Source organism: Amphiura filiformis, chromosome 17 (assembly GCF_039555335.1).
Source record: "Amphiura filiformis chromosome 17, Afil_fr2py, whole genome shotgun sequence".
Classification (NCBI taxonomy): domain Eukaryota; kingdom Metazoa; phylum Echinodermata; class Ophiuroidea; order Amphilepidida; family Amphiuridae; genus Amphiura; species Amphiura filiformis.
In genome coordinates this window covers 5,542,842-5,831,199 of record NC_092644.1, presented here as the reverse complement: position 1 = coordinate 5,831,199, position 288,358 = coordinate 5,542,842, and the positions used below count along the sequence as shown (strand labels likewise).

Genomic DNA, 288,358 nt, shown 5'->3' with positions numbered 1-288,358 from the left:
TATTTTTCCAAAGATCATCTCATATGAAGTAAGCTGAATGCAATCTGTACTTTTGTAACATTCCGATCGCTTTTGATCACCTATTATCGGCGAATTTGCTTGAAAACACATGAGTTCATGTTGTATAAACATAATTAGCATAGACACAAATGAAATTACGATGCAATACAATGCAATTTGAATGCGCAGCAGATCTATAGAAATAACTTTGCCCGGTCTTATGCAGAATTAGACCCTGTCTGAAGATATGCGCCTCCAAACTCTCAAACCCCAAAATGAAAAGTTGCAATTTTAACGATTCAATTGTGCCTGTTTCACTGTGTGCTTTATTGATTGGCCCGTGGTGCTTGTGTGCAATACAACGATGCGTTCCCATTGAAAATCGTTGAAAATGCAACTTTTGATTTTGGGGTTTGAGGCTTTGGAGGCACATATCTTGGTCAATTCTTGTTCGTTTTTCACAAACAGGGTGTCAAATGAGAAAGCAAAGTCCAATTAACACAATGTATATTTCAGAATAATCCAAAATTATCAAGTTAATGAACAGCAAGGATGAATATAACTGACAAGTTTTTTTTTTATGGTGATGAGACACTCGCACATGAAATTTTAGAGGGATTTTGATAGCAGTTCAACATAGAAAAGCTGCTATCATCATGATACTAAGATCTAGAAACACCACCGAAATGCTGTTTTGTTAGCTGAATCTTTTTGATGAAAGTCTATCTATGCCCAGCGAGGTCACGTCACACTCGGTGTGACGTGCCCTGAACTCCAAATAACTTTCGCAAGCGACAGACAAATTGCAGGAAAGCGTGCCAATTTAAGCTTCCTGTAATATCTATTGCACATAACATACAAAGTCACAAACTTACAAACTTCAATATGCACTTCAAATACAGCAGACCAGCTGTTAATTATTACCGATTCTGTAGAATAACTTACATAATCTTCAATTTCATGGAATCCTGTTGCTCAAAATTGCAAATGTCATTTTTATCTGTCAAATGCGCTGTGGATGTGCTCAGAGATTTTATGATATGCTCCATAAATCACAGGTGTGAAACTGACTTTATACCACTCGCTCGCTTTCGTGGCCGTGGGCATGACGTCATCATGGACGTGTATAAAATTTCCAACGGACGCCTTATTTATTTATAACCCGTTTTGTGATTGGTTGCAAAAACCATTAATCGCAATCGTAAGCCAATCCATGAACGCGACGGCCTTTTACGGTATGAATTAATGTGACCCGCCAGTAAAGTACGTCTAACCTGATTGGTTTACAAAACTACTTTGATAATTGCTAAGCCAGTCAGCGTGCTCGATGCTTAACAACCTGGTCGTAGAGGTTTTCTTTTTTTTAAGAGGTGAATTCACGTGGTGATCCAGCGATCGAGTATAAATTCAGCATGACTTCTGCTCTCGCAGATACAATAACAATACATGGACACAATCAGTGACATTTACACAATGGAATAATGAATTATTTATGACATGCATGGGCTGGATTTTACGATCGAGGTAAGGTTTTCGGCCTGTCCCTGCGTGAATATCGTTAGTTTTCAGCATCAAAGTGACAAAGATACTTGCGATGACCAGTTTTTTGCGGACACTTTGATAACAGGTAACTTTTATAGTCATAGGATAGAAACGATAGTTGACCAATTGTACGAAAATATACATTTTGTTATAGGCCTAAAATGTTTACAAAAATATATTGGTTGTGCATGTATATATGTATTCTAGGTATCCCAGGCAAACCTTAGTTAACACATTTGCTAGTCAGCGAAATTCGCCGTGACCGGGGCCCAAACACAATGCATATTTACATAGAAATTTGATTTTTTTCGAGAATAGGTCGGTGAAGGAAACCTACATAAATATGTTTTCTATACTTCACTTAACCCAAATATATGATTTTTTATGGTGATAATCAAGTCGCACATGGAATTTTAGAGGGATTTTGATAGCAGTTCCATTAAAAAAGCTGCTATCGCCATGAGACTAAGATCTAGAAACACCCCCGAAATGCGTTTTTGGGGAATTTTGCTAGCTGAATCTTTTTGATGAAAGTCAATCTTTGACAAGATGTAACTTTGCTACGGAAAGTGCTATGAAAAAAAAAGGTTTTATGTTTTGGCTTTGTTTACTCATGGGCTTTAATTTGATATATAAAATGATGCAGTTCGATGGCAAATTTGAATTCACCTAGCATTCCTATGTATTCAGTTGTTCGACGTATAAGACTATCTTTGACAAGATGTAACTTTGCTACGGAAAGTGCTATGACAAAAAGGTTTTCAGTTTTGTCTTTCTTTACTCAAGGGCTTTATTTTGATATATAAAATGATGCAGTTTGATGGCAAATTTGAATTCATCTAGCATACATTGCATACCTATTTTTAATTTGGCTGTGTTTAGTAAGCTTTAAATGATTTAAACCTCACTTACAATCGGCAATCATCATGCTGTAATTCATCATGATCATCGACGTCAATGAAGGAACAAATAGGATCAATATCAACTTAAACATGTAAAGTATTTCATTAATTATTAATTAATTGCAATCCTTACCTTGTTTAAGAGAAATCTAGCAGTAAAATTGGAAATTTCTCCAGTACATTTTGTGTGTTATGACGGGCTGTTTGTACTCGCCTATTCATAGCCCGTATATAAGCGTTTTTATGTTGATAAATCTAAATGACATTAAATTATTTTAATTTATTTGCAATAGGCTGATCTTTTAAAACCATGTTACACCAATATATTATTTAAAGTAATATTCACAATCAATTAGAATGAAAATTTAAGTTAAATTTTTCAAAAATTTGGAAATAGATATGAAGAAATTATCAGTAGATATAGAAACACTTGTTTACAATTGACAGTCAATCAATCAATGAATCAGCTGACTTGACTGTGATTGATGATGTAAGCTTACTGAACTCATGTACTTCCTTGATGTCCATGCTGAACTTGACTAATTTATGAATTTAGCATAATAACTGTAGCTGATCTGTGACAATGGCAAGTCGTAAAGAGGATGCAATTCCACGAATTTTAAACAGACCGCGACCAGCACTGAAAGTTTCACAAGACTTACAAAAACTTATGTTAAAGTAGGTACAATTTTCATTTAATTCATATTCGTTCCTAGACTGCGGAACTCAGTCTTCAATGATAGTCATTTATCTTTTGGTAATTATTTACTCGAGAACTCTAGCTTTGAATTTGCACGCGATAGTTACGCATTTGATGCTAGACTACTTCTGCAAAATTTTAGAACGTATGTACGTAATTGATATATTTAGAATTTAATTTTTAAAGTGGAGAAAAATTTGCGTCAGGAAGAGAACTGACAACCAGATAAAGTCGTCAACTCATACTAATTGTTTAATTACTTTTTTAAAATCATTTTGTGATTTTAATATTGTAGAATGAAAGGCGAGTCCATGAGTGCTGATGGTCATAGCATCAATTATGAATTGTTAAAGAACAGTCAAACATTTCAGGAGTGTGTGAACAGGAGTAGAGAACTGAAAGGTGTCGATGTGAATGGACTGGATCCGGACCAAAAGAAGGCTTTCTTTATTAGTATCCTTTAAGAGTGATTGTTACCTGATTTGATCCAACTCAAGCCAGGAGGCAATTTAGAAAATTACTTAAAAGGCCGCTCCAAATATCTGGAAAACATATTAAGTTGGGAGCTATGTAAAATGTGGTGGTATAGAGGTAAACATTGACTTGATGATATTTTAAGCCTACTTCATTGGGTTGCCCTTGTAAGTTTGCCTGGTCAACTGGGTGGGTCATTATTGAACTTGCATGGGGTGCACGTGGGCTGAGTGGTATCCAAGGAAAAATAATGGGCAATTCCAGTTGAAATCCATACACCCCCTATGGAAGACACAACCTTAATCTCCCACACAGGGAGTGAAGGTTTCAAATTGCATCACTCATTCAGGTAACTCCATTTGAAATTCACACCCCCTGTGTGGAAGATTAAGTTCATGTCTTCCTTAGGGGGGTGTATGTATTTTTATTGGAAGAGCCCATTGTTATTCCAATCATACTTGCATGATTATAATGTTTTAGAAGGCTTAATGTTACAAAGGTTCGCACATGTAGCGCTTTATACTAGTGGGTGACAGCACTTGTAACACAGTACATGGATATGCAAACAAACATGCACTGAAATTTGCTGTCTTGAAAAAATTTAATTCAGAAATTATCGGTTGTGCAGAGCTCAGAGTGCAGTGAGTTGTTGAGGATGGGATTGATTGGTGGTGAAAAGCATATACTGCACAATACACCAATACTTGTTATAAATTATGTAGTGTAGAGAGTGTGGATTTGCGGGAATCAATGTCGATTCTATTCATGGTTATAGCAAGAGGAAATTCTAATTCACTTCTTGTTCCTCATTACAAGAGCAACCATGGTCTCAGAAGTTTTCATGTCAGGGCAGCTAATCTTTGGAGTAACTCAGTTGAAATGAATACTCTTTTCAAATTTGATTCATTGTCTATTGGCCAATTCAAATACTCTATTCAGGATGATTGATCATAAGGACTGGCAACACTGGCCTTGAGAGACTAAAGACGTGAAACGACACGGGCTCCCGCCTTTACATTGATTTTCAATACGACTTTTTATACACGAGTGATTTTACATTTTCTTCTCTGAATTCGGAAGCCTTGGTATATATAGGCCTATACACAGTCATGGCAGGACAGAAAGGCGACAAACTGGACGAAATATTACGCACAGTACAAGCGCTATCTGCGCTTCCTACTGATGTAAACAACCTATCTAAAGAAGTAAGTTCTTTCAAAGATGAAATAAAACAGTGGAAAAGTGATATAGATGAAAAAATGAAAGACATTGACCAGAGCATGAACGACTTGAACACGGAGGTTGAAAATCTCAAATACAAAGATGCACATAATAACTATGCGACTATTAACAGGGTCACTGAGCTTCGTGATCAATATGAAAAAGAAGACTTAAGGCGCAGCATTCGCAGCTACAGTGCAAATTTGGGATTTACGGGCATTCCAGAAAAGGGAAAAAAAAAAACCCGAAGAGCTACTGAAGAGGTACTAAGACAGCATTGGGTTGAGAACATGGACATGCTGGAAGGAGATGCCTATAACATATTTATCGCCGATTGCCACCGCATGAAAGGATCTGCGGTTGGTTCAAAACCACGTACAGTCATTGCAAAATTTGTGCAGATGAGCGACAAAGACTTTGTTCTAAGCCATGCAAATTATCTCAAGAACCACACTATTCCGACTAGAGACGGAAGAAAGAGACAGAAATTTACTGTTCAACAGCACTATCCACCCAAACTGCAGCAACAAAAACGAGAACTCTGGCCATACTACGTCCAAGCAGCGAAGCAAAGCTACGTCGCACTTTCCGGTGATCGACACAGATCTTGCCCTGTTCATTTGTGGACAAAGATTCCAATATGGAATGAATGTTGCCAAAATGCAACAACCACAGACACCTCGACACATCCGTTTTGACTCGCCTCATAATGTTAGTCATAATACTCACGATACCAGCGACGTTACAGTGATGGATGGCGTAGAAGATGGAAGAGATAGTACGCATAACAACAGAGAGGTAGAGGGAACGCAAGATGAAGCTGGAGATTCGAGAGTTGAAGACTCTTACGCAACTGCTTAAACAGTGATCTTGGTTCATCTCCTAGCCTTCTCGCGGATGGCGTAGTTTAAATAGTGCATTTTGCATGTCTAGGGAGAACTTGTGTTTCTGAGGACCTTACACTTGAGAGTCTGCGATGTTTGTTTTTTCCACAAGTATATTATGTACATGTTTTTAAAAAGAAAAACAAACATACAAATAATTTTTACGCTGATATGAATATAAGACAGTAATTAATTAACTCAGTGCTGATATCAAATGTCAAGTTAGACATTTTGGCCAAGCAGAAATGATTGTTCAGAAAAAGAGAGAAAAACTAGCTGATTGCTACCAATATTTTTCTTTCTTGGTGTTGGATTGTTTCAGTATGAATTATTGAAGTCAGGATTTCTAAAAAATTTCAAAAGAATTTTGAAAGGTACTTGTATCTTGATGGTCTGATATCTTAAAACAAAACATTGTGAAAGGAAATTACTGTTTTTACTATACATGCATGATTTTACGTGTGTTTAAACATGTATTAAAAAAAAAAAAATTTAAAAAAGGTGAGAAAAACTATTGCTCCAATAATTATTTTTATCCTGGTGATCGGTCGTTTGAATATGATTTATTGGAGTTACCCTTTTTCTCTCTTTTTGTTGTTGTTTGTTTGAAGATTTCAATAGAATCTTAAATCTTCAATATAAAATTGAGAAAGAAAAAAAGACTGGTTTGAGTATACAGGCATGTTTCTTTATAGTCATGTTAGTGGGTAAAAAAAAAAGAAAGGAAAAGAAAGAAAAAAACGTTTTTTTGTTTTGTTTTTGTTTTTAATTCTAAATTTTCTGCACAATTTTCTTTGGCGGAGTCCGGGTTGTCTATTGTTTTTTCCCAAATTTAGTTTTTCTCATGCCGATTCTTTTTGTCCAGTCAAATACTCGCATTAGTATCGAGTATGTAGTGCTGATTACTTTCGTGATCAACACATGGCCCTATTCCATCAAGGGCTTTCACTGTAAATATAATGTTCATAACTTTTTTCCCTGTTATATGTGTTATAATATTTTGTACCGTATTATATTATGCTCAATATTATAAAAGGTATTACAAATGCTGTATAGGCCTATCTTGTTTCAAAACATTTTGAACGTAACAGATAACATTCTGTATGCTAGGTGGAAATGTTTTAGAGCCATCTATACTCGGTTTTTTTAAACAATGGTAGGAAATAATTTTGGTATATGTTCGCTAAATGTGCGAGGCCTACGAAAAGAAATAAAAGCGTGAGACAGGTTTTCACATGGTTGCATAATAGACCGTACTCAATCGTCTTTCTTCAGGAAACGCATTCAAGCAAAGCAGCTGAAATTATTTGGAAAGACGAATGGGGTAGCGCCATTTTTTTTTCTCATGGTTCAACAAATAGTAGAGGTGTATGTGTGTTATTTAAAAAAGATTTGAATTACGAAGTAACGAAAGTAGTTTCTGATGAGCGTGGAAGGTTTATCATTTTAGACACATCTATTGATGAACAAAAGTTTACGTTTATTAACATTTATGCTCCAAATAAGGACGATCCCTTGTTCCTAGATAAAATACGTGAATGTGTACCCGATTTTGAATGCGAGTCCATCATATTTGGAGGGGATTTTAACTTGGTTATGGATATAACTAAAGACAAGAAAGGTGGTCGCCCTGTTACCAATTTCAGAGCACAAGAAAGTTTAAAATCCTTTATAGATGGTTACGATTTGGTAGATATTTGGAGAAAAACTAATCCTAATGTTGCTGCGTTTTACTTGGCGTTCTAATACTATGCCCCTATTCAGTGCAGACTTGATTTTTTCTTAGTTTCATCACACCTTTTGTCTCAGATAGACAATTCTGATATTTCTTGTGGGTTTAAAAGCGACCATTCTCTGATTAGTTTATCCATTTGCCCCTTTACTGAAGCTAGAGGTCCGGGATTCTGGAAGTTTAATGTATCACTGCTACATGAGCAAGAATATATTGATATTGTAAAGAAGTGTATACAGGATCATAAACAATGTAATCAAAACCTCAATCCTGGTCTATCATGGGAGTATTTAAAGTGTTGTATCCGATCAGAAACAATACAATATTCTATTCAGTAAAAACAAACATCGTAAAAGGTTGGAAAAGCGATCTCATGATCAAATTAAATGGTTTAGAAGAACAATATTCTCAAAATCCATCGGAAATTTTGAAACAGCAGATTGATGTTGCAAAGAATGATCTAGAAGATATTTATAAAAATAAGGTTAAAGGTTGCATGATTCGATCACGTGCTAAAGCTTTTGAATTTGGTGAGAAAAACTCAAAATATTTTATCAATCTTGAAAAACGAAACCAGAAGCAAGGTATTCTTACAAAACTTGAAACAAATAATGGGGTTATCCTTTCTAACAGAAAAGATATTTTAGAGGAGGAAATGCAATTTTACAGGCAACTTTATTCTACATGTAATCCACCCTCATGCAACATTGAAGATTTTCTTCCTCCTAATACTTTATGTCCTAAGCTAAGTGCACATCAGAGGGTTTCTTGTGATGGTATGATAACGGTGAAAGAATATTCTGATAATCTGAAGCAAATGCCAAATAATAAATCACCTGGTTCTGACGGCTTTCCAGCTGAATGGTACAAATTTTTCCATAATGATATTCATGAAATGGTTTTAAACTCTATTAATTATGGTTTTCAAAATGGTTCATTTGCAGTTGATCAGCGCAGGGGGGTGATCAAACTTATCCCCAAGAAAGATAAAAACCGCATGCATTTAAAAAATTGGAGACCTATCTCGCTCTTAAATACTGATTATAAAATTGCCTCAAAGTGCATAGCTGCTCGAATAAAAAATGTTCTTCCAAGTATTATACATAGTGATCAGACAGGGTTCTTGAAAGGACGATACATTGGGGAAAATATCCGACTTACTCTCGACATAATTGATTATATAAATTCAAATAATAAAGCAGGTTTTGTTCTAATGATTGACTTTGAAAAGGCGTTCGATAAGTTAGAATGGACCTTTCTGCATCAAGTTCTCAGATATTTCAATTTTAGTAATGATTTTATCCGATGGATAAATGTATTTTATTCTGGAATAACTTCATGTGTAATGAATAATGGTTATGCCTCTGCCTTTTTTGAACTTACTTGCGGCTTGCGCCAGGGATGCCCGCTCAGTCCTTATTTGTTTATTTTATGTAGCGAAATAAAGTTTAACGATGTGCAACAAGTTAAACTCAATTTGCCCTTGCCGTGAAAGTGGCGATTCCATTTGTTTACGGGTCAGAGGTCATGTTGTCATGCCAGCGTTGTGGTGATTGACCCGGGAACCAATGAGAGTCGTCGCATGTCATGGTTTGGGACATGATCCTGGTGATCAAATCATTGTTGGTTTGAAATCATACAAGACAACATCTAAAAATTTTTCCCACCCACCGCTCCCATTGGGGGCAATTGGGCAGAATTGCATGATAAATCGTAAGCATGTATAGTATAAAAATTATGTCAATTAACAATAGCTAAATTTATTTATTTTAGGTACAGTAAGTTCTGCAAGATAGTGCCTGAAAAGGCAAAGCACTCAACTGGCAGCAAGAAGGGTTAAAGGAAAATTATAAATAATAAAAGTATGTTAATTGTATATACGTGAAAATAGAATGTAGGAAAAGGAGAGCTTTTGTTGATCATCAAAATTATTTATTTAAAACTTCCGTTCTAGCAAGAGTATAAGAGAGTGCCTATATCGTCAAAAGATGCATATATATATATTGTTTGATTAAGCAATAGTTCCAATTAGTAGATTGATGCTACAATTGTTCCCTTTCTTGTATAGCATGGGAAGAGCAAGATCACATATCAGCAAATATATTCTGCATATTTAAATTATGTATTTATTAATTGCAGTTGTTCATCATCGTCAGAGCTGTTGTACAGGTGTTATTTAACACCAGCGTATTGTGCAGGTTTTCTTTTAGAAAAGGCAAAAAGTCGCACAAGCAAAAAAGAATGGGATTTGAATTCTCTTTTCTTGAATTATAATAATACTCATGTCGTGTAATAACATATTTTATCCTTTGTAACTTCAGGTGACCACCTGTTGAGTCTTGGGACACACGCCTGGGAGCATTTGACTTGTATACACCAGTACCCTATTGCTTGTTGAAATTCCAGCCATTATATTTTGCTTTAAGGATCCCAGGGTTCAGGGTCAAAACACTCGGATTCAGTCTTAGGGTGGGGGCACGCCCTAGGGCAAGTGTGGATCACGTGTTGGTTAGCCATGATTTTTTCTAGGTCCAACACCGAGAATTTATGCCAGGGTGGGGGCACACCCTCGCGCAATTATGATCACGTGGGGTTTTATGGAAAAAATTATTGCGGTAGCGGCCACTGCTATAAACAGGAGTCAGTCGCTGGTCACTGACATCTCAATTTTCCTGACCTTCATATACATGGCTTTTACGGCTGAGATCATAGGGACTTGGTGTTGGTCTGAAAACAAAAGTCAATAAATGGTTGTCTTGTTTGATTGCCAACGAGATTGCAATTTTTGCGTCTTTGTGCTTCTTCAGTTTCTCGGTCTTAGGGTAATTCTTAATATGTCTATAAGAAATCAGCCTTTAATTAAAGGTATAACAATTGATAATAATGTTATTACCGTAAGTGCCTATGCAGACGATACCACTATTTTCATTGAAGATGTTTCTTCGTTAAAAGAAAGCTTACGTGTTCTTCAAAACTTCCAAACGTTCTCTGGTTTAAAAATTAATGTAGATAAATGTGAATTGATTCCTCTCGGTCAATATCGCAATGACAAGCCCAACATTGATGAAACAGGAGTAAAGTATTGTACTGGTCCAGTTAGGCTGCTAGGTATATTATTTTCTCCTGATTTGAAAAATATTTTTGAATTAAACTTTATACCTAAATTTAAGAAGTTAAAGGAAATCCTCAGAATTTGGTCAGCCGAGATTTAACTCCGGCAGGAAAAATTGCTATTGTGAAATCTTTAGGTCTGTCATAACTTATTTTTCTTATGTCTGTTTTGCCCAATCCTCCAGAATGGTTTTAAAAGATTTAGAATCAACACTCTATAAATTCATTTGGTCCAATAAACCGGACAAGGTTAGAAGGAACACCTTGATCGGTGACTTTTCAGCAGGTGGCTTAAATATGTGCCATATCCCTTCTGTAATAAAAGGTCTAAAACTTGCATGGGTTAAAAGATTTCTGGATTCTAATAATAAAGGAAAATGGAAATTATTTTTCAACATTTATTTAAAACCAAGGGGTGGTGACTTCGTATTTCATTGCAATATTAATCCGAAAGACAAATCGATCCAAACTGAAATTAAAAATGCTTTTATAAAAGATGTATTAATTGCTTGGTGTGAAATCACATACGATTCTAACATTTCTGTTTCAAAATCACCATACCAAATTTTATGGAATAATTCTTTTATTCGAATGGATGATACCATCATCTATAATTCTGTTTGGCACAACTGTGGTATACAACGTGTAAAAAGACTTATATGATAATAACGGCAATTTTCTAAGCTTTTTAGATATTAAAAGAAAGTTCACCATACCCGACCGTAATTTTGTTTTCTACTTTTCCTTGATTCATGCAATACCTTGGAAGAGAAATTGTAGGGTAGAATATGATGTTGATTTCAAATCCAGCAATGACGATTTATTAAACAAAATAAAAACTAGTAACAAAGTGTGTAAATTGATACACAATATTTGTATCAAAAAATATTTAATAAGCCAATATCAGAAAATAAATGGGCACAAGATTTTAATGTTGCTAATTTGGAATAAAAAAAAATTTACTCGATATCAAAACTCTGTACACCTTCGATTAAGTTAAGATATTTTCAATTCAAAATTTTACATAGATATCTAGCAGTAAATGGACTATTGTCTCGTATGGGTATTGTTCAGTCAAATCTGTGTTCCTTTTGTAAATCTCACGTCGAAACGATTCGTCAGCTTTTTTGGAATTGTAATTTTTCTTATCAATTTTGGAATGATGTTGAAAGATTTATTTTGAATCTCGATATATCATTTTCAGAACAGGATATTCTTTTTGGCATCTTGGATAGGAAGAAAGACAGATTTAACTTTTTAATTTTATATGGTAAATATTATTTATACTGGGCAAAAATTAATGAATCGCAACCTAACTTAAATGTCTTCAAAAGTAAGTTACGTCTATATCAAGAAATTGAGAAATGTTTCTCCCATTTTGATATGGCAAAATGGAATCTATTAAATCTATCCTAATTGTAAAAGTAGATAGGCCCTATATACAAATATACTGTATAATTTTAATATTTTGTGAAGGGGTCCGGTGGTCATTTTGTATGTTTTTTTTCCTCCCACGGACTCAAGTACAGGAATAAAGTTGTGAAAAAAAAAAAAAAAAAAAAAAAAAAAAAAAAAAGGATGATTGATCATTAATGTAAAATAACCAATTTCATTATGTACTATATTATTCCATTTTTAATGTATTTTTGTTTATATACTCTGTAACAAGGCCCCTTAGAATAGCAGTGCGTAAAAACATAAACTAAAAGTGATACATGCAATACCCACAGCAATTAGTAAAAATCTAGTAAATTAGTAGTAATCCATATTTGAAGAGCTTTGTTGCAAAACCCCTTACATCCACTTTTGACTTTTTGAGAAAAACAGCTTTTTTTAATTGTGCAAGTATTACTTGTTCGATTTGATTCAATTTGGGATTGGATAAAGTGTTGATGAATAGAAACTAAAAGAATAGGTTTGGGACAATTTTCAAGGCTTCCTATTTATTTTATTATTTCTTTTATATCGCACCTTTTGTGGATGTAAGGGGTTTTGCAACAAAATAAATTTACCCCTTTTCTAGAAACCACCTTTGCAATCAAATTTGAGCCCATTTGTTTGCACTACATTATGTAACTTGACTATTGAAATATCTCATTTACTTTTTTAATTATGAATTTTTAATTAAATTAGGAAAATGGCATTTTGGGGTATTTCGAAGCTACACCTTTTGTTAATTAAAATGATTTTTTCAAACATAGTGACCCAAAAACAGTTCCTTTTGGTTTTAATAGGTAAAGAACATTCCAGGCTACCATTATACATCAAAAATTTAAAACAAAACAATTCTATATTCATTTTAAGTTCAGATTTCGGAAATTCCTAAGATTTCCCAAAGCGGAAATATGCAATAACTCGGAAGGGAAGGTAGTATGAAGGTCAAACAACCACCAAAATGTGTATTTTACCCACACTATAATATTATGCCAATAACTCAATTTGGCCAAAAGTGGATGTAAGGGGTTTTGAAACAAAGCTCTTCATATATGTTTAGTAAGTGGCACTACAAAATGAAACTGAAAGCAGCCTTATTTTGTACCATCCATCTTGTTATATAATACTTAACTATACTGGTGGTTTTGATCATAGATGTTTACAATGCATGTACTATTCATGGATTAGCAGATCTTGACACCTTACCAAACTCAGTCCTGGAAGTGGAACAGTTTTGGAAAAAGACAGCCTATGTGATTGGTGAACAAGTATACACTTTAGACGATATGGAACATGGGGTATTACGAGGTAGGTAGGTAGCAGAATACAGACCGAAAAAGAATTAAGGTACCCGTTATTTTCACCCCTGTACAGTGACGGCGGCAGGAATTTTTTTTTTTTCGGGAGGAATTTCAAGGGGAGGGGCAAAATTGGCACAAATTTTGCACAAAATTGCTGCAAAAAGTGGAAATTTACGTGATTTGGGGTTTTTGCCTCAGAAGTGTGGGGGGCAAACTGGGGTGGTAAGAAAAATATTGGGGGCAAATGTCTCCCCCTCGTAGCGCCGCCACTGCCTCTGTATATCCTAAACAAAGGCAGATATGTCATAATTGGAATCAAAAGCCAATAACTGCATCTTTTTGCTCAGATTTAAGACCTCATTTGTTGAAATTGGTCAAGACTCAGACACAGTGATCCAACAAGGAAGATACATATTCAAAAATTGCAGTTTGCTTCTTTGAATGCTCACGAAGCATTCTTGAATTATTGCATTTCACCATACCACTTCAGAATATGTTAAGTTTTATGAGAATATCTACATAAGTTTTAAAATACCAAAGATATTATTGATCCAGCATGCTGTTGGAAGCATGGGAGAACTGTTCTGTCAGATGCAGACCTGCCAACTGTCCCTCATTTTGAGAGACTGTCCCTCATTTGGGGGTTTCCAAAGTGAAAAAGAAGGCCAGTCCTGCTTTCTGAAAATTTCAGTGATGGCAAATTTAAATGTAAGAACAGCAGAAAATTATGCAAATTTCACTTTAAACGTTTGCTATAGCATTCTCTTTAGTCTATTGTGGTAAATTTAGACATGCAAAACCTTCCCTGAATTCTGAAAGTATTGCACACCTCAAGTCTTTGAATTTGTCGGTACCTGATTTGTACACATGTACAAGGTTTTGGCCTCAATGTCCCTCTTTCCGACTTTGGTAGGTTGGCAGGTCTGCAGATGCCAGATACAGTTGACCAAAGTGTTTAAATCAAACAATTTTTTTATTCATAATACACATAAAAACAGATATATTGAAAAGGAACACAGTTAAGGCCAAACAGGAGGGTTGAGAAGGTACATGACCAGGCTCAAACATCCGCAGGCATATTAAAACAAACAACAAAATATAATTCCAGGTTATAAAGGAAAACATCAAAAAAATTATATATTAGAAATAATATTGCATAAACAAGTTGATGACAGGGGCCCGCCCTGAAACAATTGTACTAAAAAGATAAAATATGGTCTAAAAAGACATCTTTAAAAAAAAATAGTTCAGTCATGGTCATATTTTGAGTAAAAATTGAGTAGGAACATAGAATTGCATGTTGACTGAGAGATTTTGAAAATTTATCAAAGACATGTTTCATTGGTTTTTGGCTTTTTGAAACTAAGGAGAATTATGGAACTCCTGATGAACAAGGGTTCATGTATAGACCTTTTTCCCTCTTTCCCATCATGCACTATATATGCCAGGGGGTATGAGTGTCGCAAAATACATCATCTCCCCGGGGGAGTATAGAGTTATGTTCATTACATTCTGGAATACGGACATTCCGACATGGTGTCGTCGCCAAAAAAAGTTTCCTGTTATTGAAACCTAACTTTGTATACATTTTATAGACCTAATGGTGAAAAACTAATGACGGGACATGCAGTGATATTTTGTCGGCATCCGTTTCACTTTTTTTCGGACATGAAAATAAAACGTAAACAAAATCTCTTACACAGATGTTCTGCATCGCTCCGTAACTGCATCACTCGTGTATTCAATAATTGCATAATTAGTAACATCGATGGCCTTTACGATAATCCGCATATATGGAATCAGTATGCCCATATTAAGACAAAATAATTGCAAAGGCCTGGCAAAGACCATCGGATGCACACGATCTATGAGGTTGATAAACTACGTCATATCCCCCTGGAATAGTGCATTGTGGGATAGAGGGAAAAAGGTCAATAGGGTGTTCCACTTTATGTCACATGGACATTAGAGCTTAATTTTTATTGTGATTAAACTGCTCAACATTTTTCTACTATAACCCATCTTTACAGGTAATCGGCCACACCCAAGTTCTGATAAGCCTTTCTTTGGAACAGAAGACCCAAGACTAAGTGTTGCCTTGGAAACAGTTGATCCTAGAATACATTTTGCTTTAGTTTGTGGTGCTAAGGTAAGTCACATTAGTCAGAGAGTCATAGAGTGAGAAGGGAGTTAGGGAGTGTGTAATAATTACTTCATTGATCTAGTGATTGTTTGATTGAGTGACTGATTGAGTAAATGATGGAGTGAGTGCATTGAGTGAGTGATTAAGTGAGTGAGGGGTGTGGGAGCATAACTGATTGATTGATTGATCAAATCAATCAATCAATCAATCAATCAATCAATGGAATGATTGAGTGTATGAATCAATGGATGAGTATGTGGGTGGTTTATGAGTCAGTCAGTGAATCAGACAGGTCAGTAACATCAATCAAGTCAGTCAATCATTCACAGGTTATAGTCAGTCAGCCAGTCAGTAAATTTATGGTGTGAGTACATGTTTCCTGGGTATTTTTATTGATTTGTTTCTTTGTTTGTTTATGTCAACATTTTGGTCCGTAAGCACAAAAGAGTTAGACCAGGTCTAAAGTTAAACTTGGTCAAGGAGAATTTAGTATCAGGAGAAAGGACATTTTCCTTTACATTGTCTTAAGTTAATTTGTATTATTTTTGAACTTTGCATTTAAATCTTTAGAATTTGCTAGCTACTCTAGGAAGGAGTACTAGAGTCTACTCTAGACCTTTGTGTTTATATAGATTTAGTAAGGTCAAAAGATACCCATTGTATAATTCTGTAATGACATAAAAGTTTCAAACTAATAGATAGTACTATTTATTTTTTCATTGCAGTCCTGTCCACCAATCAATGTGTACTCAGAGAAGAATTTAGATTATGCTTTGAATGCTGCAGCTGGTAACTACTTGGATTCAGAAATCACAGTAGATGTCAATAAGAGAGAGGCAAGTATGAATGTAGAACTAAAGAGTACCAAGTATCAACTCCAAATTGCACCATGCGTAACACTATGGTAAATCCACCATCTTGGTTTGTTGTGCATGGAGGGCAAATAAGCCATCGCAACTTCCGGTAATGCAAACAGGCAATCAAAATGTTCTGATGAAGTTACTCTATTATATTTTGCAAATTATATCTAATACTGGAACTAAAATTTGCAATTCACATTGCCATTCCACGTCCTAAACCATGGGACCTTATCAGGCACCCGACTGATGGTTGCGTGATATCAGATGGCAGGGAAATCCTGCAATGCTGGGCCCCACGTGTGCGACAACCTGAAATGGAGTCCCCCCATTCCAATGGTGGGCTCGCCGACTCTCTCCCATAAGGACTCCTTAACTCCTCTCTCGAACCATCCCTCTTCTCAACTGCCTCCTCTTGACCAAAGAAGTGTTCAGTGTTCTCATTGCAGTGGTCGCACATAGTGGAATCTCAAGCTCTATTTGAACCTGGGCATCTGTGTTTGTAAAAGCATTGTAGGAATTGTTTGGTTACACCAACGTAAGAGTCACTTCAGTCAGAGTCAGTGCATGTGATACTGTACACTACATTGCATTGTTTATCTCTTGGGGTTTATCCTTGACATGCACAAGCTTCCCCCTTATGGTGTTGGTGGGTTTGAAGCAAGTAGCGATGCCAAAGCACTTGAAAGAGTTCTTAAACCTTTTGAATAACCCAAGGGATAGTTATCTTCATGCAAGAGTCATTATTAGTCATCATTATTCCTCACTGTCTGATGCCACACCATTGTCAGTCGGGTGCCTGATGACGTCCAGTGGTTTCGGACACGGCGTGGCAAAGTGAGTTGCAAATTTTTAGTTCCAGTATTAGGTTTAATTTATAAAATTATGTTTGGAATTACTGAATGAATAATCTATATCCAGATATAAAGTTACTCTATAGACTAATTCAATGAACCACATATAGACGGGGGAATATACGGTTTGACCCTAAAAAAATTGCAACAAAAGGTTATTTAACTGATTTTGGTACTATGGGACCTTAGGAATAACAGAAAAAAAATCATAAAAAATCGGGCTACCGGAAAGTGGTTTTCCAAGATGGCGTCCAAAATGGCTGAAGGAGGGATGCAAAAGCACTGGTCAATCCCGCAGGAAAAGTTGATCCCAGTGGTCATTCTGAAAAAGCCATCAGCCAAGATGGAAAAAGTTTTAAAACAGAGAGTAATTTTTGATTTGTCAATCAAAAGTTATTAATTCAAACAAAGTTTTAAAATCTTTTGTGTGAAAATACATCACATAAACATAAACAAAAAGGTCAAATTCAGATTGCGACTGAGGATTAGCATATTGTTTTTTGACACCGAGAACAGTAGTCAACTTCAAAACAAAAGTGAATTTGCCTTTTATGCTCTCCCTTGCTTATGCTTTAATAGCTATTATGAACTCAACTTCTAATAATTTGTTTGCATTGGAAAATCTTGATTTAAAGTCAAGTCATTTGACTTCATCAGGCTATGTGTAAATGGGTTCATGTACTTTATGAATGGTGCTTAGTTTTTGCCCATACATACATACATACATAAAGGTGATTTAAGGCGCTTATGCAAAAAATTGATCTAAACGCACAAAACTACATTACCAACAACAAACAATAACCAGCCAGTGGAAAACAAGAAAAGTCAATGTAAAGACAAAATGAAAAATACTAAAAATTGTACAAGTGAGTTTTCAGCAGCTTTTTGAATTGTGTGAGAGAAGAAGCTTCCTGTACGTTCCGTGGCAGGCTGTTCCAGATGGACGGTCCAGCAGCTGTAAATGACTTATCACCACAGGTTAACTTGCACATGGGAATGTTTAGGAGAGTTCTGTCCAGGGCAGATCTTGTAACAGGGCCACTGGGAGGTGTTGGCTTAAGACTAATTGAATCGATGAGGTATCGCGGAGCAGAGTCAGTCAGGCACTTATAAATCAGAAGACAGAGTTTGAATTGGATGCGGTTGCTAATCGGAAGCCAATGAAGATTGTTCATGAGAGGTTTTGGATCAGTACGTCTAGGGACAGAGAAAATTAGCTTGGATGCTTTGTGTTGAAGGGATTGAAGGCGGCGAAGATCTTGAGACTTGAGTCCATAGAGAAGGCTGTTACCATAGTCCAAACGCGAAAGTATAAGGGCCCGGACAACATGATGTTTAGTGTCCGTATCCAAATGATGCTGTATTCTTCTGATGTTGCGAAGCTGGAGGTTGACAGAGGAACACGATGGAGTTCACCTGTTTTGTCATAGACATATGACTGTCAAAAATCACCCCGAGGTTACGCACATTTGGAGATGGTTTTATAATGCCCAAATGCCCTTTAAGTTTGATCAGATGAATTTTGATGGGCTTTATATAATCCCTTCAAGCGTAGACTGTAAATCTGGTCCCTTCAAGCTGTCCAGGTTGAGGTTGGTCGTGCGCCTGTGCGTACACTGTAAATTGTCTTCCTTAATGTGGTTCCTCCCTTCTACTGTGATATAAACTGATAAATCTGATTTGTGATGAATTGAATGTGGTATATTTTCAGATAATGCTACCAAAGCTTTTACAATGGTATGGGTGTGATTTTGGAGAGACTCCTGAGGAGGTTGCAAGGTATTTATTCTAAAACAAAATCAGATCTATGCAGGTCTTCATAGTTGTGCCTATATAGACCACTTGACATGTGACGTCATTGCTCGGCAGTATGCACACAAATTATGGCAATTTCCATTGTTCTTTGCCGTGCAGTGTGCGTACGCATCATAGTTTGCTCAGGGCACATGCATTTTAAATCGCCCACCACATTTCATATAGTACAAGAAACCCATTGAACAGTGTAGCAGTTCGTTCAAGCATATCGATAGACCAGTCCCTAGCCTTTGTTGATAAACATTGATGTCAAGTGGTCTATATTTTGACACTCTTTTAGAATTACTGGCCTATATACAAAATAAGTTGTTCAGAAATTTTGTTTATTTACACTGATCTAAGATTATTATCCACTATACAGACAGGTATTTCTGAAATTTTTCCTGCCCAATTGGCAATGGCAAAGTTACCTGTCAGAGGTGGCAAAGTTACCTGTCAGAGGTGTATAGCGATACTGCCCAATGCTTCCAGTGTTGCCAAAACTTTTCAGAGCCATGGCGCAGCACATTGACTCGCCAGGCCGCGGTAAAGGAGTCTCGAGTAGTCCAATTTTTAAGCTTCCAAAAAAAGCACCCAATACTGGATATTTCAGCGGATTGACCCGAATTTAGAACGCAAATCACCCAATTGGGCGGGAAAGCACTTGACTCAAAAACTTCCGGTAGTTAATGGGAAGTTACGGACGTCACACACTTGGATCAACCAAAACATGATAATGATCAATATTGGTCACAAAACCCTTTGTCATTGAAATTTGGAGCTTCAGAGACTCAAACCCTTTATAAATCAGCTAAAGTGAAAGGAAACTACATCAAACTACTGCCGCGACTTGACTTTTGCAAAGTAGTCCAATTTTAGACAAGTAGCGGCACAAGTTTTTTTGAGGAGCGGCAAGTGATTGCCAAGTAGCCCAATTGTGCGCCTAAGGTGTTGGCATCACTGAATGCTTCAGGTGAAGCCAAACCAGCAGGTGTAAAGGTGGTTGATTGGTGGTTGCTAGGTTACAGCCCTGTACAGAGTTACTTGTACAAAAAGCATTTTGAAAATCTAATATTCATGCATCCACATTGTAAAGGCTACAAAATATCATCTGTAAGTTTTCTGAAATGTTTAAAAAACTGCTGACAAAAGAGCTGCTGACCTTGGCAAGAGGGGTGCAAGATGTCTCACAGGGCATGTTCACACTATGCCTGTTTTGCCCTGGGTCCTGGGTACAACCCGGGTGAACAGAAAAATTCAACCTAGGAAAGACCAGTATAACCCAGGTCTGACCTGGGTCAATTGTTGTGTGAACAGAAATTCACAGTTTGACCCACATTACTGGAAGTAAACACAACCATTACATCTCCCATTCTATTGTTTCTGTCCGCACAGTGAAAAGAATAATTCAGTTCTTCTTCTTCCTTATAAGTGCCTCCCTCATATGTATGAGTATTATCGCACTGTGTACAGACAAGCTGTACTTATTTTCACTCTAGAACCTAGAGTAGATGAGTGTATTTTGAACTACAGTCAACAGTACCGGGATGATCCCTGCTCTTTTTGAATAGCCTGTGTGACGTTCTTTAAGGGGTACTACACCCTGGCCAATTTTGTGCCTATTTTTGCATTTTTCTCACAAATTATAGCACATTGGTGACAAGTAAGATATGTATATTATAGGGGCAAGGACTACAACTACTGTACTGAAAATTCAACAACTCAAAGCAAGTAGTTATTGATTTATTGATCAAATATTGGTTTTCCCTCATTTTTGACTGTAACTCCACAACTGTTGTCTGTGCTGAAATAAAATCTCCAGTGCAGTAGTTGTAGTTCTTGCCCCTATAATCTACATATCTTACTTGTTCCCAATGGGCTATAATTTTTGAGAAAAATGCAAAAATAGGCACAAAATTGGGCAGGGGTGTAGTATCCCCATACGTGCACACTACATTAATGTGAGAAAATATGCATGTACACAGGGCCGACAGCTTAAAGTGCCCTCCGAAGCACTAAGCAAGTAGAGTGAAGTGCCTTGCTCAAGGACACAAAGAGCCAGCAGAGCTCAGGTGGACCTGGGATTCGAACCCTTGACCCTTGGATTCACAGTCCAACGCCTTAACCGCTAGGCCACGCTCTATTCTTTGGCAATCAAATCAATGTAAACATAGTTTAGTAGTTGTAGTTCTTGCCCCTATAATATACATATCTTACTTGTTCCCAATGGGCTATAATTTTTGAGAAAAACACAAAAATAGGCACAAAATTGGGCAGGGGTGTAGTATCCCCATAACGTGCACACTACATTAATGTGAGAATCAAATGACAAATACGTCGTGCAAATATGTTACTATGTGAAACAGTTGCGCAAATGCGTCAGTATGTGAAAAGGACAAAACAGCAATTTTACCCGTGCAATGACAAAGTCGTGCAAATACGTAGCGCAAATACGTCACAAATGTGAAACGGCAAATTGCAGATACGACATACTGGGCTTGCGCAGTATAAGTGATCGACAAATACGTCGTTATGTGATACAGACATTTCAAGGCTTTACAAATATGACATAATTAAATTAATTAATATCTTACATAGAATAGAACATAACAAACATACCAATTTTCTCAAAAATGTTAAAAATGTGGAATGTGTGAGTATGTGATACGGCCGACGAAATGTGTATTATATCGCCAATTTCAAAAAGTAAAATATTATTTGATATCAGAAGGACATTCCTCGTATTCAGAATGCAATTCAATGTCTGGTGTGCTCTCATGTCCCACAAAAAATACTGTGCAAATGTTGTTATCCGACCCCTTAAACGCTCTTGTTGTAATAACTTGAAAAAAAATGTACTACATTGAAAGACCTTTTGCTTTTCTAACCATGCATCATGTTTTTTAGACCTTTGTTTGTTTTTCAGACCTTTTTGAACCATTTGGCTTCCCATATTGCATTGCAAACTATTAATTTTGATCAAAACAAAAAGACATTTTAATATTTAAAAAAATATTCTGAATACTATTAATCTCATTTAGTATAATATGTATTCCAAGTAGAACACTGGCAATAGGTGCCCTATGAACATTTTGCAATTAACACACAGTATATTGTACTCATCTACACTACACATGGCAGCTAATTGCACTTACCCACTTCTGGCACTGAATATTCGATATATAATACTTACAGGTCTGCATTCTCTCCTGCAACTGCTACTATACTTTGGTTCATCTCAAGTGGGTTTGAACCCTGTTAAGACCCAGCAAGACACTTAATCTTGATTGCCTCACTCCACCCAGGTGTAAAATGGGGAGCTGTAAGGTGTAGTCATACTGGTGCTAATATTTCATCTTGCCTAAATTGCTTCGAATTGCTTTGTGATTGAAAAAAAAACCAATAATAAAAAACAGTGCTGAATGGAAATTGTCAGTCAAGTTGAGAAAATGTGGCCTTTAGATGACAGATGTGAAGGAGACATAAGGGGCTGTCAAAAATATGGGCATCCAATGTTAAAGTGCCCCCCCCCCTGTGTATGACCATGTCTTGACAATTTTCCCAGCAAACACAAAATGTTTACAGAAAATATTTTAAGTTGGGTTATAAAAGGGTATAAAACGTTTTAATAACCATCAGAAAACATTTTTGAAAACTTAATGCAAAACATTTTAACATTTTGAATAAATGTTTGCCAAAAATGTTTTGCTATATAATGACATATTTTTAAAAATGCTGCTGTAATTTTTTTATATATGTTATAAAATTGTTTTCATGACCTTTATTTAACCCATTTAAATGTTATTAAAATGTTTTGACCAAACACGTTTGTAAGGTTTTAAAAACATGCTTGTGTTTACTGGGATATTGTTGGCCACATAGATCTCCAATGGTTATAAATTGTACAATATATTTTTATGATAACAAGATTAATCGGACATGGAAACACGTTTGTAGCGTTTTAAAAATATTTTGTGTTTGCTGGGATATTGTTGGCCACACATATCTCCAGTGGGTATTTAATCCTATAATATATTTTTTATCATAACAAGACAGGAAACAAACAAACAGGATGCACTTAAGATTAACAAAAAGCTTGTTTCTATATTTACAGGTGGACATTACCGTATGTAAGTGACGACAAAGCCCAGGAGATGAAGACATTACTGGAATCTAACGATCAAACTGACAAATTGCAGATTAAGTACTCCACATATGACTGGCAATTGAATAAAGCTACAAAACATTGATATATATTACAAGTTGGGCTATTCCATTCAAAATCCACACTCCCCCTGTGGAAGATTTTGGAAATATCTTCCAAAGGGGGAGTATGTTTTTCAATTGTAATTGGTCAGGGTTAATCATTTTGAATCCAATACTCCCTCTGTATTATGGCTTTACCTATATCTTCCACAACTGGAGTGAGTATTTTAAATAGAAGTTCCCAACTTTAGCTAAATCTTCCACAGGAGTAGTGTGGATTTTAAATGGAATAGCCCAAGACAAGATTGACACTGTTCAATTGTGAGACCAGTCTCGCCAACTCAAAGGGAAAGTTTTATTTCCTGTTCCAGAAGATTGCAGAACTTATTTTCTCAAATGAACATTTGTTAGTTAGTTCTGTATTTTTCTGGAATAGGGATTAATTAATACACAACCTGTGTACTATTAATCCTTATTCCAGAAAAATACAGAACTAATTATTGGGGATTAAAAAATATAAAGGCTTTTTCCGATAAATGCAGGTATTATACTATTTTGATCTCCATACATAACAAGCCAATATGGCTGCTTTACTATTCGCCCTAGAAGTGATGATGTAACATGATTAACTACCATAGCAATAGGTTTAAACAATTTTTGAATATATTGCCCTGCACTAGTACGTTCATGTGCTATCTCTGCATTGAACTATAGATGTCAAAGAACAGGGATAAAGACCTGGATTGCAATTCTATAGAATATTCAAAGCTTGCACCTGTAAAATTAGTATCTTTGAAAAGAGCGGTCGATTGCAAACATACACAGGTGATGAGTGCAACCTGCTTGTACGTTGTAGTGCAGGGCGATATACTCAAAAATTGTTTATTGCTTTGGCAGTTCATCCTGTTACATCATCACTTCTACGGCGAATATTTGTGTGCACAGGGCAATTCTGGGTCAGGTCTCCTGGGGTTTAATCTCTATGATTTTACTAGTTTAGGGCTGTATAAGCAATTGCTTACCAGTCCCCTGATTGCACAGTTCAGCTGGATTCTTTGCTTGTAATGATTTAATTTTACCAAATCAACAACTCTTGAGGTAAAGTAAAAGTAATGTACTGTTAATGAGTGCCTGTTTAACACTTCAACACTTTCATTTTTCACTTCAGTATCAAAGTTTTTTACAAAGCTTCTGCCCTGCATTGTGCCAATATGTACTCAGGCATGAGAATACATTTGAATGAAAAGGAAACTTCTGAAAAAAAAAAAAGGAAAAGTGTAAAATCATGGCAAAAATGCTCCAAATGGAGTAAAAAGAAATAAAAATGTAGAAATTTGGGCAAAAAAATTGCTTTAAAAAAAGAAAATTCTCATGCCTGTGTACTGTGTAATATAATAGAGGCTGTGCATGCTGTTATCGATTGACTTCAAACTTCTAGGATTTGATTGACTTGGCATCTCTGGCTGTAATTCATTCTAATCAATACACTGTTGGGACCAACTTATGGTGCATATTTTATATTTTCTGTGGAATAAACGGATGTGTATGTTAGAGAACATTTGGCCATGATTGCGGCTAACCACGTCACATGACCATACAATGGTCACCTACTGAGTTACGGATAAATTGTATTTGGTTTATTTGCCCATTGCATGGTTGCGCCACGGCATACATGAATTGGAATTGAACCAGTCACATAATATTTTGTAAAGTTAAGGTATTCTTCCTTTCACTGTGTATTGCCAGTTTGAGGTCTTCCCAGTAAACTAAACTCAAAAAAGAAACTTATAATTTTTCACAACTTGTGAATCACAAGGTCATATCTTAATATCCTGTCAATCAAAATGAACCAAAATTACACCCAGGATTACTTCAATACTCTACTCTAAACACATGTCAGTAACCAAGCAGTTTTCCAACTGACACAACAGCAAAAAGCACTGAAACGGAACAGCTTCCTGGACCACTTTCACATCCCAATATTTGGCACCCAGCACAAGAAATCTGTGAGAATGCATAAAAGATCCTGGCACAGATGATGAAACGGTGCTGCTTTTTTCTTTTCACACACTTTCTTCAAGAAACAGGTCTTGTTCCACACTATTCCACTTACTCTTTGGGAATTATCACATGTGCAAGGATTTTGTACTCATTCTCACAGATTTCTATTGCTGGGTGCCAATTATTGGGCTGTGAATGTGGTCCAGGAAGCTGTTCCATGTCAGTGCATTTTGCTGTTGTGTCAGTTGGATAACTGCTTGATTACTGATATGTGTTTAGAGTAGAGTATTAAAGTAGGCATGTGTGTAATTTTCGGTGATTTTGTTGCAAAGGATTTTAAGATAAGACCTTGTGAAAATTTGTAAGTTTCTTTTTGAGCCCAGTTTATAACATACCTCGTAAAAGCATTAAGCTTCCATCTGGATTTTCAATTAATATAGGTTTTTCTCACTGCCTCATTTATTTATTGTACATAAAATATAAATTATAATCAGGCTTTGCAATTAATCATTCCAAGTATTGACTTGTATAAACAAATATTTTTTATATGCACAGAATAAACCAATTATTATTATGATGATTTTATATGTGAAATATATTGATGGTAGTTACGTGAAATAAAATAATATAATTGTAGAACTATAATTTTTTGAATTATTATATATGTGACATGATCAAGGGGAATGAGTCGCATGTCGGCAATTTTCAATCAGAAGCTTTTTACATCATTTTCTGGCAGTTTATGAATGCTACATTTTGATGCAAACCCCATTAAAATCAGACATCTGGTTACCGAGTTATGAGCAATTTATCAATGGCTGAAAACAATATAAAATAAAAGAATTTGAACACTGTTTTTGCCAATATCTCAAAAACAATATTAGCGACATCCGACTCTTTCCCCCTTGATCATGTCACATATATGTTTTGGTTCAACCTGGCAAAAACATCTTGTTCTTTTCAAAAATGTTGGTATCCTTGTCTGGACAGAGTACAGGGTTTTGTTAAAGACTGAGTGCATAAACCATTCTGCTTAAATACCAATGCAAGTTATACGGATCAGAGATGCCGCTCAGTTTCACTAAAAAAAACCCACTCAATTTCACTCAAAAAACCTGAAACTGGTGAGAAAAATCTGAAAAAGCATGTGAATGCAGGCCAAAAAGCCCCAAAATGGGCTGAAAATAAATACGTGGAAATTTGGACTGGCAAAAACATGAATTTGTGCTAAAACCTGAAAAGTGGCATCTCTATACCGATTTTAATGTGGGACTCATCTTGCCCAAACCAATTAACACCTACCTGCCAGCTTATGCCATTTTGGGTCACTATTCAATAGCCGTGATGATGGACGATCCATCATGCTCCCAGGTGACTGGTTATGAACAAAGAACATGCACTCAGAAGAGGATTGTGAGATGTGACTAAGAACATGTGCGCCATCATCAGGTCATGGTGTTGGGCATTCTCTTCTGCATGGTGGATCATTGTCTAGGGCAGAGTCATCCAAGATGGCTGATACCATCAGGTCAGTGTTAATTTATGGTTTTGGCATCTTATTGTTCCTACCTAAGTGACTTAAAGAATCCTGACTCTGCCATGCATAAGTGTCGCTTTTGCCAACTTGGATTTGAGAATGCACAGTGTTTGGGTTCAGTACGCCATTGGTTATGCTGATAGCGTGCGCTAAGCATTAAATGCGTATTATAGGATGCAGTTAGGCAAAATTTTGGTAATTTTTGTGGGTTCGGAAAATTTGGAAAAAAATTACCCATCCATACACCAAAATTGGCCTAGAAAAAGGGGTTATCACTGATATTCCAAATGGTTAAGAACGAGACCCATGTTACGCTCACTTAACTTCATTAATATACGCGGTGCGTGTGATCCAATCATATTTTATTATTTGTACAAATGCAAACGCAAATTGGAGTCAGTAATGTGTGTTGAACAAACTGGGCTGCCTGCCGTATTTGGATTGCGATCTACCATATTTGCACAGATTGTGATACACATTTTTGTTATTGGTCATCCTATTCCTCGGTTCCAAAGGCAAAATGTTCAGATTTTTCACAATGCCTTCCAAATAACCAATGCGCAACCTCTGATCTCAATTTCAGAATCTTAATTTCAGAATTGAGACTGGTTAGATCAGATGTCACAAATGACGAGTGTCTATATTCAGATAAGTATTTTCAAGAACAGGCTGAGTTTGAAAGTGGTGGGCCTAACGTGGGGGTCTAGGGGTGAACCCCTCAGCAAGGTTTGATGGGGCAGAGCCCCATGGGGGTTTAAGCCCCCTTAAAGCCCAAGCACTTTCGAAAATGAATGTGCAATTTTAACGGCAAGTTAAATAGAACTAAACTGCAAAACTATGACATAAAAAAAAAAAGCAATTTTATTTAAAGCTGAAAAGTGGTGCGGCCCCTGCTGCAGCGTTTCCGACAGGCCTGTTCAAGATGCGGGGTTGCGAGAAGGGAAAGTATTTTCCCCCTTTCATTTCAGGAATTAGCAGGTTGAAATCGTTGTTGATAGGGTTATGGTTCAGAGGTGTTTAAAGGTCAGGTCTATTGCAAAAACAAGTTTATCTCTATTCGAAGAGAATAATTATTACATTACAAGTTGAGACTCGTTGCAATTTTTTATGCGTATTTCTCCTGAAAAAGAAAAATTGTGTGGGTAAATTCAGGCTTGTATGTGTTCTTCCCCCGTTTGAAGCGAAATTAATTTTCAAGGCAGCGGGCTATGACGTAGGTAAATGAAGCGGACACTACATCATGCTCTCATTTACTTGTGTGACAAGTTTGACATTAGCAACAATGAGTTGTACTGTTATTTATCATACCAATGCTGCATAACAATATGCAAACATCATATTTTCTCAAAAAAGAAGTCATTTTCATTGTCCTTATAATATTAGCTTGCCAATAATATGTTGTTTTTTCAATAGACCTGCCCTTTAAAGACTGCCAATAGACATGACGGGGTGCACACGCAGTGTTTGCACACATACACACTCATCATACACGAATGGGCAATCAGAGCAAATGTTAGAAAAGTGCAAAACATGCATTGATTGTGTATAAGCACTGGCGCGCACTTCTCGCAGTGCTTTTGGATGCGTTTTTCTTGTGGGTTGATGCATTTATATTTGCATGTATTTTCCAACATGTTTAGTGTCAATTTTGCTATAAAAATAGCAAAAATCATGGATTATTTTCTTGTGTATGAAATAGGTTAATAAAATGTGTATCACATGTTGCTTGAGAAAATAATGCTCTTGTACTGAGATGTTGATGCGTCTAATGCACTCTCCCTCTGGGGCTCGTCTAGACGCATCAACATCTCAGTATGCATGCATTATTTTTCATTCCAAACAAGTGATACACATTTATTAACCTATAAATAATGGACATGGGAACCCCAATTGATTGTGCATACATTCTATTTTTGCAGGCAGTCTGTATATACTTCCCAGCAACACTTTGGGAAACAATACCATTTGTTCTCTAGTCCAATGCAACTGCATGTCTGGAAATGACCACTTGTCCCACACTTCAAACAAGAATTTGATTTCACTTTAAGCATGCACAGGTTGCACACCCCCCCCCACACACACACACACATGTACCAACTAATCAAACACAGCTTCACATACAAACAACAAATGGGTCAATTTGATCATCTTAAAGGCCTATTCAGTGATTTGCTCATCCTGAGGTTTGTAAAAATCATAAAAATTCAGATTTTGTCATCTTTGTTCGTGTCATCTATGTACTACTAACATAGCCTGCTAGTGGTAAAGCTGAAAGACAAAATAGGACATATTACTTGAATCTGTACTTTCTAGCTTCATATGGGGCTTCAACATTGTCAATGCTGTTGTTTTCCTATTTTTTTGCCAAATTTTGCAACCTAAAGGTAAATTGTGACACGATATGCTCCATGGGGGCCAAAGGAAGCATTTTTGAAAATTGAGTTACTATTATTATTACCTTATACAAACATCGGGCTATCATACACTGAAAACACCAAAGGCCTAATATTTTTGGTTCTGACATTCTGAAGTTTTCTGATGTCCATTTTCTCATGTATTTTGTTGTTTTTTTACTCCATATTTTTGCCTGTATTTCAATTTCAAATTTGCCGCCTTTGGCCCCCATGGACCAGATCGTGTCACAATTAAGTATTTCTTGGCCAAGCTCGAACGTACCTGTTGCGGCGTCCATGCAATGTGAGGTGCATGCATGCTTTCTTCTATACCGTGCTATGTGTACGTGTTTATCGCAGAGCCACTGGCGTTCCGAGTGTTTAAACTTGGCCAAGAATTTCCTAATTTACCTGTAATCACAATTTTAATGACTTATCCTTTACTTTAAAGCAATTTGCACACAATTTTAAGTTTCTACACTTTTGCTAGGATCACTGAATGGGTCTTTAATCTGATAACTTAAAAATATTGAGTTGACAGAATCCTTCCGCATTTAAAGGCAATATCAGTGATTTGCTCAAAATTACGCTAACCAGATTTTTGCATATTTGCAAGAAGTGTATAGGTGTGCTAATATAACCTGCAAATGATATGGCCGTAACTTGCGTAAGAATCAAGGATAAAATTGGACATTTAAATTAATATTGCAGGATTCTGTCTACACGGACACAATATGCAAACACAACTGAATGCAACTTCATATTTGTTTTCAACCCACTATCCTTTCTTTTTTGCCATTTTTTCTTACGAAAAAGTAAAAAAACAACTTATTAGCCCTATGCTAAAGTAAATAAGCTTATTGGGTGTAGCGCCATAAGTAGTTTTTGGCTATCGGAAAGGAAACAAGGAACAAAGAAGTTACTTCTTTGTTCATCTTGTTGAGATGCCACTTTTCAGGTTTTAGCAGAATTCAGGTTATTGCGAGTCCAAATTCCTGTGTTCCTTTTATTGCAGTCCGTTTTGGGGCTTTTTGGCCTGCATTCACATGCTTTTTCTAGTTTTTCTCACCAGTTTCAGGTTTTTTGAGTAAAATTGAGTGGCATCTTTGTATATTGTATCATTACATCATATGGGATAAATGTCTGCGCAGCGGTTTTGCTTTGTAAGATTTTATACTGAGAGAATGTTATAGAATTTCTTCAAATTTCAGATATTTGCACACGTTTGTCGGGATCCCTGCTATTGCCTTTAATCGTGAGGTATAATTATTATTAAGGGATCTGTTATGGGTAAGAACAAAAAATACACTAAGCCAAAAACAAAAAACTTTTCACAAGGTCATATCTTAAAATCCTGTGTATCAAAATGAACCAAAATTACACACAGGATTACAGCAATACTCTACTCTAACACATGTCAATAACCAAGCAGTTGTCCAACTGACACAACAGCAAAATGCACTGACATGGAACAGCTTCCTGGACCACATTCACAGCCTAATAAATGGCACCCAGCACAAGAAATCTGTGACTAAGTGGATAGTGTAGAATAAGACCTGTTTCTTAAAGAAAGTGTGAAAAGCAGAAATCAGCCCCGTTCCACACTATTCCACTTACTAATTGTCATCTGTGTAAGGATCTTACACGCATTCTCACAGATATCTTGTGCTGGGTGCCAATTATCGGGCTGGGAATGTTGTCCAGGAAGCTGTTCCAGTGACAAGTGAAATGTCAGTGACAGTGCATTTTGCTGTTGTGTCAGTCGCACAACTGCTTAGTTACTGAAGTAATCCTGCGTGTAATTTTGGTTCATTTTGATGCACAGGATTTTAAGATATGACCTTGTGAAAAATTAAAGTTTCTTTTTTGGCTTCGTGTGAAACATAACAAATAAAGCAAACAAAAAGACAATAACAATTAATGGTCACCTTTTATACAATAAGTTTTTTTTTCAAATATTTAATATATAATAATGATATATAGTATTTTTGCACAATGAAAATGTGAATGAACAAAAAGTCTTCCCAATAGACTTAATGTGTTGTTATTAGCGCTCCCATATTTATTCAATAACACATGTAATACATAACTACATGTACAAGTACAAAAATACAGCTTTTTGGGTCATTACTTAAGTTAAATTGTTTTACCTACTTGAGTAGGCTTATTAAATTCAGAGTTGGGGACTCTTCCTTTTACAGGAATATTTTGTCTCAAATAATAATAATAATAATAATATATGACCCATAAAGCTATACAACTATTTAGACCACAGGATCATGTGTCTGATGGCCTTAGTATGTTACATTTGCTGTATTCTAATAAGCAATTTAATCTTCAATTCAAGATTAAAAAGCAATAAAATAACTTTTTTTTGCCCTTGTACTGTATTGGATAGAAAAAAAATTCAACTTTCTGGTAAAAATGCAGCAATTTTTTTCACCATCTTTGTTCATGCATGCCTAGGTAAGTATTCAAATTACAGGGAGCAAATTTTTATCAAACTTACAGACATGCATGAGGTAGGTCAAATAACTTGCTGATAATTTCCAGTGTGATTCAAGTGGTAATGTATTTCTTGTTATTATTTTTTGTGTTTCTGGTACAGAAAACATGCGAATGTACAGGCTTTATATGGTATCAAACCTGTCGTCATGGTCTTTCGATTGGATAGGCAACGGCCCTTTATGTTACTATAACATTTTTTGTAACAAAATTGTTTGTTTTCAATGTATAAAAAAAGTTTTAAGATTTTCTTGTAATGAACACACCTCCATCAGGGTTTATAGTATTTTCTTTTTAAGGGGCAAAACTCGGGATGTATCCAAAAATGTATATTATTTCATACCACAATCTGCTGCATTCTACTACAGCCTTAATCATCAATTCTTTCGCATGTTTCCAAATCTACACATCCTAAAACTTTTTTGTCGCAATTATACCTTGAAGATATTTCTTACTCTGCCCATATTTGAAAAAAGAACTCAAATGCAGCTTAAGTTAACGAGGACATCACTATGTAAATGGGTTAATTTGACAGAATTACATGTTACAAATTTGTAGGCCAGAGGCAAAGAGAAAGAGAGAATTTTTTTTTTACGACAACGACTTAAAACTTTACACGCTGGGCATCATAAAATTGTTTTCCATCATATTAATGCATGACAATACTGGTACTAATGCTTATTCAAATTCCCCTTACCCTTTATCATCTGATTATGAGAAGAAAAACTAAATTTGGCAGTGATATGTAATTAGTACACCAAACATTGAATAATTCTAGTTGAAGATCTACAACAAAGGTGGGACAAAGTTTTTAAAGGAGGCTTTCAATGGTTTACCATTCACACGGGATCCAAAAAAAGCTGCACATATAAAGCCTTGTTATGATAAAAATACACACCTGACCAGATCAGTACATCACTAACTATTATATGGTGACAAGAGTGCCCTATAAACAACAGAATAATGCCCAAACTTGGCAACCTAATTTATCTCCATAATATTTTAAGATATTTCGTGAATTATAACCTCTCCTATTTGCATCCATATACGGACAGATCAAGAGTGTTTTGATTATGGCAATGGGCTATTCCATTTAAAATCCACACTACCCCTGTGGAAGATTTTGCAAATATCTTCCACAGGGGGCGTATGAATTTCAAATGGAAAGAACACATTGGGCAGCTCCATTTGAATGTCATACACCCTCTGCAAAAGATTCAAACTGAATCTTCTACAGAGGGAGAATGAGTTTTTTTAATGCAGCTGCTAATTGTTAATTCCCTTTGAAATTCATACTCCCCCTGTAGAAGATATGTCCAAAATCTTCCACAGGGGTAGTGTGGTTTTTAATAGCCCATTAGCCAAAAGCATGAACCAATCTTAGTGCACATTTGAGCGTCAGCGATTCATTGTTAGTATGGTGTTTGAAAATCGCAACACTTTTGTTCTTGTCCTAATTACGGTACTTGTGAAATTCCAATTGAACACAGACAATCTTGCTCTACCATAAGATTTTACCTTTTCCCAAGAAAATGAAACCACATGTGTACAATTGTTAAGTATATAGTACCCATAGTACATACAATAGCATTCTCATACATGTAGGCTGGGTTGGAAACCAACCTGAGGATGTCATTCCAATGCAAACAATTGAAGTAGTATTGAAACTTTTTTTTTTCTCTCTCATTCTGAGAACTTTGTCCAAATTTCTCAGTAAAATTAATTTTAGGTGTTTCTACAAGATGGTCCAAAATGGGGGGGAAATTAGTATGCCATTGAATTGTTTTGTTTGAATTAAAGGTATCTTGACCCAAAAGTTGTCAGGTACAGACAGTGCTGCTCTTTTATCTGCACATATTAGAAGACATGGAAGATTTTTGAAAACTTAACAACTATTCCAGTTGATATCTATCCATACAGCCTTATGGAAGACATGACCAATAATTTTCCACCCAGGGAGTGCAGATTTCAAATGGAGTCACCCATTCAGGTAACCCCCATTTGAAATTCACATTCCTTGTGTGGAAGATTTATGTCATGTCTTCCATATGGAATAGCTCCTCGGTACAGAGAAGCATCCTGCACCTTACCCCAAATTGAGTAACTTCTGCAAAATAAATAAATTACTTTTGCTAACTATGAATGTTATGTTACATATAAATGGGCGATTGGTTTTGTTTGCAGAGTTTAGGAAACTTGCCAAAATTTAGAGTTTGGATATTCTTTGGACACCTTATAATTGATGTTTCTTAATAGTTATTTGTTATTTGGTGTAGTTTGGCACAGCAACTTCAGACTCATTGGCACTGCCATGTTTCTGGCAACACTGGGTATAGATGAGTTGACTTCTGACGTCAATGCCTGACAGTATGCGCACGCATCATCACAATTTCCATTGTTCTTTGCCTGGCAGTGTGCGTGCGCATCATATTTTGTTCAGGGCTTGTGTTTTAAAAACTCCCGCCACATCATAATACGGCTATTGAACAGTGTAGTGATTACACAGGGTTCACTCAACCATATAGATATACCAGTCCCTTGCCTTTGTTGATAAACATTGAGGTCAACTTATCTATAGATACCAATTAATGAATGAATGCAAAGAGTACCAAAGGTGGTTAATTCGTCATTACAACAGCTAAATCACAAATTTCCACAATGCATACACTTAAATGCAACAAAAGCAGTGACTTTGGTATAAATATTTCCAACAAAATCTGAAAGTTCTATCTAACTTATCCCTTACAAAAGGTGGAATTATATTCAAACAATTGCACTACCTGGTTTGTATCGCCATATGAAAAGGTTTAGTGACATATTGTAGTTATATCATGCAGCATGGACTTGTTCAAACATGATGAACTATAGATAAGTATACTGGTAGCTGAGACGATAGGTATTTTGATCTCAGCTGGTAGTGACGGCAATTGAATGAAAATGACCCTTTAAAAGGATGAAGTCTTACAAAGTTTGAATGCATCCAAGCGAAAACAAAATGTTCTTACACATGACACCTGGAGTGCCTGCAAAGCCACTGCACTAGAAAAAGGCATTACTTTGTTTATCTACTATGGAATATACACTACTGTATTGGCAGTCACTTGTAGATTTTCTTCATTAAAAATATATAAAATTCAAACTTTTTTTGTGATAAACAACACTAACATTCATTAATCAGTAACAAAATATAAAGATACTACACCAGTATGTTGAGAGTTTAGTCTCAATTAACCGTTTGGTATGATTTTTTTTATATATATAAATGCTACAATATGAAAGTTTTTATTATCATTTTCGTTTTGTAAACAATGTTTGCCAATGTTACGTCTTTTTTATATTATTATATATCATATATATAAATTATGTAACAACTTTAGCAAACATTTTCTTACAATGGCGCGGTGACAAATCTACCAATTTGCACGGCCTGGTGTACAATGGATGGAGCCAACTTGCGAGAAATGGACACCGCCAAAATTGAATTTGGTCTGCCTCATTGTGCTGTTATATTGAAACCCAAATGGGACCGAACTGAACTGATCACGACTAGCTCTGTCATTACCATCTTCGCCACATCTTTGCTGCAAAGTGAAGTCATGAGGTATACAAATATGCATTTCAAATTTGGTTCAAAGTTGCAACAAAATATAACCCCTGCATATAACAAGTGCGCACAGTGATGAGGCAGACTAAAGTCGGTATCTACAAGTGTCGTTAATGCAACTTCCCGCATGGTTCAAGTATTATTTGATTTTTCATTAACCCAGAGTTAGCAAGGTTTACAACATATCAAATGCCCTTTTTTGTATAATAACTACCATTGTTCTAACCTTAACTACCATTGTTCTAACCTTTTAAAGCATTTTTAACATACCTAATTTGTCTTTTGTTTAAATCCCTGTTAATACCACCCACTGATTTCATCTTTTTAAAGATAAAAAAGTTTACACATTGGATACCATTCATTCAACACACAATTCTGATGATTTAAAATTCATATCAAGCAATAGACAACTATGGGCAGAGTAATCAAGCAATGTAACTTTACATGTAACCTGTAGTCAAAAATATGAGCGCTTGTAATTTTTTTCCACATTTTTTGATTTTTCGAAAAATGACATCTAAAAAGCGGGTTTTGTCGATAAACGACCATCTTTACACAATCTTTAAGGTGCCAATACCCATTTCTACTGGATAGGTGTTTGCGATTCATTCCATACACAATCTTTCTACTTTAAAATGATACGATTCTGTGCAACAAAAGACTTGACAAAAAACCCTTATCTGTCTTTTTTCTTAAGAAAAAAAGCTTTAACTTTTCATGTGCAATCAAAATTTCCATTTAACACTAAAACAATTGATAAGGCAATAATAACTAGACGCAATAATTTACCAGGTAAATACATCATAACCACAAGTTAACCAATACCACAATACTCGTAAGAGGCATGCCAATATATTAGGTACTCTCATTTCAAATATACTAACTTTTTCTTTCTTTTTTTTTCATTTTCTTTTTAAGTTGCACAATTTTCTAAAAGGGTAAAGAATTTTGAAACAATCAATGCAGAAATTTTTTTTAAACCAATGGGAAAAATTAAATATTGTAGTTTATCCTTCTTTTAATAAATATGTACTTAAATCTTTGCCATCATTTCTGTACAATTTTCACAATAGATAAAATCTTTCATACCTGTGGTTCCACTTTTCAAAGTTTGCCACAGATTGATGACAAACTGAGAGGATAGTACATCGTTCGTCTCTCAGATAAATACTCATCAAACAAACATTTGTCAGCAGATATTCTAAGTGACTACAAGGGTTGCATGACTAACATGACTAGTCGTAGGTGTGACTAATTATAGCTGTAGGGCTGCACAACTATAGTCATAGGTGTGACTAATAGCTGTAGTAGCAAATTTATACCGACTATCGTAGTTGACTATCTGTCCTAAAAAAAACAACCTGGAATTGTTTACAGACAAAATGAAGCTAATTGTTTCATATCATTGAAAAATGTTGTCTATAATTTTGACTAAGTTTATTTGTGAGTTAAACGTTCTGCATTTTGGGTGTTGTGCTTGCACCATCCAATCTTTAACATGCTATAATGCGTTTCAGGCAAGTTACCATAATATTTATTCGTATTTTGACCTCCAAATGGTTGTAACTATTTTTGTATGCATATTTTGACATCCAAATAGTCATTTTTGTATGCATATTTTGACATCCAAATAGTCATCACTAGTTGGGACTTGGTGCTCACTAGTCGATGACTAAAAAAAAAAAAAAAAAAAGTTTGTTAGTCGTGCAACCCTAGCAATTCCTTGTAATCACATCTTAGCCACCTTTCTTTTTTCCAGCAGTCAAAAAAATATTCAAGCAAAACTACCTTTTAACCATAAAACCAAACTCCTATAAAATGTAACTACTGTATACAGAATGTTCAATTGAAATAGATAGGTCACTCATTATTAGTATACCTCTCTGTATATGCCAAAGATAACACCAGTGCTTTATCCCCAAATTCTTTTTAATGTGAACAATTTCAAACTTAAAACATTCTTCAGAATTCAAACCTGTAATCCTACTTTTACTATAACGGCGGATCATGGACCCCAGGGAGAGCACATTTAGATGTATAATAGTACCCATGTATGCACATTAGTGCCCTCGACTTCAACTTGGACAAGTTCTTCGCATCAACTTGATAATCTTGTGTCCATTACGTTTTGTTACCTGGAGAGATATGATCATGTCTCACCTGTACATGTGCCTTTGTTAAATTCAAATGATCCTTTGCAACTGAACTCTAACATAATAATACAGGATATAATGCTTACAAGACCATTCCTTTAACTGAAATGGTTACTCCTTACTTTAATTGAGCACAAAATCTACAGTTCCTTTCCATCAAGCTCTACGCCATTAATGCTGTGTAAATTATAAGCGACACGCTTGCAATCAAACAACTGTGCCATTTTTGTTTCGTCGTATTTTAAACCAAGGATAGGCATCTCGCAATGTACATATGTAGTGAAAACTATTTTGTTATCATCATTTAATATGACACTTCCTGCTGGGTATATAAAAACCTCATTCATAGACACTGAACCCTAGCCTACTTTTCTTTACAATGTATTATAAATCACAATTTAATTCCATTTTTTTTTTGTGAGTGAATAAACTACTCAATAGCTGCTTGGTTGGATCTATCTGTTGGTATTGGTATTTCCAAACATGGTCTACTTCACACGTGGAGGTACAAGCGAGTTCTGTTCCAATCCATTCAGTACTTTTCTACACCCAACATAAATTTTTTCCGTAACAGTGACTTCTTGGTAAGATATAAATATTACAGTTAATATAGCTTATCTTAACTACAAGTCTACAATGTCAAACAAAACTGAACTCAAAGCAGAAAGGTCAAGTTTTCACTTGAAAGTTAGGAAAAATGGAGGATTTAGACTTGACCATCCCGCCCCCAGTTAAAAAAAGAGAGTCAAAGGTTGTTTTTGTGCGTGCTTAGTCTTTTCTTCAAGATATGTTAAACATATGACTCTACAGCTATCTCAACCACTTATCATGAACAAAATTAAAATAAAATAACATAATTCAAATAGATCAAACAATTGGTATTTTAAGTTTGATTGTGATGAAAATTGGTTGAAAAAGAAAAGTTTTCGAATTGGTAGTGCAAAATATTTGTCAATCGGTTCTTTTCTATTCATCACCATAGATCCCCTAGCTTATACCAGTGACCCTTCAATTTTGAGTAAATACACATACAATATCTAGTACCTCAGCAACTAAAAGGGATTGCAAATGTGCCTGTTTTACACTCAAATCAAAACTTCACTTGCGATGCAATGATACCCACATTAAAAACTTGCCTCTATAGCCTTGCATGTATGCTGACTGATAGATTGAGAAAAAAAGATTGCTTGATGACAAAGGTATACAAATTGGGCTATTCCATTTAAAATGCACACTACCCCTGTGGAAGATTTTGGAAATATCTGCCACAGGGGGAGTATGTATTTTAAATGGAACGAACACATTAAGCATCTCCACTTGAATTTCATACACCCACTGAGAAAGATTCAACCTGAATTTCCACAGAGGGAGGGTGAGTTTCAAGTAGAGTTGGTTAATGTGCTAATTCCATTTGAAATTTATACTCCTCCTGTAGAAGATACTTTCAAAATCTTCCACAGGGGGGAGTGGATTTTAAATGGATAGCCCAATCAAACAGTGCAAGTTTTGAAGTGAAGGTATATCAGTACACAATGAAAAACAATAACACTTGCCTACTTCTATTAAACTAATGATTCAAGCTCCGTAAAAGTGGTACTTTTCATCCCGTATCAATTTTCGCACTTCCGACAATTTCATACAAAATCACATGTTGTTAACGTGAATTTGGTCAACTTTCCTCCTCTCACAGACCAGTCCTACATAGGGGCTATTCCATTTGAGATCCATACACCCCCTATGCAAGATATGACCTTAACCTCCCACACAGGGAGTGTGAATTTCAAATAGGACTACCTAAAGGATGACTGGATTTGAAATTCACACTCCCAGTGTGGAAGATTCAGGTTATGTTTCCATAGGGGGTGTGTGCATTTCAGCTAGTCCATACAGGACCAACGCAATATTTAGTACTATAATCAACGCCGTCAGGCGTTGGTCCTATAGATCCGACATATCCTCCCCTTGGAAAGTCAAGGGAAATGTCAAACTGACTAACCACGCCTACTGACAGCTACTGACGATATTTAGCCAATCAGATTAGACTTACCTTCCACCTGCCAACTACTAGCTTCCAGCTTTGGATCTAACACCACTATTGCGTAACAATATCGATAATCATGTCCATTCATTCATTCATTCAATTTATCTATGTCCTCTTCAATTGGGAAACTATTGAAGATTTTCCCCGGGACTTTTGATAATAGAGGTTATCCACTTCGCTCATGTGTGACTTCTAACAAAAGGCACTGGTTCCCGTAGTATTCATCATTCAAACTAATTCAATGCACGACCTCGGAGTTACCTGCATGACTTTGGCGGGCTATTTTGAAACAGTCATGGTTGCACATGCAGCAGGTACTTCTTTAGAATGTCCTAAACAAGGTATAGCAGTCGTTGATAGGACATGCAGCTTATAGAACATGGATAACCTCTATTCCTGTCCCATATAAATAAATGGTTAAGAAGATACTGGGCGATTATTTGACCCGTGACTCGGGCTGAAATGTTCTTTTTCAAGTTCTTCACTTTGTAGGTTGCGCACATTATACGGGGTTTTTTTTTGGGGGGGGGGTGGCCATCGTTTCATTTTATCATTAGGCCTCAGTTATTATTATTTGTTTTACAATACTATAAAAATGGATGACGCCGTTATTTTGCATGCTTCGAATAAACTAGGAATTCAAGAAGTTACCCGCCAACAGACGAAGGGATTTTTTTACATGGACATGGTTTTCCGACAGGATATGGGAAGAGCTTTATTTTCCAGTGAGTGCCAATTTGTGTTAATTTTCTTTAAAATGTCGACATCGCCATAAAATGTAGTCATTTACTTGATTTGTAGTTTAGTCCAATTCCTATTAAAGTGAGGTAGGCCTATTCACTTTCTTTACTAACACAATATTTCAAGAGTTTGTTTCCAAAAGGTATTAGTTCAATAGCTGCCTTGTGTAACATTTTGCTGGAATATTTTTACATTCTAAAGTTTAAATGACATTTAACGATTGGAAAAAAAAGACCATCGCTTTATTCAATACATTTAATTTATGGGTAAAAATGGCATTTTTGGGTGATTTTTGCTCAGTTTTGACCAAAAGAACAAGTTTTTATATGGGAATTTTTTTGAAAATGGACATATACATCTTGCAAAGTGTATCAGTTTACTAAATTGGATGTTTGGATCAAAAACGTCAATCATAACATTTTTCTGAGACCTATGGTTTTTGACCTATGACCCCTTGGAATTCATAAATAGGCCTAAAACGGGTGTTTTTAGTAATTTTGGTGTGGGGGTACAAAATATTTTGGTGTATACAAAAAAAGGATCCAAAAAAAGTGGTTCTAAAAGTTTAACATGTGTAGGGGGTCAAAAAAGTTTTGACATTCCGAAATCAAAAATTTTCAGCCCCCAAGTATTTATGAACGTTCCCTTAGCTTTTTAAGTACTGTATCTCTACCAAATATGGCAAATTAGGCCTATAAACATTTAGATTTTGCAGTGTTTCTTTTTTGGACCTCGCCTCATACAAACAGACGGCTGCCAAAAATTGAAAAACGATGAAAGCAGTGCACTTTTTAAAATTTTGTCTTGTCTTGTCTTTAGTTGTTTGTAACTTTGAAATGAAACAAAGACCAGGAAAGTATTACTATCAACGGAGCGGAGAGTCGTTGCCTCAGCTCCATCCGTGAATGACGTAGTTAAAGTGATGAATCCCATGCCCCTCGGTTAAAACGAGAAGACCATGGTTTTTTTTTAAAGATTTAATATTAAAATAGTTTAAATCAAAACCCTAAATTCAAATAGTAATCACAGGCCCTTTCATGCCTTCGGGATTAAAGAAATATACTGTGATTTTTTTTCCGTTCCTTTTTTTCACATGCATTTGAAATATCAACACATTCAACAGTAAGCCTACTTGCTTAGTTTCCAGTTTGGTGTTAAAGGGTTAATGTACGATTTCTTCACATTTTTAATGTGTCATTATATATTCAAAATGCTGAAATAATACCAGTAATAGGCCCTAATTATCGGGAATGGCTTTCTGTCCATTTTGAACTGAAATAACGAGGTAAACACTGTTTGTTATTTTGGCCGTTTAACACGCAGTTCTATAGGAGGAAGTCAAACTTTGCTCTGTTTACCTACAAACACAACAAATTTGGCTGATTCCATTTAAATGCAAGTTGTGACATGTGTATACATTACAAATATGCCATAAAATCAGGTTTGAAAAAAATTAACCAAATTCAATTTAAAAACATCGAACATTATGACTTTAATAAATCAAAGTTCAGTTCCAAATAAACGGTGTGTAGAATTGATGTTCTTTTAGCTTTTTTAATAGTATCACGGTTAGGCCTTTCGACAAATGTGACAATATTAAATAAAAAAAGAAAACAAACCTAGAATCATACAAATGACTTTTTGTTAACACTGATTAGGCCTACATTATCTCTGCACTGATATAGCAACAAAAAACTTTCATTTAATTCATACCAGCCCGATTTACACTGGTCATGGAAAATAGTAGATATCTACTATTTCCATGCACTGGTGAGCGACCTCAAAAGTTTGTATTGCTTTGTATTCTCAAAATCAATCGATTGGGATACCAAGTACTTGAGATGAGAGTCCCAGTTATGTAATAGATGCGGTTGAATGATGGCCCGAATGATGGGCGGGACTATTTCCCATATTTGGATTCATGACGTAACTTATCGACTGGTTTGGTTTTGGTCACTGTTTATTATAATGAGGGTGCACTGCTGGGGGTAGCGAACGGATTTGTAAGGACCAACGCCTGACGGCGTTGATTATAGTACTAAATATTGCGTTGGTCCTGTATGGACTAATTTCAGCTGGAATAGCCTGTGTAACAACAAGTACAATAAGGTTGCACAAAAGTGTGAGAAAGGTGCCAAAATTAATAGCACAGCACAAAAAAAAATCCACTTTTTTTAAAGAGTTTTTAAAGGTCAGTACTTCCAGGTTACATTCCTTCCATCATATAAAGGCCTACTCCCTTTTTTTATTTTTCAAGTCTACATTTTTTTCCTCCAAATTGAAGCACAATAACAAGCAGCAATATATTAAGAGATATTAATTGAACCTACACACAACAGCTTTTTTATATACTATTCGCTTTCTCATTTTTCAAAATAGGACTGCACTTGTGACGCCTTAAATATATACCGTACCTTTTATAGATGTAATTATAGATCTGAATCTAAACTTTTTGTATAATAAAATTCCTTGTACACTTGTGTGTCTCCTTAACATTCCTTTTATAGTGTGTCGTAACAATGCATTCCTCTACGGTTGTTCCACAATACAATTACATTACATCATGAACTTTCAACTCCTCTCAGAAATAAGAAACAGTGATTTTTCTTTTTTTTTAAAGTGCCAAAATTGATTTGAAGTTTACAAAAAGTTACCCGTTATGATGGTTTGTGCAAATACAGCAGCATTTTTTTATTTCCTGACCTTCAGATTTACAGAATTTGTATAGCCCTAATGGTGGTTTTCCAGCCTTAATACCTGTTATGACGCCATCATTACAATCTGTTAAAACATTTGTTTTTTCAACTTCACCCCTTTTAAAATAGTGTTATCGGCACACACTCCTTACCCATAATAACAATAATAATAATAATAATAATAATATATGTTTCAGCTGCATCGTTGAGGAGTTATAAGTCTCACAAAATAATATTTCTATTGTGGACATTATTACAAAATAAGGATTCAATATGCTGTTACTATAGCTACGTATGACAGGAAGTTGAGGTCATTGCAACGAGAAGACAGGTCATGTGATCGCAAGGTTATGTCATCATGCTTTAAATAAGCAGTTTAATTGGCAAAACCTTTTCAATATGAGGCTTCATCTGAAATGAAAAAGATAATGAATTGACAATGCACTAAAATTAAATCAGAAACATTGTTAATCGAGTGACTGATGTAATGTGCAGGATGCAATAACTGTTCCCTAGGTTGGGCAAAGGTCAAAGTTCAATGCCCTTTTAATATTTTCCTCATTGTTTGGAATCTATAATTATTATAGTTAGAGGCCCCAATATATCAAGTGAATCCACACTTGAGCCGTAATTTGAGATGATATTTACCTTCTGTTTTGAGTCTCTATAATCAATGACGGTGCAATCCGGGTATGTGCCGCTTTGAGGACGTCAATTTCAGATGATATTGACTTTGTATTTTGGGTCTCGTTAACGTGATACCGGGGGGAAACATGACTCGTCTTCTAGAGCATATGACCATTAACTTATTGATTTGGTCTTGTATTAACAAAGACATAGGTATAAAACCAGTTGAACAGACAAATCTATCTTAGGCACCCTTTATATTGTCTCTGAATTTGAATTGAACATATTATTTTCCCATCTCCCGCTTAAAAATAAAGCAATAAATAAATAGTTCTTGTTTCTTCTAAAAAACACAATTATTAAAAGCGACAAACTTCTTGACAAAAAGCCATTTATAGTTTGTTACTTAAAATCCTAACCCAGTAAATAATTCTTGTCTGTTTGTCCAAGTAATCATATAAATGATAATAGTAATAATAAAAAGGAAAAACAACAAAAAGAAGCCACTGAAAAGACAAGACCAATAATTGGCTGTCACTAAAAAATATCAGTCCTACCTTTAATGTTAAATGAACCAACTCGATTCAGATATATCTTAAACCAAGTTAAAGCCCGTACTACTTTAACTTTGTTAAAGATACACATAAGTTAAATATACCTTTTTTAAACTCATTTCAGCAATAAAATGCTGCCTATTTATTAATCCTTTCATTTTTTTAATATTTATATATACACAAGAAATTAGTGAATGATTGAATGTATAATGAATGAAACAAATGAAACTTACAACATTCAAATACTACACCTTAATAATTCACCTTTACAACAAACACAGCATTATCATATTATAATCATTAACTATAAACCACCCAGGCGGGCACCCACGGTACTTTCAACACGTTTTAGTGTGCCAGTCTTCTAAATAACATACACTTTAACATTTTCGTGTAATTCATACACCTTATCTTCTCACAACATCAGTATTCAGATTTTTACCACCATTTTTTGTTTTAATCTGTTGAGAGACACTTTTACTGGGATTTTTTTAATTGAATATTTTGAGGTGTTTTTTTTTTCTTATAACTATGGGGCAATGTTATAAATTAAGAATTTCACTCTTGTGTATGCTATTTTTTTGTTTCGCCCCTCCCTGTGTATGGTAATATGTCCTAAAAACTTTGGTTTTATTTAACATTTGAGGAGGGTAGTGAAATCCTTTTTTTACAGCAGTAAAACAATGAATACAGGCTATTGAAAAAAGCTGCTCACTCCCCTGGTCGCCTGAAGCCCCTGATTGCCCGTTCAGTATTTCCTTCATTTTGTCGCAGTAATCTGTAAATATATCGCGGAACCGTGACCATGATCTTTCTGGGATAGTGATGGATGTTCGGTACTGATTCCTGGGCTGAAACAGAAAAGAAAAACGAGAAAGAACAATAATGTAAGAACCATGTATTCCACAAACAAAATGGAGGAGAGTCATACACTAGGATCCACAACATGCTCATCTATCAGGTGCAGAGTTCTTAAACCCCAATGCATTTGTACATTCATTGAACGACCTTTGAAGACTTGGGTACAAAAACTCATACTCTGCAACTTGAGGTCAAATTTCGCACCATGATTATGTAATTGAGGTTATAGGACTATGCCATTGGGATGAGGCTCTTGTGGTCCATAGTGATACATCTCATAAAATTGGGCTATTCCAGTTGAAACCCATACACCCCTATGGAAGACATGATCTAAATCTTCTGCACAGGGAGTGTGAATTTCAAATGGGACTACCTAAATGGGTCGTTCCATTTGAAATCTACACCCCCTGTGGGAGATTATGATAATGTCTTCCATAGGGGTGTATGGATTTCAACTGGAATAGCCAAATTTCACATGAAATACCTATGACCTTTGACCCTTCCCTCATTGTAACTACAAATCCAAGAGTGTACTGACAATTACTACAATAATAAAATGCCAAATTAATTTAAAGCATGCTCCCCATATAGAAAGCATATACCATCCAATCTCAAGCAAAATAATATGCACATGATGATTAGTATAGTAAGCACGCTTATAATATCTTGTAAAAGGGATTCAGCGTTCGTTTGCAGTGGAAAGCAATGCAAGGGTCAAAAGGATCAAATTTGGGGAGCACAATTTTGATTCTTTTTGAGATGCCCTGTGCGATCGGTGAATAGGCAATATCATTTCCTTGTTGTTTTTTTGGGTAGTTAAAAACATGTTATGATTAACTAAATAGCCATTTTATATTTAAAACCCTTTCAATTTTTAAGCAGTAATGTACGATTGCTGTCAAATTTTTATTTTGTTATTCTGTACCCAAAATGTTGACATAGTGCTGATATTAGTCTGTCAGGAAGTGGTTCTGTCCATTTTAAGCAGAAATATTGAAGTAAGTGAAAGAAACCACACTGGCTATCCGAGTATCCGTTTAACCCTAACACTGACCCATGCTTTTTGATATCGGAAATCAAAGAAGATCCAAATTTTTCAAGAAGAAGAATTTTGACTTGGCACCCCGGGATTGAACCTTTGACCCCAAGATGCCAAGCACACGATCGCGGACCGGTAGCTGCACGGGTTATTGCTGCCTGCCAGCAATTCCGTGAGCATATCACACGCCGGGTGATTGCGCCATGAGACCCTGGGATGCATGCATGCTCAGAATTTTTCATCGTGGTATTTTGTGGTTTTTACTGGTGTTAGGGTTAGAAGACACTCTAATCTGGAAAAATACATCTTACCTAACCCTAACACTGACCCATGCTTTTTGATATCGGAAATCAAAGAAGATCCGAATTTTTCAAGAAGAAGAATTTTAGACTTGGCACCCCAGGATTCGAACCTTTGACCCCCCGCATGCCAAGCACACAATCGCGGACCGGTAGCTGCACAGGTTATTGCTGCCCGGCCAGCAATTCTGTGAGCATCATCGCAGACCCTGGGATGCATGCATGCTCAGAATTTTTCATTGTGGTATTTTGTGGTTTTTACTGGTGTTAGGGTTAACTATGGGGGGACTTAAGGCGATTTAATACCCCGATTTTCATCAGTACCCATCTTCTTTTTTTTGTTGCAAATTTATAAAGTATATAAATATGTTCATCATCTCATGTCCTGAACTTATAAAATATCTCTACATAAAAAGTGGTTTTAAACCATTTTAGAAAATCATTTTAGCCCTATATATTTTTTTGTTTACTGTATCCTGGTAACTGAGATGTGTGTTTCATAACAAACCATAATTTATTCTATTGAACATGTCCAAGTAGAATACATGAATAGAATACATTAAATCCTTTGTTATACTATCTATAGAAATATACTCACTGATTATAACACTGAATAAATTATATAGGCCAAAATAATCTCTTCCACATAGACAATTAAATACTACACCATGTATGTATCTTCTATAATATGTTGTTAGGAAAAGAGATTAAAAAAGGCTATAAGGTCATCAAAGGTCAGGTTATATGTCAATTGGTTCAGGTCAAATTCAGGCATCAATTATGAATACATGTGATAGTCTGTGATATCATACATGTCATAATGAGGCATCAATTTTGATATTTTGTCTGTTACTGGATATATAATGGAAATGTGTGAGGTGGATATACTAAAATACCTTGGGATGTAAATGGTGAGTACAATTTAGATTGCCTAGTTGAGTTGGATTGGGCAAATAAATATAAAATAGTTACCAAAATCACAAAAATGAAGCTTACGGAAAACTACCTAATATGGTGGTATAGGTGACAAAAATACAATCTTTTTCATCATTTCTGTAGTGTGGTTGTGGTAACCGGTTACCTATGGCTTAATTAAGTTTCAGTGACATAGTGTTGCAAGTTCAAAATACAAAATATAGCTCGACATTGAAAATAGAAGCATTTTAACCGGTTCGTTTTTTTGATAGTTGTGGAGCACCAAGTTCATGAAGTCATAAAAGAAATCAGGGACCACTTATTCCCATTTTACATATCAACATTATTTCCCTAATGTGTTAGCAACACATATCCAAAATTTTAACTTAATTCGTTGATAGTAAGCTTTCCAAAATGAAGTGAATTTATATCATCAGTGATGTACCTCCTTTTGGCTTCTATCTTCAAACGCATGTAAGCTACATTGATACCGATGCCACCAATAAAACGAGAAGATTTGCCCCTTCATTTTGCACACCACTTTGTCCAATTTTTTTTGTAATTGGGTGTAGTACCCCCTTAAAGGAGGATTTTGTGATCCTAGCATCCACTTTTTATGACATTTTTCAGTAGATATGAAAAAAGTTTATTCACAAAATTTCAGTTGATTCCGATTTTGCGAGTTATGCATGATTATGTGTATATGTGCTCCATATAGACCACTGTTTTCATTTCGTTCTGGTATATCAGAATTTGACGATATTTTTGCTAAACAAATTAATCTGCAAGAAATTTTTGGTACATAAATATTATGTAGCCAGAGGTTTCCAGTGGTAACTTTTTTTTAGAAAAGTGGGGGGGATGAGGCTATGGATCACGAAATGCCCTTTTAATGTATGAATTATGACATTATATCTGAAATTGCTCTACTGACCTGGACAAATACAACACATTTGGCTGATTCCATTTAAGTTTAACTGGTTGGGACATGATGTGGAAACATTACAAATATATCAAAAAATCAGGTTTAAAAAAAACTAAACCAATTTCATATCATAAGATCGTACATTATAGCTTTAAAATGCCATTTGGGATGGACTTCTAACCAGACTGAATTCAGATATGGAATACACCTAAAGAGATAAAGCTAGTTCATTTGTAAATTTGTTCAGCACCTCTCCAAACCTGTAACATTAAACATTATAGTCTTCATCATGCAATTGTAAAATGTCCACCGGAGGTGGCCTTGGGAAATGTTACCAGACTCATAATTAGAAATTGAAGGGACATCTTGGATACATACTGCATGCATCTGCATAGGAAATGAGATGGGCTGATGTAATTAATGTTTGACACGTTAGCCTGGGACTGACGATATTGTTCTTTTCGAGTTCTACCACACCCACAATCACTACTGGATAGACAATAACATGTTTTTGTTAAACAAAGAAATCCATGGTAAACATACAATGAAATCCTGCATTTCCTTAACAAGCAGACATTTTTTCGATCACATGACATTTTGATTAGAAGTGATCAGCAACTACCAGTGATCACCACAACACCCCCAGTCGATTGCAAGATTGAGAAAATCCCATAGGAAAATAGCTGAAAAATGGCTTGAGGTCCCCCAATCAGACCCGGTAGCCCCCAATCATGACTGGTGCCCCCCCCCCCCCAATATGACGACCCACGCTACGCCACTGCCTTAGGTAGCTGATGAAGTTTGATGGAAGATCTCCAACAATTTGTGGCGGTTAGTGAAAGTGATATTTGAAGTTGAATTCTATTTTAAAACAAACTCCCTGATACCCTGAGGGCCAACTGGTAATGTTTGCAACTACCATACAACGGGCTCAGAATGTGTTATTATGCCATACCTACTCACTCTTCAGACTTATTTTGAAGTTCACTTTACAAAAAGGCTTTAAACTTATAATTAAAATTAAAGTTTAGTGCACCATGCCCTGCAGTTTGATTTGAAAAAGTGCAAAACTTATAAGGACAGATGGCAGATCAGGTGAGGCCAATACAGTGATCATTCAAAAAAGATCAATTGATAACCAATCAATAAACCAAGATCAACAAATCAATAAACCAAGATCAACCAATCAATAAACCAAGATCAACCAATCAATAAACCAAGATCAACCAATCAATAAACCAAGATCAACCAACAATAAAGATCAATCAATCAATAAACCAAGATCAACCAATCAATAAACCAAGATCAACAAATCAATAAACCAAGATCAACCAATCAATAAACCAAGATCAACCAATCAATAAAGATCAATCAATAAAGATCAATCAATCAATAAATCATGATCAACTAATCAATAAATCAAGATCAATCAATAAACCAAGATCAACCAATCAAACCAAGATCAACCAATCAAACCAAGATCAACCAATCAATAAACCAAGATCAACCAATCAATAAATCAAGATCAACCAATCAATAAATCAAGATCAACCAATCAATAAATCACGATCAACCAATCAATAAATCAAGATCATCCAATCAATAAATCAAGATCAACCAATCAATAAATCAAGATCAACCAATCAATAAATCAAGATCAGTCAAACAAATACATACATACAAATTACATACATTAACACTAATCGCCGGTACTTATTTATGTACATTCATTCATGTATTCATCTATTAATTGGTTCATATAACAGCATAATCTTTCATAACATCCTGAAAACTTGATTGCCTTTCAATTTTCAGAAGGATTGGCTTGGACACATTTTCTGCTACATTTCATACAACAGGGTTCCTCAAAGTACAGCACAATGCTCTTTTTAGAAATAAGGAGACTCCCTTTTTTCTATTTTTCTAACTAATTTCCATGTGGTGTGTGGTTTGGCCCAAAGATTCTACCTTAACAAATTACCCTTTGACTACTTTATCAACTGCCTTGCCGAGTACACTTTTTTGCTGCAACTTGTGTTTATGTGCTCAAGTAATTCATACATTACAGCGGGTTAATCTCTGTATACAAGACAGGATGATGCCCCTATAGCACTATGTTACTTAAGAATGTTATTTAAAGGGACAAAAAATATAGTCAGAAAGACTTTAATTTGCACTTAATTTCTAATGATTATTTTTTCACCTGTACTTGCGACACAATCTGGTCCATGGGGGCCAAAGAGTTGAAACAGTGTTAGGGTTTATTGACCTCTTTTCCCCAATAATTAACGAGGCCTACTTAACCCTAACACCAGCAAATCTTGCAGCATAAAGCAACTGCAAGCGCAAGAATCCCACATGATGAGATAATAATCCAAGCATTGAAATGCAACAGAAAGGCTGGGCGTACTAGGTCAACCCTCGTGGCTTTACATCAAACATTAAAAAGACATAAATAGCAGATCCTGGGTGGGGGGGGGGGGGTTGCCAGGGGGGGATGGGCAATACAATCATCCCCCCCCCCAATGTTGATGCTTTCAATAATGGGTTTCTGACCAAATTAACCTCATATTTGCCCATTTAGCCCCCAAAGTGCAAATTTTTGTGCGCTTCGTGCGCATTTATTCTACTTTTACACCATATTTCATCAGTTTAGCTTCAAAATAGTATAATTTTTCGCACGCTTCGCGCGCAATTGTACCATAAACAAGTCGCCAAAAGGTGCTGCATTGACTATACTTGAAGAATTATTTTCCAACTCCATCCCCCTCAATGTCAAAAAGAAATCTACGCCACTGATAAATAGACAAGTTTTCACCATTCCCCGTCATCTGAAGTAGAAATTAACTGAAAAAGGTGCACCAAAAATGCTGAAATACGCAGAAATTTAGCGGATTGTTTTCATGTCTGAAATATTTTTTCATGTCCGAAATATGCCTAATTTTGGTAACAAATCATCAATATCTGCGCATCAAATTTTGACATCGAAATGGCACCAATTATGTAAGTTCTACAAACTCCTATGCATCAATTGTGCCAATAATTCCAAAACTGAATGGAAAAAAGGTACCGCTTCCAAAGTTGTACTCAAAGACTACTACATGTATGAAAAATGCAACATGACATTCTCTGCATGACTGGTAATGGATGACATTACCATACACACCAAACATAGCTTGAGATAATCTGTCCACAAGCTGTAGTTATTTTAAGTTAAGGTTTTTGGCATAACTGATGCAAATTAGCCACTTTATTAGCATATTTTTACCCTGAAATCTCATCAAAAGTTGCATACAAAGATAAAGGGAATATATAGGCATATTGCATAACAATAGAAACAGCTCCAATGTTAATCCATCACTTTGATATTGCATTGGGGGTAAGAATTTCGGTCAAGACAGGGGTCGATTTAGCCACTGGCGGCCCTAGCCAGTAGTTTTCTTGTTGGGCCAGGAGAGAACTGTCTGGATGGCCCAGTGGGCTAGTTGGGAGTTTTAATTCAATGGCATAATTATGAATTTATGACATGTTACAATATTAACAACAAATCTGGGCCAGTGGATTTGCCCTTGGGCCACCTGAACAACGTCAAGAGGCCCAATAGATCTTATACATGTAATGGTCCAGTAAGTCTTTTTCTGAATGCAGTTCAGGTGAGACAAGAAGGTAAAACTAATTTTATGTGACAAAAGACTTCTTTTGCACATCCGTGATCAGTTGCACACCTTTTGGTGGACTGTTGCTGCTTAGTTTCTTGAAGGTTTAGACAAACAAACAAATAAAACAAAACACGCAAGAAACAGCTAAATAGGCCATTCTATTTGAAAACCACACCCCCACTGTGGAAAAATGTATAATTCCAACCAAATTCAACAGTTTAAAATATTCCAGATCCAATCATTTTCATCCGTAAAAAGTGGAAAAGGTGTGGAAGATTTTGGAATCCCAAATAAATTTGTCAGATTTAAGCTAAATTAAAGAGACAAGGTAAAAACTAATTTTATGTGACTAAAGACTTCTTTTGTACATCCGTGATCAGTTGCACACCTTTTGGTGGACTGTTAGACAAACAAACAAACAAACAAATAAATAAAACAAAACACACAAGAAACAACTAAATGGGCCATTCCATTTGAAAACCACACCCCCAACTGTGGAAAAATTTATAGTAATTCCAACCAAATTCAACAGTTTAAAGTATTCCAGATCCAATCATTTTCATCCATAAAAAGTGTAAAAGGTGTGCAAGATTTTGGAATCCCAAACAAAATTGTCAGATTTAAGATGGTCAAATTTCAAATAGCTTTTTAAAATGTCAACAATTTTCAGCTGCAATTTTTCAAAGTAGCCAGAATTTCCAGCTGAATTGACCATATACAGTGCAACTGAGATGACAGTGAAATCTTCCATAGGGGGAGTGTGGATGTTGAACGGAACAGCCCGATATAAGAGAGACAGCAATGCACTTACCTGTACTTCGCTAAGCCGCATAAAAATACCCCGATAATTGTTTCCTATGTCAAAGTAGAAGTTTTTATTTTCTACCCGCATGGAGCGGTTTTCAGGCAGCTCTTGTTGGCCTTCTGGTGTAGCTTGAACAAGAAATGCAACAAAATACAACACAATGTGTTTAGTACATGATATCTACTGACCAATCTACAGCTGAAAAAAAAATTGTTCTCAGATGATTAGCACAATTTTAACCTAACGTGGGGGGGGGGCTTTGGGTGCTGAAGCCCCTACGCTTTGTGTAAAATCAGCCGCTTTGACGATTTTAGCCATTAAGCCCCCCACATAACTCTGAAAGCCCCCTAAGCCCCACGCAGGAAAGGTTCCTGGACATGCCGGTGGTATAGCAGCCCAACACATGAATATTTGACTTACTATTATTCAATGATGAAGAATGCCTTTGCAGTTGACAAAGATCTGGGGCACCAAAGCCCAAACTGAAAAAGGGCAGGCAATGGCACTTGGTAGCCTCTTTAGTGAAATTTAAGCCCTAAATACCGCGACAAATATTTGTCAACAGCAAAAGTCTAAAAGTACAAAGGGTTATAATCTGTTCAAAATGAACAAAAAAGGTATTTTGAGCACTGTTCTAGTGTCTTGGACCAAATATATTTTGCTTGTACGATATTCAAACAACTGTAGCTTAAGGGGGTACTACACCCCTGCCCAATTTTGTGCCTATTTTTGTATTTTTTCAAAAATATAGCGCATTGGTGAAAAAAATCATCACCTTTATAAAAATAGTTTGTTTTCACCAACATGTCTATAACCATAGTATCTTAATCTCATGAAAATGGCTGCCATAACTCACAATATGTTTTTTTTTATATTAATTACCATGTATAGCTGCTAAGGTCACAGACCATGCAACAAAGAAATATTGCTGATAATTTATCTGCTTTTCTGGGTAAATCTGATTTATCAAAAGCAACACAACATTATTTATTATAAGGATCCACATGTTGAATTCAGCTGGACATAACATTCAATGCATACATGTAAATCAAAGGATTCCAATATATTCTATCTGATTACCAAGTGAAAAACGGTAATTTTGTGCTATTCATTTTTCACTCTTTGACAATTTTTAGTATTTTGTTTGCCATTTTGTGCAGCGCCATACATGGATGTAGAAAATTGATACACCGGCTGCTTTAGAGTGCGAAAAGATGAAAATAAGTAAAATCAAGTGCAAACATTTCACTTTTAGCAGTATTCTGCTGAAATGTCGATGAATTTTCTGAGGCTGCTGTTTTTAATAGATTAAAATCTACTAATAATTTTTTCTATTAATAAATTAATCAAAATAAACAAATCTATTAATAAAGTAATAAATCTATAAATAAATTAATATATTTGCAGATTTATTTCTAGGCGTCTAATTTTTGACACTTAACGTTATCAGTATATTCCATTGGAAATTGAATATCTTAACTACAGGCTAATAATAATACTAGCAATAAATATACAAACGTTGGACACTGCTACTTGAATGTGCTGGTCAAGCTAACCATTTAAGGACTCGAATAGCAATATTTGCTCAGTATTTTTGTGGGGCCTAAGAGCACATCAGCCACACCAAATTGCATTCTGAATACAAGGTATATCCTGATGATATTTTGATTTTGATTTTTTGAAATTTGCGATATATAATACTAATTTTATGGCAAATTATTGAAAAATGATATTGACATTAACAGTCCTTTATAAATGTAAAATTTATAAATCTAATGAAATACTGTTAAACTTAGTTATTGTTGCATGACCAATGTAAAACAAATCATAACTTCACACAACAGATCAATTTTGCGCAAAGCAGAACCCAAGGAACCAGATGGAAAAACTTGCAACTGTAAAGTGAAACTTGACTGTCCCCTCCAAGGCAATTGTTTAGCTTCTAGTATAATTTACCAGGCGACGGTAACTCGACTTGACAATTCACATCATGAAACATATATTGGACTAACCGCTAACTCGTTCAAAACACGCTTTAATTGCCATAAGAGTGACTTTAATAACAGTGACAAAAGGCATTCAACAACATTAAGCGAGTACATTTGGAAATTAAAGGATAAGAAAATACCTTATTCAACTGAATGGAAATTAATCAGTCGGGCTAAGGCCTATTCAACTACCAACAAACTATGCAGACTTTGTCTAGAGGAAAAATACTTCATCATATTTAAGCCTCATCTCTCCTCACTGAACAAAAGGAATGAGCTAATAAACACTTGTAGACACAGGAAGAAGCATCTCTTGATCAACTACAACTGATCAATATATCAAGTATTGACTGTCTTCATGAACTTGAACTGCTTATATTATGTTATGTAACCATTTTTGACCGTAAATGTATGCCAATTAAACTGTCTAAAGATCTAGCACTAGCTCCAGCGCTTTACGCTCGGTGATCGGCGCTTCATTCGCCGTCGCCACTTCGCATGGGCGTGAGCATTCGCGCTAGAAATAGAAATCAGTTTCAGTGATAAGCATATTCTGGACGAGTGTAGGTAAAGCTTCGGCTGGCTTGCATGAAACAATATTGTAAATAATGCTTTAATAAATCACCAAGTCTATTTTAAATGTAAATCTAATGATATGCACTTTATGTAGCTGGGATGAAAAGCTGTCCATCATATGAAATCTTTGACCTTTCGTATAGAAGATATAGATTTTTTTCACCAAATGACCTAAAAGTTTTCAGGTGTTTCAAAATGTAAATCTTAAATATTAAATGTCAAAAATTTTATGATGGACGGCTTTTCCTTATACACATTAAGTAAAGATCATTAGATTTATAATAAAGTTTACTTTGAGGACTGTTAAACATAAAAAATACAAAAAATATCAATTTGTATCTTATCGTAAATTAGAAATTCAAAAAAAAAAAAAAAAAAAATCAAAATTCTTTGATATCAGAAGGACATTCCTCGTATTCAGAATGCAATTTGGTGTGTCTGATGTGCTCTTTGGCCCCACAAAACATACTGTGCAAAGGTGGGTGACTGACTGTCCCCTTAAAGGGTTTTTATGTGCTGGTAATTTTTCCCTCGCACATTTTATGTACCCATCTGTTATGCTGAAAAAAAAGATGCCGGGTGCATTTATGACAAATGGCCATTATTATTAGACTAGACTAGATGGCGCTAAAAATACTATTTTGCTCTAAATTTGATTAATTTACATAGATACTGAACATTATGCCAAACCAGGCATCACATCTCTCCCTGCATCCAGCATAGCTAAGCATAGTGATACTGTGTACAATGCATAATCTAGTAAAAATAAACATTGACAGAAAGGTATCTCAACCTCTGGTGCCTTGCAACTTCCTTGTGGCAAACGAAACGCAAGATTTCCCCCGACTACTATCAGTTTTATTCTCCATTATGTAACCAAAAAAATTATTATAGAAAGCATGCATTGCTTACTTGAATACAAATCAAAGACCAAATATCTTTTTAATGCATCTATTAGTCATTTTAAAAGTAGATTTCAACATACAGGATCTGTATTTCGAGAGTTTGGTGCAAGAAAGGGCTATCTGCAATAGCTGCCCTATAGACAATTTGACCATTTCTGCATTCTATATTGTACACAAATGACACCTGGCAGCTATTGCAGATAGGCCTTTCTTGCACTTCACCCATTTTCTTTATTTTTGATTGCAGAATACAGGGATGTACAGTACATGCACATGGAAAATAGATTGATTGATGGCGCCCATCGTGGCTGCGTTCTAATTTTCGTGTCCAGAATTATACCTGTTTTTATCTATTTGTGCATATGAAACTGTTCTTCATTGTAGTAAGTTTCTCGTTTCTAACGTTATAGAACTCAATGAACTGATTTTGTCTTCAACTTGCTGCTTTGTTTTGCCGTATTTTTATAATATATTCTCGTACTGTGACATTTTGAACTATTGCCGTATATTGCTTTTCTGTCGAATTTTGCACCATTTGTTGAACTTACGTATTTGATGCTATGAATCGAATTATATATAGCAGAGACTTGCTCATGAACATTGGAAAAGGTGTGATAAACAAGCATTATCCTCGTATACTCCCTCAGACGTGGCATAAACTTCGTGCCCTTAACATACTCGCAAATGAAACCAAGCGAGGGTGTCGAGGTGGTATAAACAAGAAACGATCTATAAGTGTACGCATCACTGCGAGAACTCAAAACATAAAGTTTCACAGAAATGCACGCTGGGAAGAAAAAGACGCTTCACGCTTCGTCAACAAACAAAATCTGGTTAAAATCAAGCCTATTAGCACTCAATCCCAGAATGCACCTCGCATCAGGCTAGCGCATTGGAATGCCCGTTCGCTTAACGCTAAGCACAAAAAAGGACACAAATCAGCCTCTTTCTGTGATTTCGCTATTAATCATAAACTGGACATTTTGCTGTTACCGAGACATGGTTTACTGGAGGCGTAAAAGACCACCGCACTCTTGCCGATATCGGCAATACCCTTCCAAATTTTAAACTGCACCATGTTCCACGGACTTTTAAGCGAGCAGGTGGAGTTGGTGTGCTTATCCGTGATGGGGTGTCTTTTAACATCAATGATAGCCCCACATACAAAGCGTTTGAACACATGGATGTAACTGTTCAATCAAATTCCACCTCGATGCGCGCTCTTGTTGTTATTTATCGACCACCAGAAAACAGCGAAAATCAACTCACTTTCCGCATGTTTCTGGATGAATTCTCCACACTTCTTGAGTCGTTGGTTGTAATTCAAAATCTCCTGATCATTGGTGATCTTAACGTCCATGTTGACGATACAGATGATCGCGAAGCTGCCTTGTTTTCCAATCTACTCGAACTAGCAGGTCTTCAACAACATATCACTGGACCTACCCATGAGAAAGGACATACGTTGGATCTAATCATATCAAGAAAGGATGACGATCTTGTGATGTCCCCCTCAACGCACCATGATTTGCCATCGGATCACTCAGCAATTAAATGCTTTGTTAACATGTTACGACCAGCGCCAAGTGTTAAACGTGTTGAAACCCGAAGAATTCGCAGTATCGATACTGAAACATTCACCAAAGACATACACGAGTCAGTTTTGTTAACTTCTCCGTCAGATGAACTAGAAGATCTTGCACATCAGTTTTCAACAACTCTGTCAGATATTTTGGACACACATGCTCCGTTACTTCAGCGTTCTGTAATACTCAGACCTCATGCTCCATGGTACACGGACACTCTCCGTGCTGCTAAACAAGAGAAACGTCGTCTTGAGCGAAAGTGGCTGAAATCGAAACTGGTTGTTGATAAAGAACAGTTTAAGCAACAATGTATTCAGTACAAAGACCTTCTGAATAAAGCGAAGAATGAATTTCATCGTTCTCAGATAACCGACTCAGAGCCTAAAGATCTGTTCAGAGTCGTCGACAAGCTATCTAGTCCTAAGCCCGAAGAAACCTTGCCGTCATATGATTGTCCTAAGGCACTTGCTGACAGCTTCGCACAGTTCTTCGTTGACAAGGTGAAAAACTTCGTGATAGCTTAGACAATGATGTTGACCTGCCAATTTCGACTGAAATCCCGGAAATCTGCTCTCATTCATTCTCCGAGTTCTTGACTGTTTCAGAGGAAGATGTGCTAAAGATCATAATGTCGCCTAGATCCCCTTCCAGCTTCGCTTTTAAAGTTGTGCTTACATGACCTGCTGTCGACCATTATTACCATCGTAAATGAATCTCTTTCCACTGGCGTCGTACCCTCGTCCCTGAAGCATGCTTGCATCCGTCCGCTGCTAAAGAAACCTGGCCTGGACAGAGACGTACGCCAACTATCGTCAATCTCCAATTTGCCATATTTAGGCAAAGTTATTGAGAGAGTCGCCGTTCTGCAGCTACAATCTTATCTTACGGACAACCACTTACATTCCCGCATTCAAGCCGCTTACAGACGTCATCATAGTACGGAAACTGCTTTATTACGTGTCCAGAATGACATCTTAAGTGCCCTTGATCAGCGCCAAGAGGCTTTTCTAGTCCTCTTGGATTTCTCGGCGGCATTTGATACAATTGATCATGGACTCCTGTTTCGCCGCCTTGCCACACGCTATGGAATACAAGATACTGCCTTAAGCTGGATCCAGTCGTACATGAGTGGGCGTACTCAGTCTGTTAGCATCAAAATGTTCTCTCTGACGACTGCCATTATTCTACGGTGTCCCCCAGGGATCGGGTTGCTGGGCCGCTGTTATTTACACTCTATAGTGCGCCTTCATGACCTCATACAATCGCATGGTGTCAGTAGCATAGTATACGCAGATGACACTCAGCTATACTTGACATTCAATCCTGAAGATCGAGAGTCCGCAATAAAGAAGATTGAAACCTGCATTGCTGATATACGATTTTGGTGTTCAACCAATAAGTTGGTTCTCAATGATAAGAAGACCGAGTTTATCCATTTCTCCTCTCAGTTCAGCAAGTCACCTGCAGTGCATTCCCAATTATCCATCGGTGAAACCGTGATTCAATCTTCACCACGAGCTCGTAATCTCGGAGCTGTTATGGATTCTTCACCGTATGACAAATCACGTGGATAATCTTTGTAGATCTGCTATGTGTGCCATCAGAAAATCGGTCAGATACGACAATATCTGGATAACAACACGACTTGCAGACTAGTACATGCTTTGCGTTACATCGCGGCTGGACTCCCGTCAATTCCCTCTTGTATGGCTTATCTCAATCTGAAATCGCGAAGATCCAACGTGTTCAAAACACCGCCGCTCGTCTTGTTTTGTGTGCATCTCGCCGTGAGCACATTACACCTCTGCTCTGTCAACTGCATTGGTTACCTGTTGAATACAGATCTATGTTTAAGATCCTGTTGCTCACATACAAAGCCATGAATGAAATGGCGCCTCGCGTTTATTTGTGATCTTGTTAATCTGTATGTTCCACGAGACCGCTTGCGATCGTCATGTGCAACACGCCTGCAACTCGCTTCGCTCAAACACGAAGTTCTATGGTGATAGATCATTTGTAGTCGCTGCAGCAACTCTGTGGAATCGCCTGCCTGCAGATGTCCGTCAAGCTACATCTCTGCCAATGTTCAAGTCAAGATTAAAGACACATCTTTTTCGCCAATGTTTTCATGCTTGATATGTTTTTGCTTTTCGCGAATTTACAATTGGAGCTCTTTCATGCATTATTTAGTGTGCCACACCAGGGTGAAGTGCTAGTAACCTCTCCCCTGGTGGTTTTTGTCTGTGATTTCGTCATCTGTTGCTCACAGTTTTGCGTGGATTAACCATCATCACAACACTTGGGTGACGTGCTAGTAACCTCTCCCCTTGTGTCACTTATCGCTTCATTTTGCATACAGTATATCTTTTCATCTGCTTCTGTTTAATTTTTTTGCAATATTATTCTGAATTAACTAGAGTGAAGTGCTAGTAACCTCTCCTCTAGTTAATAACGTCAATGTTCTGCACCATGTTTGCTTTGCCATCATTTTCTGTGCTTCGTGTAACTCCGTGTTACTCGCGAATTTCTCATCATTTGGATTTTGTATACTCATTGCCTGAACAATTACATCGTATTTTGATATTATTGTATTATGAATTATTATGCAATTGTTGATATGAATTATGTTTAAAACAGTGTGCAATATGTTTCGCATAATATTTTGTCTACACCTCGTATAAGTTATTTTTCTTGTTTGCTCTCGTGGTGTGTCTTGCTCTTTTCATTTTGAGCATTATACCTGGTGTAGATATGTTTGGTCGCCGTACATTAAAAAATTGTTTGTTGATATTTTGATATTATTGTATTATTGATTATTATGCAATTTTTGTTATCAATTATGTTTTTAAAAAAATATGCATTATGTTCGCATAATATTTTGTCTACATCTCGTATAAGTTATTTTTTCTTGGTTGCTCTCGTGATGTGTCTTTATACCTGGTGTAGACATGGTAGATATGCTTGCTTCGATATTATTGTATTATTATAATTGTGCAATTTTGGTTATTAATTATGTTTATAAAAGTGTGCAATATGTTTCGCATAATATTTTGCCTATACACCTCGTATTTAACTCAAGTTATTTTCTTGGTTGTTCTCGTGATTGCTCTTTTCATTTGAGTATTATACCTGGTGTAAATATGTTTGCTTCGCCACTTTGGTATTATTTTATGTTAAAAGTATCCTTATTTGTTTAGAATTTTTCATATTCAATTTGATACTGTGTTTTGCCATTTTTGATATTACATTGAATTGATCATATGTTATATTGCTTCGCTGTATACTTCATTTTCTTTTTTGTTTTCTACTCACGTGTTATCTATGTAGTGTACAGCTTGGCTTTTTAAAAAATTCGTGTTTTATGATTCTAATTTCATCTTCTGTTTGATATTTGTAAGCAGTATATTGCTGTTTTTATTCAAAATTGTTGTCTGGTTAAACTTATTTTGCTTTATTGCTTATGCCGTCACTTTGAACATTTCACATAGTTGTTTCTTTGCTCATTTTGCATGTATTTGTTTCCGTGCAATACCTTTTGTGCAATGTTCATCGTGTGCCTATTTCATTTGTTTCTTATTTCTTAATGATGTATATTTATATTTTAATGGGTATTTTGTTTTTACGTACACATGTTTTAATTGTAAAGCGCCTTGTGGTCTTTGATGTAATGCGCTATATAAGAATAAATTATTATTATTATATTATTATTAAAATCTTACATGGAAAATCTTACATGGAAAACATACATGGAAAATTGGTACTGCTAAGGGTCCGCTTTCAAATTCTCAAGGCGTATCACATGATCCCTACCCAAAACAAACTAGAATCCCTGGATGTGTAAACAGAGAATTGCTCAATCCTGCACATTTCACCGACTTTCTACTCAAGACCATTATGAAGCATAATTGGTACTTTGAATTATTTTTTAAATAATCATTTGCCAAAAACTATTTAACTTGTAATATTACATTGGCGTAAGGCATACATGTATTAAAGAAGTCTGTATTTTCTGCTTCTAGACACAAAACATGTGTTTATCACAACATCTTACAAGCCATGTCTGACGACATTATGTTCTGATGTTCTCTCTATCGCGCAAAACATCAAAAACAAAATTAGAAGACATAAATATTATATTAAATCAAACAAAATTTAATGCCCATTTCAAATTTTTTCCTTCTTATATTGCAATTTTATTTCCATCTCATTTGTTTTGAGGTTATAGTATCTTGAATTAATTATCTAAATGACACAACTGATTTTACACAGAAATGTAACATTATCCAGGACTCAAATTTTGCAGTACATGTGACAGAAACATTAATTATACTGAACAAGAAATAAACATAGTACTAGGATGGTCATACGACCTGTGCTTCTCTTCTCTATAACAGTGGTTACATGTATTCCTGTGTTGTATAATACTACTATGAAACATTATACCATCCAGAAATAAATATTTTGTTTCTGTTTTTATTACATAACTCTGAACCTCTGAAACTAAAACCACATTTTGGATTTCCCTGTTTATATGCTATTTCTGTTAAAAGTAAATCCCATATTAGTTTGCCCATGTTTTTGTTTTACTCTTTTGAAACTAAAACCACATTTTAGGGTTTTTTTATGCTTGTAAAAATAAACACCATTGTGGCATAACACAAGGAGTCCACTATTTTAGACATACCAAAATCTATGGTAACACTAAGTTCATACATACTTGCTACAGCATGTGTGACTGGTCAAGAGCCAGGCATAAACGATGTTAATTCCCAGTTTTCCGGTTGCTAAATGACTACATTTTCTGGGATGCATTGTACAAGATGCTCATTGCTCAAGATGCTGTTAATTTCCTCCACAACTATTATAAAGAAAAGAATCATTTTAGACTAAAAACTACCATTTCCTTATACTTTTTAACATATGCACATGAGTGCGAGTAATGTATGTGATGCCTGCGCATGTCAAGACACAAAGAACTGAGCAAGTAAACATATTCTCTCAATTGGAGATTAGAAAAACTTTAAAAAGTATAAGGAAATGGCAGTTTTTAGTCTAAAAAAATGATTCTTTTCTTAGTAGTGGAGGAAACTAACAGCACATAAAGCCCTCAGGTATAAACAATCATTTATCCAAGAAAATATATGAACCCCTAAATAATCCATTGATCTTGAGCACCTTATACAAAGTGTCCCAGAAAAAGTGGTCATTTAGCAGTACATTATGCATATAATTTCAGTTGACATGTAACTGGTGTACATATCAAATAAATCAGACATTGTAGCACGTTTATTTAGTAATTATCATATTCATTCACCATATGGTCATGCTTTTTATACTGGGACCCTAAAAAAGGTGGTGCTGTCACATTTTGCTAAATCATTTTGTCTACTTATTCCTATATTTTTGCTAAAATTCATCATGAACAAATGGTTTTGGTCTTATTTTGAAGATAAATTATTAATCTAATGAATTAATAACAAATACAATTAAACAAATGTATTAATTAATTACAACAGCTTAATTAAGTTAATTAGTCAGGGTGGTGCGGAAGTGGAGGAGCCGGAAGCGGAGGAGCTCTGTGTAATTCCAATGGGAAGTTGATGTTCATTAATAAAATTTATGCACTTTGTTGCCTAGGAGAAGTAAAATGCATTTGCATAATGTTAATCTTATTTTTTAACTTTCTATAACTATAATTGCCTAGTTAATCTTAATAAACATAGTAATTAAGGATTTAACAAGCTTTTAATTAATGCAGTGGAATGGGTGTCATACAATACAATGGGCTTTAATTTTGCATGCATGCATATGAAATAAATTTCAATATTGTTTTATCTTTGAAATATAAAATAAATCTTCTCAAAGGAGATTATTACAGTCAAAGGATTTATTCTGATGAGATACTGATCTTTGGTTATTGTTAAATAGTTTATTGATGTAGGCTAAGTGTGCATGTATACGCCTCATGTACATGTACCTTTGTTACTAATTATTCACTGTATATTGATTTTTGGAACACCTTATATAGGAATTGGATATTTGAATTTGATATTATAGCAATTCTGTAAACTATTTTGAATATATTTTCCAAATTTAATGACACTTTGGGAAATTTTACATAAATTAAAAATTTTAATTTACAACTTTTTTCACACCCTGTATAACACAATGGGCTTACTAAATATAGTACAAACTATATATTTAATGAAAGGACTAACTGTGTACATTCCAAATATCAAGTTCATTTTTCAATTTAATATACTATGTAGAAATATTGGAGTGGTAAAGGAATTTAATTTTTCTGTATTTTTCAATGGAATCACCCTGTATATTTTTTGGTACACCCTGTATATCCACTCAAACTTTACAGATTTGCAATCATGACAATATAAAAAAAAAAAAATGTATACTTTTACTAGTTTGGGTGAAAACTTTTTGAAATATAATCAGAAATACAAAAAAGGAGTTGATTTTTGACCAATAGCAAGATGTGACACAATTGGGTCCCACCTCAAAAAACATGACCATATATTGATAACAGTTGTCTCTAACTGTTCACGCCTTTCAATCTAAATATCAGCAACAACTATATACCATTTTCACCCTATTGTGGCAGTGAGGTCAATGTGTTAAGGCAGCTGTTTCATGCACACATCTATATGTGCGTCATAAAACGAGTGTGTGGTGTACGCCAGCCCTTTGAGCGAATGCTAGTGATTCGAACCTGCGCCCAATGAAATAGGCCTCACTGCCACATCAGGGTGAAAAATGGTGCAGCTAACATTTCATCAATGACAGGATTTCTGTCCCTTACCTGCTCCATTTTCAGTCCCAAATTCATCTAGAAGTTCTGTGAGGGCATTTTTAAATTCCACCAGACCTTGTGCTGGTACAGCTATCTGTGTACGCCGTTGTCTATCAATTGTTTGTGAAATCTGTACATGAGAGAAAATAAAGTGAAAAATAAAATTAATATCAAGATCGCAATAGTTGGAGAAAGCTTGTAACCGCCTGCTCCGCAGCCAACTGATGCTGCTTTGTCAAATTATAAATTTTCTAGACGGTGCACGATCTGAGGTTACTGTTCCGAACCCAGGCTACCTTTTGTACATTACAATGCATACAACCTGTAGTATGGCCTGCTATAACAATACACTTACTGTGTGGAATAAAGCATCGTATCAACACATCCGTCGATCAATAGCCTCAGATTGAGCATGTTATGAAATTATCTTACTCTAGCTACGTACACAGAAGATATCTTCCCACAATGCATTTCTTCCATTTCAATGTTCTATACTGATACAAGAGCACGGTGGCCGAGCGGAACGGGCTCCGACTCATAATCGGAAGGTTGCGGGTTCGAGCCCCGGCGACGCCATCGTGTTGTGCCCTTGAGTAAGGCACTTTATCTCGATTACTCCTCTCCACCCAGGTGTATAAATGGGTACCAGCATTCTTAAGTGCTGGGAAGGTAACAGACTCGCTGTGGAGGAGGTGTAGCGATCCCCCTATAGCAACATTACATGGAGGAGTCTGGCCCAGTCGCCAATGAAAGAGATGGGCACTCCGATTACTGTTTATACAGGATCGTCTCCTTTACCTTTACCTTATACTGATTTGCTATCTACTCCCCATTCCAGAAAAATACAGAACTAATTTTTTTGGATTAAAAAAATATTATCCTGTTTTGCCAAATGAAACATAGCTAAATTCTTATCCTTTAGTTAGTCCTAACTAGAGATAAACGAGAAAGTTCACTATTTTACTAATTTCTTGAAAAAAAGAGCCAAAAACATGCATTTTCGGCATATTTTCTAACAATCGCATCACAGTCTAAGCATTCAAAATCTTGAGTATATGCCAAAATTTTGCTCTAATTTTCACTTTTTTGTGTTACTTTAATTAAATGGTTGGATTTTGGAATATAAGAATGAAACATGTCTTTTCCAAAATTTAGAATGCATAAACTGAAATTAGTCTTAGTACAAGTCTTTGGGCTTGATTGTCACAGCATACGAAAAACACCCTAAAAACGCATGTTTTGGCCCGTATTTCCAAAAATTGGCTATATTAAAATTTGACTTTGATTGCTGGTTAGGACTGACTAAAGGATTAGGATTTAGCTATGTTTCATTTGGCAGAACAGGATAATATTTTTTTTATTCAAAAAAATTAGTTCCTTAGCAATTTGCAAAATTGTTCCTTAGCAATTTGCAAAATTGCTAAGGTCTGTTTCTGTCAAGTTCTTTCTTTGTTTCTTTCTTTCTTTCTTTCTTTCTTTCTTTCTGTCAATCTTATAATGAGCCACCGTAGCCATATGCTTTGAGCTATGTTGACCATAGTTGGTCATTAGGACCATTGGGTGGGGGGACAAATGAAACATGATCAACTTCAGGTCAAAGGTCATCCACTTCCGGTCAATGGTCAAAAACGTGATTTCACTAAAAATGCTACTCCTTCCACAAATTACACAGCACGATGATGGCACTTTGGTACATGCATCAGCTATACCCAGTGTCTAAAAGTTAATGTCCAGAATCGGGGTCAAAGGTCATTAAGGGATACTTCCGGTATATGACCAAATACCCTAAAATGCTGATGCTGTCGCAAATATATATAGTACAACAATGTTACTTGGTCATCAGGTACAATAGCTGGTGGCACAAATGTCACATGACCAACTCAAGGTCAAAGGTCATGGAAAGGTCATTATGACCGAAAATGTTATTTCCTATTATTTTTACTAAAACTGCTACTCCTTACGAATTACACAGCAAGATGGCGTCACTTGACACATGCATTAGCCTTGAGGTCAAAGGTCATACTGAAGGTCATTATGGCTGATGTGATTTTCTGTTCTGTTACTAAAAATTCTAAGTCATTCCTCAAATTATAATATAGCATGACATTACTTGCATACATCCATTGGGGTCAAAGGTCATTGGGTCAAAGGTCATTGGGGTCAAAGTTCATGTAGGTATTACTTCCAGTATGAAGCAAAATACCTTAGGAAGTCGCACTCTAATAGCGCATGACCAAAGTTGCACAGAAATATTTACATGAATCTTGAATAATTTTTGGTTAGGCCGAATAAAAAAAATAATCATGTTTCGCGTCTTCTCCCGCTTCCTTTTTTGAGGTTTCTTCAGTTTATAATTTTATTTTTTGAAATTCAGTTATAACTTTTAAAAAATATGTCTAGGGTGTAAAGATGCTTTCTATAGCCTTGCTAATATACAAGAAACACCTTTGGAAGGTTTTGTGATAATTAGAAGAGGCCTATCTCGTTGAACAAGATATAAAAGAGGCCTCCTCCTTTTTCCGGCATTATTGTGTGCGCTAAAACAGTTCTAATTATGGGTATTTGCACCAATTTTACGATAAAAAATAAAAAGCCCCCTCTTCATCCTTTTTTGAAACATGTTTTTTATTTTACTTGGCCTTATCAAAATGATTTCACATACTGTAATATTATGGAAAATAATTATGTAATATGATTTATTATTATAATTATAATACTACAAACATCTGTTCATACATGTATATTCCAAGGAATTATACATAATATATGCTGGACCTTTTGAACTTGCATATGCTATAGGTGAGCTAACAAATTAACCTTGGTCTCTAGCCAAATTCCAAAGTTATAGTGCATTTCAAAAAAGACCTCAGTAAAATCAGCATAATATACTACTGCTTACATGCATTCATGCTATATAGCTGGGCTAATTAGCTATAGGCCTAGTTAATTAGCTATTGCTAAGGTCGCGTATATGTGTATGCGCAATTAGCTCTAGTTCTGTATTTTTCTGGAATGGTGAGTAGTGCAATATGGGTCGGTAACGGCGAAATGTACCTCAATAAACAGAGCACATCCAGATCTTGCAAAATATGTTTATTTCTTTAACTATCAACCCATGTTTAGCCAGTCTATTTCTCAACATGAATACATGTTGATGAGTGGAAATTGATAAATATTTGTGTTTTTAAGCAATTTAAGCCACCCAATGATGCAGGGCTCTTTAAGGAGAAATCTTTGATTGAAAGGGTCTTTTGGTTTAAAATCGACAGTGTTTCAAAAAAAAACAAAAAGATGTACAATGAGATAAGGCTGATATTTTTTTTTAATTAACAATTGTGTGTTGATAAATGGATACGGTCAGTCATGGGCTATTGCGGTTAAAATCTATACACCCCCTATGGAAGATATGACCTTAATCTCCCCCCACACAGGGGGTGTAGATTTCAAATACAATCACCCATTCAAGTAGCCCCATTTGATAATCACACTCCCTGTGTGTAAGATTAAGGTTATGTCTTCCATAGAGGGTGTATGGATTTTAACTGGAATTTTGGAGCAGATGACACTGAATGGGTGGCTCCATTTGATATTCACACTCCCTGTGTGGAAGACTAAGGTAATGTCTTCCATAGGTGGTTTGTTTGTTTGTTTACCCAGGTTGGTCCGTGAGGAACACATGCTAATCCATGGAAAACCATGGACCGTTCCAAGCTCATACAAATGCACAAGCCTGGATAGCCAGTGTAGGCTAATATATGCATGCTGGCCAAGATAGCTTTGATAAACAAAAGCAAGAAATGGAAGAAAATAGCTAGGAAAAAGAGAAAGAGAGAAGGCCACTCCCAAACACAATTGTACAATTTTACTCTTAGCCCTTACTTCGTGAGAAAGGAAACTGGAATTCCAATCTCAGGCCCCGATGCAAAGGCTTATCGGCTTTTAACTCGAATAGCCCAATGCGACAACAAATGGATTTGACAACCATTTGATATTCATTCACACCATCCTGTGTGTAAGATTAAAGTTATGTCTTCCATAGGGGGTGTATGGATTTTAACTGGAATTTTGGAACAGATAAAACTGAATGGATATGGTTCCATTTAATATTCACACTCCCTGCATGGAAGATTAAGGGCATGTCTTCCATAGGTGGTGTATCTTTACAATCATGACAACCCTTCTACCAGTAAACACCTTAATATTTACGCGGTGGATACCTACCCTAAGGAAGCGTCCTCTGTTATTTTCTTTCAAATCTAAGTAATAGCGTCTGTTCTCCCTGACTATTACTTCGCTCTTGAGGCGGCCATCTTCAGGTAGGTTTTCTGGGTTGGCTGGGCCAAGCTGTGCATAACATTCGCTGAAGTCTGTTAGGTGATCACGTAGTTCGGCAGCTGCAGACATGGCAAGAGTCACCCGATTTTTGTTGCCACCAGCACCAACCTGCATAAATATAATGGGTACAGGGCAGAAAAATGTCAACAGTGAGTGAATGAGTGAGTGGCTATGTGTAATTTGAAGTTCCTTACTGATTGTAATTAGAGTTTACTTGCAAAGTGGCGCTTCTCTCTGAAAAAAAAAACAATACAAGAAACTGTAACAAATTTCATATTTTAAACATGTTGCTATTTCTATTCTATACTCAAGCGATTGTATGAACAGGGACATATTTTTTGAAGGCTGATCATCTTGTTCATCAAGGAGCATTTATAAGTCATTTTAAATAAGTGCAAGTTCATTAGTAGTGGTAGTAAAACAAATGGGTGTCAATTCAAATTCAACTTGGTTCAATGGGTTATTACAATGAAAAACAGACCCACAAACTTAAGAGTACACTGAAATAAAAATGAACCGCCTTTCTCATAAATTGACAACTGATCGCATTCCCATCAACATTGACCTCTATTGTATAAACCAACATGGTCAAATGTCTCTTCCGTTGTTAAGGTTTTAAACTTATAACACTGTTATTATCATGTAGGTTATCACTTCATCCTGGAATGCAGTCGCGTTGAATACGGTTACGAACATACAACACCTGTTAAATTGAGCAAATCAACAATTTCCCATTGCTGCTCGCAAACAGGGTTGCCAAAAGATAACAGCCCGAATCGCGGGTCAAATAATCGAAAAGTCGCCCAATTTTTCTCTTTACCATTGGTTTCTATGGGGCAGAAAACTATCGAAAGTCGCGGGAGCCAAAGTTGAAAAGTCGCCCAATTTTTTCTTAAGCATTGGTTTCTATGGGACAGGAAATTGTCAAAAGTCGCGGGAAAAATCTTCAAAAGTCGCCTAATTGGGCTACCAAATCGCTGGGTTTGGCAACCCTGCTCATAAATTTCTACTATTATAAGTTTCATCTTGTGTGTGCCATGCAAAAACATTAATGTCTGCACTATCCTTAAGGTTATCAAATAAATGTGAGGGTATATATTCCAGTGCTTATGTCGAGTTTGTGTGAATGCAAATTACGGTTCATTCAGAGTTCACACAATGCAGTAATACTGGGCTGTTCCATTTGAAATCAATACACCCCCTATGGAAGACATGATCTTAAATCTCTCACACAGGGAGTGTAGATTTCAAATGGAGTCACCCATTCTGGTAACTTCCATTTGAAATTCACACTCCCTGTGTGGAAGATTAAGGTCATGTCTTCCGTAAAGGGTGTATGCATTCCAAATAGAATAGCCGGTTCTGACACGCTTGGCATATTAAAGTAAGCCTTTTCTAGAGCAGGAGATATACCGATTTGGACTATGGTAATAGTAAAATACATAAAGATAAACCTAGATGCTTGTGTACACCAACTATCTGTGTTGCATACAACAACTGAAACCATGTCCTAATTATTCATTTATTTATCCTTGAAAGATGAAAGTTCCTGAAGCAAATTTTTATTAAATTTCTGAAATCAGAGAATTTCCTCTAAAAAATGTGCATTTCTGCATTTTAGACCTACACAATATCATGAGTGGGGCATTTCCCCACTAGCTTTTGGCAAAATGAGCCAATTTTTGGCAAAATTAGCCCCCTTTTGTTCTTTTCAGACACTTTTTGGCAATTCAGGTCAAATACCCCCCCCAACCTTTAAGATGGATTGACATCACTGCTTATGAGGACGCTAGGAACTACTTGCTAAGTATTGCTTTTTTAGTTCATCTTGTGTAAAGTAATTAACCATTTAAGAATATGGTTTCCAAAGGTTGTGCTCATAACTCAAACACTGAACTACTTTTCCCAGTATTTTGCCAACCCAGCCATCTTTTGAGGCTATTCAATGAATGCAATTATTAGTTAGAAGCATGTATGGTGCAATACCAGACATGGCTTGTATACTATGCACACATACACATAAGCATAACAGCCGTCTGATCTAGCTGCTGCTGGCATGGACGTATGGTAGCTAGCGTAAAAATTGTATTTTACAAACCCAACCCTATCAAATGTACTGGTGTACTAAGTCCACATAGACCATTGTATACCAATATCTACACAAAATGGTGCAAAATCTTATTCGACAGTATCTGTCCTCAGTACTCCTCGCTGTGTCTGTTTGCCATGTTGGGGGTCATAGATTGCATTACTGGCAGAGTTCATCTGATGCCTCTATAGGGTGTACTTCTATAATAGCCATTTCAAACTGGAAACTTGAATTTGGGGTAAACTCTAGATGGACCTGGGACAAGGTGGTCTCAACTCCCAACATCAGGGCCTGGCCTTTTGAGGAGAGTGACAGCAATCACCCTCTACTACTCTCCTTAAATCTGATAAAGGAGAGTGATTATTAGCTTTCCTTAGTTGACCATTTTCTCCTTACACTCTACTGTAAATGCTCTAAACAGCTCTCCTTGAAGGCACCAGAAGAGCTATGTAATGCTCTCCTGCAAATTTTAAAAAGACAGTCCCTGCAACACTAATTCAGCGTGTCTATAGTAAAGGGTTCCTTTAAAGGCAATGGTAGTAGTGCTGGGTAGGCACAGGATCATAGCACTGAAATAACCAAAGCAAATATTATTACAAGGAAGATCCTTGTCTTGGCCATACTGAATCAGAGGTGGATAATGTGTCACTTGTTCACCGACTTTTTAAAGGGTATTTAAGTTCAGAAAAAGAAGGCCTGTACTTTCATTCACTTCAAGTTTTGTTTTTTTGTGGTTATGCTGCAAGTGTGCTGACAAACCACCCTTTATGTGTGCACTTCATTGAGGGGCAAGTAATGGTTTAAAAAAGGTTGATTTGGTTTAGTTCGGGGGAGGGGGTGCAAAGGAGGTGCTTCTTGCTACCTAGTACATCCAGGCATGAGAGTAGGGAGAGTGGCTTTGCTTGAAAAAAGTTGAAGTAGAACAAAAAAGCTTAAAAACAGTGTGACATCCTGCTGGAAACTATGAAAATACACAACTCTGTGAGGAAATCCCTAGTATTACAGGGAATTAACCACATTATTGTCAAGTGTCATGTCTCTGCATTGAAACCCAGAGTTGAACAATTCTGCTTTTAAAATCAGAACACAGCTCGCTGGTTTCAGGGGGAGCCATTTGTATTCCGAGGTGCAGTGGCGTAGCGTCATAGGGGCACGTGCCCCCCCCCCCAATCGATCTGAAATTGTAAAAAATCCCATAGGAAAATTGCCGAAAAACGGCTTGTGCCCCCCAATCAGATCTCGGTGCCCCCCAATCATGGTCGGTGCCCCCCCAATGTGATGACCCACACTACACCACTGCCGAGGTGGGTATCATGCTCATGTGATATGCATGAGCTTTCAAAACATACCCTAAGTATTTTTCTGTGGCTTCCATAACACCCTAACACATTACTATGGTTATGTTACTGACCTTAAACAGTGAAAAAACAGTCATTATTTTTCAAATATTTGATGCTTAATGTCCGAGGTCTTTTCAAAACAGACCATTTTTCTCCATTTTTGACACCCTAAATGATGCACTTTTTGATGTTTCATGTTTGAGGTCCTGTCAAACATACCCTTTCTTTTGGTTTTTAATGTTTTTGATACCCTAAACAATGTACGCTATACTCTTTGTACCGTAAAAACTCAATAGTTAACATAGGTGCTTACTATCGAGCGCTTTTAAAACATCCAAACCTGCCCCATCCACAAAAGTGTAAAGGGTTTTGAGCAAATCATCGATACACATAGTTATATACTAACAAGTTAATCTGCAAATTTGTGTCTCAACCCCACTGGTACAATTTCATGTTTTCAAAAGCACTCAATAGTAAGCACATACTAACTATCAAGTTTTTACGATATGTGTTTCTTTTTGCATGAGCATAATATAAATCTTGAAATACAAGTGCCCTTCCCCAGGTCCTGGTTTAGTGAACTTAATTACAAGTGCTCCCCCCCCAGTATGAACTGCATCAGTTCCAACCAGAGAGATTGAGACAGAAAGACCTTTACAGCTCTACCATTTCCCATTTCAATATTGTCACCATTTATTTTTCTTTTAGATAATATTAAAAATTGACCACTTTAATTACAGAATATATCATGCATGACAATCGCCTATTTTGATGGTAGACTACTAAAACAAACTGGTGCATCCTCCTATATGGATAGTGTGTATTAGATACTGAAATACACCGGCTTATTATCACATGGCCTCATTCAAAATCGGTAGCTAGTAACAACGACAGCGTGCAGAGGTACGGCGAGATGCTGCTGCTGCAGCCATATATATATGAACTGAAATGAAATGCATCAACCAAGCACAGGATAGATGCTGTACACAGATGTACATGCATGTATATAGTCTTTTATAGGGAAAACTCGACTCTGTGTACATGTTATACATTGCGTATGCAAGTTGTGTAGATGCACAGGTATGCTTCATACGATTTATTTACAGGTTGAAAATTATATTTCCAAGTATCTTTTTCCCCCATCTTTCAAAAATCTACACCCATTGTTACATAATAAGGATGCTTTAAATGCAAATGACCTTATTTTCAGCTTAATTTTGATGTTGTCAATATTTTTTAGTATGAAGCCACGTATGGTGGTACGTACATGTACAACATGGGATTGCTCTCGCATTTTCTGGTTATGGGAAATAAGAGTAAAATGTGCGAAGCCGATTTCAATTTTTTTGAACCAGCAAAATGCCAATGAGGGACTCTGATAGTTAGAGGTCTGTATTCAAAGAAATATTGGCATTCCGTATGGCAATCCGACTAGTGTGTTATAGCTAAGCAATCGTCAACCTTGCTATATTTTGAAATTATCAAAACTGGTATTTTATTTAATATGGCATGGTGGTCACTTCAACTCTTATTTCAAGCACTTATTTCATGCAGGACTGGTTTCAAGGGGAGCTGTTGTTAAATCTCAAACATAATGTATAACATTATCATATCAAGTAGTGCATAATTTGAAAACCCTAACCATCCTCAATCCAACAAAACCCAGCTGCCTATGTGCCTCCTCTCCACTCCCAGGAACTGTCTTTTGGAATTTGCAAGAGAGCATTTTAAAATAGCTCTTCTGGAGCCTTCAAGGAGAGCTGTCTAGAGTATTTACAATAGAATGTAAGAAGAGAATTGTCAACTAAGCTAAATATCACTCTCCTATATCAGAAAAGTAAGGAGAGCAGTAGATTGCTCTAGCTCTCCTCAAAAGGTAGTCCCTGCACTCCAGCGGGTTGGGCCAGGCAACACAGAGGGCACCTGCAACCAAACCATGGGGGTAGGGGAGATATATATCAGGTGTATCCGGAAACAAAAAATGTGATTATTGTGAGTCGGCAATTTGGGTCAATTTTGACGACATTTTGGAAACAAGTGACATTTAGAACAATGTTACTACAATGGTACCCATCAATTTTGATGTTTATTGAAAAGCCTGCCTCTTAATGCAACATTGGATTCTCTTGAAATGTCCAGAATGTATACTTATACGACTTGTTATACAATTAATCTACAAATCTTATGTTAATTTTCATGTGTCAGAATCGGCAATTATCAATGAAAACTGCTGGGTACCAATCGTTTTGATTCAGCTCGCATATCATGCATCTTTTGCCCCATGCAACACCCACGGCACAGAACCATCAACCTGCTCCTCAGCATGCTAACTTAGCATAACCATCCCCAGTTCAAATAGCCCAACAACCTGTGTGCCTGCCCTTCAGCAGGCTGGGCTCCTCCAACCAAACCACTAGGGGTAGTAGGGCTAGTGTCTTCATGATTAATTTCTTCATGATATCTACCCTGAAAATTCCCCTAATGAAGAGCGTAATTATATAGGACCTGTCTTTTGAAATATGTTTAAAGAGGAAGCCCCACCAGGGCAGTTCTTCTGGGGTGATCCAAACCTGCTTGGTTATCAAATTAATTTGATAACCAGGCAGGTTTAGTTCACCCAAAAAGAACTGCCATGGCAGGGCTTCCTCTAAGGCTGGTTGGAGGGGAGGACGACCTAGCAGTGTTTATTGAGGTTTTCACTATTTTGTAATCGGTAAAATGGGCGATATTTTACAACGGAAAAGCAAAATTAAAATGAGACTCATTTGAATCAATCAAATTATGCATTACATCCTACATCAACTGTATTTTTCATTGAAAATATCCGTGTTTCATACCATTTCAGTACCTCATTTACTTTGTCAAAAGGGAATAATCACAGCACTTAGCACTTCCAACAGATATAGATGCTATTAATCTTAGCTTATACATTTAAACGTTGTTTGAATTCAGTCTGATCGGAAATGGGAAACAAAAGATTTATATGGGATGTTGAGTCACAAAGGTCTGCTCGATAAAAGCAACACTGCCTAGCTCAGATCAGTAAAGATGGTAAATCCTTTTAAAATATTACATTTTAAAATAAACTAACCAACATCAGGTGCATAAAAAAAAAAAATTGATTGTTGCGAGCCGGCAATTTGGGTCAAATTTGCCGACATTTTGGAATGGAGTGACATTTAAAATAATGTTACCATATCACTACATGTATCTTAGTGTTGCATGTTGTGTTGATCTATGGTGCAATACTATCACATGAAATCAGATGGTGTTTTTCTTAAATTTGCAGTAATGTAACTTGTAAGGTACATTTTGATCAAGAAAGAGTGAGAACTTTTAAAGTAATATAAAATAAATAATGTATCGTTAAATAAACCAGAAACTACAAAACTTGTGCTCCATTGCATGTTTGATTTTAAAAAAGAACATTGCATTTCAAAGCTTGTGGGCAACAGTCAGTAAGTATTCTGAATGTTGAGACAAAAAATGGACATATAGCCAGCTCATCCATGGGGGGGGGAAGTGCTACCAAGAGTTACCTTACATTGAAGGGGAGACAATTTGCTTGAAACTGTTATTTGTATAATTTTGAAATTGTGTCCCAGCTTCACTTTGCTCTAATAATTTGACTGAAATTGGACATTCCAATCAATAATTCTGCTTGATCAAAGTCAGAAGGGAATGCTAAATTGCAAAAAAAAAAAAAAAAAAAAAAGAAGAAAAGAAAGAGATCCTTGTTCAATTCCTATAAAAGAATCAAAGATTGCTTGTCTCAAGACAAAATTCTACCCCTGTTAGGCACAAACACCAAGAAACTTACAGAATTAATGAGTAAGTGGATCCACCAAGATTTGTTGAGAAATGTTACAGAAGTGATAAGCGGGTATTCTCCTTTTTGGAACAAGCCAGTCAGACTGCTGTGCTAACCAATAAAAGTTATGAATGGTGGTAAAGCCTGAGGAGGGATACTCAATTTTTAAGAAATTTGGACCCATTGATTTTTTGGCCAAAATTTATCACAAATTGCCTTAATATTTACAACTTTCCCCCTGAATTTTGAGAAAATGTTAAAAATTTGGCTACAGTGAGGCAAAATTGGGTTATTTTCTTAAAAAAATAAGAAAATTTTGAAAAAAGGACCCATCCATAATACCAAAATTGGCCTAGAAAAAGTGGTCATTGATATACCAAAAGGGTGAAAATGCTACCCATGTTTGCGGTATGTCCCCGTATGGTCAATTGTACCACAGATTCTTTCCAGGATCTGTGATTGTACTGAGTACCTCCTCCTGGAAGGTGAGGATTTGGAAGGAAATGATTACAAAACAGATAACACACACATCAAGAAAATAATGTGACTCATGTTGAATGTTTGGTTACAACTTGTTAAATACTGATATGTGAAACATCAAACAAAGTACAGTTTAACAAAAAGTAATGTTAGTTGGGAGAAAGAGGCTATGTAATGCTTAATCCAGGGTACTCAGTACAAATGACCGTACGCCATTTGAATTTGATGTATCAATGACCCCTCCCGATGTTTGTTTTGGATGGGTTATTTTTGCAAAATGTTCATTTGGAAAAAGTTTTTTGGAAAATTTTATTTTTGGGGATGACTTTTAGTATAGCCATGATAGCTGTGGGTCCACATTTTTGGTATGTGGATGCATCCACTTTCAAATTTTCAGTGGCACCTCCCTAATAAACGAAATTCCACACTGCTACCACCAGCCACTCGGAATGTAATTTGGCAATTTTATGGCGTATCTAGTCTGGACTGGCAGTCTATGCTTCAAAGTATTTTTTTCTATATTATAGTAGCACTCGGGATTCATGATTGTTAAATGTTTCAAAGATCAAAGATCTGCGTTTGAGGGCAAAATTCAGCTTGTTTTGCTTTATTTACTATACATTATTTATTATAAAGCTGTTCAAGAGCCTGTAGACCACAAGTGGTCCGTGAGCCGGACCTGGCCTGCGGGCCACCTATTATGAACCCCTTTATTAGGGCTATGTATTAAAACATTAAAATATTATGTGTAACAAAAATTAGATGATAATTTAGAATCAAAGTTGTGAAAATCCTGTTGAAGATGTATTAATTAATTCTTAGGGATGGCTTTAAAACTCAACTGGTTGGTCTTCATCAGATGAAGATGAAGATGGTAGGCAGACCCAGCAATTTGACCTGGTTTGTTTTTATAATTTGTCCAATCGCCGCCAGTTCTCTCAGGGCACCGGAGGTCGACTGGTGGGTTAGTTTTGAAGCTATCTCCCAGAACTTAAAATGGATGTGTAAAGAAAGAAAGAAGGTGAGAGAGGTGCGAGGGAGTGCTGTGGTGGGGTGGGGAGAATTGTACATTAGATATAGATGGTAGACAACATGTTCTGGGTGTAATCAATCTAGTCTGGTAAGGAAAAACACTTTTGTAGATGAAGTTTGTCCCAAAACGTAGTATCATTCCAAGTTCATAATAAGTTGACATGGCTCCATCTAAAGCCGTTACAAATACGCTTATAGCTTCATAACTAGTCATTTTATTCACAATATTTTAACATAGAGAGAAAGGTGGTTTATGTATGCGCATTTTGATACCCCAATTTTGTTCAATAATAACGGTATTTTTAAAGAAAAAACCCAAATTAAAAAGTTGCACTTACAGCCATTAATATCTTCACGATGAATTTAAGTCAATAGAATTTACTGCAACTTATAAAATTCAGTGCTTTTTTTTCTTTAAAAATACTGCGGTGTTTTTAATATTGAACAAAATTGGGTGACTGGGGTATCAAAATGCACTTGTATAAAAGCACCTTTTTATGTTAAAATATTGTGAATATGATTAATAGTTTGTCAGCTACAGGCGTATTTGTAAAGGCTGGATTACTTTTTGTCCTAAGGTCTTTATAAGCAAAGGCAAACTTAAGTTACATAGAAAATCATGTCAAAGTGGCTTCTGAGAAATCAAAGTGGCTTCTGAAAACAATGACAGAAGTATCTTGGTGCAAAATTAGTTAATGAGTACAAGTCATTAAGACAGTGGGCCCAGCAATAGAGGCTTGCTGTTTTAATGTATGACAAGTTTAATCATAAAGCACAATCCCATTGGACAAGAAAGTGAAGAAACAAATCAGAATATCACCTCTGAGTGTTCACCCTTCACATATTTCACTACCTGTGATTATGTAGATAAACAAAAATAAATATTACAATTTGAACCAATTAATGATAATAAGCTCAAATCAGTGGCGTGCTCAGCACATTGAAAGGGGGGGGGGGGCAGGTTGTTCAGTTTCCCCGAATGGAGTCTGATTAGGAGCAAATTTTGTTTCCCCCCCCCGAATGACCAACAAAAGTGGGGGGGGGGGGGCAATGGCCCCCTGCCCCAGCGTGCGCCATTGGCTCAAATGACACCTGCCATCATATTCCAGTTACAAATTTATGATGAATCCAATTAAAAAAAACAGATGTACATGAATCCTTACCAATTTTACCCTATATGCACAGTGAGAACAACGAAGCTACCAGATAACCTGCTCGATCACTGAAAACCAGAAATCACAGAGCATCAACACATTTCGGTCCACATTGTTGTAGTCGAGACCGGCACGTCCGAGACCAAGACAGAGACCAGGCAGTATGAGACTGAAACCAAGACCTAGACCGGATGACCTACGACTGCGGCCATTGGAAGGCAAAATTCTAATTTCATAGATTTATCAACCTAGTCTTTATGATCGAAGCCTCAATTAGGTATATTGCTTAGACTGCAGCCCATATCCACAAATTTGGCTCATCCCAGTGACCGCAACTTCCGAAGTTACAACATCAAGCTTTTACGAACACCAGGTTTTCTCTGTTCTAAACATCTCTTGTCAATCCAGCAATGTGGTACCACCTTATTGCATTGCGGTACCGTCCTTTTCTATTGGCACCTATGTTTATCATACTTTTATCGAAACTGCATGCATTTGCAGTGATCAGTAATCGGAACCAATGAACAGCAGCCAACCTATTTTTACTCAAGTATGATGTCCTCGTAAAACAATCCGCTCCTATTCACCCTTTGCATGGTTCCGCCATGCAAGGAGAGCCTCGATATGGCAGCATGCATGAATGGGAATTGAACCAGTCATATAACATTGCGTAAAGTTACGTAATACTTCCTTTCATGTCTACCACCAGCATATGGCGGAACCATGCAATAGGCGAATGATTTTTGAAAGGGTAAATCTACCATAATACAAAGAAAAACAAAGAATAATATATGAAATGGCCTTGCCTTCGAGAATTCAGAGAGAAATTTAGAGAGGGGGCAAACTAGGCAAAATCCATCAACCAGGAAATACAAAAGTACCTGCTACAAAAAAGATACATTTTGGAAACTGCTGCAGGAATTGTGAAAGCTTGGACCCGGGTATCATTACAGCCTAGATATCATTCTTTGTTCTGCTCCAGTTGCAAACTGTAAGCCACCATATCTACTGACCATAAGACACTGGTCATGAATAACATGGACCCTGGACCAAATATGGTTTCCTTAGAGCCTGGGAAGACACCCTAAGGAAAGCATATTGCACAGGGAATACACTTGACTATTCCGGGATAAACTTAGTCTCTGATCAAGTGACAGACAATGCTTCATTTTTCTTTGGCATTATTACGCTCAATATTTTGCTTATATGATGCAAATTTCAGAAAGCTTGTTATTAAATTTTATTGCAGCCACAATCACTGCAAGATAATATTGCAGAGCATAAAAGGCAACTTGACTGCAGTGCATGTCTTTAAGTGTGTAGCCAAGCAAGTAAGGATGGGTCTCTTCACTACTGCATTCACAATAACATACAGTTATCCTGGGTATATGTACATGAAGCATAGAAGGATGTACATGTATCTATAGGTTAGCTTGCAATCCCTGCACAGGGCTCCAGTAGACTATACAGCAGTCATGGAACGTAATGTGCTGTTTAGCTATATCCAGACACAAGACCGGGTTTTATAAAGAAGTTATCGGAAGTTATCAAGATATACACCCACCTCGGCTATTTTGAGGAATTTGCCTCTTCTGTTTTGTTTGACATCGATATAGTACCGTTTGGACTGTATATGTAGGGTTTTGGTAGCTAGCTCCTGCACCCCTGTAAAAATCAACAAAAAGTAAACACAAATTGGTTAAGGCGATTTAATACCCCGATTTTCATCAGTACCCATCTTCTTTTTTTGTTGCAAATTTATGAAGTATATTTATATGTTCATCATCTCATGTCCTGAACTTATAAAATATCTCTACATACAAAGTGGTTTTAAACCATTTTAGAAAATCATTTTAGCCCTATATATTTTTTTGTTTACTGTATCCTGGTAACTGAGATGTGTGTTTCATAACAAACCATAATATGATTCTATTGAACATGTCCAAGTAGAATACATGAATAGAATACATTAAATCCTTTGTTATACTATCTATAGAAATGTACTCACTGATTATAACACTGAATAAATTAAATAGCCCTAATCTCTTCCACATAGACAATTCAATACTACACCATGTATGTATCTTCTATAATATGTTGTTAGGAAAAGAGATTAAAAAAGGCTATAAGGTCATCAAAGGTCAGGTTATAGGTCAATTGGTTCAGGTCAAATTCAGGCATCCATTTTGAATACATGTGATAGTCTGTCATGTCTGTGGATATCATACATGTCATAATGAGGCATCAATTTTGATATTTTGTCTGTTACTGGATATATAATGGAAATTTGTGAGGTGGATATACTAAAATACCTTGGGATGTAAATGGTGAGTACAATTTAGATTGCCTAGTTGAGTTGGATTGGGCAAATAAATATAAAATAGTTACCAAAATCATAAAAATGAAGCTTACGGAAAACTACCTAATATGGTGGTATAGGTGACAAAAAATACAATCTTTTTGAACATTGCTGTAGTGTGGTTGTGGTAACCTGTTACCTATGGTTTAATTAAGTTTCAGTGACATAGTGTCGCAAGTTCAAAATACAAAATATAGCTCGACATTGAAAATAGAAGCATTTTAACCGGTTCGTTTTTTTGATAGTTGTGGAGCACCAAGTTCATGAATTCATAAAAGAAATCAGGGACCACTTGTTCCCATTTTACATATCAACATTATTTCCCTAATGTGTTAGCAACACATATCCACAATTTTAACGAAATCCGTTGATAGTAAGCTTTCCAAAATGAAGTGAATTTAAATCATCAGTGATGTACCTCCTTTTGGCTTCTATCTTCAAAAGCATGTAAGCTACATTGATACCAGTGCCACCAATAAAACGAGAAGATTTGCCCCTTCATTTTGCATACCACTTTGTCCATTTTTTGTTGTAATTTCTTCACAAAATGCAAAAAAATGCAAAAAAAAATCAATGGGTGTAGTACCCCCTTAATACACTGGTTTTGTTTTAAGCCTTATAAGCCCCGTATCTGCCAGATTTCATACTTGGTACATATCATAACATGTTATAATGGTAATTGACTATGATGCATACATGCAAGGTATAGTGTCACAAACCTGCAGTTTGCCATGCACCTGACATGGCCATCTTGGCAAGCTGTATAAAACCACAGTAGGCAGTAGCAGATGGGTACGAAGAATCCTGACTGGCATCAAACCTATTCCCTCAAACTACTTGACATTGGATTAACAATTAACAAACTTTGTAGCTTTTTAATTTGACAAATGGTACACTGTATGTAAAGTGAATCGACTTCCTATTATTAATTATGCCCAAATACATGTTACACGTCAAATTGGGATGATCTAAAATTAGCAAGATGTGATACAAACTGTCAGCCTTCTGTGACAGGTGGGAGGCCCTTAAATTTATAAATAATATCACGTCAAGGACTTAAAGATATAATAGTTGTAACCCTGGGATTTATAAAAGTTGTGATGAGCATATGGGGTCAATGAAGTATGTCACTATCACAGTGTTGGAATTAAGTATTTTTTTATGCATAGCAAAATATGCTTTCATTACCAGCTATTTCCAACGCTGCACTATCATGTACCCCATGTATGTATAGATGGAGGGTTGTGCTAGAATACATTACAACCGTGGAGTTGGTAACAGTTAGTATGTGTATGCACTTCTCCAATTTGACAAACAAAATAATGTCATTATTGCACGACTATTAAATTAAATTGATCATGTAAATCTGGGTAGCAATATTATTAAGACGATGTCATTTAGGCCTAGCTATTTCTCATTTTCAAAAAGTTTGCATTTTTTTGCATTCCCAGGCCCAATCTTCTGTTATTTGTTAAACATTTAAAGTGTAAAGTGTAAAGTTCTATTAAGGGTAGATGAGGCATTGTTAGTCGAAGCAGCATCGATTTTCATTATTTAAATCAATGTATTATTGAAAAATAACACTCTGATGTTTTGCAAAAGTTCATTCTATTTCTACAAATCATATAGTTTGAAAATGATTTATTGTTGTACGTTTTACAAAATTATTGATGTTTCAGCCCTCTTTACAACATAACTCAAGAACCACAGGACCTACAAAAGTATATGTGATATTTGAATTCTTCTACACGCCGCTATGAAATGATCAATGCAATTTTGCCAAAGCTCACTACCATTCGCAAGATGCTGTGAACTACCAAATCACAACAGTTTAAAATAGTTTTAACCTTAATTAATCAAATTAAAGAGCCAGCAATAGGCTTTATAGCCTGGCTTGAGCATTTTGTTTGAGCCTAGTCCCATCAGGACCCAAGTGTATCTCCACACAGAACAAAAAATCAAACAAATAAACAAATTAAGCTTTGATGAAATCTATCCGGAAAAGGCAAATCTAATTGGGCCAAATGACAAATATGATTATTGACTGACAGTGAACTAGTTTACAAGGAGCAGGCCATGGATTTAGCAGTCTTTTTTAAGAACTTAAAACCTATTTACATTTTTACAAGGGAATGAAATATCAGGCTGTCTAATTTGTGCAGAACTAATGTTTTTTCTTACGAAGCTATCAGCTGTTGAACAAAGGTTGTTCAGCGATTGTATAACAATATCGCATTGATTGATTGATTATTCAGGCGTTTCATAAGGATGATAGCTATCATCACTTCACGTTTGCCTTTCAGCTTGGGCGGACCTGTAAATTTTCTAGATCAGAAAGAGGTTAGGTTGCTGTTTCCCATGTGAATGTTGTGTATTTATTATGTTTAGGGAAATTACAGCGGCAGCGCGTATGAAAATATTTTATTCGTGTTTAAGCGCAGCGTATTTAGCGAATAACTGTAAAATCATGTGGTTTTTTTTGTATTACAAAAAAGGAGCGTCCTAGCATCCACAAAAAGCTTATTCCCAAAATTTCAGGTGATTCCGATTTTTGCGTTTGTGAGTTATGCATTATGTATTATACTGCTCCATAGGACATTGTGTTGTAATTGTGATCTGGTATAACAGAACATAATTCAAATTTGACGATATTTTTGCCAAACGAATTAATTTGCAAGAAATTTTTTGTTTTGTACATAAACATTATGTAGCCAGAGGTTCCTAGTGGTATATAAATCTCAACTTTTTTTAAAAAGAAAAGTGGGGGATGAAGCTGTGGATCACTAAATGCCCCTTAAAGTTTCACACCAGGGGGATCATAGGGGAAAGGTGGGTACTGGAAATATCTGCAAAAGTAGACAAGGACCATGATTTTCCCACCATACTGGTCTGCAGGACCCACAAAGATTTGAGCAAGCACAGTGTATAGAGAAAAACATTGCATTGGTGAAGCTTCCAAATTCAGCAGTGAATGCGTTATTCTCATCCGTAACGGTCTACAACCCTAAAATAACATGTATTACCTGTATCTATGGCGATGCCAAATTCATCCTACCATATTCCCCTTGAATAAATTGGGACTTCTCCTGAACATAATTCTTCTTGAATGGCTTCATTTATTTTATTTATCCTTTATTTTGAGGATTTATTATGCCAATTTATGATCAAATAAGCAACAGTGAAAGTGACAGTGACGTGAGCAGGGACTTTCCCTGCGAAGTGGCCTGGATTTCAAGTGAAGTTGCAATCTCACTTCCTGGTTTGCGATATTGGTACTCCATGCCTGGTGGTCTAGAGATTAACACAAGTGGGGTTTACATGAACGGGTGACTCCATTTGAAATCTACACCCCCTGTGAGGGAGATTAAGGTCACGTCTCTCATAGGGGGTGTATGGATTTCATCTGAAATGGCCCTATCAATGGGACTCGCCAGTCAACCAACTATGGCAGTTACAATATGAAATCAAACACAGAAATTCAAAGTATTGTTTGTTTGTTTTCAAAATGAAAAACATAGAAAGGTTCGATAGTTTTGATGGGATGATGATATCTGGTCATGGTTTTTCACACAATTAATCAATCAATGACAATTGATCATTGAAGAGCAATAACTTTTCTCCCCTACTATTTTGACAAAGCATTTTAGCCACCACAATATACTCAATTGTATTAACATCCCCACAATTTTCAAGATGCCAGCCTCCAGGCTCAACAAATGTGTTTATCGGGCCTACTTCTCTAGCTTTGTAGTTCAAATTTTATTAAACCCAAACTTTTTTGTAAAGTCAGGCTGTTCTTTCATTCATTCATTTTCAGTTTTACTGAATTACATGAAACTAGAATAGGAATGCTACTTATATTACACCAAAACCATGGAAATGACTGGTGTCAATCTAACTCACCATTACCATTTTCCAATAATAAGCCAAATCGGCATTAGAAGTTTGCAATGCATTGTGGGACAGTTTTTGCATTTTTAGGACAGTTTGTCCTTTGACCTTTCACAAAATTGTTTTTGTGCATACAAAATATAATCAAAAAGGTTTACTTGAATAAAAACAAATCCAAAAAATATATTTATTTTATAAATCAATTATCTAAATATTTTCAATTGTAACATTATTAGAATAATAAAAAAATAAATAATAATTAGAGTAATTTTCCCGAAATGTCAGAGGTCAAAGTGTCCTAAAAGTGCTCTCAAAAACCGGAAGTCACAATGGCGATTGGGCTTATTATAGACAACTGAAATGTGCAGTGCCCAAGAAATTTCACAATTTATTGTCATAAATGCTAACACCAAACCAAACCCATCAAATGGGCATGTCAACTCTTATATGACTAGTAGTGTGTGTCCCAATCCCTCTAAACACACATCTAACAGACCTTAGTTTTAACATTTTATAATAATCAGATAATCAAGACATACATTGCTCATAAAATTACACCAAAACCATAATTTAGACATGCAAACTCATTAATGAATTTTCTAATACCGTATTGGTCCGAGTATACATTGTAGTCGCACCCATTTTTTAGGTGAAATTTGTTCACAATTGGGGGGGGGTGGGATACTGGGATTATACTCGATTTTTTTTTTTCAAGTTTTTTTTTCCGGTTTTGGAGTGTCCCTGGACCTAGACCTAAATGCTAGGATCATTCATGGGAATCATGGTTGACCTAAAAAAAAAAAAAAAATTTAGACGATGTTTTGTGTTTTAATATGAAAATTGATAATTTGTTTTCATGTCATACTCTATTAATAATATCAAAATGCATTCAAATTCAATGCATTTTGATATCATTACAGTATTAGAGTATTACATGAAAACAAATTATCAATTTTCATATTAAAAACACAAAACATTGTGCAATTTTTTTTCTCTTTTTCTTTTTTTAGGTCAACCATGAATGATCCTAGCATTTAGGTCTAGGTCCAGGGACACTCCACAACCAAAAATATAAATAACTTAAAAAACTTCTTTTTTTTTAAAACAATTTCTGGAATTTTTTGAAAAATGGGGTGGGGTGGGACTATACTCGGGACGAATCACGGTAATTACACAACTGAGACATACAGTCCAAGAACTTACACATCTACATTAATGGGCTATTCAATTTAAAATCCACACCCCCCCTGTGTAAGATTTTTGAAATGTCTTCCACAGGGGAGTATGAATTTCAAAGGAATGAACACATTATCAGCTACATTTGAAACTCGTCCTCCCTCTGTGGAAGGTTCAGGTTGAATCTTTCTCAGAGGGGTATGAAATTCAAATGTGTTCATTCTACTTGAAATTCATAATCCTTCTGTGTTAAAGATTTCCAAAATCTTCCACAGGGGTAGTGTGGATTTTAAATGGAATAGCCTTGCAAGTTTACAATTCGAGTATTGAGAACACAATATAAATGTTCAGTGCAACTTTGAATTGAGTAGATGAACTAGATGAAGTTGTATCATAATTCTGAATGGTAAGTCGATTGGAAACCCGATTGGAAGTTACAATTTTCAGTGCAAAAGGCTTATTTTTGAGGCGTTCAGATATCACTGAACCTGCTAGAAATAATAAAAAGCATGTCTAGACAAGCTACACAGAATATCATACCTTTGAAGGTGATAGAACCAATTATAATAATATATTTGTCTACCTAAGATGCCTCAGAGCGGGAATCCCGGTCATTTTATTAAATCCCTTGATATTAATTAAGTACTGGCCATCATTACATGGTACTCTGAGACTATGTGTTTTAAAATATAAGATAAAAACATAACTGATGATGTACATAACATCAGCTTTACCATGTTTACCACGACAGTTTGCTAGTGACACTCACGGGTGAAAATAAGTGGGAGACGGGAGCCGTTTAGCACCCAAAAACTATGAAATGGCCCCTGGTTCCAACCCAATTTTAGTGGACCAGGGGACACTTTTTTCACAAAACTGGCACCCTGGATACTGAACCAAAAATATCAAATTCAAAGCTTGTGCTTATATTTAACTCATCCAGCACATCTTTATTTTTATTGGCCATTTGATGATTGGAAATGGCCTCTGGTTCCTAGTTAAATTTTAAACAAGATGCCATTTTTATGTAAAAGTAGCTCCTGGTCCATCATTCATTATTTTCACCCCTGGTAAGTGGTAGCTGGTTCATCCAAAGTGGCCCCTGGTTCACTCCAAATCTTGGTGAACCAGGTGCCATTTTTTTGCCAAAGTGGCCCCTCCCCGCCCCTGGTTCAATCTCTTTTATTTTCGCCCTTGGTGACACTATATTCATAAATTGTTTTCTTGTAAATAAGAGCCGCTTTGACAGTATGCTCATTTAGAACATCTTTGGTAAAAATACATCTCATCAGCAGATGTTACCATACTTTCAGTGGAAACTTTATTTCAATAAGGGGGTCTGTGATCAATATGTGTGTATCATCAGTAAGACTGGATTTCAAACTGAAACCTATCATAAATTTAAAAGCTGTATTAAGACCTCCAAGACTCTAACAGAAGATCAAATATGCTTTACATTGCTCTCGAGAGTAAGAGCAAAACCTATTGCCAAACTGCTTAACTGGACATGCAAGCATGGAGTAAAAAATCCTGGAAGACAATATTGTCAACCTGCTACTACGATAAATGCCTAGTAACTCATTTTTTGTGTGTAAAATATGGTTCATACATGCATAACCATATTTATTCATCAAGCTTTGGACAATATCAGAAACGATTAGGGTATTAAAATTAATGTAAACATTAATTACAAGTGGTTTGAATGAAAGAGGGGTCAAGGAGGCTATATCTGGCGGGAGGAACCTTCGCTCAATCGAGGAGGGGGATTTTGCCACAACCTTTCAAGGACCTACGATGCCGCAATCAGGGTCAGGGAACTACCCTGACGACTCTCCTGTGACATCGTACCATCAACTGTGTCACAGGCAAGGGTAGCGCTAGAACTAAACACTCCAGTGTCCGCAGGGACCCCCAAACTTGCAGAAAATTAAAAAGTAGGGGGTCCGGAGTAGAGTTTGGCGAGTCTGAGTTGCACAAATGCAGCATAAATAGTATGTCTGCAATAGCGCTAGATTGAAAAACTGGAGGTCTGCAGGGACCCCTGAACTTGCAGAAAATTTAAAAACAGGGGGTCCGAACTCTATTTTGGTGGGTCCGGGACCCCAAAAAGCAACCTAGCGCTACCCCTGGTCACAGGTCAATAGTTCAGTGCCTGATCGATCAGCCTGATGTATCTTGGATGCGGCGCGATACTGTCACTATCAAAAATATAAGTCCAGATGAACAGATTTAATACTCATTTTATTATATAATCTGAGGTATCTAAAGGAAAACTAAGGAATACATCAAAAATTCAAAGTTCTATAAATCCCAAATTCAAAATTATTTATTGATCAATTTTTTAAGAACAAATACTTGAAACAAGAATTCAGGAAATACCTACAATCCACTCCACCGGAAACCTATCTATACTATTTAGGATATAATTTATTCAAACTTTTTCTTAATGACAGGCCTCACACTATACATGTATGCTATAGCTATAGTATAAATTGCTGCGCATACTATGCTATCATAGCCATGTTTGCTTAGGTATGCAACAGTACAATCCTGTCCTATGTTACTACATGAACATGTTAAAACTGATTCTTGAAAGGGAAATAGTTCCAGCAATCAATCATCAAATTTTTTTGGGGGCTATGTAGAATATAAACTTGTGACCCTACAAAAAGAAAGGTTCATATCTTTCTTAGATATCACTGAAAGCAACAGCAAATTGTAAACGTGGACTGAATTGCATCTGCATTATATAAATCCCTTTTTCATGCGGCCATTTTGTGTTGATCATGTTTTTCTATCACCAGCTTTCTTCGATTTTGATAACCCTATTGGTAACACTTCAAATTCTCTTGTAAGAACTAAACGGTCACGTCACTCGGATGCGATAATCGTACGGATCATGCAGTGGACAGACAGAAAAGAGTAAATAAAGAGTGAGTGAATTTTATTAGCGCCAGAAACGATAAGAGATAATATGCATGTCCTAGATACAACGCTGACCTTGTTACACGCACAGACGTATACGTGTGCAACTAGTCTTGAAAATTATGTGGCTTCTGTAGCTGATCAGGAAATACTGTACATTTCCTCTACAAAACAATTCTAATACTCGCTGCTATTCCTGATTTTTATGTTCAGGTACTATTTACAATACCACATTTATAAGACTCATCTAGAAAATAGATACAAGGAATATTGACTATATACATGACAGTATTACAATCAAATGGCAAGATACATGTATACTGAGTGAGATGGAACCATTGCTTTCTCCAATTGTTGTCTTCATGATAAATTGTACGAGTTCAACAGCAGCAAAAATGTTTTTAGATGCTTGTGTGTGCCAACATTTAATATGAGCATTTGAATTCATCAGTGATGATCATTAACAATCAACATATTATACTCCTACAAAATGTTCACAGGTTTCTGATCTTAAAATGCATTTTTTTTTTTCATTAACTTTAACAGGACTGTGTACTACAAAATACTACCGTATTTGTTCCAATAAGCGCCCATAGGGTACCATTAATGTTGAAGTGACTGATAGACGCTGATACAGTGAGAGGATTTGAAGTCCTGTGTAAACTTGCAATACATTTACTGCATCAAAAATCTACTAGATTGTCTCCGGACCCTATTATAACGTAGGTAAATTTGTCTAATAAACGGCCCTTACGAAAAAATTAGGTAAACCAGGTAAAAAATAAGCGCCCACTCAAAATAACTTTGTAAAGCGCCCTGGGCGCTTATTGGAATAAATATGGTACTTGATATATGCACTGTTCGTGTGTGCATCCCACGTGATGTGATGACGCAATCGCCCTAAGTGATATAGGCATGGTTTCGCTGGCCAGCGAAGCCCAAAACCCATGGCAAAGTTCACCGACCCAGTGCTTGGCATGCGAGAGGTCTCGGGTTCGAATCCCACCCAAAGCAAACAACTTCTTTCTTTGTTTTCTCTCTTTATTCCTTCCTTCTTTCCCTTCCTGTAGCCAAAAAGCCCTGGACAAATATGAGGTTAATTTGATCAGAAACCCACATACAGGCGTCAACATTGTGGGGGGGATGATTGTATGGACCATCCCCCCTGGCAAAATATTAGGGGGATTTATCCCCCCCCCCCATCCCCCGAGATCTACACCTATGGATGCATTCAACTGCGGGTGCAGTGCATAATATGTATCCTACATGTTTCCATCAAAAAGTATAGAAATATTGTTGAATGTCCACATTTTGGCAAAAAAAGATACCTTGTTTATGGGCAAAAAATGTGTGAAATCGCTAAAAATAGGGCTGTTTTTATCTTGAATACTTCGCAAAATGAGATGCAAAAGGCGGTGTTTTATAGCAGTCAAGTTAGCTCAATTGTTAAGGCGTTCGACTATGGTGCGAGAAGTTGCGGGTTCGAACCCTGGTGGTGCCTATAGTATGCTCTCGTGGAAAAATTGAGTTAGCTTGAAATTCCCCTGGACAAGGAACTTACTGCTAATTGTCTTGTGGTAACCCGTACAAAACTCGGGGAGCTGATCCTGGTTGCGATGGTTATTTTTGGAATGTCTAGGGTTGCGCTCTTAAAGCAGCAAAGTCCCGATTTGTTGTTAAATGGTTCATGGAATGATGTGGGGCCATAGTGGTCAGCGACAACCTGTAAAGTGTGCTGAGGCTTGTGGATCAACGTCTAGGCGTTGTGCCTGTGCGTAGCGCACTATAAATCACTTTTTTTTTATATTTCGTCGATGAGCGCGAGTACCAAAACCGGGGTCATGACTAGCCACTCACTCAGTGTCTTAGACCAATTATTTCCATATAATAATGAAGAAACGGGGCAGCTATTATGGTTTACTCTAGCATGGTGATAATTGATATCTACAGGGCTACCAATTTACTATTTTTGCACTTAATTCAGATTGCTATAAGTCTACTATATTAAATGACCAAATAATCATAACATCATGTCAATCACATGCTCACAGCTCGTTGCTTGACAATTATGCATCATCAATATTGGTTTTTGATGGTATAGGGATCCCTTACACAGAAGTACATCTGTGAACAGTTTAAGATTCACCCCACATGTAAAAATTGTGATGGGCATGCAATAATAAAATTTATAAGCCTTTTTGAAGTATGGCGGGCACAAAAGGAGAGGGCGTACTTTGGTTTGAGTAATTAAACCTTTGTATGCTTTCTCAGCTGACAAAAGTTTACTCAAACCAACATACACCCTCTCCTTTTGTGCCCGCCATACTTCAAAAAGGCTGTCCCCATGCTCTTGCCTTGGTACACCCCCACCCCCACCCAAATGTGTAACTTTGGGCACATGCTGTAGCATGTTTGCCTTGGTGCCCTAGCAGGCTGTAGCCAAATTGTCACTCTGTGTGGAGACACACTTAGTTCCTGATGGGACCAGACCCAAGCAAAATACCCATTCCAGGCTAAAAAGCATAAGCATGCTGGCCTTTATGGAAAGAAAAGAGATAAACACAAGTTCAAAACAAAGAGTTTAAGGCCAGAGTAATGGAAGACACATTCGTCCACGCCCGAATTTGAGATTTCTTGATTTTATCAACACTAAGATGTATTCTTTCACTTGAAACTGATAAAATACAACTTGTTAATATTTACACGTATTTTTGCTTGATTTATTTCACTCTTTTCAACTCTAAAAAGTCACATGGCTCAAGACAGCTTAGTAAATTGGCGGAAATAATGAGTCAGAAATCTTGCTGAATGCGAAATATTGTGATTACGCAGCGATTCGAAGCGTGACGTGGCGCAACTCTCGCGTATGTCCAACGCAGTCAAAGGCGCATTCGGTATGTTTTTAACGCCGCAAATGCGGTGTAAACAAAACACAAATTTGCAGTCAAAATGCCACTTAGATTTTTTAATTATGTTGAATTTTGGCGGACTAAAAGCAGACATTATAAATTCATTGTTGCAAAAAGATGCATATTAAGACCATGCACCAGGTACAGCTTTTACAAGCGTGAAAGTCTTGCCGTTTTAAAATATAAGGACATTTTGTGCATAATTTTGACATTTTTTTACTAAACGTCAATTTCTCATAGTTCACTTTTGACAATATTGCACGATTTTTGTGACAAGATAACTCGAAAAATATGCAAGCAAAAGGTAAACTTTTTGCACTATCGTTTAGAGTACATCAAAGTCTAGGGAAGGTTTTCTCATTTTTTCAAAATATTTGTTTTAAACAAAAATATACACCATTATGTGCAATTTTTAGCTGAATAGAATGACAAAATTGCTTTTTTCACATGTTTTTTCAATATTTCAAAAAGAGCGAATTTCAAAAAATAAAAAACCTTCCCTAAGTTCATGTCTCTTCTTCATTAAAAGCTAACTAATTTTTTTTTACTCCGAACTGATTTTTTTTTAAGTTGTCACAAAAAAATTGGGGTAAAAAAGTGATTTTTTGTGATTTTATCAAAAACTCAAGATTTTTGAAAAATCTGGCGTCACCATGGGATTCCTTGACTCATTTCCTTTCCAAAAATGTATAGTTTTATATACTTTGGAGATACAATTCAGAAATAATGATGCTCGAAAAGGTCCATGTTCTCTCCCATTACTCTGCCCTTAAAAAGAAGGCCACTCCCAAAAAATCATGTGAACAATTTCAGTGAATTTGACTGGCTGCCCCTCGAAAAAAACAAAGATTTTACTTTGTTGATGCATTGAAAGGCCCACAACAACTTTTAAATGATACATTTAGTTAGTTTTCCACTAGTTTACATATTATGTAATGACCTCCCTTCAATTCTAAATTTAGAATTGCATTGAGTCATGACTGTTGCTATTTTCAATCTCAAATTGCATAAAAATTGGTCATCACAAAGTTAGATACAACTTCTTTTAACACTGCACTGCTGGATCAAATAAAGTCACCATTATAATGATGTGCAGGGGCTACAGTAGTAGCTCAATCTAGCAGTGGTGTTCGCAGCACATTGAAAGTGGGGGGCAGGTTGTTCAGTTGGGCGGAATGGAGTCTGATTTAGGTGTGTAAGGTGCGGTTTTAGCGTTTTCCCCCGAATGACCAACAAAAGTGGGGGGCATGTGCCCCCTGACCCCTTTTGCGCACGCCACTGCAATCTAGGCTTCAACTACAACATAGAAGTAGTGATTAGAAGTAGTAGATTTATTATCATAGTGATAGGTGAAAACAATTTTTGAATGTATTGCCCTGCACTAGACGCACACTGAAACTCTGCATCGCACCACTGATTAGCAAAGAATATGCATATTAAGACCGGGATCATAATTCTATGGAAATTTCACATTATGCAGAGTCTATGTATGTTTCACTCACACCTGTATGATTAGTGAAAGAGTAGTATTGTGATCAACCTATGGTGCACACATACAGACATGACAGGAACCTACCGTATTCGTTCCATTAACTACCCATGCCCCTATAAGTGCCCACCCAGTGACTTTGCAACAAGCAAACTGTGATATTAGTTTATCACTGCCCATGCAAATCCGAATCATGGTCGGAAACATCCGACACACTGATGAACATTTTGTGCCTTTTTTACATATTGTCGGCTTTAAAAACAATGTAAAAAATAAGCGCCCACCCAAAATGACTTTGTTAAGTGCCGTGGGCAGTTCGGCCCTGATTTGGTAAAATGATCTAACTTGAAATTAAATTCGCTGTTTCGAGAAAAAGAGCTTTAAAGTTTGAACACTTGACGTTTTTCTTTTTGAATAAAATAAATTATTAAACAGATCTAATGTCTTGGAAAATATAAAAATCTCATTATTTGGTGGCATGGTGGTGATTTTAGGATGTCACCAATGGAAAGAGCGCCCTTACATTACCCATGATATGGATTTATCTCAAAATGTCCAAATTTCAAGTTAGATCGTTTTACCAAATCAGGGCCGAGTTAATGGAATGAATATGGTACTTACAGCGCAGGACAATTCATTCAAAAATTGTTTTCACCTATTGCTATGGTAATTGATCCTATTACATTATTACTTCTATGGCGAATTGCTTTAGAGGAAATCACGTTTGAAACTCATGCTTAGCTTGACAAACCTTTTCACAGGGGGTTGAATATTGATGTCGACATTTTTGAAGTCGCCGTTGGATTATCATGTACATGTATCATGAAATCTTTACAAACAATTCTGAATGTGTTTTGTGGTGCAAAATGATGTTATTCTAATACCGTTGGGGCATTTTGAACGAGCTGTCAAGTGTCAGCCTTATAGTTGGGTCAGCCACATACCCTATGCTGCTCGCCTTTTCAGAAGCCTACATTCTTTTTTGACAATTCTTTGAGAAATGAAGTAAAGGTTTGCTGGTACAACAGTGTGCATGTGAGTTAGGTAAAGACGATACATCACTAACAGAATGCCACACTGAAGCTACACAATAACGCAGCTATGTCCAGGCCTAATTTTAAGCTAGACATGCAATACTTGAGATATGAAGCTTAGTGTTGCTGACGACCAAAAAAGAAAAAACCTTTCACACCAGTGTACATATATGCATGGGGGACTTTTCATTTTATTATTCTAAAATAAAACCACCAAAACTATCATGGCTTATGAGTAGGCAAGACTGATGAGGTAGTATTTTTTGGTGTACCGGTAATCAAGGTTTTATGTCATTTTGGTTCACTTATATGTGACAAGAGGAGTGAGCCCAATGTCAACAATTTTCAATTCAGATTTGTGTCCATTATTGATTCACACTTGAGAACTGCTAAAGTATAATGGTCCAAACCATTAAAATTGTACTTCTGGTTGCAGAGTTAAAATCAAGTGCATCATCAAGCAAGAATCTGGTGAAATTCTACCATAATTAGGCAATAAAATGGGTGGAAGTTTGAGTCATAATAGGATTTGTCCATGCAATTTAGCGATCGTCACTGCATGACTGGTGAAAGCTTTATGCTTACTTACACGATATGACATGGAAATGTTTGCATTTTTGTCAATTTTTCACGGAAATATTGGAGGGGCGTTTATTAGAGGGGGAGCGTTTATTACAAACAATACGGTATGCAGCAATCGATGAATACAATTTTTGAATAGATCGCCCAGCACTACAACGTTCACACGGTACCTATGCATTGAACCATACATTTGTAGATGTCAAAGAAATGCTAATCACTCGCACCTGTAAGATTAGACTTCTCGGTAGTCCACTTGCCCATTTTAAATACTCTGGCTATTACATTTAACTCGGATTTATATTGATTTGTGTGCAACTGATAGATTTTCACATCTGTATCTGATCTTTTAAGTCACCGCACTCCCTCTGTTTGTTAGCTTCCCAAGTGGACTACTGACTTTGCCTTGCGGTTAAGATTTTTAACACGGGACTCTATGGAGAGTTAGGCCAATTTCTGGCCTAACTAAAATTGGCCATGATGTAATGCATCTTTAAATGGATCTGCCTTGTGATTGGTCGCCCATATCTCGTTATGGTTTTAACTTCCGGGCCCACGGCATTACCATTAACTACACCGTACACAACTATCTGTGGTATTTGCGGCGCTTTCAACGCGAAAGTTAATCTCTCATCAAATATCTAGCGCGTCTTGTACTATACCATGCTTAGTACTTGTGGTTAATGGACTGATAAACAAGTATGCTTGACAGTGTGTTTTAGAGAGCAAAGTCCGGGGCAAAGTTCTGCTTAAAATTCAAAGTCCATAGTCGGATTTTTGTGGTTCGCTATCAATAAACTGGTAGATTCCAAAATCAGAATTGTTCAGTAGTAAAGTGAGCCATTATAATTATGCAAGATAATGTTGCATTCAATTACTTTTATTGTCACTAATCATCTGCTATTCTTAATTCTTTATGACCGTTTTACTATTGAATACTTTAATTTTAATAAACATCAGTATAATTTTGAGTTCAATGAAATGGGTTCATCATGACTAATAATAACATATTTTTAATAAAATTCGACTATGGCATAGTCTACTGTAAGATTAGTATTTTTGAAAAGAACAGTATTGTATTCAATCTATGATTGCAGACATACACAGGTGATGAGTGCAACCTGCTTAATGTGCAGGGCGATCTATTCAAAAATTGTATTCGTGGGGGATGTTTTAACTTACAATGTATTGTTATTGAATAATAAAATCAATGAGTTTCCAAGAAAAACCGCCAAACTCGCAAACCATATCGCAAGATAGAATTCCATTGATCAGCATGTTTACATGCTTCCAGCCCAATTATGCACAATATCCTCCAAAACCCTTGCCAAAACTCTAACATGTGATATGCAAATGTTTAGATTTCCATGATGTGTTGCGATGTGCGATAGTTTATTACATTGATGGTATATTTTATGAGTGACGTTATCATCATGCATAAAATGATGGAGTGAAGAAGAGTAGGCTATGTATACTGTTTCGCTGAACACAGCAATTGAGATGAGAAATTTCATGACAAAAACAAAATTTGAATGCCAAAAAAGAAGAGTTACAAATTAAAATGTTTTGTTTATTATTCAGTACAACTACAATAGTAATTTTCACACAAAATATTTGCATCGTTCACATAATATGAACTTAATGGAAAAACATCAGACTTCTGCATGATATACACACGCTCGCATGATATATAGGTGTGGAATTCAGCAATCAGCATACATGTAGTTGATTTACCTCAACCCAAATTGCGTGTGATCGATCGATATTGGATCCTGGCTAACACCCTGCAGCCAATTTGTTTACTTACATAGCACTGGGCTGTCCCAAATGTTGCAAGGAAAGTGTTGATTGGTGGTCGCCTTGTTTGCAAGTGAAATTTCTATATACACGTATTGCACCTTTTTCAGTGCCCTGACTACTAATGGCCAGTTGCGGTTTTCGACGCAAGACGTCGAATGGGATGCCTCCACCATGGGGCGATTTAAATGTGTGCAAATTCATTTTTAGTAATTTGACCTCAGATGACCTCTGGGTGACCCTGGATGACTCCAAAATGACATGCCAAAAATTTAGCTCTAAATGCTGACTGTACCCACCAAGTTTCATGCCCATACGACCAATTTTATCAATTAGACCTTTAGATGACCCCTGGGTGACCCAAAAATGACCATCCAAAAATTTGGCTCTAAATGTTGACTGTACCTACCAAGTTTCATGCCCATACAACCAATTTGACCTTAGATGCCACCTGGGTGACCACGAAATGACCATCCAAAATGTGGCTCTAAATGTTGACTGTACCTACCAAGTTTCATGCGATATGACAATTTTAGTAATTTGAACTCAGATGACCCCTAGGTGACCTCAGATGACCCTAAAATGACCTTCCAAAAATTTGGCTCTAAAAGTTGACTGTACCCACCAAGTTTCATGCCCATACGACCAATTTTATTAATTTGACCTTAGATGACCCCTGGGTGACCCTAGTGACCTCGGATGACCCCAAATTGACCTTCCAAAAATTTGGCTCTAAATGTTGACTGTACCTACCAAGTTTCAAGCCCATACGACCAATTTTATTAATTTGACCTTAGATGACCCCTGGGTGACCCCACCCCGGATGACCTCAAAATGACCTTCCAAAAAATTGACTCTAAATGTTGACTGTACCCACACTAAGTTTCATGCACATAAGACAATATTTAGTAATTTGACCTTAGATGATCCCTGGGTGACCCCGGATGACCCCGAAATGACCTTGCCCATACAACAGTTTTTAGTAATTTGACCTCCCATCCATGCCTGAGATACAGCATCCGGACGGAAGCACGGACATTGCAAAAACAGTATGCCTCGCGGTGGAGGCATAAAAAGGGTGCCTTGGTAAAAAGGGTGTAACAAAAATAAAAAGTGTGGGTGTCTGACTCTCTGCAAACAGTGAATCAATTAGTGACATTAGACACAAATGTTGCTCTTGATCTGTTGATCATGTCTCAAGTCAATTTTGTCCTGATATTAATTCAAAGAGTTTACAAAGTTGCATCTTGGGATGAATTTTTAGCTTTCCTCTGACTAACCAAAAACAGGGATATAGTTGCATACTGGGAAGAATTTTTAGCTTTCATCAGACTGACCAAAATCTGGGATAAGGCCAAGCAAAGTTGATTCCAAGTTTCCTGTCACAGCGTTTGAAATGAATTCACTCACATTTGAGTGTTTTTTGGGTGAAAAAAACCCTTAATTTGTGTAGCTTTTTTTGATTTCGAATGCAATCTGAATTTGTTTCACATACTACACGCACTGAAGGCTAAAGTAAATTATTGGGTAAATTGACGCATAAATGACTGCATCTACTTCTGCATCTATACTATTAAAGAGGAACTTGCCGATAATCGATACTTTGAAGAGGAACTGATCGATTCATCGGTATCATGTCAGAGATTATAGATGACAAATAAATTAATAAATAGATAAATAAATAAGTTCTAGCATTTCCAGATGCATGGTAATTGCATAGATAGATAGATAAATTAATAAATACAAATAATTATTTGGATTTATTTGGTGGATCAACCAATGGTGGCCCGTCATTTCGTTGCCATGCTATAGGCCTACGCACATTAATACGCACACACGCATAACAACCCAGCGAGCGAGGACGCGTCAACCTCAAGACCCAAAAATGGCAGAGATGGTACGAAAATTGCGACAGTAAATGCTATTACCGTTAGAAGATTTTAAGTAGTTATCATATTGAGGAGGGTCACCACCATGGGGGGGATTGATGGCGCAGTTTTATGTCTTCGTATGTAATTTGGCGGCAATTTTCCTGTGGAATTTTCTAAATTTTCATATCTGTCGGAGGCACATGCCTGTCCATATCACGCTACACGCAACTGATTTAAAGGTATGTAAATTTGTAATTTGAAAATAAATTTTGAGTTTTGATGCGTTTGACTATAACTCGAGTAGGCCTAGAGAGGAGGTCGTGTGTCTTGAGCTCGCCACCAAAAAAAGGTGGCGACGTTACATTTTGCCAAAGTCGACTCAAAACAAATGATGATATCTCTGTCAAGCAAGAAAGTATTGTCATGCTTGTGGTCTCATTTTATTGCTAAATAAAATGCACTTTCAACCCTGTAAAAAGAAATACTTTAGCTTTTTTAATACTGACACTGTGCTTCTTAGAATTCAGAATGGGCAGGGTGGCGGTGGTGGGGGATGTGGTACACACAAACTCTATGGGATTGGTATTTTAGTGCGTAATCTGCTTCTGTAAAGGCTGTCAATTGGATTTGGACTCTATTTAGCATCTAAAACACTCATGGCCTTACAGCTAAACAATTCTACTAATTGTTTTTAATAATTTATGATTGGTTTAGTCTAGAAAATACAAACTTTTCCATACAAAACTACCCGTGGTCATATTAAACACTGTAGTATTGCAGATGTCTTCAAAATCTAAAAGTTACTGTAAAATTTTAATTACTTATCCTATCATAGTCAAAGTATAGATTTTCTAAAGGGAAATTTGACGAGGAATCTAAATATGGACATATTTTTTTCTGTATGGGTTAGGGGGAAAATGTTTAGGTTCAAAATATGTTGAATTGTAAAAAAATCTAACATACTTTGGGACACCCTATATTCCTAGATTACCAAACAGCTGTGATTTTGGTTTCTTCCAAAGTCAGTTGGCTCTCCATATCCTCTAACCAAATGAATGTTGCTTACTTCCAGTTTATTACTGTAAGTTGGTAATAAGTAATGCATTGAGTGACCCATTTTTTATCAAAATCTTTTTTATTCCACCCTGTATAACTTGCAGGTCACCCTGTATAATGAGTTGAAATGTATATATTTGAATTGCTTATGCTTTTAGCTTTCCAAAAATGTATACTTTTGCTACTTTAGGGTTGATGATTGTCGAGATAATCTAATTAGAAACCCGGTTGGTGTAAAAATTCATAATATTTGTCATGTAACGCTAAGGGTGGCGAGTTCAGGACACACGGCCAGGAAGAAAGACAGAGTAGGAGAAAGGGAAAGAAAAACCTAACGTAAGAGATATAGATAGAAGGAAAAAGACACAGAGAGGGAAAATGAGAAAGAAGTAAAGAAATGATGTGAGCAAAAGTAAAGAGAGATAGAAGGACTGAGAACGAAGGAAAATAAGAAAGAAAGAAATGAAAGGAAAGAAAGGTTTAATGACAAGGAGCCCTGGCAGAAATAAATAAATAAATGGTGGGAAAGGGTAGGAATGAAAGAAAGTGAGGACGGAAGGATGTGTCGAAAAGAGATCAAAGAAAACAAAGAACGAACGAAAGAAAGAAAGAAAAAAAAAAGAAAGGAAGGGGAAGTGACAAATGGAAAGAAAGAAGTTAAAAAGTATGGCCTACCAAAAATACGCAAAATGGATTTGTGTTTTGGTCAAATTCTAATATGCAAACACGCGTTATTGGACTGGTAAGAGCGATACCAATTGCCATAATTACCATTTCCCCCACCCCACCACCTGAAGTTACGCCTCCTATGTAACTCAACCTTCTTGAAACCCAATGTTGCTATAGTAGTATAGGCCTACTTGATGAAACAGAAACAAATTTAAAAGAAAGAACGAAAGAAAGAAAGAAACGGCCACATACATGCGTGCAAAAGTGGAACAAATTCGCACGAAGACCGCAAAAATGGGCACTTTTTAGAATGGCCAAATATGTGACTCCTCGCCACAACTGAGCCCGGATGTCGCTAGTGCCACTATTGAGATATGCTCCATCGAACTTAACAATAAACAATAGGAAAAAAAGGATTTATTGCCTGTTTTATTGATTTTTCACTACTTAAATGTCAAGTACTATAGACATGATATACATCATTTTAAAGCTAATTTCAAGCAGAATATTTTGGTTGAATATCTCAAAAATGATGATTGGCGACATCCGGGCTCAGTTGTGGCGAGGAGTCACATGAGGTTAATCAGAAAGCCACATGTACATATGTATACAGAAAAGAAAGAAAGAAAGAAAGAAAGACAAAGAAAGAAAGACAGACAGACAGAAAGAAAGAAAGACAAAGAAAGAAAGAAAGACAGACAGAAAGAAAGAAAGACGAAGAAAGACAAAAAGACAGATAGAAAGAAAGAAAGAAAGACAACGACAGAAAGACAGACAGAAAGAAAGAAAGACAAAGAAATAAAGACAGACAGACAGAAAGAAAAAGAAAGAATGAAAGAAAGAATGAAAGAAAGAATGAAAGAAAGAAAGAAAGAAAGCAAGAAAGAGAAAGGGTGAGAGAAACGAACAGAAAGAATGTGAAAGACAAAAAAAGACAGACAGACAGACAGAAAGAAAGAAAGAGATAGAGAGAGAGAGAGACAGACAGAGAGAAAGAAAGAAAGGAACAAGCAAGAAAATAAAAAGGAGAGAAATGGAGCGAAATAACGGAAAACAGTGGTGTGCGCAAAGGGGGGGGCAGGCGGGCAATTCCCCCACTTTTGTTGGTCATTCGGAGGATTCAGCGGAAAAAATTTGCCCCTTCACACTCCTAATCAGACTCCATGCGGGGAACTGAACAACCTCCCCCCTTTCAATGTGCTGCTTGCACGCCACTACGGGAAAGCAAGAAATGGAAAGAAATAGAGAGAGAAACTGAAAGAAAAAAGGAAAGACAAAGAAAAAATAAGTCAAAAGGGTATTTAGTACAAAAATTACGCAAAAGATTATGCTAAAGGAAATCGTTTGCAAAATGGAAGCAACAAATGGTACCACATCACTGACCGAGTAGGCCCTAATAATTGAGCTGTTAAATCGATACCAATTGTCATAATTACCATTTTCCATCGTTTATGCTAACCGCTCCCGTTACTAACCGCTCCCGTTTACTCATCTAGGGGTTTTTTAACACAAGTCAACACATACATAAATGACAGCCAGTGAAAAAATTTCACTGACCATCCAGGATTTGAACCTGGGACCTTCGGATCACCGGCCCGATGCTCTACCAACTGAGCTAATGAGTCAGATGGAGAAGAGCACTGATGTTATTATCTATAGGCCTTCGGTTCAATACCGCCCTCTATCATCTTCTCATCCAAGAAGCTTTAAGAAAGAGGTTTGGAAATCATTCCGAATTAATATTCGAGACGGAGAAATAAAGTCAAACTATGTGGTAAATTAAATTATGAGAAAAGTTTTTAACACAAGTCAACACATACATGAATGACAGCCAGTGAAAAAATTTCACTGACCATCCAGGATTTGAACCTGGGACCTTCGGATCACCGGACCGATGCTCTACCAACTGAGCTTCTTGGATGAGAAGATGATAGAGGGCAGGCATTGAACTGAAGGCCTATAGATAATAACATCAGTGCTCTTCTCCATCCGACTCATTAGCTCAGTTGGTAGAGCATCGGTCCGGTGATCCGAAGGCCCCAGGTTCAAATCCTGGATGGTCAGTGAAATTTTTTCACTGGCTGTCATTTATGTATGTGTTGACTTGTGTTAAAAACCTTTCTCATAATTTAATTTACCACATAGTTTGACTTTATTTCTCCGTCAAGGTGGTTTTAGCTTTAAAAAGCAGAATTTGGAGAGAATTGAGCAGCGGGGGTAGGGTGGGATTTTGTAGTAGGCCTTGATGTATTGCTCCATTACCCAGAGATGGAATCAAGACTGTGGGACAGTCTAACACTCAACAGGACTAGTTATTTGTACTTGGATGCAGTACACAAATGTTTGACATCACCAACATTAGGTACACCAACTTCAGTGTTAAGAGTTATTAGTAAGAAATAAGAATGCCTGTCAGACTAAAATGCTGGCAAAGGTTACTCTATTTGATTAGGTAAAAATCATAATGACATCATACGTCACATACCGCAACCACATGAAAAACTAATCCTCTCATTCACATGCACACACCCCTCCACATACACACACAAATATATATCATGCATACTTCATTCATAGTCTGATGTTTTGAAGTGAATGCTGAACTTGACACTGGGTAGGTTAAAAGACAGCTCAATCTTTTGTGACCTTTAACATTTGCCACTCCCTTTAACATAATTAATGCATGAAGTCAGGCATAAAGATAACCTTTTATTCAGGTTATCTTTTCTGATGAAAACAATTTCATTAATAAATACTTAAAATACCACATGACATGTACATGTATACATACACACACAAGGATTGGTAGATATACATGTATCCAGATAAGTAATTCTTAAATAGATTATCAGGCTACTTTTGAAATGAGCTTGTGTAAACCAATTCACAACGAGAGGTCCTGGGGCCAACTCAAGGGCCCTGTGGGAATCCAGGGTTTGAGTGAAATCCAGTTGGCTGTGCCCCTGGGAATGCCAGAGTTCTAGCTTTAAAGTGGCCAGAGAGGATCCTAAATTGCCATCTCTTCTGAATGGAGAATAATGAACTCTTAATCTGAACGTGTGATTGCGCTGGTTCACATGATATCAGCGTTTAAGGGGGAATATGGGCATAATTTACTGAAATAATTTTTTCTCCAATATTAGTTTTTGTTAAATGTTTTGAACTTGAACCTTGTCCTAGACACCTAGCCCCTGTAGTTCTTGAGAAATCTTGCGCGCAGTGGTGCAATATCGTCAAAATTGGCTTTTCAAGATATCGGCTGGCCATTAAAAGTTTGGGTAATTAGTAAAGCAGGTTAAAATACTCAATAAGGGTAGTTTTAACTTAAGTACTATTAAAATAGTACTTTAGTAACAGTGTGGATTTCATTTCATTACAAAATGACTACCCGTAAGAGCTTCCCATTGCACCTGAATGGGGTGACGCAAGCGAGGCAATGCGCCTTGCCAAAGGGCACAACACAGTGATTACGAGTCCAAGGCCGTAACCACTGAGCCACCGTGTCCTCACAAATCTTAAGTCAATCCGCCCATTCATTCACAAGATTTAGCGTGTTTCTATTGGGACCATTTACCGGTAAAAAGACGGTGATGGGATTAATTCTGCTCAATAGAAATTGACCTTCCCCGCTATTTACCGGTAAACAGCGGTGAGAGTTTACCGGTAACGTTTTCCTTCTTGAGGAAGGAAAATAGCGGGGACGCTTACCGGCGAACTCCAATAGAAACTCGCTCCGTTCCGCTAGAATGCGCATACAGGGAAGAAAACGGAAGTTGAGTCGCGAAATTGACCTCTACATCGTCAATGAGCTAGCTTGTTTAATATATTTACTATTCTGTTCGCAAAAATTCATAGGCCTAATCACATATACAAATATTTGACTCACTTGCTAATAAAGAAAATGGCAACAGCGGATGACAGCTGTGCATCAGAAATAAATAGAAATCAACTCGAATCCGCAGCGGAGTGCTTCAGAAGATTAGAAAGATTTCATGATTATAATATTCATGATATTATGTTGTTAAATGTTAATGTTATTATTATTCATTAAAACGAATATTAACTGAAATTAAACTGTGAAAGATCAAATTCGAAGACCTATTTTTTTGTGCGCAACAATACTGAATACTCATGATCGATAACAAAGAACTGTCAATTTGGGGATTCCGATGGCGTAATGTGATACGAGAACGAATGACAACGCTAATAAAAACAAACATATTCTTCAGTCTTCTTTTCTCGAGTTTGCTACCTCATTTTTAGCCAAACAATTAAGAAAATACTACAATACTAAAATCCACAATGCTTTGCGATTGACCCGGGGATTGACCCCAGTGCACAACCTTTCGCCGGCAAACTTTCCAGACGTGTCAATCGACGCTGTTCATCGATTGTTTACCGGTAAACAACGTGCAATGGAAACTGACCGTTATCCATCTTTCACCGCTATTTGACGGCAAACAGTTTTACCGGTAAAATGCAGGGGACTCAATAGAAACAAGCTAATACAGTAACCGGATGGAAGCACAGAAGCACGGACATTGCAAAAACAGTATGACAAAACATGATAATTTTAATATTTTTTTATGCAAACAAATAGTGCTGTATTTTTCTAGAATATCTGTACAAAATGTCATTCATATCAGTGAAGAAGTGATACACATGTCTGGAGTAATACAAGTTTGGCAAATTTGTTCAGTAAATTTCATTGCCCGAGGTAAAATTCAATTTGGCCAAACCATTTGTTATAGTCAGCTTTATTAAAAAATTTATTAGTATTTTAAAAAGCATTGAAATCATTTACCTGAATCGCCATCTACTTCAGCTCCACTGGGCCTTTGCTGCAACCTTTCCACATGACCATCTACACTTTCTGTTTCAAAGAAACAATTCAAATGACAATGAATTAATTAGAGATGCCACTACATCTTTGTCAAAATAATGGAACTAAGCCGGGGGTCTGGGGATCCAGGGCCAGCAGCCCGTTGGGGGCACCACCTCCCTGAAGCTGAAGCATTTTCAAGAATGGAGACCATATTTTCCACATAAAAATATGATATTGATTTCCTTAACAAAATGTATCCCTTTTTGTATTGATAACTGCATTTTTCATATTGGAATAACGTTTAAATGTTTGAAAAAAAAAATGATTTTGATTTTTTTATACATATATATTTTTTCTCCACCGGCACTCTGGTCGATCTGAGATTGAATGCTCAGCACAAAAACACATGCTCATAACCTTAAGGGGGTACTACACCCATGGCCAATTTGTGCCTATTTTTGCATTTTTCTCAAAAATTATAGCACATTGGTGACAAGTAAGATATGTATATTATAGGGGCAAGGACTACAACTACTGTACTAAAAATTCAGCAACTCAAGGCAAGTAGTTATTGATTTATTGATCAAATATTGGTTTTCCTTACTTTTTGACTGTAACTCCACAACTGTTGTCTGTGCTGAAATAAAATTTCCAGTGCAGTAGTTGTAGTCCTTGCCCCTATAATATTCATATCTTACTTGTCCCCAATGCGCTATAATTTTTGAGAAAAATGCAAAAATAGGCACAAAATTGGGCAGGGGTGTAGTACCCCCTTAAGGAAATAAAAATATATTCATCACTATGTTTACAAAATATTCAAGTTCCGAGTATAATATCAGGATGTGAACGCAATGTACATTGTACACTGTACAGAGAGTTATGATATTAATACTGATACTGTACTAGGTTGACATTGAATGTCATTGCTTGAAACCAAGCCCATATGTTATTAAAAATAGTTTTAATCAGAAGTGTCTCACATTGTTCTATTGTGGCAGTTTTTGCTGAACCATGAAATGGTATCAGCCTACATCAGTGTACAAAATGTATGTTACTAGCTTACTAACTGACTAACCATTTGGTCTGAAATGGACATATCTCTAAATGCCACAAAGGTATGACCCCATGAGTGGTGTCATATGAAAGAGGAAAACATAAAGAATATAATAAAAATATTTCCACACCCGGGGGTGCCACTCATCATAAGTCCCGGGTCAATATTCATATGGGTCCTTTTCATATCTCAAAATGCCAAGAAGGTATAACCCCCTGAGTGGTGTCAAATGAAAGAGAAAAAAGTAAAAATATAATTCAAATAATTTCCCCACCAGGGTGCTCCTCATAAGGCTCTGGTAAATATTCCTATTTTGGGTCTCTATCTCGAAATGCCAAGAAGGTGTGACCCCCGGTGACATTGGTATATCACAATATACTGCCGAAGCCACATAGTTCAGCTATGGTGCGGTAACCGCTCTAGTTTGGCTATGGCCAACTTGTATGCTTCTGAAAGCACTGCACAATGTTGTAAAAAAGTGCTGATTGGTCAGTGGCAGTGGTTGCGCACATGGTTGCGGTATCCAAAAGAAATGTATCTGTATTAAACGGGTGGGCCAGTAAAATAAATTTAATTAAACTAAATAAATAAGGAAATAAATTAATTCTTTACAACACGATACATGATCTCAGTTCATCAAATGACACTCAGGGGTCACGTTGTGGAGGGTCATGAGGCCATGGGCGCACATTTTTAATTTGCTTTAAAATACAGGCTTTATGTATGCGCCTCTCAAATGGACAGACCAGGAACATGAGAATACACAGAGGGCAGCATTCTAATTTACCACCAGTTCATCAGGGTTCACCATCTAAGATGGGAAACACATTATCAATAGCAATGTACCAATCAGATCAAGGCTGATCTAAATCGGCAGATTTCAGTCATATCGGTTATAAATCGGGATCAGGGAAAATCCCTTCAATGAGCTGGTTAATCATGTTCATGCAAAATAAGTATGTACGTGTAGGCTTCAAATTTTACGACAGCAATTAGTGACATCATATTCAAGGGATTTATCAGAGATTCTTAGATAATTATATACTGAACACTGCACAGCCCCTTAGATATGGCCATGAATTTATGTACTATACAAAAAGCAGGAAATGTTAAAATCAAATTTATGTTTTGCTTTATTGGTTTTTTTATAGCCTGATATAAAAAAAAATAGCATCAAAACGAAATGCTAAATGAACTTCAACATGGGATTGAAGTCATTGTACCAAAAATGCCAGTTCAAAATTGACCCCAAACCAAGCTTCCAAAGAAATTCAATTGGTTAGGTTTGGTAAGATTATCAATGCAAGATCTCTATTTACATGTATGCAATAGTATTATTTTCTCTATCCATGTTTGACAACGGGTTTGTTTTACGCTATTTGGGAGAACTTTGCAATTGCTTAGAACTGTTTATGATTTTATCAGCATTATTTTTGGTATTTGAACAATTTTCATAAAACTTTCGCCATACTTCTAGGGGCTGTGCAATAATTATGAGCCCCCCCTGGGGGAGGTAAAATTTCCGAACGGCTTGCCAAAAATCGCTTGCCCCCCCCTCTCGGTCTGCCAAAAATCGCTTGCCCACCAAAAAATCTTTGCCCCCCCTTACACATGCCAAATTTTTGGGATCCCAAGTTGCAAACCTTATATGGTCTAGATATATATTGCGAGTGCAGCGAGCAGGAAAATTTGCATATTAAAGTGTTTCCGTTCTGTTTTCCTAAGCCTTTATAGAGCGTTTTATTTAAAACGCGCCCCATGAATATGTGCCAAAAATTGCTTCCCCCCACCTCTCGGCTGGCCAAAAATTGCTTGCCCCCCCTTTCGGCTCGCCAAAAATTTCTTGCCCCCCCCAATTTTACAGTACCCCCAGGGCTCATAATTATTGCACAGCCCCCTATACTTTATCACTGACACTACGATAAACTGATTTTTGATACTATGTAAAATTGCACTCATATAATACACTCCAATATCTACCCCTTCAAAAGGTATGATTACCATAAACAAAGAAATAAATGAAGCAAAGACCTACAATGGCAAAAATTGTCAATGTTTTAAAGGCTTTTCCAGTGACATAATTCAATCAGCCAATATCAGAACCCCACGTTTTGAGGTTAAGCGTCATTCTTCTCTGCAAGCAAAATGTAACCCTCACCTGTATCAGAACCACATTGACTAAGCAATGAAGGAGCTACCTTGTGAAAAGTATTCAAGCTCAATCCTAGCCTCATATAATATTCATGCCATTAACCGGCCATCTCCTTATAAGCGCCCACCCAGTGACTATACAACAAGCAAACTGTGATATTATTAACTGCCCATGCAAATCTACATCATGGTCTGAAACATATGGCCAGGAGGATGAAAGTGCATAGGAACAATGCCGGGAACTATGTCACGCTATTGTTCGACCTAGGCTACATCATTTTTAACACATGCGTGTTCGTCAATACAGCTTTAGTCTCCTCCACCTTCGCAACTGAAATGACACTGACGGCGGAGGAGAATACTAGCTGGTCAGACAGTTTAATTATATCAAGCATATAATACCTGAACAATCACCGTCATTTCATCGATTTACTACAGAATATATTGTATACTCAAAATATAATTTTAAAATTGTAAACCTGTTAACTTATATATTTGTGTACTAAAGTATAAGGACACATGAATAAAATCATGTAGAAGACAAAATGGCCGCTAAACCGCCTATTGTCTGGACCTAGGATACATCTTCCGGTTTGGTTACGTAACCTACATGTAGGATGCTTATCCCTTCGTATAGATCCCTGATATGGCACATTGATGATGCATGAACATTTTGGGCCACTTGTTTATGTAAAACATGCAATTATGTAAAAAATAAGCACCCAAAATGACTGTTAAGCACCCTGGGTGGTTAATGGAATGAATACTGTACTAAATAATACAAAAGAATAATTTAAATGAAAATTACAAATAATGTCTCATACAATACAAAATACTGTGGGGTATTGTATGACACAGCTGCAACCACCTGAATAGGCTCAAATGCTCACATGGATTTTGTATGTATATGTTGCATGTTTCTGTACATGGCAAATTGTATCATGATTTATAGTGTTGGCGATCCAGCCCAAGATCGGCAGTCTTTGATCACAAAATTGACATCGGCCGATTCTGATCTAACTATACATTTTCACTATCCTTTATATACCAGCGGTGCCGTTTTTCCCCATGTTCGAGTCGCCACCAATCTATTTTAGTCACAATTTTGCTATAATGGCAGCCCTGTTTCCCCTATCCCTATAACCATTAATTTTTAAGGGGGTACTACACCCCTCGATAAATTTGTGTCTATTTTTGCATTTTTCTCAAAAACTAATAACACAATGGCCCGGGGCACAGTGGTAACAAAAGGTATATTATAGGGGCAAGGAATCCAATTACTACACTGGAATTTCAGTGACCCAAGACAAACGGTTTGTTATTTATGATAAGAAATAAGGTACCGCTAGGATGTACCTTGTTTTCTATCATATATACTGAACCGCTTGTCTTGTGTCACTGAAATTTCAGTGTAGTAATTGGATTCCTTGCCCCAATAATATACATTTTATTACCAGTGTGTTATTATTTATTTTTTTTAATGCAAAAATAGTCACAAATTTACCACAGGGGTGTAGTACCCCCTTAAGAACTTGGCCATCTTGATAATTCCAGCAAATCAAGATCGGTAATGCTGCTAATGCATAAAAGTTCACACTTTCTTTGTTACGAACCACTGATCGAAATGATCACAACACAAAGCCTCACACTTTCTTTGTTACGAACCACTGATCGATATGATCGATAAGTTTATGGAAGATAAGTGCTTTTTTACTAAAATCTGTAATTTTCCTAAATCTATAATTGGAGGGGGGGGCAGGGGTAGCACTAGGTTTTAAAACCAGGGGTTCTCAGAACCCCTGAACCCCCTGAAAGTGTTAAAAATATGCGCTCAAATCCTAAAATGAGGGGTTCTCTAGTCAAGTATTGAATGCCTGTTTCAACTGAGACGAATAGGTATATTCGTCTCAGCGTTTCAATATATCAGTATCAGATTTTGTGATTTTGGTTATGATGTGTAAATAGTTAAGGCCTGGCAAAACGCGATCTCCCTTTCACGCCGTGATTCTCGCTATTAACCAACTATCTGGCTTTTAAAGAAAGTTCCCCACGCAGTGTACTTGCTATAAAAGTGTTGCTTTATGCCATAAAAGTTCGCGAATTCCATAAAATGCAGTTCAACTTGCAAAGTGCAGAATTCAACAGCATTGCAAGTCACATGTCACGAGTGAAAAAGCCATGATTTACTCAATAAAAAATGAGTTCAAGTTTAGGCCAAATATCATGATATTTATTGAATTACTGGAGTATTTTGACTATAAAACATAATTCAAGGGCAAATTTTTGTCACTTTTTTCTTCTACGGCCTCGTAAATTTCACCGCGGGCATATCCAGATGGCATATCTCTACACACCACCCTTGAAGCATTTCTTACAGATCCCTAGAATTAGAAATTACCAACTCACGTGACGTGTCGTCATTCAGTACTGCAATAAAACTCATCAGTGATTCTAGACAATATCACAATCTGTGTTAAATTACGCTGGCGGTGTGTATTTTATTTTTATTTTTAAATTATGTTACAATGCTACTGGCGACTTCACATCAACATTTATGTTATTGCATTTTATGTTACATAATTTCTGGACAGGTCGTAAATATTGGAGATCGAAGCTTTTATTTTTCTTTCACATGTTTTCATTTTTCTGCGCGCATGAAAAACCCCGAACTGGTATGCAAAATGAATAGATGCGCTCAAACTTAAAAAAATGCGCGTGGCGCGCAAGAACGCAACTTAGCGCGACCCCTGGGGGGGGGGGGGCATTTATTTCCTCATCAAGAATTTCCCCTTGACCAATTACGACTGTCAGTAAAATTGTTCATGATTTGTTGAGACCTAGCTCTAGTAAAGATGCTTGGCACACTCCACAACAAGGAATCTGCTGTCTATGCTGAGGTGGTAGGCACTGGCAGAGAGGACAATTCATACAAAATAGGCTACAGCATCAAAATGTAATGTACATGTGTGATTCATCTTCAAATGGGTGATGTCAACTTGCAAGGGTTTATAACAGGCCCTCTCAACTGGCGGCGTGTACTGGCGGCGCCGCTAGAGGCATCAGTCGAGTGGTGCTGAACATTATAAATTTAAGGGGGAAAAAGAGGAGAGGCAGCCATACCGAAGCTCTGAGCCTTTTTACCAATCTCTCAGGGGCCTTAAAATCTATGAGCTTTGGGGAAGGGGGGAGGCGCTGCCTGGGCCCCTGCTGGGACTTTGCCGATGGACCCCATCAGAGGCTGGCCACTGAACTGAACCCCACCCCTATGCACTTGGTTGCGCATGCGCTCCTTCTCAAAGTCCTCCCCTAAACCTGTTTGCACTTCATGATCGCTAAACTTTTCCAGTTGGCACCTAAACTAGTTGAGAAGGCCTGTGGTTAGTGGTTAACTAGTGGTAAAGAAGCTCTGTAGCAGCAGCTACCATAAAATCATTCAAAGCAGCATGAAATTAACACAAATGCTGCAAATGTGGTTTTAAAAACACACTGTGGGCAAATGTATCTATGCTTGAGGTGAAATTATGAGTTGACCCAAAGCTGAAATAGTATCAACTGGCAATGAAACAAATCGGAAGGACAGAGTATATAGGCCTACATTATTCGCTATTGGAAAACACTGAGCAATATCACCTGCTGACCTGCGCAAAAAATGTTCAGGAATTGGACAAAGTTCAATAATTTAACCACGATGCACACCACACTATAACGCAATGTCTTGTAGATTGCTCTGTTCTCTTTAAATAAGTTCATCAGGACTGATATGATTTAAATATCAGATTTTGTTATGGACAAGTCCAGAAATCTTCCGAACGAAAGATGAAATGTCTAAAACGTGAGCAACTTTCTAGACTTGTACAACAAAATCTGATATCTGCTCTGCTCTCTGTAACTTTAAAAGGGTGGAAATTAACTATTCGGTAACAAGTTATTAGTCCATTGCAAATTTAATCATGGTACTTGGGTGTTTTCTCAATATGGCTGGTAATGTATACATGAAATGCAAGAAACCTTGGTGTTCTGTTACTAAACCATGCTTATACCAGTCAGGCTATTTTTAAAATTACCATATATAATAGGACCGTTCCTAATAAGAACTTTCTGTAGACTTTTCAAACTTACTGCTTTGTTAAAAGTGCCCCTTTCAGGGAATTTGTAGAGTGCAATATTATTTGATTCAAAATATCCAAGAAAATTATTTTAAAAAACAAGCTAAACAGTGGCTAGCATTGCTGTTGTCATATTTGTTCGACATAGTTTCTATTTCCATATATCCTGCATTGCAACATCGGGAATTTTCGGGATGCATTGAAAATATCCAGTTTCACATTCCAAACACTAAATGCTAAGGCCGTATGCAGACTTTTCATTAGGCATTATCACGGTAATATTTGATGTAACACATCTACATTATTTAATCTATTGCCATTCTATTTTTAGTAATGTTTAAGTTCTAACGAATGTTTAATGTCGTAAAATCGATAATATATTTCTACCAGATATTATACGTAACACATTATCGATTTTATGTCATCAAACACTTAGAACTTGAACATTACTGGAAATAGAATGGGACTAGATTAACTAACGAGATATGTTACATCAAAATTATATCGTCTATCTGACCTAAGGCATATGTGACACGATCAAGGGAAATGAGTCGGATGTCGCTAATATTGATTTTGAGATATTGGCAAAGAAAGTGTTACAATTCTTTTGTTTTATATTGTTTTCAGCGATTGATAAATTGATGTAACTTCACAAAGAAAGGTCGCGTCAACATGGGAGTTTTCAGTTTCTGAAAGCTTTAAATGTCCTCTTTAGAAACATGTGTAAAACTCATTTTTCGACCAGGGCTGACTTGCTAAGTATGCTTTATTCAAGAAATTGCAAACAATAGTTACACGAGACTAGAGTCTTACGCTATGTTTTACGGTAGATCAAGGCCAATAGAAATGTCGGACCCTGGGAATCGCCAGTCATGATTGGCTGTGTTTACTAAGGTGTCATGTCATACCTATTCAATTTCCAACAGATTTTGTTAGCTTTGGACGCAAGCAGCTCTTATAGCCTCCAATGTAAGCCATCGGTGAGCAAATCTGAAGTTATAATCCTTCTATCAGTAAACTATGCTTTACTAGCACAATATGCATGATCTTAGAAAAGGTCCAGTCATTTTCACCAAAACCACCTGTCCAAAATTTGACCCTGAAATGAAAACAAACTAGACCTATCGCTAGCCTATCCTTGATTTATTTGTCTGATCTTGTTTAAAGTTTATCAAGTACCCTGCACTATCCACCCTCATTCCCTCAACCTTGTGGTGAAAAGGTGAGCGCTCTACGCGCTAGTGCATAGACCAAAAGAGGACTTTCCCCACCTGGTTTATGACACTAATGCACTTATACTCGGTGACAAAGCTCCCCCTCCTCCTTACTTCCTGGACCCAACCAACAATTTCCAATGGATGGGTCTGCCTAGTTTTAAGAAACACCAGGGTCCACCAGTCCACCACTGCCACAATTTCTGTCACAAACTGCATGCTCATCAACATCAAAATATCCTGCACTATCTTTTTGTCATTTCCTGTCATGCTGGGCCTCGAACCCCAGTGGCGTAGCCAAGGGTGTAGCCGATTTTTGTCAACATTTGCCCCACCTTAAAAATTGCCTTGCAAACCTCTTTGCCCAGTGCCCACCCTCTATAAGTGCTGACTACACCAATGCCATACCCATGGCCATATGATGAAAATCCAAGCATACTAGTGCTTAAGGTGGTACTACACCCCTGGCCAATTTTGTGCCTAATTTTGCAACTTTCTCAAAAAAAGTAAAATATGTATATTATAGGGGCAAGGACTACAACTACTGCACTGAAAATTCAGCAACTGAAGGCAAATAGTTATTGATTTATTGATCAAATATTGGTTTTCCCTCCTTTTTGACTGTAACTCCACAACTGTTGTCTGTGTTGAAATAAAATTTCCATTGCTGTAGTTGTAGTCCTTGCCCCCATAATATACATATCTTACTTGACACCAATGCGCTATAATTTTTGATAAAAATGCAAAAATAGACACAAAATTGGCCAGGGGTGTAGTACCCCCTTAAATCAAAACTAAAATTAGGACTTCCCCATCTGGTATGCACTTGCCACTTATTTACCTCGGTGACAGTAATCAAATATTATTTTTAGAATTTGGCGTATATCGTAGTCTCATTTACAGGCATGACAGGTGGATGGGTGGTGGCTATAGGCAAAATATCTAATTCTTGATCATGAGAGCAACTTGGTTACACACAGATATTTGCGTCGAGCGTACTACGCAAAGATACACGCTTATGGTGCAAGCACATCTTTTGAGAATTGACCGTCATCCAGTATTTGGTTTCGCGATTGTGTTGTTCCACGAAAAGTACACTGATGCAACACACAGAAGGTATCCTCTCATGATCGAGAATTAGATATTTTACCTACCGGTATAGCTAATAACACCCTGAGGACAATCATGGGCATGGTACTGATGACATGCCCCTAAAGCTGAAGTTATATTCGATCGCCTAACAATTGCGATGCACCACTTTTGGAAATTGATGGGCAATTGCTAAACTTTGCGATGCATCGCTCGTCGCTTTTGCATTTGTACTAAATTGATAGCGATTGTAGATCACAATTAAAAAGTAAATGCCACAAAATACATAAATAAACCATCCACTGATGTCAATATTGTTTTGAATTAATTCATCACTGAAAGTTTATAACCGAGAAAGTTAAATTAGCAAAATAATACGTCCAGTTGGTTGGAAATGATTGGTTTATGCATTCACATGTCAAGCAACATCGCTCGGAAGTTGAGATTTCTGTAACCTGCAAAAGCGACATCGTTTTTGCCTTGGCGATTGGTAACGATTGATCGGCTTGATGCTCTGAAAACAGAAGTAAACACTGTAGGTCTATGCGTGAGAAAAAAGCATCGAGCATAAATTCAGCTTAACACTTAAATTATTATTGCATGCAGGTTGCCTTTACTGAATCGTGGTGGGTTATGTGGCAGATATTACATGTAAGAGTAGGGTTGTGCATTAAATTATATTTCCTCAATAACAATATTCACAATAACTATATGCCAAAAAATGATGGAGAAACTTGTGTGAATTTAATGTCCTTGCCTTGAGACCCATTACATCATCACTGTAGTACTACTACAAAATAAAGAAGGAACAGCACCAAAATGTCCACAACTATTAAAATCTAAAATATTTATTTATAATTCTCTGTACAATGCACTGCACTGACATCTCCACATAGCCCAATAGCCAAACCGGCGAAAAAAGGGGTGGAGGTCACGACTGTCATGCCGGGATCAACATCCACGCCCCTGTTGCCGGCTTATGACAACACCTACGAAAACTACACCAAATTGGTAAAATCGTCTATTCCACAAGACCATCGAGCAACATATATATTCTTAACATTCATTCTGAACAAACTGCACAGTAATTTATGGTGAAGGTGTGGTGAAATTTCCTGCAGACATGAAAACACTGTAACCGCAATCAGCTGTTCCGCATACCATACACTGCATGTCAGGAACATGGAAGCCGGTAAAATTTTCAGCGTAGTATGGAAATATGCAGTCTTTAAACCTAAATCTTGTCATCAAATCGCAAACTATAGTAGTTCAAGAATCAGAAAAATCACTACATGTTAGTTGTCAAAGTTCATGTACAAAAATATCGTGGTTTATATACCAAAATTATGATGGAAAAAATAAAGCAGCCATCTTGATTGACCTCTATGGGCAGAACCCACAGACAGTTTGCAAAATGAGCTCGCTGTCAACCAAAATATTGTCAAATTTTAGAATATCCACCCAATGTCTCAACATGAAATTTGGTAATATGGTAGATAAATAACCTTAGAACTATGTGCACTAATAAAAGTACACATTTAGCGATATTTACCTGGCCCCTGAGGCTGTTCCTCACCACTCTCACGGTCCGACATCTCTTCAGCAATCTCCAGCCCGGCCGAACCCTGATCCGTCGGTCGGTACCACAGCTCTTTCGCTTGCAAGGTTATCGATAGTAGATATACGGCCTCGTTTTGAGCTCACCTCATGAATAATTAATCTGTCTGGGTATTTAAATCTAATTTGCATATAACATGTACGCCAAAAGAGTGCACAAACTGTTACGTAAGCACTTTGAAGCAATTTGATTGGATAACAATGTAATAAGCACAAGTAAGCGCACGCGTAGTTTGAAGAAGTCTAGTGTTTACAAACGAAGACAGCAGACGACGACACATGAAAATCAGCTGATTGGTGTCCACAGGATACATTCAATGTCAATTGTCATCAACACATTGCACCAGGAAAGAAACAAAAGTTAGTTGATTTTCTTGGAAATACTTCGCTATGCGGCACTTTGATTGCGCGTTTATGCTTGTAGAATTATAAGCTTGCAGGTTCTTGCAATTGCTTGATTTCCTACTTTTTGTGGTAAAACTGTGAATGTGATCATGGACATGGACATGGTGGTGCATGCCGTCGCGGTAATTCACTGATTCACATCATTCATGATATTGATAGATTGTGACATTGACATCATGATAAAGGCCAGGGATAAGGCATGCTATGCCACAGTAGATGCAAGTGCAAAATGCATTGATTTTAGCATGATTATAGTTACTCACACAGTTTTTTTTAGTTTTTTTTTTTTATTCCCTGTGGCTGTGCTTGGAACTGATGGAGGGAGAAAAGACATATAGTTACTCACACAGTTAGGGGTGGTGCAATAATTATGTGTACCCCTGGGGGTGAATTCCCAAAATGGTCTGCCAAAAACGCTTGCCCCCCCCCCCAAAAAATCGTTGCCCCCCCCTTTCGACGTGCCAAAAAACCTTTGCCCCCCCCTTTTGACGTGCCAAAAAATCTTTGCCCCCCCCTTACACATGCAAGATTTTGGGGAACCCAAATTTAAAACCTTAAATTGTCTTATCAGATAATGCGGCCTTAGTGAAACAGGAAATTTTGCATATTTGAATGTGTTCCTAACGTTTTCCTACGACTTTTTAGGGCATAATATAGAAGCGGTACCCAAAATATCTGTGCCAAAAATTGCTTGCCCCCCCCTTCGACCTGCCAAAAATCGCTTGACCCCCCTTTTGACCTGCCAAAAATGCTTGCCCCCCCCTTCTGGCCTGCCAAAAATCTTTGCCCCCCTATAATTCACCCCGGGTACACATAATTATTGCACCACCCCTTAATGAAGGGGCTGTGCAATTATAATTGTGACCCTGGATATCCATACATCATGCAAAAAATGCTTGCCCCTCTCAGACTCAGTCTCAGCCTGCCAAAAAATCTTTGCCCCCTTTTGCACATGCCAACATTTTTGGATCCCAATTTGTAAACCTTTAATAACTGGTATAGACCACTTAATTGACATCATTGTTTATCAACAAAGGCCGAGGGACTGGTCTATCGATATGCTTGAACGAACCGCTACACTGTTCAATGGCTATGAATTGTGGTGGGCAATTTAAAATGCACATGCCCTGAGCAAACTACGAAGCGTACGCACACTGCAGGGCAATAATTTGTGTGCATACTGCCGCGCAATAGTCACATGTCAAGTGGTCTATTGAAATATTCCGAATGCAGTGAGCAGGTAAATTTGCATATATGGTCGAATCCAACCAAAAGTGTCCACGGGCCAAAAATAAAAGTCCGAAATAAAGATGTCTCCACAATTTTTTCCTTCTGCCCATTGATTGATGACAAATTGGTCTTATAGGAACCAAAAGTGCCATTACTAATCTTGAAAAATAAATCCAGGGACGTGTGATAGTAAATGTGATATCAAAACCCAATGTTACCTACGAATACCACTAGGGCGCTTTCACTATCGCAATACTAATCAACCTAAAACAAATGGAATATTCCCATTAACGTTTTTTTAGTGTAATGTAGACCACAGGGTGTCAGGAAAGCGCTAACTCAATCAGAAAATATTTGTTGTTATTGTTATAACGCGATCAATATGATCTTAGTCAATTTATGCTAGTTTATTTTTGAAAATGAAGTTTAGGTCAGTTTCTGTATTTTATTTATCAAATGAGTATGAATCAATTTACACATTGTATAAGAACGAGTATGATATATGTTTTCAAGAATATTAGGAATTATACGCATACACCTAACGCTTTATTCAATGAAAAGGTGAAGAAACCCGGGTATTCGTAGGTAACATGAGCGATTTAACAATATCTATATTGAGTTTATAGGTTTAAATTTTGCTATTATGGTAATGAATTAATAAAATGGTAGTTTTTAGATCTCTTTCAGATGGTACGTCCAAATGAATAAATGCTATTACCTTAGATCAAAATTTTGTTGATGCTTTTAGCAAGATTTTGACCACTTCATTTTGATATGCAAGTAGTTAATTAGCAATTTTACATAATAAATAATTGTTGAATGAATCCGTATATGGGTAATAATAGTGTCCTGGGGTACCGCTTAAAGTTTTTGACAATTAATTTCCATTGGTAGGGACACTTCATTACACATGTCATGTATTATGCTGTATTCGTAAGTAACATTTCAGTATTTGTAGGTAAGAATTAGACTTTTGGTGGATATACATAATCAAAATTTCATTTTATAAAGCACTTTGAATGTATCATTTTCTTTATATGCGTTTATTGATACTTTAGACCCTATCATGTATTAATAATGTCGGTTCACAGCGGTTGAAAGAGGATTGAAGTAAGAAACAAAGGCACTAAAGTGACTTTAATTTGCTTAATTGCACACAAATCGCTTAAAACCGTTATTGCAGACTTGTGAAGTCCATCTTGGAGTCAGTTACGTCTTGTGGCCTTTCGTTTGAGGGCAACTACAATTAGCTTTATACCAGGGTCCATCAATGTGTTGTCTAGATCATAAGACAATGAGAACAGTCGTTTTTTCCATGGTATTCGTAGGTAACCTTAGCGAAAACGTCGAAAGTTACCTTCGAATAAATCAATTTGGACACAAATTATTCAGAAACCAGAAGGTCGGTAAACATTTAAAATGAAGCACACATGACAGTTGACAAATCCAAGTATTTATCCCCTTCTAATCTTCTTTGAATCTGATTTTTCTTTCAAATGTGCAGGCCGTCGTCTATTTCAGTACATATTTTTCACCAATTAAGCCGTATTCAGTTTTGCATGGTGGGCATGTATGTGAATTCGCAACTTTCATTGACATATGATTTGATAGCAAACATACAGGCCTTCGTTATGTACCAATATGGGCATTGGCATGAATGGCGGTGTTTCACAATACTGTCATGATGTCAAAGTGTATTCGTAGGTAACATTCGGTTACCGAAATTTACCTACGAATACTTGCTTTTACTGTTGACATCTCAGAAATATTTAAACGCAGGTTATTGGAACTTGGTAGAAATAAAGAGTGTATTACCCTGCACCTATTGCTTAACTATTGTTTACTATTCTCTCACTTTGTGGAAATGGCACAGCTTTTAACATGTATTCGGAGGTAATGCATATTTTTTACCAAACCTACCTTTGTGCCATTTAGAATTTCTGGCAGCTAAACACAATAAAGATGTCCGAATGCAATGCATTTCAGTATTGGACATATCAAAGCTTGTATCAATTGCGCATTTATTAGTGATTTCCATTTTTTAAAGATTTATCTAGTGCTATGAAAAATTGTATTCGTAGGTAATGTAAAAAAATACCACTCAAAAACAAAATTCATAATTATGTACAAATATGTGAAAAATTGATCAGGCAATCTTTGAATACACACCTTTCAGGAAATCAATTTAGATTCAATCCAATGACTTCTTTTCATAACTGATTTAGATGTTTTTAAAAATACCGTACTGACGCGAGTATAGTCCCACCCCGTTTTTGGGTGAACATTTTTCAAAATTGGGGGGTGGGACAGTACTCGAATTTCAAATTTTTTCGGTTTTTTATTTTTTTCGGTTTTGTAGTGTTCTTGGACCTAGACCTAAATGCTAGGATCATTTATGGTTGACCTAAAAAAAAAAAAAAAAAAAGATTATTTTTGTATTTTTAATATGAAAATTGATAATTTGTATTCATGTCATAGTCTATTTATGATTTCAAAATGCATTGAATTTGAATGCATTTTGAAATCATGAATAGATTATGACATGAATACCAAGTATCAATTTTCATATTAAAATACAAAACATCTTGAATATTTTTTTTTTTTTTTTTTTTTTTAGGTCAACCATGAATGATCCTAGCATTTATTTAGGTCTAGGTCCTGGGACACTCAAAGCTGAAAAAATATTTTTTTTTTTTTTTTTAATTTCTGAAATTTTTCGAAAAGTTGGGGGTGGGACTTTACTCGAAGGTGGGACTATACTCGCGTCAGTACGGTACTTTAAGAAATATTTTGAAAAAATGGGTAAAAATAGCATGTTTTGGGGTCTCTGTGTCTAAGTTTTTTTCAGAAGGGGTCTTATTATATATGGCGCGAAAGCGTATGATCAAGCGAATAAACACAATACAAAAAGCGAATGCCAATTGATTAATACTTTTAAGTTATGGCCCTGAACATGCCGTGTACACTTTTCGTTGGATTCGACCATATAAGCGCTATTTAAATGTATTTCTGTACTGTTATCCTAGAACGTTTTATGTGAAAGGCACCAATGAATGTGTGCCATAATTATATTGCTTGCACCCTATTGGCTCATTAGCTTAATCCGGCTTGAAATGTTGGGGGGGGCAACATGGGCAATCGGCTTGAATTGTCAAAAAGTGGCTGAAAAGAACAAAAAATGGGCCATTTTGCCAAAAGGTGGGGGGACATGTACATTGTAACAAATAGATGAAGTATTTGATTGACAAGGTTATCCCTGCATCCCCTGGCCAATTATGGGACATGTCCCCCCTCCCCCTGTCCCCGGGATTGACACCCCGGATGTATTGGCTTGATAAAAATTGCTTTCCCCCTTCAAGTTGGCTTGCCAAAAATTTCTTTCCCCCAATTTTTGCCTCCCCAGAGATCATAATTATTGCACAGCCTCAGGTTGAGTGAAGTCAATTTGAACAGATTTGAAGTCATTTCAAGTCAAAATCAGTGGTCAAAATCTATTATGCATTTGTAATCTTTCACAATTTAATATTTCAGAGCATGTACATACAGCTTTGAAGGGTGAGCTACCGTACTTGATAGGGGGCCTGAGCGTGTATCATGGTGCCAGGATTTTTTTTTTTTTTCAGGGGCATGTGGTGGTAGTGGTGGGGGTGAATTGCAGGGGTTTAAAAAAAACAAATTTTGCACAAAATTACTGCAAAAATTTGACATTTTTTGTAATTTTGGGTTTTTACTGGGGGAAAGAGTTCTGACTGGGGGAGGGGGCATTTCCCCCATGCTCCCCCTGGTGCCTCTGCCAGGAAAATTGTACATGAAACCAGCCAAATAGGGAAAGACCAAAATATGAACCCCTGAGAGCCCCTGAGGCATGAGTCTGTAGATATAATTGCCCTGGGATTTAAGGGGCTGTGCAATAATTATTTTCCCCCCCCGGGGGGGTTAAATTTCAAACGGCCCGCCAAAAATCGCTTAAAAATCGCTTGCCCCCCCCTCGGCCCGCCAAAAAATCTTTGCCCCCCTTACACATGCCAAATTTTTGGGATCCCAATTTTCAAACCTTAAATGGTCTAGATATATATGTTGAAAGCAGCTGTAGCAGGAAAATTTGCATATTATAGCGTTTCCGCACTGTTTTCCTAAGCCTTTTAGAGCGTTTTTATTTAAAAGGCGCCCCATGAATGTGTGCCAAAAATCGCTTGCCCCCCCCTCTCGGCTGGCCAAAAATTGCTTGCCCCCCCCCCCTTTCAGCTTGCCAAAAAATGCTTGCCCCCCACCTATTTTACCCTCCCCCAGGGCTCATAATTATTGCACAGCCCCTAATGTTATTTCAATGCATGGAATAGGGATTGAATATGATTTTGGCCCTCTGGCACCCCTTAGCACCCCCATTTTTTATCTCAATTCAATTCATTGAATCAAAATGTTTTTGTTTTTTTTCATTTCAATTCAATGCATTGAATCGAAATGTTTTTATTTTTCATTTCAGTGCATCGAATCGAAATGTTTGTTTTGTTTTTTTCATTTCAATTTGATGCATTGAATCAAAATGGTTTTTTTCCATTTCAATACAATTCATTGAATCGAAAATACATACAACATGTATTTTGTAATTTGGAATCTGCCATTTCACTTGTATTGTCAGCTTATCACAATATCAGTTACAATAAACTTTCTCCCTGAACTGCTTTTATTAGTCAAATGCCCAGTAAAATGTATGAGTGTTGGTAAGTAAGAATTTAATTTGAATATGAATCAAATTTAAATGTTGTGAATTGGAATTGAAATTGGTTAGATGCATAAAATTTGAATTGAAATCAAAATGATTTATAGAGAAGAATTAATTGCACCAGTGGCATAGCGTCATAGGGGCACGGGGGGCATGTGCCCCCTCAATCGATCTCAAAACCCACGCTACGCCAAATTGCATCAAAAGGATTTTACAAAAAATAAGAATTGGATTGGATCAAAACATGTTAACTACAATCGAAATAACACTACGCCTGGATCTCCAGTTTATTGATTTGGAAAGACTCAAGAAAGTTATTTTAACATAAATTTTATTTTTTTATTCAGAAGTTTTAAATGTTCATACTTTTGACTGTTTTTCTTTTGAAATTCACTAAATTTGTTAATTCTTTGGAAGATTTGAAAAATGTGATTGTTCAGATTTTTGGAAGTTTCAAATTCTGAACAAGATTAAATTTGAACCTATGCTGTGAGCCTATGGGAGGTTTAAAAAATTGTGAAAGCATTATTGATCTATAAAAAATTCTTGATTTTGGTCGCTAGCACCTATAATCCTTTTTTTTTTTTGCTCGTCACTTTTTCAAACCATCTAACCATCATTTGGGGGCAGTCTTCAGGAGGAACAAGATTGTGTGCCCCCCCCCCCCGGGTCAAAAAATCCTGTGCATGCCACTGTAAGGAAGGAATGATTAACAGATTGGTTGAACAAGTGAATACATGAAATCAGTGGCAGCGCCAGTAATTTTTTTTCGGGGGGCATTGAGGGGCAAAGTGAATTTCAGGGGGGGCAAAATCAACAAATTTTGCATAAAATTGCCGCATAAAAAGTGGACATTTTCGTATTTTGGGTTTTCACTGGGGGCAGGGCAACAGGGGCAAGAGTTCTGCCCCCCCCCCTCCCCATGTGGCGCCGACACTGCATGAAATATGTTTAAATAAATGGATATGGCGATACTGCTGCTGCTGCTGCTGATGATGATGATAACATTATTGGTATCAACCCAATTGTTTTATTGTCTTAATTACAGAAAAATGTAGCCATGTGTACTCGTCCAGTCAATTCCTACCTTCCATGTCACTACAAGTCTTGCTTTGAAGCAACTGCTCAACAACAACTTCTAAACATCAGTATCAGTACACCGGGAACTGATGGCGGAGACAACATTAACACCCGAAGCAACATAGAAACTAAACATAAGACATTGTGTTATAGTCATCATAAGGGAAAGAAATCCAAGTGTGTCAATGTGGAAAAGGGTGAAAATGATTCGGGTCTTCTGATGGATGTTGCTAAACACTCTGGGAATGAGAGTGGTGATTGCAAGCTTTCCATGTTTGATGTATTCTTGAAACTTAGTTCTAGAGATAAAGAATTTGGATTTGGTAAGGTGAGTGTAATTTGTTTCAGCTTCACCTTGTTACTTTTCAAGTTACATTGTTACAACTGTACATTGTTACCCATACGGTGGTGTAGCCAGGGAGGGACATGTTTCCCCCGGAAAATTTTCAGGGATAAAATGGGGATGGCATATAACATAACATAACATAACAACGGCGCTTGATATCGCGTAATACCAAAAATATGAACATTGCGCTTTACAAATATACCAAAAATAACAACAGCAAAATACATTAGAAAATATACGTTTCAAGACCCTTTTTAAAAGATTCAACTGTGAGAGCAGTGCAAACAGTAAAGTGTCAAAAAATGACTGAAAATGGAACTAGAAATGGACAAATAGGGATGAAAATTTGGCTTTGCCCCTCTATAGGAAAAGGCTGGCTACGCCACTGTTGTTACTTGTAACTATAAAATTGAAGTCATGAGAGGCCCGGATGAGAGGCTACGTTATCAGACCTTATCCTAGGTACATCTTCAGGCTGTCTCATTGGTCCGGAGGCAATTGGTCATTGACCAGTGGCGAGATGGTGTTGCCAGAGGTCATTGATTTTGAGTGCAAACTTCTTAGGAATGTTTTTGATTGCAGAATTATACGCCTCTGCCAAATTGTGGCGAAGGTCTCCTCTGTTGAGTGACGGCTGTTCTTTCTTGATGGCTTCCTTGACTCCCCTTTCGTACCACCTGCACTCCCTCTTTAAAACCACAATTTGGCAGCTGGGGGCCTAAATTTCTGTAATAATATTAAAACCATTCCCAAGAAGTTTGACTAAACATCAATGATCTCTGGCAACACAATCGCAGGTCATGAATACCAATTGCCACCAGATCAACAGATGGCCTGAAGATGCACCTAGGATAAGGTCAGTGCGATACCAAAGCCTCTAAAAATGTTCATTAGTCCCAGGCCCGTAAAAAGGGAGGACTGGGGCGGATGCCCCCAAAGGGCCAAAAGTCCCCTTTAGGGTTTTTTATGCCTTTTTGGTCAAAAAAAGGCATTTTAAAGCTGAAAGTGCATTCTTTTCAAATCTGCAATAAACAGAAAATGATCTAGAGCTGACTTTACTTCCACTTCGTGGTGGATGGTCACAATTGTAAATTTAATTATACCTACAAACTTGAAATGCTTCTTGCAACATATAGAACTGTACTTTGTAAAAATTAAGACATAGCTCATTGAAGAAAATGGTTGCTAGTGACACTTGGCTCTCCTTAAGTGGCTATCCACTTATAAATAAATCTCCATATTGAACTAGGAGCAAAATGTGGCTCATACTCCCTTATTTTCACCATGGGAAGGCAAAAAAGAGGAAAGTCACAAGGAAAGAGGGTGGGTCCAACCGGGCATATTGACATACGTTATGTGCCCATGAAAAGACCTGCTGTATTTTTGGCAAATCCTACACCCAATGACCCTGTTTTTTCACCAGCCTACACTGAATGACCCCCTTTTTTGAACAATTAGTCCCCAAAATTGAAATTTCAACAGGCTACACACACATTTTCAGCAAAATGAACGAGTTTTGTCTATTTTGTACTGTAAAATTGGCTATTTCAGGTTGTCAATGATGTGAAATTTTGGGCGCTCATGTACAAAATCACCCCATATTTGATGTTATACCTAATGATCCCCTTTTTTCTGAAAATTTCTACACTGATATACGCTGGTGGGCACAGGTACATCACTTTCATATTCGAGTGCCTTCCCCCCAGGGTCCAACCTTAAATTCAGAGGAGAGTGAGATATTCTGATATGGCAAGAAAAAGTGATTTAAATGTATATAATCACCTATTCCTTTTTTTCAATTTTAAAGGGCTTAGGTGTTTGGAATGTTTGCTCTCAAGGGCATGTCAACTCAGTTCTACATAACCTGAAAGACCCACCGAAAGAAATAGCCCATTACAAAAAACCAGCTTCAGCTGCCAAGCAGAGAAATATAACTAGTGCATCTGGAAGATTGCATGAAGTCAAATCTACCATATCCACAATAACAAAACCTACAAAGACATGCAGAAGTGCCAAGTCTACTTCAAGACCTGACTCAAGAACATCAAGTACGATGGACGACAAAGAGGCAACCCTTGATTGGACGGATACTCTTTCTTTTCCAATTGACTACACATTTAAGCATTCAAGGCATCCAAGGCAACACACAGACAATTACAGGTCGGTTTTGTTATGGTACTATCCTTTGATGAGTATATCCGTCCCGCACGCCATGTACATAGGACATTGTGTACGTGTTCGACTAATATTTCCATCAGGCATGGGGGAAATCAGGGGGGGGGGCATGGGGGGGGAAATTCCCCCCGTCAGAACTCTTGCCCCTTCCACTTTTTGCTGCAATTTTGCAAAAAATTGTTGATTTTGCCCCTCAAATTCACCCCATGCTCCCTCTGAAAAAAAAAAAAAATTCCTGGCGCTGTCACTGCTGATGACCCCAATAACTCAACCTACACATCTGCCTCAATAAATTGTAGTTTAAAATTGGCGATACTTCTTCAAAACAACCTGTGACAATCTGTGGGAGGGAGGGGTGCATTGGGATTTCACCCCCCCTCCTGGGTTTCTGTAAAATCACACACAACCAGTTTTGAAGCACATTTCAGCCACTCAACTCCGGTTTGATGGTTTCTTTCTCTTCACCCCTGAACCCTGACCGTAACTTAAAATTAAATTTGATTTTGTTGTATCCAGAGAATCATATACGTATGTCAAATTGCGTGAGAAGCATCGCATGAGGAATAAATCGGGGATTACCATACCAAGAGCCAGACTAGTTTGCACTCAAGAATCTGGACATAGGGGCATGGCACTTGGAGGAAAATCAGCCTCTACCACTACAACAGATTATGAGTATTATGTACCGGAAGCATGTAAGAAAGTGGTGAGTATTAGGAAGTGTAACAGTCAGTGTAAGAGTTTTGTCCCTTGTGGATGTTCACCACCATAGTAGTAAGGAATGTAGCATTTGATGTGCTTTTCGAAAGAGCATTTCCTACACAGAACTTGAACATTCTTGATGTTAGGCCTGGGGGACCCTCATCTTTGGTAGGGGTGTGCTAAACTTTGGAAACTGAAAACTGATTTTTGGGCAAAGGAGCTTCTGAATTGAAATGTCGACATATTTTTTGGGTCTAGTGAACTAAAATTTGCCCAAAAAATGTGGACCTTTGGAAATACTGGAGATCCTGAAAAGGGGACCCTTGACTGCCCCACATACCTGTGCCAACTTTACATGTTAGTACCCCCCTCGAAGATGTTAGGTTAAAAAAGTTCTCAAAGCTTTACTAACTTGACATTCACGACAAATAAAGATGAGGTGTTCTTGACAGTGCTATAGCCAGGGGGGCAGAGCACTCCACAGAAATTTTTCAGGGATAAAAAATGGGGAAGGCAAAGAGTAAAATGACTAAAAATGGCACAAAAATTTACAGATAAGGACAAAAATTTGCCTCTCACACCAAGTTCTTGGCTATGCTAAGTACTGGTTCTTTTTGAACATTTTATAAAATTTGACTTAATCTTGACTTGAGTGACTGTGAGCAAATGCTGTTTTCTGCTCCACGTCTCACTTTAAAGAAAATAAGATGTGGAGTAGAAAAAAGCATTTGCTCCTCAAACTAAATTGATGTCAACCTTTTCTCTTTCAAAATCGCAATTCCTAAATTTCCATATAGGGTGTGAAATGGTACATGTGTCAGCGACTTCATGAAGCCTGCGATCCCAGGCTATCGGTGAACAACCCCTCTGCAAATGAGATAGCTATGCTGTGTAAGGTGCCAGCTGTGAGGAGATCTTCACCTTCCATACCAAGCAACACCAATGGCAAATATGGTGGCAAAGGCACAGGTAAATATGTCTTCAAATACAAGCAAATCTCTCAGCAACCAGTGGCATAGATTTCTTTTTAACATTGGGGGGGTGGAGTTGGAAAAAAATTCTTAAAGTATAGTCAATGCAGCACCTTTTGTAGACAGAATAAGTTCATGGTACAAATGCGGGCGAAAATTTTTGCTATTTTGAAGCTTAATTGATTAAATATGGTGTATAAGTAGAATAAACGTGAACAAAAATTTGGTCAGAAACCCATTATCAGGCGTCAACATTGGGGGGATGATTGTATGGACCATCCCCCCACTTTATCTGCTTCAAAACTGTTTATTTGTAGTGATCATGACTCTTGTGTGCTTGCAAAATAACATTTACATTAACCCCATGAGAACTATCTGTCGATTGGCCAAAAAGATGTTTTCATTATCAATTGGACTAATCAGCAACATTGTTAGAATAATTTCACCACACAAAAAAATTGGGTGAATTATTTGCAAAGCTCCATTCTGATTGGTGATTAAAGTGAAGATATCATGTAATTGACCAATCAGAGACAATGTTAGATTGGCAGGTAGTGCTCAGGAGGTTAAGATCCCATGTATGTTTTATTTGGTTAATTTCAGATCAACCGTATCCATTTCAACTCAATATATCTGCCGAGAATAAGACTGTTCGGACTCCCGTGAAGAGACCAGTCAGACCAGTTGTAACTCAGTGATAGTCCAGACAGAAAATCTTTATAGATGTTTATTTCTTTACTTGGTTTTGTCAATTGATGTTGAACCTTTTTGTAGGTCAATTAATATAACCTGTTCAAGATCTCATTTTTATTGTTTTTAAATGTAAACGCATAATTTCATATTTATATCAAATTCTTGTGGCATATATTTGTTGGCAATCTTCAAAAAAGCAAATTATAGTGTTGCAATTTTATAGATTTCGGACACAAGTTTAATGGCAAAGCTTTATATAACTAGTTACAACTCAATAATAAGCAATGTAGTTAAGTTATACACATATGCCATTTTTGATATTTTATATTATAAATAAAAATATGATTGTTTGTGATTTTGTACAAGTTCATTTCTGGTTACTGTATTTATTACCAGATTTATTACTAAATTAAATCAAATGCTGAAATAAAATATTTTATTTTACTGTGCAAACTTTTGTCTGAATTTGATTCAATTTCAAAATGATTTTAATCATTTAAAAACCACTGACTAAATGATTTTAATCATTTAAAAACAGAATATTCTCCAATTGTTTCAAGTTTGTAGTTTGCTAGGAAATTATCAGCTTGCTGATATCTCAATAATTCAATGTTAAGGGATGGGGTAGAACGTTTAGACAGTATTTATTGTGGGACATTAGAGCACATCAGACATATCGAATTGCATTCTGAAAGCGAAGAATGTCCTTCTGATATCAAATAATTTTGATTTTTGAAATTCACAATGTAATACACATTTTATGGCAAATCATTAAAATATGATATTTTTGATATTTAACAATACTCGAAGTAAACTTTATAAATCTGATGATTTATACTTAAAGTGTATGTACAGGTGGGATGAAAAGCTAACGATCAATTGAAAATTTTGACCTTTCGTATTGAAGATATGGATTTTTTCCCCAAAACACCTAAAAGAATTAGGTCTTTTTGGGATAAAAATCCATATCTTCAATATGAAAGGTCAAAATTTTCAATTGATCGTTGGCTTTTCGTCCCAGCTACATACACAAAAGAATATATCATTAGATTAATAAAATTTACTACGAGGACTGGTATATTACAAAAATGTGAAAAATATCAAATTTTAATAATTTGTCATAAAATTTGTATTATATCGTGAATTTCAAAAAATGAAAATTATTTGATATCAGAAAGACATTTTGTATTCAGAATGCAATTTGATATGTCTGATGTGCTCTCATGTCCCACAAAAAATACTGTCGAAACGCTTAAAACGCTCATTCCAGATCCAGAGAAGGCACTCTCAGGGATTGATAAATATGAAGCTCATCAAATCAATAAAGTGTACCTGTAAATGTCCATACGAACAGAATCCTCCAACACAGATAGAAAATATTGATTGATTGAACACATATTTATTGGTCAAGTTTTAAAATTTAAAATCTCATAGCAAGACCAATAAATGGGACGTAGAGCATCCAATTTTATCATTATCATGTTTTTGGATCCAATATTTTCACACTTGGATTCATTAAAACAGACTAAAATGTGATCTTTTACTCTAATTAGGTCGTGTTCAGTCATTATTATGTTTTGTTGGATCCAAGTGTGTAAAAATATTGGATCCAAAACATAATAATGATAAAATTGATGCTTTACGCCCAATATTTATTGGTCTCGCTATGAGTTTTAAAATATTGGACTCGACTCACGCCTCGTCCAATATTTTAAAACTCATAGCTCGACTAATAAATATGGGCTCAATCGATCCAATTTTATATCAATCACTTGTATAGTATATTATTAGTATTCAGCAAATTCCTTCAGGGGTATCAACTGCTCTTCCTGATTATCGCGTATAAACAAATCACACATTGTTACGAAGCTTGATCAACGAATGAGGTGCCGATTTGATGATGTGATTCAGTTAGCCAATCAGAACCCCACTTCTGTGTTTACGCTATAAACAGCACCCAATCAGCAGACCGCTGAAGAACCTTGCCAAAAACTATAGCACATCTTACAAGATTGTCTAATTTAGGAAATTACTGAGAGTGCCTTTAAGGGCTGGGGTATGAACGTTTGGACAGTATTTATTTTGGGACATCAGAGCACATCAGACTTATCGATTGCATTCTGAATCTGAAGAATGTCATTCTGATATCAAATAATTTTGATTTTTGAAATTCGCAATTTAATACACATTTTATGGCAAATCATTAAAAATTGATATTTTTGATATTTAACAGTACTTGAAGTAAACTTTATAAATCTGATGATTTATACTTAAAGTGTATGTAGGTGGGATGAAAAGCCGACGATCAATTGAAAATTTTGACCTTTCATTATTGAAGATATGGATTTTTTCCCCAAAACACCAAAAAAATTAGGTCTTTTTGGGAAAAAATCCATATCTTCAATATGAAAGGTCAAAATTTTCAATTGACCGTCGGCTTTTCCTCCCTGCTACATACACTTTAAGAATATATCATTAGATTTATATAATTTACTTTGAGGACTGTTATATATCAAAATTTGAAAAATATCAAATTTTATAATTTGTCATAAAATTTGTATTATATTGTGATTTTCAAAAAATGAAAATTATTTGATATCAGAAAGACATGCTTCGTATTCAGAATGCAATTCGATAGGTCCGAGGTGCTCTCATGTCCCACAAAAAATACTGTCGAAACACAATAAACGCTCATTTTAGATCCCTTAAACAGTTGAACATACAGTGATTTTACATTTTTGTTTCATTGATCCTCAGTTCTATTTTCTGGTTGGAATCAGCTTTGCTATTGTTCAGTGGTATTTCCCTTCAAATAACAGACACACACTACAAAGCTTGAAATGAAACCAAGAGGTTTTATTGTGAAATTCATTTCCATATATAGAAACAACATGTGGTCCGTGATTTTCAGACATATTACCCTGTGCATAAGTTATAATTTGTAATTTTGTGATACAAAAATAAAGACTCACTATAATTACAATAGAGATTTGGTGCTACTGATTAAGAAAGGTTTAAGCGTTAAAAAAATTACATTTGAAATAACCTTATCGTTGTTGGGCAGTAAAACCCTCCATGTACTTGTGGCCCCTGAACATGTTTAAAACAAAAATGCCAAAAGGTTACATAGGAGGTTTTGCTTTAAACATGTTCAGGGGCCAAGGACACATAGGTTTTTCCTGCCCAGCGACGGTATTATTTTTACCTACAGGCATGATCACAGATTTATAGCAAAAATGTAAATTTTTTTATATTTTTTGTTTACATTTTTATTGAAATGAATACCAATTAATATAAAATTCTTACTGTTTGTGACTTTTCCCATCATAATAATTAAAGATTCTTACTGAATCAATATTTCAGATTTTGTGGAATTAAACATACCATATTCGTTCCATTAACCGTCCAGGTTGCTTAATAAAGTCATCTTGGGTGGGAGCTTATTTTTTACATTCTTCAGGCCTAAGAAAGGCCCAAAATATTCATCTATCATCATCAGTGTGTCATATGTTTCAGATCATGATTCAGATTTGCATGGGCAGTTAATTTTAAGTAAAGTCACTAGGTGGGCGCTTATAGGGGCATGGGCGGTTAATGGAATGAATACGGCAATAGCTAAATATCACTGCCACAAAAGTGCAAAAGTTATTACTAAAAATTCAAATTCAAACTTGCAACTGTTTCAATTATTAAAACGAAAGCCAATACAAGTATTACAAACCCGGGGGGGGGGCACTGATTATTGACCAATGGGTATCATCCATGAACAAAATTTCATGTAAAAGGGTCATTGTCACAGTCATGGATGACACCCCCTCGCTAATGTCAAAAGCCCCCCCCCCCCAATGATTGCAGACCACCTCCTTTCACATGTCAAAACCACATGATCCAATTTATTACATGTATATTATCTACTTCTAGAATCTAGAATAATCAAAATGAAAAACACAGGATTTCATGTTAATTAATTATTTAAACATTTTGTTACTCAAAATATTTTTACAATGATTTTATACATTTTCTTATAGAATAAAAAATTGTTTTATTTAACAAAAATTGTAACGCAAAATGAAAAAAGAATGATGAAATGTTCCACATTATACAAAATACCTCATTAATTTATATGTGTTAAAATCCAAGTTACAATGGACTTGAATGAAGTCTGTTTATTACAACTTTACGATACAAAATAATGAAATAAATCAATTTCTACACAATTAAATTATTGAATCCGATAAGAACTGAAAAACATCCAGGGGGTGCTACAATATTTTTGGTAGGTAAGGGCTGCCCAAGTTTTAAAAATGTGGGCTCCCCCGAGTTTGGGGACATAAAATGGGGTCTCTAGAACTAAAACTGAGACTTTGTTCAGTGCCCTTTGGCAAAATTACCTAAAAAATAAGTGCTTGGAGCTCAAATTTGAAGATAATTTTGGAGTATTTGGAGGAAAATTTAGCCAAAAGGCTCTGGAAACTTCAAATTGGGGGTCTCTAGAACAGAAAAAGAAATACATGGAGGAGGTCTCTGAAATGGAAAAAGGGGGTCTTGATGTCAGCACCCCCCCCCCCACACACACACACACGGAAACAATTTCAAAGGCCTCATTAGTAAGTTTCATTAATATATATATTCAACTCTATGATAATGTACAAAATAATGGAGTACTCTATAATGTTATGTTTTTCTGCACAATGAAATTATTGAATCTACTAAGGGCTGTGCAATAATGATAAAAAAAAAAAAATAATTGCACTTTACAACTGTTTGAATCCAATGATTCCAATCAAGACCTTTATTTAGCAAGCGAATGCATTTCTGCTTGTCATTAGTAGAGTGTAGTTCAGACATGCGAGTATGCAAGTCCAAAGTCCACTGACTTCAGAAAACCATGCTTTGAGCATTACATCCACATACGCATTTACCCACAAACCAAAGGTCATTATTGGGCTATTCTATTTAAAATCCACACTACCCCTGTGAAAGGTTTAGCTAAAGTCTTCCACAGAGGGAGTATGGGTTTTGAATAGAATAGACAACTGGGTAGCTTCCATTTGATATGCTCACTCCAGTTGTGGAAGATATAGGTAAAGACATACTACAGGGGGAGTATAATTATGGGTTTCAAAATAATTAACTCTGACCAATTACATTTTGTAAAGCATAATCCCCCTGTGGAAAATATTTCCAAAATCTTCCACAGGGGGAATGTGGTTTCAACTGGAATTGTCCATTATAAGACGGCAACCTGTGAGACATTTTATTGATTCAAATATTGTATAGAAGTGTGCTTGACACATTGATGTATGAGTCAATTTTTACCAATTGGAATCACATTGCTTTTTCCTAGGAATACTGCTCTTTTTAAAAGCCACCTGCAATAACTGAGGCAATTACAAGCATTTCAGTTCAAAGTCAAACCTTAAGTGACTATGAATTAACTGTTTTCTGACAATCCCAGCCATTTATAGATAAATATTCCTAGTGACAAAGTGACATATGAGAGTGCTGAAGATGGCACAAGATGGCACTCACTAGAGTTCCGAAAACTCAGCCACCTGAAAAGGACTTCTCTAGGGAAAGATTACATCTTACCGTTTACCGACCTAGAGTACTAAGAAATTTAAAAAGTGACATACCGTATTGTCTGTAATAAATGCCCGGGGGTGTTGCATTTTTCCAAAATGGGGGCGTTTATTCAAAGTGAATCGTCAGTCAAAAAAACTTTAAAATCAGTTTCAATTTCCTGATAGTGCTCCTGTTGAAAGAGGAATTTACGACTATACTAATACTACTAGTAATGGCGGTGTGCACAGAATTGCGAGGAAAATTACATTTTTGTGATAAAATACAACAAAATTACACCCGTTAAGTGCATGGGATTGTAATTTGACTGGGGTTCCTAGGCAGTGTTTTATATAAACCAAAATCTTCAGGCCATTTAGGTCCTTGAGTTTGATATCTGCAGGCCTGCATCAATTTTCATGTGCCTTAACTCAAATCGTCAAATTTTAATGTTACACTGGTCCACATTTGTGACAATTTGTAGTACTTCAGACTTGCAAATCAAGAAAAGGTAAGCCTTTTTGATTATGATTTGATTTTGGAAGTCAGCATTGAGTCCGTCTTGCTGATTTGGTTCAAAATTCCATGGGCCCACAGCTTTGTGTATCGGTGGGCCTGCAGTGATGATTTTCATTTTGTAGTAGCAAGTCATATATGATCATACAAGTCGGCATTGAAAAGTTAACCTGAAATTACTATTACACTTATAAATTGGAAGACTAATCATAAATATTTCATTCATTCTCAACATGTATATTTTGGTTTGTCCATCGTGGTTAGAAAATAAAATTTAACATAATAACTTTTGTCTGGCTGTGTAACAAAATGCTCATTGAGAATTTGCATAGGTTTTATTTTTGCTTTGCTCTCCAGATCATATGGGAGAGAAATAATAATTATCCATTACAGATAGGGATATACATTCTCAACTACGGGTAATTTGCTGTCGAGGGGAGGATTTCAAATTCCAATAGAACACGCTTGACTTCAAAAGTTACATATCATTATATTAGTAAATTTTGACAACAAAGTGCAACTTTTGACTTTACAGGGGCAAAATTGAATTCATACATGATCTCCTATTCAATAGTCATGTTAAATCTTTCCTTAACCAAATTTGATGGAAGCAAAACACCAGACGAGACTGTAGATACCTGTCCGGCAGGTATATCTAGTCCTACCTGTTTGATGACTTGTGCTACAAAAGTTGCAGCACACCCTTTCTTAATAAATAAAAACGGAATGTGATAATGACACTTGTACAGAGCCAGTAAGTAAACCAGAGATGTCACTTTTTTTGGAAAATTTGACAAATTCCTCCGAAAACTCTGGAAAAAAATAAACCCTGGGGCATCTCTGATGTAAACATTGCTAATATCAAGCTTCCTAACCAAGCAAAGCTGTACAAGATAAATATGAATTAATTTTTTACAAGATAATTTGTCTCTTTCAAGGCTTTTATGTAGTATACCTAGAATGTCCAAGTTAACCTATATACTATACATAATATAAGGCATAGGTACATTACTATACATAATAGAAGGCATAGGTTCATTAATGTACATTTCCAGAGAATAAGGGTATCCAAAGAAAAAGTGATATTTCTTCTTATCATTATGGTACATATCCACAGCAGCTGAAAGGAGTATCCCATCAAGCATTGCAGTATATATGCATGCCCCATAGCAAATGTATACAAAATATAAACAAGAGCCGCTTAGATAATGAGAGCTATGGATAGGTTCACAATACTTTAGGGGTTATATTTTTGCAAACAAAAGTCTACGCTCCCCCAATTTGAAAGTTGAAGTGAAGGATTTTGTGTACATTTTCTATGGCATGTTCAGTTCTATTATGGTACCGCAAAGCATAATGGGATACTCCCTTCAGCTGCTGTGGTACATATCTAAATGATTTTGTGACCACAGAACACAAAGTACATGAATTTTACTTATGAAGAATATACAAAAAAAATAAAAGTAAGGATCTTTTGAACATTACCAACCAAGGAATGTTTCCTATATACGACACCCTGTTCAATACAAAATAAAGATTATACTTAGAAATATAGTTACTATTTTAAATAAAAAAAACTCTGTGACCTTATATCTACTGAAGTACACATGGTTTAAGGCAGGATTTATTTTATGGAATGTTTGTAAGAAGTCAAGGTATTGTGTGTAGTATTTCACAGTGGAATGTAATTTTATTTGAATATTAAGTACATTTAATATTGAGCACTGAAAGTTCGCGAGTTAAAAATCATTGGCCCCATCTAGGAAAAAAAGCAATTTTAATTTTTTTTATAATACAAGAAAATGTTAGATACTTTGGTATTAAGACACTAGAATGAGTTAATTGTTACATAATCTAGATGAGTAATCATGCTATTAAATCAACATGCTATATAAAGACTAAATTATATAATAAATAAATGTACACTTTAGATGGGTACATACCACAAATTGTGATGTGAATTTTATGCAGTTTTCTTTATTATATGTATATCATGTAATCACGCTTACTGTGTAATAAATCTAACAAATTGCTGTAAAAATACAAATTAAGAATCTTTCAAAACAAATTGAAATAGTGTTTACAAAATTCCTGAAAAATATCTCTATATAATAATAGCTGAACATTGTTCAGCCATTATTATATAGAGATCTTATTTTTGTAAATAAGGTTTATGCGATTTCCTGAGGGCAATTGTGGTATGTACCCTTAACAAAACAAGTTTATGCAATCAAGCATTTTCAATCTATCATTAAATATATTGAAATAATAATAACATGTAAGAGAAAAGGCCTTTAAAAATTGTTTGCAAAAAAAATGCAGTCAATTTGGTTGGTTCTATGTATTTCTTTTATTGTTTTGAATCCAAAATTACTATAGTAATTGGGCATTACTTTGAAGAAAATAGCAAATATTACTCAAATGTGAATATTGAAAATTTAGGGTTATACAAAAAAATGTTTGTTTGCCCTTCGCGACGGACCGAAAAAACCCCGAAAATCTTCCTTCCTTCATTGCATACCCAGGTATACCTTGCTTCAGATGACAACAGTTAGCTGGTTGATTCTCCTCCTAACTGGTTTGCATGTCCATTCAATTGAATACTCTGTTTTTGATTATTTGATGTTGCCGAGTTCTTCTCCAAGGTTGTTTTTTCTGCAAGAAAAATACGATAGGGTTAACTACATTTTATGGACCAACATATATATTGACTATTCACACCAAGCCGAGGGATGGAGCAGAGAAGGAGGGGGCGGTGAGAGTGGTGGTATTCGCGGGGACAACAACAACTACGGTGGAAATGGTAGTGGTGGCGCAATGGTGGGGGAGGGGGGATTTGCCCCAATATAGGGGGGGGATATACGGGGGAAATCCTCCCCAATATTTGCCCCCCCCCCTCATGAAAAAAAGAAAAAAAGATTCCTGGTGCCACCACTGGGCAACAACAGTAGAGGAGGAGTATGTAAATTTCCTAATTCTTATAAAATATAAAATCAAATAATCAACTAGCACGTCAAAACAAGAAAAAGAATATACAAAAGCATGTGTCAGGTATCATGCCACTTATATGTCTATATAATAAATAATGTATTTTAGCCAGAAATTCATAGTCAACATCCTCCAGACCAACCTTCAGGGATTGTAAGGTAGCCTTTGATGTGGTATAGCTTGACTTTTCTTGGAAAATAAGTGTGGGAATATATCCTATAGGCAAGAAGTAGGGCAAGGTTGATGGAAGAGTTCAACACCAGGTCAAGTTGTGTGATGAAAATGAGTTGACTGGGAAATAATGCTACAAGGTTAAAATGGATGGATTAAAATTGTGTGTGTGTAGGTGGGGGTGGGTGCAGTGGCAGCACCAGGAATATTTTTGAGGGGGGGGGGAAGTGAATTTCAAGGGGGGGGGGTGGCAAAATTGATGAATTTTGTGCAAATTGGGTTTTTTTCCTCAAAAGTGTGGGGGGGCAAGAAAATTATTTGGTGGTTGTCCCCTCTAGCGCCGCCACTGGGTGGGTGCATTTGTTTTCACCGACAAACATGGACTGACCTTGTAAAGTGCAGACCCAGAGCAACTGTGGACGTCCACGATCGGAAGAGAAGGGGCGCTACACGCCATAATATTGCATATGGGGTATTATAGGTCCCCTATCGTAGGTGTAATACCAGGTCCACAGTTTGGCGGATAAGTCCACGCTTTCAATAGTTAAATGTCAGTGCAATGAGGTCCACGGTTATGCTGTTAACTACATAAAGTCTCATAGGGTCCATGTTTGTCAGTGAAAAAGTGTAGGGGTGTGTGTGTAATGACTGGCAAATAGGAGAATATATGTGTACTGGGGACATACAAGTACAGTGGACATACAAGAACTGTGGACGTCCATGGTTCCTGGAGAGTGTTGCTTCAGAAACAGCATAAAAACTCACCAGGTGTAGTGGTGTGTCCGCACTTTGATAGTGAATAATCAATTACTGGTGAAGGTTGCCAGTGTTTACTAAGTTATGTGTGTTGGAGTTTGTTTGTAAAACATGTACTATAGAACGGGGATAAATAGTTTGATTGAATTGAACCATGCAGTCCACGGTTGTGATTTAGGGATTCAATCATGTTTCACCGTTGTTCATCACCGATTAACAACGATGCGTCCGCGTGGTTTACTCCGCGAGCGAAGTAAACCACGCAGACGCGCCGGATGCGAGTTGTTTACCGGTGATGAATTATGGTGAAACATGATTGAATCGCTTTCAACAACGACAACAAGCTAAAGATCTTTTAATTCACATAATTTTTTTCATTCAGAATATCCGTTCATCATTGCCACTCAACCTTACAAGAAGATCGATGATTTCTCTGTTGATATCAGCGGTAATGTTTAGCTGCTACCGCCAACATAAAAGAGAGTTTACGTTCCAAGCATGACTAATTTTACGTGCTCACGCGTAACGCGTAACCTTGCGTTCACGTATACGCTACTGGACTGTGGATTCATCACCGATTAACAAGGCCTGGCCCCTGTACAAAGGTATAGGAAGAGTTGTTGAATCAAATATCATTTAGGCACTTACAAATGCCCCCCCCCCCCCCACACACACACACATACACTCCTCCCTTTCTCCCCAACAACAGGTCAAACACATAAAATGAACATAAAGCAATAATATTATCAAACCAACACAGATTCATCATAATTATGGTAAAACTGGCATAAATTTAATAACACAATTACATAGAGTGAATACAACATCAACATACCTTTAGGCACAAACATATTTTGTGAGCCACCGCTCCTACTTCTTCTCATTCCAAGTCCGCTTTCCACGCTCTCGCGTTCTGTTGTAATGGTACTGGCATGCTCGTATCCTTCATCCACCGAGCCTCCGTCAAAAATTACCCCCTCGTCGGACAAGTGAAGATTAATGTCTCGTCGCAGGTCATAAGGTGATACGTCATGCTTGTGGGAGCCATGGTCTCGTCTTCTTTCTATCTGCATTAGGTAATCTAATTCTTGCTCTTGTTTCAAGATGGTGGCTTCTTCCTGCACATGGATAAAAAATAAGAAGAATAGATACTTAGGGTAATTGTTACATTTTCCCACCATGTTGCAGATGTAAGTAAATATTAAATGCAAACTTCTGGGACGGTCTTTTGGAATTTGCAGGAGAGCATTAAATAGCTCTTCTGGAGCCTTCAAGGAGAGCTGTTTATACTATTTACAATATAATGTAAGGAGAGAATGGCAACTAAGGAGTGCTAAAAATCACTCTCCTATATCATATTAAAGGAGAGCAGTAGAGAGCGATTGCTCTTGCTCCCCTCAAAAAGCAGTCCCTGAAACTATGGTACAATATTGGTGACTAAAGTTCAGGTCTATATTTCTAAGTGCTTTTGTTCTGGATAGCTTTTGCTCGGACTGGTTTTTACTCCAAAAAAACTTTTTTGTTTGTTTTCAGAATGGTCTTTGATCCAAAAAGTCATTTCTCCAAAAGGTCTTTATTCCGACAGGTTTTTACTCCTTAGGTTATTATTCCAAAGGGCTATTGCTCATAAAATGACAAGTTTGTTTTTGCTCTGAAGGGTAGCATCTCCAACAATACAGGCATGAGACTGCACTTTCCTAAAAAAAATGAAAAACTGAATATGCTTGTGAAATTGGGCAAAAAGTACCAAAAACAGGCTGAAATTAAATAAAGTTGCAGAAATTTTGACTAAAAACCTTTTGGAGTAACAACTGTCAGAGAAATAATCTTTTTGAACAACCACCATTCGGAGATCATCATCATCGGCTGTAGAGAAATAATCAATATTTCTGGACAAATGGCCCTTCCGACCAAACATATTTTAGACAAATGACCCTTCAGAGAATAAACCTTTTAGTTGATAACCTTCCAAAGAAAAGCGTATCAGTCAATCCAAATAGTTATTGCTATAGCGTAATTTATTAGTCTGGTCTTGTTTTGAGTTCACAGAACTTATTCAATCATTATCTTTAGAATTTAGCATCTGCCAGAGGCGTTAATCTTGCCTGTCCCAAGAGCAAACTGCCCGTCCAAAATGACGGGTGGAAGGGAGGCTGGCTATACCCCAACGGACCTACCTACCTGTAGTTTTTCTTCAAGTTTATACAGTCTATCCTGTATGTCTTGTTGTACCAACTCTTCTCTGTGCATGATGACATCATTATAGCGATCCATCTCACGTCTTAGTGTCTCCTCCGATTCCTCCCTGCAGATGAATGAAATAAATATAATGGTTGGGAATACCTCATCTAATATTTAAAGCATTTGTGATTCATCAAATACATTAAAGGCCTATTCAACGATTTGCTCATTTGGAAAATCGTAAAAATCATCAAAATTCAGTTTTTCTGCACCATGTTAGTAGCATAGATGTGTTAGCATTGCCTGCTAGTGGTTAAGCCGAAAGATGTGTATTAAGACAAAATAGGACATTTCACATGAAATTGTAATATCTCTACTTAAATGGAAAAATTAGTTATTTTGGATGGAACATCAACTTTGTCAATACTGCTGTTTTTCTTGTATTTTGCCAAAATTGTTCATTTCAGAAATACCATGACAATTTTAATGAATTATTCTTCACTTTAAAGAAATTTATACACACTTTTTTTCACACTTGGGAATGGGATCACTGAATATCCTGAGCATGCATCCAGTTTTTTTTTTGTTTGTTTTTTTTCTCCATTTTTATTCACCTGTACTTGGGCCTGGTGGAAGGGAAAAAAGAACATACAGACATGGTCCACCAGACCCCATCTTAATTACGGTAACCAAGATAGATGCAAAGATACAATCAGATTATGACAATGAGATTTAAATAATACTGCCCCACCATGACAACAGGACCCAACCAATACCTCTGTTAAAAAAATATTTAAAAAAAAAAGAGCAAATGCTACGCTACCAAGAGTGATGAAAAAGGCAAGCAGAAAAAGAAGTGGTAGCCCAGCAAAAGCATGAAAACACAAAGGCAACTAACTGTTGGGTCCCCCTGCCATGGATGGGCAGAATCAGCACCATACAACATGCATAATAAGATCAAGCATGCATCCAGTTGTTTTGGATATGAAACTATTCCAAATGTCACAGATGTACACCCAGCAAGTTAGCAAGATTTCCCCCTCAGCTCAGAAATATTAAGTTGGATTGAATTTCTATCAAGTGGATGCTAGATAATTAACAACTTCCTACCGGAACCCGAAAACAAATTCCAAATTGTCCAAATTGACAATAGTTTGGATTTGACCCAAACAGTCTGTACCCAAGAGTCTGCCATCAATCAGTTTTTTGTCATGTCTTAAGGTATCGTATGACGGTATTGATTGACTGTGTGGTTAATGATTGACATTTCATGTGTAATGCCACAGCCTACAGCCCCTAATATAAGAATATTTTATCAAAAATATTGAATTTTATTTATTTTACTTATTTGCTTGTTTATGTAAGCAGCATTTGGGCTATTCTATTTAAAATCCACACTACCCCTGTGGAAGACTTTGAAAATATCTTCAACAGTAGGAGTATAAATAATGGAATTAGTACAAACCAACTTTTATTTGATACTCAAAACTCTTGGAGCTGCCTAATGTGTTCATTCTATTTGAAATTCTTACTACCCCTGTGGAAGATATTTCCAAAATCTTCCACAGAGGTAGTGTAGATTTTAAATGGAATAACCCATTAAGAATTAATAAACCTGGGACCATGTACAAAGGGACAGGGAAGTAAGTGAGTTGAGGGATGCCACACAATTTCACTCAAAAAACCTGAAACTAGTGAAATAAAAAACCTGAAAAAAGAGCCCCAAAACGGGCTGAAAATAAATAAAACCGCGGGAATTTGGATTCTCAAACAACCTTAATTCAGGCCAAAACCAGAAAAGTGGCATCTCTTTCGCCCATAATACCATGTGGGTACCCTCAGCTGAGGAAGCATGCATATTATGTTGATTGATAGACCCTGGTACAAATACCCAGCAGTTACAGCACTGCGCATGGCTTGTCTTGCATGATGCCAAAGGAGTTTGCCTATAATGAAAGACACTAGCTGAAATGCGGACATAGATCATCCAAAACAAATTATTTCAGTATCGAAATCAGTAGGAAAAGAAAATGTGTGTATGTGTATGCATTCCAGGAAAAAATTAATTTCTTTACTATAGCATTTCAAATATCCACAAAATTATCACATGTAAATCGTCGGGTGCATCACATACTGGTCTATCTTGAATTTTTGACTTTTTTGAGAAAATTGGTATATAGTTCTTTTTTACGGAGCTCTTCCAATACAACAAATTACAGACCTCAATTTTTCCTAGATAATTAGTTACAAATGTTAAATTTAAACTATCTATGATATTTTCAAAATACGTATTTTCACATACTGATCTATCTCGAAAAAACACACATTTCTAGAAAATCGCAATTGAAAATATTCGTATTAAGTTTACCTTTCTATAATTTAATTAGACTATGGATTTTCATGAAAGTGGTTTTAAATTAAAGCATATATACTTAACAGATTTATTTAAGTGGAATCTTTAATTATATTTACGTATGTAATATTGCTTAAAACTACACTTTAAGTTGTAGTTCTGTATGTGAAATCGTTAATTTCCCGATATCGTATTGAAAGTGCATCACATACTGGTCTATCTCGAGATAGACCAGTATGTGATGCGTCTAAAGTCACGTCTTTGTCATGATTGTTCCAGAAATCGAGATAGCCCCCAAGATAGACCAGTATGAAACGCACTTTAAATACGATATCGGGAAATTAACTATTTCACATACAGAACTACAACTTTAGTGTAGTTTTAAGCAATATTGCACACGTAAATATAATTAAAGATTCCACTTAAATAAATCTGTTAAGTATATGCTTTAATTTAAAACCACTTTCATGAAAATCCATAGTCTAATTAAATTATAGAAAGGTTAAATTCATACTGAAGATTTTCAATTGCGTATTTTTTCGAAAATGCGTGTTTTTCAAGATAGACCAGTATGTGATGCTAATTCGACTAAATGATTCTCAACTCTACACAAAAATTATGTTTGAAAAAGCATAGAAACTGTACACAATTTGACTGAACATAAGATATTATTGGAATATTTTGATTTAATATTTTTAAGGGCAACATGAGTAAATAATAAGAAAATCATTACTCGCATGGTATCGAAGGTTGTAAAAAGATAATCTGATAACAATATCCATCAATAAGCCATTTCCCAGTCCCTTCATATACAGTCTTTGGCCAAACTATACAAAATTTGTACTTCAGACAGTCTGAATATTATTGGTCATTGGTAAAAGTGTTTAGTTAACTTACTTAGTAAGCAAATGAGATACCAAATTGGTACTTTATCACCTTATAAATCAACCAATCAGGACCTCAATTTGACATTTAAAAGACAACCACCTGGATCTTTCCTGTGCCCTCTGCAATTTGCTATTTATTCTGTATGTGATAAATAAGGGAGCTTTAGGGCACAGCAGAAAGATTCAAGGTACTGCATTTACAAGCTCAGGCACTGTATCAGAAAGAGTGAAAAGAATTTTGACAGGGACTTGAAGGGCCGGTTTCTCGAAGCATGGCTAGTGGTCAGGCTTCCTAAGCCGCCAGGCTTAAGCCCAATTAGTCCTATAAACCAGTGTTTACAATTTCACATTATACATCACCATCATCACCATGAAAGATTAATCAATAAATCAGTGGACCCACATTGGTAGGGCTAGCCTGCTGGCTTAGGAAGCCCAACCACTTGCCAAGCTTCTAGAAATCGGACCTAAAAATTCTATGTTTTGCAGATTGTACTAACCTGTTTCTCTGGGCATCCTCTAACAGCTTCTCATACTCCAAAGGTTGGCTTGGTTCCCTGTCTTCAAAATAATCCTTTAATCTATCAGTCAATGGGGCAAGACTGTGCCTTTCTTGAACACGGTTATCATCCAAGTTGGTGAGCTCTCTCATAGTCAAGGGCAAATTAGGCGATGGTTCGTGTGTTTCAGGAGCTAAGAAGTTCCAGTTATCATCTACTTTTTCTGATGGTGGAGATGAGAGTATCTCCGGAAGAGGAGGCGTACCTGGTGGCGATGCCAAGTAGTTCCTTGATGAATGTGTTGTCTTTTTGGTGGGAATGGAACTTTTATCAGTCATCTCAAACTCTTGATATGCTGTGGAACTTTTTGACCTGTGTACGTCCCCAAGGTCGTAAAGTCTCCTGTGATTTTCCTGACGTTCATCTGCAGCATCGGCTTGATGAAAGAGACTCTCAATCATGGCCTGGTGTTCTTTCTCCATGCGATATTTTTCATCGGCGATTTCTTCGGCTAAGTAATCTTGGTCGGCTGCTAATTCGTATTCCAAGACGTCAAGAGGAGTAAGCGATGGGAGCGCTCCTGCATGATCCAACAACTCTGGGGGTGTTCTTTCATCAACATATGATTTTGTTGTTGGAGGTCTAGGTTGTATTTTAGGTGGGGGCATCATGTATCTATTTGGTCGTCTTCTTTGTTTCTGTTTTTGCTGTTGTTGTGATACTCTTTCGAAGATGTCATAAGGACTTCTGTCATGGAAATTGTTTGATGCCAGGTGGCCAAGATCAGAGCCATCCGTTCCAAATAACCTTTGGTAGTACTCTGCTTGTGGATTGGGCTCACTTGGGTGCCATTGCTGACTGGAAAACTCGTGATCATGTCCAGGGTTACTCGTGCTCTCATAATCACCACCATTTTGCAATCTTAACGATGATAAGTTATGAAGTATGTCGTTGTAGGGCGAAGAAGTGGGATCATGTTGTGAGTGGTTCAACTCTGGCTCTGATTTACCATGATGGAGCACAGGTAAAGTTGTTATCCATGCACCGTGTCTTGACGATGGACCAAGAGTTCTGTGTCTAATATGGCTTTCAAAATGTGGTGGGTTATTTCTTGATAAACTAGGCTCTTCTTGTCTTACATCAGCCATACTTTTGTATGGTCTCAGTGGTGGGGACTGTTGCGTACTGGATATATCAGGAGATCGAATCGGGGATGGTTCTCTACTGAAAACACCAGGAGGAGATAGATAATCACTATTAGGAGATGATGATGAAGGTTTCTCTGGGATTTTCTGATGTGGGAAAAGGGAATAATGCTGCCTATTAGGAAACCTGTTGCCAGGTAGCTGATGAGCTGGCAACCCTTGTGGAACATCGCCGAGGGCATACGAGCTAGGCCCATTGTACCCATAACCATCACCATCTGATTCCCCGTAGATACCAAAGGACTGATTATGCAAGTCCTGCTGCGGTACACCAGCATTAAGCCTAGCATGGCTCGACAGTGTTGCAGGTGAAGGTACCGTGTGAACCTCTTGTCCGCTCCCCCCTGGGAGATACACCGGTCTCTGCATGAAACCTTGTTGTTGCGTTCCACCAGGACTAGAGCTTTGTGCATATAGCTCCCGAGCAGGTCTGTTTTGATCACGATCAGGTTCATCGTAACCACCTGATGCAAACTTTTCAGGTATTCTACCGGGTTTACCAGTGTCAAATTTCTTCTGAGCTCTATCCCCTGAAGCACCTCCGTCTTGTTTTCTACCTCTCTCTGATGCGCTGTTAAGCTTTGTCTTGCCTTTGCTAGATGTTGACTTTGATCTGCTGGCATCACCACCTTCATGGCTTGTCCATGAACTATCTGAAGGCGTTGCAGCTTGTTTGTGTGTCTTGTCTCCTGCAATGGAGCCATCTGTGTTGTCCGACAGAAGTGAGTCTTGCCATTTGACTGCTTCCACCACATCTCGCATACTGGCCATTTCCTTCAGGCTTAGAATGCGTAGCAACACAAGACACCTAGGAAAAAAAAAACACATCACCACATTAGTAACTTTGTGACTTAAAACTCCGGCTGTTTTAAACCTGGCAATCCAAGGAGACGATGGATGTGATGTTTTTATTTTGATGGATTTTTTTTTTAATAAAGAAAAAAAAGATATTTTGATAATCCAGTTGGTATAAGACACACATTTTTAGTAACACGCACTGCAGCTTGGAAACAAACTTTTCATTCACAGTGGCCTAACAGACCTGAATAAACGTCACACTTTCATTAAAGGTGGGCGGTCAGATTTTTTTTTCAAATTGTGCTTTTTACCTCACATTAAGGCCTGTACCAAAATAATCTTTTATAAAGTTTTGAGTTAAATTGCACTAGTGGTTTTGATATTATAAGCAAAACATATGTTTCAAAGGCCCATAGAAAAGTACGAGTGGTTCATAACATCTCAACCGCACATATTTCATGCCTAGATTTCACTGGTGAGAAAATGTGAGCTTGCTTCTGATGCCAAAATCTGCATTTTGATAGGATAAAGTGGGGAGATGAGGCTGTCGATCTGGTCACAAATTAAAAGTGCACAATGCTTCAGGTTAGCAGCTCTACTATGTACCCTAAATTTGGTTTTAATGGGTCAACAACTTAAGAGCTGTTAAGAGCATGTACCATTTTTCATCTGCAACCGCTACATAATGCAACATACTGGTACCTATTGTTGGAGACCTGCCTTACCTGTGGACTAACACACGCCCTTGTTTCTTGGCCTTATTTTCTGGTATCACCTCAGCTGCCTTTCTTGCTTTGGCCAATTCCTCCCTACTAGGTGGCGGATATTGTCGCAGAAAACGCTTCACATCTTCACGCCACTGGTACTGTTTACCATTGACGTGATCTTTGTGCTTCCTTCCTTGGAGGTCACTGAAGAGGTCAATTAGGTTATCTGGGAGGAATTTCAGGACTTTTGTGACCCACTTAGCAGCCTGTTAATTTAAGAAATAGAAGGAACATGTATATTAGATTCAGAAGTACAACAATTCATTGATTTAAGCTGTTACAACAGATTTAAAAGGGCATTTCGTGATCCACAGCATCATCCCCCCACTTTTCTCAAAAAAAGAATTTTATATGTAAAACCTCTGGCAACATAATGTTTATGTACAAAAAATTTCTTGTAGATCTTAGCAAAGATATTGTGAAATTTGAATTTCGTTCTGGAATACCAGAATGAAATTACAACACATTGTCTATGAAGTAGTGTAATACACATAATCATGCATAACTCGCAAAACACAAAATCGGAATCAACTGAAATTTTGGGAACAAGCTTTTTTCGTGGCTATGACTGAAAAATGTCATAAAAAGAGGATGCTAGGATTACAAAATACTCCTTTAAGTATATGTTAATTTCATCTTCAAAATGAATTAATAACTTTTTTGGTTCTAAATTGGTAAGCCAAATTATAAAGGCAACTCTCTTGATTGTTATTGGCAGTACTCTTATGACATATGTGTTGTTTAATTCAGACCGCTTTTTATTTTGTCTCATGTTTAATGTTCTGCGTGCTGGCCATAGGCTTCAACATAAAAAATACAAGTTTTAAGATATTTTCTCAAAATATCAAGAGCTAACTTAACCCTAACCCTACCCGTGGTTTTTTTGCTATCGGAAGGGAAAGAAGAAACGAAAAAGGAGAGAAGATGAGGAGAAAAGTCACTTGGCACCCCTGGGATTCGAGCCTGGGACCCCTAGCATGCCACACAGAAGATCCCCAGCATGTAGCCACACAGGTGACGTTGGCCCGGCCAACGATTCCCTGGGTATATATGACTTGGGCTGATTGCGTCATCAAGTCACGTGGAATGCATGCACGCAGAGTGGTTTTAATAGTGAGCTTTAGTGAGACCTAGTTGGGTTAGGGTTAAGAACCACCGACCAATACTAGGCTTGTTTGTACTCATTTTATTGCATTTTTCATGATGATACCAGATATGGTCATGATAATGTACAATTCTGAAATTTTTGAATATTTAAAGAAAATTTGAAACTTGTCCTCTGCAGCCGACACCCGCGTTCAGGATGCAATATCACATTTCACACATGGTCAATACACAGTAGTACAAAGCTTTTTGTATTCTATTGTTTTCTCTGGGACCAGATGTCCAAGCTAGATAAAACAGCATTGGGCAATTCCATTTAAAATCCACACTACCCCTATGGAAGATTTTGGACATATCTTCTACAGGCGGAGCATGAATTTCAAATGGAATTAGCACATTAACCAACTCTATTTGAAACTCATTCTCCCTCTGTGGAAGATTCAGATTGAATCTTTCTCAGAGGGTGTATGGAATTCAAATGGAGTTACCTAATGTTATAATTCTATTTGAAATGGAATGGCCCAATTTGAATATGAAAGATATTTTGCTATGCATACCATATGATTATGAATGATGTAGACTGTTTAAAAAAATCTTGTCCTGGAGGGTGGTACCCTTGGGATTCAAATATAATTGCTTTGCTCTATCAGATTAATTTATATGCATTATACTAATTACAAACAAAACAATATATAAACATTTAAATGATAAAAAATAAAGCATAATACAACTTACTTTCTCATACACAAAAAAGAAATCATAGACTTTCTGCAGCAGATTTCTTCTCTTATTCAGCCCTGTCCTAAACTCAGCAGCCTGTTGTTTCAGTAGTTTTGTAGAATTCACAATGTCCACAATGTTGGTGTTATTCCGTTCTAGTATCATGGTCTCAGCATGCTGTATCAAGCCATCTGCCTGAGCTAGTTTAGCCTGCCAAGTTTAAACAATACCCCAGGGTTTAGTTAGCATGTATACTATGCCAAATGTGGTGTACCGCAAACTTGACTTACAAGGGGCCGAGTTGGATGATTTCCAATAGCCTAGTTTTCATTCATATACAACCAAGTCACACGACATTCCCCACGAGACAGGTCACATGGTTTGCGGTGATATTAAGCCCCTGAACACTAACATGCCGATCTAACATTGCCTCTGATTGGTCAATTACATGATATCTTCACTTTAATCACCAATCAGAATGGAGCTTTGCAAATAATTCACCCCAATTTTTGTGCATGGTGAAATTATTCTAACAATATTGCTGATTGGTCCAATTGATAATGAAAACTTCTTTTTGGTCAATCGGCAGATAGTTCTCATGGGGTTAAGAACTAGTTGTCTAATACATAGGGTTTCTCTTTAGACTATTAGTCACGGCTCTGGTATAATTGTGTTCATGTGGGAGTTGAAGAAGTGGATAGGGTTGTATGATCTGTATATTATAGATGACCGTGTGGTTTTAGGTGATGGTGGTGAAACTTAAGTGACTGATTCCAGAAGGGATCTAGGGTGAATAACCACTGCATTAAGGCATTGGAAATAATCCAACTTACTTGATAGTATGATTGAAATAAGCCTTCATATGGTAAACTTGACTGCTCAATGCCAGAAGTAGGCAAGTCCAAGTGCAATAGCTGCCATGTGATCATTTGACAATTTACACAGTATATTGTACTCATCTACAAGGCAGCTACACATGGCAGCTATTGCACTTACCCACTTCTGGCACTGAGCAGTTGAACTGTTGATATCAGGTAGAATCTATCTCTAGCATATATTGGGCTATTCCATTTGAAACCAAAACACCACTTTATTGAAGACATGATCTTTATAATCTCAATAAATAGTACGGTTTGAGATTACTTGGAGCAATGGTTTTGACCATTCACCTCTTGGGTAGTCAATATATTATCCATTGGATATGTGAAGGCACAGAAGATATCTTAAACTACCCACAATGTATTTCTGTTCTGAACTGATTTGCTGTCAGTGCCCCAGACAAACAAGTACCTAGACAACTGACTTTGCTTCGCGTAGTGAAGTAAACATTACATAGCAACAATTTAGACTAGGACGCAACCCGGACGCAAACAAGCAGACATAATCGCGTCTACGGAACATGTTGCATTTGACGCGGGCGATAACGGCGCAGTAATCACGCAAACGAGCGCGTCAGACATGTATGTGATATTTCTGCGTGCCTAGTAACCCCATCAATCCGTCAAAATCACCTTGGATACCATGCTTCACCTCCCGCTGTGGTAAGGTATGGACACTCATAGGTCTAGGTGGTATGTCTATGGTCAGTGCAACATGGGTTCATAGTGACAAAAAAAACTGCAATTGACAAAGCTCATCCAGATCTTGTAATTGAGGTATGCAGAGATGACAGTGACTTGCCAAAGCAATTCTGAAAATAATACAGACATTTGCGCTTATAGGGAGTGTAGCGACGGAGCACAGTGCCTCACTGCCAAGGGTCCCTTTTGGATACAAAATTGTTATTTTTCAGTGATTTTTTTTAAAAATCAACCACAAATGATTGTAGCACTTGGCTCTAGGACCTGGAATTCTCCAAATCCAAAAAAAAATCCCCACGCCCAAAAAAGTTTTTTTTTTTTAATAACTGATAAATTCAAAAATATTTTGGTGAAATTTATAAAAATTTGGAAATCCTAATAAAGTCAGAAAGCTGGCATCTCTGGGTGTGGCTAGGTTGTAACCATGACAACTTACCTTGCCTTTAGAGTGCAACCCTGTGTCAAAGTGATTACGCAACATCTCAGCTCTGCTCACTGAGTCAGCTATTTCAAGCCTCCTCTTCAGTTCTTTAATCCCTTTCTGGGTGAACCAATCATGAAGCTGTAACAAAAATGAAATGAAATGAAATGAGTCATTTTTGACAAGTTTTCTCAGGTAAATTTACTATACAGAGTGCTGATACACTGTTGACAGAGGGGTCAGACCCCCACCCTCTTTATTTTTGTGGCACCCTTTTAACCAAGGCACCCTTTTTATGTACAAAGTCAGGACCCCCACCACTTACTGCTTTATCCGCCATATACTGAAGTTCTTCAAAAAGCTGTAGCCAATGTCATGCCGCTGTTTAATTAAGTCTCTGTAACTTGTTAACATTACGGGTGTATACGAAGCAAAGAGAGCACCACATGCGGCGCTTGTGACTACGATTATTTATAATATGTCAGCCTAGTGGACGTAAACATGCATCAAATGGAATTTTATCTTGCGATATGGTTTGCTGGTTTGGCACTTATTCTTGGAAACTAGGATGAGTTTATCAAATTATCATTACAATAAAAATATATTGTAAGTTGAAACAACCCCCAACCTTTTTATTTTACTCCCACCCTTTATATCAATCCACCCTTTTTACCAACAAAGTTTAAACCCCCACCCTTTTAAGGATTTTCCAAATTTCCAAGTGGCACCCTTTAAAAAGGGTGCCCTGCCAACAGTGTGATATATCACCACAATGAAGTTGATTAAGTAAAAATACCCAAAAAAGTACATGTACGTCTCAGTGTCCTGCATGCAGACCTGAAAATCAAATTTCAGCCTATTTCTTTCTTTTTAGTCATGCTTCAAGGGTTCTTTTAATCTTCAGAAAAAGAAACAAACTCACAGCATTTTTTCCTTACTACTTTAAATTTTTAAACAACTTTTTTCAAAATTCACAGTATAGTACAAAAAGACATCATGCTGTCAATGTAGTAAGGATTTTCAAAAATGGATTTTCAAAAATGAATTTGCAGTTCTTAAGATAGATGCCAAAATGATATTTATGACATGCATATTATAGGAATGCATTTGACCAGAGAATAAATATTACATGTCATGTTGCACATTACTTTTTGGCTTCTTTTTTTGTCAAAGTTTTCCTTCGTATATTCCCTACACAATACACTCAGGACACTGCAAGACTTAAAGCCATATTATAACATTTTTAAACAAAATAGATTAGCATTTCTTTGCTATAAAATGTTAGCTTTTACTGTCAGATATATCCCTTTTATTTTGAGCCGAACAACTACGGCAAAGCAAAGAAAATTGGAATTTACTACCAGCGCACATGTCGCTAATACGTACTACTCCTTCGGTTATATTATGGTACGACCCTTTGTTGTGTATATCACCGTCCCGCACGCTGTGTACGTACTGTGTGTTATGAACATCGTGTATGCGTTCGACTAATAATTCCATCGTAATAATAAAGCGCCGAATCCGGCGTTTTTATTCAAAATCTCAGATTTTGACAAAACTACAGCACCTAGAGTCTTGATTTTTGCAGGGTATATTGGTTTAATAAAGTACAATTTAATCGTGTAAAAAAAGGAATTTTAAAAATTCAGTGAGGGCGTCTTCCTCAGCAAATGTTATAATATGGCTTTAATTCTTGCCTTTTGCAAAATCAAAGTGTCATAAAAGATTGACCAAATTTATACACGTTATGCAATGTCCAATTAATAATTACCTGCTTTACTTGTTCACTGAATGAAATCAAGTCAATCGTCTGTTGGACCTTGCCAGAAGCGCCCTCCCATAACGCTTCTATCCTCTTCTCTGCTGCAGTGAGTTCTCGATGACAATGGGCAACCATCGACTTGGTCTCCCTGAAAATAGGTTTCTGTGCTACGGGTCCAAACACAGAGTCATTTTCTGAATGGGTAAACCTGGCTTGAAGACTGTCGCACATATCCGAGACTGGTTCTAAATTGATGTCTCTGTTCAGGAAGAAATTTTACATTTCATAAAACAATAATATTATAGTTCATCAGCGGTCTAACCTGTTTATAGCATAAACACAGAAGTGGGGTCCTGATTGGCTAATTGAATCATGTTATCATCACATCGGCACTTCATTCGCTGATCAAGCTGTGTAGCAACGCATGACCTAGTTCTGTTTACCAATATCAGGAAGAGCAATGGGGCACTGCTGAAGTAATTTGCTGAATACTATAATGTGACCCGCTCTGACAAAACCAGGACAACTCCCATTTTTGCCATTTCATGATTTGAATCAAAATGTGAGCACCAGACAATAAGCTTTAAAATGATACCAAAATTATATAAATAGCAGTGCAATACTTTTCTCGATATGGATAATTTTGTAAATGATATCTTGATATTTTTGCCAAATTGCTATACTAAGTAATGGGCCAATTTAGTTTCCTGCCTTACACAGGATTGAATAGGATTATCATAATTCAACTGTTAATTATAGATTTAATAAAGCTTTTTTTAATAAATACTTTCAAGGATTTAAAAGTCCACTTAGTCCATAAGTCAAATACCATGAAATTAAGAATATCAAAATTTGATTTGGGAATGCCATCTTTAGAAGCCTATCTCAAAAACATGTCTGGCAACTTGTTCCGGGGGTGTAGATTTCAAACGGAGTCACCCATTCAGGTAACCCCATTTGAAATTCATACTCCCTGTGTGGGAGATTAAGGTCATGCCTTTCATAGGGGGTGTATGGATTTCATATGGAATAGCCCATTTAAAAAACAAAACAGGAAATTTTAAGTAAATTTATCTGCAAAGAATGAAAAAATGAACAACTACGGTCTGATTTGAGATTTCATATTTTATCTATCAAAACCCAAGAGATTGGCAGTGTTTCTTTTCCACTTTCCTTTTCTTGGTCATTTTTTCACATACTATTAATATCAGATGATTCCACAAAGTGTAACAATTACATATGCACCCCTACAGCCAAAGTTCCACGCCATGTATTCTTAATGCTCTGCGTGCTAGCCATAGGCTTCAATATAAAAAGTTCACATTTTGAGATATTTACTCAAAAATATCACAAGCTATCTTAAGAACCACTGAACCAATACTAGGCTTGTTTGTACTCATTTTAATGCATTTTTCATACCGATTCCAAATATGATCATGCAAAGTTACATTTCTGACATTTTTGAATTAAGAAAAAAAAAACTTGTCGTCTGCAGTCCACATGTGCATGGAGGGAGTTAATAACACCATTCTTAACCCAGCATGGCCTATTTAGTATTAACAAGCAGCCTATGGCTACAATAATGTTGTGGTTAACCTATATTTCCTCTGAGTGTAATTAGATTAAATCATTCAAAACCAATATACTAGACCACATTTCCCCTATCATAGTGAAATACTGACATCAAAACCTACTCTTGTGTTTTCATTTTCCCCCAACAATACCCGAGGGTATACACAACAGTGTGGTCTTCGTAAAATCCTTTGGGAAGGTTCAGGTATTTTACATCTTCAGTGGTGTATCAGAGTCAGTTCTTTGAGGGGGCAAAGACAAAAATATTGGTGGTGGGCATCATTTTGGCTGTGTATTACTGTGATAACTGCACACAAAGCGCAACATTTTTTTAAATTGTACACAAGTTTAGCCCAAAATTAAAGTGAAATTTGTGTGTGCCAGGCCAATTTTCAATTTTACACAATTTTATCCTCCAAATTAAGGTAAAATTTTGTGTTTAGCGGGCCAATTTTACACTATTTGGGGGAGTTAAGGGGGGTTGAAATTTTCTTAGGGACACAGGTTGGTTTTAAGGGGTTCAGATTTTCTGGGGGTTGAGATAGCAAAACAACTCGGGGGTGGCAGGAGGTTGAATACAAAAAATAGCTTTGAAAAAAAAAGTTAACCAGGATTTAAATTCATTTAAATGATCATACACCAGGGGTGATTTGATTTAATCTTACCTATACAACTAGGAAGCTATGTTAACACATCTATACTACTAACAAAGGTGCAAAAAAGTGAATTTGGATGATTTTCCGTATGATCAAACCATTGAATAGGCCATTTACTCTTACCCTCTGATTTCTTGGTATTGTTCCTTCAACCAATGCATAAACTGTAGTAACTCATCCTTAGAGTTGCCCTGTGTACGTTGGTGTGACAGTGTAACCATCCTCTCGTATCCGATGGGAAGACGTGTCTCTAGAGACTCATAGTTGACAAAGAATGGTTCTACTACCTGTTTTTAAACAAAATAAGAAAACATCTAGTTGGTTTGATTAACTTTCCTTTGGTGACAGGTATAATGAATGAATGGTTCAATTAGGACAGTGAAGCTCTGGGAATGAAACTATAGTTAGCATTTAAAAAGAGGGATGGAGAGGGCTAGAATGTTAATTGCATTTCTCATATATTCACCCAAAACATCACTTATCATTTTTTTAGTCACTTTCCGTTTCGTTATAGATGGGGCAGGAGGTGCCATCTTTGTAACAAAACTATATACGTTTACAGGGTTTCATCAATATTTGGATTTGTTCTATTGACCTTATGGAACAGATGGCCAATATTGATGACCTGTGAATGCACAAATTCTTAAGGATTTTGCATTTTCTCCTGTGAAGAAATGGTATTACTAGATTTTTTATCGAATTTGTATAGTTTTAACGGTCATGTCTCTTTTTATCTTAAACAGTTTGTGTTCCCACTCCCTATCGACACTCGCCCCCAACCCCCAAGAAAAAAATGATGGCCAATATTGATGACAATGGGCTGGGCAAATGCACAAATTCTTAAGAATTCAAATTTTACATTTTCTACTGTGAAGAAATGGTATTCCTACATGTTTTATCAAATTTGTAGATATAACTGTCATATCCGGGGGATGTCCCCTTCTCTTTACATTGAAAACAGGTTGTGTTCCCACTCCCATTCGTCACTCTCCCCCTACCCCAAGAAAAAAAAACCCAACAACACTGTATTTTCTCTTCCATTAACCCTGGGCATTAACAAATACATTGATTACATCACCCACCCACTCATATCTATCTCATACACACCCATCTCATGTGTTCATAAAACCACAATGGGATATATAGTAGTGGCATGTGAACATTTGCTCATTATTTTAGCTTTCCACTGATATCTACCTTTACAGGGAACACTTTTGAAGCTAACCCAAACTTATTTCAAATTGCAACAAGCCTCACTAGGATCCACAATATGCTCATCTATCAGGGCACAGTTCTTTAACCCCAATACATTTGCACATTCATTGAATGACCTGTGAAAATTTGGGTACAAAAACTCGTACTCTGAAACTTGAGGTCAAATTTTGCACTATGATTGTTTAATTGAGGTTACTGAACTATGCCATTGGGATGAGGCCATTGTGGTCTATAGTGCCTGTATTATGACAAGACAGAAACAAAATATAGCACTCTTTGACACATATCTGACAGGAGTACCGCATGAAGGTCAAAAGGTAATCCAACCATTTCAAGGCCAAGCTCACACATCTAGTTGATAATTGTATTGATTATCCCTTTGCAGCTGTTGCTCTGCTTAACGATGGTAATCAATAAATCTCAGAATACATGTAAATAACATTTGTACCTAGTACATGTTGGTTTTAGCAAAATGCATTACTGTTGTTTGCAACATTCTTTATTATAGACTCAAAATCACAAAATTTTAAGTACTTTTTAGGTTGATACTATCAAAAGCAATCAAAGAATTATTGCTGGGGACAGTGTGACTGTGGCCAATTCTGTTTGTTTTTGTTTCTTGACAAAATGTGCAGTCAGCCATTAAATTAATGGGTACATGTGGTTGTATTTCATTATAATATCTGTTAAGAAATGTAACTGTGAAATTATCATCAGTTGAGGGTTGGTTGAACATGTTTGAAAGGATGGTACCAGGTCTGTATGCAGGCCCCCCCTCCATAAAATTGGCAAAAGTATACAAAAAGTCCCAAAATATCACAAATTGCAAGCAATGTTTGTTGTGGGACTGTGCTACAAGTTGTGGACGTAAGGTAGAACATGTATCATTTCATACCCTTCTAAATCTGAGCCATGCACTATGTGAATACTGTAGGTAGCCACCCAGATCTGGAGTAAGATGACTTCTATCGATGAAGTTATATAAATCCATCTCATCAGCAGCCATCACAACCTGTATATAAATACACATGATAATTGACTCTTTCATTTAAAATCCACACTACCCCTGTGGAACATTTCGGACATATCTTCCACAGGGAGAATATGAATATCAAATGGAATGAGCACATTAGGCAGCTCCATTTGAATTTCATACACCCTCTCGGAAAGATTCAACCTGAATCTACCCTTGAGGGAGAGTGAGTTTCAAATGGAGCTGCTTTCGTTAGATTATTTGGATATGCTTCGCACCCTATGTTATTTTTTGTACGTCCACGGGCTGTAGACGTCTGATGTACTTTTCATCCTAGTATAGCTGAGATCAGCTTTTAAGGATTACAGAACCAAGAACCAAGAGCCAATGAGTTCATTCCATTTGAATTCATATTCCCTCTGTGTAAGATATTTCCAAAATCTCTCACAGGGGTAGTGTGGATTTTAAATGAAATTGCCCAATTGTTATACTCTCCGTTCGCATCACATCATAATAGCTATCACATAATAATGAATGCTGACCCAAATTTCAAAAGTTACAGATTTTTTCTTGTATTTACATATTTTGGTGATTTTTAAAGTCATTTGAAAAAAAAAGCCTGACCGACCGACTGACCCTCATCTCATCTTTCACGTCATGACGATTGATAATCAAACACCAAGCAGTTCAAATATTATTTGTTTACGTTAAATAAATTTAGACCCTGTCCACATGAGTGTGTTTTTTCCCCATTGATTACAATCATGTCATAATCGTATTATGATGGTCCGCTCAATGTCATCGGCATACTACAATGTCATCATTTCCGAAAGAAAAAAACTTCCATAATTGGGCCGGTATGTAGCAAGATCGTGTCGTAATTGGTGATAAAAAATACATGTGTACGCATTCTGTCATTGTATTATGTTCAATGGACTTTGTAATTGTAATTGTGTGTATAGCCTACATACATACATACATACACTAGGCTTTTATATTGCACCATTTCATTTAGACCACAGCGCATACAACAACAACATAATATTTACAAGCAAAAAAAATATTTAAAAAATTTAAAAAAATAACCAGAAGTGATTGCAACAAATGACAAGATGCTTACAGTGTAAATGCTCTCATCATTCACTTATCATAATGGGCAAATCCACTTAAAATCCACACTACCCCTGTGGAAAATTCTGGAAATATCTTCTACCGGAGGAGTATGAATTTCAAATGGAATTAGCACATTAATCAACTCTATTTGAAACTCACCCTCCCTCTATGGAAGATTTAGGTTGAATCTTTCTCAGAGGGTGTATGAAATTCAAATGGATCTGCCTAATGTGATAATTCTATTCAAAACTCATACACCCCTTGTGTAAGATATTTCCAAAATCTTCCACATGGGTAGTGTGGATTTTAAATGGAATGGCCCAATCATGTCAAAATGGGGATATTATGTTACAATGACAAAAATATACTATTGTGGACTGTTTCTTTAAAAACTGTCAATTACCTGGAAAAGGGGAGGAGCAAGGTGTTTGTTCTGTTTCTTTTTACTTTTCCTGAGATTCAGCATAGTCGATGCATCTTTACATGTCTTCTTGTTGATTGGTTGCACACCATATAGGACACAGACTCCAACCCTGTCTCTCATTTCAGCCTGAAAAAAAATGACAATAGAAATTTATGAAACTATATTATTCCTTGCAGTAATTGTTTTAAATTATTTAAATTTAGATGCATTTCTTACATATGTTCTTTTCCGGAGTCTAGATTAATCAAATTCTTGTTTCTTTGCTATAAATATGCATTCATGAAGTCACTCAGTTTGTGTCCCCCTGGACACTACTGGTCATCTAACAGCATTTCTGATTGGTTGATAACTTGAAATGCTCATTTCAATTGCCAATTATGACTAGGCTTTAAATTATTTATGGTCAAACTTGCATTTGCAGATGATCTTATAAATAACCTCCTTAAAATTGGATGGACACAATATTCATTTTGGCCAATCGGCAGGTAGTTCTCATGGGCTTTTAAACCAGAGGCACATAGCTAATTTTTGCCGTAAGACTGTAGTCTGTTACCGCTTCAGACAGGTAATGGTGGCCACATTACAACAACAAATTATTCAAAATTCTTAGTCAGTGGGAGTGGTCTAGTTCGTAGACACATTTCTGATTGGACAATCGCATGATTTTGGGTGCCGTCTATCAGGCCGTGAAGACGACCCCACGTCATCATGCGTCTTGATAATGCGTAACTGCGCGTGTAGAGATCTTGGCGTATGTATCGCGCTGATGCGTGAGACTAGTGCGGAATCGTGAACGCGCTAGCAGTACGCGCAACAGAATACGTGAAGTTGTAAACAAGTTTCGTTCATTTTATAATGAGGGAGTTTTTATTACGGTAACTTAGTTTTTACTTTTAAAAAATTGTTTACAGTTATTAAAATAATATTTAACTGACTAAGAATGAGAATAAACGATAGGAATTTTTATTTTGCCTATCCTCTACCTATGATAGGCGACAGGCAGGTCCAATATTTTTTATCGTAGTGGATACCCGGCTGCGCCGGCATCCACTACTCAAAATATTGGACCTGCCTGTCGTCTATCACACGGTAGAGGATAGGCAAAATAAAAATTCCTATCGTTATTCTCTAATTATTAGATAGTCATTAATTTTTCAAATTCAAGATTGGATTCAAATCTCTTCTACCCAAATCATTTTACATCTTTGTCAAGTTTTCATTGACAAATAACAACAATGGCCAACAATTAGCAGTAAGTTCCTTGTCCAGGAGAATTTCAAGCTAACTCAATTTTTTCTCGAGAGCGTACTAAAACAGCCGGGGTTCAAACCTGCAACCTCTCGCAAGGGGCGGCCTATATGTCTCATACTTAGGTACTTTGTCATGAAGAAGTCAGAGCTACTCCAGAAAAAAGCTTGACAGTTCTAAACTTGTCCGACGGTGAACCAAAAAAAAACTTACTAATTGGTAACCAAAGATCTTTTAGTAAAGCTAGATGAGAATTGGTGTACATTGTTCACGTAACCTCCTTCAACTCATTTGCATAATTTTGGAGGTAGCGGATCGTATTCTGTTTCGTTGAACTCTAAATTAGCATACTTTTGGAGGTTTCCATATTTGGGTTTACCTAATTAATTATTGATGACCCGGACGTTGTTTACATCATGGCATCATTAGAGCTTGTCACTCGTCCGATTCGAAACACGAAAAACACAAGCACCTTTCTTTCCATTAACGTTATATCGTGAAATACCACATAGCGGAGGTGTTAGTTTTTATTTAAGGAAAATATTCCTGGCGATGACCCCATGTTGACAATGGCTAAATATGCTGTATTAGTTCTGGAAAGGGTCCGGCAACGGTCCGCCATTACTTTTCCTTTTTGTAGACTTGTCTACCAGTCATTTTCATTATCCTAACTACAGTTTGCACATTTAAAAGTGAACTCCGACGTATGTGATGCGAAAAATTCTTGCCGTACCTTTTTTGATTCATTTTTCAGCCGGGACGGTTACGTTTTTGCGGCCACGCATCGGTATAGGGATGACCGGTTCTTGTGCATATTAGAATTCTGTGTTGGTAACTGAGTAACTTGTCCCCACATTTTTCTTCCTGATTAGTCTTCTTCACAATAAAACTATACAAAACATTTCAATTTGAAACAAGTTTCATCCAAGCAATAGTACGCCTGTTATCGACACATGATTTCTAATTCAACACTTCGTCGGGAAAAAAAATACGACAATCGACATGTGTCAAAACAAGCTAAGTAATGAGATTTAAAAGTGCTGAAAAAAAGTCGATAGATAAGCCTAAAATCACGCCGATACGAGTTACAATTGCTGATCTCCGGTGTAAACACACTTCCTGGTTCGTTCTACTTCCAGGTTCTGGTCAACTTCTGGAGGTAATTTTCGACTTTACGATGAAAACATGATCGTACGGTAAGCTTATTCGGACAAAATAACATGATGGAAATTTTTCTTTTTGATATGTGTTATAAAGTGTTGAAAAAGGACAATTTATTTTGATATGTCGGATTTAGGGTCATATCGACGATAAATTATACGACACATACAACAGTTGATAACAGGCCTATCCAATAGTTCTCTGATGAAGGAGAAACTTTAGAACTTCTTTTCCCAACTTACTTGTAAGCTACTGAGAGTAGACTTCAGCATTGATACAAAGTCAATGTTTGCAAATCTCATATCCACCACATAACCAAACCCTCTCCTTTGATCCGATATTCTGAAAAGAAAAAAAACACAATGGGAAAAAATAATGACATTAAGCTAAAAATATGAAGGTACTGGCCAGTGACCCATCACTTCCCTTTTATGGATGGAATGAAAATGGATGCCTAGAAAAAGGACTGCCCCCTGCCCACTTCATATTAAGGTAGCAGTGGCGTGTCCAGGGGATGCTTTGGGAACTGAAGTCCCCTGCAATTTGTTAAAAATCATGTAAAATCAGCCGTTTTTGGCGATTTTAGCCATTAAACCACCTGCATAACTCTGAAAGCCCCTCTGAGCCCCCCGCAGGAACAGATCCTGGACATGCCGGTGGGTAGGGTCAATGTCATTAGTCGTTTAAAAAAATTAAGTGATTCTCACCACAAGTATATTGTGTGAAGATTGTTGTTCACGTTTAGGAGAATATAAAATTATTTCTTACTTTTTCACTAGAATCATTAGAAGAAACGATTATCTTGATCTCTGTGAATTGGAACCCATCAGGGGTCAACTCAGTGGCGTAGCCGGGAGGGGGGAGGTAGGCAGAGTGCCCCCACAGAAAATTTTCAAGGATAAAATGGTTACGGCAAAGAGTAAAGTGTCCTTAAAATGACTAAAAATGGGAAAAAAATAGGGAAAAAATTGGCAAATGGAGTTGAAAATTCAAAATCCTGGCTATGATGAGTCATCTCAAGTAAGTGACAGTGGCTAGGTAAAACACACCTAAATATAAATACCAAATTTGAGCCAAATTTGACTTTTGAAACAAGGAAAGAAAGTTATGGATGAAAAATGAAAAAGTTTCCATCTCACCTTGAGCTGTCCATAAAATAGCGCATGAGGATGCGCCAAGTCCTGTGGCTTTGACCTTTGACTCCAGAGTCCCATGATGCCTTGCAGGTAATGTTATTAATTGACGACCTTGTTGGTCACGACCACCTGCAAAAGAATTATTTCAGAAAAGTTGTCAATTTTACATGTGCATGTGTGTACATCAAGTATTATCGACCCCTATAAGTACAGTGGCCAAATTAGTGTTATGAGTGGGGGAAATAATTTAGGTATCTAAGGGTTTTTAGACATTGTGAAACCTAGAAGGAGGCCACAAAAATGCTTCATGTACATGTGAGGCAAAACATGATTACTAGCAAAATACTTGAATACAAGTTTATCGTCAAATTGATAGGGAAGCAACACTTTGTTTTCCCAATTTGTGGAGACAAAATCCAGCTGAATCAACTTGTTTCACAGTTGATGTTTGATTGTACAACTCTGTGCCTTCAGGAGCGGGCACAAGATCCATTATTGCGACCTGAACATCACCAAGACCTACACCACTCCTGAGATCGACGTGACAAGAGGACACGACCAACAGTTTCAAATCTACACCACCAACTTGTACCCATACTAACTCATTCATCCCCAGGACCATCAGGCTGTGCAACGACCTACAGTAAGACAACATTAACCAGCCTTCCAAGACCAAATTTAAACAGAGCATTACCCCCCTTAATTTTTTTGTGACCTCCTGTTAAAATAAAAAATACTCCTGTGGTATCCTATGGAGGACATCCCATCAAGTACCCCATAGTGTCAGCGTTACCTTAATAGGCAAATCCTTTTCTGTTATTATTATTATTGTTATTACCATCATCATGACATCATTATTCGTATGTATAGCACCATATCCTTGGTGGAAATTCAATAATTATTCAATCAAATGTATATACATACTGTGTAAAGAAGACATTGGTTTGGTATTGATTGGGTTCTCAGATACTCCAACTCAAACAATCAATAATTGTAAGATATAATAAAATCAATTTATGTATGATGATAGTAACATAATAATATATAGCTAATGTTTGGGACAACGATGTAGTATGTAACAAAACAATCACAGGGGTGGGCAGGGGAACTTGCATTCCAAGTTGTAAAGTACCTAAAGCAAGTATTTTTCATTAAAATGGACCCAAAGCAAGTACTATGCGGTTGTTCGATCTCCTACCCTAAGCAAATATTTTATTGTTGTGACTAAGTCACAATGAACACACATAAAACTGCTGGTAGCGATCAGTCAAGAGGCTTGAAAACTGAAGAAAAAACCTTTTTGAGTACAATTTCATCTGAATTTTACCTTCATTTCAACTGATTTTGTAGTAGCTACCCTTTTTTGAGTAACATCTGTGTGATTAAGGCATCCTAAGGGTATTTACCCATTTTTGTTGTGTTTGATACCCGAAATGAGAAATTCATGTATCTTGCCTGGCCGTGAAGACCCTTTTTGCTAACTTTTTTGTACGCTGGAGAGTGGAGAGATATACAACCTGAAATACAAGTCCTCCGGGACAATCATGGTAAAGAAAAAACATATAGGAAAAATTCATTTTTAAGAATGTTACATCTAATTTTTTTGAAATAAATATAAAATTAATAATAGAGATTAGAATTGAGAGCAAGGGCTTACATGTAGGCAGCCAGCTGTGTAGGAAGTGATTTACACACCCAAATTTGTAAATACACACCTGGATTTTTGCCCACATGGCCTATACTTTATACACAAATCATAAATTTACACACCCAGTTTTTTTAATTTACACTCATTGTTTTATGTCCTTGGCTCTGCCTTGGACATCGATCATGCCCTCAATTCAAATGTTTGTTGCTGAATCTTTTCAAAAAGTTACTTTTCACTCACAATTTTTTAGGAGTATGCATTATGTAAACTGTGACTTTCTGTATTATCAAGTACTTTGATCAACTTTCTAGAAAATAATTATGTGCATAACAAAAGCCTAATTTCCACCCAGACAAAGCTCCTTCCCATCTGTTTTATTTAATACAGCAAAGTCCCACAATAATTTACTCAGAGAAGATGATTTTACTGAATTGAATTATTCATGCACTTTGCAAAATACTCTGGAGCTGATCTTTCCAAGAGATAACAAATGTGGACACAAATTAGGATTACATATTTTTCCAGTGCTAACCTACGTGTAGTAACTTTGTTTGGGCTTATTTTGAATTCATTATGTGGTAGTCATATTAAATATTACACAAAATGCCAAATGAAAGTTGATAAACAAAATTGGGTGATTTTTCGATTATTTGACCCACGATTTGGGTTGAAATTAATTAGGCCTAAAAAAACTGTTTGTTTGTCGTAACATATTAACAAAAAATGGGGTAGGTCGATTGGCAATTTAAAAATTTATTATTCTTTATTTTATACACAAACATTTGAAGCTGTAAACAGCGTATGATAAAGGCTTTTTTATTTATTTTATATATTTTTTTTAATGAGAAAAAAAGTCTAGGGTCAGGCCTATTTTTATGGTCGGTCGGGTTACGCCAATCAAACAATTTTTTTAGGCCTTAGGTTGAAAACTGTATGGATGATATTTACCTGTCAGTATTGCCACTTCACTGTTCATCAACTCATCAGTTGGCATTCTGGCTATTGGACCTGGTTCCTCATCTATTGAAAAAAAAAAGTCAAGAAAATTAAGAGAAAAAATGAAAAAAATAAGAAAAAAATCAGATCATGATGCAAGTGTGGATAGAGTGTATCATCCGATTTGCCTGAATTATCAAATATGTGCATGTGCACATAGTTTTGATAGAAAAGACATTCTGGGTTTGATTTGTCTATGTCATGATGATACTATTGATACAGGATATAGCAGCAAAGCAAATTTCAATCTGAACTCACTTAATAACTTGCCTTTAAAATGAACCTTCCTCTGTTTGATCATCATGAAGCCACATAATTGACAAGAAATATCATATATATCCACTATCCACTAGGTACACAATGCATATATAGTTCCAAACATAGGCAGATCATTCCAATTATACTAGTACTATTCCAGGAATTAACTGTGTATTCTTTTCTTCTGCATAAAGATGGTTGATTTTAACTTCAACTGCTGCTACATGTATGTATTCACCATGACTGATCACAAAACATGTTTATTACAAATCTGTTGTTTTGTTTACACAAACATAGTAACAGTGCAGCGTTAATTGTTAAGACAAGTGTGAATTACTACATTTGTTAATTACTAGAATCAATGGTACACTCCTTGCAGACTTTGTAACTTCCTGTATATGTAGTTCCAATCATATGAATGGTTGCTTGAGCTAATAATAACTTACTAAAACCAAAGAACACAAACTCCAAAATATGGTACACAAGAAAAATATTACTATCTTCTGAAGATAGCAACTTCTTGTCTTTGGGAGTTGCACTTACTTAGCAAATAGCAATGTCTGTCTTTTAGACAATCACGTCACAAAATTACACTGTAAATGTAGCCTTCTATCACAAATTCTGCAATAGACAATATTGTGCTACCAGTGTTCAAGATCTACCCAGTACACATTTTTCACACACAAAATCCAATTTTGCTGGAAATACACAATAATTGAGAATAATATCCAAATTTTCTTTTGTTTCATGAATATTCCATCACCTGTTGGTGTTCATGTAAATTACTACTTAGTTTTAATGGCCAAGTCATCAGATGTATAATTATTATCCAATCCAGAAAGTTCCAGTAAATATAGAGCTAGAAAAATTAACACTTTTGTAAGGCCAAATAAGTATCACTCCACTGCAGAATCGGTACCAATACAAATTATCTTCATTCAAAGCAATCTTCATCACGGTAATTCCGGTCCTGAATTTGAATTCCGTCACATGCTGTCAAAGAATATAAATCCATAGATTAGAATGTCCATGTGATACATTTAAAAACAACAGCATTTACAGTATATCTGTCACCAACACAATCCTATTCAAGGTCCACAAATTGATCAATTTGTCCATCTCCAACATGTCAGAGTTATCAAAATTCATCAAATACTGCGTAGCGTATATACAGCTTCTTCAAACAGTCCTTGTCGGATGCCACAGAACACGAAAATCATAACATTGTAGTCATACATATATTTGAGATCATATCTTGTTTGCAGTTTGAAAGTAGTATGCGATGTGTCGCAATTTTCAAATAACACATTGGTTGTTAGTAGTAGTACAGAACAAATAATTAAAACCTTATAGCTGCTGGATGCAATAAATTCAAACTTGATAATTGCATTTCTGTACTACTCCTAGTATAAAACCGGCAACAAACACCAGATGTTATTTTTTTTATTTGGCTGTATGTATATCAAAATTTATTTTTTGGCTCTCGTCCCCTCCCTCTCACAGGGTGGAGGATGGCACTTTTAAAGTAGCCCAATTTGCAGTCAAAAGAAAAAGGCATGCACTCAAAATCCCAATTTTGGGTGCTTTATCTGAATTAACAAAGAAATCACTCGATTGCAGGCCGTCATTTTAGATGGCTAGTTTGCTCCTGGGATGGGCAAAATTAATGCCTTTGACAGATGCTATATTATAAATTGTATGTTTTGAGAAGCTAATTGACCTTTTGGTAGACCCAATTTGTAGAACAAGGCCATATCAGCACATATTTGAACTCTTTGAACCCCCAATGGGCTATAGATGTCTGGTAAATGTTTTAAAGGTCAAATTAGGACAGGCAATTTTATTCAAATGACGGGCAACCCTCAATTTCTCGCTAAAGACCCTGCTTGATTGGGAGGACGATCATCTGATTGATTACTTCTTACACTTCAAGATCGATCAACAAGTGGTTATAAAACAGTGGCAATTCAGTACATGGGTGATTCCAAAATCTGTACTCATCAAACACCACCTTGTCTTAAATCTGTTAAAGTAAGTACTATAAAGATAGTGATAGTCCAACTTTTGGCGAGGCACAATTTTCAAGGTGTGTGCATCTTTTATTTCAAAGATAGCAACTTTTGGCGAGGCACAATTTTCAAGGTGTGTGCATCTTTTATTTCCAAGATAGCCCACTGTGCTCAGCCAAGGAGCTGTGTGGGTAAGCAGATGACATTTAAATGTGTACTTTCAATGGCTATTTATTCATTTGTGTAGTTTGCTTTCAAATGTATGACCAAGCCCATTGTATTGGGAATTAGTCAATCAATTATTTTCATAAATTATGCTATAAATCCCTAATCTTCTATGTGTTTAAAAGGAAAACCAATTGCATACTTCCCAGAATGGTAATGAAGCAAAAGTTCCAAGATACCCATGAGATAATTATTCATCCTGAAAACTAATCTGCTATCAAATATAGGGTCCACAACTTATAAGTTCCCCCCTAAATACTTTTTTGAATAAGTCAAAAATTATTTGACGAAATGCAAAGGTGTAAAAATCTGTAGCTTTATTTGTTTTACACATATGTGACTCCACGCCACAACTGAGCCCGGATGTCGCCCTAGACCATTTTGAGGTTTTGGCATACTTGCAAAGGCCATACCATAAGCTTTAAAAAAACCACTTCAACCAGCTTCATAGCATATCTAGAAGTAAAGTTATGGTCGTTCAAAGGTGTCACGGTTTCAAAACACGAAACCGAGAAAACACAGTTTAAAGTCAGGGGTTTCAAAATTTGCCAATTTTTAAATGATTTACAACTTTTGACCATAGCAACCATTACATTCCATACATGCTATTACCACCAAACTTTGCAAAGACACTTATTATATCCTATCCTAATTATTAAAAGAGAAAGAAATCACACGTCATCTTATTTTTGCATATTTAATGAATTAATCAGTATCGGATATCGTTAAAAATAAACGGATGAAAATTCACACATGTGTCCAATAATGTTGATATCAGCTGTGTAAACGAAAGCTTTTAGACAATTTATACAATAAAAGCAAATAAGAAACACTTAAAACAATTTTAAAAATATAAAGATAAACACTAATTAATACTAATTAACATCTTACACCATCACCATAGCAACAGAACAAATAACTAAACTTATGAATTTAGATGCCATTTAGAGTTTGTACCATTTTTGCATTGCGATTTTTAAGTGTTTTATTTTTTCTGTGAATTCTACAATCATCAAATACATGAAAGACAGGATTATAGTATCAATTGGAACACTTAATTATCACCACAAATAACTGTGTCATTAGCATGATGACCCTCGACAGCACTTATTGAACTGCCCGCTCTGAAAAGAGTGCTAGGCTGGGTATAATGCTTTTTGTAATGTTAACAGCAAGTTACCATAATTTAAACATTTTTAGTATGTAACTTTTGTGCTAAAATATAAAGATAAACACTAATTAATACTAATTAACATCCGTATTACGCAGAATCATCGGGTCAGCTGACGAATTCGACCAATCAAACAGTCCCAGCGTGGTAAATAAGGCGGGCCCGGGGGCCCATAGCCCGTGAAAATCAATGCGAGCCCGAAGAAAATGTGCCATGAGGGCCAGACTGGCCCGTGAAAAAAAAAATAAGTAAATAAATAAATAAATTTAAGCTTACTGAAAAACGGGACTGAAAATACAAAAAATCTTCCAAGACATCGTCCATACTACACTAATTCATAATGGAGATTCATTTTAAATGCTGATTTTGTCAAAAAATGTGTTTATTTTCCACTCTCAATTTATTCGGGCCCGCAAAAGTTTGTGAGGGCCCCTAAAGATTCAAGAACAAGGGTCCAAATGGCCCGTGGTCATTTTTGCTTATTTACCACACTGAACAGTCCATTCGCACGATCTTGGCAACAGATGAACCAGATGTTTATACTAAAATAGGGTCATGTAAAACGGCCTCTCATTGGCTAATAACAATGTTTAAATGAAAATATCCGCTAGAAAATGAATCTGGAAATCCCCAGCTTTCCGGCAATCTGAAACATGGCGGCACTTTCGAGCAGAGAGAATTTTTCAGTAGCAGTGGACAAATTTCACGGTTATTTCGACGCTCTAAAACACTTTTTACTCAATTTTAGGAATATTTTTAGAACGACAAGCTTCAGAAAATGAGGTTTTTTACTTGTTTCTACTCTATATTTTGCAATGAAACTTGGACTAGTGTAAGAAAACATATTAAGCATTTCAAATATTTATAAATCTCATTTTTCATCGGAATGACCTTTCAACCCAATTTTCACTATGGCGCAAAATCAAGTTTAGCGACATCCGGGCTCAGTTGTGGCGAAGGGTCACATATGGACCAAAATTATAGCCTCACACGTCATTGCATTCAGTCACAATGGTTCATTATGTAAAAAAAGAAACCACTTTAAACACTGTTAAAAGTTGCATCTGAGTCCATAGGAATCAACTCTCAAACAATACAGTAGGCCATGCCTATTCATGTGTCTGTTAAAGAAAACCTGACTGCTATGGACTCAGATGCAACTTTGAAAACATCCTCTTTTCTTCCTCAATGACCATTGTGACTGAACGCAGTGATGTGTGACTCTATAAATTGGTCCACATGTGTAAAACAAACAGGGCTATACATACCTTTTTATATGTTTACATTTCGTAAAATATTTTTCGACTTATTTTAAAAAGTAATAGGGGGAACTTATAAGTTGTGGACCCTATATATGTCATTTCAAAGCTTATTTTCTTAAGGTGGTACTACACCCCTTGATAAATTTGTGACTATTTTTGCATTTTTCTCAAAAAATAATAACACACTGGTAACAAAAGTTGTGTATATTATAGGGGCAAGGAATCTAGTTACTACACTGGGATTTCAGTGACTCAAGACAAGCAGTATGTTATTTATGATAATGTAGAATGTACCTCATTTCTTAACATAATGAACCACTTGCCTTGAATCACTGAAATTTTGGTGAAGTAATTGGATTCCTTGTCCCTATAATATACATAACTTTTGTTACCAGTGCAATTTTGTGAGAAAAATGCAAAATTAGTCACAAAATTTATCAGGGGGTGTAGTACCACCTTAAATTTCCTTGTACATGTAGGCCAGCCTACATTTTTAGAATGAAGTACTTAAAGCTGAAAAAATTACACATTGGACTTGTTCCCTGTTTTGCAGGCGCTGTAGTCCATCTCACATGCAAACACCAATGTTATCTAAAGCTATATATACCAAATATGAAGCGATCAAGCAAAATCAGTCGCAACTCAGAAATATTGATTTTGAGATATAGCCAAACAAAGGAAATATTTCCTTATGTTTCCTTTTGTATGAAATTGAATTGGTTGTTTAATTTCAATATGGTTTTCTGCAAAATACAGCTGTGTAAAATGCTTTTTACTATTCTGTAAGAAACTGAAAATTTAATATTTCTGAGTGCCAACTGATTTTGCTTGATCGCATCACAGATGATTAAGGGAAATCAGAGTAGATGAGTAATAAAGCAACTTCCTCTTCTCAGTATTTCTTACACATCCTGCCCTGAAAAATTGACAATCTAAATTCTAAGTACCAACATTCCCAAGTATCTGTCATATTAACAATGATCAAAATAACTCTTGAAAATAAGCCAAATTGTTGCTGGTACTTGATAACACCAATTAACACTAATTAATACCACAAACACCACTTCTTCAAAAACATAAAATATACCAGATTGATAATATTTAATTTTGGTAATTAAATATGCAAGCAGCAGCAATTTGATTACAAACCACTGTAATATATTTTGCCTTCAATTTGTGCGTCTGTATCACAGCCTGTCCCCTTGCTATTGGGTGCACCTGTTTTATACAATATGCAAATTTTATCATCAATAAAATGAGTTATTTGCACAATAAGGCTTCAAATTGCCCATTTGTGTGTGTATAAAATGGGCTATTCCATTAAAATCAACACTCCCCTGTGGAAGATTTTGGAAATATCTTCCACAGGGGAGTATGAATTTCAAATGGAATGAACACATTAGGCAGTTCCATTTGAAACTCGTCCTCCCTCTGTGAAAGAGTACAGGTTGAATCTGTATCAGAGGGTGTATGAAATTCAAATGGAGCTGTCTAATGTGTTCATTCCATTTGAAATTCATACTCCCCCTGTGGAAGATATTACCAAAATCTTCCACAGGGGGAGTATGGATTTTAAATAGAACAGCCTAATGCTGCTCTGTTATAAGTCTGTTTGGTATACACATAGTGAGAACAACAGGTGTTTCTTGTGCGACATCAGGATATATGCAAATTCCACGTGCACTGTATCCCACAATTTAAAATTGCCAGTTGGCTACATGATTGAAAAATAATAATTTTAGTCACTATTTGATTTTATTAAAAAATTGTATTTCCAATTTTTGAATTGAAGCATTCATTAATTGGAGAGTTCAAATTAGGTTGGTGTTTTATTGTGTAAGCATTTAAAGATGCATTTAATAGTTATTTTAAGAAACATGAAATAATAGGGGATTTAAATCAAATGTTACATCCCTACGACAAAGATTTTTGCAAGCTTGCAAATTTCTTCATTTACCGGTACTTACAGATATGATTGAAATTAAAACTTCCCACAAAAAATACTGTCCAAACGCAATAAACGCTCATTTTGGATCCCTTAAAATTGTTTATAAATTTCTTAAAAGTGAAGGACAAGTCTGTCATTCAAATTGTCATTTGGTATTTTTGAAATGAAAAATTTGGCAAGAAAACAAAGAAAACAGCAGTATTGACAAAGTTGAAGCCCCATTCAAATACATGTAGGTAATTTATATACTGTCAGTATCTAAATTACAGATTCATGTAAAATACATTGTACCTAATTTTGCATAGAGCTTTCGGCTGAACCACTAGCAGGCTATGTTAGCACATCTATGACACTGACAAAGGTGCCAAAATCTGAATTTTGATGATTTTGACGATTGTCCGGATGAGCAAATCACTGAATGGGCCTTTAAATTGAATTTGGTTCATTTTTTGGCCTATTTGCACACATACATATCCCAACTAACATTAACTGGAATCAGTCAAATAACAGAGTAGTTTTAATTACTGTCTAAATAAGACATTAACTCACCCATAGAACACCACAGTGAGGTCAGGATATTAATTTAAAGTGTAGTTTCTTTCATTTCACCTCATTAATTCCACTTAAGGGGGTACTACACCCTTGGCCAATTGTGTGCCTATTTTTGCATTTTTCTCAACAATTATAGCGCATTGGTGACAAGTAAGATACGTATATTATAGGGGCAAAGACTACAACTACTGCACTGAAAATTCAGCAACTCAAAGCAAGTAGTTATTGATTTATTGATTAAATATTGGTTTTCCCTCATTTTTGACTGTAACTCCACAACAGTTGTCTGTGCTGAAATAAAATTTCCAGTGCAGTAGTTGTAGTCCTTGCATACATATCTTAGTTTGTCACCAATGCGCTATAATTTTTGAGAAAAATGCAAAAATAGGCACAAAATTGGGCAGGGGTGTAGTACCCCCTTAAAATGACCAGACAACCTTCTTCCTAGTTGCACGTAATTTATTATTTCCCTAGAGGAGGCCAAGGAATAAAATATCTTCCTTGAACAGGATTTGAACCTGCGACCCCTGGGTATCTAGACCAGTGCTTTTACCAACCAAGCTATCAAGGAAGCCAATGGCATCGTTAAGGGTACATACACGATGTATTTAAAATTGGTTGTCAAAAAAAATTTCATTCTCAAAATAAATATATTATTGAAAAATAACACTTTGATGTTTTACAAAAGTTCATTCTACAAATCATATACTTTGAAAACTTGCTTGATTTATTGTTGTTAATGAGTTATCTACATTTTACAAAAGTGTTATTGTTCCAGCCCTCTTTACATCATAGTTCTCAAGAACCACAGGACCTACAAAAGTATATGATATTTGAATTCTTCTACACATTCGCTATGAAATGATCAATGCAAATTTTGCCAAAGCTCACTACCATTCGCAAGATGCTGTGTTTTTTTAGTTGCTAACCTTTAAGGTTCCAATTCCAAATCATATCTCACCTGCGTCTCTCTAGCAATGTTAAAGCATTAATGCCAAAAGATTTTTACAAATTTGTCTTGTTCTGGTGTGCTGAAAAGATTGCTGTTATTATGTAGCAATAAAGCAAGTCTAAGGGTTCTTCCAATAAAACTTGGGAAGTATGGGAACTGATCAATCAATCAATCAACCAACATACCGATCATGTTCAATCAATCAACATTCATTCAATCATTTATTTGTTATTTTTTTAAACCAATTTATTGAATTTAATGAAATGTGATAGTGAATATGTGGTCCAAACGAGAAAACAATCCATTCCTGTGTTTACTTACCATAAAATTACTTTATTGAAATAATAAGAATAAAATGCTCTATTGATTCAGTTATGATGTGTAAAATCAATATGAAATGACCTTCCAAGCTCAGATTTTCAACACCTATTGTAATGATATCATTCATAGCTCAGTGCACTCTGCTTTCATTTGAGTTACTGTTTGCGTTGCCATAGCAACCGAACGCAAATCATCGTCATCACCACAAAATGACAAGGTGCTCAAATGTTGTACTCAGGGCCCAGGATTCAGGGCCAGGGTCTACATTTTCTTTGAAGACTATACAAAGTCACAAACAAAAAGTTTGGAATGCGTCTTATTGTTCATTACACTTGTTGTTGCTCAGTGTTATACAAATTGGCACAAAACATACTGGGATTCAAACAAACCAACAATTGTGGTGTACCATTTTCTTTGGCTGTTTTGACCCCAATTCACCTAGATTGGGGTCAATTACAGTGACATAATTTTCACATGCTTCGCACACATTTGTGACGTGTCATGTCAAAAGCAGACACTTTTTTGGCAGGATCGTGAATGGAGAAATCCCGGGAGAAATAGCCAAAAATCTGCCAGGGGCGATTTTTTCACAATTTGGGTTTGTTGCAAATTTGTGATATTATTAATGTTAAAAATATTGTCTGATAGTTTCAGATCGGAATATAACTGGCATCTTGTATTTTTGAGACATTTTTCAAGGTAATTCCTACCCTCAACATTGTCAATAATATTTTTAAAGGCCGATATCTCAATTTCCAACTTTATAATGCCATAACTTATGAACTCAATATCTTCGCTTAGTAATGTCCGATTTCATTGGAGAAAACGGCGTTGTGGAGCAAAGATATGTAAAAACCTCAAAATTGATAACCTGCCCAAAAGTGTCTGCTTTTGATATGACACGTCATATTTGTCCTACTAATTGTCCCACATTTGTCCTATATTATTTACACTGTTAGTCAAATTGTTAAGTCCGGCAGCATTTTATATGTATACACTAATAATGTGCAACATACTTTTCCAGCCATTTGATCCACCTATCCCAGCCAGGTGATGCAGTCTGTGAATTGTTTGCCTGATGTGTGAAGGAACTGCAGACTTGGATTGTTACAAATTATAAGCTAATTATGATGAACATGGAAAAACTGAGTTCTTTGAGGACCCCTCGTATTGAGATCCTTCAAAACCCTGATCCTGGATGCGGGTGCTGTCTTCAGCCATAGACTAAATGCTCCGACCATGATATGCCCACCCCCCTCCAAAACATTGCTTGCTCTTTTTGTCTGTTTGGTTTAGTTTGTTGACTTACATTGTATGTGCACGGTGATTTTCATCACTTGTTTCAGTACGGTATACTTTTGTACTGTTTTCCTGACATTTCTGTGGACTGGAATTGGCAATTTTGGGCCATAGAACTTTGCCTGTTTAAATTGGTTGTTTGGTTTATCGTGTCTGCTATAAAGACAGTAATTTTCATGAACTGTGCCACCGCACAGTCCGCACTTTTCTATTCCCATTGATGATTGATCCCTGTTGTTTTTTGCAGGTTTAACACTGTGGGTCTTAGAATTGGTAATTTTTGGCTATCAAACTCACCTACCATGCCTACTTCTAATTTGTGACCGCTCAATTTCACCATAAATGAGCCCAGAAGTCGGCCCTTCAGTAAAGTTGACATTTTGACAGATTTAGAAAGATCATACCTGGAAGCTTCAGAATGACACTTCAACCAACCTTGTATGATATCCTGAAATTAAGTTAGGTTTCTTCAAAATTTGCCTTACAACAAAGCGCAATACCGTACTGAGAAAACAGTTATTTAAATTATTACTTTTGCATCAAGGTTTACTTTTGCATCAAGGTTTAATAGTTGCAAAATACTTTGAAGTCGAGGTTTAATGTAATGGAAGGAGGGCAGGACTTTGATAAATGATGGAAATTATGGGGTAAAACAACAAGTGAAAATGACTATACTGCTTTGGGAAAAAAACCAAAAAAAAACAGGAAGCAAGAAACATACCTAAAAAATCAGCATCACTTCCATCATATGAAAAGATATCAAAAGTGGCAAAGAATTTGTGAAATGAGGGAATTTTCTTAGAAAAATACATCACATTTTCAAGAAATTCGCCTTCTCTTCAATCTCGGGCCATATAGTAATTTAAATAGTGAAACCGTAGAACGATCTGATGGTCGCACAAAATTAAAACCATAGAACCGGGACTCGACCGCCATCTCGATACAGGCTTGGAGCAAAAATTGGGGTATTCGGTTTCCCTTGGAATGCGCTCGAGGCATTCGTTGTCATGCAAGCGCGACATGGATAATGGGCGCATTTGAGAGACACACTTGATGCGACCTGCACGCGAGTACCAAAACGCTTCAGATGAGACGCAGAATTGTGTTCGTACGTCTCCGGTTCTCCTTCTCTAATAAGCTAATTCGATAATTCAGAACAGAGTGCATTGTGGGTAATATTCTTGGACATTCTTGGGGATATAATAACACAATCCTCCCATAGACGGCTGTGGGAATGGACTTTGACTGATCGAAAATTCCTGTGATTTCATTTGTCATTTACAACTTTGGTACTTCCAAGGTAGGTTCTATTAAACTATCTTTGTTTGTTATATAAAAGTTCTATCCGGACAATCAGACCCAACAACTGGCAAAAAAAAATTTAAAAAGGTTTTTTTAAAAGTGCAAAGTTCGTCACCATTGAATTACTGTGTGAGGCCTGGCTGTGATATCCCTACAGAGTTTTACCCACAATGCACTGATTTGCACTGTTCTGAATTATCAAACTTGCTTATTCTGTGGTTGGTCATGATTGTTGGTCAGCATATAGGTATGACAGGGAAACCTCAGTTAACACATTTGCTAGTCAGCCAAAATGGCCTAAACCGGCAATACAAATTTACATTGAAATTTAAAAGAACCGCTTGCTCAAGGAAACCTTCATAAATATGTTGTCTATACTTCACTTGACCCAAATATATGATTTTTTTTGGTGATGAGAGACTCGCACATGGAATTTCAGAGGGATTTTGATAGCAGTTCAAAAAAAAAAAAGCTGCTAGATAATATCGTCATGAGACTAAGATCTAGAAAGTAAGAACACCCCCGTAATGCTGTTTTGGGGAATTTTGCTAGCAGAATCTTGTTTGATGAAAGTCAATCTTTGACTAGATGTAACTTTGCTACGGAAAGTGCTATGACAAAAAAGGTTTTCAGTGTTGGCTTTCTTTACTCAAGGGCTTTAATTTGATATATAAAATGATGCAGTTTGATGGCAAATTTGAATTCACCTGGCATACTGTTACGTGCCTGCCGGCTTATCTTCTTAATAGAACTATGAAATCACACAATTATCACACCATCAGGCGAAGTTTTACCATAATTCTTAGACTAGTTAGAGTCCTTTTATTCCTCTCTCCATCCTCTCTCTCCCCTCTTTTCCCATTCCATAGTTTTACGACATCACGGTCGGACATTACATTCAAAAGTGATATTACAATAATAAAATACATTCGCAATCATGGCGCTACGCAAATCTGCGGACATAGCGCGCCACGCCGCGTACTAGTTTGAGCGCATATTGCAATTAATCGCGCATTGATAACATTACCACATGACACTCCCGAACTCCTATATGATTGTGTCAATCATCTAAATCGCGTTAAATTTACATCTTTTTGTGTGCATAAATATAATTTCATGCATACATTTGTTTTGATGCACGTTTTAATTCATTTTATACAATATTCTCCAAACGTACATTTGCCATAAATACAAATAATATTTATGTTATAAATTTCGTCTCCAATGATAATCTCACACTAGTTTCCATTTCTCCAGAACATAATGAATTAAGTTATACATGTCCATGTTTATATGGAAATGTCGCTTGACTAATTGTGCACTATAGCTGCAATACCAAACGCTTGTCCAGAAATTTAAATTCATCATGAAATCCTGATCAATAAATAATACACACATTTTGCGATAAAATCTTATTTTAAACACAACATTTTTTGACGACCATATTATAATACTTTATCCCTTCATTTCAATTTTAAATGAAATGTCGACTCCATGGACTTGCGCACTACTGCTGCAATCCCAAACGCTCGTCGCTTATTACAACAATCCAATCAAAATCTTACACATATTTTTGTACTCAGGCTTGAGTTTTTGCATGTGAAATAATGCACACATTTGTCCATGTGCATGGTAATATTAAATTAAAACAATATAATGTTTCATTGCTGTTTATCTTTGTTTTTAAACATAATTATGCTTTACACAACAAAACATTTTTGAATGCCACAAAGATTGACGTGCATTATGTAAGCTTAGGCCTACATTTCTACTACGCATGATGTATACAATCATTTAATTTTGATATGTGCAAACACATTTCGTTGTACGTACCTTTCATTTGTGCACATATACATTTGCAATATTTATAATACTTGCTTCACTATCGCACAATCCTCGTTTAAATTTTATAATATATTACTGATCATTTTCATCTGTGAAAATATAAACATCTCTTGATTGTCTTCAAGTAAAAAGACCAACAGTCAAAATATCATACCAAATGTCTGGTCATTTAGCAAGGAATCCAAGCAGGCTAGAACCTGAAGACAGCCTCTCGTAATCCATTTTCCACATCAATCTGCCACACCGATGCGTAGATCATGTAGACAACACTGCCACTGTCATGAAAACACGATTCACCCGTCTTTTTCCAGAAGAACACAAATCAGCAATATATTCCAACGATGAAAATGCATCAAATCTCACAATTCTGGTATTTGAACGGAATTGATGATGATACAGTCACGAAGCTATCTGTTTTCTTCTCTTCTTTCTTCTGTAGCGAAGCTATCTGGTACTGTGACGCTCTCTTCTTTCTTCCAATCCGGGCTTCCAAAAGTAAAACAACAATTTACAGTTCTGCGAACTTCTGCGTCCTCTTCTTTCTTCTTATGGCTAGCTCACTGAATGTTTCTTCTTCAAAGTTGAACTAGTCTTTGCCGACTTTGAATTGATATCGTTGTTGATTTCCAAGTATCGTTCTTCGAAAACTTTGTTGATGTTTTCTTTGGCGATTTTCCAGTTTCTTTCTTCGAAAACTTTGTTGATGTTTTCTTGGGTGATTTTCCAATTTCTTTCTTCGAAAACTTCGTTGGTGTTTTCTTGGTGATTAATTTGAGTCTTTCTTAGGCTATTTCTTGGAAATGGCGTACCTGTAGATTTACTTTTTCCGCTGCCACCATGTTACGTGCCTGCCGGCTTATCTTCTTAATAGAACTATGAAATCACACAATTATCACACCATCAGGCGTAAGTTTTACCATAATTCTTAGACTAGTTAGAGTCCTTTTATTCCTCTCTCCATCTCTCTCTCCCTCTTTTCCCATTCCATAGTTTTCACGACATCACGGTCGGACATTACATTCAAAAGTGAAATTACAATAATAAAATACATTCGCAATCATGGCGCTCACGCAAAATCTGCGGACATAGCGCCACGCCCAGCATACTAGTTTGAGCGCATATTGCAATTAATCGCGCATTGATAACATTACCACATGACACATACCTACAGCATAGTATAGTCCTAAACTGTAAGCCTCATATTTCGAGGCGCGGAACGACACCAAATTGGTGTCTTATGACCTATGACCCTGATAAACAACACAAACTACTCCATGTGGAAGTTGTTGACATTGTTTGTGAGTTTTGTTGAGCAACTGAATTCCTATTTTGTAAAAACATGTAACACACCAAAACATAAAGATCGACTATCTAATGACTTCATAGTCTACAATGATTCTAAATTTACCATTATCTGCGGAATCCTTTCTGTTCAAACACGAATTTGTAGTTTCATATTTTTGCCGTGATCGCAGTGACCGGCGAAGCTGCCAAGTAATTCAACACTGATGGCCATGTGATGACGTTGTTCAATCCGGGTCTCTGTGGACTCTACCACTTCTTATAATAGGTATGCTAAATGCTTTTGCGGCAATGGGGGCTGGGATCGCCTTACGCCGTCTTGTGATTTGTCAATCAAGTCAATTACCTCCCCTATAGCCGAGTGGAATTAGTAATTAATATCATGAATATGCTAATCCTGACTTCCCATATCATGAATATGCTAATCCTGACTTCCCATATTGCATTGCGCGATAAACATGGACGACTGCTGCGAGTGAAAAATTCGGCGTGTTCTCACCAATTTCATCTAAATGTGTAAGAAATAATCATCTGATTTCAATATGGATCAAGAAGAAGAAACCGTAATCACCTCATATACAGCTAGAGACAATTTCAGTACAATAGACAGTAAGTGTGCGTAATTGCTAACGAAGATGAATTAAGAACCGGTAACCAACACGATAAAGGGTGCACCTCCGACGTGTATGTTGCCTAACCATCACATCAACATGATCAATTCAAAGCTACACGGTACACCCGTTTTTGAAATTAGAGTCACACGGTAGCCGTGACCAGCAAGTTTTTTAAAAAAGACTGATAAAGAAGACTAATAACAGATGCTCCCGCGAGACTATATTTACAGCTAACATTAAAACACTTGACTTCTATTGTTCGATGTTATTTTTCGCTGGGTACAAAGTGTATCTAAAACCATGCTAAATGTTATTTACAGTCCCAGGTGTAATATCTTGACACTCATTAATTCAAAAAGGGCCACCAATCCTACAGTCAATCATTGTTCGTAATAAACAAATATTTTTGCTTCCATTTCACGCGGTATTTCATAGCTAAAATTAGTGGCAAATCATACTGATCCAGAATTGTTAGACACTGCTACAGGTCTACCTGGTTATCACCTTCACACTACTTTTTCAGATTCACTTCCAATTATACCCTAGCAATTTCTGAAATACCGTACATACAAATTCGAACCCCATTCGCCAAAAAATCAAGTTTTTCACAATTCTTTTGTTCTTTTCGGACGACACATCAATTCATATAATAAATATTGTACATCGACACGCTATTTCACAGCCAAGTCTCGTGGTGTAATGGTTAAGGCATTGAACTCCTAATCCGGGACTCGAGTTAGAAATCCGATGACCAACTTATTTTTTCAATATTTTATTAAACAATAATTTTATTGTCAGTAATTTAATCAAGGATAACACAATTTTAATCATCCAGTGCTATTATGATATTATTTTTTTTTATCAAAGCAAGATGTTACCAATATTTTTCTCATTTTAGTTCTGTCCTACCACGGGCGATTCGCATGATAATAGGACAATAAAACATGTGATATGTATGAATGGTTGTTGAATCGATCTAGAGACCTGTCCCTTTGTCATCTTCAGCTATCGTAGAACTGTATTCCAACATGACTGTCATTTCAATTGTTATACCGTTCGGTTGGTTTATTGCATACACTCTATAGAGGGTATTCATTACTACGTCATTGATGTGATTGCTCATGCATAAAATTCCTCCACATAGGTTGTTTAGCTTAATCGGGAGAGTGACCTCTTGAAATGTTGATCACAGTTATCTTTGAGTTATTACAATGAGGCCCACGTACAATGTTCAACACAAAGTGAACAATGCTATAACTTGGAGGACAAACAAACCAACACCGCCAAATTCGACTGACATGTGTACAACGTGGGAAGCTATGGGGAAATTGAACACTTGTTGTCTGATCATGCATGTGTTTATGGTTCGGGTAGCGGTTACTTAGCAACTCTCGTTCCGCTTGGGTTTATTGCATACACTCTATAGGTGTGAAAAATTATTATAGTATGAAAGACAGCAGGGACAAAAACGTATCCAAAAAGATACAACCAAATATAGAAGGCCACTAAAGTCATAGTTACGTAAAGGCAAATAAGCAAAGCGGCAAAAATACCCAAATGCCTATTAAAAGGAGGGACTTTCCCCACCACAGACACACGGAACCCCGATAGAGAGCAGGGCTTGAAGAATGAGGGAAATTAAAACTACAAATCGCGAAAGACCGCCAACAACCGCCGCTAATAGGAAATCCAACTAGATTGCCCAGGGCTACAAAGAACTATCAACCGCGAAATTTGGATATCCAACTAGATTGCCCAGAGGGCTACAAAACCACAATCATGGTTGACATGAAGAATGAGGGAAATTAAAACTATAAACCGCGAAAGACCGCCAACAACCGCCGCTAATAGGAAATCCAAGTTCTAGATTGCAAGAGGGCTACAAAGAACTATCAACCGCGAAATTTGGATATCCAACTAGATTGCCCAGGGCTACAAAAACTACAATCATTAAAACATAATTATCTTGCTAAGTCGTGGCACTTAGACGCTTCCGTAGTATAAGCCTTGCTACATAATCATACACGCATTTCTCAGCTTCAATTTGAAGTAAATCGCACTGACTCTGTGTCTCGCTGGCATCGTCAACATTGGGTATGTGTTGTTCATAATCATATTTACATTTTCTTAGTTGCCTTGAATAAAGTTTATTAAAATGTATATGTATCCCTATTAACATTACAGTCACGCGGTAGCTGTGACCAGCAAGTTTTAAAAATAAACGGCTGATAAAGTTTTATTAAATTATTTACTGTCATAAATCAAGGATAACATATAATTTCAAACATCTATGTTTTGTTTTATTCGTTTTATGGAGTAGGCCTACTTCAGAACCCGATGACTTTCAAAACTTAAAGCTGCTTGGCTACATTCATAAAAAGAAATAAAATCCACCAAAAAACGCGTTGACAACGTAAAAGAAAGCAGCAAGTTTAAAAAGCCCCCACCTCGGCTCACTTTTTGAAACTTGGTCCCATTTTGAATATCAACAGCAAATCGGTGTTTTTAACGTTTAAACAATAGCATCATTGCCATTAACATGCCTACTTATTATAAAACAAAACATATATGGTCATTTTCACAGTAAAGGGTGTAACTTTTGATTTTTAGGGTCAAAATTTCAAACCACTTAAATATGTTTCTGTTTACTGTAATCATGCATAGAAGCAACTTAAATTCCAGTAAAATAATGTTTCAAGGCTTAAACCTTTTGATTTCTGATAAAAATTTGACATTTCCATAACATTTTGGTTAAAATCTAAGAAAAATGTATTTTACATAAGCTCAGAAAATTATGACATGAAAGCTGGAATACATGTGAAATCCCATTCCAAAGTAAGTCAACAGATATAAGTTAAATTTTATACCATGTTTTGCTATGTTTGTAATTGCAATTTTGAAAATTTTTAACATCAAGGGTCATTTGCAATGGAAATTTCCCAACCTTAAACATATTTTTTAAGTTTTAATTGGGTTCCTAAAATAATTTGAATGTCTAACTTCATGTACAAATACTACTTGATGAAAGGAACCTCCCAGCCAAGTTTCACAGAAATTGGAGTTATTTTCTAGAATTGGCAATTCAAGCGATCTGTGTTTCGGAGGCTTCAGTTAACAACACCGGTGATCATAAAAGTAAAATATTTGGCTAACTACTACAAGTTGACATGAAAAAATAGGTAAAAAATATCACAATTACCAATTTTCATGCATTGCTTCTAAGTATTGAATTTCAGTTGTGACAAAACTTAAATTATCACAGCAAGTCATTTTTTTTGTTTCAGAGGCTTCATGTTAACAATGGGTAAACATTGCAGAAGTAGTTTTTTTGAAAAGAACACTGTTGGGATCATCTAAGCTGTTATTTTCTTGTGTGTATTGAATCAATGATTCTATGCGGCAGATATTGTAGATTTATAACATGGTAATTTTTCACCCATTTGTTAAGTATGGTGTTATTTGCATGTGAAGCATCGGAAACGGACTTTCTTGGGTATCAGTATATTTTTCAAACATTAACCATAATATCAAATTTTTTTTAAATTTATGACATTCTGCACATATCATGTAACAATTACAATGCAGATATCAATATGGAACACACCAATTTAGATATGCATAGATGATAATTAACCTAATTGTTGTTTCGGAGGCTTCATTTGTTTCGGAGGCTTCAATTGTTAACGGAAAGTTTGTATTGGGTCCATTTTCAAACGGTGATATATATCTCCATGATTTAAAAACAAGTGACTTGAGGATCTACTTTGCTACATTTTGATAAATAGATTGGATGAGCTCTTTTATTCATATTTGCCCAAGCTTGCTGAACAGTTTGTTTCGGAGGCTTCAAAAAAAGTTAACGGAAAATGGCTCTTTGAAGTCAAGATTTTATAAAAATTTTAAAAGCTTGCAAATCGACTAATTTTTGTTACCCATTTCAAGTTAAGATATCAACTGTTATAAATCAAGAAGAAGTGAAGAAATAACCAAGAATTATGAACCAAAGCTATACCCACAAAGTTTGTTAACAATTGTTAACGGAAAATGAAGCCTCCGAGGCGACAGATCGCGAAGTCCGGTTCTCAAGAATACGGGGCGGTTCACAGTTGCATCTAAGGTGGCAGTGTTTACTGAACATATGACCATACTTTCAGGATAAGAAAAATTATCCATGAACTAACTGAAGAAAACACAGGGTTTTACAAAAATGTTACTGTTTTTATAGTTTTTCAAAATGGCAATATTAGGTACATTTAAGCCTGCTAAAACTGAACGCAGTAACTCCCGAAGATGATTATGCTACCCAAGGTAGCTGCTAACTAGATGACTTATGTGGCCAAAAATCATGGAATTCTGTGGCTTTATTAGAACACTACGGATCAAAATGTTAAAAATCCAAAGTTACACCCTTTACCGTGAAAATGACCATATAGGATATTGGCCATGAACAACATAATAACCTTTCTGATCGTTCCAGAACTTAATATCGCATCGGTACATTAAAGATACGTAACACTTCTGGAAATGTTTTAAGTTGATAATTAGGACAAAGTTTAAATCAGTATCTTTTACAAATGGGACCAAGTTTCAAAAAGTGAGCCGAGGTGGGGGCTTTTTAAACTTGCTGCTTTCTTTACGTTGTCAACGTTTTTTGGTGGATACTGGTTAATACCAGCGACTTAAAATGTATGTAGTATAGTATTACCGTAACCACTCGGGTATAAGCCCACCTTCGGCTATAAGCCCACCCCCTATTTTTCAAACCATTCCGGGAACAAGGGTGCACTCGGGTATAAGCCCAGTAGTCATTTTGGCTAAGTTTTTAAATCATCAATGCTTTTCTTTCACATTTAAGAACAAATATTAAAAAAATATCAGTTAAAACTTAAGAGCTCTTGAACATAATTTTTTAGAAGTGGCTCTATACCTCAAAAAATAGATTTTTCTGATATTTTGTGCAATGATGCATGTTAGGGTGTTGACTACTTGTGTGACTAAAAAAAATTCAAAAATCGGCTCGTTGCCATGGAAACGGCCAAAACCCAGATTCTGTCATTTTGGGCCAAATTGGCAGTGACATTAAAAAAAAAAACATGTTATTTCAAGTGTTCGCTGTATCTAAGCCATATATTGCTGGTACATCACATTAAGTTCTTGTAAAAGGACATCTATTCATCTGATGATCAGCATATTTAGAGGTCAATAAGTTATTCTTAAGGGTACGTGCAGAGCCCATCTGTCAGGTGTATTTTCACTTTTTCATAAAATGTCATTTTAGCACCTAAAATATCATCATGAAAATCAACAACCCGGTGTTCCCAGGATTTTATCCATTCTAGTGTGGGTAGTACAAGCTAGGTACTTTACATTTTAATAAAATTCAGCTTGGGCAAATGTTACTTCTAAATACAGTGTTGCCAGAAAAACCGGTATTTTTGCAAATTGACATTTTGTCAAATTAAGCCTTTTTGTCACAATTTTGTGCATTTTGACAAATATTTTCCTTCAAGGTGAATCCAAACAACACTTTTTCGTCTTTGTAAATATCCAAACACTGAAAATTCAAAATTAGTGTTGCCAGAATTCTTGATAAACACCCAATATTAGCATTTTAGTGATTTTGTGTTGATGGTTTGGTTAGGAAATGCTTATTTCTAATTTTCATACATCAAATGTACATAGTATAGATTGTTATATGAATGTTTAAACACCTGAGCACAAAGTAAGTGTTGCCAGAATTCTTGATAAAACACCCAAAATCATATATATATATTTATATGTGCTATGATCCAACATCAAATTTTTTTACTATCATCAATATTAATAATAATATCAATGTAGGCCTATTAACATCATTATCAATACTAATCAAAATTATTAATATCGATATAAATAATAATCAAAAGTATTAACATCAATTTGGTTTACTATCATCAATAATATTAATAATATCAAATATATTAACATCATTATCAACAATCATCAAAAAATATTAACATTAACCCTAGAACTACTGAGCCATATTTTGTAACACAGACTACGAAGGGGGTTGCAACCCCTAATTTTCAATTATAAACGTCTATATACCGTTATATTTGGAATCAATGTATAGCTATGGGTCTCCTCTACCCCAGTGATACCAATAAGTACAAACATTCCTCTCATACAATGTCGCTGTGACGTCATAATGTGAGGGCGCCCATGCAAATGCTATTTACAAAAGTATTGGCAAAATGGATTTTCAGCTAAAATTCTACAAAAAATGCAATTTGACCGAATTTTCTCCTCAAACTAACAAGTAAAAAGTCAATAGCTTATAATAATTTTACATGAGCGAAATGAAAATAATTTATTTTACTGTAGAAACCATTGGTGGCCCTCACCAACACCCCTCTATGGTCATCTTTGACAGCCGGTCCTACCCCCAGGTAAGGTGCTGGTAAACATTTTTACACTAAAATGAGCGCAAAGGATGGATCTATGATTAGTTTAGGTCGGGCGTAAATGCGCGCATTTTTTATGACGGATAAGAAATCTTGGGGTGATAATTCGTAGTTCTAGGGTTAATATCAATAATAATCAAAAATATTCACATCAATATATCAATAATATTTAAAAATATTAATACCAATATCAATAACACTAATAAACAAAACTATCAATATCAATAATAATCAAAAATATTAACATCAATATCAATAACAATCACAAATATTTATATCAATATCAATAATAAGCAAAATATTAATATTAATATCAATAATAAGCAAAATATTAATATCAATAATAATCAAAAATATTAATAGGGCCTATCAATATCAAAATCTTAATATTTTAAAATTGATTAGTATTACTATTTTTGATTATTATTGATATTGATATTAATATTTTTGATTATTATTCATATTCATATTAATATTTTTGATTATTGATATCGATATTAATATTTTTGATTTTTTTATTGATATTGATGTAAATATATTTGATCATTATTGATTTTGATATTAATATTTCTCATTATTATTGATATAGATATTAATATTTTGATTATTATTGATATGGATATTAATATTTTTTATTATTATTGATATTGATATTAATATTCTTGATTATTATTGATATTGATATTTATATTTTTGTTTATTTTTGATATTAATATTAATATTTTTGATAATTATTGATATTGATGTTAAGATTTTTGATTATTATTGATGTCAATGTTTTTGTTTATTTTTGATATTGATGATAATATTTTCGTTTATTATTGATAACGATATATATATATTTTTTTAATTATTACTGAAATTGATATCATTATTTTTGATTATTATTGATATTAATATTTTTGATTATTATTGATATTGATATATATTTTCGATTATTATTCATATTAATAGTTTTGATTATTATTCATATTCATATTAATATTTTTGATTATTATTGATATTGATATCGATATTAATAGTTTTGATTATTATTGATATTGATATTAATATTTTTGATTATTATTGATATTGATATTAATATTCTTGATTATTATTGAAATTGATATTTATATTTTTGATTATTTTTGATATTAATATTTTTGATTATATTGATATTAATATTAATATTTTTGATAATTATTGATATTGATGTAAATATTTTTGATTATTATTGTTATTATTGATGTTAATATTTTTGATATTGATGATAATATTTTTGTTTATTATTGATAACGATATTTATATATTTTTTAATTATTGCTGAAATTGATATCAATATTTTTGATTATTATTGATCCAGTCCAGTAAGGTTTGAGTGACCAGTTCAAAATTCAATAGAAAACAAAGAACAAAATTAATACCCATAATTACCCTGACTATAACTTTGTACTAGATAATACTAGAACCGTGGGGTTTTTACAATTTGAATACGCTTTTTAGGACAAGCTATTGATGATAGTAAACCAAATTTTGACGTTGTCAACTTTAGCGTGAGACAACTGGATCATGGCATTATGATTTTGGGTGTTTTATCAAGAATTCTGGCAACACTTACTTTGTGCTCAGGTGTTTAAACATTCATATAACAATCTATACTATGTACATTCGATGTATGAAAATTAGAAATAAGCATTTCCTAATCAAACCATCAACAACAAATTATACTATCAGTAAAATACTAATATTGGGTGTTTTATCAAGAACTCTGGCAACACTAATTTTGAATTATCATTATTTAGATATTTACAAAGACGAAAAAGTGTTGTTTGGATTCACCTTGAAGGAAAATATTTGTCAAAATGCACAAAATGGGGACAAAAAGGCGTAATTTGACAAAATGTCGATTTGCAAAAATACCGGTTTTTCTGGCAACACTGTATCTAGAAGTAACATTTGCCCAAGCTGATTTTTACTAAAATGTAAAGTACCTAGCTTGTACTACCCACACTAGAATGGACAAAATCCTGGCAATACCGGGTTGTTGATTTTCATGATGATATTTTAGGTGCTAAAATGACATTTTATGAAAAAGTGAAAATACACCTGGCAGATGGGCTCTGCACACTCTTAAGAATAACTTATTGACCTCTAAATATGCTGATCATCAGATGAATAGATGTCCTTTCACAAGAACTTAATGTAATGTACCAGCATTATATGGCTTAGTTGCAGCGAACATTTGAAATAACATGTTTTTTAACTAATTTCACTGCCAATTTGGCCCAAAATGACAGAATCTGGGTTTTGGCCGTTTCCATGGCAACGAGCCGATTTTTGAATTTTTTTTAGTCACACAAGTAGTCAACACCCTAACATGCATCATTGCACAAAATATCAGAAAAATCTATTTTTTGAGGTATAGAGCCACTTCTAAAAAATTATGTTCAAGAGCTCTTAACATTCCATATACTTAAAATTGTAAAAAAAATTGACGAAGATGATAGAAATTACTGATACATTGGGCATTATACAAATGGGGAAGATTTTTCTTATTTTTAAATTCAACTACCAGCCCCTCCCCGGTTATAAGCCCACCCCCATTTTTGAAGTGAAATTGCCCATCTAGGGGGGTGGGCTTATACCCGAGTGGTTACGGTAGTAGTAGGTAGTAGGCGTCGCTGTAGGCTTTTATGATTCATGCATACACACTGCACAGTTCAGTGAGTGTACAACTATACTAAAATGCAGAAAACCTTAGACGAGCGCGTATTGTAAGGATACATCGCGTATTTACTGCGTTGCACGCACTTGTCTCTGATTGGCTGCTGAGGCGATCTGTTGTTGCCGAGTGGAAATTTATGAATGAACTGTGCGCCGTACGCGTTGTTAGCGCCGAATTTGCAACATCACGGTAGTCGCGCTCGTAAAAGGTTTTCTGCATTTTAGTATAATACAAGCACACTCAACCATGTCCATGAGTAAACAAAGTACGGTAAACGTTGGTAAACAAAATAAACCGATAAAAATCGAAAATTAAAAACCCCAAAACTCACCCGAGGAATCTGTAATTTCATCCATGGTTAAGTTCTGATGTGCAGCAAGGTACTTTGTTTCAATATGTGTTATTGGTTACTGCAATAACTTTATACAAATATCATAATTTTGTAACAAAAATTTAATAATTTCTGCGCTCCGATCCGCCATGTCGGTTCCCAGGATCAACAATTGGACAGTTATAAACACTTGAGGGGGTAAGTCCAATTTTGAAAGCGGGCCTGGGTCCCAGGTGGTGATAGTGTCGTCCTCTAATTTCGCAAGTTTCCTCAATTGAGAATTCTTTCTGGAAAATTCACGAAAAGGAAAGAAAGGGACAAATGGGAAAGGAGAAAAAAGTTCATTATTTTCATTTTTATGGTGTTTTGATGTTTTTTATTCTCTTTTTATGAAAACTGCATTTTCTGCTTTTCATCCTAAAATTCCGCTTTATTCGCGGAAAATCTGCAACGCTGGAAAACTTCAGGCTCAGTAGGCCGTATAGGCCTATGGCCAATTCAAGTGTGCTCTTATTTATGACATAAAATTTGAAATATATCGCAAAAAAGGAACACTGGAGGTTTTTACTTTTAAAACCTACATTTTGGTCAAAAATTGTGACTGTTGGAAATCCTCAATTGTGACTGTCAGAAATCCTCAATTTAAGAGCTCAATTTAAGAGCTCATTTTGGACATTTCCGTGATTTTTCCTTCATTTAATTAGATTTCCAGACTTTTTCAAGTGACATTTGCAACTGGAAATTCCAGTCGTTTTCAGAAAGCTGACCTGGATGGAAATCCAGACAATTCTGTGATTCAAAATTACTCCTCTGTAGGGGTGTGACCGGCCGTGTGCACTATCATATTTTCTGGAATAGCCCTATAAGAGAATTTGAAGCTAAACCTTTTTATAATCAAGTCTTCATAATGTGGCAGGTAGAAAAGTGGACAAGCGATTTTGGCAGGTCAAAAAGGGGGAGGGGGCAATTTTTGGCACAGATGCTCATGGCACCGTTTCAATATTATTATTAAGTTCTAAAAAGGTATAGGTCTATTATAAGAGCTTATAGTTTAAAAACCCCTTACATGATTACATCCACTTGCCGAATTTTGAGAACACATCAAAAATCATCAAAAAAATCATTGATATAAGGGAGTTTTCAACAAAAGGAGTTTTTGGTGGGATGCTTGGGTTAACACAGGCTGAAAAAATGTTTTTTTCCCTGCAAGCAATCTAGAATTTCCCTCCAGTTCTTCCAAATTTCCCTCCAGTATGACATATTTCCCTTATGTATTTCTTTATTTTTTTGGTCAAAAACCAAAGATTTCCCTGCAATGAGCTTCCCGTATTGCCCATTTTTTCCTGCCATGCAGTTGGGTAGGATGAGCATCCCACCAAAAACTGCTTTTGTTGCAAACCCCCATATAGGCGCCTATCAGTGATTTTTTTGATGATTTGTGTTCTCAAAATTCGGCAAGTGGATATAAGGGGTTTTGAAACTAAGCTCTTCAAATAGGAAATTGTTTGGAACAGTTTCAAATATGCAAAATTTCCTGCTCGCTGCACTTGCATAATCGGGGGGTAAAGTCAGTTCAAACAGCCTGCCAAATCGCTTGCCCCCTTTCGGCCCGCCAAAAATTGCTTGCCCCCCCCCCCCGGCCTGCCGAAAAATCTTTGCACCCCCTTATACACATGCCACATTTTTGGACCCCAATTTGCAAACCTAAAATGGTCTAGAAATGGGGCCTATATAAGGGGCTGTGCAATAATTATAAGCCCTGGAGAGAAATTTGTGAGCCAAAAGGGGGGCAAGCAATTTTGGCAAGCCAAGAGGGGGGGCAAGTGATTTTTGGCACACATTCTTGGGGCGCCTTTTAAATAAAACGCGAAAAAGGCTTAGGAAAAGGGCCGAGAGGGGGGGGGGGGGCAAGCGATTTTTGGCGACGGGGCCCTTTTTAATAAAACGCCCCAGGGCTCATAATTATTGCACAGCCCCTAATTTGCATATTTAACTTTGTATGGTACTGTTTTCCTAGTCTTTTTATTTCAGAGTGTTTTATAAAAGACGCCCCATGATTGGCCATGAATGTGTGCCAATAATCGCCTGCCCCCCTCTCGATTTGCCAAAAATTGCTGATGGCCAACAATTTCTTGCCACCCCTTCCCCCAATTTTACCCTTCCACAGGGTTCATAATTAGGAGGCTATAATTTTCTTCGAAAGGGGGTCCCAAATTTTCCAAAAGTTGGTGTCAATAAAATTACGACCCATCAGAAAAGATTTTATGACCCCCGATACACCTTAAAACGGGCTAAAATTATAGGGCCTATTGAAATCAGTCTTTAGTTGAATAAAATAAACACACTACCGGTATCTGTCATCTTGTGACTCCTACATGTGGACATCAAAATTGTATGACACTCCCTATTTTTCTTTCCACAAATTTATGACCCCGCATATTTGGGGCCCCCTTCCGAAGAAAATGATAGCCCCCCATAATTGCACGGGGGGTTGACATCGAAAGGGGAGGGGGAAAAAGATCTTTTGGCACGGCCAAAGGGGCAGGAAGTAAGGGCTGTGCAATAATTATGAGCCCCCCCTCTCGGCCCGCCAAAATTGCTTGCCCCCCTCTCGGCCCGCCAAAGAATCTTCGCCCCCCCCCCTTTGCACACGCCAATTTTTTGGGATCCCAATTTACTAGATATATGTTGTATATAAAAAGCGTTTCCGTACTGTTTTCCTAAGCCTTTTTAGAGCGTTTTATTTAAAAGGCGCCTCATGAATGTGTGCCGAAAATTGTTTGCCACCCCCCTCTAGGCTGGCCAAAATTGCTTGCCCCCCCCCTTTCGGCTCGCCAAAAATTTCTTGCCCCCCCCCCTCCCCCAATTTTACCCTCCCCAGGGCTCCTAATTATTGCATAGCCCCTAATTTTTGACAGACCACTTGAGAATTGACATAATTATTGCACAGTCCAATAGCTTCAAAGTTTATTTCCCAGTGATTTGACATTTTTGTGGTAAAAATGACCTCAAATGACGTCAGTCGGTGCTGGGCTTAGACTCGCGCATGCGTAGTAAGGATGACTACCCTGCCCTTTGCAAGATGTGTTCTACTTTGTGGAAATCATTAATTTAATTTAGAGCTTTTTGTAATTAAATTATGAAAAGAGTTTGTAATCAAACTACTTACTAATATTTTTGCGAAGATTTTGTAAGGTAAAATTGTCGTTAAAAGGTAAAAATGTCACTTTTATATTATTTTTTTATAAGTATAGGTAATTGTGGCTAGAAAATTACTGGCAACACTTACTACAGGGAACTTGTGGAAAGTCATTTGCCTGGTAAAATCTGAGGTGACCTCGATTTTTTACAGCCAAAATATCACCTTATTTCTGGAAATCAGACGAATTCGTGCAACGTGCAGCTACTAGGTATGATACTCTATTTGTTGCAAAAATGAAATAATTAAAATTAAGTACAGAACTGGTTATAATTTAAGCTTAAAGTGCAGAATCCTCGGAAGAGAAATGTGCGTAGTACGTACAGTACACTCGATCAGTTTGATCGGTGGAGTGTAAAAGTCCAGTGTATCAACACAAGAGTCATGTACTATGTGACTGAGATAGTGCTGATTACAATAGAGAAGCATCAAATTATTGTCATTATCTGGATCACAATATCTTCTTGGAAGACTTGTTGTGATTACACTGACTGGGTGTGATGTGTGTGAGTCATCCATCCAATCATCATTCATGATCATGCAATCAATCATTATTTTGACTAGTAAAAATCCAAATCATTTTTACAAATTCAGCGTACTACTATCACGACTATTAGTACTTACCGTCCAGTGCAGTGCGTAGTATTTTGTGCAAAATTCCATGTACACGTTGCTTGACGTCGCGCGTGTCCAAATCATTGTAAATGCGAGGACAATTATCAATCATGTTTTTAAAAGAACACCAACATTTTAACATTAAAAAAAAATGTTATTGTTTTTATTATTTTAAAAGCTTGAACTAACGTACGGTACGGTAGCAGTGCTGCAAGCAGCTGTGTTGGCCGTAGACGGATATCGCTGAGGCCAAACAAAAATAAAATGATGTTTCCGGTAACATGCTCTGAAAAAATTGGGACGGAAGGAAGGAAAAATTTTTATTTTATAAAAAAATTTTATTTGCACATACTGAAATTTCGACCGAATTTAACACTTGAAGGCTAGCCAACAGAAAAACAGTATGACTCAGGGTCTCAATTGCAAAAGCTCTTCTCATACTTCACAAGTGTGCCGTACTGTCCAATATCATTTAGCTACCCTCTGTCTAGAGCTGAACCGATCATCGGTATTGGCCATCGTATCGGTGCCGATGGTGCCCCTATCGGCACAAATCGTATCGGTAAAAATAACTTACCTTTGCCGATGTCAGCTACCGATGTTTAAATGATCCACCAAGTTGCACTAACACCAATAACATTGCCGATTTTGACAACAAAGTATCAAAAAGTGATGCGTATTCTGGATTAAATTGACCAGCTTTTAACAAATTGTGCTTGATATTAATGTCAAATATTATTGAAACATATCAATAGTAACTTCTAAAAATCTATTTCATAAAAATATCCAGTTCTGATGTTGGGGAAATCCCATCATCGGCCAACTGCACAAACGCCACAAGTTGTTAAAAACATGATGAACAAATCACATGGCGGTGGCGGGTTTCCTTATTTCAAGAGCAGGCGGTCTTGGGCATATTCCATTGAGTCAGAGGGGAGGGATACTGCATGTACACATATATTGGTTTTAATTATCACATTGCACTGTTTAAAAGTGGTCTGTTGAACTGGTTGAACAAACCTTACATCAGGCAAATGGTATCTGTAATTCCATAACATCGGCGGTATGTCAATACCCCGAAAAAGACGCAACTAATAATGAAGGTCATCACACTAATCACCACATGTGTTCTGTAATATTCCACTACTAAAATATATTATAAATAAGGGTCATTGCAAATGTCGTCCATGTCCATTTATTACGTAAATTAATGTACACCATTGTGCATGTGATATGAACTTACATATACGGTACATGTTTAGAGAATGTGATGTAAATTGTGAATAAGTATGCTCCTGGCGCCTGAGGGGGTATTTTTATCAGTAACTTACATTTTAGGTAAAGACACTCTGATTGGCTGATCACTTACAATGTATACATGAATATTGATTAGCCAAAAACATCTTGATCGTGATTGGACAGATATATGATATCAACAAAAGCCAAATATGGAACTATTGGGCGTGACAAAGCTATTTTTAGAAGACCAAAACAAGGAGCTTGATTTATATTGATAACACAATTCCATGCGCACCAATAGTGATAATCACTACCTGAATAAACTGTCAATCAAGTGAATCATTCTGATGTCTCCGCAAATCTACCAGATTTCATGTGCAAAAGCTTGCAAAAATCGTGTCATTTTTCCAGCATTATTTTACATCTTAACTTCTTTAAAGAATACAAAAAACAACCCGATACTTGATCCCAAAGCATGTGGTTTAATATTTGTACACCTTCGACCACAACAGCTGATTTTCATATATATCGTAATCTAATTTTGCTTGGCCGCTACGCTACCTTGGGAATGGATCACCTAATCAGCCCATGATATTATAATAATTTATGCATATGACGTACTAGGGAATACCTGGGAATTCCCAACGTGATTGGTGGGTTGTAAAGTTCTTGTATGCAAGTTATTTCATAGAATTTATGTGATTGGAGATTAAGAGATGAAATCATCCGTGAAGCTGTGTGAGGAATCACACGTGGTGAGGTTTAGCGCGAATCAGCGCGATTCCATGAGTCGGCTCATTTATGGTTGGCTCTTTTGTTGCCATGGGGGTTGCTCTATCATGATAGATCTTTTGCTTCATAGCATTGGTTATTTTGCCGGGATTTGCCGAGTCCTGCTGCACGCTGTTTTCATAAAATAAAAAAAGTTGTGCATTGGCCTATATCGCGATAAATATTATCTATCAATTCAACTGTATTTCTTTAATCACTGAATGGCAGAAAGTCGGGGGAAAAATAAAATATATGTGATTTCCAACAACTTCATGTCAGAATTTCGACACGGACGACTCTTGAAAAATTTTATTTTTCCAAAAGTGGCATAAAATTTTTTTTGCGGCACCAAAAAAGAGGGACGGGCGGGTTACCGGAAACCGAATTTTATTTTTAGTAGGCCTGAGCAAAATGCTACTCCAACTCTGACATTTTTGATCACTTTGCTACACAATTTTGGAAATGTGTAGCAATTAATCAATTTTATGCCATAGAATCTGATAGACTTGCTAGGTACGAAAGGCAAACTTCAGTTAACAATAACACATTTGCTAGTCAGCCAAATTGGCCCAAAACCGGGGCCCAAACACAATACAAATTTACAATTCATTACATATTTTACATAGAAAATTAAAAGAACAGATTTTTCAAGGAAACCTACATGTTGTCTGCTATCACTTGACTGACCCAAATAATTGATTTATTTTTGTGATAAGATAAATCGCACATGGAATTTTAGAGGGATGTTGATACTTATGATAGCAGTTGGAAATAAACATAGAAAAGCTGCTCTATCATGACACTATATGCCGTTTTGTTTTTTAATTGATACAATAATAAAAGTTGGCAGAATATTTTTGATGAAAGTCAACTTTTGACAAAGATACATTTATAATGTAACTTTGCTATGGAAAGTGCTAGATGACAAAACAGTTTTCAGTTTTGGCTATCTTTTTTACTCAAGGGCTTTAATTTATATAAAATGATGTGGTTTGATAGCAAATTTGAATTCATCTTTCATATCTACAATGTACATATGTACATAGACTTATAGTTTAATAATATAGTGAAGTCACTGAAGTGCGCAAATGTAACAATTGAAAAAGCAAGTACAGTGCAAGCTGATAATGGCTAATGCTATGCATAAAAATGTCTTATGTTCTACGCTGCAAGTTCAAGCTGTATAAAATTTACAAAAATACAATGCATGTTTGATGTGGGGATTGATGTTTAGATTTGCTCGAAAAGTCTAGCCACAAATTTGCACACCGATGAGCTTTGAGCTTCACATTCGAGACTAGACCATTGCATTCAGATTTGCAGAAGCTGCCATGACACCATGTCATGCTGGGGAAGTTCAGCTGTATACGCAGCTGATCACGATGGCCAATTGCATCAAAAATGTTGCCAAAATTGCACTGTTCAAAATATTCAGGAAATCTTTACTCAAAAGATGCAGTTGACTCATCAAACTAACTTTCATCCACATTTCAAAGTTGTGACATGCATCCATGCATGTATGCATGTGGTATTTCGAACGCTGTGACTGACTGAAAAACGCTAGCGATATACTCTAGCATTGAATGCATGCTATCGTGTGCAAATTCGTAAATTCGATGCTAGAGTTCTTGAGTATGGTAACACGTACAGTCGTACACAGATTCTCAGGACTTTGGGTATCTAGGCTCTTTGTCTTCTTGCAATGTATTGGGGCAGGGGCACATCAAATCATGCCAATTGAATCAGTGGCTGAGATGGATGCTGAAATTTTATCAAGAAGTCTATGCTCAATCCAGGCCACTGATAAAACCGACATTGGAGCATGAGGATAGAGCTTGCAGCCATTCTCAAATCGCATTCAGAATCAGTGAAGCATGACACAAAGTAAAGCAATGAAAAAGTTGGTCAAATGACACATCGACGACTTGTAATAAACATGGTTAAAGTAAACTAAAAAATTAGCTAACTGCGCTCTGAAGATTCAGATAAGTTATCAAAATAAATTTCGGCAACATTAAATTTCACAAAGAATTGTTTTGATGCACTTGAATATTGGGGACGATTAAGTGACTGAAGCAGTTTCATGTAATTCCATGATCTATCTCAATCCACACAGTATATTGTGTCGTCGTGGATATTAGATAGATTTCAAGCTGAGATATTCTTGTAAATTAAAAAAAAATAAATGTAGATATTTATATAGCGCTTTATGCCGTAAACAGCCTCAAAGCGCTTTACATTTATTCCGCCGTTATTAGAATATGTCGGAACCACGTTTGCAGCCTACAAATGGCGCAGGGTTCATCAGTACAACGACTGTGACTACCCCTAACAGCTTCCCATTGCACCTGGGTGGGGTGAGGCAAGCGAGGCAAAGCGCCTTGCCCAAGGCGCAACACGGTGGCGGGACGGGGACTCGAACCCACGCACGTCAAGCAAGCTCTCAGATTATGAGTCCAAGGCCGTAACCACTGAGCCACCGTTGTACAATGTATGCTGTCATCCACTGACAATGCACAAGGCAAATGATATTAGCTAAAGGGCCTCGAATTTCAATACTTTGGGTTTATGGACAAAACAATGCATGTTATTTGATACAAACTTCACTCGCATGACTTTCTCTTGGCATTCCACACACATTCTAGAGCAAATTTGTGGCTAGAATTCTTGAATCTCCAGTAAGTGGGGACTTCTGGTACATGTTGTAAGCTTTGTTGTGTACATACCCTGTTCGAGCATGCAGAAATAAACTCAATAGCGGTAGCGCGGATAGTCTGTAACAATTTGCAAATTTAATGAGCTTGCTTCATACAGTTTAGCTCAAATGCTGAATGTTATTTTAATCATTGCTGTGGGTTTTAACTGTACTTTTTGGGTACAAGGTGTATTAAAATGATTGGTACCCATAAATTTTCATTGATAATGGTTGAGTCAGACACATCAAAATTCAACATAAGATCCAAATAATGCGTAGAATAGTAAGTCATAAAAAAACTCATAAACAATACATTCTGGACATTTCATTAGTATCCAATGTGGCATGGTAGAGGCATGCTTTTCAATAAAACATCAAACTTGATGGTACCAATCAATTAGAAGACAAGTTCATTTCTGGAAGAAAACAATCCCTTACCCATTAAAAAACATGCTAAGTCCTGTAAAAGTAAATTAATAGGGTGTTTGCACGAAAGGTTAAAAGGTTGATAAAAATGACCTGCATTGAGAGTCAGCCAAGTGACACTGGAGGACAAACAAACTATTATCATCCTCTGTGAATCTTTGGCGCGTCATTCAAATCCATGCTTTGTAAGGAATACTAGCACTCTGTGGGTGATATTTCATTTTCATGTGCTCCAATATCGTTGTTGTGCCTCCAGGGTTAGTGACCTGTGGTGTACATGAAACCTGCCTATACCCCTTGGTATACGCTCTTTGGTAAAAAATATATACCCCTGCGTCATTCTATCATTGCTATAATACATATAACGTGATATTAAAAATTAATGAAAGTAATAAATCATACATGTCTATTCAAACTTTAAACTTTAAATTTTTTCTAGGTTCATACGGCGAGTTTACACAGCAGACATAATGAGAAGAAGCGCTGGATGACAATCAATCAGTTGGCAGAGTATTACATGTAACTAAAGTGGTGTAAAAATGGTCTGTTTACAATCCATATAAGACTAAAGATTTCAGCAATTTTTTCATCGGTTCTCACAAGTGATTACAGACTACCGAGAAGCAGAATAGTAAGATCAGCAACTTGGTAACATTACAGCCACATTGTGGACTGAATTCAATCAACCCCTATCTGCCTACACTCTCGTGATTTGGCTAATTGCTGTGCATCAAGTTTTCCAGTCATGAGTGCGTCCGCAAAAGGAGGCACGCTGGAGGTTGATACAAAGGGGAAAGATAAAGGAAAGGGGGACAAGGCAGCATCAACAACACCGGAGAGTGCAAAGAAACAAGTAACAGTCAAAGTATCCGATAACAACATAAAGAACACTGGCAAGAAGAAAGTACGCCCTGCACATGCTGATGTGGTAAGATCAATTTTCTGTTAATACTTTAAAGTTGTATGGTATAGATGAATCAAACGAGCCAAGTGATGGTCAGCATTCATTTGGTTATTACGGGGTCCCCTCCGCACCAAACTGGTGTTGTAACTGCCCAATTGGGTAGCCAGATTGAAGCTGCTTAAAAATCTATGTCATATTGTATTGTAATGTAAATGTTCATCATTCCTTTGTCTAGATGTGTAAAACTGGTGATGGAATGCAATTTAAAATCCCTGCTAAAGCCGTATCATTTCACATTTTAGGTGGGATGGAGCCGGTGGGGACACAGCTATGGCTGCTATATTGAGGTGTAGGAATGTGTGAAATTGGATTCGTCTATATTTTTACATGTTTGTCAGTCTTTGAGTCTTGGTTGTGTAATATCCATGGTGCATTTGGCCAAAATTTAATACATGTAGCTTTTAAGTGCATGTAATCAAATTTGGAATTATTTAGGTAGAAAAATGTAAGGCCTACATGTATTCAATATGAAAAAACTTTTCTCTCATAAAAGCTTTGGTTATCTGTCAAATGGATTAATGTTATTAACAGTTTGTCCCTGGAGCAAAACAACAAGATTAAATTCATTGATGAACTTTTATTTCCATAATCAAATTACAAAATTACGAATCATAAAAGAGATAACATTGGAAAAATGCTGGAGTCGGTCAAAAGTCCAATGAAGCCAGCAGTAAATGCTTCTGGAAGAAAAATTGCTAAGACTGTTGATCAAAACTGGCATAGATTCTGGAAAATTTAATACATGTAGCTTTTAAGTGCATGTAATCAAATTTGGAATTATTTAGGTAGAAAAATGTAAGGCCTACATGTAGTCAATATGAAAAAACTTTTCTCTCATAAAAGCTTTGGTTATCTGTCAAATGGATTAATGATATTAGCAGTTTGTCCCTGGAGCAAAACAACAAGATTAAATTCATTGATGAACTTTTATTTCCATAATCAAATTACAAAATTACGAATCATAAAAGAGATAACATTGGAAAAATGCTGGAGTCGGTCAAAAGTCCAATGAAGCCAGCAGTAAATGCTTCTGGAAGAAAAATTGCTAAGACTTGATCAAAACTGGCAGAGATTCTGGAGGAAAGTGCACAATATAGTTAGGGGAAAAAGTTCACTTTGGTGACCACTCTCTGGCTAGTAAGGTTTGACGATTGATTCGACTTCTATGGACCATTTAGAAAAAAAATAGCCACCATGTCCCTCGCGAAAATCCCGGCATTTGTCGCTAGAGGCCAAAATCCAAAATGGCCGCCACCACCATTTTGAAAATTTAAGTTTTGAACCAGAGCACCTATAATCATGCACAAAGACACTTTTTCGGATATGTCGAGTACAAGGATTCGATTCTGACATTAGTTTGACATTACGGCATCATTTTCACCCAGAAATCCAAGATGGTGGCGGCACCATCTTTAAAAATTTAGTTTTGAACAAGAGGACCTTAAATCGTGTACAAAGACACTTTTTTGGATAAGTCGACCACAAGGATTTCAAATTTGACATTACTTTGACATTACGAACTCATATTTACCCAGAAATCCAAGATGGTGGCGCTTGGTATCATCTTGAAAAAAATAAGTTTTGAACCAGATTACCTAAAATCGTGTACAAAGACACTTTTTCCGATAAGTCGACCCCAAGAAATCCGAATCTGACATTAAGTTGACGTTACAAAATAATTTTTGCCCAGAAATCCAAGATGGCCCCCATTTGGTAGAGCGTAAATGTGATTTTTGAATGAGAGCAGAAGCATAAGTGTGTCATTTCCGCCTTATCTGGGGTTCATGTCTCTTATATGGGGTTTCAACTGCCTTATCTTGGGTTTACATCCCTTATCTATGGATAAGGCGCCTTATCTGTGGTTTAGACGGCCTTATCATGGGTTTACGTTCCTTACCTGTGGCTAAGATGCTTTAACCTTAGCATATCGCAGTCTAAACCCAGATAAGGCATATAAACCCCAGATAATGCGCCGTAACCCCAGATACATGTAAGCGACGTAGAACCCAGATAAAGCAGTCTAAACCCCAAATGAGGCGCCTTTACCCTAAATAAGGAACATAAACCCCAGAAAAGACATCTAAACCCCACATAAGGTGCCTTAACTCTAGATAAGGGTTGTTAACCCCAGATAAGGGTCGTAAACCTCAGATAAGGCATCTAAACCCAAGATAAGGCGCCTTAACCCCAGATAAGGCGCCGTCTGGGTTTTACTTCTCTTATATTAGGTTTATGTTCCTTATTTATGGTTAAGGCGCCTTATTTGGGGTTGGGACTGGTTTATCTGAGGTGTACGTCCCTTATCTGGGATTACGGCGCCTTATCGGGGGTTTAAACTGTCAGATCTGAGTTTACGTCTCTTATCTGGGGTTAAGGCGCCTTATCTTGGGTTTAGATGTCTTATCTGAGGTTTACGACCCTTATCTGGGGTTAACGACCCGTATCTAGAGTTTGGGCACCTTATGTGGGGTTTAGATGCCTTATCTTAGGTTTATGTTCCTCATTTAGGGTTAAAGCGCCTTGTTTGGGGGTTGGACTGCTTTATCGGCGGTCTACGTCCCTTATCTGGGGTTACGGCGCATTATCCGGGGTTTAGATGCCTTATCTGGGTTTAGACTGCGATATGCTAAGACTCAGTACACCGGTCGATCTTACCGTTTCCGATGTTGATTAAGATACTTCTTGCATCGATCCCGAGATGCGGAAAAAACCAATAGTCATTTTGTCCCACATAAATGAATAAATAACAAAAAACCCGATCCCCGGTGGACTCACCCAAAAGGTGACGTCACACCATATGATAAATCCCTTATTCTCCTTGGTCTCCGACTGACACAGGCGTGCCTATCGATTGTTCATAGCACTGTGTATCAATTTCTCGACCAAGGCGAGATATACGGTTGTAGTTTCACACCTTAGGTAAAACCAAACCGGTATTGTTCGGCTGAGGATAGTTTTGACGGCATTTTCTGGAGAAAAAGTGACAAAAAACGATCCAAAACTTAGCTACATATCGTGCCTCCGTTTGTATACGGGACACACGAGCAATTCAAAATGGCGCTCGTTGGCGCCATTCATTTTGTTTCCCACGTAAAACAACCATTGCAGCCTGTAAGTTACAATAGATGTTTGTACATACACATTGTATTTCATGTACGGTAGGTTATTGTTGCTATGTTAGGGTGATTACTCTATCGTTATGTCTTCATTACCGTCCAATAAAGACGAGTTAATCAGATATTTATACGGTGGGGATTGGTAGGGACCCGTCTGACATTTTAGTAATAAAGTTAGCCAGTCCTTACTTTACCACTAACGTTAGCGACCAGCCTCCGTGCTCAGGTTTGCTTACTGGGCTTGAGTCGCGTGTTGGGGGGGGTAGTGCCCCCCTCCCTTTTCTCCTCGCTTCGCCTCGGCCCTGTCGGGCTTGCCCTTCCCTGGTGACGGAGCGGGACCCACACCCGCTCTGTTTCACCCACAGGGAGTGCTCACGATCTTCTAGATGTCTTTCTTTTGCTTAGGACTCTCCGAGTTCCAGCTTGACGATTGGGATAGGCTCCGTCATCGCCATAAGACGAAGAAGAAATCTACCAAGGGCACTGGTAAGGTCGATCACGGTGGATTCTGCTGTGACAGCCCCTATGGGTCATGGCAGGTCTGCTTAAGGGGCTCGGTCCCGGACAAGCAGGCGGTTCCTTCGGGACTGCTAAGCGCGTCCAAAGGCTCAGCAGCCAGCGAAAGCACTGACTATACGTCGGAGCAAAGTAGCAGGCAGCAGAGCGGTAACCACCAGCGAAAACCCTAGCGGGTTTTGCAGCAGGAGGATACCAGTCGACACGGTAGATTCTGCTGTGACAGCCCCTATGGGTCATGGCAGGTCTGCTTAAGGGGCTCCGGTCCCCGGACAAGCAGGCGGTACCTACGGGGACTGCTAGCGCGTCCAAAGGCTCAGCAGCCAGCGAAAGCACTGACTATACGTCGGAGCAAAGTAGCAGGCAGCAGAGCGGTAACCACCAGCGAAAACCCTAGCGGGTTTTGTAGCAGGAGGATACCAGCCCTCTAGCGAAAATCCTCACGGGTTTTTAGCAGGAGGACACCCGTCTGTTGCAGGCATGTCTACGGGCTCAAACAGCCACAGTAGTAGCCAGCGATGGGCAGCATGCAAGGGTACCCCGGGCTTGCCTGGGTTGAACCCTAGCATGCATGGGTTCAGCAGAGACGATACCGCTGCTAACGCTGTGGGTGTAGTCTTAGCAGAACCAACTGGGGTTGTCACACGGCAGCGTTCCATGGCGGGACCGCCGAGTGATACCCTGGGCCCTAGAATAGCTGCTGGCTGTCCACAGGGACTGGCTGGCGATTATTCAGGGGTTGGGCTCGCAGTCTCTCACGGGACAGCGACCCAGGTGCATTCGGTGGCAGCTACAAAGGCGAGCTACGGCTTGACTTCAGTGGTAGCCGCTATGCACCCGCCCATAGCTGCCGTGAGTGGTCCGCCACACACAGCGACCTTGGGCGAAGCTCTAGAGGGTACAGTGAGTAGCTTGAACAGCCTAGCTGATCAACAACCCACTTATGTCCTCGAGAGCCAGCGGGCGTGGGTGATCCATTACCGTCAATGGGTCAATTACCCTCTCTTGATCGATCACTGTCAAATCAACAGGGCATAGCTCCATTGATTGACGCTGCCTATTCAGGTGGCGAGGTGATTGATCGGGGTATGCACGCTCAGCTACCCGTGGTACTAGGCAAGCTCCCTCTAGCCAAGGGACAGCCGGTATAGCGGGCTACCCATACACACGGCTTGATCCCCTTGCGGGGAACGCAGTGAGGCATGGGTACAGTGGTACACAGCCGGGAGCCCTCACGGGCACCTACGCTAGTACCGCGTCGGTACCACGCCAGCACACAGCTTGATCCCCCAAACAGGGAACGCAGTGTGGCGAGGGTACAGCGGTCCACAGTTGGGAACCCTCACGGGTACCCACGCTGATACCGCACCGGTACCGCAACACCCGCCTTAGTCGCCACAGTCTCTGTGGCAACAAGGGGAGGCGGTGCTGGTACTGCAGTACCATGGGGTTACCCTGGTGGCGGATCCTTTCAGGGTCAGCTGCCGGCGGGTATGCCCGTGGTACCCGCCGCAGGGTGTTTCTTCCACGGCCTAGCACCGTGGCAAGTGTCGCCTAGCGATGGCCACGCAGTACCAACATCAGCTGTTGACCAGGCCAGCCGGCATGGGGCTAACCCAGATCTTGATCAGGGTAGGCCCGTGCTGCTAGCGCTAGGACGACGGCTGCGAGAGCATGCGGACCCAGTGGTGCCATGGCGGATACCTCAGGGTCTTGCGGGAGTACTCCCTCTTCTGCTGGCAGGTAGTCGGCGAGCCACACAGTGGTTATGCCTTCTTACCCGCTTTCAGATGCCCGTCCTCAGTTACCGTCATCATCGGAGCATGATATGGATACTGTGGGCGAGGGAAAGGAGTCGGAAGCTGAGTCCGGTAGTGACATCACTACAGTCTCTCCTTCCCGCTGCCCCGCGAGGGGAGCAACAGCACTGATCTTCCTCCGGACACCCCCTAAGGGGGAGTCCATGGAGGCGGACCAGGGGATCCTTTCAGTAGGATGCTCAGCTGCTGCTTCCTCACAGGGGACGCCTGCACTCTCATTCCCGGCAAACCTCACGGGTAGATATCGTAGGGCTGTCGAGCTCAGTAGAGCTATGACGCCGCGTGCTTGCATGCTTCTGCTGCTAACGGGGCGGACCACGGGACCTACCTGAGGGGATCCGAGAGGGACCCAGATGTCGTCAAGCGTATCACGCTCAGACAACATCTGAGCTCTTCCGCGAGGTGAGCCTATTAGCGGTGCTAACAGCTAGCCTCAACGAGAGCTCCATGGGCCTAGCCCATAGGGTGTCCACTCAGCGCCCGGGGAGGGCCTGCCACTCCAATCGCTCAACGCGATGGAAAGGCAGGGTCCTTTTTCTCTTTGGATGCTTCTGCGCTACGGTGAAGGACCGTGCAAAGAAGCTACCAACGGGAGCACTCTGAAGAGGTCGGAAACTGCCCTTACCATGGGTAGGAGCTCCGACTTCAGCAGGCCGTGCACCACCAACAGTACCCGAGCCCACTACCTCTGCAGCACCCATTTCTGGGAGGCGCAAGGGTAGCACAGGAACAGCTGGCAAGCCCGAAGAAGAGCAAGCGCTCTTCCAAGGGAAGCTAGGCAGAGCATTCCTGGGGGCTCAGCGGTTTTTCCACAGGGGATCTCCCAGTGGACGACCGCTTATGGCTTTCACCCAGAGGTGGGAAACCATCTCTTTGGCGCCTGGGTATGGTCAGTGGTGAGTGGGGGTTACAGACTGGCAACCCAGTCTCCCCACATTCGTCTGCACATTTCAGAGGTCCACAGTAGTGCCGTCAGACGGCCCCCAGCGTCGGGCACTACTGACAGGGATCACACAGCTTCTCACGGCGGGCGATTGTCCCGGTCTACCCCGTTCTACGGGTGATCTTGGAGCCATTGGCTCCAAGGAAGACGGCGACGGAGCCCCATCCGAACCGCAGGCTGTTGAACACGTTCTTCAGGCCCAAGAGGTTCAGAATGGGGACTCTCGCCTCGGTGCTAGCCTGCTCCATCAGGGGCATGGGAACAGCATCGCTAGATCTCTCGGACGCCTATCTGCATATGCCAATCGCCTCTCAAGTTCAGAGGCATCTGCGCTTCTAGGTACAGGATCAAAATTACCAGTTTTGATACCGGCCATCCGGCCTGTCCATCTCTCCCAGGGTGTTTAACACTCCTGGTCAGAGCGGTGGCAGCGTACCTGAAGCACAGGGGTGTCAACGTCAGTTGCTACCTGGACGTTTGGCTCATATACGGACGCACTCCACTGAAGACTACGGGTCTCATGGGGTTGATAGTCCGTAGGGTGCGGGACCCTGGATTTTTTGATCAGCTCAAAAAAGTCCAGCGTGGTCCCGACGCAGACACCACTATTTGTAGGGGCCCAGATCACCCTCACGGAGGGGTTCGCGTGGTGCTCTCACCCGGCGGGTGACGAACATGGTGCGGTGTGCCGGACTCTGGGCCGAGTCTCGGGCAAAACCCGCTGTGGCATGGATGAAGGTGGTAGGCCTAATGGCCAGTATGGTAGACCTCGTACTGTACTGCCGTTTCTACGTTAGGCTTACCCAACTACACCTTCTAGCCTGCTTGCAGGCCCAGTCGTCACCAATATCCCTCGCGGTTCCGTTGTCGGAGATCGCGCGAGAGGAACTCTGGTGGTGGACCCATCAGCCCAATTTGACCCAGGGTGTCAGGTTTCCTGCACCCCGGTATGTCACGTAGTGACGACCATAGCGTCAAAAGCGGGCTGGGGGTCCACATCCACGGAGACTCCGTCTCGGGCCTATGGGGGCCATAGAGACAGAGTTTCACATCAACCTCCCTCGCTTACGAGGAGGTGATCGTGGAATCACATACCGTTGTCCTGACGGATAACACAACCGTGGTAGCCTACCCCAACAGACAAGGGGACTCCGGGCCACCACGATTGAGCCTGCATGCACGACACCTGATAGGGTGGTGCAAGTTCAGGCAGATTACGATGAGAGCGATACACATCGCTGGCGTCACCAGCATCCTCGCGCACAATCTGTCACGAGGAAGGGTGTCGGGACCAGCAGAATGGTCCCTTGCTCCGCAGGTCGCTCAGGCGATCTTCAAGGGGGTGTACCACCCCTCGAAAGATCTGTTCGCATCTCATCGCAATCATCCACTGCCGGTGTACTGCTCAAGGGTCGCGGACCCCCAAGCATTCACCGTGGACGCTCTGTCCATAGACTGGGGAGGGCTGACAGCTTATGCAGTCCCTCCGATCTCACTACTCATGAGGGTGGTGGCCAAGATCGGGTGGGAAGACTGCATTGTCATTCTGCTAGCGGCAAGGCCGCTGGCACTCCCAGTACCAGATCTACTCCGGATGCCGGAGCGGAGGTACCAGTCTATCACTAGAGCACCTGCAGTTAGCTGCATGGCCCTTACCAGGAACACGCAGCGGAGGGATACTTTTCATCAGAAGCTGTTTTTCTCATCGCCGGGGCTAGACGGAAGTCTACCCTCCGACGTATAGCCAGAGTCTGGCTCCATACTACGCTTGGTGCAATGAGACAAATAGCTCTCCGCTAGAACCTCTGTGCTGCTAGTTCGGAGTTTCTGACAGAAAAGTTCCAAGCAAGACTTCAGCGGGCCACTGGGGCCAACTATAAGTCAGCTGTCCTCTCCATTCACCGAGGTTTCGAGAGGCGGATTCGACTATCATAGCCGATGGTTACCTTATTAGTCTACGCCGACGGTATGTTCAACGAGTGTCTACCAAAAGGAAAGTGATCCTCCTAAGGGATCCCAACACAGTCTTAGATTACTTTAAGGGTCACCCTTTTGACCTTCCGTCAAAAGCGACGCTTAAATACGTAACTCTCAAGATGGCTTTCCGGTTTGGCGTTGGCTTCGGGACGGCGGTGCTGAGTTGCACACGGTCTCGAGGTTAGCTTCCGTGTTCACAAACACTGGAGCGACACTGTTTGGCGCTCTGTTCTCGTGACTACTGAACGGGCGCGGTGCATACCGACATTCGTCCCTCTCCAATCCCCAGGGTTGGGCAAGGTTGGCTGAAGCCAAAGATAGGCTGGGGTGTCCGATAAGGCGCTGCAGCACTATTTCTTCCGAACACAAGCCTTGCGAGGACTCACGACCGCATTCATCACCCTTACAGAGCCTTTCGGTCCAGCCGCTGTCGCGATGGCTGGTCCAGGTGTTGGTGGGGTCCGGGGATCGCGAAGGTTTCGCGTCCCACGACCCACTCGACACGAGCTATCTCATCATCTTGGGTATACCGTTCGGTTGTCCCTTGAGGAGATCCAGCAGGCGGTGTCCCGGAAGCCACCTTTGCCCTTCTCTACGATACTTCCGTTTACGTTAGTAATCAGAGGCGGGCGGGAGGTTTACCGGGACATTGTTTGGCGATCATAATACGGTGGTGTACGGGTACCAGGTTTTCAGACTATACAGAATACTCAGCATGGTAAGAACCAGTGTCGCTATTCTTAACCACCAAACTTATTAAGTAAGGAGGTTTATGTCTGTGATCGCGTGGTCTTTTTGTTTCCCGACCGTTGGGGAAAATATTTTCTGACCTCGCGAAAACCATCGTTACCGCTCCCGATCCCTGATCAGATGCTGACCAATCTTGTACCTCCATCCGTCGGTTACTTGCTAGATCGATCTTTCAGATGTTGATGCAAGAAGTATCTTAATCAACATCGGAAGCGGTAAGATCGACGGTGTACTGAGTCTAGTCCCAAACAAAAATGTTTGGTAGACTCATAACCGTGCGATCTTACCTTTCCGATGTTGATTATCCCGGACCCGCCACCCCTACAAGTTTGGTCCGAGTAGGGGATCCCAAGTCGGATAAGGGGCGATCATATGGTGTGACGTCACCTTTTGGGTGAGTCCACCGGGGGATCGGGGGGTTTTTGTTATTTATTCATTTATGTGGGACAAAATGACTATTGGTTTTTTTCCGCATCTCGGGATCGATGCAAGAAGTATCTCACATCGGAAAGGTAAGATCGCACCGGTTATGAGTCTACCAAACATTTTTGTTTGGGACTAGGTTAAGGCATCTTAGCCACAGGTAAGGAACGTAAACCCAGGATAAGGCCGCCTAAACCACAGGTAAGGCGCCTTACCCTAGATAAGGGATGTAAACCCAAGATAAGGCAGTTTAAACCCCATATAAGGGACATGAACCCCAGATAAGGCGGAAATGACACATTTATGCTTCTGCTTTCGTTCAAAAATCACATTTACGCTCTACCAAATGGGGGCCATCTTGGATTTCTGGGCAAAAATGATTTTGTAACGTCAAATTAATGTCAGATTCGGATTTCTTGGGGTCGACTTACGGAAAAAGTGTCTTTGTACACGATTTTAGGTAATCGGGTTCAAAACTTATTTTTTTCAAGATGGCCATGGCCACCATCTTGGATTTCTGGGTAAATATGAGTTCGTAATGTCAAAGTAATGTCAAATTTAAAATCCTCGTGGTCGACTTATCCAAAAAAGTGTCTTTGTACACGATTTAAGGTCCTCTTGTTCTAAACTAAATTTTTCAAGATGGTGCCGGCCACCATCTTGGATTTCTGGGTGAAAATGATGCCGTAATGTCAAACTAATGTCAGAATCGGAATCCTTGTACTCGACATATCCGAAAAAGTGTCTTTGTGCATGATTATAGGTGCTCTGGTTCAAAACTTAAATTTTCAAAATGGTGGTGGCGGCCATTTTGGATTTTGGCCTCTAGCGAAAAATGCCGGGATTTTCGCGAGGGACATGGTGGCTATTTTTTTTCTAAATGGTCCACAGAAGTCGAATCAATCGTCAAACCTTACTAGCCAGAGAGTGGTCACCAAAGTGAACTTTTTCCCCTAACTAATATGGAGGTAAATTGTAATTTGTAAAAATTTAAAAAAAAATTACTTCTGAGGAAAAAAGATTCATCATCGATCGTTCATCAAAGGTACATTAACTTGGTATACATTGTGTCAGACAAAAAAGTATGCTGGTGGTCAGTAGTAGCTAACTAACCAGTTCAGTCTCAAAAATCAGATGAGCCCCTTTCTATATCATACAGGTGCTTTCCATATTTTCCCATGAGGACTACTTTGTTTGTTTGGCTTATATAAGGCGGAAATTATTCGGCTTTTTTTACTGCATGAGTCAATAAAGTCCCAACTCACGCTCGCGTAAATGCACATAAGGGTGGGATAGTCACGCATTACGCAACACACAATGAACGCAAGCACTGCGTCCAATAGCGTGCACGCCATGCTATATCACTACCCCGGGGGGACACTCCCATTGTGGCCTGTACACCATCCGCGATAATAAAAACGCGTAAAAAGGGTAGTTTTTCGTGGATAGGCACGATACGCACGTATCGTGTTTAGGGTGTCAAAAACATGAAATATTGGAAAAAAAAGGGTAGCAAAATTTAGGGTATGAAATTTGATGCAAGGAATAAAATCCTTGTTTAGGATGTGAAAACACCTGTTTAGGGTATCGTTTTAGCCAAGGGTTAAATCCTTGTTTAGGGTGCTTTTCAAAAGTTGATTATCGCGGATGGTGTACAGGCCACAATGGGAGTGACCCCCCCGGGATCACTACACGTTGTTATGAGTCTTATTTTTTCCGCCTTATATAAACCGAACAAACTTTAACAGTACTCTCCTGAGGGACAGAAGAATGACCTTCTCTTCTGGGAGAATAATTTTGTGGATATAAGAATTTGTCAGTAAATTTTCTTATCATTTTTACCACAGGATTTGAGTAAAGAGTTTGCAAAGTGCAAGGAGAGGGGAGACAAAAGACTAGATCTCAGCAAACAGTCGGTAAGTTGATGACCTTTGTGCAGGGGGTCGGGGGTGACACAATTGGGCTACATTGTATAATGGCCTACCAATGCCTACAAGGTTGCAGCACAGCAGTGATTCTTCTTTATTTTGCTTTTAAAGCACTATGGACCACAATGGCCTCATCCAATGGCATAGTTCAATAACCTCAATAAAATAATCATAGTGCAAAATTTGACCTCAAGTTACAGAGTATGAGTTTTTGTACCCAAATTGTCAAAGGTCATTCAATGAATGTACAAATGAATTGGGGTTTAAGAACTGCACCCTGATAGATGAGCATGTTGTGGATCCTAGCGAAGGCAAATGTAATGGCAGGAGCCATGATAATTGTCCAGTTGTAGCCATTTAACTAAAAAAACTGCAGTGTACACACTTCTATCAATACATTGATCTTATAGGAAATGAGTCAAGGAAACCAATAATTGCATTTATATGACATGTCTTACGGTTCTTGAGTTAAGGCCATTTATAGATCAAAACAAAAGTTTTCGGTGTTTTCTCCCTCCCAGGTAAAATCATTGCACATGGGACAGATACTAACACCCATAACCAGCATTGGAATCTCCTTTCTAGAACCCATACCATTTCTCTTGTGTGTTAGCTTTATTGTCTCAATATTTGAGTGCAAATACCACTAGGACTAGGCCATGCCCCCCCCCCCCTTTGACCCACATTAAGAGTCTAAAGCTGGAAGCTGGATTATCCTTTCATACATGTTTGTGTGTTTTATGATCATTTTATTGATCGGTCACAACCAGATTGTGTTCCATATTTAAATTTGTTGGTGCCCAAAGTAGCAATTCCGTGTTCACTGACATTGCAAAAACTGTGCTTGTATGCAGCTATGCATTGTGGAACTTGATGAACCGCGGTGGGAAGAATACCCAACATCAAAATTTAGGATCCTCTCACACTGTGTTTCTACATATGCATATATATTTTATTTTTTGCCTTTTTGATGTTGCCTTGTCAAACCCTGCGCCCAAATTTAACTAGGTTTTTGGGTGTTTTTTCTTTGACTAAAAGTTGTGCTACCCTGCTTTTGTGTCATGTCAGTGTTACTTGAAATTTGGTTGGGAGTAAATTCAGGGACCTTGTATGAAGGGACTGGAAACTGCTTCGATACCATGCGAGTTGTGCCAAGGGGCGGGTGCAAAGTTTGATTCTTATTCACAAAACTGAACAATCATCATGAAATCTTCCATTATTTTCTAAAATTATGTGAAATTTTTACGATTTTTAAACATTATGTCTGTATAATGTTGAATCATTTGCATAGGATTTTTGAGAAAAAATGTGATAATTTTGTGGCCATGTACATGTAGAATACGTACTAGAATAAACAATTTAAAATATTTCCTGGAATGTCCACACCTTACACTTTCTGTCCTTACTGGTTTCGATTCTGAAATAATTTTTGAAATATTGGTCTTTGATGATTGATTTTGCCAATTTCTAGAGTCTTTTATTATCCTTTCACATTGTGCATGACATTACTGACATACCATGCGCCATGTTGTAACTGTTGGGATTCGTACCAGGTCCATTAATCAATGCATGAATATTTCCAGTCAAAAGTTTGAAATCAGGCTATTGTGATGTCAAAATGACTGCAATTTTCCTTAAATTTGATCCAATTAAATTAATCAGAATCTATGATAATATTTGTGTAAAACTTTCATGTACCACCGAAAGTAATTTTGTTGCAAAATTTTTGATGGTCAAATTTTCCTTGCCCAAGTTTTTGAACTTTAAAAGATATTGCGATAAGGCTTAAACATGGGCGATGCCCAGCCAGGTCTAATGGGCGAAAGCTGTTTCCAGTCCTTCCGTATACGGTCCCTGGTCAAATTTAATTCACTGCTAAGGGCTCATATTGAAATTCCCTTACACAGGAAGGTGTGCGCCATCCTGCAGCTTTCCTGTGCTAGCCTTCTTTTGTTAAAATCCTGGGCAGGGTGTATCACTGATGGCATATAATCCATCCGTTTTATGACCGAGCTTTCCTGAGGCGCGCGCTTAGCGAGGGGGTTCCTGCCTTCTTTCTGTGTGAAAACGTGGTAGGGTATTTCAATATGAGCCCTAATGATTATGCTAATCTGGTATTGTAAATGATTTACCGGTCAAATATTCTTTTTGCAAGACTTATTAATTGGCATTGCTATTACGCAATATAAATGTTAGCATAAGCTTAAGAGGAAAATTTTAGAAGCACCTCGAAAAGTTCTTGATTTTCCAAAAATGCAAAAAAAAGCAATTACAAAGATTTAATTTTACAAAAGAAATTCAAGATCTTAAATTACCTGGTATTTAAATTTTTGTGTTGGTTTTTTTGTTTTTGTTTGGAAAAAATGCAATTGCACCCACAAAATGCAATTGCGGCTGCGAATACGATGATCGTATTTTCCTCCAGTGCTTTTGTTAGCAGCAGCCACTTGTACCACAGATCCTGCTTGTACAGACAAACATTTCATGGTTAGCTTTTATTGTGGTACACTCACTATGGACCATCACATTGACCTCATCCCAATGGCATAGTTCAATAACCTCAATTAAACAATCATAGTGCAAAATTTGACCTCAAGTTGCAGAGTATGAGTTTTTGTACTCAAATTTTCAAAGGTCATGCAATAAACAGGCATGAGAATTTTCAGTTTAAAAACTGAATTCAGTTTTTTTTATAGTCAAAATTTCCGCAACTTTATTTAATTTCAGCCTGTTTTTGGTACTTTTTGCCCAATTTCACGCGCATTTTCAGTTTTTTCAGTTTTTTTTAGGAAAGGGCAGTCTCATGCCTGAATAAATGTACAAATGTATTGGGGTTAAAGAACTGTGCCTTGATAGGTGAGCAAGTTGTGGATCCTAGTGACAACATCAAAAGGCAGTGCAACCTTTAAAAAAAAAAATTAATGACCTGTAGAAACCCTAGATACAAATTACGCAAGCTGTATACATGCTTGGCGTACAAAATGTAAAAGGGCATTTAATTTAAAGGGGCATTTTAATTATTATTTACAGGCACCATCCATTATTAAATTAGCAATTTATTATCATAAATTTGCTGATAAATCTGCTGCTTGTGTCCATTTTTGCACAGCCTCTCGGTGTTTGATCATTTCATTAGGAGTGCACCGATGAGATCAGGGCTGATCTAAATTGACCGATTTCAGTCAAATCGGTTCTCAATAGAGATTGGGAAATATTCCTTCATTTGCCGATCTAATAAACCAACAACCTCTCCTTTGTAGTCTATGTTACATAATATCAGAGGTGTAAGTCTTCCGGAAATTCCCGGAATTCCAGAAATGTAAAAAAAAAAAAATTACATATGGAATTGGATGATGATAATTTGTCAAAAAAAGAGCAAACAAATTTTTTTGGAGGGGGTGATACCCTGTAGCCTATTCCTTGGTCAAGCCCCCTTGCCCCCCCCCCCCCCAGAATTCTGGAAATTTGGTGAGGTGCTCGCCTTAGTCTCGGATGTTTTTCAGGGAGTGGATCGTTACCTTACTTACACCTCTGTAATATGGCTCAATAGGTCTAGGGTTAAAAGTCTTAAATGTAGTTTATATCTCTGTTCAGGATTTATCCGTTTATGACCCTCATTCGTAGTTTTAAGTGTGGCAAATTGAACTGATATTCATTGTTCAGTTTTTTGGCTCTGAGCGGAGCTTATCAGTGCCTTTGTCATGCAACTAACTAGCATTCATTTTCAGGCCACAATACGCTGTTGGTTTTTATGCTAAGGATCATTTAATGACTGATATGAAGACTTAAGTTTCGTTTCTAAGTTTGGCTAAGTTATTTTTGAATCGATTGCACTCCAGATTTTATTGAAATTCAGGCGATAAAAGTATTATTTTTGGGTAAAAAGACCAAAATAGTCACGATAATCGAGTTATATCTTGGTTCCCTGTGTGTGCTAGAGATTATTCTGGTCTGTATAATTTGAGATCGTAATACAGACGGAAACCAATGGAGGTACATTTCTTAAGATTTAGTTCAGATCAGAAATTATTTGACTACTTCTTAACTTTTCTTCACTATTTCTTTATAATTTAAATAAAGAGATAGGTAAGGAATGTCAAAAATAGTCAAGAACATGTCTGAATCTTGAATAAATCCCGAATAAATCTGAACAAATGACTTTTCTGGGGACTATTTGGCTTGCGCAAGTGCAGTACGGAAGCACTGTGCCGATTTTTTTGTTAAAGGTCACGTTTTTACCGATAAGCTGCGATGCTCAACAAACTTCGTACTTTTCTATGAGGCTATTTTGAACCAATAAATCGATTAGTTTTTCTTGATTGATGACATCACCATTTCTGAACCAATCAGCAAACAGTTTTGTGTGATTGATCGATTCTTGCAGTAGTCTCCACAGCAGCCAGTTTGGTTCCACATTTTTGTGGAGGGAGCGTAACCAAACTGGCTGCATAGGAGACTAAGTTCACTGACCCACTGACCTTGCAAACTCAACCACAGAGAGCTACGGTGCATAATCGAGGTGAAAATACGCTAGTTTGTTTACCATTCTGAGCCGGGTTCTGAGCTCATGAGCTTCTGGTAAATAAATGTCATTCGAAGCATTTACGAGCATACCATAATATTTTTTTAATTAAATATAAAGATGTTTATTTAAGTTATTTGTAAAATTCAGCGATGGACTTAATCTAGAAGTGGTTTGATTTTAGTTGTAAACGCGGGACTCGACAGGCATGACAAGTTGAACATGTGAAGTTCCAAATTCGGAAGCCATGTACTACTATTCCAATTTCCATGTACGTAGGTCTCACACGAACTGCTCCGAGGTTATACTATACTGTTACTGACTACTAGATTGTCTACTTTTGTACTTTCGTAAGTGATGAAATTGAAGAAAAAATCATGAAGTGAAATCTATCAGAAATAAACACTGATGTGATGTAGGCTAGTCCCCGGGGCTAGTCCTGCTTAATCGGAGTACAGCATCCAGGCAGATCCAGATCCGAACAGAACTTACGATTGTTCGGTTGGACCGGGTTCAACACACATGACACAACAGACATGTCAGGACAGACCAGTTTTGGTGTTTACAAAAAATGCAAATGATCTCAAGTCACAAAATTTGTTATAAAATTTCATTTTTGTCTCGCCTCAGTATTTCTGTCTGTCCGGGGTGTGGATGTCCGTGTGTCCGTCGGAGCTGTATCTGGGGAACTGTAAGACCTACTGGGGACGCTACTTGGTGGGAGGAAGGGTATCTAAGTTTGCTCCGTAATTGTATGTTTTCGGTGAAAAATAATGCAAATTAACATAGCTAATTTGCATAATTTATGCGAAAATCAGCGCAAATTGATAAAATTTCATTTCTGAACTTTGTTCAGGATGGGACTAGTCTTAGTAATCACTATTTCCGTCTGTGTGTGGGGGTGGGATGTCCGAATGTCCGTCCGGAGCTGTATCTGGGGAACCGTAAGACCTACGGGACGCTACTTGGTGGGAGGAAGGGTATCCAAGTTTGCTCCGTAATCGCATGTTTTCGGTGAAAATATGCAAATTAACATAGCTAATTTGCATAATTTATGCGAATATCAGCGCAAATTGATAGCGGCGCATGGTAACGAAACCTTGTGACAGGAATGATACACACCTGCTGATCACCTGATTAGTTTTTGGCGAAAAGTATGCGCATTTAGTTGTTAACTTGCATAATTTATGAACGCTTCTACAAAATGGTTGGAAATCTAAAGAGATCCGCCTTGTGAAGCTGTTTCAGGGGAACCGTAAGAAAGCTAAGCCCTATGATGATGAACCGTGGTGGGGGTAGCATGACCAGAGGATCTCGACCTGATTCGATTTTCAGCGCAAAATATGGTAATTACCTACCTAATTTGCATAATTTATGCATAATATGCAAAAACCTTTTTCTCGGAGACTAGGGGTCATACGTTCTTCAAACTTGGTGGGCGGGTGCATCTTGACCCCAGACAGAACAAGTTTGTATTGGTTAGTGGGTGAAGGTCACTCGAGGTCATCCAGGGGTCATCTAAGGTCAAATTACTAAAAACTGTCGTATGGGCATGAAACTTGGTGGGTACAGTTAACATTTAGAGTCAAATTTTCTGACGGTCATTTTGGGGTCATCCGAGGTCACTTAGGGGTCATCCGAGGTCAAATTACTAAAACTGTCGTATGAGCATGAAACTTGATGGATACACTTAACATTATGAGTCAAATTTTCGGACGGTTATTTCGGGGTCATCTGAGCTCACAAGGGGTCATCTGAGGTCAAATTTCTAAAAACTCGTATGGGCATGAAACTTGGTGGGTACAGTCAACATTTAGAGTCAAAGTTTGGAAGGTAATTTCGGGTCATCCAAGGTCACCAAGGGGTCATCTGAGGTCAAATTACTAAAACTGTCGTATGGGCATGAAACTTGGTGGGTACAGTCAACATTTAGAGTCAAATTATCGGACGGTCATTTCGGGGTCATCCGAGGTCACCAAGGGGTCACCTGAGGTCAAATTACTAAAAACTTGTATGGGCATGAAACTTGGTGGGTACACTTAACATTTAGAGTCAAATTTTCAGACGGTTATGTTGGGGTCATCTGAGGTCACCAAGGGGTCATCTGAGGTCAAATTACTAAAAACTGTTGTATGGGCATGAAACTTTGTGGGTACAGTCAACATTTAGAGTCAAATTTTTGGAAGGTCATTTCGGGGTCATCCGAGGTCACCCAGGGGTCATCTGAGGTTAAGTTACTAAAAACTCGCATGGGCATGAAACTTGGTGGGTACAGTCAACATTTCAAGCCAAATTTTCGGAAGGTCATTTTGGGGTCATCCAAGGTCACTCAGGGGTCATCTGGTCAAATTACTAAAACCTCATGTGGATATGAAACTTATTGATGGATGTATTATGCTCTGCAAATAAGATATAGCTACCAACCAGCAAGATGTATGATTGCATGTGATCTGGCACATACAATGTACATGATTTCACCTGTTGCACATTCGACTGCAATTACTTTCACATTCAAAAAAGCACAGAGCCACAGCGCCATTGGTGCTCTTGTTTAATGTTAACTTTTCAATATTTTTCTTGTCACCTACAGATTCCTTCATTGCCTCCATCTGTGAAAGAGGTAAGTCAGTTTAAATTTGCATCAAAATAAAAATGAATCGTACGGCGATCCTTTTTTGATTCCACAGCTTCCCACCAAATCTAAAAAATGTCATGGAATTGGTAGAAAGTCAGGGGTGGTGCAATAATTATGTGTGCCCCTGAGGTGGTGAATTAAAGGGGGGGCAATGATTTTTGGCAGGCCAAAGGGGGGGCAAGCATTTTTGGCAGGTCAAAAGGGGGGGGTCAAGCGATTTTGGCAGATCGAAGGGGCAAGCAATTTTTGGCACAAATATTTTGGGCACCGTTTCTAAAAACACGTTCAAATATGCAAAATTTCAGGTTCCCAAAAATCTTTGTGTGTAAAGGGAGAGGCAAAGATTTTTTGGCACGTCTAAAGGGAGGGGCAAAGGTTTTTTGACACATCAAAAGGGGGGGGGGGGCAAAGGTTTTTTGACACCACCAAAGGGAGGGGGGGGCATGCAATATATGGCAGACCACATTGAAAATTCACCACCCCTGGGGTACACATTATTAAGAAAGTTGAAATTCATCAAAAAGTGAAATTATTTTTCACAGAGAAGATGAAAGTGCAAACTTTGTAAAAATAAGAGTAAAAGAGAAAGAAGGAAAAAAAGTGTTTGTAGTAAAACTGTACAGTGAAAGTGGTGGTGCCGGGTGGTTGGAAGTAGATTTTATGTATGTTCTCTTGTTAGCCAGTTTGGAATTGAGTGATAATGTCAATGGAAAGTCATCATCTTTGAGACCCGTGCTCCTTTTTGGGGAGCTTTCAGATGGTACTTTTTAGTTCCTTGTTATTATGGGCCAGGGGTAGCGCTAGAACTAAACACTCCAGTGTCCGCAGGGACCCCTGAACTTGCAGAAAATGAAAAAGTCAGGGGTCCGGAGTAGAGTTTGGTGAGTCCGAGTTGCACAAATGCAGCATAAATAGTATGTCTACAATAGCGCTAGATTAAAAAAACTGGGGGTCTGCAGGGACCTCTGAACTTGCAGAAAATTTAAAAACAGGGGGTCCGAACTCTATTTTGGTGGGTCCGGGACCTCAAAAAGCAACCTAGCGCTACCCCTGTTATGGGCCTTGCATACTGGCATTTTGGCAGTCATATATGTAGGCTGTATCATTATCAACTAGCGGAATGCCCGCGCTCCACGCGGGCCTCTGCTAGTTGAGTTCAAACAGGAGCGATTACTAAAGCGGGAGGAATCGCTGAACAGATTACATGATGATATATACTATTTATAGGCCTAGGGCTTAAATGGCATTTCATACCACAAATTGCTATTACCTTTAAATACTTTACTAAATAGGCCTACCCTAAACCGTTACCCTGTATACCCCTCCTTAAATCTGATAATAGGAGTGATTTTTAGCTCTCCTTAGTTGACCATTCTCTCCTTACATTTTATTGTAAAGCTCTAAACAGGTCTCCTTGAAGGCTCCAGTAGAGCTATTTAATGCTCTTCTGCAAATCCCAAAAGACAGTCCCTGTTATAATGTTTGTAGTTATGTATCCATCCATTCTTTTATTTGTGACCTTTACAAGGAAGCCTAGAAAATGTAATATGGTACCCAAAGCCCAAGACATTAGCATTTAATTTTAACCAATTAAGACTTGAGCATTTGAAGTGCAACACATAATGTCAAACGTCTATGGGTTAAGTTTCTAGTAGCTGTAGTGTGTGTGTCCCGGAAAGTCATCAAATAATTTCCAAGGGTTAGTGACTTATTTGTACAGGGAATAAGTATGTGTCATTACTTTTTTATAAATATTATATTATTCGAAAATTTCAATAATTTTGTTTAAAAAAAACAAAAAGCAGGGGATTGGAAAAATATGTGTTGTTTGTTCGCTATCAGTATCCAGCTTGATCTGAGGAACGAGCTATTCCATTCAAAATCCACACTCCCCCTGTGGAAGATTTAGCTCAAGAGGGAGTATATTATAAGTTTCTATTCAAATAGACAATTGTGACCCGGCAACACAAACGAGCCGTAAATTCCCTAAATTGTATTCTGTGTTACGGTGTAAAATGTGTACGAAGGTCGTATTCATCGATAACTTAAGCTGGCCCGACATCCGTCTTATTTTGATAGTCAAAACTAATCAATAATCCTATTGTTGAAGTGGATAATAAGCTTCTACCTTAGATGGCAGGCTATAGAACTTTTAATAGCTCTGGTATTTGTTTGCTTTTGCTAAATCCTGTTCAAGTGGTGGGTTACCAGGCATTGTATTTTGTACAGGTATGCATAACCGACAATTAACAATGAGAGAACTTTCTTAAACCTCGTTGACTTGGGGATGATTTGAAATGACCGCCAATTATGACTGTTTGATATGTATTGCCAGCAATGTGGAAAAAGAGACACATGTAAAAACGTAAAAAGCAATAATTTTGTTGAAGGAGCAAAGTTTAACAAACCATAACCCCGCTTCTGGATATCGTTTGAAGTCAAATGATATACCATTTTGAAGTTTATGATGTTTATTTTTTAAACACGAAATAAAACAAAATTGACCGGGGGAGGAATTTACGGCTCATTCGCCGTGGACGGTCACAATTGGGTAACTTGCATTTGAAATACTCACTCCAGTTGAGGCTGGGAAATAAGTAGCACCAGACCATGAGCTACTTTGTAAAAAAAAATAGCCCATGGTTCACAGGTTTTACAGGGAACCAGGGGATATTTTCAATGAACCAGGGGCTATTCAATGGTTGGGAAAATTTGTTGTGTACATTTTGATACCTCACTCAATCCGGCTGGGAAATAAGAAGCGCAGGACCAGGGGCTACATACTTTGTAAAAAATAGCCCCTGGTTTACAGGGAATCAGGGGATATTTTCAATAAACCAGGAGCTAATGGCCCCTGGCCCCCACTTATTTCCCAGCCTGGTTGTGGAAGATATAGTTAAAGCCACAATACAAGGGGAGTATGGGTTTCAAAATGAATAACTGACCAATTACATTTGAAAACATATTCCCCCTGTGGATGATATTTCTAAAATCATCCACAGGGGTAGTGTGGATTTTAAATGGAATAGCCTAATTCTTGTCCAAGCTTCATTTAGAAGAGATACCAGTTACTAATACTGAGCAGAAGGTCATAACAACTGTTTAAAAACAATACAATTCATCACCAGTTTTATCTTCTTCAATTAAAAAAAATGTTAACCTGTTGCGCCCAGGGTTGCTTCGCAAATTTGTGGCACTGAATGGGCTATTCAATTTAAAATCACACTACCCAGGAAGATTGTGTGTAGGTAGATTTTATTGGTCAGGTCAGTGGCAGTTACATGAAGTGAGTGAGAATGGACCCTATTACATGCAGGGGCTACCTTTTGAGGAGAACAAAAGTAATCACTCTCTACTCCTTAAATCTGATACATGTATATAGGAGAGTGCTTTTTAGGTCTCCTCAGTTAACCATTCTCTCCTTACATTCTATTGTAAATTACTCTAAACAGCTCTCCTTGAAGGCTCCAGAAGAGCTATTTAATTAATGCTCTCCTACAGTCCCTGTACATGTACATATCAGCTTACCAGCAATAGATGAGACCGTGTTAACCCTTACGCCCTGAGGGCTTTTTGGAGACTGGAAAGGAAAAAAGGAAGGAATAAAGAGAGAAAACAAACAAAGAAGTTGTTTGCTCTGGTTGGGATTCTAACCCGGGACCCCTCGCGTGCCAAGGACTAGGTCGGCAACCTGTATCCATGGGCCTTTCGCTGGCCTGGCCAATGAAAGCGAGCCTACATCATATCACAACCGGTGATTGCATCATCACATCACATTGGATTCATGCCCGCGCAGTACATAATCTCAACATACCGTTAACGTTCGCCTAATGGCGCACCTGGGCTCCTTTGCCTTGGGGTAAATTTCATGTACAAATAGAGAGCTCTCTCCTCTAAAAATCCCAACAAAAATGAAGGGTATGTGCCCTTATTTGCTGGTGGGATTTTTATGGAAGGGCACTTTTAGTTATTGTTTTAAGTTCCAGTTATGTCATTAGGCGAATGTTTACGGTATATCATGTAGTATTTTGTAGTAGCTGGGAGTGTTAGGGTTAATGGTTTGCACTGAATTAATTGAATCATGTACAGAGAAATGGGATGAGAATATTCCTCAAATTGAAAAAAAAAGTGCTACACAATATTTTATGATTGGCCCGTTGTCAAAACTATTATTTAGAGGTAGAAATACATTGTATGATGACTGTTGGACTCTCAGAGAGAAGGAGAAAAAGAGAAATGTTGCGATTAAAATCAAGGGTTTCAATTGCTAGCCTGTAATTATTTTAGCGCTTCAGGAAGTTGGGTTTGTGAAACAGGAAGTTCTTGGGACTATCTATCTGTCAGGCAGTTCAAGCATACAATGTACTTGTGAAGTCCTTATTAGGCCAAGGGGAAAATGCCCGGAGAAAATAGTCCTCATAATCTGTCCATGAACTTTAATCCCAATAGAAGCCTTAAGGGGGTACTACACCCCTGCTGGCCAATTTTGTGCATATTTTTGCATTTTTTTTTTCCAAAAAATAAAGAGCATTTGGTGACAAGTAAGATGTGTATATTATAGGGGCAAGGACTACAACTACTGTACTGGAAATTTTATTTCAGCACAGACTACAGTTGTGGAGTTACAGTCAGAAATGAGGGAAAACCAATAAATCAATAACTACTTGCCTTGAGTTGCTGAATTTTCAGTGCAGTAATTGTAGTCCTTGCCCTCTTACTTGTCACCAATGCTCTATAATTTTTGAGAAAAATGCAAAAATATCTACACAAAATTGGCCAGGGGTGTAGTACCCCCTTAAAGCCACAGCTAGAAACAACAGGAAAGTATAAACTGACCAGTAGATACCAGTTGTAGTCCTACTAATTCACCTGGCTAATTCATTGCACATTGGATGGCTCAGAGGAATGTTAAGGGGTACTACACCCCTGCCCAATTTTGTGCCTATTTTTGCATTTTTCTCAAAAATTATAGAGCATTGATGACAAGTAAGATATGTATATTAATATAGGGGCAAGGACTAAACTACTGCACTGGAAATTTTATTTCAGCACAGCTAGACAACATTTGTGAGTTACAATAAAAAATGAGGGAAAACCAGTATTTGATCAATAAATCAGTAACTATTTGCCTTGAGTTCCTGAATTTTCGGTGTAGTAGTTTTAGTCCTTGCCCCTATATCTTACTTGCCACCAATGCACTATAATTTTTAAGAAAAATGCCAAAATAGGCACAGAATTGGCTAGGGGTGTAGTATCCCCTTAAACCATATGTGACCTGCTCCCTCAAAACCAGACATAAGACACTGATTTTGAAAATTGAGTTTTTGGTGTCATCATTTAGTATAGGTCTTCAGCTTTCATTTGATACAAAAATTATGTTTCTGGGACATGTGGTCCTCATTATACGGTCTTTCAATGGGAAGCGACACAGAGAGAAAAGGCAAATGCAAGAAAAATGGCTTTAAAATGATATGTTTAAGGATTTGGTTTGGCTCAGAAAATGCTAGATTTGGGTGCTTTAGACGTAAAAGAATATTTTGTTTTCAATGGTAGGTTAAAGTAAACATATCAAAAAATAAATCAAAAAATAATAAAGGAATCAAAAAATAATAAAAACTGAAAATGAAATCTGCAAGGTTTTTCACCCCTTTCCCAACTTTTGACTCGCCGTATCTCGAAATGGCTGAGTGCGACTTATGGCGTGTTTTGTCAGAGCGGGTCACATATGCAAGATTATCCATGCCTTCAAGGTGAACCTACTCATGTTACCATCTGGCCATGGTCTGGCCTGGTGTCTGATCTTTCCCTGGGAAATAAGGTTTTCCAATTTGGGCCTTTAAGCCAAATACAAATCTTGTTCTGTGCATGTGTAGCAATTAGATTTCCGTGTTTCACATGTATTTTAGAACACCATTGGGCATTAGAATCATGCAAATAGTAGAAATTCAAGTTGAGGGTGTCGCTATGAAGCAAATCATACATAATATGGCTTTTAACCAATGAACTGTCTAAAATTTATATATTACTGTAGTGATATAATACACAACATCTGAATATCAAGCTTGCCACCTCATAGTTAGTATACTAGTAATATAGGCATATTCTTTTTAAGGTGAAACTGTCAAAAACTTTGTGATTTGAATCAGTGATTGAATGGGTATACAAGTTTGGGATTTGAAGCTGTCGATTCTAATTTCTAATTTGTAATTCAAATCAAAATTTCCAAGTCTTCTTTTTTGTTGCTTGAACCAAGTTGCACTAAAGAATATTACCGACTCAAATTTGTGAAATTAACATGAAAATATGCTTGGTTTCTTATTACTTTCTTTTTTGAACTTAGTTTTTTGTTTTGAAATTAGTTATCGAGAACACCAAAAGATCACCTGATTCACATAAAATTTCTTTTTTTAAAAACATGTAAATGAAGTCTTTTTTTTACCCTCTCAGTAAGACTGTGTTGTAGAGGTATTATACAATTTGTGACAATGATTCAAAACAAAAAAATCTGACTGGCTGATCCTCACAATTTTTTGTTTTACTTGAGGGCAACATAGCATATTTTCCTCTTGGCCATTCTAATCAAGCAACCATTGGACCAATACTTTGATTGAACAGAGTAAAACAAGTTCTTAGAAAACACAATACAAGGTAAATACCCTGGAAAAAAGAGCCTGGGATATACTGTCAAAATAACAATTCTTTCGCAATTAATTGTTTGCACAATTTAACTATTGATGTGTTGCCAAATTTGATCTACATGTATTTCGCTTTTTTTCCCTTCAATTTTAGGCTGCCCTACAATATATATTTAGGCTCAGGGTTGTCACCAGGACCCAAAAAGTACCTTGGTTGAAATATTGAAGGCGAAGCGTAGCGAGCGAAGCTCTCACGCCTCGCATTATCTTTTTAGTGAACGCTAGGGATTGAGGAATAGGCTTTGAGGGTACCACCCCTAACAAAATTTTCTTGCTCTTTTTATGATGAAATATCATCATCCACTTCCGAAAATGTTAAAAAAAATTCCAAAAAAATATAATTTTTTTTTTTTTTTTGTGAGTGCCGGACGGCCCCCAGCGCCGTCCGGCGTAGTGACAACCCTGTTTAGGCTTACTTATTATATTGCCCTACACACAAAAGGAATTTATTTAGGCATTGTTATCTAAGTAGTTGCTGCTTGGGAAAGCATGCAAATATCGTCGTCTGCATCATATACCGTCATCACTCAAAAGGCTGCCTTGTGTGATTTCTATTATCTTTGTTGCGTTTTATATTTGTTATTTCATATTTTAGCATGCTCTCTTTCATGAATTGTATGCATGAGGTTGTAATTTTGTGATAATACCTCAAAATTGATAGCTAAAGTTAATTTTACAGTGTATCTCATCACAATTAAACTACTAAAAGTATTGATTTCTAACATCAGTGAGAAATTAAAGAGTACTCTTACAAAAGCAGTGCACTTTCTTGGAACTTTTCACTTTCAGTACACATGTATTTGCCTGCACAATCAAATTAAATATCAGTGAATCGATTTAACCCTCCGAAACAATTTCTTAGAAGTCAAGAGCAGCCCATTATACCCTGGGATGAATCATGCAGGCCTGGAAAAAATGGGGAATCGAGGAAGAAGCTCATTCTTGGAAAATTTCAGGATTTGGGGGGAGAGTTCGTAACTTGAAGGGAAATGTTGCTTAAGAAATGTAAGAAATGCATAAATCGTGGAGAATCGTGCTATCTGGGAGTAAATCTGCCTATGATCAGCTTGTAAGAGGCGGGACTCATAACATTGTGGATTGATATAAAATGGCATATGTACGCAGCTGCAGAGCACAACACCCGAGACATGAACAGTGTTTTGTTGGGTCAGAATTCGGCAAGAATTCATTCTCGCAAATAATAATAATAAAACGGCATTTATCCATGCTTTCTGGATACTCAGATCCCTCAAAGCACGCCACGGTTCGATATGCTGCCAAGCCCCTATTAGGGCAGCCAAGTTAACCTCAATGCTGAGTGTGACAGACAACAGGCCCGGACTGATCCCTTGCTCTTTACGAAAAGGCCTGCAACTTTTACATGTCCAGATATTGCTCTTCTGGTACATGGGACCACCATTTTACGTGACTCTCCGAACCACAGCACACTATGCACCTACTGTGGTGTCTGCACGATTAGGGCCACAATGAGTAGGATAGAGGATAAAATTAATGAGAAAGCTCATGATCTTACAACCTTCCGACCGATAGCCTAGCACACCAACCTACATGACCACCCTCTACCTCTAGGCTAATACTGTAGCCTTCTACAGATTCTCGTCAACAAAATTGCAAGAATCTAAGTGGATTCTCGTAAATATTTCAGTTTATCAATACAAAGTGATATGGCGATGGGAGCGGGGATGGGAGAATCCAAAAGGATTCTCATACTTGGTTGTGAATTTCTAACCCTGCTTTGTGCTTTGACTGATGCGCGCTGTTGTGAGAAGTTATGCTGGCATAAGTGATGACTTAATTGATGGCGCAGCAACAAATACCAAATGATTCTAGCCTATAGTATTATGAGCTGATCATAAAGAGTATAAGGACAGTACACATGTGATCAAGCTAAATCAGTCGGAAGTTGGAAATGTTGATTATCAGATGCAGCCAAACAAAGGAAATAATTTTTTTTTTCTGTCTTTTGTTTTGGAAACACTTCAACTGTTCATATCTTGATATCTTGGAACTAAATGTTCAATTTCAATGGGGTTTGGGTTAAATGTAGCTTTGCAAATGCCTTACAATCATGTAGAAAACTGAAAATTGAATATATGCCTGACTTCAGACTGAATTTGCTTGATCACACCACACATACCTCAAGAGGATTGAAGAATCAGGCATGTTGCTTAGCTATGTAAGGGTCCTGCTGCTTTATCACAGTAATCTTACCAGACATTCCTTATATAAGGAAGGTTTAAAATTTCTTTGTTCTCATTCAGTCATTTGCAATATTCAAGGCACAACTCAGAAAGTGAATCACCAATTGCGCTCATTAAATTCCGTCGTGGGAATCAAGGTTATTAAAAGGGGAAAACCCCACATACATAATTTGCATTTCTGACCTACTTGCTGAATACATGTGAACAGATATGATCCAATCAGGCTAAAGTCAGCAATAATGAAACTTGAGATATAGGCAAAAAGGTAGGAGAAAAAAAAACAATTAAAAAACATAAGAAAATGGATATATAAATGGTTCATAACTTTGCAACCAAGTATTCAAGAGACCTGGGGATTTCAACATTAAGCTGAGGTACTGAGCAAGTTAATATGGGTAGTAATTCAATTTTCAACATTTCTGACTTTGGCCTGAGTGGATCAGATCGGGTCACTTATAGTACCCGTAGCTCTGCTTTGTGTGTGTGCGCGTGCACGCTTGTAATCAGAGAAGATATACCGGTATTGCCTTTCCCAGAATCCTTTGCAACATGACGCATCACCTCATTACATCAAATGACACTCCTATTACCTTGTACAGATTCCCTTTGTTTTCATGTTGAGAATAGACTGGCTAAACATGGGTCGTTAGTCAAGAAATAAACATTAACATATTTTGCAAGATCTGGATGGGCTCTGTTCATTGAGGTACTTTTTGTCACTATCGATCGAGTCTCGACCCAATGCATGTTGCACTACATGTATATAGCAAATCACTACAGGAAATTAAAATGGAAGAAATGCATTGTGGGAAGTGTAAGAATACTTCTCTGTCTTGTATTCAGCCTGGGTTCTTCTTTTAAACTTGCAAAAAAGAGCACACTTTTCACCATGAACCGTTTACATTTCTGGGGTTTAGAGCAAGAAAAGCCTATCTGCAGTAGCTGTCAGGTGTTGTGTGTAAACTATAGAATGCACAGATGGTCAAATTGTCTATAGTGCAGCTATTGCAGATAGGCCTTATCATATTAATCATATCCAGGGTTTAGGGTAAGAAAGGCCTATCTGCAATAGCTGCCAGGTGTCGTGTGTAAACTATAGAATGCACAGATGGTCAAATTGTCTATAGTGCAGCTATTGCAGATAGACCGTATCATATTAATCATATCTAGGGTTTAGTGCAAGGAAGGCCTATCTGCAGTAGCTGTCAGGTGTCGTGGGTAAACTATAGAATGCACAGATGATCCTTTCTTTTCCTTCTCTTTTTCTCTTCACTTTTTGATCCTTTCCCTCTTCAAAATATTAGAGGGGAGCATACACCCCATTTCCTCCTGAATGTGGACCAGCATTGGTGGGCAGTATGTACTAACTTTGACTACTTTTTCAACAGGATTCTGTTTTTGCTGGCAAAAATCAGTTTTTGCTAGGAAAGTGGCAGTCACTGTTTTTGCGCATTTTTGCCTGGTTTAAACCGGCAAAAATGTCAAAAAATGGCAAAAACTCATATCTATTTAATGTATAGTATTAAAACCTGCGAACCTTGTTTTTCAATTAATTTTGAAAAAAATTGTATGCGAAATGGTGAAAAAAATGGCTGAGTGAATGAAAATCAAGAATTGCATATCATGACTAGTTTGCTCTGACAGCTCTATGTGCAGCTTTCATGCAGGTTTCATGATTTTCACATGAGCACTATTGTCGGCCTTTCTTTTGTGTGCCCCTGGATCTACATTCCTGCTGTCTTTAATACATTGCAACTGTATTCAGTGAATAAAAAGTTATATGTACTGTAAAAGTGGAAATTTCCACTGAATTAATTTTTTGTGCTTTGCCAATTTTGAACTGTTTCCCATGTTTTTAAATTTGCGATTCTAAGTTTCTGTACATTGACCTAAACACAAAAGGAATATATTCGCGCATTGTTATTTTCGTGGTAGCAGTTTGGAATGTGAAAAGCGCGAAATAAAATGTAGCGCGAAAATTTCCACAGTATTAAAAAGAATACACTATTTTTAGATATATTTTAGGTTCCAAAAAGTGCAGCAGCCCTCCCCATGTTTCAACAAATAACCTTTTTTGTACTTGTAGCCTACAGATATATTTTGTTTTGGTGGTTCCCTCCATTTGCATTCCCGCTATCCCACCTGGGACGGTGGTGGATCTATGCATGTATGCCATCATAGGAATAGGCTACGTTTTCATGAGTTTAAAAATTGAGGTGCACACAATAGAAAATTGCGCATGTACATTTAATACAAGTTCTGCAGTCAAGGCTCCAATATAAAGTCATCATATTGTTCCAGGAATAAGCGGCTTGGTTGAAGGTTGCGTACTTAAGTATATATTGTCATTATAGTTGTCCCAGGGCAGCGCATATTTGTATGCTAGTTCAAGGGCAATTGGGTTTGACATGCTATTGTTTATTTTTACCTTTTTTTCTTCCTCATATAACAGTTATTAGTGTGAGTATAGCCGTAGACATGGCTGAATTATTGTAATGACTCTCTGTATGTAATGAACACCTGTTTTTGTGTAATTCTCGTTATCATAAACTGCGTTTTTAGGTCCAATGTATTTGCCTAGACCCGTTTACACTGACATTACATTCTATTGTAAATGTTCTAAACAGCTCTCCTTGAAGGCTCCAGAAGAGCTATTTAATGCACTCCTGCAAATTCAAAAAGACATTCCCTGCGTTTAAACAGAGAAGAGTTTACTTCAATTGGTCATTGAAATCAACAAATCGACAAATTTGCCGCAAAAAGTGGAAATTTACGTGTAATTTTTGGGGTTTTGCCTCAAAAGTAAGGGCAAACTGGAGGGGGGGCAAGAAAATATTCCTCCCCCGTAGCGCCGCCACTGATTAGTGTCAACCTGTGGTTAATTAGGGTAAGAGGGATGAGATAAGTCAGATATATGTATACAGGGACTGTCTTTTGGAATTTGCAGGAGAGCATAAAATAGCTCATTTGGAGCCTTCAAGGAGAGCTGTATAGAGCATTTACAATAGAATGTAAGGAAAAATGGTCAACTAAGGAGAGCTAAAAATCACTCTCCTATATCGGATTTAAGGAGAGCAGTAGAGAGCAATTGCTCTTGCTCTCCTCAAAAGGCAGTCCCTGATATGTGTTTTGATATCAGTTGAAATGATTGAGGCAAACAGTATATCAAATGCCAGATTTTTGTGATACAACTGCATCATAAATTTTGCATAATTCGTCTGTGACAGGAAAGGGTGTTGGGAATTTGTTTTTTGTTTTCACTCTTGATGGGCCAATTGTGAATTTACACATTTTGTTAAATTTTGCTCTGGCCTGTCCCCAATTGGACTGTTTATAATGCTAATCCATGCTATTGATGTTTTAGGGCTGTGCACAAATTATGGGAAAATGTCCAAACGGCTCGCTAAAAATTGCTTGCCCCCCTCCCTCGGCCTGTCAAAAATCGCTTCCCCCCTCTCTCGGCCTGCCAAAAAATCACCCCCCCCCCCTTAGCACATGTCAAACTTTTTGGATCCCAATTTGCAACCCTTAAGGTTACGCTAAATTTCTATGGTTCTCATCCTAATCTGGGCTGTACGTAGCCACCTAAACCAATTTTTTTCTCCAGAAAATAAACACATGAGACCTAAAAATCATAGGTCATCTCAAGCTAACATTCTAAGCATTATTATTAATTATTATTTATTAATCTAGCTCATACACAAATGTACTTTGTCAGTGTTTCAATTTTGTTCACGTCACGTGAGCATGAAGATTTTTGTGACAGAGGCCATAAGTTAGTGATGCATGCCCCGATTTTGCTTTTAATTTGGCTACAGATAATAAACAGTTCAACAAAATAATGTCGCTATTCAGCCTGTATAAAGGTTGCGTTGATTTAATTTTATAAGCTTAAGCAATGACAAAATTTGCATGGAATCTGGTACCACTTGTTGTCATTTTTGCAACAATAATATTGTTTTTGTGTATGATATTATCGCCAGAATTCTTAGCTACATTATTTCTATGATACCTTACCATAACATATGTGGTATGCTAGTGTTACCAGGATTCACCAAAAATGAAATATCCGGGCGTTTAGGCACACTCCCCTGTCATTTTGTGAAGGTTTTAAATTATCGAGTTACGGCCAATCCATTAAATACATGACGACAAAATCGCTCTTTTATCAATATCTTTCATTCTATTGATGTCAAAATGGACATGACGATTAATGAATAGCGTTACATTCTAAATACTAACTTACTTCTTTCCAATTTTGTCCAAAGATGCCAAAATTTCTAAATATTTATCCTCGGAACACTTGATTTGAATTCACATTCAGTTCAGCGTGTGTTGATTTCCCAGAAGAGGTCACAAGGTCACTCACGTTGTTCCTGTGAGGGCCGGCCCTGTGGCAACTCGGCCTTATTTCAATTTGACCCGCTATGTCAAACAACTGTGTCAAATTTTCTTTGCCATTTTCTTCCTCTCCCGCACTCTCCTTCAGTCCCTCTTGCTTTCCCCCTCTATTTCTCTCTCTCTCTCTCTCTTTCTCTCAGAAAATATATAATTAATCCATAGGGCCTACAATATGAAATCTAATAGTGCTATTAGTATTCGTAAATAAAAAAATAAAATAAAAAATAAATAGGCCTAAAACCAATCTTTAAAAAAAAATGTTAAGGGCTGGCATTTTCTTCGGGGGTCCAAATATACGGGGGTTAGTAATTTTTGGAAAAATAGGGGTCATAAAATTTTTAATGACCAAATGTCAGAGAATCTGAGTCACAAGATGACTACAGATAGTGTGTTTATTTCATTTAAAAGGACCGATTTCAATACAATTTTAGCCTGTTAAGGGGTAAGGTGTATCGGTGGTGGCCGGGATGGGGGGGCGCAATTTTATTGGCGCTGACTTTTAGTAAATTTGAGACCCCCCTTCCAAAGAAAACTTCACAGCCCCCTAAATACATAAAAGTAATGCACGAGAAAAAAAACACATGAAAACTAGGCCTAATAGGCCTATATAGGCCTACCTAATGGGTTGTGAAATAGGCCTCAATATGGAGAAAAAATTTAATGACCTTTGTGCATTGCAAAAATCCCCCCCCCCCCCGCATGGCAAAAAAACATGAAATTTTTAGTAGGCCGAGAGGGCAGTGGCGGATTCAGGAATAGCGCGACCATCGGGAGGGTGTCTGAGGCCCGGGTCTGAGGGGGAATGTGAGCCTCGAAACGGGGGGTAGGCTACCAGTGCAGGGCCTCAAATTGCAAAACCTGTGTCTTGATGACCTACTATCAAAATGATTTTGCTGGAACAAATTGATATTAAAAATGGACCAAAATACTCGGCGCTTATATACTGGCTTGTCAATCCAATTAAGGGGTGTTGAAAAAAAATGAGACCCCTCAACTTTTTGGATTGTTACAAAATTCAGAGATGCACAGACTGACCCCACAAATTCTGAACTTGCAAATCGAGCGAGCGAAGCGAGTGTAACTCTCGCCCAGCACGGCCGGGGGTTCGGGGCCCGCCAAGGGCCCTAAGCCAGATGGTTTCTGCACATTTCGCACCACAGGAAAGGACATTTCAGAGGTTATTAAAAAGAACATTTCAAAGCTCCTGGCTTGTTCTACACTTTTAATAACAAGTTCTTCCTTCAACAATAACTTCCTTCTTCCAGAAAACATGCTTTAAAGGTTCGAGTTTCCTATACTTTTATGCACAAGAGACACTCTTAAAAAAAGTTTTTTGGTTTTATTACATGACCAATATGGCTGATGTTGAAGTAGAAAAATAAGGCAATAATTAAACATTGTGCTTGGTATCCACTGCCTCCCCCACCCAACCCCAGCAACCGGCACCCTGGGCCTTCACGTTCAGTGGGCTTTTAGTTAAAATTTCAAGACGACAAACATTTTTAGCAGATTAAGCACCACAAAGAGTACAATTTTGACATAAAAACCTGAGTGTTTTAGACTTTTTTGAAAAAAAAATGATTCCTTCAAGGTGGTTTTAAATGTTCAGTTTCCTATACTTTTGTACATGAGAGACATTCTTCAAAGTTTTTTTTGACCTAATATAATATTAAACATGGCCTACATGACTGAAATTGATAGTATAGGCTTATAATGCATAATATAAAAACAATGATTCATCAAATTGTCCCCCCCCCGGGATGTGGGAGGGCCCACATGGGGTACTAATGCATGAAGAATACATTGTATGATATATAAGAGTAATTTGTAAAATTCGGTATGTTAAACATACAGAGTGTCGCTACAAATTGGGACTTGAATAGTAGGCCTATATCCCAAGGGAAATACATACACACACTCACTCACCCCCACCCAACCTCCCCCACCCCACAGCTAAAAGGTCCACATCAAACCTTTGACCCAAGTTAGCTTCCATTTAGACTTAAACATGACTTGATCTTAGAATATACATGGTATACATAGGCCTATACGGCATCAGTCCATGCAGCATCATCTCAAACGCCATCGCTCATTAATACACATTGCATACTTATTACTAGGGTAATATTCATTGAGGAAAAAGAGATGAGTTTTTGAACGCAAAACCCGACAGCAATCAGTGGCATGCTGGTCCGATAATTATATAATGGACTAAAATTCATCAATTTTTGGTATGAAAAGGTGTTCTCAATAATATAAAACTTTGATTTGGCCACGATGCATGTTAAATGAGTACCATTATCTAGCCGAGTCATCCAGTCAGGGTTCTAAGGAATTTTCATTTTAAAATTCGAGATTTTCTCAGATCCGGAAATTGGGATATATAGAATGCGCAATATAAAAACAATAATTCATCAAATTTTTGACCCCTCATCCTCTTCGGGTATGTGGGAGGGGGCCCACACGGGGGAGGGGGGTACTAATGTACATGCAGAATACCCCCCGCCCGCCAAAATCGCTTGCCCCCCCTTATATCTCGCCCTTAAAAAATCGTTGCCCCCCTGCACATGCCAAATTTTTGGGATCTCAATTTACAAACTTTAAATGGTCTTTATACATGTTATGAAAAGTGCAGCGTGAAGGAAAATTTGCATATTAATATTTTAAGCTTATCCGTACGGTTTTCCTAAGCATTTTTAGAGTGTTTTATTTAAAAGGCGTCCCAAGAATGTGTGCCTAAAAATCACTTGCCCTCCTCTCGGCCGGCCAAAAATTGCTTCCCATCCCCTTTCGCTCGCTAAAAATTTCTTGCCCCCCTAATTTTACCCTCCCCAGGGCTCATAATTATTGCATGCACAGCCTTTAGACGTCCCCATTTTCTCTGCTAAAACAAACAAAATAAACATGAAACGCCCACCTCAACGAACTAACTAAACAGAGCCCTACAAACAAATACATCTTGAAACGCAAGCCCGTCGGCCGTTCGTGCTATATAAACATGAATGTAATAGGCCTAACCGAAACGATTCTGTCAATCAAACTCCAGCACAGCCCGTTATTGGCCAGGATTTTAGTGTGAGGGATAGGCCGAAAAGACAAATTTTTATCCCAATTTGTAAATTTTTTATCTCATTTTTAGTCATTTTAAGGCCCGGTTTTAAGGACTCTTTGCTGTTCCCATGTATTCCTGAAAATTATCTGTGGGGACGTTTCCCCACCGACTTCTGGGTGCCCCACTCCCACCCAATCAATCACAGGCCTCAAAAATATTGACCGGGCCGGTCGGTTTTTTTTCTGGCTACATTACAATAGGGCAGTGTCTTTTAGGTCGAAAAGTGCGTCTTGGGTCGAGCTTGCAACTGGTGATCAGTTTAATTGCATGAGGCTGACATCTTTATAGTATGTTTTATAGAGATAATTGTGTTATGCATGACAGATGACAAGCTATTGTTTGTCAATCAAATTTGTTACCAAGCATCGGTAAACAAATTTAACAATAGGAGATGACTGAAGGTGACAAAATAAGCTAAAATGGTCATTTTTACACTTTTTTAATTTTTTTTATTTCACATGATTGGTATGCATGTTTTCTTACGTGTAAGATGATAATATATTTTTTTAGCTGACAAAGCCATAACAGATTTTGTATAACCTTAAATGGTTTATATACAATACATGTTTCGAGCGCAGCGAGCAGGAAAATTGGCATTTAAGCGATCCCGTACTGTTTTCCTAAGCCTTTTTAGAGCGTTTTATTTAAATGTGCCCCATGAATGTGTGCCAAAAGTTGCTTGCCCCCCCTCTCGGCTTGCCAAAATTGCTTTGTCCCTTTCTACTTGCCAAAATTCCCCCGGCAATTTTACCCTCCCACCAGGGCTCATATAGTCATATAATATATGAGTATAATATTATTGCACAGCCCCTTATGAGAATCTTTGTGCGAATCGATTCTACTGATTGGCGTCGGATCTCTGAGCCTGGAGTTCTACTTTTCATAGCCAAGGTGTTTTTCCATGAAAAATGCTATCATTGTAACATTGAATTGAACAATTAATGTTTTTGACTTGGTCAGAATGGCAAGATATATGTGACATGCATGATCAAGGGGAATGAGTCACATGTCGACGCTGGTCGAAAATGAGTTTTACTAGGGGCCTAAAGAGGACATTTAGTGCTTTCAGAAACTGAAAACCCCACGTTGATACGACTTAACTTTGCGAAGTTACGTCAATTTATCAATCGCTGAAAACAATGTAAAACAAAAGAATTTGAACTCTTTCTTTGCCAATATCTCAAAATCAATATTAGCGACATGCGACTTATTTCCCTTTGTAGTGTCACATATAATCCCGGGGTATAATGCTGGTATTTACAGAGCTCTGTCTGATTTATTGATCAATCGCTGAAAACAATGTAAAACAAAAGAATTTGAACTCTTTCTTTGCCAATATCTCAAAATCAATATTAGCGACATGCGACTTATTTCCCTTTGTAGTGTCACATACATGTACAATCCCGTGGTATAATGCTGGTATTTACAGAGCTCTGTCTGATTTATTGCCACCACTTTAGCTACCTATAATAAGCTATCTATTCGTGGTATTCGGAGAAATACTGTGGTAATCAACCAAACAAACATTAGACATGCAATCAGGCAAGATGAGGTAATTGTCCTGTGGAAGTGTCATAGGGCAGTGCATGGATGGTTGGCATCAGGGCATTTGTTCCTATTTTTGGATATTTTCATTGGAAAAAATAGAGAAAAGTGGACATTTGTGGAGTTTTTTTGGGTTCCACTGTACGTGCTGTAGTCCGCAAATGATGCAAGTCGTACAAGTATGTGTATCGTGAATCAAAAAAACATTACAGGATTCTTGTCTATGATCTATTAGTGGTGGTGCAATAATTATGTGTACCCCAGGTGGTGAATTATAGGGGGCAAAGATTTTTTGGCAGGCCAAAAGGGGGGACAAGCATTTTTGGGCAGCTCGAAAGGGGGGGTCAAGTGATTTTTGGCAGGTCAAATGGGGGGGGCAAGCAATTTTTTGGCACAGATATTTTAGGCACCGTTTCTATATTACGTCCTAAAAAGGTGTAGGAAAACGTTAGGAACATGTTCAAATATGCAAAATTTCCAAAAGTATATACAAAATGTAGCAGATTTTGCAGGATTTGAAAGGTGGTGTCAGACGTGTCTGCAGTTACTGCACTAAGTTATCAGTGTGACGGAAATCTCATCAAAGTTCACTTCCCATTGACAAATAGGCTATCCAATTAGAACACTATTTACAAGTAATTACAAAGCGGAAGTTTTGACCAGGTTATGTCCTCACCCTCACACTTGGGGGTTGGCTATATTTGTGTCCAGGCTGCGTGTGTATCATCCAAGATACTGTAAATAAAAAATGAAAAACAAAATGCTTGTCTTTGTCTGAAATCGCAGAATTCTGGAGGAAACACAGAAAAAAAAGCGAATTAATCGGCTTCAAAATTCAACATAATGAAGTGAAATAATGTTTTAAAAATGAACTATCATTTAAGCAGTTTAGGCCCTGTATATCGATCTAAGAATTGCCAATCACAGCCATACCCAGTCTCTGTCTTGCGATATTGCAATAATCTTATCGGAATTTCCATCGTAAAAAGTACAAAGTGGAATTTGACATTTGTAAAGCGATAAATTTTGGGCTTTAGTCTCAACTTTTAAAGTAATTTCCCAATTATTTGATAGTACCAATTTTCCGATTTTTTGTGTGTGTATAAACAAAATTTCTGTATATCGACGACATTCTGTATCATGAAATTCTTCCGGCTAAATAATATATCACTCAGTTCTCTCCTGCCCTGGACCAAGGAAGCTTGGATAAATTCTGTGCAATTGTTATTGAAATTAAATAGGCAGAAAAGAAGAAAGACAGGGTATACTGTTTGACAAAAGCTATCGGTGATTATCAAATGTATTTTTGTAATTTAAAAGTATTACAACCTTGATGGTTTTAGAGTTGAGCGTGTGGCACCACTGGTGCGTGGGTGTGCATTTGTGTGTTGGGGGGGGGTGTACGTAAGTAATTAAATGCAAACGTGGACCTACATTAGGATATACACAGTAAGACTGAGACAGTGGACACACCTGAAACTGTGGACATCCACGTTTGCTAGCTATAACCAAGACAATGCAAATAATGTAAAAATGCATTTTAAAGTGGTCCACCTGGGGGGGGGGTCAAGATGGGTCATGGTTGGATAAGAATTTGTCAGGTGTGTGTGAGGTGTGAAGTCGGGTTTGTGGGTGTCCTCGGTTAGATAGGATTAAATCATATGCAGAATAAGGTCCTCGTTTGTAGATATTTACAAACGGGGGGTGTGTTTGGTGGGGTGCGTGTGTGAAACTTCACAATAGAAAATTCCACACTTGGGAAGTATACAAGAAGAGATGTGTCATGTGTGTATATACCGTATTTCGTCAAATAGTCGCCCCCCCTCAAATAAAAGCCCCCCCCCACCACTTTTTTCAACCAAGATGTTTCAAAAATGCCGATATTTCCATGCTATCTTGTGTAGTAAGCTTACCAAGTTGCGCACATGGTCGATAATAGTGTCAGAAGGCGGTTTTTCTAGTTCATAGTTCGTCATTTTAGCGTGTGTTTTTACTTTACCTAATGATTTTAACAGGAATTATCGTTCTAAAATTGACCTTGAGTAAACGCCCCCCCCCCCCCTGGGAAAATGTAACGCCCCCGGGCGTTTATTTGAAGAAATACGGTAGTCAAAAATCACACTAATCCTCATATGTAAATTCAAATCATTATCAAATGTAATTCTGATGGAAAATTCTATGCCATACCTGGGATTAAAATTTTTTTTTTTATGTCAAGCATATTTAGGCATTATCGGCTGAAATCTAAGAGATAACGCTGACAAATCTTCGGCCAGGCACAAGTGACCTGGTGAACCAAGGGGGTCGCCATGTAGATAGCTGATCGGGCCAACTTTTTTACAGGACAGTCAAGTGTAGCCAACAATCGGGCTTGTTACCCTGATCGGAACGGACTGTAACGAGGTCTTTTAATCATGGGTTGCCTTTACCAGATGAGCCACGGGGAGAGCCTTTAAAAAAAATTTTTGTTGGTCCTGTGGGGAATTGAACCGGGGACCTCTCGCACCAAAGGCAAAGACCTTTTTCATTTATACATGTTTCTATAATCACACCTTGATGTTTTGTTTTTTCTACAGTTAACACAACTGGTAGAATTATACCTGTACGGCAATAAACTGACCAGTCTGCCACCAGAGTTAGGCCACCTGGGAAACCTGGAAAGGTTAGCACTCAATGAAAATGGCCGCACTACGTTACCTACAGAGCTAGAGAAGTTGGGACTCCTCAAAGTCTTGGATCTTAGGCATAACAAATTGAAGGAGGTAAGTAAGCAAAGACTTTGGATCAGGAGAAGTCATACTCTATAGACCACTTGGCATGTGACGTCATTGCCCGGCAGTATGCGCGCGCATTATGGCAATTTCCATTGTTCGTTGCCCTGCAGTGTGCGTATGCATCGTAGTCTGCTAAGGGCGCGTGCATTTTATCTCGGCCGCCACATTTCATATAGTACAGGAAAGCCATTGAACAGTGTAGCGGCTCATTCGAAAGCATATCGATAGACGAGTCCTCGCCTTTGTTGATAAACAGTGATGTCAAGTGGTCTATATAAACAACCAGGCTAGAGGTACTCTGTACAAATTGCTTATACCGATTCTGAGGGCAAGACCTGTGTAACCTGCTTTGTACACGTCGACCCAGGTCACGATCTGTCTACGTGACAAACATTGCAGGTCAGTCAGGGTTAGAGGACAGTTGCAATCTGACTGCTGCCATCCACGTAATAAACCTGACGAGCACCTTTGTGTACTACCTGATATGCTGCTGTCAATCACCATGCACAACGAGTGAGAATGACTGATCATGGTTAAATCATGGTTAGCATTATGTTAGCGAGTGATTAACCACTCGCCTTTAAAATCTAGACGGCAAGGCCTGGTAACAGTCACATCCACTGCTTTGTACGCGTCGACCTAGGTCACGGTCTGTCTACGTGACAAACAATGCAGGTCAGTCAAGGTCAGAGGACAGTTGCAATCTGTCTGCTGCCATTTATATATTAAACCTGACGATCACCTTTGTGTACCACTGATATGCAGCTGTCAATCATCATGCACAACGAAAGTGAGAATTACTTGGTTAAATCATGGTTAAATCTGTAATAAAATCATATAAACAATTCTAAATAGGTAAATATACCATACATTTTGTTTTAAAAGGTAATTAGATAATTTATGAAAGAGATAATTACTTACAACTACAGAAAAGATGAGAAAATATGTTTTTATTGCGGCATCGTGTGCCAACTAAAGGCAGCATAAGAGTGAATGACGTCATTCTGCAATGAGTGCAAATGTAGGCCAAAATCAATGATGTAGGCCAAGCTAGCTATTAGTCACCTAGCTCTTATACAAGGTCCCGAGCTCACTCTGTCCATACTTTTGCGATCGAAGTAGCGCCTGTCTAATTTAGTACTCTCAGCTACAACACTATGGGGAAGCTGCTATATTGGATTGTCTCTCATAGGCACCAAAATAATGTACCTATGGCACTCTTGGGAGAAAGCATTAATATCGATAAAAAAGTCAAGTTTTGAGATATTAAAATATCTAGAGCTATCTTAAGAACCAGTGAACCAATACCATGCTTGTTTGTACTCATTTTAATACATTTTTCATGCTGATTCATGCGACTAGCAACAACATGGAATCAGAACATCACTTGTGGCCACATCAATAAACAAAGCCATATTTTTGTGATATGACTGCATAGTACATTTGCATTCATCTGTATGACAGGAAAGGGGTGTTTGGAATTTGAGTAAAACACGGAACTGCTCATTTCTTATATACTATTCTAATGTTTGTCTTTCAGATTCCAGAAGTAGTGTACACACTCACATCACTCACCACACTCTTTCTGAGGTTCAATCGTATCGCGCAAGTTGGTGAAGAAATTGAGAATCTCACAGTAAGTAGTTAGGGCTGCTAAGAAGAATACACAATTGCGTTATTTACCGCAATTTATGTATTTTTGACATTTGGAAAAAATCTTTAAAAAATGTGTGTGTGTTTTTTCAATTTTTTTTTCATGGATTTGGATAGTCCCTTGATAGTAGCTGTTAGCTGTACTTCATATTGGGCTCTTTCATTCAAAATACACACTACCCCTGTGAAGATTTTGGACATATCTTCCACAGAGGGAGTATGAATTTCAAATGGAATGAGCACATTAGCAACTCCATTTGAAACTCACTCTCCTGCAGGGGAAGATTCAGGTTGAATCTTTCTCAGAGGGCATATGAAATTCTATTGGAGCTGCTTAATGTGCTCATTCCATATGAAATTCATACTCCCCCTGTGAAAGATATTTCCAAAATATTCCACAGGGGTAGTGTGCACTCAGGTATAAGCCCATTTGTAATTTTCTTCAAGTTCTTCAATCAAATCGATGCTTTTCTCTTACATTTAAGAACAAATATATCAGTTGATAATTAACATTCCATACTTGTAATTAAAAAAACATTGACATATACAAATGGGGATGATTGTTCTTATTTTTGAATTCAAGTACTAGCCAATCCACGGTTATAAGCCCACCCCCATTTTTGAAGTGAAATCTGCCATCGGGGGGTGGGGTGGGCTTGGCTTATACCTGAGTAGTTACAGTACGTACAGAATTGAATAAATATCAAAATTCTAGGCGAAAGTCTTCCATTTTTCACATCCACATGCATATAAATGGTGCCAGTAAAAATGATACTTGTTCAGTGTGACAAATTAACCCCATGAGAACTACCTGCCGATTGGCCAAAAAGAAAGTTTTCACTATCAATTGGCCCAATCAGCAACATTGTTAGAATAATTTCACCACGCAAAAATATTTGGGTGAATTATTTGCAAAGCTCCATTCTGATTGGTGATTAAAGTGAAGATATCATGTAATTGACCAATCAGAGACAATGATAGATCGGCAGATAGTGCACAGGGGGTTAATGTTGATTGACTGTAAATTAGTAAGGTAAGCAAGAAATCACTCTTAGGTTTAGACAAGTTGCAACCAAGAGTTCCTTGTCTTGTAAAGATGTGCCTGGTCACTAGAGACGCACCGATCATGATCGGCAGTTCTGAATCGGGACCGATATTTGCCTAACTGGTTCTGAATCGGGACCGGTAAAAAAGTAAACATTACCGATTATTGCTACCGATCACACCAGCAGCTGCACCAGCCTGCTTTTTAAGCTTTCAAGCTCACAAATCAAGTTACGTTGTACAGATGGATATAATTCCATAAGATTTAAGTTATTTAACAAAAACAAAGGTGAATTCCGGGGTAAATTACATGTACATCACAATGCGCGAGCCAGTTCTCACGCTTGTGTTGGTTTGTTGCTGTTTCGGTCGCTGTTTTGCTGACGTGACCTTGGGCCCGGACCTGGGGAAACCCCAACCAACTTCGGCGCTCCTGTCATAGTACTGTGTGTGTGGTGATCGCTCCAATTTAATTGAGAATGGCTTGCAGCGCAAAAGACCCCGGAAACCAGCATGCCCACGTGGCCTTGACGTTTTGCCATGAATGGAAATTAGAGCTGTACCATTCGGAGGATAGGGGTGTTTTGAAGAAAAAGATACGAAAGCAGTATTAAATATAATTATTTGAACAGAAATGTGAAAAATAAATAAATAAATGAGATTGAATTATGGGCATAAATGGTCATCGCTGACGCAAGTATGAATTAATGTGTTCGTATCGACACAAGAACAATACTAAATCAGTCTACCGAAAGGCAGGAGTAACCAACACAGTGGCATGCATGCCTTCGAATTCGGAAGTCATGCACGTAATTGTACTAATCTGGTTCTGGTTCTGAATCGGCTGATCACTTAGCAACATAATCGGTAATCGGGCAGCAAAGGCTGATCGATGCTTCTCTACTGGTCACCATCTTTTTTTTATTTTACCAAAACTTGTTTTTTAAACACACATTCTGTCCTTGTCACAATTTCAACCCACAGAGTCTCACAATGCTGAGCCTGAGAGAGAACAAAATCCGCGAGCTCCCACGTGGAATTGGTCGGCTGGTTCATCTTATTACATTTGATGTGTCACATAATCACTTAGAACATCTACCAGAAGGTGAGTACGCTAGGATTCACAACATGTTCATCTATCAGGGCACAGTTCTTTAACCCTAATACATTTGTACATTCATTGAATGACCTTTAAAACTTTGGGTACAAAAACTCATACTCTGCAACTTGAGGTCAAATTGTGCACTATGAGTGTTTAATTAAGGTTATTGAACTATGCCATGTGGTAGTGCAGGCAAGTGGTAGTGCAGGCAAAACAAAACCCAGTTTTCTGGGAATTTCTAGGGCATATGTACTTCCTGGACAGATTTCCTGGAAAATTCATGACCTCTTTCACTGTGCTGATGACTATGATTAAGTGATCTGCCAGAATTTGTTTCTTATTTCAAAGAAAATGGCTGAGCAATTTTTGAATTGAAAATTGATTGCAGTGTTCTATGATAGGCATGCTCACTAATATGTTTAAATTTCGCCTAAAATTGTTTTCATTGAAAAGAGAATCATTTAAGGAGGCTGTGTACTCTCAGACATGCATGTAGTAAAAGTGCAATAACATTGTAATAATTCGTGCAAGACATATAAAAGTATACATTTTTATAAAGGCAAGACATCAATAAATCTTAATATAAATACAGATTTGGGGTAAAAACAACAAGTATGAAGAAAATCACAAAAAGTGAGTTTTTGGCAATATTTGTTAGGTACATCATAACAAAAAACACTCTTTCCAAAATATTTTATTTTGTTTTTAGCTCAATCTTGAGGCCCCATTCCAAAAACGTTTTTTTTATTTTTTTGATATTGGCCTTAGTTTTTGAGATATTGACCATATAAGGCATCAAATTGAACTTTTTAAAATTCACAAACGCCTATTTGCACAAAATGATGCCTAAAATCGGAAATAGACCAAAATATAAAAAAATGAGAAAACCGTTTCTTGAGTCGATCATGCTTTTACGATGATCATATTTGCTTACCTATAGATGCTGTATTTATTGAGTTATCGTGTACCTAAATCGTCATTTTACCGAGAAAATGAACATTGAAATAATGGCGTTGAAGTTTAAAGTGGTCACATTTTGCCCTTTCATCGAATCTCACAGGAGAATGCGGCAGTTTTCGTTTTTCTACCTTATATTACGTGAACATCGGGTAAATCCACAGCCCGTTGAGAAGTTTGAGCGAAATCCATTCATAACTTTATATTCAAATCGAGGAAAAGAACTTGAAAAAACTCACATTTTATCAGCTAAAACGGAGCCATTTGACCACTTGAAATTAGTGTTTCCAAAGGATGCGCCACGCATGCAGATAAGCGTCGCGTATGTGTAGTATATCTGTGCGTTAACAAATTGCGCGCGACATTTAGCGCGATGTGTTGTTATGCCGCGTGTACCCCCGCTGATACAACAAAGATTTTCTCTCTTTTAAAATTGCAAACACAAATGAAATAGTGAAATAAAATCCATAAAATAGCGCAGTTGGAGTTTATAAATCTGGATTTTCTTACCTTGTATTTATAAAAAGCATATCAAAGTAACAAATATCAAAAAAGCTCAATTTTGCGAAAGAAGAAACGTCTTGAGTACACAGCCGCGTTAACTTAAAAAGTGAGGGGTCAGTCATGTCTGTAGGCCAACAATTGGCAATGTTATGAGGAAAAGTATGCTCGCCTGAATGTCCCAAATTTTGTGTCCCAGCATTATCAATGGCTTCCTGTGATGTATGTATTTTATGGCTAAATTATGTTCATATTTATATTTTTATATTCATATTATAACCTGGTGCAAGATACACATATCTGATCAACTCAATGTAGACAGAAGACAACTAATATATCGTATTGTTTGTAATAAACGCTCCCCCTCTAATAAACGCCCCCCTTCAATTTGTCTGTGAAAAATTGACAAAAATTCCATACTATATCGTGTGAGTAAGCTTAACACTGGCATCAGTCAGTCAATCTTGTCAGGGACGATCGGTAAATTACATGGACAAAACCTCACACTTCCATCCATTCCATTGCCTAATTATGGTAGAATTTTACTAGATTCTTTCTTGATGATGTACTTACTGGTGTAATTTTGATGCATTTACCACAAAGATAATATTTTCCACGGGCGTCGCCATTAGCATAGCCATAAATCCCTCTTTTCTACAGGAGCACCATCAGGAAATTCAACCCAATTTCTAAGTTTTTTTCACTGATAATTCACCTACAGTAAACGCCCTCCTTTTGGAAAAATGCAATGCCCCCGGGCGTTTATTACAAACAATCCGGTAAGTGTATAAAACACCTAATATAATATCATAGATAGGATGGATGTGGATTATTAAATGGCCATGAAATCTCTTGATTGTTTCTTTGAAGTCGGTAAGGCCGGCGTCGACAGGTCCTCTGTCGGAATCCTGTCAACAAAGTGAATTATGTCAACATAGCGACAGAACTTCGTCCATGGCGACATAGTGGTCAGGCAATGGCTCAGTAAAACTTCGTCAGGCAAGCTCAATTTCACTCAAAATATTGGCCATTTCCAATGCATTTTCAACAAAATGCAATGCCAAATCTTATCTTTTACCTACTATTTCACCAACTTTTCATGTTATTTGCCTTCAGGGGTCATACTTTTGGCAGTATTTTGCCTTGTTTTCCGGTGTAAATTGTACACTTTATCGCTACCGGCTCGCTATGAAGACGGTCATCTTGGATTTTGCTGAAATTGCCAATAGAGTTTCTAGATGTTTTTAGGTTCAAATTTTTTTAGTATAATCATGAAAAAAAAAGTCCTTGTATTTTTTTCGGAACCCAAATGATGTCGACACACTGTCGACGTCAAGCTAGAAAATGTGTTGACATCAAAAAACGGTGCCGACGCCGGCCATAGAAGTCGGTGCCATTATCATCATAAGGGCTTGTTAAAAACAACACAATTCAGAAAATGGGTTGTGTTAATTGTGTACCTCACTTCTTCTTCCTTTCCATAGAGATTGGTAACTGCATACAACTCTCTAGTTTGGATCTGCAGCACAATGAATTACTTGATCTGCCAGAATCCATCGGTAATCTCAAGTCACTGAGCAGACTGGGTTTAAGGTAAGAACAACTACAGGTTCCGTCTTGATCCTTTGGCTCCTTTCGGCGCTTGTCCTAGTTATTGTGTAAAAAGAGCCGATTTAGACAAATCTGCGTGTTTGTACTGAGCACCTCGTTTTCACCTTCACCCGCATTTTAATCCTCTACAATAAGATATAAAACAAAATATAAATTGGTATATTTTGAAAACCGTATGTCCGATTAGCTTCAAACAAAAGGCACATTGATTAGTGTACTTTGCCCTACTCAATTAATTTGTTTAAAACATGCTTAGAGTACTTTGATAATGCCTCAAATCGTGTCATTGAAGTTAAGACATGAAATTTATCAATATCAAGATCAAAGTGAAATGGTTGCGCTTCTCATTTCATGGGGCAATTCCAGTTGAAATCGATACACCCCTACATGACCTTAATCTCCCACAAAGGGGTTGTAGATTTCAAATGGAGTCACCCATTCAGGATAACACCATTTGAAATTTACACTCCCTGTGTAGATATAAGGTCATGTCTCCCAGGGGGGGGGGGTGTAGTATGGATTTAAACCAGAACAGCCCACTGGAGAAGCATGATAAAGCTAGATTTGAATTGTATCTGTAGACAATTTTCCAGCAAGTTTTCTACTAACTGATGATAATCACTTCCTGGGAGAAAGTGATTGTTCGATTCCCTATGGAGGAGTCGTGACAATCACTAAGAAGTGTAGCTGCTTAGTACTTATGCTATTGAATGTATTGAAAAAGGAACTTACAATGGAGTAATGGATGGTTCGAGAGATAACAAAGGAGAGGTGGTTCCTTATTGTTCAACGTGATGTGCTTAAAGAGTTTCAATTGCAATTATTGACGCATTCCAAACCAGACATATTATGATCAGACCATCATGTTTTATTGTAACATGCATGCACAGACACTTAAAAATTGATTTAAACAATTAATCTGTCTGTCTAGGCACAAAAACTAATGTAAAGCCCCATTAATTTGCGTTGATTTGTAAATGCTAGCGTCACGAGACAAAATATTCTTGCTTCACAGGACAAAGTTTACAATATTTTCTCTTATCAGTGCAAGCAAAAAAAGTGAAATAAACAGTTCCATATGTGAATTAAAATGTAAATATTAAGAGCAGCCCTCGAATTAACCCACGGCACCCATGGCATTTTGCCGTGGGTGCCCATCCCCACTGCCTTAATGCCCTCAAAATATGTCCCTTACCCAAGGCAGTCACTTGCCGTGCCCTCTAATGAAGTTGCTGTGGGTGCCCCAGCCCTCCCCCTTCATTATAAAATCATCTATCTATGTTTGTGTGTGTTTTCTTCACTTTTGAGATATTGCCTTGGTGCCCTTCTCAAATTTTCAACAGTTGCCATGGTGCCCTCTTGAAATATTACAAACTGCCGTGCTGCCTTGCCTTTTCAGTGAAAATCGAAGGCAATTTTCAACTTGCCCTAAAAAAGTTGCCGTGCCCCTTCAGATCCTTAATTCGAGGGCTGATTAAGAGGGTAATCATACTTTGCATACAGCACATTTTGCCATTGCTTCAAAATCGTTATCAACTTTTATAGGAGTGAAAATGGATGTAATTACAAGATGTTGACCTAACAGAACAGCACAGTACTACACCCTGTTGTGTCCTGATTTTGTGATTTGCCAGTTAATTTCTTGTAATGATGTAATGCTCTGCGTGCTGGCCATAGACTTCAACATAAAAAGCCCCAGTTTTGAGATATTTTCTCAAAATATCAAGAGCCACTGAACCAATACTACTCCCCATTCCAGAAAAAATACAGCATTTTTTGGATTAAAAAATATTATCCTGTTTTGCCAAATGAAGCATAGCTAAATCCTAATCCTTTAGTTAGTCCTAACTGGCAATAAAAGAAAAATTATAATATTTTGGAAATAATGGCCAAAAACAGGCATTTTTAGGGTATTTTTCGACCTTTTTCGTATTCTGTGACAATCAAGCCCAAAGACTTGAACAAAGACTAATTTCAAGTTATGCATTCTAATTTTTGGAAAACATATTTTCCAATCTTTTTCATAACCAGTTAGCAAAAATAACATGTACCGTATTCATTCCAATAAGCGCCCATGCCGCTTAACAAAGTCATTTTGGGTGGGCGCTGATTTTTACCTGGTTCACCTAATTTTTTTTTGTAATGGCCGTTTATTAGAGACAAATTTACGTATGCTATAAGAGGGTCCTGAGACGTTCTAGTAGCTTTTCTGATGCAGAAAATGCATTGAAAGTTTACAAAGGACGTGTAGTCCTGCAGCTATTTCACTGTATCGACATCTGTCTGTCACTCAACATTAATGGTACCCTTAAGCAAATTGAAAATACCCTGGGTGGGCACTTATTGGGGCATGGGCGCTTATTGGAACGAATACGGTAATATTAAAATTATGAGCTAACTCTTACCCTACATGTATACTCAAAGATTTTGAATGCTTAGACTTGTGCCATGGCTTACAATTTTGTGACTACAATTGTAAGAAAACATGCAAAATTGCATGTTTTTGGATCATTTTCCCTTAAATTGCAAAAATATTAAAATTTTACTTTTATTGCCAGTTAGAATGTGCACTCCAATGATGTTTGACATAATGTTATTTCTTTTTTCCCCCTTGCAAATGCCTAGATAAAAACCAGTAATCCATTGATCACATCTTGTAACTTTTTGTTCCTGTAGGTATAATAGGTTGTCTGGTATTCCTAAGGGTTTGAGTAATTGTTCTGCAATGGAGGAGTTTAACGTAGAAGGAAATAACATCTCGGTGCTCCCAGTAAGTAAAAACCCATACAGGGGAGTCAAAACCCATACAGGGGAGTCAAAACCCATACAGGGGAGTCAAAACCCATACAGGGGAGTCAAAACCCATACAGGGGAGTCAAACCCCATACAGGGGAGTCAAAACCTATACAGGGGAGTCAAACCTATACAGGGGAGTCAAAACCCAAACAGGGGAGTCAAGCCCTTACAGGGGAGTCAAACCCATACAGGGGAGTCATAACCCATACAGGGGAGTCAAAACCCATACAGGGGAGTCAAGATAATTGACGGGATTTGTTTGTCGTACTTGAATGCAGTACATGAACGTGTGATGTGGATATAATGTCACTTTTTATTTCATGTAATCAAATGGAGTGATCTTTGGCAGCATTAAGTATCTGTACATAAGTCTGACAGAAAATTCTTATGAAAGCGGTTGTTCTAGCCGCTGGAGCACAATGTGATGTCACATGTTCATGTACCTACATCAACATACATACATTTTATGACACACCTGTGTAGTTATTATTGATATCACAATCATGCAAATCTAATATTTTCAGGTGGATATTTTATAACATTTTATATACACAGTATATGTGTGGGGGTGTGTGTACATTAATTAAAAGTTTATGACTGTGCATCAGTTGTTTTGAGGTTATTCGCTACTTACATGGTTCTGCCATTATGCACTATGTGTGGGGAGAGCCTCAAACTGGCAGCATACATAAATGGCAATTGAACCAGTCATATAACATAATAGCATAAGGTTAAGTAATTCTTCCATTCATGTATGCTGCCAGTTCGAGGCTCTCCCCGCACATAGTGCATAATGGCGGAACCATGCAAGTAGGGAATTGTGAAATATCTAAACATTTTGCTTTGGGCTAAACGCTCTACCATTATTCCAGAGTCCAAGGAAATTTTTGTCACAATACCTGTAAAATAGCGGATGGAAAGTCATTAACCTCATTCATAACCATCACTTTTCAATAAGCCCACCTTCGGCTATAAGCCCACCCCCTATTTTCAAACCATTCTGGGAACAAGGGTGCACTCAGGTATAAGCCCAGTAGTAATTTTGGCTAAGTTCTTTAAGTCATATCAATCTTTCACATTTAAGAACAAATAAAAAAAAATATCAGTTAAAAATTAACATTTCATACTTATAATTAAAAAAGATTTACATAGATGATAGAAATTACTGATACATCCGGTATATACAAATGGGTAAGATTGTTCTTATTTTATATTAAACTACTAGCCCCTCTCCGGTTATAAGCCCACCCCCATTTTTGAAGTGAAATTGTCCAGGGGTGGGCTTATACCCGAGTGGTTACGATAATACTTTTTTTTAAACAAGATATAATTTTAACTTAATCTTATATATTCCTGAAAAACAATCCGATCCGCTAGAGAACCAATTACAAAGTGATTAATCATGTGATGTTCAAATACGGTGGTTGTGTGTGCGTAAATTGTTTGTTTGTATGCAGGGTACACTTGCACGAAAGTCATAATGCATATTTCCATACCACGCACATCCACACTACCCCTGTGGAAGATTGTGGAAAATATTTTCCACAGGGGGAGTAAGTTTTCAAAATGGAATTAGCACATTAATCAACTTTAATTGAAACTCACCCTCCCTCTGTGGAAGATTAGGGTCAAATCTTTCTCAGAGGGTGTATGAAATTCAAATGAAGCTGCCTAATGTGTTCATTCCAGTTGAAATTCATACTGCCCCGGTGGAAGATATTTTGCAAAATCTTCCACAGGGGCAATGTGCATTTTAAATGGATAGCCCAATTTGCATGAATTGATAGTCTGATTCTCTCTGAATTTTCGGTCCTGATTAATGATGATTTCAGGCGTTTGTTGTCACATTATCAGCTTAATAATGCGATGGTTTTCATCTTATCTTTTGTCAACCAACAGGAGGGATTGTTGTGCAGTCTTACAGCTCTTCAGACGTTATGTCTCTCAAGAAATAGCTTCACATCATATCCTGTGGGAGGCCCACAACAGTTTGCAACTGTTTATGTGAGTATTTGCCTTGTAGGGTTGCAAGTTTTCTGAAAAAAAGAGGGTTTCACAACAATGCATAAAAATGTTTCACATGAATATGTACTACATGTATGTGTAGTGTTCACTACCCATATCTTCTGACAACCTATCTGGAACCACTGTTCCTATTTTTCAAGATTTGCAACACATTTACCCAACCTGAGTGGATCAGATCAAGGATGCACTTGTCCGCTACTACATGTGTCTCTTTGTACATTATAGCTCGGAATAAGTACCAGAATCATCTCAAGTGGAGGTCACTTCAAATCGTCATCCCAAGTCACATAGTTTAGGAATACAGAGAACATTCCAAAACCATGTGACTTGGGGATGATTTGAAATGACCTCCACTTGAGATGAGTCTGGTATTTATTACTGATTACTGATTGATTAAAAGGTCAGATGACAGGCATCTATGTATGAGGTATATAATAATTATTATGGCACATCACTGAAAATTGTTGCAGAAGAGAATATCGACTCCTGGGACAAAATCTATGTGCCAAAAGCAATGGATACTTTTCTTGGCAACAGACTTACCATGTAAAATGGTGTACTGTATTTGAAATATATTCAACACATTTACCCAGTAGTCTCCTAGTATGGACCACTGGTTAAGGCATTAGACTCTCACTCAGTTGTCTAGAAGATGAACAAATTTTGTAATATTTACCCAGAGCAGCCATCGCACATAAACGTTGAAAAACAAAAGAAAAACAGTGCATCTGGCCAGATTTAAACCGGCAACCTTTGTGTTACTAGCATGGCACTCTAACCAATTAAGGCACATGCTATCATCATCCCAGAGAACTAAGTATAATAAATATAGCCTATAAGTTATTTGTTCGGATTTTTCAATTTTTCATTTCTTTTTCCTCGTTCACTGTGCTTTCAATGTATATGATATGATTTTATTTGTACAAAATTGTCGCCCGGAGCCCGAATTGCATGTACACTAAATATAAGCAAAAACTACAATGAGATAAGCATTATAAACTCCTCAACAAAAGTTTGGAAAGTTTTTTCAAGCATCAGTATCTCCAATTATTTGTGACATATTCATATCGTGTTGCATATCACTGGATAGCTACAATACTCCTCTTTACAATGACACCCCATTTGAAACAATAACATTTTTCACGGCTGAGTACACGCCTTTTAAATGTAGCGGGGTCTCAAACAGAATTTACCAAATTGACCATTATTCTGTGCTCAAACAAAGCTAGCCACTAACCTCAATAGCGGGTGGAAAAACAACAGGCAGTCACAATAGTCAGGCACCTTCTCCTCATGCTGCTCACCGACCTGGTTACACATTACTGTGTGATGGAATTCCATTCTTCAACAAGGATTCGTCGCAGGTCATTCAATGTGGTTGCATATGGTCTTCTCTGGCACACACAGCACGATCAAGCTGGTCCCACAAGTGTTCAATCGGGTTGAGGTCTGGCCCCGGGTCTGGCCTGATGGCAGGCCATTTTGACTCTACTCCCATATTCTGTAGGTAGTCGTTGACTACCGTGGCTATGTGGGGCAAGCGGTGTCATCTTGGAGGATTGCATTAGGTCCCAGATTGTGAAGTTATGGGATTGCAGCTTGCTGCACAGAATAATGGTCAATTTGGCAAATTCTTTTTGATACCCCACTACATTCACAAGGCGTGTACTCAGCCGTGAAAAATGTTATTGTTTCAAATGGGGTGTCATTGTAAAGAGGAGTATTGTAGCTATCCAGTGATATGCAACACGATATGAATATGTCACAAATAATTTGAGATACAGATGCTTGAAAAAACTTTCCAAACTTTTGTTGAGGAGTTTATAAACAAACAAAACAAACAAATGTAGATATTTATATAGCGCTTTATGCCGTAAACAGCCTCAAAGCGCTTTACATTTATTCCGCCGTTATTAGAATATGTCGGAACCACGCTTGCTGCCTACAAGTGGCGCAGGGTTCATCAGTACAACGACTGTGACTACCCCTAACAGCTTCCCATTGCACCTGGGTGGGGTGAGGCAAGCGTGACAAAGCACCTTGCCCAAGGGCGCAACACGGTGGCGGGACGGGGACTCGAACCCACGCACGTCAAGCAAGCTCTCAGATTATGAGTCCAAGGCCGTAACCACTGAGCCACTGTGCCCTCTTAACAACACATTAACTATGAAATTTAAGATTGTAATCTGATCAACTGTTTTATGAGTGGCATTATATCACACCCTATCCAGGATGCATTGTCAGACCAACTGATGTTCTAGCGGCAAAAGTTTGTTAACCTGTGAAGTGGATGTTGTTGTGTCACAAGTCAAAGTTGAGTTAAACCGCTGACAGATCTTCTTGGTCACTGATCACTCTTGATTCCTGTTCACTTGTGATATTTCAAAAAACATGTTCAATCGTTTGTGTGTTAATGTTGGAAAATCGAATTTCTAAACAGACATTTAAGCATTCTGATGGCTAAAATGCTTAATTCCTGCTGATTGGTCAAAAAGAAGTTTTGATTATTTGGTCCAATCAGCAACATTGTAAGAATAATTTCGCCACACAAAAAAATTGGGGTGAATTATTTGCAAAGCTCCATTCTGATTGATGATTAAAGTGAAGATATCATGTAATTGACCATGTTACATGTGCTCAGTGGGTTAAGGTTCTTAATATTTGGCCTATCCCATTGTCTTTTTATTGTACAGTCAATTAATATGGAACACAATCAAATCAACAAGATTCCATTTGGCATCTTTAGCAGAGCAAAGTACTTGACAAAGCTAAACATGAAAGATAACCAACTCACAGCATTACCATTAGGTAAGTTGAGGTGGGGGTGTTTGATGTGTGTGGGGGTGTATTAGATAACCAACTCACAGCATTACCATTAGGTAAGTATGGGTGGGGTGTGTATGGGTGGGGTGTGTGAGATAACCAACTCACAGCATTACGATTTGGTAAGTATGGGGGGCGTGGGTGTGTTAGATAACCATTAGATAACCATTGTTGGTATAGGGCGAGATCCCATTGAGATAGTAAAAACTCAACTACATCCATGTTAAACATTATAAACTAAAATGTGTGTCCATTGTTGGATAGTTAAAAACTCTTAATGTATTTTTCATGTCCTCATTTGTCAGTAGTTGCACACACAGGTGTGGGTGTGTACAATTATGGATTCAATCATAATTCACTGTTCATCACCCTTTCATAACAATGCTTCTGCGTCATCTCACTTGTCTGTTTTACTTCGTGAGGGCCCGAGCGAAGCAAACCACACAGATATGTCGGAAGCGAGTTGTCAAACGGTGGTGAACAATGGTGAAACATGACTGAATCCCTTTCATCAACGAAAACAAGCTCAAGATCGTATAATGGCAATGTTTAGCTGCTTCCTCCAATATAATGAATTCAACATGTAAGCTTGGATACGCACACAAGTTCCAGGAATGATACATTTTAAGCACTCACCCCTACTCATGGTTCTGTTAACTTTCGTTTCCGTATGCGCTACTATAAAAGTGTGGATTCATCAACAATTACAACGGTTAGCTCCTGTACAAAGGTATAGGAAGTGTTGTTGAATAATGTTTAAACACGTGTGTGTTGAATGAATTATTCCGTTTTTAGTGTGTGTACAAGTATGTGTATTATGACAAAAGTAAAATAAACCAATGTATGTTGTTTTCAGATGTGGGGAACTGGAGCATGATGGTGGAGTTAAATCTAGGCACAAACCAACTGAGCAAAATGCCTGAAGATATCCAGTGTCTCACATCGTTAGAAGTCCTCATTCTTAGCAACAATCTTCTCAGGGTAAGCTTTACTTCCACTTACTGTTTTCACTGAAGCACCCCATTGGGCCATTCCAGTTGAAATCCACACTCCCCCTGTGGAAGATTTTGGAAATATCTTCCACAGTGACAGGGGGAGTATGTTTTATCAAATATAATCGGTCAGGGTTAATCATTTTGAAACCCACACCCCCCTGTATTATGGCTTTACCTATATCTTACACAACTGGAGTGAGTATTTCAAATGAAAGCAGGGGTGTGAGAGTTCAGATTAAAATCTGAATTCAGATTTTTTGATCTTGATATTTATCTCTTTTTCTACACTTTCTCTGTACAAAAGTATAGGAGCTTGCCAAATTTCAGACTTTTTCAGATTTTTTCAGATTTTTTTATCTGTGGTCACTCACACCCCTGTGAAAGGTACCCAACTGTCTATTTTATTTGAAACCCATACTCCCCCTGAATTATGGCTTTACCTATATCTTCCACATCTGGAGTGAGTATTTCAAATGAAAGGTACCCAACTGTCTATTCTATTTGAAACTCATACTCCATCTGTGGAAGACTTTAGCTAAATCTTCCACAGGGGGAGTATGGATTTCAACTGGAATAGTCCATTACTGGGTACCATGTAGCTTTATTCTGGGTTTGATTTCATTTAGTTGATGTCAGGGGTGCCTACACCTGAGACGAATAAGCGACATGCAAAGATATTCTCCACAAGTCAAATAATTGGCCTAATTGGTATGTGTATTAATCAATAAACAGAAATTGGTTAATTTTATCGTAATGTGATGGCCTTAAAGAAATATTTTGATGTCAGGACACATGCTGTTCACATGGTTGCCAAACCTGCGATTTGGTAGCCCAAATGGGCACTGATATTTACCCCACATTTGACAATTTCCTGTACCATAGAAACCAATGGTTCAGAGAAAAATTAGGTGACCTTGAATAAAGACAGCCATATAATTTGAAGTGTTTTAGTTCAAGCACCTCTCAAGGACAGTCCCCTGTTTACCATGTTCACTTAGTATGGCCAATTGAATTTTTGGAAACAAACCAATCGGTAAAAAGAATGCGATACATTCTGACAAAACTTTAAATATTATGATTTATTTTGTTAATTACTATAACTGGACATGTGTTTAGCTCTTTAAACTGTAGTTTTCGAGATAATGCAATTTAGGTGGACTTCTTTTGATCAACGCAAAGTCAATAGGAACCGGGCAAGACTGGGAACATTTCAAAATTAAAAGGGGACATATCTGGCAGTGTCAACTAACATTTTGTGGAAATAAAGAAATAAAAATCTATTTTTATTATGGAAATGTTACAACATGGCTTTAAATATAGTAGCTTCACAGACGAGAGAGATACAGACTGTGTACAACCAGTCAAAGTCCCTATATATTGTATGATGTGAGTTCTCGCATATTCATGAGGGCCGCTTGTTCGATCGTGCCGTGTGTAACAATCACACCAGCGCTGTGTGTTTTAGCATAAATATATGATTTGTATTGAACTTGCAGAAGTTGCCAAGAGGAATTGGTAGTCTGACCAAGTTAAGGCTATTAGACCTGGAAGAGAACAAGCTGGAATCTCTGCCGACAGAGATAGGTAAGTAATATTGGTGATGGCGTCAAAGATACCGGCGATATATAGATAATAACTCTATTGATATCGTCAAGGAAATCAATATATCCAAGTTGCAGATAATGGACAAAAAAGTATTGAAAAATCAGGAAAAACTAGATATGTGACACGATCTGGTCCATGGGGCCCAAAGGAGGCATTTTTGAAAAGTGAGTTACTGTAATTAGTACAATTATACATACAATAGGCTTTTATTTACTGAAAACACCAAAGGTCTAGCATACTTGGTTCTAAAGTTTTTTGATGTCTATTTTCTTATGTTTTATTTTATTGTTTTTTTACTCCATATTTTTACCTTTATCTCAGTTTCAAATTTGCCGCCTTTGGCCCCCATGGACCAGATCGTGTCACATATGTTGTGGCTTCATAAGACCACAGTCTAGCTGTGACCTTGAAATGACCTCTGATGACCTTGAAATGACTTTGGAAAAAACTGTCTTTGCATGAAAAATGTAGACACTAAGTTTAATAACAATCTATCTAATACAAACACTTAAGCACTGATGACCTTGAAATGACCTCCATCATGTTTTGCATCATATCAACATCACATACTAATTTTAATTCAAATTGAACAAACTTTGGAATTTTATCCCTTTTGGTCTTAATTTTGTTACATTGGTATTGCTCTTTGGGATTTAAGATCAGCTGATCTTTTGGATGGGAGATTTTGCATAGGACATTAGTCAAGCTTTGCGATGGAAGATCAGTGGATCTGTGGAATGAAAGACCAGCTGATCTTTGGCATGGGAGGTCAGTTAATCTCAGGCATGGGGAGGTTAAGATTAGTCAATGATGTGAGTAGTCAAACTATGTAGACCAACTCGGCATAAACCCGTATATTTTTGCTGATTTTTGAAAGGCACTCAAGAGTATATGAAGAGCTTGTTTGCAAACCATGTTAAGTCCACAACCACATGTGTCTCATTTACTTGTGTGGTACGATCACAATTACTTTGACAAGTTTGACATTAGCAACAATGAGTTGTACCATCAACAAGCAATTATTTACCACAACAATGCTGCTTAACAATATGCAGACTATTGTTCTCATTTGGGAACCAAAGGCCTCACACAGTATTTTTACTGTGCATCCATCCACTGTTTGCTTTGTAATGGTGCATCCAAATGAAATTACTATACTTAAGCATCATAACCCATTGCAATATCGCACAGGTAAATCAGAAACATGTCTTTGTGGACTTAACATGGTTTGGAACCAAGCTCTTCATATATCTGCATAAGAAATGAATATAATGACTATTTTGTTTGTTTTTTCTACAGCCTATTTGAAGGACCTACAGAAGTTATTACTACAATCTAATTGTCTTACTTCACTCCCAAGAGCTATAGGGTAAGTCAACAGAGATTTGCAACAGAGAAATGCGAGAAAATTGACGATTTCTCTCTAAAAAAATGAAACAAAAAATATGTTAACATTTTTTTTTTCAAATGTGAAAAGCGCAATGGCATTTTTTGCCAGGCCTTAGTGAAATTAAACAGGCTACATGCCTTGTTTCAGTCCTGTTACTTGCCTACTGTAGTCTGTTGAAAATAAAGTCACAATACCAGGCTATACTTTTGTTGTGAACCATAACCTGTTGACATGCAGGACATAGGAAATGGTAAATCAAAATGGGGATTCTCTGCAATTGAACATAAGAATTGGAGCTATTATTGTTGAAAGGGGGGGCTATTGAATTATGCCATTGAATATTAAAACAGTTACAGCCTAAATGCCAACTGTTACCAAAAAAGCGAGTCCTGTGTGTGTGAATTTAAGCACTTATTTCAAGTGAACCAGGACTCACTTGATCTGAGTTATGGTAGAAAAGCTGTTATTTTCACCATTGACCATAGATCCGACTTAATCAGGCAGTGAGTTACTAATATTTTGCGGACAATTTTGTTAATCAGGTGCCCGTTTACGTACATTCTTTTGGGCTATGCGGGGCCAAACAAATGTTAAAGACCTGTGTTTGAGGGCCAAAGACACTTGGTGTTGCTATGTTTACTATACATTTTGGAGCTGCTCAAAGGCCAACCACCACTGGTTTTGCGGGCGGATCTGGTACCTGATCATTATGGAACTTTCAAAGAACTTGTATTGACTTAAACATATTCAATATTTTTCGAGTTTTTCTTTACTACACAGGAGATTGACCAATCTGAGTTTTCTGAGTGTCGGTGAAAACAAGTTGCAAGCAGTACCAGAAGAAATTGGTAAGCAATACACAAGAAAAATGTTTCTTGGCCTCTCTTTTCCTTTTGTGACTATAAAGAAGCCAACTGGTATTAACACATGTTTAATTCTGTGAACTTTTTGGCAAAGGGGGAAAGAAAGAAGAAGAGAAGAAATCTTTGTTTCTCGGGTGCGGTTTTGAACCATGGACCCCTCGGGTGCCAGACACGCGCACTGGGATATCTTGCCACGGGGTCTAGCTTGGCCGGCCAAGCTTTGCGTGCTCATATGACTGTTCGCATGATAATGCAATCGCATCGCATGGGATACCTGTACGTGAAGGTGCTTTGTGAATATAGGTTTTTTGATGTTTGGTTCGGTTAGGGTTAAAGAAGCAAAATCTTATTATCAGTTTGAAAAAAAATAATGAATGAGAAGAAGGTGGCAGCAAAATGAAATATGTACAATTTAACCCCCTGAGCACTACCTGCTGATCTAACATTGCCTCTGATTGGTCAATTACGTGATATCTTTACTTTAATCACCAATCAGAATGGAGCTTTGCAAATAATTCACCCCCAATTTTTTTGTGTGGTGAAATAATTCTAACAATGTTGCTGATTGGTCCAATGATAATGAAAACTTCTTCTTGACCAATAGGCAGGTAGTTCTCATGGGATTAAGTTATGTATTAACTGAATACACAGAACTGATAACGGTATTCAAGATTACGTAGTATACCCTTATCCATCAAAATAATAACAAAACATTTATAAGACTTTTTTTTTATAAAATGCTGGAGTGAACAATAGCCCATGAGGAGTGACACGGGTCAAGAACTTCTATAGGCACATAGGCACTATAAAAGACAACCACATGGGCCAATCAGTGGTTCACAGCAGCTTAGAGTGGGGGGTTGCTGGCCCCCTCGCCCCAGATACACACCTAAGCGGTGTGGTGGGGGTGTGCACTATACATGACATAAACTGAAAGTATCCTGAGATTCAGAACAGTTCGGGCATCCAGATGGCAGACGGTACCTCTCGGTCAAGGATAGGGTGGTCAGTGCTTCAGGTTACTTGAGTGAGGGGGGTGTAACTTACTTAGTTCACCTATGTTTTTACTTAGTTCACCTATGTTTTTACATTGTTGTACATCCCCAGGTACATTAGAGCAGCTGGAGCAGTTGTACCTGAACGACAACGTTCATTTACAGACCCTGCCGTTTGAGCTGGTCCTGTGTACGTCGTTACAAATCATGAGCATAGAGAACTGTCCCCTATCCAATATCCCGCCAGAGGTTACAGCAGGTGGTCCATCACTTGTTATTCAGGTAAGAAGCGCCCTCTTTTAAGTTTGCATAAGATGACCGCTTGTGAAATCTGAGGAAATGATCTGAACACCCTGAGTTTGCAAAGTCTTTTACGGACAGTTTTAACGCAAGTTGTTAAACATTGATAAACTCACGTCCGGTGCGTGGTTTACTTTGTTTGGAGTACACCATGCAGACGACCTGGACGCATCATTGTTAAACAGTGATGAACAACAGTGAAACATGATTAAATCCCTTTCAACAACAAAAAAACAAGCTAAATATGGTCTAATTCACATGATTATTTTACGAGGAATGTCAGTTAGTCATTGCCACTCAACTGATTTATCTGTTGATATCAGCAAAAAAAACTACAGAATAAAATGGCAAAGTTTAGCCACTACCTCCAACTTAATTCATATACCTGAACTTTTTGGCATTATAGTTATCAGCCGTGGCAAGGTCCTTTCGCACTGGCAATGACTTGCCGACGTGCTTGTCCTGATTATCACGTCAAAAAGAGACCAGTTCATGCTTTGATCACACACTGCTATGCAGCTTATTTCAGATGAACCGAACCTCATTTCCATGTTTATGTTGCAGTAGTATCTGGAACATGTGTGTTTATATGTTCCGTTGATAAAAGTATTGGTGTAAATACTGCTTAAACTTTTCAATCAGATTTCATGAAAGTGGACAGGAATGCCAACTTTGAAGCATTGCATTGTTTGAAGATTCTTTTATACCACTGGTAATAATATATTTAGTAGATCCATTAAATAAGAGTTTTGGAACAAACCGTTTTAATTTTCTGGGAATTTAATCCACAGATTTAATGGTAATAATATGATCTATATGGCCATTCCCAGTGTTTCTAAACAAGTATATGTGTTTTTATTTTTCATTTTCAGTATCTGAGAGTACAGGGCCCATATAGGAGTATGGTAATGAATCGTGATATGTGTGTGTGACTGCTGCAGGAGTGTATCTGTGTATACAACACATAAATACTGATGGGTGCTATATTATAGGCACATACTTATCGAGTAGAGAAGTTAACTTATCAAAAAATACTACATATTATGCAGTCTATGACCTGCGACTTAAAACTTTGCAAGCAAAACACGACAACGGAATACAAGTGTGTAGCGGTGAGGAAAAACGACCACACATGTAATGGATTGTTGGTGAGAGTGAGAGAGCAGGCTGCTACTACCGGTCAACAAATATATGCATTGGACCGGGATCAGGGGAAGGAGATCGGTAGGGAGGTGGCAGCGGCTTGGTAGTGATGTTGGAGTGCATCTGCGCGTGCTGACGAATCATGGTCTTTCATCTTTGATGGAATTTATGGAAGAAGAGGTTATTAGTAATATAATGATATAGTACGATGACCTATGTTATGATCAAATTGTGTCATGTTGTCAATTCTTGAGCTGAGAAGTAAGTGTGATGTGATCAAGCTTAATCCCATGAGAGCTACCTGCCTATTGGCCAAAAAGAAGTTGTCATTATCAATTGGACCAATCAGCAACATTGTTAGAATAAGTTCACCACGCAAAAAAATGGGGTGTATTATTTGCTAAGCTCCATTCTGATTGGTGATTAAAGTAAAGATATCATGTAATTGACCGATCAGAGGCAATGTTAGATCGGCAGGTAGTGCTCAGGCGGTTAATGAGTTATTTGCCGCTATTGATTTTGAGATCTAGCCAATAATAGTGTTCAACCTATGTATTTTTTTGGTTGTGAGCAATGCTAAAATTTACTGTATCTCTGGAGTCAGTAAGTTAAATTATGAGCGTTTTCATCGAAAGGTTTGAAAAATAGCGCATATAATGAATTGATAAAAATGAATTTTAGATTTTGCTGCGCAAACTATATGCTTGATCGCACCATGTATGAGGTGAGCTCTTCAGCCTACCAAAAAGCTAGTTACAAAGTGGCTTGGATGTTGGAGAATGTTTTACTTTTTTGAAGTAGTGACTTCATGGTACATTAGGCTAATCTGTGTAATGTCCACACTCCCCCTGTGGAAGATTTTGGAAATATCTTCCACAGAGGGGAGAATGAATTTCATATGGAATGGACACATTAGGCTGCTCCATTTGAAGTTTATACACCTGATGATAAAGATTCAATCTGAATCTGCCACAGAGGGAGGTCGAGTTTCAATAAGAGTTGGTTAATGTGCTAATTCCATTCGAAATTCTTACTCCCCCTGTGGAAGATATTTTTTAATTCTTCCACAGGGGTATTGTGGATTTTACGGCATAGACATTTTGCAGTACTGTACGTAGAAGTGGTCATGTTTGTGCAATTAATTTTTTACGCTCCACAATGTCAAACTCTTTATCGTGCTTTTATTTTTGGTTAATTTCAAGTTTTGTACAATAAATAGTTTAACACATGTTTAATTCAGTGAAACTGTAGAAATGCTAACAAAGCACGGAAATTAATAGCACAAATATTTCCACTTTTTTGCAGTACCTGTGCATTGTTGATAGGTTCAAAACATTGGGCTATTCCATTTAAGATCCACACTGCCCCTGTGGAAGATTTTGGAAATACCCACCACAGGGGGAGAATGAATTTCAAATGGAATGAGCACATTAGGCAACTCCATTTGAAACTCATCCTCCCTCTGCGGAAGATTCAGGTTGAATCTTTCTCAGAAGGGTTATGAAATTCAAATGGAGCTGCCTAATGTGCTCATTCCATTTGAAATTCATGCTCCCCCTGTGGCAGGTATTTCCAAAATCTTCCACAGGGGGAGTGTGGATTTTAAATTGTATTGCCCATTAAAGTTATAAGTGGTTGTAATGTAATTGAACACTACTGGATGTATTTATGTACTTCAACTTAAGAGATTAGACCCAGGGAATACCGACTCATGTTTGCATGCCTCTCAAAATGGTCCACCTCTGGATTATTTTTCCATGCGCTTTGTATGTGATCCGTGCTGACAAAACCAGGAACAAGTCGCATTTTTGACATTTCATGTTTTGAATAAAAATGTAAGCACAAGACAATAAGCTTTAAAAAAATACGAAATTATATAAATAGCATCAATACTTTGCAAGATATGGATAATTTTGTAAATGATACCTTGATATATTTGCCAAATTGCTATTCTGAGTAATGGGCCAATTAGTTTCCTGCCTTACATAGGATTGAATAGGGATTATCGTAGTTCAACTGTTATTTATTGATTAAAAATGAAGCTCTTTTTAATAAGTACTTTCAAGGATTTGAAAGTCCACTTAGTCCATGAAATTAAGAAAAACATGCGACTTGTTCCGGGTTTTGTTGGAGCTGGTCACATATAGTTAGTAAGTCACAAATGCTCATGCTGAAAGAGGCAAAGTATCGTTCCATTTTGTATTTTTTGCCGACAAAACGCTATTTTGTTCTCCATAGTGACAAACCAATGGCAGATTTACACATGATGATGTTGCAGTTCTGAGTAGATAGATACTCTTTGGGTCTAGTCTTTGACTTCAACCCAATAAATAATAGGCCTGTTATCGACTGTCCTATGTGTCGTATTATCGTTGATATGACCCTAAATCCGACATGTCAAAATAAATTGTCCTTTTTCGACACTTTACGACACATATCAAAAAGGAAAAAAAAAGGAAATTTCCATGCTATTTTGTCCGAATAAGCTTACCGTACGATCATGTTTTCTTCGGAAAGTCAAAAATCACCTCCCGAAGTTGACCCGAGCCCGGAAGTAGAACAAACCAGGTAGTATGTTTACACCGGAAGTCTGCAATCTTAACTCATATCAGCCTGATTTTAAGCTTATCTATCGACTTTTTACAGCATTTTAAAATCTCATTACGAGTTTTGACACGTGTCGATTGTCGTATTTTTTTCCCTGACAAAGTGTTGAATTAGAAATCATGTGTCGATAACAGGCCTAATAGAGTTGTCTGAATTGAGACAGCAGTGTACAATTCAACTGATTTATTTTTTGACAAAATTGTGTGCAAGAGGGATACACTGGACAATTTCTGTTCTTGTAGTGCAACAATTGAATTTATGTATCGTACAATTAATATTTTTAAGTGTTGGTTATACAATTAATTGCCTATTATGCAAGATGGAAGTCAATTACCGTAATGGTCCGAGTATAGTCCCATGTTCGAGTATAATCCCACCCCCCATTTTTCGAAAAAATTTCAGAAATTGTAAAAAAAATTTTTTTAAATTTTTTTTTAAGTTTTTTTCGGTTTTGGAGTGTCCTGGACCTAGACCTAGATGCTAGGATCATTCATGGTTGACCTAAAAAAAAAAATGCATTCAAATTCAATGATATTTTGAAATTTTAATATGAAAATTGATACTTTGAATACATATCAACTCATATTAATGATTTCAAAATGCATTCAAATTCAATTTTTTGAAATTTTAGGTCAACCATGAATGATCCTAGCATCTAGGTTAGGTCCAGGGACACTCAAAACCGGAAAAAATAAAAACTTAAAAAAAAAAAAAAATTTTTTTTTTTTTTTTTTGAAATTTTTATAAAAATTGGGTTTTTGTTTATATTCTAACATGGGACTATACTCGGACCAATACGGTACTAATTATGTTGGGTTGTTGGAATGCCGAAAGGTGTTAGCTTCTATAAAGGGTATGCAATACGACATCACTCATGACAGAGTCATCATTTAAATAAAATTCTGGCCTCCGTAAGGTACCATAGGGCAATTAGCATGATAATACAATAGAACAGGTGATAGGTATGAATGGTTGTGGAAACGAACTAGAGACCTGTTCCTCTACCATCAACATGGCTGCCATTTCAATACTGTTCCGGTTGATTTATTACATAGGGTCTATTGCCAAGTAAAAACTCTTGTACGTATTCCACATGGGACCTTATATTGCCCAAGGCTTTTCTCATGGTTAGTTCTGAAGGAATCATTGTATACGCCTTCCCTTTCTGTTTCTGTCATATTTAAAATCCACACTATCCCTGTGGAAGATTTCGGGGGGGGGGGAGTATGAATTTCAAATAGAATGAACAAATTAGGCAGTTCCATTTGAATTCGATGGATTCAACCTGAATCTTACATAGGAAGGGTGAGTTTCAAATAGAGTTGGTTTATATGCTAATTCCATTTGAAATTCATACTCCTCCTGTAGAAGATATTTCCAAAATCTTCCACAGGGGTATTGTGGATTTGAAATCAAATAGCCAATTTTCCATAGCAAGAAGTAACATTCCATCATCATCTTTTATTTGAACAAATTTTGAACTTCAATCATAAAATGTTGGTGCTGAAACGGTATCGAATGATTTCAATCACTATAATACAGTAATATGTCAAAAATGTATGTTATGACCAAGTTCAAATTTTGTTGTATTTGTTTTTTTCAGTCACCATTACTTTATGGCTTACTGCTTTGCTCTGATTGGGCTCTTCCATTTAAAATCCACACTACCCCTGTGGAAGATTTGGGAAATATCTTCCACAGGGGGAGTATGAATTTCAAATGGAATGAACATATAGACAGCTCCATTTGAATTTCATACACCCTCTGAGAAAGATTCAACCCTAATCTTCCCTGAGGGAGGGTGAAGTTCAAATGGAACTGTGTAATGTGTTCATTCCATTTGACATTCATACTCCCCCTGTGTAAGATTTTTCCAAAATCTTCCACCGGGGTAGTGTGGATTTTAAATGGAATAGCCCATTTGAGCTCTTGGCAAGAGATAAAAGAAATAAACAATGGCAGGTGGAAATCAACCAAACTTTATGTATTTGATAAACAATAGTGAACAGAAGATCTTTTAGTGATAGTGGGGTGATTGTTATTTGAGGATGTCGTCTGGTCTGTAATTCAAGTCTTTTTGATATCGGTCGTACATCAATTTGATGTCTGTTTTTGTTAATTCTCTGGACGTTAATCCTGGATGCATATTGTTTCCTTTCTCTGAAAAATATTTTAGATGATAATTTTATGTATGTGAGCATATCAAAAAGATGTATTGGGGCCCAGATATGAAACTTGAGATGGCACTCATATATGAAAAGCCATTTGTAATGCTTTGACATGTCACCTAGTCTTGATTCAAGCCTGTATCCACCCGGGCCATATACTGTATGTTACTGTCCCTAGTCTTGATTCAAGCCTGTATCCACCCGGGGCCATATACTGTATGTTACTGTCCCTAGTCTTGATTCAAGCCTGTATCCACCCGGGGCCATATACTGTATGTTACTGCCCCTAGTCTTGATTCAAGCCTGTATCCACCCAGGGCCATATACTGCCCCGGTTACTGCGGCATTCTGTGTGCGTAAGTTGTTGCGGTCAACTAACGGCAGATGACGGTGATGGAGTCTATAGCGATGAATGGCTGCAAGTGCTTGCTACGTTTGCCGATCGATCACGGGTTTGTAAAACTGACAGTGCCAGTGGACGTGAGTGCTGGCTACGCTTGCCAGTGGTGCAAAGGGCAGGAATTGTTGAATAGTTGATTTAGTTGGCAGTACAAAGAGGCTGGGGCCGCGCCGGGGGTGCGGAGATCAGGTGGCCATAGTATAAGAGACTGTCTTGAACAAGACTACACGACATCAAGATTGTATTACAATGCTGTAAGGAATTGTTCTTTTATGGGTAACATGTTGTGGGTGATCCCTCCCTCAAATAAATCACTGTTTTTGTGGTGGTTTGTGCATCCTTTTGAATTGGCGATACCTATTTTCGAATGATAGTTGTCAGTTGGTGACAGCATTGTTAACAGCAATCATTTTGCTTCAAAACAATGATTTAGGTTGGGAAATTGTATGAAACCAGAAATTGGGCTATTCTAGTTTAAATACATGACCTTCATTCCTTACACAGGGAGTGTGAATTTCAAATGGAGTTACCTAAATTGGCCATTCCATTTGGAATCTACACCCCTGTGTGTGAGATGAAGGTAATGTTTTCTAATGGGGTGTATGGATTTCAACTGGAATAGCCCATAAATGACAAGAGCTGAAATATCAAGCAATCCAAGAATAACCTCCCAAAGAGTACTGACTCCGCCATGATTGCACGAAGGGCAAAAATAATCAAAAGTTGATACAAGATAAAAGCATAATTATAAAGAAAGGCATTTCACAGAAAGGAATGTACTAGTAACAGCTATCATATTTTTTATTAAGCACAGGGCTTAGATTTTGACGAGAATCACAGAATTGATTCTCGTAAGATTTGGTTGCGAGAATCAACTTCTCTCATTGTATCATACAGTAAGTGCAGTGACTATGATGGATTTTGATTCTCGCAAACCAAGACAAAATAGAGGTCCTGCCTGAAGCACATGTGTTTCTTGGTCGCACTTAACGTGACGTTTGGGGTATCAGCTGTGGTCATCTGCTAAGGATTAAGTTACCGAGAGGGTTGATAAGTACCTGCTGCTTTCAGCAGCGCAGTGCAATATTAATATTTTGATTAGTTTTTAAGTACCGTACAATAAATCTATGTACCACCTTAATTCGTACGTAGGCAAATAGTTTAAAGGTGGTGTCTTGTCATGTGGGAGTATATATTTCATGAGGGTTGGCAGGTATTTTATAACTATATTATAACCCTATGAGAACTACCTGCCGATTGGTCAAAAAGAAGCTTTCATTATCAATTGGCCCAATCAGCAACATTATTAGAATAATTTCACCACACAAAAAAATTGGGGTGAATTATTTGCAAAGCTCCATTCTGATTGGTGATTAAAGTGATGATATCGTGTAATTGACCAATCAGAGGCAATGTTAGATCGGCAGGTAGTGTTCGGGGGGGATAAAGCGGTGTGAGTTGCTGTTTACAGTTAATATGCAACGAGAAGCAACCTGTTTTTAGTTAGAGTATCGTGATCGTAATAATCGAGGACAAAACGCAACCATTTTTTCTTGAAAATTCCTTTACGAGGTGTAAATTATTGGAAGACTTTGACGTACTGTATCTATGACTTTTTTTGTAGAAATTTGATAATCCCTATCCCGTGACTGTACAAAATCCCATGCTACTTAAATTTGTGGAGAAGTGGACTAGACTAACACATGCTATAAGTGTGGCATTTTTTTTTTGGGGGGGACTTCATGCACAGACTGGATTATTCCATTTGAAATCCATCACCCCTATGGAAGACATGACATTAAATCTACCAAACAGGGGATGTGGATTTCAATTGAAGTCACCCATTCAGGTAACCCCATTTGAAATTTTCACACTCCCTCTGTGGGAGATTAGAGTCGTTGCTTTCCTAAGGAGTGTATAGATTTCAACTGGAACACATATTGCTTTGTTGCACAAATAGGCTATTCCATTTAAAATCCGCATTCCCCCTGTGGAAGATTTTGGAGGGTGTATGAAATTCAAATGGAGCTCCCTAGTGTGTTTATTCCCTTAAAGATTCATACTCCCCCTGTGGAAGATATTTCCAAAATCTTCCACAGGGATAGTTTAGATTTTAACTGGAATAGCCCAATTAAGGATTATGGGTCATACACAATTAGCAATCGTTTGCATGCATGTATGATGACAACAGTATCGTCTGCGAGTTATTAAAGCTGTCATGTAATTTAAGCATAGTTATGACAATTCTGTCTGCTTCAATTATGAAATGGGCTATTCCATTTAAAATCCACCCCCCCCCCCCCCTGTGGAAGATTTTGGAAATATGTGCCTGGACACCTCGAATAAGCCGTAAAGTCCCCCTCTGGTCATTTTTACTTTTTTGCATATTTGCAAAGAGCATGTTTCAGGGATTAAAATGACACCTCAATGAACTTCATATGACAATCAGAAGCGAAGTTATGGCTTATTATAGGTTGTCATGAATCAAAACGCTTGAAACCGAGAAAAAAACGCGTTCAAAGTTAGGGAAGCATAATGACCATTCATCAGCTGGGCCTCAGAAAATGTAGATTATTTCATATTTCCACTTATTTCTTTAAAATAAAACTTTGTATGTGTTTAGAAGAAAGCTTAAACATTTAAAATCTGCAAAAATCTCAACTTCGCCAAAATACGAGATTTGCATATATTTTCACCTGTCTCTCGAAATGAAGTTTGCCGAGTTTACGGCTCATTCGCCGCGTCCAGCCACATATCTTCCACAGGGGGAGTATGAATTTCAAATGGAATGAACATATTAGGCAGCTCCATTTGAATTTTATTCACCCTCTGAGAAAGATTCAACCTGAATCTTCCACAGAGGGAGGGTGAATTTCAAATTGAGGTGTTCATGTGTTCATTCCATTTGAAAACATACTCCCCCTGTGGAAGATATTTCCAAAATCTTCCACAGGGGTAGTGTGGATTTTAAATGGAATAGCCCAATCCTTGATGTTAGTGCAATAGATGACGTATCCTTAGTGGCTGTGTTATGTTACATGTGTAATTAAATTAGTGCTCAAAATATGACTTGGACCTGTAGGCCCACTTGAAATACATCATATCCTGTAGGCTCTCTTGTTTTTTTCTCTCATTCCAAGCCATGTCAGCAAAAAACCCTTTTAACTGGATTCTTTTAATCTACGAGGACACCAAATTTCATTCCAGAAAACTAGGAAGATTTTAGATCAAAAAATGGGCTGTTCTAGTTGAAATCCACAATCCACCTGTTGGAAAATTTTTGAAATATCTTTTACAGGGGGAGTATGAATTTCAAAGGGAATGAACACATTTAGCAGTTCCACTTGAAACCCATCCACTTCAGTAGAAGATGCAGGTTGAATCTTTCTCAAAGGGTGTATGATGAAATTCAAATGTGTTCATTACATTTGAAATCCATACTCCCCTGTGGAAGATATTTCCAAAATCTTCCACAGGGGGAGTGTGGATTTTAAATGGACTATCTCAATCCAGGTTCTTTCGTATTGATCTAGTAAAAAAAAAAGCGCAGTGATTTATAGTGCGCTACGCACAGGCACAACGCCTAGACGTTGATCCACAAGCCTCAGCACACTATACAGTAGTTGATGTGTGTAAAGCACAGACTTTCTATCGTCTTCTAGAATCTGAGGCCGGTCGAGTGCAGATCCGTCGGAACACGCTTTTCAATACGGAATAAATGCTAACCTCATTGTGACATCATCCAAGCAGCGAAGTTCATTTCCCATTGAAAAAGCGTTATCCGACGGATTGACTATTCTGTAGATACGGTACTGTATTCAACCTAATTAGTGGTCCTCCCACCAATTGGCAGTTAGCACCCCCCCTGTGGACTTACTTCAGATCTCACACCACCAAATCAGAGTCCCATAGAGATATGTGCTAAATTTGCCTTAAGAAAACATCATTTTTTCTTCACAGGAGCGACTCAGTTTTAAGCGACAGCTATGATGGTTGAAATCAGCCCTTGCCTGATCCCTCTGGCTGGGAAAAAATATAGGTTGACCATCATTATTTTTTACGACTGGCCCTCAAAGTCTACGATGTCCGGGAATTGCCTATTTTACAGGCAAAACCATGCCAGTGTTTCTGTAAAGAAAAGGCTGCTTAAAATCATTAAAAGTTATTCGATCTCTCCCATCTGTGGTACATTTGCAGGAATTAATATTACTAATCATGACCAATCCAAATTTGGCTAAAATTATGAAATTTCTGCTCATTTTAATGCTTAAATTGAGAATGCATGGGTTTTTCTGAGAAGTGAAATTAAGGGCGCACAACCATATAATTCTATTTGGTGGTGTGAATTAAACACTCGTAGGGCATATAACATGCTGGTTGAATATAGTTATTCATATGGCAAAACACAGCTACATGAGTTGCAACTTTCTTGAACTTATCTGATGATACAATTTGATGTAATGTGAAGGTGATATATTTGCATACTCTAAAGAATGTACACAAGCCATGGAAATCGTGTAACGCGGATTGATTACAAGCTTAAACAGTTACCTTTTCAGAGTCTGTATGGAGCAGCGATGTAGCTTGCGATGCCATCACGGAATCTTCATTCAGTGTAAGTGTTTACATTCCTCCGTGATAGCAGATCGTCATAGGTGGCGGGCTGGTCATATCCGGCATCCCTGTTGAGTGTGTTTTAATCTGTAAGGCTGATCTTACGGTTCCGAAAGTTATCCTCTTTGCCGACAACTTGCCCATGTCCAAACTGATGTGACCGGAGGAGTGTAATGCTGAATGAAGATGCCATGATGGCGTCGCAAGCTACGTACGTCACTGTTCAATACAGACTCTGAAAAGGGAACTTTGTGAATATAATTTAATATCATTCTACATGCTGCAGATTGATTATGTTGGAAAGGAAGTACTTGATAGGGTCAAGGGTCAAGCTTCTGTGAAGCTCTTTCTCCTTGTTGCGTTATATGTGTCATCTGTCAATGCGTACAGTAACAAACCAGCCTCGTACATGCATATTGAATGTCAAGTCCAGGGTTTTAATCTGCCATAGATGCGTAAACAGTGGTCATCATAAAATATTTCACATAATATTTTAGATATACAAATGTACTATATTATAAGTTCATGAGTAATCACTAGGATCCACAACATGCTCATCTATCAGGGGGATAGTTCTTAAACCCCAATACATTTGTACATTCATTGAATGACTTTGAAGATTTGGGTACAAAAAACTCATACTCTGCAACTTGAGGTCAAATTTTGCACTATGCTTATGTCATTGAGGTTATTGGACTTTGCCATTGGGTTGAGGCTCTTGTGGTCCATAGTGAATGATCAGAGAAGATAGCTTATGCATCCCACAATGCATTTCTTCCATTTCAATTTTCTGTACCGATTTACTCTCTAACGCAACATTGGTCGATAATGACAAAAAGTACCTCGATCCTTTCAACACATATATTCAAGTGCAAGCAAAAAAATATGGCTTCTTTAGAATAAAAACATTACGGGAGATATTCATCATTTTCTACCCAAAGATTTATCGTCTGAATTTCAAATCGTGCATAGCACATTCACGTGTATCGATCCCGGGTATTGATTTTGATGTCTCTGCTGTATAATGTAATTTTTAACCAGGCGATGTCGGTGTGCAACAGTACATCAAGAATGATTGGTATTCTGTTCATGGAATAAAATTATCTCGAAGTGTACAGGGGACTGTTTTACAAAGAATTGCAATCAAAATATGATGTACAGAGATTTTTCCCATGTTAATAAAAACCTCTAGATTGATAGTAATTCTCTGTGAAAAAGAACATATTAATTTGATTCTCCACATTTTCGGTAGTGATACAGGTGTGTATTTCGCAGGGTTGCACAATATCGAATTGTGTGCGTAAAGTTGATTGCGCAAAGAGTACACGCATGCGTACAATATGGTTTGTCGGCACGCTTGTAGCACAATTGCGAATAAGCATTGCCGTCACTATAGGTACCGAAGTTGCATTGAAATGGAACCCAAGACCTTGAGTATTCAATATCATCACAGTAACCACTTGCCACAGGAGTTTCTTGATTTGATAGACTCAAATTCATATGATGATTGATCTGGGGGACCTGGTTCTTTTATTTTATGCAATAAACGATAGTTTCGTCTCAGATAAACAAGGCTTGTGCATCAGCAAGTGCGAACATGTCTGGTAAATACAGTAAGCATTACATAATTGGTTCAGTTTCCCCAACCCGTACTTGTTTAACTTGAGCACTTCTGAAGTGGGCAGAGAGGTTGGTGTGTTACAAATCAGCGTTGAGTATGAATTTCAAATGGAATGAGCACATTAGGAAGCTCTATTTGAATTTCATACACCCCCTGAGAAAGATTCAACCTGAATCTTCCTCTGAGGGAGAGTGAGTTTCAAATGGAGCGGCTAATGTGTTAGTTCCATTTGAAATTCACACTCCCTCTGTGAAAGATATTTCCAAAATCTTCCACATGTGGATTTCAACTGGAATAGCCCATTGAAACAGCTAGTGGTGCATTTAAATCTGTAATATATGGACATAATTTATGTGCCCTTTTAGCTTTTTATAATGCCACTTGTTAGACAGCTAATACTCTGTATGTGGACTTATGTGGGGAGGGAGGACAATACATTGAACACCTTTCTTGATCATTTCTGACGATATGTGACTACTTGGTCAGGACTCACGACGAACATGTATTTTTTCCAAAAATCAAATTATTGAAAATCAGGCAAATGGTACTTGTATCCTAGGACTGCCTGGGTATTTATTCTTAAGTTGGACAAATAAGTCCATAACGAAATGCATAAAAATCATGTATTTCAAATGAAATAAATTTTAGAAATTTAAACAAAAACAAAATTATGAAATGTCTACTTGTTTAATAGAACTCCGGGAAATTAGCTTAGTGCAATATACTGTGTGTAAATTGCCAAATTTTCACAGGGCAGGTATTGCACTTACCCACTTCTGGCACTGTAAAGTCAATATATACACTATGGCATATGTTAAGTTGGGTCCACTATATATCATGCATAAATCATATAAATTGATTAAAGCCACAATAAACAAGTGAAATTCTATTTTTGTTCCAAAATAATGTAAAATGAAAGAATAACCTTTGAGCTCTAAGAGAGACTTGCGCTCTACAAATTTTCCAATTAGGTGTGAGCTGGGACATGTGAACAGTTAGTTATGCCCACAAAATCAGGTTTGAAAACAAATACTTCAGTAAGATTGTATATTATGGCTTTAATTATGCTGTGCTTATGATTATTAACCCTATGAGAAGTACTTGCCTATTGGTCATAAAGAAGTTTTCTTTATCAATTGGACCAATCAGCAACATTGTTAGAATAATTTCACCACCCAAAAAAATTGGGGTGACTTATTTGCAAAGCTCCATTCTGATTGGTGATTGAAATGAAGATATCATGTAAATGACCAATCAGAGGCAATGTTAGCTCGGCAGGTAGTGCTCAGGGGGTTAAATTATTGGCGAATTCTAATCATGAAAATAAATTGTTACTAAGGGGACACGATTTCATGAAATTATCATGTGGCATCAGTTTAAATGTTGTTATTGACAGTAATAGCAGACCACTAACAATGAAACCAACCGATTTAGCTTGCATTACAATAGAACGTTAATACACCGTAAAAGTCTGAGACGAATTCGTCTCGGGTAAAAGTGGACATTTTCACGCTTCCATTGATTTTTGTGCTTTTTCGCATTCCAAGCTGATGTCGCAAAAATTACAATGCGCGAATATATTCCTTTCGTGTATAGTTAAATGTATGGAAGCTTAGATTCGGGCAATTAAGAACAAGTCCAATGGTTCAGAATTGGCAAAGCGTGATATATTATTTGCGTGAACATTTCCACTTTTGCAGTTTTTAAGTGATGGTGCAAAATGTGGACTATGCATTGGGTACGGCTTATGTAGGGATACACATGTAATAGCTTATGTAGGGATACACATGTAATAGATGTATTGAGTAATTTGGGACCAATTTTATCAACAGCTTGCATCGTGCATCGGGGGGCACTCCCAATCGGAAGTGGCAGGGATGTGCTTAAGGCATGTTAAAAGTATGGGGCTTTCAGGTAAAATGTACATTTACAAAAATGTGGGGTTATTCAGTGTACAACCTGAATAAAAATGGGATCATTCAGTGTAAAACTTTTAAAAAAAGGAAGCCATTGGGATAACAAACCGTAAAAAGGGTGTCATTGGGTACAATTATTGCTAAATGGGGTCATTGAGTGCACCTAAATTAATTCCTCAGCAGAGCCTTTGCACTTGTCTAAGGGATGAAATCAAAACTCGACCGGTGGTTCCTTCTGGTTGCGATTGTTTAGAACAATAGCAACCGGATGGAACCGCCGGTCGAGTTTTGATTCCATCTCTAACTGATGAATATCTTACACCCAGAGTACACAAAAAAATGCAACAAAAGATCCAGAAATTTTGTAGATTATCTTATGCAAGGTGGTAAACTATAAGATTTTCCATGAATGTCAAAAATGATATTACCAATCTTTTAGACGGTCTACTCTGTGTGGACTATGTAATTAGGGTATAACAATTAACTGTAAAATTCACCTACTGGCAGGTAAACATGGGCTCCTTTGCCTTGGAGTAAATTTCATGTACAAATAGAGAGCTCGCTCCTCTAAAAATTACAAGAATTATGGGTCTGTGCCCTTTTTGTTGGTGGGATTTTTACAGGAGGGCACTTTTAGTTTGTGCCTAAATTCCAGTGATCTCAAAGGAGCCCACATGCACCATTAGGGGGATCTTAATACCTAATTAATCCTTTGGCATGAGTAGGTCTACCTTCTTCTTTTGATCTGGACATATGTGATGCGATTGAACAAAATCAGTCAGAACTCGGAAATATTAAATTTTCTTATGGGGTAGTAAAAAGCATTTACAAAGTTACATTGTGCAGAAAACCCCATAGAAAGTGTACAACTAGTTCCAAAGATATGAGCAATTGAAGAGTTTCCAAAACAACAGGAAACAAAAGGAAATATTTCCTTTGTTTGGCAATATCTCAAAATCAATACTTGCGAGTTCCGACTGATTTTGCTTGATCATATCACATATGTAGAACTGATCCAATTTGAGGTATTTGTCCTGTGCTGCTAGAATGGTTGACTGCAGATCCGTCGGATAATGCTTTTTCAATGGGAAATGAACTTTGCTGCTTGGATGATGTCACAATGAGGTTAGCATTTATTCCGTATTGAAAAACGTGTTCCGACGGATCTGCTCTCGACCAGTCTCCTACACAAGCCTCAACACACAGGGTCTAGAGCAAGTTACCCTGTGTATAGCATAGACGTGATCATGGACAAATACCCCTAATTAATATGCTGGTTTTCTTGTTAGTGGTGTATGGGCAATAATGTTTATTATATTTTTAGGGAGAGTTAAAAAAAAGTCAAACAATAATAAAAAATAATATTGAGTAGAGTAATGCCAAACCAAGATAATCTTGGTTCATAGTGATTCTAGGGGAGTTACCTTATAAATTTAACCTCTAGAAATACTGTGCCAAATTTTTAATATATGTGTATACATATTTAAGAAAAATATTTGTCTTCTTTAAAAAAAAATAACAAAGCGAAAAAACAGAATAACATGGACGTGTGAATTTGTTATAAAAATTGTCACCCTGTTTTTTATCAATGTATAGTGTTTTGCTATTTAAATGAACCATTTTAGAAATGATGCTTCATTTTTGTTTTGTTTTTTTCTTTTTCTGACTGTTTGTATTGAGTTTGAGTCATCAATGATTTAACCCATGGTAAAATGGTGGCTGTTTTTGTTTTTCTACATTGTATGTATTTTACACATGTATTGGAAAATTAAAAAAAAAAAGCTTTGTATATCAGCTGATTGGAAAATGATTATCTAATATTGATTAGATATCGGATATTGATTATCTAATATGGATTAGATTATAAGAGAGATCAATGTTGAAGGGCCATAGACATGATGCATGGTACTAAAATGGAAATCCGTATATTTTATTTTGATTTACCATTGTTTCTTATGATGTAAAAAAAATGGTTCCGTTAAAAAAAATTAAACATAAAAATAATTGAAATTTATCTGTTGTTCTTTTGTTAATTAATAGTATTGGTGTGAATGTGTTTGTCCCAGAAATAGAAGAATCTTCTGATAAAAATTGCTCACAATCATACACATTTTGTACCTTTCTAACTGAAAAGAAACCTCTCTTCCTACAGTTTGTACTCTGAAGTACAAAGTACCGACGCGGACGCACACAATGTGCCGACTTTGAAGGCACGCATACTTGCAGCAGAGACGCAGCACTGTGCACTGTTAACGCGCTGTATATGCGCGCATTGTCACTTTGTACTTCAGAGTGGACAAACTGTAAGATGTGACACAATCTAGTCCATGGAGGACAAAGGCAGCAAATTTGGAATTGAGATAAGGCAAAAATATGGAGTAAAAAAACAATAAAATACGTAAGAAAATTGACATCACAAAACTTCATAATTCTGGAACCAAGTATCATAGACCTTGGTGTTTTCAGTATACGATAGACTCCACGAATGGCTTCAATTAGGCCTCATTTCGGCTTTTTCAAACTAAAATTGTACCAATAAATAGTGCCAAAATGGTCCACCAAGTGGCTTAAATTGGGCCTTCTTTTTTCACAAGTTTCTCACCTCTGAGGGGCCACATCCCCCTGGGCATCCCCCTCAGATACTCCCCCTCCCCCACTTTTAAAATAGGATCAATGCCCCTGCCAGATTCGCCGGACATTGGCCAGATTCGCCGGACATAGAGAAACGAACAGAAATTGCACCCCAAATCACAACACCCAAATCACAACACCCAAATCTTCTGCTAGATTAATTATTTTGCCACTGGATAAAATATTTTTGTATATGGGGATGTACGTTGACCCAGTCCGTCAAAGTGTGACAGGCATAAACATTTTGCCTTTGGAACCAAGGAATATCCAGAGTGATATTCTGAGGTCCAAAGCAAAATGTTAAGATCGTTCACATATTACCGATGCAAAGTTATTAACCTCATTCATAACTCACTTTCATCTCTTCACTTTACAAAATAACACAAAATTTTCCTCAGAAGTTGGTAAAAATAAACAATTTTTACATTTTGCCTCTCCACAAATCGAACAGGCTAAAACAGACGGCCAGCGCGCACACAGTTTATTGTTAGGCGCACACGGAGATTACTAATATTTATGCTGATGGCGCGGAGGTCCACTGTTGAATATTAGTAACCACATTGGCATTTTGGCAAATAAATAAAAATGTTTGAATCGCATGTATTGCGTTTACTCATGTCATGAGGTTATGTATGAACGATTTAAATCTTTTATATTCACATTCATGCATGCCAACTATATGCAAGCCTACAATTACAGAACACAGTGCTACAATTTAAATATAACAATGAACTACCTATCTATTACTAGGGATGCCCACTGTCAATACATTTGATGCTAGAACGGTTTCATACTTAAGTGTATGTGTGCACTCACCCATGTATTCTCTATGCAAATACAGCTCCATGCACTAAGTCCAAGCCCTGATAAATGGTAACAGTAGTTGTTATGGTCCAATTTATAGGCTTAAAATGGGGTGTTTCAAGAAATTCCTTATTCCACCAGAAAACATTAACCAAACTCTTTCCTGATTGGTCAGTAAATAGAGAGGACCTTCGACTTTATCAAGGGATCAACTTTTTTTAAAGAAAAAATTAAGGGATGGGGTATGAACGTTTGGACAGTATTTATTGTGGGACATTAGAGCACATCAGACATATCAAATTGCATTCTGAATATGAAGAATGTCCTGATGATATCAAATAATTTTGATTTTTTGAAATTCGCAATGTATACACATTTTATGGCAAATCATTAAAAATTGATATTTTTGATATATAACAGTCCCGGAAGTAAATTTTATAAATCTAATGATATATTCTTAAAGTTTATGTAGGTGGGATGAAAAGCCGACGATCAATTGAAAATTTTGACCTTTTTATTGAAGATATGGATTTTCCCAAAACACCAAAAAAATTAGGTCTTTTGGGGAAAAATCCATATCTTCAATATGAAAGGTCAAAATTTTCAATTGATCGTCGGCTTTTCCTCCCAGCTACATACACTTTAAGAATATATCATTAGATTTATAAAATTTACTACCGACTGTTATATATCAAAATGTGAAAAATATCAAATTTTAATAATGTCATGATAAAATTTGTATCATATCGTGAATTTCAAAATATGAAAATTATTTGATATCAGAAAGACATTCTTCGTATTCAGAATGCAAAATGTCTGATGTGCTCTCATGTCCCACAAAAAATACTGTTGAAACGCTCATTCCAGATCCCTTTAAAGGGGTGGTGCAATAATTATGTGTACCCCCAGGGTGGGGGGGCAAAGATTTTTGGCAGGCCAAAGGGGGGGCAAGCATTTTTGGCAGGTCGAAAGGGGGTCAAGCAATTTTGGCAGGTCGAAGGGGGGGCAAGCGATTTTTGGCACAGATATCATGGCATCATTTCTATATTACGCCCTAAATAGTGTAGGAAATATGCAAAATTTCCTGCTCACTACGCTCGCATTATATGATAAGACAATTTAAGGTTATAGATTAGGGTTTCCCAAAATCTTAGTGTGCAAAGGGGGGCAAAGATTTTTTGGCCCGTCGAAAGGGGGGGCAAAGGTGTTTTGGCACGTCGAAAAGGGGGGGCAAAGATTTTTGGCACGTCGAAAGGGGGGGGGCAAGCAATTTTTGGCAGACCACTTTGAGAATTCACCACCCTGGGGGTACACATAATTATTGCACAGCCCCTTAAAGCCATATTATAACATTTGCAGAGGAGAACGCCCTCAAAAAAATGTTTAATTCAGGTTTTTACACGATTGTAATGTACTTTAGTAAACAAAGATTCTCTGCAAAAATCAAGACTTTAGGTGCTGTAGTTTTGTCAAAATCCGAGAGTTTGAATAAACTGCTGGAACCGTCGTTTTATTATCACGATAGAAATAGTAGTCGAACACGTATGCGATGTCAACACAGTACTACGTACACGGCGTGCGGGTCACACACACACACGCCCGAGGATCGTACTATATGTGACCATCCAGCACAACTGAGCCCTGAAGTCGCCAATCATCATTTTTGAGATATTCAACCAAAATATTCTGCTTGAAATTAGCTTTAAAATGATGTATATCATGTCTATAGTACTTGACATTTAAGTAGTGAAAAATCAATAAAACAGTCAATAAATCCTTTGTTTCCTATTGTTTATTGTTAAGTTCAATGGAGCATATCTCGATAGTGGCACTGGCGACATCCGGGCTCAGTTGTGGTGGATGGTCACATATTACAAACGCCGGAGTAACATGCATAGGCGCTAGTAGTAAATTCCATTTTCTTTGCTTTACCTCACTTGTTCGGCTCAAAATTAAAAGGGGACATATCTGACAGTAAATGCTAACAATTTATTGAAAATGAATACTAATCTATTTTTAAAGAAATGTTATAATATGGCTTTAATGAGATGAGAACTACAACAGGTTGAAGTGACACCATTCTGTGCATCAGGTGTTGAAACGCAATTATCTCCGAATTTGGATTGATTCAGACAAGCAAACTTACATACTCATAAAATTTAACTATTTTTGAAGACAAAATGTGCAGGATGTTAAGAAATTAAAGAATGTTTAAGCCTACCAAAACCCAACTCAAATTATGCACTTCTGACTACCATGTTCATTTCATATGCTACCCATCATGGCTTCCATGCACACACAGTTCAATGTAGTAAAAGATAACCTTTGAATTGGAGCAAATTTATCAAAATTGGTAGTGATTAATGTTACCAAACTTATGTCATGATGAAATATAATCATTTTTGAAGATAAAATGTGCTGACCTTAAAAGATTGAACAATGTTTAAGACTGCCGCTATTCATTTGAAATAATGCACTTATTGTTCATCTCCTCTATGGAGATATTTTCCATGGCAGCCATCTATGATCATGCTTGATGTTCCACCAAACAAACCATGGGTTTTGAGGTCTTACATTTTTTGTTGTATGTCAATAAAATCGCTTAAATTTTCAGGATGATCTTATTTCATGTTGTTATAAGCAAATATAATATTCCAGATAACGCTAGTTAATAAATACATTAAGAAAAAGTACCTTAAAATTGCACTTTCTGTTAGTATTCCTTTTTGGGCTTAAACTTTTTAACATGTTCTAGCAGCCCTATATAAAACTGTGACACTCGAAAGGCTAATATCTCTGGAATGAAACGTCCGAGATTATTTAAACGCCAAAATGTTTCTTTCATCAATTCCCAGCCAATAAGTTAGGTCTGAATCAATTTAAAAGTACTTCAAGTTTAGTGGACATGCCTACTATTACAATTAAATATCATTTAAATCTAACATCCAGCCTTTAGTTGGGTCCCCGTCGGCTACAATGCACCCAAAATGTGAAATGATTCGGCCTTGGCAGAAATTTTAAACTGCATTCCATCACCCGTTTTACACCTTCCGCGAAAACACAGGTAGACAAAAGAATGATTAAAGTTTACAAAACAATACAGTTCCCTTCGGCAAAACACGCAGCTTCTACATGGTCTTTTCACTGTTGAAGTGACATAATAATCGAATTAACTACACGGAGTACACACGGTATCTATGCATTGAACCATATCATTCTGATCACTCGCACCTGTACGATAAGTATCTTTGAAAAAAGCGGTATTGTATTCAATCTATGATTGCAGACATACACAGGTGATGAGTGCATTAACCTGCTTGTAGTGCTTGCTATGTCACCATGCCATGCATGCCATACATAGGCCGACATGACATCCAGTCAGATTTCAGATCTGGCGTATTAAATATGACCGAACGTCCCGAAGGTCCATCATGCCCATGGCCAATTATAATTTTCCCCACTTGTTGTCACTTTCAGCCTGTCAATTACCAGAATATCTTGATTATCAGGCTTCAGGAAACCACCGAAAATACAGGGAAAAACTAATAAAAATGATCAATAATCATCACTTCTCTGAAAAAATGCTAACAATCATAAACTTATAGGCCTATATTTATAATTTTTTTTGGGGGGGGTCCAACAAATTATCTATAGAAACATTGGAAATATTTCCAATTCCAGCGTGCAAATTGATCAACCATGGCGGTCTCATACACCATATCAAACGCTACAAATGGATGTACTTGCGAACAAAAGGACTATGTATGAATAGATGCGACGGGATTATCTCTATTGTATATATTATTCTATTAACCCTCCTCATCCTTGCATCTTCTCTAGGTGTTAGGCGGCTTTTATTTGCACAATTGGGCACTCAAAACACCAGGTTGGTGCTAGCGGGGACCCGAAAATGGCCAACCAAATCCTGACCATGACTTGGCTCGTTGGATTCGTCTATTCCTAGTAGTGAATATTTCTGCTGTAAATATAATCACAGAATTAAAACCAGAGAACCAGGACTCGACCGCCATCTTGATACAGGCATGGAGCAAAAATTGGGGGTATTCGGTTTCCCTCGGAATTCGCTCGAGGCATTCGTTGTCATGCAAAGCGATATGATGGGCGCATTTGAGAGACGACTTGAAGCGACCTGCACGCGAAAGTACCAAGACGCTTCAGATGAGACGCAGAATTGTTTTCGTTCGTCTCCGCGCACCGTCGGCAAGGACCCAATACCCCCAATTTTCTCCCCATAGCTGACGGCGCGATTGTACGTGGCGGTATAGGGAGTCCCGGTTCTCCTTCTCTAATTCTGTGGCTGTAATTCATGGTTTAAGTCTGAATTGATACAGCTCCTCATACCATGGCATCACAGTGTCAATAACATCAACCAAATCCTGTGACAAAGATTCACGGGAAGGAAGTTTGGATGCTGGTCTGAAGGAGGTGCTAGTGAAGGCATTGTAGTACCATCCTTGGTCCTCATCCATCAGATTACCATAGGCGTATTCTTTGCAAATTATCCAACTCTTAGAGAACTCCTGACTGGCATCCCATTATACTACACTATCCTGATATGGCATACCAAAATGCTCCAGAAACTGCTTAAGTATTGAAGTAGTATTGTTCTGCAGGTCATCAGCATCAATGATGATTGGGGCGTCATTACTCTGCTCTTTCAAGTAATTAAACAGCTCTAGCATCTCTACATATCCATATTGGGCTGGTACATGATGTCGCGGCATATCTCTGAAATCCACTTGTTCCATTCTGTCTTTGCTGTACCTCAACATGGATCGCATCATTTCTTTCCAAGATGGCAATACACGATATGGATTACGAATCAGAAATGCATGCCTACAACCTTTTGGAATTTGATCCAAGTTATTTAGAATCATGCAAGCCAATTCCTTGCAGAAGATTGTTTGGACACCATCAGCCACAGGTGCCTCAATGTGTTTCTTGACTGATTCCATTGTACTGGTGTAAGAATCAAACCTGGTTTCATCAATTGAAGGCAAGTTGGAAAAATCAAATTTCATCGACTCATAACGAGATATGGCATCTTTGTAATATTTGTTCTTAGAATCGATTACACGTTCAGGTCCAAGTTGCACGGCAGTGCTGTATGGTTCATAGAATATCTGGGTATAAGGAACAAAACTGAGGCATTTAAAGAAGATGGTGCCGAGACTACGTGAATTGGTCCACACAAAGACCCGCTCTGGCTTCCTGAAGTTAGTGTTCAGCGTTTTGTTGTTATTTTGCATCATTATTGCTCCATTTGATCAAGATTGAAAAAAATACAGTTTTAGAATCAAATTGTTCAGTTGCAGATGTACCAAAATGAGTGTCTATTATTTAGCCATAATAAAGCATGTTATTTTAAGAAATCCAGATGAAGTGTAAAATATATTTCTTCAAGTTACAAGTTGGCCATGTAGAGCAGCTTCTATACTCACTCACAGGATGTTGTTACATACATGTAAGGTTACAGTGTAGGCTGTCCCATTGAGACTGCACAAACACATTTCTATGTTCATTATTTATACTGTATTTACTCAAAAGCGAAACATCCAATGATGTCATTTGACAATTCCACCATCTTGGAGAGAGTTTACTGTAAATCATAATCAAGTCGCTTGAATTTAGAGTCACATGCTACATCTCGTCATCACTGTACCTGAGAATTGTTTGTATGTACTTTTACCATGATGGCACCACTTTCCATGGATTTCGAATGAAGAAAGCATGTTTGTAAACTTGTGACATCTTGTCATATGTCCATGAAGACAAGCCATGTCCTTGCAGAAGACCATGATCTGGTAGCCATCCACAGCCCGGGATCCACAGGAGCTTTTAGTTGTCGTTTTGCCCAGTCATAGGTACAAACATCGGAATCAAACCAACTTGGTTTCCTTTAACAGGGAAAGGGACGGTTGAATCTCCTGAACATGCTTCATGTGCATCGGTATAATATTTCAAGAATTTGTCATCTTTAATGACACTTTCAGGTCAAAGTTGTTTTGCAGCAACAAATATCTAACACTTTGATTCTTGGTATAAAACTTGCACATTTGGCAAATACAGTGCTAAATATACGAGGTGTTGACCATAACATGTCTCTCACTGGTTGATTGTGGTTGCATGGTGCTATCAATTATACAAATTCTTGGTAGACAAACGCCCGGACCAATGGGTTGGTATCCCTCCAAGTGTGCAAATTACATACTATATACATCCAGTGCAGAGCAAACATCTAAATCAACATTCATTCTCACCACCATTGCAACATACATGTACAGAAAACAAAACAACTGTGTATACAGCGCACGCTAAACCATGAGTGATGAGTGTACTGTTATGTTGTCTACCACATGGGCATATGACAATAAGTTAAATCATGTGTATCGATCATTGTGGTTGAGTTGAAATGCGTTCACCTTAAATTGAACCCAATCAGTCTCAGACTTCAGCTGACATTCTCACATTAAAAGCCCCTTTACATGACAATGTTATTTTGTTTGTGTTTTGCTGACTAAATTCAAACATTATTGAGGAAATTGCTTAAAAGGACTTTAAAAAAATCCTTTTCTGATTACAAGGGCTATTTTGAACAGAATTCCATATACATGTTGTAGCCCTGTTAATTTTCAAAAATTATTTTTTCTTACAATGACTCAAATTGATGATTATTATGGGTTAATTTGTATTTATTTTTGTGTCTATCAACATGACCAACCAATACTCCAAATATATGTGGCTAGAAGTCAAAATATTTTATGCAAATTAGTTATTTTAAATTGACCCACTTTTCAACAATTATGTGACAGAAACTCAAAACATTTTCTGCAAAAAAAAAGAAGAAAACTAAACATCTCCATCTTGATGTTTAAGTTCTAAACACAGTGTCTTTATGTTAAACACTACTCATTTGTGCTGTTGTGATGCTAAACACCGCAAGTCCTAAATAAACATTAAGTTAAATAAATTGCCGATAATGCCCAACCATGAACTTCTGTGTGTGGGACTGCAGTGTGCAGTATCATGGATGAAGTGACTTTAAATTTAGTGGTTTTTTTCCTGAGATTTTGAACACACTAATTGGTAAGTTTAAATATAAACATCAATATTATATTTAGCAGGTAAAATTCGAAACCGAATAAACTTTAATATTAGGTGTGGTACCGGCAAGCAGTATTAGCTTATAGTCATATGATAATCCCATGAATTTAATATCATCATGCATGTATATTGTTGTTATCGTCATTGTTAAAGGCAATTGTGACAGCCATTTTCAAATTTTTTACATTCTCTTTTCATTTTTATGTGTCATTTCAGGTGCGGTTTAAGAACAGAAGAGCCAAATATAGATGCCCAAACAACTTACAACACAACTTGAATTAAACACACCATTTTTAGGTAATAAACACCACTGATGTTTAATACCTAAACGTAGCAGATGTTTATCTAAATAACAAATTTTTTAGAGCTGAAACCAAATGTTTCACACCAAACATTTAATATCTAAACACCAAGTGTTTCAGTGTTATAACCATCAAAACAACTGGCAAGTCTTTAGCCATAGGACGAGTTTACAAAGTGAAGGCAAGAAAGTGTTTATCAAAGTGTTTAGATACTAAACACAGTTTTTACAGTGTAGTGAGAGGAGTGTTTCCACCACTACACCAACCAGTCCTGGCAGGTTATTTAATGTCAAAAATAGATACTCCAAGATCACATCGCTCACTCTGAATACTGATCTGTTGAAACAGCATGCAAGTAACGGCTCTGCAAACGAAATAGCAGGACAATAGAACAGAACATTGCGTACATAATTTTTGTTCACAGCGGTGGACATTAATTAATGCCATTTGCACCCACATCTCATGCACAGTTTATCCATTACATATCCTATGTCTTGAATAGCTATTGTAGTCTACCAACCCTGTGGTTAAGAGGCTAGGAAATAATTCCTAATATGTCATACCCTCGTTTGTATGCCTTTATCTAATCCTGCCCCACATGACAAGGACTATTAGCCCATTTAATCTTGCAGTGAGACTGTTCAGTGTAGGAAATTTTTACCCTTTTTTTAAGACATGTTTGCAATTGGCTTATAGCCATCACATGCTGACAATACACATAACTGAATGGTTAATAAAAGCTAGGCAGGTCATAACGGTCAGTGTACTTTGTTTACTTAGTGATAAGGCCTATCATCTGTATAGAAAACTATGCAGCAAGCTAAAATAGGCGATTTACTTCAAAAAAAAAGATTCAATATAACCACATTGCACAAAACTAAATCAATTCTCTATAATTGAATGTTTATTGACTCTTGTAATAACCCAGCGATGTGTGTATAAACATGTATAATATATTTTCTGTTACAAAATAATAATTGGTGTTCATAAAAGCAGGGATATGAGACAAATATCCCTGACAAAAGCTAGCAAAAGGTAATGCTCAGCTCATCAGCCTTTTTAGACAGCGTTTTGACCCATTTCAAAATGCAATATATATATATAATATATAAAAGGCATAAAAGCAGTACAAGTCTAACCATCAGAAACGGCATAATGGAGAGCAAGCCGAAGTACTTTGGTGGCCATTTTGTCAGGAAACATGGTGTAGAAAACAAATTTTGCAAGGGGCTATGGAAGGCCAATGAGGAAGGGGACATCCACCAACATCTTGGATTAATGATGTGAAGCTGGTTTATAACCAAGGAATGCAAGGTGAGATGGCGTACTCTTGTGAAGACCACAGCAGCGCTACACTGCGCCACCTGACACAGAGAGAGAGGTAAAAATAGAACTGGCTATATCGTCGGGTGTATTACATAGTGACGGAAGTTAAACTTCGCCAGAAAAAAGTTTTTGAGTTAGACGCGATCAAAGAGTATGCCAATTTGTGATCAACCATAGCAGAACACTAACAAGTAAAATCCTCCAAAAGTTGCTGTATTTTAAAAAACTAGTATCTAAAGTATCTTGAAACATCTACCACATGAAGAATTATTCGCTATTAAATCAGTAAAATGATTGCAAAGTTATAAGTCAGTATGTAAAAACGTGAAAACGTTGCACCCTAACATCCGTCACACATCCGTCACTATGTCGTGCGCCAATATCGTGCACATTAATCTGGTCTCTCTGATCTATGGGCATCCGTCACACATCCGTCAGTATGTCTTGCGCATAAAAGTCGGATCAAGGAAGGACTTCGAAGCATCCGTCAGTTCTTTACGCTTATTATTAAACGCTTTTTTCATGATAAAACCGACTCCTCACGAGTGCCCACGACATACATGACATATTGTATTTGAGTATTTACTCCTGATCTTACTAGTTCTCACTCTCATGATATAGCTAGTCATACAAGCTGTAACTTCTTTTTATAAAACGCCAATAATTGTATTCAGTTTTTACCAATTTACACTGTATTATCTGTCAACTTGGAGCCGCCTCTAAACATCTTTTGATCATCTTTCAATAACCTACTCATTAAAAAGGATCATATTTTCATTTTTTATTACTTAACCACCCCTTTTATATTGGAAAGTTTTGAAATAATGTCTCTAAATAATTGTCGAATCAACTTGAACCATTCAAAATTTATTAAAATGCTATTTTACTAAAATAATGATCCATTGAATATCTGCTCTACGTAAACGTTTTTGGTTTATACCCAGTTATCAACATCTGTCAAGAAATCCTGTAGGTTTCAATGAACAATATTGAATTACGTATGTTCAAATTGAAAAATCATGTTTTTACATAGTGACGGATGCTGGAGATACGCCATACAATTTAGTTGTTTTTTCGAGAACGGCGTTTTTACATAGTGACGGATCTTAGATACGCTCACTATGTAAAACGCCGGGTAATGTCATATATAAACATCCGTCAATTGCATAATTAATTAACTAATTAATTATGCAAACTTGAGCTTCAAATCTTGGTAATATTATACTACTCACTATTTAAAATACATTGGCCATAAAAATGACAAAAATCAACATCCGTCACTATGTAATGCACCCGACGATATGTCCAAAATTTATGTTTTGAGTTTGAATGGTTTTCTTTCTTTAATTTAAATAGAAAAATCAAAAATATCTTTCTGTGAAAGCCCTGGGAACAGAAGGAAATTCTGGCCTTTTTGGTCATTCTTTTTGCCCTGTTCTTAAAAAGAAATCTATATAATTCTGTGGTTCATTAAAGTTCGTAAATAACCAAGGTTTGTTAAAACAAAGAATATGCAAATTAGGTCATTAATATTCATAAATGTGCAAATAACATGACATATATTATACATACAGCACAAGAGGTGATCATACTCTATTACTGTTCAATGTTAGAAGTTGATCAGTTATTGTATGTGTAAGCTGTAGTGCCATGCTAAGATTGATGGCTGGCACTACCCGGGGGCACTACAGAACATTCCTCACTGTACAACACGGTACACCATCCATGATGAAGATAACAACAAAGGCAATTTCCTGCAGAGTTTTTGAAGAAGTAAGATATACATGTATGTGACTGTCCACCACAAATGGGCTGTACAGGGGTAGCGCTGGCAGGTTAAAACTAGGGGTCACAGATGACCCCTTAACTGACTTAAAATCAAAAACTTAGGGGTCAAATGATTTTTTTAAGGGTCAAGTGAACAATTCTCATGACGTAATCTATGCTTATGCTCCCCAACCTCTGGACCCCCACAAGGTATTTATATTTGGATTTTTCATAATTTTTTTAATTGATTTTTGATTTTATCTATTTCATTTTAAAATTTATGTTATT

At 37.3% G+C, this 288,358-nt stretch overlaps 7 protein-coding genes and 1 non-coding gene across 11 annotated transcripts in view; 3 read left to right on the top strand and 5 right to left on the bottom strand.

Moving 5' to 3' along the window:
- The window catches only part of LOC140136851 (TBC1 domain family member 7-like), an 18,815-nt gene extending 16,140 nt beyond the window's left edge, over positions 1 to 2,675 (bottom strand). Inside the window, exon 1 of one of the 2 annotated variants that reach the window (XM_072158450.1) lies at positions 2,578 to 2,675. The gene's annotated coding sequence lies outside the window, so the exon portion shown is untranslated. The remainder of the gene's footprint in view (positions 1 to 2,577) is intronic. The other variant, XM_072158449.1, reaches the window with a different exon arrangement.
- LOC140136852 (uncharacterized) overlaps positions 1 to 23,543 on the top strand; it is a 30,674-nt gene extending 7,131 nt beyond the window's left edge. Inside the window, exons 1-7 of one of the 2 annotated variants that reach the window (XM_072158451.1) lie at positions 2,908 to 3,122; positions 3,440 to 3,597; positions 13,156 to 13,308; positions 15,332 to 15,450; positions 16,170 to 16,280; positions 18,867 to 18,934; positions 23,064 to 23,541. In XM_072158451.1, coding sequence (XP_072014552.1) covers positions 3,028 to 3,122; positions 3,440 to 3,597; positions 13,156 to 13,308; positions 15,332 to 15,450; positions 16,170 to 16,280; positions 18,867 to 18,934; positions 23,064 to 23,199 — 840 coding nt within the window. In that variant the 5' untranslated portion in view covers positions 2,908 to 3,027 and the 3' untranslated portion in view covers positions 23,200 to 23,541. Of the gene's footprint in view, positions 1 to 2,907; positions 3,123 to 3,439; positions 3,598 to 13,155; positions 13,309 to 15,331; positions 15,451 to 16,169; positions 16,281 to 18,866; positions 18,935 to 23,063 lie in introns of those variants that run through there. The other variant, XM_072158452.1, reaches the window with a different exon arrangement.
- A 19,305-nt stretch (positions 23,544 to 42,848) lies between these two features.
- On the bottom strand, positions 42,849 to 116,501 carry LOC140136849 (transcriptional regulator protein Pur-beta-like). Of its 2 annotated transcripts, none has more exons than XM_072158447.1 (7): positions 116,358 to 116,501; positions 105,171 to 105,239; positions 80,176 to 80,276; positions 68,592 to 68,813; positions 64,380 to 64,500; positions 52,517 to 52,638; positions 42,849 to 44,858 (listed from the first exon to the last, which is right to left on the bottom strand). In XM_072158447.1, the coding sequence occupies exons 1-7, from the start codon at positions 116,398 to 116,400 to the stop codon at positions 44,550 to 44,552; spliced, it is 987 nt and encodes a 328-aa protein (XP_072014548.1). In that variant the 5' UTR covers positions 116,401 to 116,501; the 3' UTR covers positions 42,849 to 44,549. The 2 variants fall into 2 exon arrangements, with proteins under 2 accessions (XP_072014548.1, XP_072014549.1); XM_072158448.1 differs by having other exon boundaries at positions 52,517 to 52,629.
- A 176-nt stretch (positions 116,502 to 116,677) lies between these two features.
- Positions 116,678 to 128,812, top strand: LOC140138169 (uncharacterized). Its single transcript, XM_072160099.1, has 6 exons — positions 116,678 to 116,782; positions 123,829 to 124,188; positions 126,014 to 126,366; positions 126,898 to 127,087; positions 127,881 to 128,052; positions 128,658 to 128,812. Exons 2-6 carry the CDS (start codon positions 123,841 to 123,843, stop codon positions 128,750 to 128,752), a joined length of 1,158 nt encoding a protein of 385 aa, XP_072016200.1. The 5' UTR covers positions 116,678 to 116,782; positions 123,829 to 123,840; the 3' UTR covers positions 128,753 to 128,812.
- Positions 128,813 to 137,164: 8,352 nt separating this feature from the next.
- LOC140136848 (uncharacterized) lies at positions 137,165 to 189,854 on the bottom strand. The gene is made up of 15 exons (XM_072158446.1): positions 189,699 to 189,854; positions 165,113 to 165,184; positions 162,520 to 162,645; positions 161,623 to 161,722; positions 158,951 to 159,097; positions 157,357 to 157,473; positions 155,370 to 155,533; positions 153,028 to 153,277; positions 151,272 to 151,397; positions 149,271 to 149,465; positions 147,390 to 147,637; positions 144,662 to 146,674; positions 140,922 to 141,045; positions 139,576 to 139,858; positions 137,165 to 137,480 (listed from the first exon to the last, which is right to left on the bottom strand). The coding sequence occupies exons 3-15, from the start codon at positions 162,543 to 162,545 to the stop codon at positions 137,377 to 137,379; spliced, it is 3,897 nt and encodes a 1,298-aa protein (XP_072014547.1). The 5' UTR covers positions 162,546 to 162,645; positions 165,113 to 165,184; positions 189,699 to 189,854; the 3' UTR covers positions 137,165 to 137,376.
- Trnas-aga (transfer RNA serine (anticodon AGA)) lies at positions 173,083 to 173,156 on the bottom strand. The gene has a single exon. It is a non-coding gene; the product is annotated as a tRNA-Ser (tRNA).
- Positions 189,855 to 192,995: 3,141 nt separating the features above from the next.
- Positions 192,996 to 261,158, top strand: LOC140136855 (uncharacterized). Its single transcript, XM_072158457.1, has 17 exons — positions 192,996 to 193,108; positions 199,083 to 199,571; positions 211,000 to 211,068; positions 218,193 to 218,222; positions 238,789 to 238,974; positions 240,527 to 240,622; positions 242,668 to 242,788; positions 245,728 to 245,836; positions 248,531 to 248,624; positions 250,550 to 250,654; positions 253,369 to 253,483; positions 254,355 to 254,479; positions 255,990 to 256,077; positions 257,398 to 257,467; positions 258,269 to 258,336; positions 259,459 to 259,628; positions 260,519 to 261,158. Exons 2-17 carry the CDS (start codon positions 199,389 to 199,391, stop codon positions 260,576 to 260,578), a joined length of 1,689 nt encoding a protein of 562 aa, XP_072014558.1. The 5' UTR covers positions 192,996 to 193,108; positions 199,083 to 199,388; the 3' UTR covers positions 260,579 to 261,158.
- Positions 261,159 to 282,106: 20,948 nt separating this feature from the next.
- On the bottom strand, positions 282,107 to 282,823 carry LOC140138343 (uncharacterized). The gene has a single exon (XM_072160249.1). It carries the CDS (start codon positions 282,821 to 282,823, stop codon positions 282,107 to 282,109), a length of 717 nt encoding a protein of 238 aa, XP_072016350.1.
- Between the last annotated feature and the right edge of the window lie 5,535 nt (positions 282,824 to 288,358).

Excerpts from the sequence above, each read along its gene's own strand:
- LOC140136849 (XM_072158447.1), bottom strand. The coding sequence starts at position 116,400 with ATGTCGGACCGTGAGAGTGGTGAGGAACAGCCTCAGGGGCCAG. Across the intron at positions 68,814-80,175 it reads AATTCCTCAAAATAGCCGAG|GTTGGTGCTGGTGGCAACAA; the intron begins GTGGGTGTATAT and ends ATATTTATGCAG. Across the intron at positions 52,639-64,379 it reads TGGGACTGAAAATGGAGCAG|CTACACCAGAAGGCCAACAA; the intron begins GTAAGGGACAGA and ends TTCTTGTTCAAG.
- LOC140138169 (XM_072160099.1), top strand. The coding sequence starts at position 123,841 with ATGTGTACTCGTCCAGTCAATTCCTACCTTCCATGTCACTACAAGTCT. Across the intron at positions 124,189-126,013 it reads AAGAATTTGGATTTGGTAAG|GGCTTAGGTGTTTGGAATGT; the intron begins GTGAGTGTAATT and ends TCAATTTTAAAG. Across the intron at positions 126,367-126,897 it reads CAACACACAGACAATTACAG|AGAATCATATACGTATGTCA; the intron begins GTCGGTTTTGTT and ends TGTTGTATCCAG.
- LOC140136848 (XM_072158446.1), bottom strand. The coding sequence starts at position 162,545 with ATGCGCTATTTTATGGACAGCTCAAG. Across the intron at positions 157,474-158,950 it reads TTGCTCCTCCCCTTTTCCAG|GTTGTGATGGCTGCTGATGA; the intron begins GTAATTGACAGT and ends ATTTATATACAG. Across the intron at positions 153,278-155,369 it reads CAATACCAAGAAATCAGAGG|AGACATCAATTTAGAACCAG; the intron begins GTAAGAGTAAAT and ends CTTCCTGAACAG.
- LOC140136855 (XM_072158457.1), top strand. The coding sequence starts at position 199,389 with ATGAGTGCGTCCGCAAAAGGAGGCACGCTGGAGGTTGATACAAAGGGG. Across the intron at positions 199,572-210,999 it reads GCCCTGCACATGCTGATGTG|GATTTGAGTAAAGAGTTTGC; the intron begins GTAAGATCAATT and ends TTTTTACCACAG. Across the intron at positions 240,623-242,667 it reads AAGAAATTGAGAATCTCACA|AGTCTCACAATGCTGAGCCT; the intron begins GTAAGTAGTTAG and ends TTCAACCCACAG.
- LOC140138343 (XM_072160249.1), bottom strand. The coding sequence starts at position 282,823 with ATGATGCAAAATAACAACAAAACGCTGAACACTAACTTCAGGAAGCCA.